General features: G+C 45.3%; 24 protein-coding genes and 1 long non-coding RNA gene across 43 annotated transcripts in view; 7 read left to right on the top strand and 18 right to left on the bottom strand.

The window, feature by feature from the left end:
* ptpro (protein tyrosine phosphatase receptor type O) overlaps positions 1 to 9853 on the bottom strand; it is a 34594-nt gene extending 24741 nt beyond the window's left edge. The window contains 10 exon segments of the mRNA XM_084038299.1: positions 1103 to 1296; positions 1397 to 1517; positions 2060 to 2256; positions 2554 to 2715; positions 2822 to 3353; positions 3355 to 3362; positions 3798 to 3950; positions 4303 to 4458; positions 5158 to 5419; positions 9398 to 9853. Of these exon segments, the coding sequence (XP_083894425.1) occupies positions 1103 to 1296; positions 1397 to 1517; positions 2060 to 2256; positions 2554 to 2715; positions 2822 to 3353; positions 3355 to 3362; positions 3798 to 3950; positions 4303 to 4458; positions 5158 to 5419; positions 9398 to 9445 (1833 nt within the window). The 5' untranslated portion in view covers positions 9446 to 9853.
* Positions 9854 to 12509: 2656 nt separating this feature from the next.
* Positions 12510 to 15235, bottom strand: cradd (CARD and death domain containing adaptor protein). Its single transcript, XM_084038392.1, has 2 exons — positions 14242 to 15235; positions 12510 to 13283 (listed from the first exon to the last, which is right to left on the bottom strand). The coding sequence occupies exons 1-2, from the start codon at positions 14537 to 14539 to the stop codon at positions 12991 to 12993; spliced, it is 591 nt and encodes a 196-aa protein (XP_083894518.1). The 5' UTR covers positions 14540 to 15235; the 3' UTR covers positions 12510 to 12990.
* A 4905-nt stretch (positions 15236 to 20140) lies between these two features.
* On the bottom strand, positions 20141 to 24151 carry socs2 (suppressor of cytokine signaling 2). Its single transcript, XM_084038922.1, has 3 exons — positions 23720 to 24151; positions 22231 to 22455; positions 20141 to 21356 (listed from the first exon to the last, which is right to left on the bottom strand). Exons 2-3 carry the CDS (start codon positions 22355 to 22357, stop codon positions 20872 to 20874), a joined length of 612 nt encoding a protein of 203 aa, XP_083895048.1. The 5' UTR covers positions 22358 to 22455; positions 23720 to 24151; the 3' UTR covers positions 20141 to 20871.
* Positions 24152 to 27136: 2985 nt separating this feature from the next.
* On the bottom strand, positions 27137 to 45542 carry tnpo3 (transportin 3). 2 transcript variants are annotated; one of them, XM_084039134.1, is made up of 23 exons: positions 45305 to 45542; positions 40597 to 40797; positions 40365 to 40438; positions 39217 to 39373; positions 38775 to 38918; positions 37031 to 37206; positions 36805 to 36943; positions 35330 to 35476; positions 35071 to 35178; positions 33895 to 33986; positions 33614 to 33753; positions 33280 to 33471; positions 33105 to 33196; positions 32927 to 33003; positions 32779 to 32839; positions 32482 to 32622; positions 31019 to 31135; positions 29037 to 29131; positions 28781 to 28937; positions 28532 to 28699; positions 28335 to 28447; positions 27948 to 28030; positions 27137 to 27750 (listed from the first exon to the last, which is right to left on the bottom strand). In XM_084039134.1, exons 1-22 carry the CDS (start codon positions 45422 to 45424, stop codon positions 27970 to 27972), a joined length of 2772 nt encoding a protein of 923 aa, XP_083895260.1. In that variant the 5' UTR covers positions 45425 to 45542; the 3' UTR covers positions 27137 to 27750; positions 27948 to 27969. The 2 variants fall into 2 exon arrangements, with proteins under 2 accessions (XP_083895260.1, XP_083895261.1); XM_084039135.1 differs by having other exon boundaries at positions 37031 to 37203.
* A 2553-nt stretch (positions 45543 to 48095) lies between these two features.
* On the top strand, positions 48096 to 51089 carry opn1sw1 (opsin 1 (cone pigments), short-wave-sensitive 1; the record flags this gene model as incomplete). The annotated part of the gene is made up of 5 exons (XM_084038994.1): positions 48096 to 48435; positions 48820 to 48988; positions 49104 to 49269; positions 49349 to 49588; positions 50988 to 51089. The coding sequence occupies 5 exons, from the start codon at positions 48096 to 48098 to the stop codon at positions 51087 to 51089; spliced, it is 1017 nt and encodes a 338-aa protein (XP_083895120.1).
* A 54-nt stretch (positions 51090 to 51143) lies between these two features.
* calua (calumenin a) lies at positions 51144 to 57651 on the bottom strand. Its single transcript, XM_084038980.1, has 7 exons — positions 57633 to 57651; positions 55696 to 55917; positions 53595 to 53788; positions 53352 to 53518; positions 53205 to 53265; positions 51908 to 52110; positions 51144 to 51754 (listed from the first exon to the last, which is right to left on the bottom strand). The coding sequence occupies exons 2-7, from the start codon at positions 55914 to 55916 to the stop codon at positions 51650 to 51652; spliced, it is 951 nt and encodes a 316-aa protein (XP_083895106.1). The 5' UTR covers position 55917; positions 57633 to 57651; the 3' UTR covers positions 51144 to 51649.
* A 2995-nt stretch (positions 57652 to 60646) lies between these two features.
* Positions 60647 to 68427, bottom strand: irf5 (interferon regulatory factor 5). Its single transcript, XM_084038803.1, has 9 exons — positions 68215 to 68427; positions 67399 to 67603; positions 66473 to 66659; positions 65316 to 65341; positions 65211 to 65238; positions 64871 to 65113; positions 63700 to 64089; positions 63135 to 63253; positions 60647 to 61702 (listed from the first exon to the last, which is right to left on the bottom strand). Exons 2-9 carry the CDS (start codon positions 67579 to 67581, stop codon positions 61532 to 61534), a joined length of 1347 nt encoding a protein of 448 aa, XP_083894929.1. The 5' UTR covers positions 67582 to 67603; positions 68215 to 68427; the 3' UTR covers positions 60647 to 61531.
* A 942-nt stretch (positions 68428 to 69369) lies between these two features.
* cdhr5-rs (cadherin-related family member 5, related sequence) lies at positions 69370 to 79311 on the bottom strand. Its single transcript, XM_084038603.1, has 15 exons — positions 79294 to 79311; positions 78031 to 78107; positions 77391 to 77595; positions 77260 to 77316; positions 77095 to 77187; positions 76661 to 76747; positions 76426 to 76536; positions 75984 to 76148; positions 74624 to 74714; positions 74209 to 74315; positions 73917 to 74117; positions 73718 to 73840; positions 72553 to 72631; positions 71025 to 71212; positions 69370 to 69984 (listed from the first exon to the last, which is right to left on the bottom strand). The coding sequence occupies exons 3-15, from the start codon at positions 77514 to 77516 to the stop codon at positions 69631 to 69633; spliced, it is 1782 nt and encodes a 593-aa protein (XP_083894729.1). The 5' UTR covers positions 77517 to 77595; positions 78031 to 78107; positions 79294 to 79311; the 3' UTR covers positions 69370 to 69630.
* Positions 79312 to 81618: 2307 nt separating this feature from the next.
* Positions 81619 to 94270, bottom strand: lta4h (leukotriene A4 hydrolase). The gene is made up of 19 exons (XM_084038919.1): positions 94072 to 94270; positions 91716 to 91846; positions 91516 to 91636; positions 90950 to 91018; positions 90227 to 90331; positions 86176 to 86228; positions 86022 to 86094; positions 85289 to 85429; positions 85169 to 85192; positions 84630 to 84700; positions 83231 to 83342; positions 83004 to 83148; positions 82821 to 82924; positions 82662 to 82732; positions 82524 to 82578; positions 82338 to 82433; positions 82183 to 82265; positions 81987 to 82091; positions 81619 to 81857 (listed from the first exon to the last, which is right to left on the bottom strand). Exons 1-19 carry the CDS (start codon positions 94219 to 94221, stop codon positions 81719 to 81721), a joined length of 1848 nt encoding a protein of 615 aa, XP_083895045.1. The 5' UTR covers positions 94222 to 94270; the 3' UTR covers positions 81619 to 81718.
* Positions 83350 to 84187, top strand: LOC311032265. Its single transcript, XR_014599169.1, has 2 exons — positions 83350 to 83963; positions 84000 to 84187. It is a non-coding gene; the product is annotated as an uncharacterized lncRNA (long non-coding RNA).
* A 259-nt stretch (positions 94271 to 94529) lies between the features above and the next one.
* atp6v1f (ATPase H+ transporting V1 subunit F) lies at positions 94530 to 95705 on the bottom strand. The gene is made up of 2 exons (XM_084038924.1): positions 95461 to 95705; positions 94530 to 94950 (listed from the first exon to the last, which is right to left on the bottom strand). The coding sequence occupies exons 1-2, from the start codon at positions 95616 to 95618 to the stop codon at positions 94749 to 94751; spliced, it is 360 nt and encodes a 119-aa protein (XP_083895050.1). The 5' UTR covers positions 95619 to 95705; the 3' UTR covers positions 94530 to 94748.
* Positions 95706 to 95870: 165 nt separating this feature from the next.
* On the top strand, positions 95871 to 97321 carry lamtor4 (late endosomal/lysosomal adaptor, MAPK and MTOR activator 4). Its single transcript, XM_084038925.1, has 4 exons — positions 95871 to 96078; positions 96243 to 96326; positions 96821 to 96938; positions 97055 to 97321. The coding sequence occupies exons 1-4, from the start codon at positions 96076 to 96078 to the stop codon at positions 97150 to 97152; spliced, it is 303 nt and encodes a 100-aa protein (XP_083895051.1). The 5' UTR covers positions 95871 to 96075; the 3' UTR covers positions 97153 to 97321.
* A 1371-nt stretch (positions 97322 to 98692) lies between these two features.
* On the bottom strand, positions 98693 to 102742 carry LOC311032262 (ADP-ribosylation factor 4). The gene is made up of 6 exons (XM_084038923.1): positions 102494 to 102742; positions 100766 to 100846; positions 100531 to 100640; positions 99723 to 99794; positions 99484 to 99609; positions 98693 to 99133 (listed from the first exon to the last, which is right to left on the bottom strand). The coding sequence occupies exons 1-6, from the start codon at positions 102558 to 102560 to the stop codon at positions 99047 to 99049; spliced, it is 543 nt and encodes a 180-aa protein (XP_083895049.1). The 5' UTR covers positions 102561 to 102742; the 3' UTR covers positions 98693 to 99046.
* A 591-nt stretch (positions 102743 to 103333) lies between these two features.
* Positions 103334 to 108432, top strand: gcc1 (GRIP and coiled-coil domain containing 1). Of its 3 annotated transcripts, none has more exons than XM_084038287.1 (4): positions 103334 to 103526; positions 105172 to 105636; positions 105710 to 106387; positions 107047 to 108432. In XM_084038287.1, the coding sequence occupies exons 2-4, from the start codon at positions 105274 to 105276 to the stop codon at positions 108322 to 108324; spliced, it is 2319 nt and encodes a 772-aa protein (XP_083894413.1). In that variant the 5' UTR covers positions 103334 to 103526; positions 105172 to 105273; the 3' UTR covers positions 108325 to 108432. The 3 variants fall into 3 exon arrangements, with proteins under 3 accessions (XP_083894413.1, XP_083894415.1, XP_083894414.1); XM_084038289.1 differs by having other exon boundaries at positions 103384 to 103402; XM_084038288.1 differs by lacking the exon at positions 103334 to 103526 and adding an exon at positions 103541 to 103653.
* A 293-nt stretch (positions 108433 to 108725) lies between these two features.
* dennd6b (DENN/MADD domain containing 6B) lies at positions 108726 to 117123 on the bottom strand. Its single transcript, XM_084038295.1, has 20 exons — positions 116960 to 117123; positions 116499 to 116537; positions 116338 to 116380; positions 116152 to 116261; positions 114768 to 114848; positions 114570 to 114675; positions 114395 to 114474; positions 113231 to 113293; positions 113089 to 113144; positions 112875 to 112997; positions 112435 to 112530; positions 112233 to 112327; positions 112045 to 112110; positions 111821 to 111885; positions 111612 to 111701; positions 111300 to 111353; positions 111120 to 111229; positions 109900 to 110002; positions 109191 to 109265; positions 108726 to 109092 (listed from the first exon to the last, which is right to left on the bottom strand). Exons 1-20 carry the CDS (start codon positions 117101 to 117103, stop codon positions 108970 to 108972), a joined length of 1722 nt encoding a protein of 573 aa, XP_083894421.1. The 5' UTR covers positions 117104 to 117123; the 3' UTR covers positions 108726 to 108969.
* On the top strand, positions 117107 to 119893 carry LOC311031799 (uncharacterized protein). 3 transcript variants are annotated; one of them, XM_084038298.1, is made up of 6 exons: positions 117107 to 117226; positions 117439 to 117617; positions 117698 to 117736; positions 118383 to 118433; positions 119057 to 119101; positions 119531 to 119893. In XM_084038298.1, the coding sequence occupies exons 2-6, from the start codon at positions 117481 to 117483 to the stop codon at positions 119571 to 119573; spliced, it is 315 nt and encodes a 104-aa protein (XP_083894424.1). In that variant the 5' UTR covers positions 117107 to 117226; positions 117439 to 117480; the 3' UTR covers positions 119574 to 119893. The 3 variants fall into 3 exon arrangements, with proteins under 3 accessions (XP_083894424.1, XP_083894422.1, XP_083894423.1); XM_084038296.1 differs by having other exon boundaries at positions 117107 to 117236; positions 117375 to 117617; XM_084038297.1 differs by having other exon boundaries at positions 117107 to 117240; positions 117375 to 117617.
* A 1067-nt stretch (positions 119894 to 120960) lies between these two features.
* Positions 120961 to 145708, bottom strand: mical3b (microtubule associated monooxygenase, calponin and LIM domain containing 3b). Of its 2 annotated transcripts, XM_084039224.1 has the most exons (33): positions 145655 to 145708; positions 143011 to 143377; positions 142670 to 142877; positions 142477 to 142593; positions 142236 to 142337; positions 141840 to 141995; positions 141661 to 141761; positions 139806 to 140063; positions 139611 to 139726; positions 139103 to 139229; positions 138900 to 138993; positions 138667 to 138814; positions 138360 to 138556; positions 137164 to 137264; positions 136967 to 137029; positions 136596 to 136763; positions 135977 to 136066; positions 133737 to 133823; positions 132780 to 132939; positions 130938 to 131020; positions 130752 to 130827; positions 130407 to 130608; positions 129900 to 130078; positions 126615 to 127175; positions 126461 to 126543; positions 125494 to 125571; positions 124394 to 124444; positions 124056 to 124301; positions 123480 to 123573; positions 123357 to 123407; positions 121764 to 121863; positions 121583 to 121656; positions 120961 to 121376 (listed from the first exon to the last, which is right to left on the bottom strand). In XM_084039224.1, the coding sequence occupies exons 2-33, from the start codon at positions 143272 to 143274 to the stop codon at positions 121192 to 121194; spliced, it is 4620 nt and encodes a 1539-aa protein (XP_083895350.1). In that variant the 5' UTR covers positions 143275 to 143377; positions 145655 to 145708; the 3' UTR covers positions 120961 to 121191. The 2 variants fall into 2 exon arrangements, with proteins under 2 accessions (XP_083895350.1, XP_083895351.1); XM_084039225.1 differs by lacking the exon at positions 125494 to 125571.
* Positions 145709 to 146259: 551 nt separating this feature from the next.
* Positions 146260 to 154409, bottom strand: svopl (SVOP-like). Of its 4 annotated transcripts, none has more exons than XM_084039229.1 (16): positions 154300 to 154409; positions 152884 to 152993; positions 152687 to 152781; positions 152437 to 152535; positions 152053 to 152124; positions 151410 to 151534; positions 151257 to 151320; positions 149782 to 149907; positions 149160 to 149288; positions 148997 to 149070; positions 148430 to 148626; positions 148241 to 148352; positions 147781 to 147862; positions 147598 to 147687; positions 146426 to 146539; positions 146260 to 146347 (listed from the first exon to the last, which is right to left on the bottom strand). In XM_084039229.1, exons 2-16 carry the CDS (start codon positions 152990 to 152992, stop codon positions 146336 to 146338), a joined length of 1500 nt encoding a protein of 499 aa, XP_083895355.1. In that variant the 5' UTR covers position 152993; positions 154300 to 154409; the 3' UTR covers positions 146260 to 146335. The 4 variants fall into 4 exon arrangements, 3 of the variants coding, with proteins under 3 accessions (XP_083895355.1, XP_083895356.1, XP_083895357.1); XM_084039230.1 differs by having other exon boundaries at positions 154296 to 154407; XM_084039231.1 differs by lacking the exons at positions 151257 to 151320; positions 151410 to 151534; positions 152053 to 152124.
* A 3364-nt stretch (positions 154410 to 157773) lies between these two features.
* On the bottom strand, positions 157774 to 169218 carry LOC311031793 (UPF0606 protein KIAA1549). 2 transcript variants are annotated; one of them, XM_084038283.1, is made up of 20 exons: positions 169050 to 169218; positions 165918 to 167144; positions 165725 to 165807; positions 165107 to 165406; positions 164625 to 164817; positions 164467 to 164526; positions 164179 to 164330; positions 163457 to 163634; positions 163164 to 163348; positions 162882 to 163087; positions 162667 to 162794; positions 162031 to 162045; positions 161718 to 161914; positions 161386 to 161621; positions 161157 to 161292; positions 160406 to 160699; positions 160261 to 160313; positions 160056 to 160183; positions 159789 to 159943; positions 157774 to 159273 (listed from the first exon to the last, which is right to left on the bottom strand). In XM_084038283.1, exons 1-20 carry the CDS (start codon positions 169201 to 169203, stop codon positions 159049 to 159051), a joined length of 4305 nt encoding a protein of 1434 aa, XP_083894409.1. In that variant the 5' UTR covers positions 169204 to 169218; the 3' UTR covers positions 157774 to 159048. The 2 variants fall into 2 exon arrangements, with proteins under 2 accessions (XP_083894409.1, XP_083894410.1); XM_084038284.1 differs by having other exon boundaries at positions 157778 to 159273; positions 160505 to 160699.
* A 2763-nt stretch (positions 169219 to 171981) lies between these two features.
* On the top strand, positions 171982 to 175672 carry ovch1 (ovochymase 1). Of its 2 annotated transcripts, XM_084038291.1 has the most exons (13): positions 171982 to 172062; positions 172107 to 172237; positions 172413 to 172596; positions 172730 to 172805; positions 172892 to 173081; positions 173350 to 173489; positions 173621 to 173771; positions 173840 to 173881; positions 173961 to 174183; positions 174331 to 174488; positions 174587 to 174685; positions 174826 to 174962; positions 175507 to 175672. In XM_084038291.1, exons 2-13 carry the CDS (start codon positions 172120 to 172122, stop codon positions 175666 to 175668), a joined length of 1680 nt encoding a protein of 559 aa, XP_083894417.1. In that variant the 5' UTR covers positions 171982 to 172062; positions 172107 to 172119; the 3' UTR covers positions 175669 to 175672. The 2 variants fall into 2 exon arrangements, with proteins under 2 accessions (XP_083894417.1, XP_083894416.1); XM_084038290.1 differs by lacking the exon at positions 171982 to 172062 and having other exon boundaries at positions 172110 to 172237.
* A 524-nt stretch (positions 175673 to 176196) lies between these two features.
* On the bottom strand, positions 176197 to 200982 carry stab2 (stabilin 2). Its single transcript, XM_084038979.1, has 68 exons — positions 200822 to 200982; positions 199584 to 199708; positions 199388 to 199503; positions 198880 to 198965; positions 198372 to 198438; positions 198101 to 198196; positions 197807 to 197929; positions 197152 to 197348; positions 196909 to 197036; positions 196696 to 196829; positions 196147 to 196226; positions 195142 to 195291; positions 194748 to 194891; positions 194613 to 194675; positions 194378 to 194494; positions 193861 to 193914; positions 193695 to 193775; positions 193294 to 193446; positions 192863 to 192922; positions 192669 to 192773; positions 192072 to 192158; positions 191786 to 191897; positions 191522 to 191702; positions 191257 to 191350; positions 190723 to 190881; positions 190084 to 190179; positions 189908 to 190000; positions 189111 to 189158; positions 188822 to 188955; positions 188637 to 188739; positions 188242 to 188319; positions 187966 to 188055; positions 187698 to 187805; positions 186877 to 187008; positions 186664 to 186792; positions 186512 to 186574; positions 185536 to 185634; positions 185262 to 185457; positions 185090 to 185185; positions 184364 to 184421; positions 183533 to 183606; positions 183290 to 183415; positions 182963 to 183036; positions 182809 to 182880; positions 182462 to 182584; positions 182316 to 182363; positions 182168 to 182239; positions 181867 to 182028; positions 181661 to 181783; positions 181514 to 181573; positions 181200 to 181376; positions 180803 to 180892; positions 180580 to 180726; positions 180170 to 180229; positions 179964 to 180087; positions 179726 to 179875; positions 179429 to 179641; positions 179075 to 179268; positions 178828 to 178969; positions 178599 to 178732; positions 178300 to 178462; positions 178044 to 178150; positions 177827 to 177946; positions 177161 to 177307; positions 176829 to 176939; positions 176621 to 176752; positions 176419 to 176541; positions 176197 to 176292 (listed from the first exon to the last, which is right to left on the bottom strand). Exons 1-68 carry the CDS (start codon positions 200906 to 200908, stop codon positions 176221 to 176223), a joined length of 7662 nt encoding a protein of 2553 aa, XP_083895105.1. The 5' UTR covers positions 200909 to 200982; the 3' UTR covers positions 176197 to 176220.
* A 3027-nt stretch (positions 200983 to 204009) lies between these two features.
* On the bottom strand, positions 204010 to 206842 carry wnt16 (wingless-type MMTV integration site family, member 16). Its single transcript, XM_084038988.1, has 4 exons — positions 206396 to 206842; positions 205124 to 205353; positions 204678 to 204967; positions 204010 to 204583 (listed from the first exon to the last, which is right to left on the bottom strand). Exons 1-4 carry the CDS (start codon positions 206485 to 206487, stop codon positions 204128 to 204130), a joined length of 1068 nt encoding a protein of 355 aa, XP_083895114.1. The 5' UTR covers positions 206488 to 206842; the 3' UTR covers positions 204010 to 204127.
* Positions 206843 to 207185: 343 nt separating this feature from the next.
* Positions 207186 to 220282, bottom strand: cped1 (cadherin-like and PC-esterase domain containing 1). Of its 2 annotated transcripts, XM_084038286.1 has the most exons (21): positions 219358 to 220282; positions 216709 to 216883; positions 215323 to 215417; positions 215160 to 215244; positions 214117 to 214201; positions 213876 to 214023; positions 213667 to 213794; positions 213405 to 213477; positions 213052 to 213177; positions 212532 to 212636; positions 212314 to 212417; positions 212158 to 212231; positions 211671 to 211857; positions 211369 to 211540; positions 210544 to 210643; positions 210326 to 210462; positions 210023 to 210243; positions 209851 to 209952; positions 209500 to 209587; positions 208980 to 209126; positions 207186 to 208721 (listed from the first exon to the last, which is right to left on the bottom strand). In XM_084038286.1, exons 1-21 carry the CDS (start codon positions 219586 to 219588, stop codon positions 208500 to 208502), a joined length of 2805 nt encoding a protein of 934 aa, XP_083894412.1. In that variant the 5' UTR covers positions 219589 to 220282; the 3' UTR covers positions 207186 to 208499. The 2 variants fall into 2 exon arrangements, with proteins under 2 accessions (XP_083894412.1, XP_083894411.1); XM_084038285.1 differs by having other exon boundaries at positions 210326 to 210643.
* Positions 220283 to 223155: 2873 nt separating this feature from the next.
* On the bottom strand, positions 223156 to 230958 carry ing3 (inhibitor of growth family, member 3). 4 transcript variants are annotated; one of them, XR_014599108.1, is made up of 13 exons: positions 230821 to 230958; positions 230607 to 230678; positions 228906 to 229006; positions 228754 to 228819; positions 227987 to 228083; positions 227838 to 227909; positions 227574 to 227690; positions 227328 to 227491; positions 226955 to 227148; positions 226611 to 226803; positions 225758 to 225796; positions 224487 to 224658; positions 223156 to 223601 (listed from the first exon to the last, which is right to left on the bottom strand). XR_014599108.1 is itself a non-coding variant. In XM_084038293.1 (13 exons), the coding sequence occupies exons 1-12, from the start codon at positions 230846 to 230848 to the stop codon at positions 224542 to 224544; spliced, it is 1260 nt and encodes a 419-aa protein (XP_083894419.1). In that variant the 5' UTR covers positions 230849 to 230958; the 3' UTR covers positions 223157 to 223601; positions 224534 to 224541. The 4 variants fall into 4 exon arrangements, 3 of the variants coding, with proteins under 3 accessions (XP_083894419.1, XP_083894420.1, XP_083894418.1); XM_084038293.1 differs by having other exon boundaries at positions 223157 to 223601; positions 224534 to 224658; XM_084038294.1 differs by having other exon boundaries at positions 223157 to 223586; positions 224534 to 224658.
* A 1976-nt stretch (positions 230959 to 232934) lies between these two features.
* On the top strand, positions 232935 to 239447 carry tspan12 (tetraspanin 12). 4 transcript variants are annotated; one of them, XM_084038278.1, is made up of 7 exons: positions 232938 to 233546; positions 235344 to 235426; positions 235507 to 235642; positions 236719 to 236784; positions 238350 to 238409; positions 238518 to 238661; positions 238739 to 239447. In XM_084038278.1, the coding sequence occupies exons 1-7, from the start codon at positions 233481 to 233483 to the stop codon at positions 239054 to 239056; spliced, it is 873 nt and encodes a 290-aa protein (XP_083894404.1). In that variant the 5' UTR covers positions 232938 to 233480; the 3' UTR covers positions 239057 to 239447. The 4 variants fall into 4 exon arrangements, with proteins under 4 accessions (XP_083894406.1, XP_083894404.1, XP_083894405.1 ...); XM_084038279.1 differs by having other exon boundaries at positions 232939 to 233367; positions 238302 to 238409; XM_084038277.1 differs by having other exon boundaries at positions 232939 to 233546; positions 238302 to 238409.
* Positions 239448 to 242500: the final 3053 nt, after the last annotated feature.

The raw sequence follows: 242500 nt of genomic DNA, 5'->3' as shown, positions 1-242500 counted from the left end.
GTGTGTGTGATATTGTGTGTGATACTGTGTGTGTGATATTGTGCGTGATACTGTGTGTGTGATATTGTGTGTGTGTGTGATACTGTGTGTGTGTGATATTGTGTGTGATACTGTGTGTGTGTGATATTGTGTGTGATACTGTGTGTGTGATATTGTGTGTGATACTGTGTGTGTGATATTGTGTGTGTGTGATACTGTGTGTGTGTGATATTGTGTGTGATACTGTGTGTGTGATATTGTGCGTGATACTGTGTGTGTGTGATACTGTGTGTGTGTGATACTGTGTGTGTGTGATACTGTGTGTGATACTGTGTGTGTGATATTGTGCGTGATACTGTGTGTGTGATATTGTGTGTGTGTGATACTGTGTGTGTGATACTGTGTGTGTGTGTGATATTGTGTGTGATACTGTGTGTGTGATATTGTGCGTGATACTGTGTGTGTGTGATACTGTGTGTGTGATATTGTGTGTGATACTGTGTGTGATACTGTGTGTGTGATATTGTGTGTGATATTGTGTGTGTGTGATACTGTGTGTGTGATACTGTGTGTGTGTGATATTGTGTGTGATACTGTGTGTGTGATATTGTGCGTGATACTGTGTGTGATACTGTGTGTGTGTGATATTGTGTGTGTGTGATACTGTGTGTGTGTGATACTGTGTGTGATACTGTGTGTGTGATATTGTGTGTGTGTGATACTGTGTGTGTGATACTGTGTGTGTGTGATATTGTGTGTGTGTGATACTGTGTGTGTGATACTGTGTGTGATACTGTGTGTGTGTGATATTGTGTGTGATACTGTGTGTGTGATATTGTGCGTGATACTGTGTGTGTGTGATACTGTGTGTGATACTGTGTGTGTGATACTGTGTGTGTGATATTGTGTGTGATACTGTGTGTGTGTGATACTGTGTGTGTGTGTGTGTGATACTGTGTGTGTGATACTGTGTGTGATATTGTGTGTGATACTGTGTGTGATACTGTGTGTGTGATATTGTGTATGATACTGTGTGTGTGATACTGTGTGTGTGTGTGATATTGTGTGTGATACTGTGTGTGATACTGTATGTGTGTGATATTGTGTGCGTTGTGTGTGTTACCACGGAGGCGATGACGGAGGCCGTGGCGGCGATCTCGTAGTAGGTGGTCCACTCGGACGCCAGCGTGACGGGGTTGAAGAAGAACGTCTGCAGGACAAACTTCCTGAACGCCACGTGGAACGGACGCTGCCACGACAGGATCACTGCTGTCGGACCCAGGGGGTAAACGGACAGCTGCAGCACGCCGGTGGGCTCTAACCGCCGGGGAGACACACACACAGGGGTGAGAGGTCGCCAACAAAATATAAATATATATATGTATGTATATGTGTGTATCTATATATACATGTATACCGATGTCAATGATGACGGGTTCAGACGGAGGACTCAGCAGGGGTCCGTTGGTGTGGTAGACCACCACCCGGTACTGGGCTCCGGGCGTCAGGTTACTGATGATGTCACTCGTAGAGTTTTCCTGTGGAAATTATCTTCTTCATCATCATCATCATCATCATCATCATAATCATCATCATTAATCAACTCTTCATCTTCTGGTTGTTGCGTAACAATCATCATCGTCATGACAACGAGACAGGATGGATTCACAGACCATGTCAACAGCTGATTGATTCATGTCAACCCGTTCTATTCGATTTATTTATATTCATGTATGTTATGTTTATACTTATTGATGTTTTGTCATTTTCTTATTGTTTTATACGTTTATTTCTTCTGTCTGTGTTTCTTTTTTCATCTTCATCTTACTATCATTATTATAATTATTATTAATTTTGTTAGTACAAATATTGTGAATATTATTATCAATACTATTACTAATATTATTATTGATATTATAATTATTATTATCATTAAAGCCCATAACAACACTGCGTATGATTCATGTTCAGCCTCCATTTCTGAGAATAAAGATGATTTATTTGAAGAATATAATTAAAAAATAAATCTGATATTAATAATGAAGGCATTTATAAGTGGTGGTCTTGGTGCACCCGGTACCTCGCTGCAGAACGTGGTCTCCATCCTCTGGCTCAGGCTGGGTCTGAGGCAGGTGGTCGAGACCACCGACACCAGGCTGCCGTTGTGGGTCTCTGAGGACGAAGACCAGGACACGGCGGCGGTGCTCGAGTCCAGCAGTCTGATGCTGACGGCCTGGGGGCGCTCACGGAGCTCCTCCAGCAGCTCCCCCCCGGGACCTGGACCAGGAGCACAGGGACCGGGTTATAGGGGTTCTAGAGGGACTGGGTCATAGGGGTTCTAGAGGGGCCGGGCTAGAGGGGTTCTATAGGGACTGGGTTGTAGGGGTTTTAGAGTGACCGGGCTAGAGGGGTTCTAGAGGGGCCAGGTTACAGGGGTTCTATAGGGACTGGTCTATAGCGGTTCTATAGGGACTGGTCTATAGGGGCTCTATAGGGACTGGGTTATAAGGGTTCTAGAGAGACTGGTCTATAGGGGTTCTAGAGACAGACCAGAGGACCTGGACCGGGACCTACTGAGGTAGAAGGTGACCCCCGTGTTGGCGGTGCTCTCTCGGGCCTCACAGTCTCCAGACGAGCTGAGGGTGGAGACCTGGACCCGGTAGACCCCCGGATCCATCAACTCGGTGAAGAACTCGTGTGTGTTCTCGTCCACAGTCGCCGTTTCTGTCGAGTTTCCTGAGAGACACGATAGGAAGTTATTTATATATATATATATATATATATATATATGTATATTATATATATTATAAAATGATGATTATTATAATCGGAATATCCGAACCGTCTCTGTAGACGTAGACCATGAAGCCGTCGTAGCTCGTCGGGGGTCTCGGGGGCAGCCAGCGCAGCTCCAGCAGGATGGGGGGCAGCTTGGTGGGCAGGACCTGGACCTCGGAGGGGAGCCCCATGGCCGAACCAGGCTCGTTGGAGTCCTCGTACTCCGACACCACGGCGTTGACGAACTCCTCGTCCCGGTCTGCAGGAGCCGGGTCGGTCGGATCCAGCCAGTAGCCCCGGGTCCCTGTGGTCTCCATGGTCCAGTTCACGGCCTTAGTGCCTGTCAGGTTTTGTGCTGGGCTGAAGGAAACCTGTGTGGTCTCCTCTGACAGGTTCAGGTTCTCCTCCTCCTGCTGGTCCTCCTGCTGGTCCTCAATCAGCGGGGCGTCCCGGGCTCCTCGGGAGGTGCGCCAGCTCTCCTCGTCCCCTTCAGAAGGGACCAGGTCTGGAACCAGGTCTGGGACCAGGTCTGGGACTTCACCCGGCAGGGTTCTCTGGCTCAGGTGGACAATCTTATGGGAAATGTTGAGGGGGGGGGTAGGGGACTGGGATCGGGACCAGCAAGAGGGACAGGTGAGACCAGAGAGAGGGACTTTAAATCGTTAAACACTTGTTTACGTGTGTGATGTCACCGTGTGTGATGTCACCGTGTGTGATGTCACCCTGTGTGATGTCACCCTGTGTGATGTCGCCGTGTGTGATGTCGCCGTGTGTGATGTCATCGTGTGTGATGTCACCGTGTGTGATGTCGCCGTGTGTGATGTCATCGTGTGTGATGTCGCCGTGTGTGATGTCATCGTGTGTGATGTCACGTGTGTGATGTCGCCGTGTGTGATGTCATCGTGTGTGATGTCATCGTGTGTGATGTCACTGTGTGTGATGTCGTCGTGTGTGATGTCACTGTGTGTGATGTCACCGTGTGTGATGTCGCCGTGTGTGATGTCACCATGTGTGATGTCGCCGTGCGTCAGCTGTCTCACCTGTCCTGTGGTGAACTGGGGTGTGTGTGATGTCACTGCGAGCCACCAGAGCCGTCTGGTACACGGTGACCTCAGAGACCAGCTGGAATGTGATGTCACGGTAACAGACACCAGGAAGCCAGTGTTTGAACACCGTCTTCCCCCGGTAGAAGTCTGAAGCACAGAGACACACAGGAAGGGATGCCTTTATTGTGAAGGACACGCAGGAAGGGATGCCTTTATTGTGAAGGACACGCAGGAAGGGATGCCTTTATTGTGAAGGACACGCAGGAAGCGTGTTGACTTCTGGTCGTATTAAAGGAAACAGGAAACAACTTCAACCTTCTTCCTCTTGTGTGTGGTAATAGTCGTGTAATAAACATGTTATAACACACAGTGATGTCATGAAGCAGATTTACGTGTTTAACAACTAACGCTGGTTAGATGAAAGTAAAGTAAAACTAATAGATGTGTAGTAAGGACAGGGGCGTGTTATAGATCAGTTATTACACGTTTACAAGCCGACCTTTGTAGAGCATGGAGCGGCGCTCTGCGGCCTCCGTATAGCTGATGTTCACCCGGCTGAAGACGTTCCCGGCCGGAGACTCCATCTGGAACACGACGCCGGTCTCTGGAGACTCCTTATAGTCCGCTATGTGGACGCTGCGGACAGGAAGTGGCTCTGACGAGACCAAACACAGAACCTCCAATTATTTAAATCGACACGCTAATTATCGTTAAAACCACATTCAAATACAGCCTTATTAAATGAGTGGGAGATATAGAATATATAATCACCAATGTGCCCTTCATTTATTCTAATGCAGCTTTTAATGTGCCCATTTATGTGTTAAAATAAAACAAATAATACATTTAAATCAAATTATATATTTTTAGGCTTCAGTCCAAATTAATAAATAAATAAATAAAAGGAGTTTACAATTGAATTACACCTTAAATCAAACAGAGGTTATTTAAATAATAACAGAACAGTTGATGGGATTTCAGAGTAAAATACTTTTTTAGTTTTATTGTATATAAGTTAATTATCTTATCGTCCATAAAAAAACAAAAATTACATTATTATTATTTATTGGCAGCCAGAAGAAAACAAATTCCTATTTCTTAATCTAATTTAAATTTAAGGCAGAATTTTGGTTTTAATTCATCAATAAAATAATGGATTTGGATTTCCAAAGTCATGGAAGTCATTGGTTTAAGGTATAAATGAGGGGATTTTCAGAATATTTGGACTGTTTAAGTATTTTCATCCTAAAATGTTAAATATTTAAATACTTAATAATTCAAGAACTAACACAAAGTTTCACATGAACATAAGAATAAATAAAGAATGTGAAGGACGGGGTCTCTGGGTCCTTACTGGTGAGGACCGGGACGGTCCTGATGGGTCTAGACCAGTTGGGTCCCCGTTGGACCAGCAGCCTGACGGTGTAGCAGAGACCGTGGAAGGAGGTATTGAACAGCAGCGGCTCACTGAGGTTCACGAACCGGACCAGGATCCGGTGGGGCTCCCCAGAGACCTGGACGGCGTACGCCGTGGCGTTCTGCTGCAGGTCGGAGCGCTCCAGCGACGCCATGATCAGACCGGCGCCATTCACGGACGCCCGGAATGCCGCCGCACTCTGAAACATCAGGAAGAATGTATTACTTCATGACCAAAAACCTTCAAAAGACAACGTTCTTCTCGAGATAAAATAATCTGAATCATTCATAAAATCTCTATTTACAAGAAACAGGAAACAGCTGATGATTACGAGTTGACATTAATGAAAACTTTGATGATTATGAAATATAAACAAGAAATGAAACATCTGAATATTAAAAAGAAACATTATTAAAACTGTTACATATTTACAGTAAAAACTCACAAACACAAGAAAATGCTTTAACTTAACACATTAGCGATGCAGCTGATGCTAACGTGGTACGCTAGGAGTTTCCCTCCACTTCTAGTCTTATCTTTTTCTGGCAGATGATGTGTAATTATATGCAGATGATATGTAATTATATGCAGGTGATGTGTTATTATAAGCAGATGATGTGTAATAATAAGCAGTTGCTGTGTTATTATAAGCAGATGATGTGTAATTATATCTTTCATCGTCCACCAACCAGAGAGCACAACCCACATCATTATCTCATAAATATAACATGAGCTAATTATCAATAAAGTGATCATTGTGGTGGAGTTGAAATTCACGTGTCAGATGAAACATGAGTCGTTCATCAAACAGCTGTTTTGATGAAGCAGGGACTACTTTCAGCGGCAGACTCATCCTCATGTGCTCGTATCTCCAGCAGCTCTGTGGCGTCACAATAAAAAAGAATCAAAGCTGAAGGACGGAAACATAAAGATCCACAGAGATCCGCTCAACTGGTGGCTGCTCTGCTGTCGCCATGGAAACAGAGATGAAAGGACGGCCGGGAGGAGATGCTCATCATGTCCGTCTGAGTCCAGGCTTACCTCGGACACTATGCTAATGTCACCGTCTCGCTGGGATGTATGAACACGAGCGGAGGCTATTTATAGACATCTTCGATGAAACCAGACACCTAATCAATATTCATGAACGTCTCTCTGATCACTACGATCAATATCTACCACACTATCACATTCTACTGCTGCTTCATCCGCAAACATTCATGAATTATGCTTCTTTGTTTTTTTTCAAGCAGCTACAATGTTAGCGTAGCCTAGCACCCATCCACCAGACTCCATTCAGAAAACCAGCGTTTTAACAGTAGTTATCTTGTGGTCTTGCAGACGACCTAACAAAGCATGACTCAGCACTTTTTTTCTGATCACCATCATGATTATTACTTGTTATTTCAGCATCCTTTCCATCTGGTTATTGATAGTAAATCACAGATCAATACTTTATTCTGGGTTCATACAGCTTTGAGCATAACATTCAAGTAATCAACCAAATGTCTTTACTGAACACTTCCATGAGCTTCAGAAATTGTTTCTTTGAAAACTACCATTATCCTCATGAGGACACACACACACACACACACACACACACACACACACAGCTCTGTTTGAGGCAGCAGAATGAATGAATGCATGAATGACCCTGTGAATAAGCAGCGGGGGGGGGGGGGGGGGGGGGGGGCTTGCCTTCAGGCAGCTGCCAACATTTTCATGCAAACCTGAAGGTTTTTGTTTTCTTGTGTGTGTGTGTTTAAGAGAGAGAGTGTGTGTGTATGAGAGAGAGAGAGAGAGAGAGAGAGAGAGAGAGAGAGAGAGAGAGAGAGAGAGTGTGTGTGTGTGTGTGTGTGTGTGTGTGTGTGTGTGTGTGTGTGTGTGTGTGTGTCCTCCACATTAGACTATGAATGAGCCTCAGCAGATCCACTCTGGAGGCGTAAAACTACACCGACGGTTAAATGTTAACTTTTCCCAATGAGGTTTGGTGCCGCTGACTTCCTGTTGTTTTCTCAGTGAAGAGGCCAGAGCTGTCAATCATCCATTGTAAAAATCTAAGGAAATTAACTAAACACCTGCTGAACACATCCAATGAATGGACTCAAGGGCCAGCTTTTAGCCATGTTCCATGGTCTTCATCTGAAGAAACCCAAACCAGAGTTTTATGGTGAACTTTCACACAGTGTGGACACAGACCTGGTCTTGTTTGAGGAGCTGAACCAGAACCGTCCTCTGACTGCAGCTCTGTTCCATCAAAAACAAGTCCACTTTGTGTTTCCAGTGAACGAGTGTTCCTGAACGCCTCTCAGTGCTCCTTCTGATAACAGCAGCAACTCTGCTGCTAAATCTGGACTTTTCTCAAGGGAGTCTGGTGAGGCTTCACAGTCAGCGTTCTGGAATCAATAAAGTTGTGTTGAAGAAGCTTTGTGCAGTTTAACAACAAACAGCTGATCTGATATCTGTGTCCGTGCTGCCGGGATTATCACCGCCGGCTTAATCCCACAAACACGCTGATAATCTGAGGAACACATCAACGCACGCCAGAGAGGGGCGGCCAGAGAGGGGCGGCCATGACGGTGCGCTTAATCAGCAGGAATTAGATATGCAGAAGAAGAAGAAGAAGAAGAAGAAGAGGACAAGGAGCTCATTCATCCACACACACACAATCACATACACACACACACACACACACACAAATACAAACACATATACACACACACAAATACAAACACATATACACACACACACACACAAATACAAACACATATATACACACACACACACAAACACACATACACACGCAAATACAAACACATATACACACACACAAATACAAACACATATACACACACACACACACACACAATTACATATACACACACACACAAATACAAACACATATACACACACACACACACACAAATACAAACACACACACACACACAAATACAAACACATATACACACACACACACACACAAATATAAACACAAACACACACACAAATAAACACAAACACACAAATAAACACAAACACACACACAAATAAACACACACACTTTTCATGCTGCTTTAACCATCGTAAATGACGACTAAACTTGGACGTTAGGTTGAGACGATCAATATTATTAATAATAATAAAAATAATAATGACTTCCTGTCTCTGTCGATGCTCGCCAGTGAGACAGTTCTCAGCCAATCAGCTCGCTGCTAACCTTACGGCTCACGGTTTCCATGGCAACTCCATGCTTGAGACCGATCTGCTGCTCCGCGTTGCACACCAAGATTAAATATAATAATCAAGATTATTATTATTGTATTAAATCAGAATAATAGCTGAGGCTGGGTCACATGACCGTGACATCACAGCTTTTCAAGACGTCACTTAAATCATCGCCCCGGTTTATTATGACATCATCTCACCTGGACAGGTAAACGAGTCCCTCTGTGTGTGTCTGTGTGTCTCTGTGTGTGTGTCTCTTTGTGTCTGTGTGTCCCTCCGTGTGTGTGTCTCTGTGTGTGTGTGTCTCTGTGTGTGTGTGTCTCTGTGTGTGTGTCCCTCCGTGTGTGTCCCTCCGTGTGTGTGTCTCTGTGTGAATGTGTGTCCCTCTGTGTGTGTGTGTGTGTGTGTGTGTGTGAGTGTGTGTCTCTGTGTGAATGTGTGTCCCTCTGTGTGTGTGTGTTAGTGTGTGTCTCTTTGTGTGTGTGTGTGTGTGTGTGAGTGTATGTGTCTCTGTGTGTGAGTGTATGTGTCTCTGTGTGTGAGTGTATGTGTCTCTGTATCTGTGTGTGTGTGTGTGTCCCTCCGTGTGTGTGTCTGTGTGTCTCTGTGTGAATGTGTGTCCCTCTGTGTGTGTGTGTCTCTGTGTGTGTAATGTATGTGTCCCTCTGTTTGTTTGTGTGAGTGTGTGTGTATGTGTGTGTGTGTGTGTGTGTGTCCCTCCGTGTGTGTGGTGTCGGTGATGCTGAGTCTCTAGCCGACTCTGACCCACTTTCCCCGGGTCCCACCGAGCTGCTCTCCGTACACACGCACACACACACACACGCACACACACACACACACACACACACACACACACACACACACACACACACACACACACACACACGACCGTTAACCGACACCTCCTCCCGACACAAAGCCCTCGTGTGTAGCGGGAAACGCGCGTCCTTACCTGGGCGAGGCCGAGCAGCAGCAGCGGCAGCAGCAGCGGCGGCAGCATGGTGTCCGAGCCCCGGGTCGAGTCCCGGTGCGGGACCCGGTCCGCGTCCCGGTCCGCGGCGCTAGACTCCGGCCTTCTTCACGCAGTCTGCTGCGCATCCAAACAATGGCGGGTCTCTGCGGCGGAGCGATGCTCCGGCTGTTTGCGCTCCGCAGCTAACGGCTGCTCTTCATCCTCATCTTCATCTCGTCTCCGCCGTCGTTACGATCACATCCGGGGATCGCTGCGTGTCCCCCGCGGTGGCTGAGAGGAAGCAGGCCGGGCTCCGGCGTCCGCGCCGCGGCCTGGAGACGAGCAGGAGGTCGGTGTCGGTCAGCTGGATGAAGCTGCTGCTGCGCGGCGTCGCCCCGCCCCGGAGGAGACAGCAGGGTCCTCCTGCTGCCGCTGCTCCTCCTCTCCTCCTCTCCTCCTCCTTCCCCGCTTCTTTCTTTCTCCTCTCCTCCTCCTTCCCCTCTTCTTTCTCCTCTCCTCCTCCTTCCCCTCTTCTATATCTTCTGCCTCCTCTCCTCCTCTTCTTTCTCCTCTCCTCTTCTTCCCCCTCCGCCTCCTATTCCTCCTCCTTCCCCTCTTCTATATCTTCTGCTTCCTCTTCTTCCTCCTCCTTCCCCTCTTCTTCCTCCTTTCTCCTTCCCCTCTTCTTCCTCCTCCTTTTTCCTCCTCTCCTCTTCTTTTTCTTCTTCCTTCCCCTTCTCCTCTTCTTCTTCCTCCTCCTCCTCTCCTTTCTTTTCTTCCTCCTCCTCTCCCTCTTCTTGCTCCTCCTTCTCATCTTTCTCTTCTGCCTCCTCATCTCTTATTCCTCTCCCCTCATCTCCTCCACCTCCTCTCCTCTTCATCCTCCTCATCTCCTCTCTTCTCTCCTCCTCATCTCTTCCTCTCCTCCTCCTCTCTTCTCTCCTCATCATCTCTTCCTCTCCTCCTCCTCCTCCTCCTCTCCTCCTCCTCCTCTCCTCCACCACCTCTCCTCCCCCTCATCTCCTCCTCTCCCCTTATCTCCTCCTCATCTCTTCCTCTCCTCCTCCTCTCCTCCACCACCTCTCCTCCTCCTCATCTCCTCCTCTCCTTCACCACCTCTCCTCCTCATCTCCTCCTCCTCATCTCTTCCTCTCCTCCTCCTCTCCTCCACCACCTCTCCTCCTCCTCATCTCCTCCTCTCCTTCACCACCTCTCCTCCTCATCATCTCTTCCTCTCCTCCTCCTCTCCTCCACCACCTCTCCTCCTCCTCATCTCCTCCTCTCCTTCACCACCTCTCCTCCTCCTCCTCATCTCCTCCTCCTCATCTCTTCCTCTCCTCCTCCTCATCTCTTCCTCTCCTCCACCACCTCTCCTCCCCCTCATCTCCTCCTCTCCCATTATCTCCTCCTCATCATCTCTTCCTCTCCTCCTCCTCCTCTCCTCCACCACCTCTCCTCCTCCTCATCTCTTCCTCTCCTCCTCCTCCTCCTCCCCACCTCCTCCTGTTGGCTTAGTTATCTGTGTATTAATTGTTCATATCTGGTGTATTATGGGATGGAATCCCTCTGAAGTCTGAGGAAACAAAAAAAAAACATTTATTTGCAAACATTTAACAAACATTTATGTTGAATTTTCTCTTTAATAAAAATCACTTCATTCATAATTATATCAACATGTAAATATTAACTGATGTTCACGTTTACAGAGTCAAATGTCTCAAACAATAAACACTTTTATTTTATATAGATTTTATTTATTTATTTATTTGAGAGGTTTAAGAGTAAATATTTGATTATATTTGAAATAATGGTGTGTTACTCCTTTAAGTGTTTATATTTAATGTATTGTTTAAATGTATATATTTATATTTAATCTATTAATTATGTACATGTATATATTTACAATGTATTAATAGTGAAAATATTTAAATTTAATGTATTGATTGTTTAAATGTAAATATTGATATGTAGCTATTCTATTAAATGTTCCTCATTTATAAAGCGCTTTTCTCCAAAGCGCTTTACAGGAATGACTGACATTCACCCATTCACGCACACATTCACACACTGACGGCGGAGTCAACCACGCAGGGCGACAGCCAGCTCAGGGGCAATTACGGTCTTGCTCAGGGACACCAGGCACTCAGCTAGGAGGAGCCGAGGATCGAACCGGCAATCTTGCGGTTACCAGCCAACCCGCTCTATCTCCTGAGCTAAAGGGTTTTATTCATATTTACATTTAAGATATTAATTATTTAAATGTATATATTTATATTAAATGTATTAATTGTTAGTCTGATCAGACAAGGCGGCCTGGTTGAGGACATTCATGACGTCAGTCTGCCCCCTGCTGGTCGGAGCTGGTAACACAAAGCAAGAAAGTCAGTTCCCATAAAAACAATTATTTTAATAACACATTATGATAATAATATTGCTATTTTATTTTATTAACTTAACAAAGTTTTTTTTAATGCTGCTACCGTTGTACTTTTACTTGCAACAGATTATTCTTTCTATACTGTGGTATTAGTACTTTTACTCAGTGTGTGTCTGTTCATGTGTGTGTGTTGTTGATCACATGATGCTGCAGTAAACAGATTCATGTTTACCAGACGGACACATGTGATGTCAGCAGCAGCCAACAGGAAGTTCCTTATATGGAGTTTGGGCCTGTGTGTGTGTGTGTGTGTGTGTAATATTACTTCTCATATGATGGAATAGATCAATTACATCTCAGATTAACATGAAGTCAAATGTTATTCATTTAATTTATTGTAGCAGTTAAATACAAATTATACTATCTCTCTCTCTCACACACACACACACACACACACACACACACACACACACACACACACACACACACACACACACACACACACACACACACACACACACACACACACACACACACACACACACACACACACAGGGTTTACCAGGAAGCCAGAGGGATTCTGGGAAGTGAAGCTCAGATCAAACAACAAAAATATCTGCAGAAGAAAAACTGAAAGATGAGTTCATGAACCAGGACTGAGACTAGTCCTGGGACCAGCACTGAGACCAGCACTGAGTCTAGTCCTGGGACCAGCACTGAGACTAGTCCTGAGACCAGCACTGAGACTAGTCCTGGGACCGGCACTGAAACCAGCACTGAGACTAGTCCTGGGACCAGCACTGAGACTAGTCCTGGGACTGGTCCCGTAATCCGTGCAGCCTTAAAGAACAACAGAATTAGCAACATGGCTAGTTAGCTGGCTGGCTGTCTTCTAGCCAGCTAGCTAGCGTGCTAATCCCAGGTCACATGATCAATATCACATTTATCAGACGAACAAATCAATAATCAATAAGTGACTTCCAGCAAAAGTTAATGACGTGAACTTTATTCTGATCATTGGATGGTTTTATGTTTGGATTATCAATCTTCAAAGGAACCAGCAGATGAAGTGTGTGTGTGTGTGAGACCAGAGTCTTCCAGACCTGAACCACTAACCCTGGAGGTTCTCAGAGTCCTTGTTGGTGGTTTTCAGTGAACTCTACAGAGAAACAATCAGATAAAGGACTGGAGGGACTGGATGGACCAAGTAGCCGGGTCACACCAGGACCTCCTCCAGGACGGAGGGGTGGAGTCCGGCGGTCTGCAGACTCTGCAGGAGTCTCTGGACCGTGGCGGTCTTGCCCCCCCCGCGTCTCCACCGGACCAGACCGGCCAGGACCGCTCCGTGAGTACTGAGACCGTGGTCGGACCGGCACCGGAACAAGTCCTCCGCCGACAGACCCAGATCCATCAGGACCGACTCCCACTCAGGGCCGAGCCGAGCCGCCAGCCGGGACAAGTCCTGGTCCGACGGGACCCTCTGGAGGACCGAGTCTGGGAGCCGGCGGTCTGCAGAGACAAAGAAACCGAGATTTCTTGAAAACATTCACTTTTTCCAAACTTTGTTTCTAGATGCATCTCCAGGACGGCTCCAGGACTCTCCAGGACGGCTCCAGGACTCTCTAGGATGGCTCCAGGACTCTCAAGGACTCTCCAGGACGGCTCCAGTTGGTCTCTGTGGTCATCTGATTTAACAACGGATGATGTCATCCTTTTCCAGGACTGGAACATCGTTCAAAGTTTTTCCAGGTTTTCACACTAAACTCATATTTTTGACTTTGATCCCAGAAATGAACACGAGTTATTTGTCTGTCTATACATGTCTCCCTGTGATAGACTGGTTACCTGTCTGTCTCTACATGTCTCCCTGTGATAGACTGGTTACCTGTCTGTCTCTACATGTCGGCCCTGTGATAGACTGGTTACCTGTCTGTCTCTACATGTCTCCCTGTGATAGACTGGTTACCTGTCTGTCTCTACATGTCTCCCTGTGATAGACTGGTTACCTGTCTGTCTCTACATGTCTCCCTGTGATAGACTGGTTACCTGTCTGTCTCTACATGTCTCCCTGTGATAGACTGGTTACCTGTCTGTCTCTACATGTCTCCCTGTGATAGACTGGTTACCTGTCTGTCTCTACATGTCTCCCTGTGATAGTCTGGTTACCTGTCTGTCTCTACATGTCTCCCTGTGATAGACTGGTTACCTGTCTGTCTCTACATGTCAGCCCCCTGATAGACTGGTTACCTGTCTGTCTCTACATGTCTCCCTGTGATAGTCTGGTTACCTGTCTGTCTCTACATGTCTCCCTGTGATAGACTGGTTACCTGTCTGTCTCTACATGTCTCCCTTTGATAGACTGGTTACCTGTCTGTCTCTACATGTCTCCCTGTGATAGACTGGTTACCTGTCTGTCTCTACATGTCTCCCTGTAATAGACCGGTTACCTGGATGGTTGTGGTCTCACCTGTAGAGCTGGGTCCGGGTCTCGTCTGTAGCTCCAGCAGCAGCTGGTCTCGGACCCAGCTGAAGTCCTCCAGAGACCGCAGGAAGGAGTCGAAGGCCCGGGGTCCGCGGCCCGGAAGCAGGTCCAGCAGCTTCAGGCACTTAAGCCTGCTGGTGGACTGAGACTCAATGTGGTCCAGGTCCGCCTCCGACAGGATGTTTTCCTGGTACAGGAACGGGACCACCGTGTCGGAGACCAGTAGCTGCCCGGACAGTTGCAGCCTGTGAGCCCGAAGCAGTTCTCTGTGGATCGGGTCCATTTAGAGGAGAAGACCCCCGCGAACCATATGAGTGGAGCCAGAATCAACAACCTGGACTAGTTTCATCCGGAAACACTGTGTGCTCTATGTTGTTGTGTCCGACGGGAAACGTGTTAGCGGAATAAACACTCCCTCACCCGTTTGATTCCGCCACATCTGGAAACCCCCCACTACGGCCGAGCCTTTTATAACTGTAATTAATTAATGTCTTTGAGTACATTTGTATCAACAAGTCTTCAGTTCGGCAAATACGCGACTCACTAGATATCACTCGTTTCAAAGAAAGCTCAACGTTCATCGTGGTCGCCTCTCCGCAGGAACTAACGTTAGCCGACAGCGGCCGATGCTAAAATAAAGGTTTCGAGTGATTTAAAGAGCTACATGGTCGATCAAATAGATGCCGAATTCACTAGAAGAACCTAAGTCTACAGAGAGGCTCGTACTTTATTTGCTATCAATCGAACGTTGACGACAAGAGAGCAATCCTAAAAACAGCCGTATTGTTGATGAAGATCCGGCTGAACGCTCTAGATAGACGAAGGACCATGTTGAAGGACGCGCAACTCAATCGATTTCATGGAAGTTTAATATTTTTAATCTTCGGGTGCTCATATTAGATTTGGCCTACATTTAATAATACAACCACTTACAGGGATTACGTCCAACGTGCTGACGTCTTCCCGTCTCTGACGTCGGTGGTGGGCGGCAACGTTGCCTAACAATATTTATACAATTAAAACTTTTATTCACGTGAAGGCGATGCGTTTCATAAAACCTACGCCGAATCCCGCAGAACACCAAATAGTTGCCAGTAAAGTTACTATTTATATTTTAGCAGGTGATGAAAGTTAAAAATGATCAAGCAATCCTAAAACTAACAGATTTACTGATGGAGTTTACATTTTGAGCTGCTTCAAATGAGTGTTTTATATTATTGATGCAGAGACATTTTCATGGAGGTGTTTATTTACAGACCAGCAAACCTAAAACTGTAAGATTTATTAATCTTCTTCCATAACATGAGATTCCTCTTATTTTCAAGGTTTGATTAACTTATATATTTATTAAATGTATTTAATGATATCTTTCCAAACATACTGCTGGTAAATATTTTGAGATAATAAGACAAACTTGACTTTTAACTTAATTAGTTAACAAGGCTGAAACTAAAATAACATTTTCAACATTGGTAAGAATAGAAAACCCTGCGTCGTGATGAATTAACAGTGTTACTAACATAACTCCTGCCTAACTCACTTACCGTGGTTAGTAACTCCTGCTTAAAGTGATGGTTCGGAGTGAAATGCACCCGCGGTAATTTCCACCATGACATCCAGCCAAACACCCCCTCGGAAGCATTTTTTAGCAATGTCAGCATTGGTCAAGATAGCTGCTATCAGCCGAATGGCTTAGTACTAGCGCTACGGTACAGAGGGTATATCTCGTAAATTTCCCCACTAATAATGCATGGAATGTTACCAAACTTCTGCAGTAGTACACATAGGGTCCGTACTCACAAAACAAGGCATTTTAAAGTTTGTAAGTACATCAGGAGTTTATTTTAGAGAACACTTGCCTGATAGCTTCTACTGCTAAAGCTACCGCTGTTGCGTAGACGCATTTCCGTGTTTGCAGCTTCTTCTTGTTCGTTGGTGTTTAATGGCAGTTGGCGTTTACCCAGCTGTTTCCGTAACAAATTCGGTGTTGACAAGTGTTGACATGATAATACAAGCATTTATAAAAAAATCAGCGAAACTTTTTCATACGTGAAACTCACGTCACGGAAACAGCTGGGTAAACGCCAACTGCCATTAAACACCAACGAAAAAGAAGAAGCTGGGTAAACACGGAAGTGCCGTCCACGCAACAGCGGTAGCTTTAGCAGTAGAAGCTATCAGGCAAGTGTTCTTTTAAATAAACTCCTGATGTACTTACAAACTTTAAAATGCCTCGTTTTGTGAGTACGGACCCTATGTGTACGACTGCAGAAGTTTGGTAAAATTCCATGCATTATTAGTAGGGACATTTACGAGATATACCCACTGTACCATCGTGCCAGTACTAAGCCATTCGGCTGATCGCCCCATCTTGACCAATGCTGACCATCGCTAAAAATGCTTCCGAGGGTATTTGGCTGGATGTCATGGTGGAAATTACCTAGGGTGCATTTCACCCCGAACCATCACTTTAACTCATGTTGCCGTGGTTACTAACATAACTCCTGCTTAAGTCACGTTGCCGTGGTTACTAACATAACTCCTGCTTAACTCACGTTGCCGTGGTTACTAACATAACTCCTGCTTAACTCACGTTGCCGTGGTTACTAACATAACCCCTGCTTAACTCACGTTGCCGTGGTTACTAACATAACTCCTGCTGGACTCACGTTGCCGTGGTTACTAACATAACTCCTGCTTAACTCACGTTGCTGTGGTTACAAACGTAACTCCTGTTTAACTCACGTTGCTGTGGTTACTAATGTAACTCCTGTTTAACTCACGTTGCCGTGGTTACTAATGTAACTCCTGTTTAACTCACGTTGCCGTGGTTACTAATGTAACTCCTGCTTCTACGCAAGCAAGTGACAAATTAAAACAAATTCTTCTTAATGGATCGAACACTTTACTGGATGTGACGTTTTAAAAAGAGACTCATTTTTTATGTTTTAACAAAGTAAACAAAGGGGGGGGGGGGTTTCCTGTTATCAGAGTACTACATCCAGCAGGCCGAAGTCCAGCAGGTCAGCTGACGCGTGTCGGGATGAAAAACAACACTTGTTTGTTTTCTGACGCGTCGCCCCGACTGAACCTTGCAGGCTCGCCGTCGGCCAATCAGAGGCCGGCAGGCAGCCAACCAACCAGCAACCAGCCGACCTGGTAAACAGGTTCACTTTAGGAGTTTAGAGCATTTATTATTATTTTAGAGTTTAACTGGATCATATTTCACCACCAACACTGATCCTATAATGTTTATATTTATTTGTTTTATCAGCTCAGCAAACGATTCAACAAATATGAAAAAGAAAGTTTAAAAGAATAAATAATTTTATTTGAATATTTATTATTTTGGTTTAAATTGAGTTTTTCTTTCCTTCAAGTAAATTATTCCGGAAATGTAACATGTAACAACAAAAAAATATTATTAATTATTATTAAAGTCACTTTTCAAGCAACAGAAATGGTATTTTTAACAGAAATAAATAAACTGAAGACTTTTTGAGAGATAGATCATTTATTTAAACCAAAATAAGTTATAATAATCAAATAATAATATAAGTTATTATTAATAATAATATTTCTTGTTGATAAACGATAAAAAATACTTAAAAACAAATAAATCTCATGTTTGTGTTGGAATCATGTTGACAATTAATCAATCGGTTTATTGATTCATAAATCAGATTTTCTGCTGAGAAAACTTGAACATGTGATCAAACCAACGGACCAATCAAACGAGCCGAATATTTAGTATAATAGGAAGTATAAATTTAATTAAATCCATCAGATTATCTGGACTGATCGTCAATAAAAACATCTCTGTGATCAATAAAAGAACCAGGCGATGAAACTGTTTGTGTGAACTAATCAATAATGTTTCTGTTTTCTGGGGAAAAAACGAAATATTCAGGTTTATTAAATATCAAGAATGTAAAAGACATCAAACATCCAATAAAGATCAATCAAGTAAAAAACCAGAGATCAATCAACCAATCTGTCAATTGACAGGAAATCAATTCATGAAAGTATTTTCACAATAAAAGTGTTCGGCTCCTGGGGCCCGTTGCACAAAACAAGGATAAAGGATTAAGCCGGGATATCTTGGTTATCCTGGCTCAACTTATCCGTGATCCGGTTGCACAAAAGCGGGATAGGATAGGATATGTTATGGTATAAGTTACCATGGAGATTCATTCTGTGGAGTTAGCCTGCTCCAGACCAGGCTAAATTCCAGGATCTATTTAATCTCATCCCTTATCTCAGTCAGCAGTCACCACAAACGGAAACCAATAGTTATTCCACTGCCCACTACACATTGTTATCACATATAACTAGAACCACTGTCATTATTTAAACGTTTGTGATCATTCATTTCAATCATTTTGGATAAATTATGATTTTAGATGATGTTGCTATCATTAGGTAATTTACAGTTTCCCAAAGACTATAAGGCTATATATAAAATGACGGAATTTTAGAGCCACAGAGAAATAATAAAAATTCACAGACTTCGAGAATAAAGTCATACATTTACGAGAATAAATTCATAATATTGTAACCCGTTGTTTTAGAGGAGGAGAGTATTAAAGTACATTTTGATGGCATTCCTAGCGAAAAATCTGCATTTAGTTCTCATATTATTCCTTCAACTCTAAATTGCCCGTAGGTGTGAATGTGAGCGTGAATGGTTGTTTGTCTCTACATGTCGGCCCTGCGATGGACTGGCGACCTGTCCAGGGTGTACCCTGCCTTCACCCAATGACAGCAGGGATCGGCTCCAGCCCCCCCGCGACCCTGAATACAGGATAAGCGGTAGACGATGGATGGATAGATGGATTATTCCTTCAGTGAATGTATATGATCTTTCGTTGGTTAGGGTTAGAGTTAAAGTGATGGTTCGGAGTAAAATGCACCCGAGGTAATTTCCACGATAACATTCAGCCAAATACCCCTTCGGAAGCATTTTTAGCGATGGTCAGCATTGGTCAAGATAGCCGCTATCAGCCGAATGGCTTAGTACTGGCACCATAGTACAGAGGGTATATCTCGTAAATTACCCCACTAATAATGCATGGAATGTTACCAGACTTCTGCAGTAGTACACATAGGGTCTGTACTCACAAAACGAGGCATTTGAAAATTTGTAAGTACATCAGGAGTTTATTTAAAAGAACACTTGCCTGATAGCTTCTATCCTCGGCTACTAACGCTAACTAACGCTACTGCAGCGTAGACACCACTTCCGTGTTGACCCCGCCGATGCCGTGACTCGAGTTTCACGCGAGAGTATGAAAAAGTTTCGCTAAATGTTTATAAATGCTTGTATTATCAGGTCTTGTTGACCTGATAATACAAGCATTTATAAAAATGTGTTGACCTGATAATACAAGCATTTATAAAAACTCAGCGAAACTTTTTCATACTCTCGCGTGAAACTCGCGTCACGGCATCGGCTGGGTAAACACGGAAGTGGCGTCTACGCTGCGGTAGCATAGCAGCCGAGGAGAGGATAGAAGCTATCAGGCAAGTGTTCTGTTAAATAAACTCCTGGTGTACTTACAAACTTTCAAATGCCTCGTTTTGTGAGTACAGACCCTATGTGTACTACTGCAGAAGTCTGGTAACATTCCATGCATTATTAGTGGGGTAATTTACGAGATATACCCTCTGTACCATAGCGCTAGTACTAAGCCATTCGGCTGATAGCGGCTATCTTGACCAATGCTGACCATCGCTAAAAATGCTTCCGAAGGGGTATTTGGCTGTATGTCATTGGAAATTACCTCGGGTGCATTTTACTCCGAACCATCACTTTAAGGTTAGGTAAATGCTAACTAGGAGGAGCCAGGGATTGAACCGGCGATCTTGCAGTTGCCAGCCAACCCGCTCTACCTCCTGAGCTAAACCCCCGAGGGTTATGGTTAGGTTTAGGTCTGATCTTCTCTAATAACCAGCATAAAGCGCACCGGTCACGTGACCACGGCTCTGTGTAATACGCAGGAAAGCATAAGAAAACATCGTGCTTTACTTTTCATACTTTTTAGTATGAAAGCTGAGTGAGAGCAGCCTGACCTCCTCGTATGCCTCCATGAGCGTTTCTGCCTCCGGCGGGGAAAAGTATGCCGCTCTATTTACCATGGTGAATCAGTGGATCTGTGATCGGCGGCAAGGTCTATTTGAGGGAGCCTTGAGCGGCACCTATCCAGGATTGGTTTCACCTGGCTTGATGAATCCGTGTCTGCTCATCCTGGCTTGGTCTTTGTGCAACCAATTATGCCTGGACGCTCTTGTTTTGGATCGATTGAGCTCAGCTCAGTCACTTATCCTGGATGTCTTAATCCTAGTTTTGTGCAACGGGCTCCTGGTCAGATGTTTTACAGCCGTTAATCAATAATGATGATTAGTTGAATGCAGTTATTGATCAGTTTCTCTGGGTTTTTCTATCAGCTGGTTAGAGGTACAAGTACTTCCTGCAGAGTACTCAGTACCACGTAGCAGTACTCATTGGGGTGTACAAGTACTCAGGAGTACTTCCGAGTACTTCCTAGACTCTCTGGCGGCGGTTTCCTGCCTGTCCCAGCTGGCTGCGCAGCAGTGCATGATGGGCTTGTAGTCCTAGACGTTGTAGCTGTAGTCCGTCAGGTAGTCCTTCAGCCTGGTGGGCAACGGCAGGTCCTGGACCCGCCGCGTGGCCCCGTTGATGGCGACGCGGCAGAGGTGCTGCAGCGACGGCGCCGCCATGTACGCCGGCCGGGTGAGCAGCAGCTGCACCGTGCCGTCGGGCGGCGCCACCGTGGGGGGTGGGGCCGCCATGGGGGGTGGGGCCTTGCTGCCAGTCCGGGACAGCTGCACGTAGTGCTCCACCAGGTGGACCACGCTATCGAACTGCTTGAGCCGGGGCCGCACCAGGACCACGGAGTCCAGCTGGAACTTGCCGTGCTGGAACTCGATGCGCAGGTTGGTGGGGCCGCACGCCGTCATGGCCGAGATGGTGAACAGGAAGCCGCTCTGGGAGCTGTCCCGCACCAGGAAGGTCCCCTCACACGAGTCCTGCAGGACCGCCTGGGCCTCGGTGGCCGTCAGGCTGCCCCAGTACCAGCCTGCAGGCAGGCAGGAAGACAGGTTGGAAGGCAGGCACGCAGGTAGGTAGGCAGACAGGCAGGTAAGTAGGTAGGTAGGCAGACAGGCAGACAGGCAGGTAGGCAGGCAGACAGGAGGACAGGCAGGTAAGTAGGTAGGCAGGCAGACAGGCAGGTAGGCAGGTAGGTAGGCAGACAGGCAGGTAAGTAGGTAGGTAGGTAGGTAGGTAGGTAGGTAGGTAGGCAGACAGACAGGTAGGTAGGCAGGCAGACAGGCAGGCAGGTAAGTAGGTAGGCAGGCAGGCAGACAGGCAGGTAGGCGGGCAGGCAGACAGGCAGGTAAGTAGGTAGGCAGGCAGACAGGCAGGTAGGCAGGCAGGCAGACAGGCAGGCAGGTAAGTAGGTAGGCAGGCAGACAGGCAGGCAGGCAGGTAGGTAGGCAGGCAGACAGACAGGCAGGTAAGTAGGTAGGCAGGCAGACAGGCAGGTAGGCAGGCAGGCAAGTAAGTAGGTAGGCAGGCAGACAGGCAGGCAAGCAGGTAGGTAGGCAGACAGGCATGTAAGTAGGTAGGCAGGCAGGCAGGCAGACAGGCAGGTAGGTAGGCAGACAGGCAGGCAGGTAGGCAGACAGACAGGCAGGCAGGTAAGCAGGTAGGCAGGCAGACAGACAGGCAGGTAGGCAAACAGACAGGCATGTTATTACTCCAGCTGTTCACACGTACGTTTAAAGTCTAACAGGAAGTCCTCCTACCTGGTGGTCTACCTGTGTCCCTGGTGGTCTACCTGTGTCCCTGAGGGTCTACCTGTGTCCCTGGGGGTCTATCTGTGTCCCTGGCAGTCTACCTGAGCGTCTACCTGTGTCCCTGAGGGTCTACCTATGTCCCTGGGGGTCTACCTGTATTCCGGAGGTCTTTCATGGCCCCGGCGATGCGGCTCTCGTCTGATTCCACATTCCTGGTGGTGTTGTCAGCCCGTCTGTCCCTCTCGATGGTTTCTGTGGACTCGGAGGACTGGCAGGTCATTGGACAGGTCCACCTTCGGCCCGGCTTCAGGCCCACAGCTCAGACATGGACGAGAGGGGGGGCAAGGGGGACCCCACTGGTCTCTGCACCAGTTTAGACTGGAAATACATGAAATACATCAAAACCAGGACCACCATCTGTAGTCTAACTGGACCTTTCACCCAGAACAAACTGGAGAGATTCATTCATTCAGAATATTAATGTGTTGAAAACACAAAACAAACCTTGTTAGAGCATTGATTTTCACAATAAGATGTTCAGTTTTAACAGTTTATAGTGAGTTATTTACTTAAGATCTCATTGTTATCGTATTCTGTGTTACTATGACGACCTTGTTATTTGATTACATAACAGACCTTTATTGCTTTTCTCCTGTTGGATGCAGAATTGAAGAGTTTTTATTTACATTTACATTTAGGACATTTAGGAGACGCTTTTGTCCAAAGCGACTTACAATAAGTACATTTGTCAAAAGAAGGAAACAAAGAAACCACAACATATCATTGCGATAAAGAAAGAGCTAAAAATAGAACAAGTGTTAGGTCCTCATCTGAGTAAAGTAGTACTTATTTTGTATACCAGCTGACAAACCAGACAGCCTTAAATTGCTATAAATCTGAATAGAATCTGGTGTGCGTTAGCAATGTTCTCCATTCTTTGCATGAATAATGAATGAATGTTCCACCAGGCCACAGACTATTATAATAAACCCCTTAATGTTGCTTCATCTCTCCTCATGCATTAATGCATAGGTTGGCTCCTTTAGTTTGTAGACTTTAAATAATTAACCATGAAGATATGAGTGTATTTACACGAGGTGACCTTAAATTGCTGGAATTTAAACTGGAGTTTGGTGTAAAAGGGAAGATTGTGCGGCAGTAAGAGATGGAGGCGCGCGTCCGTCTGAACTCGATGCTCGGCTCCGGTCTGCTCGGTTCCAGACGAGCAGCGCGGAGACGGAAGCCCGGAGGGGTTTCAGACAAAGGTGGTGAAAAAACGCGTCTTTACGTGACGGCGTCGCTCGTGTTTTCATCCGCTGACATTCACGTTACATCTCCAACAACACAAATACGCTGGTTACACAACACACTGATCAATAATTTAAAATTATATGATGCTGCAGATCAGTCGGTGATCGATTCATATGCATCTCTATGACGTGTATCGGGACGGTCGCGACTGTCGCTGAAATGATGAACGTGGTCTGGTGGGGTGCGTGACGGCGCCGCGCGGGACGGGTCAGGTGTTCACGCGGAGCCTCGTGCTGCCCCGCGGCGCCCCGCGCGTCACCTGCTGTCCGCCACATGTGTCACCGATTAAAAAAAAAAAAAAAACTCCGTAACGTCGAGAACGGAACGTTACCTGCGCGCCCGAGCTAGTTGCTATGTAGCCGCCGCCGCCGGCTCACAGCCGCCGTCCTCCGCGAGCAGCAGCCCGGCTACATGTCGGCGACATGCCCGGTCTCTGAATCCGGTCTCGGTCTCTGAATCCTCGGGGACGCGGTCCTCTCTGCCCCGGTTCTCGGTCCTTCAGCGCACTGGAGGCGGGTCGGTGCGCGGAGCAAAAAAAAAAAAAGCTCCGGGTCTGTAACGTCAATCACGGTGAAAGCTGCCGCAGTGACGCGAGCACAACAAACAAACAAACAGATAAACAAACAGTTGTTTCCGGTCCCCGGGGTCCCGAGCGCCGATTCCGTCCTGCCGTCGCTGCGCTGCGGACACCGAGCCGCCGCAGCACCGAGAACACCGTAAACACGAAAGAGGACTTCCAGGAACTTTCCAGGAATATGGTCACGTGGTGAAGACAGACTCGATTTGAGGTGGTCCGAGACACACGCGCGCACGCACGCACACACACACACGCACGCAAAGACACAAAGACGCGCGCTCGCGCACAGAGAGACACGCACACGTGCGCGCGCTGCCTCCAGGTGAAATATTTCAGTTACAGGTTGATGCGCACGTGCACCGCAGTGGTGTTTCTGAGACGTCAACAACTCCAGGGTTCACAGGGGTAGCGGGACCCGCAGAGACCCGCAGAGACCCGCAGGCGGATCGGGATCCCCGCTCTGTAGGCGGAACTAAAGACCGAACGGGATTCAACCGGAAAAAACAAGTATTTTTTATTGGAAGCAGATTTAAACGTCAGCCGATAGACAGGCGACCTTAAATTGCTCGAATCGTGAATGGAATCTGGCAGAATTAGCAGTTTTCTCCACTGTTTGGTAGAAACACGAACACATGGTGAATAATAGTGACTCTAGTGTTCCTCACTATCTCCAATAATAACTATGACAATAATGAAATAAGTAGTTTGAAAGATGTCCTGTAATATCTCTCACACACATCAGACAAACCCATAAAAAATGTTTTAAAACGAGATCAAGTAAAAGAACATTAACAAAGTTTTAGTATGAAACTTAAATTAAATTACTAAAACTACTATATATATATAGTTATATATATATATAGTTATATATATATATATATAGTTATATATATAGTTATATAACTATATATATATATAGTTATATATATAGTTATATAACTTTATATAGCTATATATAGTTATATAACTATATAGTTATATAACTATATATATATAACTATACATATATATACATATACTATATAACTATATAGTATATATATATATATATATATATATATATATATATATATATATATATATATATATATACATATATATATATACATATACTATATAACTATATATATATATATATATATATATATATATATATATATATAGATATAGATAGATAGATATCTATATATAGATATATATATATATTACATGCAGTACTTGAGGAATGTAAATTTTGAAGAAGCGTCTTGGATGAAACGTCTTCAGAAACCCCAGACCAGGTCCAACATCCTGCGGTGGAGCCTTGAAGGATTACTGGGACCCGGATAACAGAGAACCTCCACAGATGTACTTTTACACTGTTGTACTCTTACTTTTATTGCAGTACTTCTTCTAGCTGTGGGATCTTCGGGAAACAGGACTCATGCTGCTTTACGTGGTGTGGGAATTATTACAACAAACGGACTATAATAAGCGCGGTGCATTAGTATTAACATGACTTTTTTTCCCCCAACACGCAGTTAACAGCCAGCATGACGTCATCCGCCGTTTGTTTCACTGAGGTTTGACAACGAAGCACGTGAACGTCACACTCTTGTAATTCCGATTGCTCAGGTGGGAAGTGGGATCTTCCGACTTGAACATGAAGGCAGCATCACGGTGTAGATCACTCCGCTCCGGTAGGAGGCGCTTTTCACTCTGCTTAGCCGAGCTGCCATTTAACAGAAGAGAAGAAGTCAAGTCATCTTTATTTATGTAGCACCTTTTGTACATAAAAGTACAGCCCAAAGTGCTTTACATTAAAATAAAATAATTTAAAACAAATCCTTTTAACATCCCCACTCCCTCATTCATGTAACACACACACACACACTACATTGATACACATTATCTGTGTGTATGTTAGAATCACCAGTTATTAAAACCCTGTTGTAAGTTGAGTGTAAAATTGATAAAAGTTCAGAAAACTCACTAATAAAAGAGGGGTGGTGCTTGGGTGGTCTATAAATAGTCACATCAAATCACTGACTGGAGACTGGCGAATGGAGGAGACGGGACTCGAACCGCCAACCTTACGAATGGAGGCCCTCTACCTCTGAGCCACATCCGCCCCACGGCAATCATTGATGACATGACGGCTGTGTCTGTGTGCATTATCTCCCATCTTTGTCTTTCATAGACAAACTGGACAAACTTAGTAGTGGAAATATCTTAGATGCATTATATGCATATCACTTATGTGTATACACACATATATATTTCACATGATGCATTATGACTAAGAGTCTTCGGTTCCAGAACGGCAGTTCTGAATTAGTTCAATCATCTCTGAGGATGTAAACTCTGAGTTAGGCGCGTGCCTGCCGACTCTACAAAGCCATCATCAATGGAGCTCCGATACTACAGGTCACCATGGCAACCGGGAGAGTTATTAGATATGAATGAGTGTTTATGGAGAAAACGAGCTCATCCTTAGAAAGCGGAGCAACGTAACTGCAGTAAAGGAGAGACAGTTGTCGTGGCGGACATTTACGGCTCGACTTAATGTGTATAACTGAATGAAACAGTCGATTGGTCTAAAGGTGATAAGTCTTTATTCTCAGCCATGGAGCGGGACACTGTGGTGTAACGGTTAGCAACGCTGCCTACGGTGCAGGCGACGGGGGTTCAAATCCCTGTGGTTCACAACGTAGCGCAGTGAACTAATAATCATCTTCATCTAGGTGTAATCTGGAGCCGTATCGATGGTTGACGAGGGAAAGGACGGCATTTTTTGTTCAGATTCCGGAGAAAGGCGGAGACATGTTGGAGAAACTCAGGGTTAGCAAACCTGCCAGCGAGCAGGTTAGGTTCACAGAGTCAGTTACCACGGTAACCAACCTAAAAGGTTGAGTTACCTCTCTTTGTGGAACGGAAAACTCAGAGTATCCCTCTTCTCAGGGTTAACAAACTCAAGTTTAACTAAACCTGCTTTCTGGAACGGGCCCCTGGTCTCCGAGCAGCCTGCTGGTCTCTCTGCCTCGACTCCTCACAAGAACCAGCTCCAACAGTCCAGAGACTCGGTTCCAGACCGGCAACTCTCAAGCACTTACCTGACTTCTGGATGTTCACCTTTCACTCCTCCTGACACACAACCGGACGAGTAAAACACTGATGAAGACATGTTTGTTGTTTCAGTTGTTTTCTGTTTATTGTTTACAACAAGGCTACATCACCGATGATGTCATGGTGTCAGTCTCTCTGTCATTAGCCAGAGTTCACTCTGTCTCACTTTGTGGAAAACAACTAAAAGTCAACCAAAGTTAAAAAGGTCAAAGGTGACGCCAAATCCTCCAGCATTACACCTCTACAGGCAGCCGCTCAGCCAAGAGCATCATGGGAAATCTTTTGGCTCTTTGTATGGCACGGACAAAAAAACATCACGACCAAACTCCCAAAAATAAATCTTCTCTTAAAAACTGTTGGCCAGGCACATCCTCTGATTGATTACTGATGAAGATCCAACAGGACTGATCCGCATCAGTTCACTTAAGTCAACTCCTCCTAGTCCTGACCCCACCCACCTGCTGGACCTGACCCCGCCCACCTGACATCTGCTGCAGGTGAGGTGGGGGGTCCGGGTGGAGGGGTCCGGGTGGAGGACTCAGTGGTCACTCAGTCAGTCCTTCAGAGTGACTCGTCCTCACATTCAAAGTTCTCGTCCTGGTCTTCGTCCCTTTGGATCCTCGTCTGCAGTCGCAGCTTTTTGCCGTCACCTCTGAATGTTGGTCAACAAAAGATTTAACCTGAAGAAGAGAAGGGTTCACTTCTAACATGGTTCATTTTCATCACACTGAGGAAGAAAACCTTCATTTCAACAGTAAATGGAATAGATGACGTACAGTTCATTCATTAGAGCATGCTTGTTCCATTAAGGAACATTCAGAGCCCTGTTGTGGGCAGTTACCTGCTGGTGTGTGTGTGTCAGAGAGAGAACAGTTACCTGGTGTTTGTGAAGGGTGCAGCTATCGGAACAGTCTGGTGAACTCTCTGATGGCCCAACACACCTGTTTACACTCCTCAGCACTGAAGGGAAGAAGTGGGAAAGCTGTCACAGTAAGTTGATGGTCGGTGTGTTCAGGGAAACGCAGATCCACACTTTTCTGTGTTCCACATTTAACCAGACACCTCACATGCCATACTGTTCAACATGTTCCTAACGTCACGCGTCCCTGAACGCCTCACGGTCACCCTTCTTCTCTTCAACCAATTTAACTGCTGCTTCCCAGAACTTTTAACAACCGTCCGTAAAAAAAACACTTGAACACAAGCTTCTGGTCTCCTGCTCTTGTTCTCAGAGAACATGCTTTCAGTGTTGCAGTAGTCTCACCTGGTGACCTGCTTGTGGAAGTCAGTCAGCTGTTTGTGAGTGACAGTCACAGCTCCTCCTGACGTCTCCTTCGGTAAACCTTTCAGAGCATTTTCCAACCAGCGACAGAACGTCTGCAAAGAGGAGACAGACTTTAATCTCACCTGAGGAGCGAGCGTGACTCACCTGGGCAGGTACACACAAGTCTTTATACTCACAGGTCTATCAAACACCATGACCTCCCACAGCACCTCTGCCACGTCCGGCAGCGTGTACGGCGGCAGACAGAAGCAGCATGAATGCATCAGCTGACTGACGAGCTGCTGGCCGTGCTGCTCCATGGCCTGACCAATCAGCTGCTTCCTCAACTCAAAGTCCTCCTCATGCTGCAGAGGACAGACATTATACCGTGTGTGTGTGTGTGTGTGCGCATAATATATATTAACATCTTATTTCTGCTGACTCACGTCATTGGAGACCCCAGTGTGGATCAGGTCTCTGACGAACTTCATCACGCTGCAGTTGGCGTCTCGGTGGTCCAATGAGGCGGCGGCGATGGCGCACTGGATGATGTGGATGATGATGCTGCTGCTGAGTAAAGTGACGGGACTCCTCTGGACAAACCTGAAGAGAGAGAGAGAGACAGGTAGACGTCCTCCCGTAGAGGAGGTTCCCGATTCTAATCTCAGTCTACAAATGTGTTTGGATGAAACCTGCACTCACCTGGTGGCCAATCTGAACAGGTCGTCTACAGTGTCGGGGTGATTCCTCAGGCCGTTCTGCTGCTCCAACAGCTGGAAGGTTGGCATACACAGAGCCTAGAGGAAGAGGAAGACCATCATCATCGTCTACCTGTTCTACGGTGTGTTCATGGTGGTACCTGTTCTACGGTGTGTTCATGGTGGTACCTGTTCTACAGTGTGTTGGTACCTGTTCTACGGTGTGGTGGTACCTGTTCTACGGTGTGGTGGTACCTGTTCTACGGTGTGGTGGTACCTGTTCTACGTTGTGTTCATGTTCTACGGTGTGGTGGTACCTGTTCTACGGTGTGTTGGTACCTGTTCTACGGTGTGGTGGTACCTGTTCTACGGTGTGGTGGTACCTGTTCTACGGTGTGGTGGTACCTGTTCTACGTTGTGTTCATGTTCTACGGTGTGGTGGTACCTGTTCTACGTTGTGTTCATGTTCTACGGTGTGGTGGTACCTGTTCTACGGTGTGTTCATGTTCTACGGTGTGTGGTACCTGTTCTACGGTGTGTTGGTACCTGTTCTACGGTGTGGTGGTACCTGTTCTACGGTGTGGTGGTACCTGTTCTACGGTGTGGTGGTACCTGTTCTATGGTGTGTTGGTACCTGTTCTACGGTGTGGTGGTACCTGTTCTACGGTGTGGTGGTACCTGTTCTACGTTGTGTTCATGTTCAACGGTGTGGTGGTACCTGTTCTATGGTGTGGTGGTACCTGTTCTACGGTGTGGTGGTACCTGTTCTACGTTGTGTTCATGTTCTACGGTGTGGTGGTACCTGTTCTACGGTGTGTTCATGTTCTACGGTGTGTGGTACCTGTTCTACGGTGTGTTGGTACCTGTTCTACGGTGTGGTGGTACCTGTTCTATGGTGTGGTGGTACCTGTTCTACGGTGTGGTGGTACCTGTTCTATGGTGTGTTGGTACCTGTTCTACGGTGTGGTGGTACCTGTTCTACGGTGTGGTGGTACCTGTTCTACGTTGTGTTCATGTTCAACGGTGTGGTGGTACCTGTTCTATGGTGTGGTGGTACCTGTTCTACGGTGTGGTGGTACCTGTTCTACGGTGTGGTGGTACCTGTTCTACGTTGTGTTCATGTTCTACGCTGTGGTGGTACCTGTTCTACGTTGTGTTCATGTTCTACGGTGTGGTGGTACCTGTTCTACGGTTGTGGTGGTACCTGTTCTACGGTGTGGTGGTACCTGTTCTACGTTGTGTTCATGTTCTACGGTGTGGTGGTACCTGTTCTACGGTGTGGTGGTACCTGTTCTACGTTGTGTTCATGTTCTACGGTGTGGTGGTACCTGTTCTACGGTGTGGTGGTACCTGTTCTACGTTGTGTTCATGTTCTACGGTGTGGTGGTACCTGTTCTACGGTTGTGGTGGTACCTGTTCTACGGTGTGGTGGTACCTGTTCTACGGTGTGGTGGTACCTGTTCTACGGTGTGGTGGTACCTGTTCTACGTTGTGTTCATGTTCTACGCTGTGGTGGTACCTGTTCTACGGTTGTGGTGGTACCCGTTCTACGGTGTGGTGGTACCTGTTCTACGGTGTGGTGGTACCTGTTCTACGGTTGTGGTGGTACCTGTTCTACGGTTGTGGTGGTACCTGTTCTACGGTGTGGTGGTACCTGTTCTACGGTGTGTTCATGTTCTACGGTGTGGTGGTACCTGTTCTACGGTGTGGTGGTACCTGTTCTACGGTGTGGTGGTACCTGTTCTACGGTGTGGTGGTACCTGTTCTACGTTGTGTTCATGTTCTACGCTGTGGTGGTACCTGTTCTACGGTTGTGGTGGTACCTGTTCTACGTTGTGTTCATGTTCTACGGTGTGGTGGTACCTGTTCTACGTTGTGTTCATGTTCTACGGTGTGGTGGTACCTGTTCTACGTTGTGTTCATGTTCTACGGTGTGGTGGTACCTGTTCTACGGTGTGGTGGTACCTGTTCTACAGGTGTTTTTACCTGTAACATGTCGAGCAGTCCCTGTCTGCAACCCTCCTCCATGCCATACTCATCCACCAGAATGCTGCCCAGGTACAGGAAGCAGGAGTGTGGATACACCTGGTACACGCTCACCATCTGATGAAGACCATCACAACCATCAGGTGTAATTCATTAATATATGGACAGCAGGATTTACCAGGTGTTGTAGGTCTTCTTGTGGAGTGACTCATCAATAAGACTTAAAGGTGTTCACACCAAAGTCAAAGCCAGTTTGACCATGGGATCATTAGTGTTTATTGGAGTCACTCAGAGAGGAGGCGGGGCTTCCCCCCACGTAGACCCAGACCAGGCCCCAGGCCCCGTCTGTGTTCATGACATCATCATCACGACATCATCCAGAGGTGGATTTCACCAAGCTGGATTCACTGGATCTAGCAAGACCCACATGGGCTGGTTCACCACAGCTGGAGGAACCCAGGATAAAGTCTTTATCTGTGATTTAATATCAATAACCAGATCAAACTAGGAAATACTGACTAGATAAGTCTGAGGGGCGCCAGACAGCTCAGTGGTAGGGTTGGTTCACGAGCGACTGGCGAACATTTACGGGTGTCATCTCCATTCCCCTCTCACATTGTCCTACCTTAATTAAAGGCCAAAGAATGAACTTAAAGTCTGAGGTCAGGCTGTGTTAGGTCGGTCTGCAGGACGACGAGCCATCACCTTTTTAGCGCAGGGCTCGGCCCACCACCCACCTGGCCGGCTACCGGTTGTGTTTCTGGTGCTTTAACGATTCTGAACGACGACGCTCCGACAGTAAAGGCAGCGTTTCCAGTCTGGCGCTGGCCGTATAGTATAAAATACCAAGTATAAAATACTTGATGTGGATATCCGTACAACCGGAGACTGGATGCAGTGGTGGTGCAAGGGGAGCCGGGTGTTCCGGGCACAGCGACTTTCCGTACGGAAAAAAAAACGGTCGACAGTCATCTTCAAGTCACTACGCTCGATTGCTTTTTCCCAACAACATTCGCTGAAGAAGAGACCGGGGTCAGAGCCAATCAGAGACGAGGGCCCGCCCCTACTCGGCCTCTGATTGGCTCAGACCGTGGTGAGTCTTCTGTATGCTGTGGGGAAAAAAACATTTGGCTGCACACAAACAGACCAGCTAATGTGGGGCGCACCGGTGCGACCGAGCATGTGACTAATTGTGGTCGCATGTGTGCCCAAATGGAGTCTTTGCATGGACTTTCTATTTGTAATAACTGAGACAAACATTTATTTGTGAGCCTTATACATTAAACTGTGATTATTCAAAGGGGTGGAACTCTTGTACAAGCCCATTGGGCTACGTTCCCTCCTTGCACCATTTGATGTTAATGTGTGCAAAATCAATAAATAAACATTCACTTTGCATTTGGGATGGACACAGAATTACATCACTGACGTCAGAGAAATCAACCAGTCCAGGTGTGTCTCACCTGAGTGACGAGCGGCTGCAGCAGGGAGGCGGAGCCTTTCCCAACACACCGTACAGCGAACCTGAGACAGCGACAGCATCGCTCCACAATCCTGTTATCGGCCTGATGAGTGTTCAGAGTGTCAGACAGCACCGGCCAGATCTAAAAGAGAGTCACATGACCAGTCACATGACAGGTAAAACGTATCAACACATCCCATCTACAGGTAGGTCACGTGATTAACCTTATTGATTCATAAAATACTTGATGTGGATATGACACTTCCAGGAAGAATTGAGGTGCGTTCAGGTGTTTTACCTCCTGAATGACTTTCTGACACGGGTGACTCTGTCCATTCTCTACTATTGGGTTTGTATGTCTGTAGAAAATAAACAAGCAAGGTGTTCACTGTCTGCTGCTTCGGAAGTCTCAATAAAGTTTGAAACTTGACTACAGGTAAGCTCACCTGAAGATAACAGCCAGTCTGTCAAGCCAGACTGTAGGATCAGCCGATTTACCATTTGTGGATTCTTCAGCCAAAAGCTGAAAGAACAAAAGACAGTTTGAATGTGGGCTTTCATTTTGGGGGACAGACAGGTCAAGGTTTCAGACAGGTGAGGGGTAAGTAAGGTGCGGGGGCATACCTTTTTTAAAGCCATGACCTGAACAGCACAGAGATCACTCAGACACTCTGCAATCTTCTCCAGAGGAAGACGAGCCAGGACCAGAGCTGTACCTGTACAGGGAAATAAGCTGTGTCATCAACGTTCCACCCCTAAGGACCAGGACTACAGGCGTGGTCCCGGGGTCCTCACATACCTTTAAGCAGCCCTACGGCGGCCTCCGTCGACAGGGCGAAGGAGTCGAGGGCGCGGGCGATGTCCAGCAAACCCTGGAAGTGTTGAGCCATGTGATCTCTGCACACCGAACAGATGTTGTGGATCGCCTTCGCTGCTGCTGATGCCAGAGGTTTCTCTCTGAGGCCTTTCATTAGGTAGTTCAACACCAGGTCTGACAGGAAGAGGAAATACAAAATAAAAGTCCACCTCACAGTCAGGTTTCTCTCTGAGGAAGTTCAACACGGGTATGAACACAGAGTGAACACAGGCTGACCCACAAGCAGCAGCAGCAGTTTAAAATTGTGAATTCCTACCCAGGAATCTGGGGTTTCTGTCCACGACCTCGCTCATCTCTCCCACCAGCTCAATGCTTGTGAAACGAACAGCCATATGGACGCTTTCAGGAAGTAACACCACCTGCTCCAACACCTCGGACAGCGTTGGGTTGTTCGCTCTGGAACATGAACACAAGCTCAGTCAGTTTCACTTTAAATGCAACGGACCCGAAGATGCCAGGAAGAACCGTGAACCAGCTTCTGGGCTCCCCTCCTGAAGATCAGCTTTTACATGATACAACCAAGACTCAGATACTCACGGATCTACACTTTTGGCAATCGCAGCCATGATGAACAGAACAGCTTCCGTCACCTCCCAGGAAGGGTTCCCTTCTTTTAGCGTGGAGTATAACTGAGGACAAACACAACCTCTTTTTAATATCAATTTAAACAAACAAAACCTGTTTTTAAGTACAATATAAGTGACAACAAATATCCTAGCCCTCATTTAAAATGCTGAAAATGAATCAGGAATTGCTCATCAACCACAAGGCTGTAATTGATATAGCTCAGACAATGCAGAGTATAAAATATGAATCTCAGAGGCAATCATCACCATTACGAGCAGTGATAGAACTGATCGACCGTCTTCAATGGTAATAATACATTTCATGAAAATTCCCTAACACACAACATGAGGCGGTCTCAGTATTTCAGCCATGTTTACATGACGACTGTTTACTGGGAGTTTTACTTCAAACACTAAATAATTTGACAGTTACATGTTACAAATAAATCACACAAAACATTGAAATAGTAATGAACACAATAAATATTGATGAATATTTATAATACTGAAGAGCTCCATGCTATAGAGGTAAGGGCTGAAAGATGTCTCAGAATCCTCGAGCTCAGGGAGAGCATTGACCTGTTGCCATCTGGTGGCCGTATTGAATCACTAAGAGCCAGGCGTCGGCTGAAGACAAAGTGTACATTTAGCCGAGATGTCCCCTGGCTGTTTGTCTTACTGCTAGAATGGAAGTATGGAAGTAAGTAATGGAAGTAAGTAAGACGCCAAAATAACATCTTGGTCAAACACCGACGAGAACATACATTTATCTCAGTGTGACTGCAAAATGTGAAGTCTAAATGAGACTGTTGACCATTGACAGTACCCGCCGTGTGTTGTGGTGCGAGGTGCGTTCAGGTGCATTAGAAACCATGGGATTTCTATTCAAACAAAGCAAGCACGTTATTGTAGACAGGTGCGAAATTTGTCTGGGATCTTTTGAACAGAGATTCTTGAGGTCCTTGTCTCAGTCGCTGTGAGGTATTCATTGTTCAGATGAACCTCCGAGGGATGGACTCTGAACTGGGACATAGCTAGAATAACATGCATATAGAGCATGTTCTGTTGTGGTTTCCTGTCAGGTCTGTCAGGTTAAACAGGTCAAAGCAGAATATGACTTCAAGGATAGGATTCAAACTGAAGTTACCTGAGAGAAACACTCCATAGATCCAACAAGAAAAATGACGTCTTTAACAAGGTCAGAGACCCTCATCCTGAACTCCCCAAAATCATCGGTGTCCTCTGGGATTCCCTCCTGTTGGTTCAAAACAAGGAGTTCACATTTCATCTACAACATAATTAAAACAAAGTGGATGTGAACAGGATCTGTCTCATAGTAAACCAAGACTAGTTCCTGGTTGAGGATTTCATCAGTTCCAGAGGGTAGACCAGATCAAGTGACTTACATGGTCTGGATCCAGTTGACAGTGTCGGGCCAAACTGTGCAGCAGTCTCTGGATGTACGGTCTGAAGATTGTGTGAAGAGCTGCATCATTTATTTTATATAGATGTTCTCCAAGACGGTACCAGAAGTTAAAGGAGATCTCCACTACCTGGATAAGAACAAAGATCACATAATACTGAGTGTTGTGGTTGTTTTGGTAACTCTTACTGAGAGTGTTGGGGTTGTTTTGGTAACTCTTACTGAGAGTTAGGGTTGTTTTGGTAACTCTTACTGAGAGTGTTGGGGTTGTTTTGGTAACTCTTACTGAGAGTTAGGGTTGTTTTGGTAACTCTTACTGAGAGTGTTGGGGTTGTTTTGGTAACTCTTACTGAGAGTTAGGGTTGTTTTGGTAACTCTTACTGAGAGTGTTGGGGTTGTTTTGCTAACTCTTACTGAGAGTTAGGGTTGCACGGTATACCGGTACTAATTTGGTACCGGGGTACTGAGGCATTTAAAACGGTACTATATTGCATTTGGACGGGACCGGTACTTGCAGGGTTGTAACTACAGCTGAGAGGACGAGGAGCGAGCCGCAGCTTGGGGAGATAAAAAGAAAAAGTAAGCAAGCCGGAGGAAACAGCTAGCAAGTTAGCGAGCAACGTGGACTGGAGCAACAAACGGAGCAGGAGGAAAGCTTGGAGAGAGCGCGAGAGAGGGAAGGAGAGGAGAATGGCTGCTGCACCCGTCACCACGCCGCAACTTGTGGACAAACCAGGGTCGCGAAGTGCGATATGGCCGTACTTTAGCTTAAAACAAATGCTTAAGGCGAGGCCGTTAACGCCGATGCACCACTGTGTAAACGGTGTTTAAAAACATGCATGGCTAACGGCGGAAACACCTCCGACTTATCCAAACACCTAAAGGACAAGAACCCAGACCTGCACACTGACCTCAGGGAACGACAGGTCATTTACTCAGGAAGAAAAGCCACATTCAGTGCTAAAAGCAAGCGCCACCCCCCTTCACTCTTAACAAAAGTAGCTCTGGAAGAAAAAAAAATAGAGCTGGTTTATTGATATTATTATATTATATTATTATATTTTGTATTATATTATTGTATTTATATTTTCACAGTGATTTTTAAACTTTTTGCCATATATGTAGCCATGCTGATTTACAATAAATCTGAAGTGGTCCCAAATTTTTTCCAGAGCTGTAAAATGCATACATGCATTATTTTAAAATTGTGTGCATTAGAAAAGCTTGTCTTTGTGGTATTTTATTTTATTTACTGATTAATATGTTATTGTTTTAAGATTTTCTATTAAAATAAAGTCAGTAGTGACATTATTTGCATTCTCTTTTTATTTGAAAAAGTATGGAAAAGTGCTGAGGTTGTTGCAGTTATGGGTGGATCTCTTAATGAGGGTATTGTGATTTTTTTTTCTTTTCTTTCTCGTACTAAACGTGTTGTGGTTAGGGTTAGGGTTTTCGTACCTCGTACTGCGGATGTCCTGCACAGATCAGAAGCAGCTCCAGTGTCCTCAGGTCTCCCATCCCCTGGCCTGGACTCCTGACTGTTGTCTCTAAAAATGTCTCACAGAGTTCGGTGAAGATCCTGCAGTAGTTCAGCACTCTGAGAGCAAAATCAAACATAAATGTCACTGACAACACTGATTGTACACCAACAACACAGCTGAACCAGTTTCCTGCGAGTCCTCACTTGTCGAGGTCTTCTCGGGCCACAGCCATGTGATACGCCGTCTCCAGTGTCAAGACGCCCTGGAAGAGCTGCAGTGCTAACCCCATGTTGGTCTCCACGTTTTCTATGGCGTAGAGGGCCGAGCAGACGCAGTCAGACGCCGCCTCGTGGAGATTGGTTGAGGTTTCATCCCTCTGCTGTGGAAACATAGAACACGTTTGTGACTGCTCTAGCCAGCCGGTCAATCAGGACATTCGTCACAAAATTGGGTATAAAAGCAGCTCAGATCGCTGCTCGACATTCCTTCCTGTTATAAGAATTTTGTATAACCTCATGTCTTAAAGTTTTCTTTGTTCAGGTTACAGCTTTATGTGTTGAACTGTTTATTACTTTAGTATCCCCATAGCTGACCTAAATGTTATCAGAGGCCTGGTAGTCATGATGTCTTGTTCTACATGAAGGTTAACTGTCAGTGACGCGTTATCTCCTGTGCCTTTAAAAGACTCAAGTCACAACAATGATTTGAGCACTTCCTCTGTAGCATCCTCACACGTTGTTGCATTGTAACTGCTCCTCTTGATCAAGATTAAAGTCAGACGTCGACTTTACTTATGTCTCCGATCTCCTCCTTGGGTGAATTTATTAGTTTACGGGAAAATTCTTCCACTTTTGCAACAAGAACAAAAATGAATGATTTGCTCACTGACTGCTCATCTCTACTGATGAAGTCACTTCAAGAACCTCTCAGTGCCCATCAAGCCCCAGCGCCCATCAAGTCCCAGCCTCATCGCTGTGACAGATCTCCCTGACCAAGCCGTCGACATCCCGCCGCTGCCTCTGCTCAGCCCTGCTGACATACCAGCCTCGTCTGCAGCCATGATGTCACCCACAGAATCTCAGCACCGACATTGCTTGCTGTGACCGCCTGCTTGTGATGACTACTGCAGCAAAGCGTGTTGGGCTGATCCTCCCAGAAGGAGATCAACTACCTCTCAGCACAGGTCCAACACCTGGGACTTATTTTAAAACCTCATCATCACAGCTAAGTCCAGACTGGAGTTAGTTACACACAGCCCGGTTGATCTTAATTCAGGATCAAGTGTAAGGGAAGAATCCCCCCCGACACATCAACAGGAGTATCAGTGGAGTATCGAGGGGTGGGTTTAAAGGGTGCAGGATCACAGACGGCTCAGCTGAAGACTAACTTCAGCCTCAGGGTGGAATGGTTGACCATAGTGCAGGTACTATGCCACCAGTGGTATCACTGGGGCTCCTGCACATGCCATACATGCAGAGATGGTTTTCCAGTCTTCATTTGGTTTAACCCAGTTCAGCCTAGTCCTGTCTGGATGGTCCAGGGTCCCTACTTCACGGCTCGAGTGTCCTGGTTATGAAGAAGGCTGACTAAGCTCTAGATGGTCAGGGTCAGTCTGGCTGGGTCAACACTGATTCATTAAACTCCACGACTGAACCTAAAGTCCAGTAGAGGGCAGAGCCTGTGTAACAAAGGTTACGATCTAGAAACTTTAGTTGTTGAAGAACTGGTGGGCCCTCTACCAGGGGCCCTGCTATGAAGACGGCTTGGGATGTCGAGCAGTGATGTGTGCTGGCTTACTAGGTTTCAGGACGTCCTGATTGGCAGACTACGTTCGGTTATTACAGGGTCACTCTGCTTAATATATTGTTGTGTTTAACCTTTAAATTATGCATAATGAACCACTGATGAGGAAGCAACCTGTCAAACAAGTAAGAGTAAGAACCTCACCAGGACTTGGAAAAGGACCATGATCAGCTGGTTACTGGCCATGAAGTTACTGTCCAGGACCCCCAGGTTGAACCAGCTCCCCAGACAGCGAAACACCTTGATGAGCATCTTCTCATCGTTACCAGCCTTCTCCACACACGTCATCTACAATACAAGAAGAGTTGGAGTTGATGAGGGAGGTAAAATATAAAAGACAAGTACCCTACAATACATCTATTCATAATACAAATAATCATAAAGATATAACGGTTATATCAGCCATGCACGTGGGGGGGGGCTGGCCCGTGTTGTCAGATCCAACAGACGAGCTCAAATTTCATAAATATAATATAGTTTAAATATCAAAGATAATACAGAAAGTATACATCATTAAGTTAATAAAGACTTTCTATATTCTGAAGTGAATAAAGTGTTTGTATATTATAAAAAAAGAGAAACGAACCAGTAAAGTGACGACGGTACTGGAGTAATACGCCAGATCCTCGATGATTTCTGTCCGACGATTGGCTCCGATTCGTAGAGACCGACTGTGAACTTCCTCCGGCAGCACAGTGAGGATCTCTATGAGGAAGGGCATCGAGCTGATGTCATTGTTGTACCTTAGGGGGACGAAGACACGGACAGGTGATTTTATGATCAGAAACCAATGGATTCTGAATCTCAATCAGAATATTTCTGGTAAAATAAATTAAAACATTTCATATGTTTTGAATAAATGAATTATTGCACTCGCATTAAACCAGTTCTTCAAACTGCACTACAGGTGTGAAAGTTTCAGGTAAACATACAAAGGGTTACAGGTAAACAAACAGAGGGGATCAGCTGACTGCTCTGGCAGCAAACTCTGCCGTATCTGTCTACAGTCAATATGGCAGTGTTACTACTTTTCATTAAGGCACATCGATGGAGCGCTCTAAAATCTTTAGGCGACACAAACCCAAGGAAATTTCCCTCATCGTCTTCTCACAGAACGTCATCTGGATTTATTATCATTTAGTGTGTTTTTGTTCTGGAAGCCTCTCTGACTCCCTGCTGCAGTACCACTCTCCACCTGAACCGTTACTGATGCACCGGCGGGGCACTGTTTTACAGAAACGCTCTTATTAAACACAGTTTAATGGGATATCTGGTTGCAAAAATCACATCAACTAAAGTATAGGGGACATCACATTACTGGATATAATGGACCCGTTTTAATAATTACATTTTTAATTAATAGGAAAACTTTTTTTTATCTGATGTTTGAAATTTTTGCCGTGGTAATGATTTCAGTATCGGTATCAAGATATTTAAGCAGGGTATCGAATATAGTCACTATATTCATGGCCGATAATGATAGCTTTTTGGTCAAATAATGGTCCATGTTTGATATTGAATCAGGACATCCCTAGTTGTAAGTATAAATAGTAAACAAATAAGTCCTAAAGTGTGTTCTGTTTCTTCATTCTGACAGCAGGTTTACTCCCCTGCACCTCACAGGTTTTTCTTCTTCTTGGATTTGGACCTGCCCCCCGCGGATGAAAAACTCCTAGGAGGAAACAGTGGACGGTCTTTGTTTCATACATTCAGTTGTCTTGTGTGAATTCTTACTTTTCTATGAGCGTGTGAACACATCCTTTCCATGAGGCCATCTGAAGAGCGAGATCTGCGATGGCTAAAGCCAGCTGAAAAATAAATAAATCAACAAAAACAGGTATTTTGATATATATTATTATATAGACATTTTCAGTGTCACTCAGGGTCATCAGGAGGATGTTGTCTTACTGTCACAAGAAAACAAACATTGGTGATACGGACTGTTGGAGCAAGTGACACAAGTTACCTGTGTGACGATGATGGGCGACAGGTCTTTGAGGTTCTGGATGTGGGTCAGTAGCGAGTCTCGCAGTGCATTGTGGGTCTCAGTTGGAAGCTCGAAGAAGGACGTTTGGATCTTCATTTTCATTGTCTGCGCAGCAAAATAACATGACTCCACATCCTGTTTGAGCTGCAGAAGCTGATCTGAGATCTCCCATGCATACATCTGTAGGACAGGAAGTGACATCACACATGAGCAGCTGACAGCCAACTGTTCATTTGTTCATCATTTCTGTGGATCATGTTTGTTTTGTAGATCACGTAAAACCTTAAAACAATCGGCTCATTGGGATCAATCATTATACTGAAAACATTGTGTAATACTACTACTACTACTACAACTCCTATTGATGAAAGTATAACATTATACTGAAAACATTGTGTAATACTACTACTACTACAACTCCTATTGATGAAAGTATAACATTATACTGAAAACTTTGTGTAATAGTACTACTACTCCTATTGATGAAAGTATAACATTATACTGAAAACATTGTGTAATACTACTACTACTCTCCTATTGATGAAAGTATAACATTATACTGAAAACATTGTGTAATACTACTACTACTACTCCTATTGATGAAAGTATAACATTATACTGAAAACATTGTGTAATACTACTACTACTACTCCTATTGATGAAAGTATAACATTATACTGAAAACTTTGTGCAATACTACTACTCCTATTGATGAAAGTATAACATTATACTGAAAACTTTGTGTAATACTACTACTCCTATTGATGAAAGTATAACATTATACTGAAAAATATTATTCTCCCACTGTAGCTGTAAGAAAACTGAGGTATATAACGTGTGACAGCGGTCGCCGTCGTGAGACTGAGAATGGTTACCCCACTGTGAGAAACCAGGAATAAAGAAGTGAGGCGAGAGGAACCAGGAAGAGAAGTAAGGAGAGAGGAACCAGGAAGAGAAGTGAGTAATCAGGAAGAGAAGTGAGTAACCAGGAAGAGAAGTGAGGAGAGAGGTACCAGGAAGAGAAGTGAGGAGAGAGGAACCAGGAAGAGAAGTGAGGTGAGAGGAACCAGGAAGAGAAGTGAGTAACCAGGAAGAGAAGTGAGGAGAGAGGAACCAGGAAGAGAAGTGAGTAACCAGGAAGAGAAGTGAGTAACCAGGAAGAGAAGTGAGGAGAGAGGAACCAGGAAGAGAAGTGAGTAACCAGGAAGAGAAGTGAGGAGAGAGGAACCAGGAAGAGAAGTGAGGAGAGAGGAACCAGGAAGAGAAGTGAGTAACCAGGTAGAGAAGTGAGGAGAGAGGAACCAGGAAGAGAAGTGAGTAACCAGGAAGAGAAGTGAGGAGAGAGGAACCAGGAAGAGAAGTGAGGAGAGAGGAACCAGGAAGAGAAGTGAGTAACCAGGTAGAGGAGTGAGGAGAGAGGAACCAGGAAGAGAAGTGAGTAACCAGGAAGAGAAGTGAGGAGAGAGGAACCAGGAAGAGAAGTGAGTAACCAGGAAGAGAAGTGAGGAGAGAGGAACCAGGAAGAGAAGTGAGGAACCAGGAAGAGAAGCGAGGAGAGAGGAACCAGGAAGAGAAGCGAGGAGAGAGGAACCAGGAAGAGAAGTGAGGAACCAGGAAGAGAAGCGAGGAGAGAGGAACCAGGAAGAGAAGTGAGGAACCAGGAAGAGAAGTGAGGAGAGAGGAACCAGGAAGAGAAGTGAGGAACCAGGAAGAGAAGTGAGGAGAGAGGAACCAGGAAGAGAAGTGAGGAACCAGGAAGAGAAGCGACGAGAGAGGAACCAGGAAGAGAAGTGAGGAGAGAGGAACCAGGAAGAGAAGTGAGGAACCAGGAAGAGTAGTGAGGAACCAGGAAGAGAATTGAGGAACCAGGAAGAGAAGTGAGGAGAGAGAAACCAGGAAGAGAAGCGAGGAGAGAGGAACCAGGAAGAGAAGCGAGGAGAGAGGAACCAGGAAGAGAAACGAGGAGAGAGGAACCAGGAAGAGAAGCGAGGAAGAAGATACCCCTTTTCCACCGAGGCATTTTGAGGGCCGGTTCGGAGCCGGTGCCCAATCGCGAACCAGTTCTTCCTGTTTCCACAGACAAAGAGCCGGCTCTCGGCCTGGAAAACTGGTTCCCGAGCGGCCCCAACTCTTTGCTGGGCTGGAACAGGGCCCGGCTTACGTTAGGGGCTGGGGGCGGGGTTAACGCTCGAGGAAACGGGGGAAAATACGCCGCTGCGGAGTTTTACTAACGTTACTGTTCCCGGTAAGTTTCACTTTTAAAATGTTTCACCTCGTTGCAAACCAACGACACATTTCTGTTTAGTTTACCAAGCTAGTGATTACGTTCGTAACAGCAGCAACTAGTGGCTATGCATCCTCGGGTAATGTAAGCTGACCGGCTAGCTAGCCAGCTAGCGTGATATTGCTAACAACAACGTTAGCATGCCACTTTCTGACTGCCGTTGGCTCACTAAACGTTACCAACTACCAACGTGACTTAACATCTGTGTTCGCAGCGCCGTGGACACGTCTGTGATTAAACCGCTGTTCTCTGGTTTGTGTTTGTAGAGCTGTCGGACATCGGCGATATTGAACGGAGGTCCAACCTGCAGATGACTAAACATCAAACACTCCGATCTATTGATCACACACTGTTCTACACTTTAAAACATGTTGTGATTTTAGTATTTTATTGTTATTGTATTATTTACCAAAATAAACACTTTTTCTGAAGAGAAATGTCTGCTATGCTTGAAATTAGCGCTGCGGGGAAACCTCAGGTTCTCGGACAGTTCGCAAGTTGAAACAACTGCGAACCAGCACGGCACCGGCCCGGCTCTTGAACTAGGTTCGCGCTGGTGGAAAAGGGGTAAGAGAAACGAACTGGATCCCCGGTTGGACCCCCAGCTCCTACTGTCTGCACGGTGTCCATCAATGATACAATGGTCTCTTAACAAGCGTCCATACTCCGGATGCTGAGGGCCGTTAAATGTAAAGGTCAAAGTTAATGATTACCGTTTTTCCTACCGATCACATATCTAAACATAATCCTCGACCAGATTCTTTGCAGAGCTCTTCAGATTTTTTTAGAACGGGAGATTTATGAAATGTTTAAGGACATTTCTGTGTTGAAATAAAAGCTTATATTAAATCTGTTTAATATGTGAAATATGATTAAAATCACATGCCTTAGTCTACATATTTGTGCAATATTCTTATGCTTAATTTTCAGCTGCAGCCATTTTCTTTGTGTGTGTGTATGTGTATGTGTGTATATATATATATATATATATATATATATATATATTAAAAAATAGAGAGAAATCGACCGTTTCATTCAGTATTCACATTAATTCAGGCAGTAAATGTCCGCCACGCCAACTATCTCTACTTTGATGCAGTTACGTTGCTCCGCTTTCTGAGGATGAGCTCGTTTTCTCCATAAACACTCAGTAATATTTAATAACTCTCCCGGTTGCCATGGTGACTCGTAGTATCGGAGCTCCATTGATCATGGCTTTGTAGAGTCGGCAGGCTCAGAGGGTTTTCACTAAGCTACGTCATTATAATGCTGCTGATGATTGACAGCTGATTGACAGCTGATGATCGGCACCGGCAATTTAAATGTTGCCCTCGCAAGGAATTGTGGGTCGGCGTGATCCCCTTTCCTTTCGTAAAGGAAGGTCCGTTGCATCCTAAAGGAGATCCCAAAGGATCATTGGAGATCCTTTCCTTTGCATTTAGAGCATTCGAACGGCTCTCATCATGGCGGCCACTTGTTTACTTACGGGTCACTTCTTCAGTTAGGAACCTTCCTAAGAGAAGAAGAATACTCCACCGCAGCCAGGGGTTACATACCCACAGCTGATTGGACTAATTCAGAACAGTTCTGGAACCGAAAACTCGTTGCCGATCTCAGAGTTGGTCGACTCAAGAGTTCAGGGTTAGGTTGAGAGTTGGTTGAGCCTGCTTTCTGAAACGGGCCCCTGGTCTGAGTTTCAGCCACGCCCCGATACAAATACTTTGAAACACAAACGTGCATATGAACGCACCAACACAACGTGTTGTGTGATACCTATCTGTATTAATAAATATCCGTTGATACCGACAAACACACCGGGAGAACCGTTCCTGCTGCAACCGGTATTCTATTTAGTAAAGTTTTATAAGGGCGTTAACCGGAGAAAGACGTCGGTCAGCGGCCACTAACTTAATCTAGACTCGTTTGATGAAGTCAGAGAGCAAACTTTACTGTGACGTTAGCCATGCTAACGCCATGCTAACGCCATGCTAGCAGAGCTAGCCGTGTGCAGCAACAGTCGGGCCCGCTGAACTCCTGGGAGACTCGAACACAGAACCTCCCTGTGAATAAACACTATTTAATAATATTATAATTAAAACCACCGATTTATGTTGGCGTTATTAACAGAGAACAGGCAGCTAACGAAGCTACACATCCAGCTAACAGTTTGTGTTTTGATCCATTCATTTAGCTAGCTTAGCTTAGCTATGATGCTAACGTGAACCTGTGGTTCCTCTGAGACTGCGCAGTTCGGTTCAACTGTACTTTATTGAACAGGTAAAATGTTAAAACTCGATCCAGACAGACCGCATTAAATGGCCCTCAGAGAGTCCGGCCACCCCCTTCCCCTTCCCCTCCCCCCGGTCCCTCGCTCCGGTCTCCCGGCCTCTCCCATTTTCTTACCGATCTCTGGAGCTCTCCGAGCCACACCGAGGCTCGCTCCTTCCCGGCCGGATCCGGATCGTGGTACAGGGCCTGGACCGCCTGGTAGACCAGGGTCAGGTTCGGTTTCCCCCCCTCCATGGCTCGCGTCAGAAGCAGGGTTGAGATAAGGCTGAAAGTTAACCAACACTGCGGGTCTAAAAGAGTCCTACACGGTCTGTGTGTCGACCGCCATCTCGTACAGGATTCCCGCGTGCAATCACGATGATTTCTCGGCAAGAAACACAGACAGGCAGGAACATTAGTTCCGCTCTGTCAGGATGCTGCTGCTTATTAATATTATTAATATTATTAATATTGTGTTTTATGGCAGTTGGCATATGGGAACGCTTCACGGAAATCCATTAAAAAAACTAACATGTATCTGTTAACATTATAGGCTTATTTTAATAAGTTAATTTGATAACAAATAACAACAACAAACAAATTTAGATAGTAAATAGATAGTAAACAATGTTTCTCAATCTATGGTTCAAAGACCAGCAGAGGCCCTACACAGAGTCCTCATAGTCTTCAGTATAGATCTATTCATTTACCCTTAATGATTGACTTAGTCATTAATGGAAACGAGGATAGCCTACATTATTATTATTATCATAATTATAAATATTATTATTATTATTATTATTATTATTATTATTATTATTACTCCCAGAGAGCTCCTAAATTTTTCTTTAAAAAAAAAAAATCCTAACACTTAAAATTAAAAGTTAAATTGGAGTGAGTCACCTTCAAACTGAGGTCATATCATACCCATGCTTCAAGAAAACTCACAGCCTGGTTATGATACAGCCCCGGCTCTGAAGATGGACAATCAAAATGTATCAGTTATTGATCAACTTTATCTCGATTCTTCCTCCCAGAGTCCAAAAACATGAATGTTTGATGACCGAATCATCTTCTCCTCTGTCATGTTTCAATGATGAAAACAGAAACTGAAATAAAGCAAAGTAATGAAAAGTTGGTGACATAAATCAGAATATTAAACATGTATTTAAATGTAGTGGGGGGGGGGGGGGGGGGGGGGGGGGTAGTGATAAATCAAACATTTAAACAAGACAAATGTGAATGAAATAAAACTAATATTTAAAATATAGAAACGCACCTTTACGAGTCTTATTGTCCTCTGAAGATGAGATGATAATCTTATGAGTAGAAAACTTAACTGGAAGGGTTTTAAAAGGGAGGCAGAGGTTTACGTCTTCATCCCAGATTAACCAGTTTAAACCAGTTTAGTCAGAGTGGAGATGTTTGTTTGGTTCTAATCTGGGGATCCGGTGATGTTTTCCAGGACACTCCGGATTGAGGAGTGTCCTGGAGATGACCTCCTCAGGTAATCTGAAAGATAAAAAAAAGTCACACAGACTGAAAACTATTTTTCTGTGCACACCACATGCTGCTGCTTCTAATCTCACTGTTTCACTGACTTCACGAAACACTTCAGTTAATACCTGATCTAGTTCACCTGGGAGTCTTTATATGGAATCAATAATACAATTTAATCCCAGATATAACACTGGAATTAAATTATATTAACATAAAACACTACATACATCTTTATAAAACTATTATATTCACACAAAACACTCAAGTTAAATGTACAAAAATATAATAGTCATATTTAACTATTTAAAACTACTTCTATTTTAAAACATATTTAACAATTCTATTTACGTTTTTTTATACTTCAGAAACTGTTTTTGATAGAATTTTATGTAAAATTCTAACCCTGTATTCAGGGTCGTGGGGGGGTTCTGGAGCCGATCCCAGCTGTCATTGGGTGAAGACAGGGTTCACCTGGATGGGTAGGAAGCCGGAGAACCCAGAGAACCCGGAGAGAACCTACGCTCACACGGGGAGAACATGCAAACTCCACACAGAGGGAACTGAACCCGGGACCCTCTCGCTGTGAAGCGACAGTGCTACCCACTACACCATAATAATAATAATAATAATAATAATAATAATAATAATAATAATAATAATAATAATAATAATAATAAAGTTTGAAAAGAAAGACTTGCCTCAAAGATTAAAATCAGGTCAAATAAAATAGAATTCAAATCTAGATTAACAGATGAAAGTGTTTTATATTTATACTTCTCAGTGTGTGTTCTGTGTGTTTGGTGTCTTTGATGAAGTGGCACATTACATGTTGACAAAGGTTATACAGGCTAACATGTCTCACATGTGACTGAAGATCAACATTCAACTACCAGCCTGTCTTAATGGAACGTGGCCAACCAGCTACCTACATGTACATATAACAAAAACGGGACCATTCCTAAATTCAGCTGATTATACATTAATGAAAATAAATATCATCTGCAAATGAGTCTGTAGGTTCTCAGCTTCAGGTGAAGTAGACCACTTCTATGTGGTTTATAATGTTGACCCCCAGTCCCCTTCTAAAAAATACTGTTTTACTTCAGTTAGTTAGTTAGTTGAATCAAATTGTTTGGTTTTAACTGGATTTACTTCCTCAGTTTCTCACCGATCAGACAACAATCTATATGTATTTTCTCAAATAAACCTAAAAGAACAGAACAATTGTGTTGTAAGCAGCCTGTTCTGACTGGATATCTTGTATAAGCAGATTACAGTTAAAACAAGCTAAATGTGATGATGTTAATCCTAAAATGTGACTTTAGAAAAAGTAAAGCTGCTCTTCAGAATAAATCTGCCTTGTAGTTAAGGGGTTTAGGAGTGTATATAAAGAGGTTGAAGTTGTGCTACAGAGCTCAGACTCAACATGGGGAAACACTTCCACTTGTACGAGAACATTTCTAAAGTGAGTCCCTTCGAGGGGCCCCAGTATTACCTGGCCCCTCAGTGGGTCTTTCACCTGCAGACTGTCTTCATGGGCTGCGTTCTGTTCAGTGGAATACCTCTAAACTTTATCGTCCTCTTCGTCACAATGAAGTACAAGAAGCTCCGAGTTCCTCTCAACTACATCCTGGTCAACATCTCCCTGGCAGGATTCATCTTCGTCACCTTCTCGGTCAGTCAGGTGTTCGTCTCCACCATGAAGGGTTACTTCTTTCTGGGTCACACCTTGTGTGCCATGGAATCGGCCATGGGATCTATAGCAGGTGGGTGACATCGCTTCAACAGGTCGATGAAGCCATATTTCACAGGGATGTGAGGCTCAGAGGCAGGAAGAGGTCCTCCAATATAAGTGCATGAATGTGTGAGTGGGTGAATGTCAACATGTACTGTAAGGTAGCGTGAGTGGCTGAAAAGACTAGGAAAGTGCTCTATAAACGCAGGTATATCCATTTATATAAACTAGAGATGTTATAACTCCATTTTTTTTCTTAGAGACCAAATCAACAGATTTATCTTAAATACAATCAGCTGTTTTAATTTGTATTTGATTTCAGCAGATAAACATCAATCTCTGTAGATTTGATTCATAATATAACATTACAAATTGTCTTTCTAGAGTCATGTCTTAACCTATCTGTCCTCTGCAGGACTGGTGACAGCCTGGTCTCTGGCCGTCTTGTCTTTTGAGAGATATCTGATCATCTGTAAGCCATTTGGAGCATTTAAGTTCACCAATAATCATGCTCTGGCTGCCGTCGCCTTCACCTGGTTCATGGGAATCAGCTGTGCCATCCCACCTTTCTTTGGCTGGAGCAGGTTAGTAACACACCTCTACGATGTTGTCTGGTGGTCTCTGCAAACACTGATGAGCCTGGTTGTTTTCAGGACCGTGGTGGTCTCTATAAACACCAATGAGCTGTGTTACTTTCAGGTACATCCCTGAAGGTCTAGGCTGCTCCTGTGGACCCGACTGGTACACTCACAATGAGGAGTTTAACTGCAGCAGCTACACAAACTTCCTGATGGTGACCTGCTTCATTGCTCCACTCGGTATCATCATCTTCTCCTACTCTCAGTTACTGGGAGCTTTGAGAGCTGTGAGTTAAGTCTGACCCACTTGTTTGATCAATCAATCACTCAACTATCTTCAGCTAAGGTCCTGGGTCTTATGTTCAGGTAGCAGCCCAGCAGACGGAGTCAGCCTCCACTCAGAAGGCCGAGAAGGAAGTGTCGAGGATGATAATCGTCATGGTGGGATCTTTCATTACCTGCTATGGTCCGTACGCTCTCGCAGCTCTTTACTTCGCCTACTCTTCAGATGAAAACAAAGACTATCGACTCGTCACCATCCCAGCGTTTTTTTCCAAGAGCTCGTGTGTCTACAACCCACTGATCTATGGCTTCATGAACAAGCAGGTAAGCAGATAGTAGACAGGTGGGGAGATTGTAGACAGGTGGGAGATGGTAGACAGGTGGGAGATGGTAGACAGGTGAGGAGATAGTAGACAGGTTGGAGATAGTAGACAGGTGAGGAGATAGTAGACAGGTGGACAGATAGACAGGTGGGGAGATAGTAGACAGGTGAGGAGATAGTAGACAGGTGGGAGATAGTAGACAGGTGGGAGATAGTAGACAGGTGGGGAGATAGTAGACAGGTGAGGAGATAGTAGACAGGTGGGAGATAGTAGACAGGTGGGGAGATAGTAGACAGGTGGGGAGATGGTAGACAGGTGAGGAGATAGTAGACAGGTGGGAGATAGTAGACAGGTGAGGAGATAGTAGACAGGTGGGGAGATAGTAGACAGGTGGACAGATAGTAGACAGGTGAGGAGATAGTAGACAGGTGGGAGATAGTAGACAGGTGAGGAGATAGTAGACAGGTGGGAGATAGTAGACAGGTGAGGAGATAGTAGACAGGTGGGGAGATAGTAGACAGGTGGACAGATAGTAGACAGGTGAGGAGATAGTAGACAGGTGGGAGATAGTAGACAGGTGGGAGATGGTAGACAGGTGAGGAGATAGTAGACAGGTGGACAGATAGACAGGTGAGGAGATAGTAGACAGGTGGGAGCTAGTAGACAGGTGAGGAGATAGTAGACAGGTGAGGAGATAGTAGACGGGTGGGAGATGGTAGACAGGTGAGGAGATAGTAGACTGGTGGACAGATAGACAGGTGAGCAGATAGTAGACAGGTGGGGAGATAGTAGACAGGTGGACAGATAGACAGGTGAGGAGATAGACAGGTGGGAGATAGTAGACAGGTGGACAGATAGTAGACAGGTGAGGAGATAGTAGACAGGTGGACAGATAGACAGGTGAGGAGAGGTGGACAGATAGACAGGTGGACAGATAGACAGGTGAGCAGATAGTAGACAGGTGGGGTGATAGTAGACAGTTGGACAGATAGACAGGTGAGGAGATAGACAGGTGGACAGATAGACAGGTGGGAGATAGTAGACAGGTGGGAGATAGACAGGTGGGAGATGGTAGACAGGTGAGGAGATAGACAGGTGGGAGATGGTAGACAGGTGAGGAGATAGTAGACAGGTGGACAGATAGACAGATGGACAGATAGACATGTCCATCATGTGGATATCATTTATTGTCATGCCCCTGACCTAATATAATGGATTACAGAGGTTACACACACATCCCACTGGATGAAATTCCACTTTAAGAATTGAAACATTAAAAGTGGGATTGTTGCTGCTGCCGGTCGCCAGTCTATTGCTGTGTTTTGTCCTGTTATTTTGCTCCTGCGCTGCTCTGCTCACCCGCGATAACGCAACCTGATTACCGTTGTTTTTCTCACCAGTTTAATGGCTGCATCATGGAGACGGTGTTTGGAAAGAAAATGGATGAAATATCTGAAGTTTCTTCAAAGACGGAAGTGTCTTCAGTGTCCACGGCTTCTTAAAGTTTACAACAAAATAAAAGACAGGAGGACATTTAAAGCAACTTCACAAAAATATTTGAATGTTGGATGTTTCTTCTTTATTTAACAATATAACTTCTTTGTTTAGATAAATGGCAACAGAAACATCAAGTACAAATATGTGTTCTTGATATTTGTTTCATAATTCAGCTCTGAATAAAGATTCAACATTGTAGTCATAAAGGTTTACTTAACTAACAAACACATGTAAAGTGTAAGTGCAGCATTTTGTCCCAAATATAACCAACTTTCTGTCTGTGTAAAAAAAAATGTAAAATCAAGACAAACTTGAGTCAATTCATTTTATTATTAAAGTTAAAGTATTTTTAACATTTCCACTTCCTTTGACTTCATTCTCTCAGTTTGGTATTTTGTAAATGGGAAATATGTCGGTGGCATCATAAACAGAAAGAAATATGAAAACGGAAGCACCCAAAAGAGACAGTACCTTCAACAAGAAAACTAAAACTTAAGTATTCTGTATATTTACTGAATAAATTATTCTTCAAAAACATTCATTTGTGTTAAAATCTGCTTTGTCTCTAAAACTCGTCATGTTCAAGTAGCGCTTGTCCGAAGTCGGTCACCTGACTGCCAACGAAAACCTCATACTTATTCAGGATTTCATCTTTGGTGAGTTTTCCATCCTGATCAAAGACAGAAAAAAAAAATATATGAAACACTGACTAAAAAATTAAACATAAATAGTAAACCGTGATAAATAAAATCAAGTTGGTAACTATTAAACAGCGTTAAACAGTGATAACACAGGGTTGACCAGGTAACTCAGGTAGACTCACCTCATTGGTGTCAGACTCCTGGACCAGGTGTCTCGCCTCTTCAACAACGTGGTCATTATCGGACGGAAGGACCCACTCCTGAATCTCTTCTCTGTCCAACTTTCCATCATTGTTTTTGTCTCTGAACTCAGAAAACTGCTTCCGTTCTACCGAAACCCACTCTGGTTCTTCTTCTTCATCTTCCTCTCGAACGTACATGTCACCTAGAGACGAGACAAAGAGGACAACATGTCACTTACAGACGAGACAAAGAGGACAACATGTCACTTACAGACGAGACAAAGAGGACAACATGTCACCTAGAGACGAGACAAAGAGGACAACATGTCACTTACAGACGAGACAAAGAGGACAACATGTCACCTAGAGACGAGACAAAGAGGACAACATGTCACCTACAGACGAGACAAAGAGGACAACATGTCACCTAGAGACGAGACAAAGAGGACAACATGTCACCTACAGACGAGACAAAGAGGACAACATGTCACCTACAGACAGGAGAAAGAGGACAACATGTCACCTAGAGATGAGACAAAGAGGACAACATGTCACCTACAGACAAGACAAAGAGGACAACATGTCACCTAGAGACGAGACAAAGAGGACAACATGTCACCTACAGACGAGACAAAGAAGACAACATGTCACCTAGAGACGAGACAAAGAGGACAACATGTCACTTACAGACGAGACAAAGAGGACAACATGTCACCTAGAGACGAGACAAAGAGGACAACATGTCACCTAGAGACGAGACAAAGAGGACAACATGTCACCTAGAGACGAGACAAAGAGGACAACATGTCACCTACAGACGAGACAGAGAGGACAACATGTCACCTAGAGACGAGACAAAGAGGACAACATGTCACCTACAGACAGGAGAAAGAGGACAACATGTCACCTAGAGATGAGACAAAGAGGACAACATGTCACCTACAGACAAGACAAAGAGGACAACATGTCACCTAGAGACGAGACAAAGAGGACAACATGTCACCTACAGACGAGACAAAGAAGACAACATGTCACCTAGAGACGAGACAAAGAGGACAACATGTCACCTACAGACGAGACAAAGAAGACAACATGTCACCTAGAGACGAGACAAAGAGGACAACATGTCACCTAGAGACGAGACAAAGAGGACAACATGTCACCTAGAGACGAGACAAGATGTTTGTCTCCACTCCTAAAACTAAACTCCCGTCTCCTCCTTCACCTCTAAAACTCCTCCTTCCAGGACCAAACAGGTGATTTAAACGCAAGAAGAAATTAAATGTTGGCGTCTTACCAATGTATTCATTCTGGTCGATGAAACCATCTCCGTTCTTGTCAATGTCTTGCATCGTTTCCTGTTAAGATAAACAACACATGACTTCAGTGACATCACATCTGTGACATCAGGTCAGTGACATAACATCAGTGACTTCACTCGCACCTCCACCACAATGTCTTTCATGTATACGTGATCTTCAGGATGAAGAAAAGCTCCAAACTCCTCCTTGTCTGCCATCAGATCTCCGTTTCTATCGGCAACTTTAAAGCGTTTTTCGTCCCTCGTCATCATCAGACTGTAGTTGAAGTTGGGGTCAGGCTGAGGGTTGGCTGTTGACCAAACCAATCAGAGAATCAGTCTACGATAAATGAAACAGTCGTTCTAGTGTGTGATGTGAATGCTTACCCAGGTACGTCCCGTAGGTGACATTCTTGTACTCCGCCCAGCTGATCAGACTGTCGTTATTTGTATCAAAGTCCACCCACTGATGCTCCACACTATCAGCAATGTGTTTCCTCTGTTTGGACTGGAGCCAGTTCTTCAGCTCCTCCTCAGAGACAAAACTGTCTTTGTTGCTATCGATTTGATCCACGATGATGCTGCAGACAAACACCATCAGTTCACTAACACTGATGTCAAATCTGTGACAGAAACCTCAAACATATACTGAGCTCTAACTTTGATTTAGTCAAAACAGATTAAACTATTTTCAACTGTAAACATGTAGGAATATTCCTTCTGTTGGTTCAACTTGTTTCACATAATGAACCACGCCGAATCATGGACTTAAGTAAACTCAAACTAGAATAAACTGTGTCAACCAGTTGAACCAGTTATGAACCAGGACATAAAAACCAGTTTGTCTGCTCATGAAAATAAACCCAACAGAAAAAGATTAGAGGGAGAGGCACCTGCAGCACACAGGGATACTCAGAGGTAAACAGGTAATGTTGCTACCGTGTCCAGTACTTGACAGGTAAACCTGTAACATTAGTACCATGTCCAGTACTTGACAGGTAAACCTGTAACGTTGGTACCATGTCCAGTACTTGACAGGTAAACAGGTAACATTGGTACCATGTCCAGTACTTGACAGGTAAACAGGTAACGTTGGTACCATGTCCAGTACTTGACAGGTAAACCTGTAACATTGGTACCATGTCCAGTACTTGACAGGTAAACAGGTAATGTTGGTACCATGTCCAGTACTTGACAGGTAAACCTGTAACGTTGGTACCATGTCCAGTACTTGACAGGTAAACAGGTAACGTTAGTACCATGTCCAGTACTTGACAGGTAAACAGGTAACATTGGTACCATGTCCAGTACTTGACAGGTAAACAGGTAACGTTGGTACCATGTCCAGTACTTGACAGGTAAACAGGTAACGTTGGTACCATGTCCAGTACTTGACAGGTAAACAGGTAACGTTGGTACCATGTCCAGTACTTGACAGGTAAACAGGTAACGTTGGTACCATGTCCAGTACTTGACAGGTAAACAGGTAACATTGGTACCATGTCCAGTACTTGACAGGTAAACAGGTAACGTTGGTACCATGTCCAGTACTTGACAGGTAAACCTGTAACGTTGGTACCATGTCCAGTACTTGACAGGTAAACCTGTAACATTGGTACCATGTCCAGTACTTGACAGGTAAACAGGTAACATTGGTACCATGTCCAGTACTTGACAGGTAAACCTGTAACATTGGTACCATGTCCAGTACTTGACAGGTAAACAGGTAACATTGGTAACATGTCCAGTACTTGACAGGTAAACCTGTAACGTTGTTACCATGTCCAGTACTTGACAGGTAAACCTGTAACATTAGTACCATGTCCAGTACTTGACAGGTAAACAGGTAGCATTGGTACCATGTCCAGTACTTGACAGGTAAACCTGTAACATTGGTACCATGTCCAGTACTTGACAGGTAAACAGGTAACATTGGTAACATGTCCAGTACTTGACAGGTAAACAGGTAACATTGGTAACATGTCCAGTACTTGACAGGTAAACCTGTAACGTTGGTACCATGTCCAGTACTTGACAGGTAAACCTGTAACATTAGTGCCATGTCCAGTACTTGACAGGTAAACCTGTAACATTGGTACCATGTCCAGTACTTGACAGGTAAACAGGTAACATTGGTAACATGTCCAGTACTTGACAGGTAAACAGGTAACGTTGGTACCATGTCCAGTACTTGACAGGTAAACAGGTAACGTTGGTACCATGTCCAGTACTTGACAGGTAAACCTGTAACGTTGGTACCATGTCCAGTACTTGACAGGTAAACCTGTAACATTGGTACCATGTCCAGTACTTGACAGGTAAACAGGTAACATTGGTAACATGTCCAGTACTTGACAGGTAAACCTGTAACGTTGGTACCATGTCCAGTACTTGACAGGTAAACCTGTAACATTAGTACCATGTCCAGTACTTGACAGGTAAACAGGTGATGTTGATAAATCAGTGAAGTTAAAATGGAAGAACTGACCCGAGCCTCCGTTGGCTTTCCTCTGGCGCCAGCTCATCGAACGTTTTGGCATCGTCTTCACCCAGAAAAGCTTCGTGGTCGAAGTCGTAGCTTTCCGTGTCGTCGTGTTTGAGGTTACTCAGCGGTTCTTCTTCGTGAACTCGACTCTTCTTTATCTCTGTTGGTTTTGTGCTGCCGTGCATGAGGCAGAGCACCAAACACATCACCAGTGGACGCATCATCCTGAGAAACTGACACACAAACAAGTCAGATGGCGTTTCTGATTGGACAACACCAGTCACATGACAGCAGTAATAAAGTACTGATCAATGTATTGGAAATAAACCTAAACAAGCCGACCACACAAAATAGATCTCAGTGTTGTAGTTAGGGTTGGGATTCCCGAGGCCTGTACTAGGCTACTCAGCGGGTTCCACAAACCAGGTACCTTCCAGCTCTCCAGCTTCAGTGACCCTAACAAAGGCAATCAGAGAGCGGACGCTGGTTATCAACTCAGTAAGTCAACCCAGGGTTTCCCTTTCCAGCTATGAGCGCGTGCACATAAAAGAGGCGGGGCTTGCAGCATTTGACCAATCACAAACACGGATCAGTCTACGTGCAGCAGAGCAACATATTTCACGTACGAGGAGCGAACCATAATAATAACAGCCATTCAGCTGCAATCCCGGCGGTGTCAAAAATAAATATAAAAACATAATTCAAAGTGGTAGGTTGATACGCTGACACAGAAAAGTCATTCCCTCCAATGAGAATCTGGATCTCTCATATAAAACATCTCTGAACACTCTAGTTCTCCTAAGAGACCCGATCCACAATCCACCGAGCTCCATGGGATCTTTTACAAATGTTAATGCCATTTTCCAAGAGAGCTGAATGGTCAGAAGGCGGTGTTTTTCTACATGTAACATAACCTGCTCCGGAGCAGGTTAGCTCTGCAGCGTGAGTTACCATGGCGATCTACCCCATTAAGAAGTGAACCAGCGTCGTAGGACGGAAAACCCAGAGTTAACCCTGAAGTCACCTCGCTTAGCCCGAACCCTGCTTCCTAGTCCAGGCCTCCGGTTTTACCGGTTCGGTTCGGTGCACGGGCTAACCGGTTTCATTTATGCAAACCGGTCAAACCGGCATTTGTCCTTATGACACGTTTTGGAAAACTAAAAACATCAGTGAGCTGTGCCGACGGCGTCACGGCACTAAATCCCAAATTGTTTTGCATTAGAAATAAGCAGCAATAATGACGAGTGATTAAAATAATATTGTGATTATATATCGGTGAGTGTGTAAAGTGCAGCCCGACATTTCAGTACTGGGGTACATTACCATAACTGACGTGCAGAGCTAGCCTGCTCCAGATGAGAAAATAATTGACCAGCTTTTAATTATGGTTGAATAGTAAAACAATAAACAATATATTAACTATTTAATCTGAGCTCATCTAGTTCCAATATTTAAATCATGACAATAATGCCATTATTACTACTACTACTGTTGATTGAGTGAAGTAATTGAACATTGATCAGCTGATCATATGGAGGCAGATCCTGATAAAGTGAATTGATCAGAGAAACGAAAGGAAACACAGGCGGTTGATTCGGTGATGTTAGAATTTAAATATATTTCTTCCTATGTCTACATAAATACAATTCCAAATGAAGTTTAAATGAACATATTAATATAATCCAGCCAGTGATATTTTCATTGATCAGGGCATATTTCGTTCTTTTGTCTTCTAATCAATACATACAAATCTATCAATTAATCAGTCATGATAAGTTACATACCTAGACTCTCCGCCTGGACTCCTCAGCTGGACTCTTCACCTGGACTCTTCACCTGGACCCTTCACCTGGACTCTTCACCTGGACCCTTCACCTGGACCCTTCACCTGGACCCTTCACCTGGACTCTTCACTTGGACCCTTCACTTGGACCCTTCACCTGGACTCTTCACCTGGACTCTTCACTTGGACCCTTCACTTGGACCCTTCACCTGGACTCTTCACCTGGACCCTTCACCTGGACTCGTTTAGCTCGGCAGCGCTCCGTCTCTTTTCTCCTCCCCGACCATCACACTGTCCGCCCCTCCCCGTCCTCCCGCAGCCAATCCTACTCCACCTGGAACCCTTTCTCCGATGCTAGTGGTCCACTTCAGCAAGCCCTCGCGTTCATCGTAGTCACTTCTCATTGGCTGTCGTTTTGCGTGTGGACCAATGGGAGCGTCAGGAGAGACTCAGCGGAGCGATCAGTCCGCTGTTTTCTGCCACGTCGTCAAATATCAAAGACGATTATTATTTTTAGAAAGAAATAAACGACAGCAATTAAAAAACAAGTTCGTTCAGCTGCGTGTGTGTGTGTGTGTGTGTGTGTGTGTGTGTGTGTGTGTGTGTTCACCTTAAATCAACTGTGATGAATGACTCGTTTAAATCTCTCCTATAAACTATAAACCCAAATGGGAATGAAGGGAAGTGATACAGGTGGGATTGAGTTGCTGCTTAAAGTCGCAGTCAGCAACATGTTTTTCATCATATTCACTGAAGCCGACACTACGCTCCGATAGAACAACATAAATCATCCAGTTTTAGGGGGGAAAAAACGCGCCTCTACGTGCATGTAGAGCCTGTTGTTTGTTTTGCAAAATATCAACACAACCTGGTTCATCCTGTCCAATCAGCACGCAGGGCTGTGTTCGTGCACACACAGAGCCCCTCCCCCTCGGGTCGTACCACTATCACAGGGGGGAGGGGGAGGGAAGTAGCAACAAGCTTCCAATTCCTCGTTAAAAACCCAAACGAGGAGGTCCAAAACAACCAAGGAAAAGAAAACACCGGTGGAAAAGAAGGAAAGAAGAAAGATGGCGACGGTGCCCGTGATAAAACCAGAGTCAACATCGGACCCGCATTTCAAAGGTGGCGTGCCCTCGATCAGACTTGCCCACTGGGACTTTAATAAGCCAACTTGATTCTTTCTTAAGGATTAAGTTAACAGAAGTTAAGAAATAAAACACAAACACACTATTGTGTGTTTATCTCAACATTTGTGCGTCTCTATCCTTGTTTTTGTTTTAAAAACATTCACTTATTCACTTCAAAACATGTGACTAAAATGTATTCACATTTAACTCACTGAACTTTTACAATTTAAAAGAGAAACATAAATAATCATTAAAAGAAAGAAAAAGTAGATCAAATGTACTTTTGGTTCTCTGGCTCATTTTGACTGATGGATTTCTACACCGTATCATCAAGTTCTATATTCAGTCCAAACATTACCAGGGTCAGGGGACTAAAAGAGAGTATAGGGCATGTCGGCGCTGGCCCTGGTTCAAAACATAAATACCTCCTCCTGATTGGCTAAAATAATAACTCCTATAAATGAATGCCATTAAGGCAAAGCTTACAGAAAATCAGAAAAGTCAGAAAACGAGAATAAGGGAAAGGATCTCATCAGCCCCCATGCTTTCTTGTCTTGTAGGTCTCCCTGGATCATGGTGGAACTGGATCCTGCTGCTAGTATTATTAAGGCCTGTTGATTAAAGACATTTATTAAAATCTGCATCTCTACTGTTACTAACTAGACTCCTCCCAGAGTTACTCCCCGGAGTCTGGCTGTGTTTTCTGGTCCAGCAGAGTCTGCTGAGATCCTGATCGACTACTAACCGGTCTGATGATGAAGCACCTTATTGTAACTCCTAGGGGACTAGCAGCCTACAGAGGGTGCTTTGGTCTGGGACTAGCAGCCTACAGAAACACCAGGGGGGTTCTCTACTCTGGGACTAACAGCCTATAGGGTTCTCTAGGCTGGGACTAGCAGCCTACAGAGGGTGCTTTGGTCTGGGACTAGCAGCCTACAGAACCACCAGGGGGGTTCTCTAGTCTGGGACTAACAGCCTAAGGGTTCTCTAGGCTGGGACTAGCAGCCTACAGAGGGTTCTTTAGTCTGGGACTAGCAGCCTACAGAAGCACCAGGGGGGTTCTCTAGTATGGGACTAACAGCCTATAGGGTTCTCTAGGCTGGGACTAGCAGCCTACAGAGGGTTCTTTAGTCTGGGACTAGCAGCCTACAGAAGCACCAGGGGGGGTTCTCTAGTCTGGGACTAACAGCCTATAGGGTCCTCTAGGCTGGGACTAGCAGCCTACAGAGGGTTCTTTAGTCTGGGACTAGCAGCCTACAGAAGCACCAGGGGGGTTCTCTAGTCTGGGACTAACAGCCTATAGAGTTCTCTAGGCTGGGACTAGCAGCCTACAGAGGGTTCTTTAGTCTGGGACTAGCAGCCTACACAAGCACCAGAGGGGTACTCTAGTCTGGGACTAACAGCCTATAGGGTTCTCTAGGCTGGGACTAGCAGCCTACAGAGGGTGCTTTGGTCTGGGACTAGCAGCCTATAGAACCACCAGGGGGGTTCTCTAGTCTGGGACTAACAGCCTAAGGGTTCTCTAGGCTGGGACTAGCAGCCTACAGAGGGTTCTTTAGTCTGGGACTAGCAGCCTACAGAAGCACCAGGGGGGTTCTCTAGTATGGGACTAACAGCCTATAGGGTTCTCTAGGCTGGGACTAGCAGCCTACAGAGGGTTCTTTAGTCTGGGACTAGCAGCCTACAGAAGCACCAGGGGGGGGGGTTCTCTAGTCTGGGACTAACAGCCTATAGGGTTCTCTAGGCTGGGACTAGCAGCCTACAGAGGGTTCTTTAGTCTGGGACTAGCAGCCTACAGAAGCACCAGGGGGGTTCTCTAGTCTGGGACTAACAGCCTATAGGGTTCTCTTGGCTGGGAATAGCAATAGCAATCATCTGGAGGCGGGGAGGTGATGTCACTATGTCATCGTCATACAGCTCCATCCTTCATGTTTTCACTTGTCTGTTGGGAGTTTCTGCTCTTTATTATCAGTGATCCAGATTCCAGACCAACAGGAAGTGATGATTAAAGTTTAAAACATCAACTAGATCATAGCCATTATATTAACATAAAATATGGTAATCACAACACAATGTTTCTAATTTTCTATAAAGTCATCTATTCGACTCCTCTCTGGTTGTATGGAAGTCTATGAGAAAATGGTCCTACTTCTCTCTGCTGGCCACCAGGGGGCGACTCCTCTCTGGTTGTATAGAAGTCTATGAGAAAATGGTCCTACTTCTGTCTGCTGGCCACCAGGGGGCGACTCCTCTCTGGTTGTATAGAAGTCTATGAGAAAATGGTCCTACTTCTCTCTTGATGTATTATCTCAGTAAACATTGTAAACATGAGTTTATGGTCTCAATCTCTAGTTTCAAGTCTTCTTCAATCCAGCATGGTGTTCATTTAGTTCCGGTTTACAAACCAGTGGGTGACGTCATGATGACTACGTCCACTTCTTGTGGACAGACTAGGGCTATACTTTGTATTACTGTGTAATACTGTACATTAATGTGTATATCTGTATAATACTGTGTGTTACTGTGTATAACTGTGTATTTCCTGGTATGTAAAAATGAGCGCTGATTTATAAAGAATACTTCGACAGTGTTTATTGAAATCCTGAATACAGAGAAAACTTACCATTTTATGGTCATTGAAAATGTCAGAGGTTGACAAAATGAGACGACTTTGAGGACAAAGATGTCCAGATGATTTGAGGATATGGGTCTTGGTCTTTTCATTGAAAAGATCCCTTCAGTCAGAATAGACAGCATCTCTTTGACAATGGAAAAACTGAACCTGATCTTTAATTTAAGATCTGTGAAGGTTTCACTTCCCGTAAAGATCAGTGTATATTGGTCTACAACACATGAGTTCATTTCAATTAGGGGACATTGGGGCTCCTGGGCAGCTAAATTGTGTCATTCCGGGGACATTGGGGGTCTAGGGCCCCTGGATGTGTTGTCTCTGCAGAAGCCTCTGCAGCTCTTTGAACTGGTCCACCGTCTGGTCCTTCACGTCAGGGTTTGAGATCTGCAGCCGGATGCTGTCGGTTGACCAACTGAGTTCTCCAGAGAACATCTCTGTCAGGATCCGAGCCACCACAGGAACAACCTGAGGACCACCAGAACCACAACAACAACAAGGTGAAAACTGAACAACCAGTACCAGGTTACTAGATTAAAAGTCCTTGTTCCAATGTGACCACAACGTTTTTAAAAACTCTGAATGGCCACTGTTCTTTGGAGCTTTCTACCTCTTTTGACTCCAAAAAACTGCATATGTCACATAGAGTAGCTGTACACAAATCAAATAAAATCTATTGCTGCAGTTAGGATGCAGAGCCCTGGCTACTCACGTCCTCAGACAGGGCCCTCAGAAAGTGGAAGGACAAGCTTATCCACTCCAATATCCCCAGACCTGTCTGTTTCTCCTCTGAGCCCAGCCGTCTTCTATCCGTTTCAGCCTGTATCAATGTCCTTATAGTCAGAGGTAGTGCAGCATCGGCGCCCCTCCACTTCAATAGCATTCCCTCTTGGATCCATCTTTTGGATTCTGTTGGGTCGGGTATTCTCGCATTGATAAAGGCCTCTATTATCTCAGGGTGTGACTCGGCTCCTTTCAAACATCCAGCTTCTCATCAAAAGCAAAAACCTAGACCCGTCTGTTCTCTCTAATTTCGGACATTTCTGAACACACTCACACCACATTCGTTTCAGAGTTTGAGAGCTTCTTTTAACTGTTGACTCGGTGAACTCTGCTATTCTGGTGCTTTTAGACCTGACCGCTGCCTTTGACACTGTGGTTAATCGGATCCTTTTATGAGGCCTTGAACATTGTGTGGGCTTTAAAGGCATCACACTCAAATGGTTCCAGTCGGACCTGACAGTTTGGAGATTCTCAGTTCACCTCTGTGAATATTTTTCAGCTGCGACACCAATTACTTGTGGGGTTCCCCAAGGCTCCATCTTGGGCCGTATCCTCTTCTTGTTGAATATGTTTGAGAAACCTACCGAACAGCAGAACAAGCAGTGGAACAGCTGACTGATCCATAAAAAAAGTCAGAGAAGTTTAAATCCCAGCTGAAGACACAACTCTTCTCATTAGCATTCAATTGACTTCCACCTGACTTCATCTTCTGTTGTGCTGCATGAATTTCACTCCTGTTAAGTTCTCACTATGTTCCTCTGCTCTTATTGTTATATTATCTTATATGTTATTTATCTGCATCTTGTGCTTGTTCAGCACTTTGGTCAAGTGTGGTTGATTTAAAGGTGCTGTACAAATAAAGTTTGACTTGACTGGATTACCAGAACCAGGTTTAAAAAAACTGAACCAGAATAAAACCTGACAACAAGAAACACTACCATAACCAGATTAAAACTGGACCACCCGAACCACAACAAGGGCCAGATTAAAACTGGACCAACAAAACAAGGTTTCAACATCAATATTATTAATTTAAATAAATGTTCATATCATAAAAATAGAATAGAAATGTCAGTGAAAGACGTCAGAAGACGAGGGAGAGTGTTGATGACCAGACCTGGACCATGATGAGCTTCTTCTCTTTGGGTTTCTTGTCGGGCCAGTCCTCACCGAAACAGAACTGGATTTCAAAGGGTGGAGGGTTCGGGGTCTCCCCTCTCTGGAACAGGATCAGCCCTGGAGATGAAAACACCTTGATGAGGGAGGCTTATTCTGATTTATTTTCTGACTGAAAGCCGATCCTTGTAAATTAATCATTACCCGTTCATCAAGGTGATTCTACGAACAGTTTAAATCAATCAGTTACTGTCTTCGAACACAACAACCGAGTCACTAGTTGGTCTGTCTGAGAGAACCAGGATGAAGGTTAGCCATGAAATTAGCAACAACTCCAGCTCAGCCACTTTTAAATTGGACTGACCGTTAAGGTGGACTGACCATTGAGGTGGACTGACTGTTGACCAGTGCTTTAGGCGACAAGCCACTCTTCTTAATTTTGCTCAGCTTTTTTATTTTTGTTTAACTAATTTTATCAGTCGTTATTGTGGGTTCGTTCAATAGTTCATTATTAATATTTATTATTAAAATCCCTAACGTTGATGTTAATAGAAATGTCTTGTCACCTTGCAGGAAATCGTTGAGGCTGAAGACCTTGATCTTTTGCTCCCTCTCCAGGGGGTTCGGCGGACCCTGCTCTGGCATGCCGGGTCCGGACCAGAACACCTTGCACTGACAGAGGCGGACAGCGTAGATGTCTTGCTCCCAGATCTCCAGGATAAGACCACGGTCCATGACGTCTAGCAGGGCCTCTGTGTAGCACCTCTGCTTCTGGTTCTGAACCTCAGATGTCCCTGGGAAGAGGACTTGCTGCAGGGTGACTGGTCCAAACAGGTGCACCTGCTCCGGGGTTGGTTCCAGGTGTCCGTAGAACAATCGGCAGCCCTGAGGGTTACTGACGGTCAAGGAGCCCATAGTCCGGCCTCGGTACTGGAACCTCAGGTCCAGATCTGTTACTGTAGCAACACAGTCATATCTGTTACTACGGCAACACAGTAAATATATCTGTTACTACGGCAACGTAGTTAATATATCTGTTACTACGGCAACACAGTCATTATATCTGTTACTACGGCAACACAGTTAATATATCTGTTACTACGGCAACACAGTCATTATATCTGTTACTACGGCAACACAGTTAATATATCTGTTGCTACAGCAACACAGTAAATATCTGTTACTACGGCAACACAGTTAATATATCTGTTACTACGGCAACACAGTTATATCTGTTACTACGGCAACACAGTTAATATATCTGTTACTCCGTTACTACGGCAACATGGTTAATACATGTTACTACGCCAACACATTCAATATATCAGTTACCACGGCAACACAGTTAATATATCTGTTACTACGGCAACACAGTTGTTAAATCTGTTACTACGGCAACATGGTTAACATTTGTTATTGTGGCAACACAGTCAATATATCTGTTACTACGGCAACAGGACCATTAAATAAAACAAAACATCAGAATTGCTGTCACATTATGAGTATTATGACTATTTACGAGTTTGTCTCTTTGTTGTCTTCTTACAGAATTTAAAGGACAAACCTGGGCGAGGAATCAAACCACCTGAGACACACAAGCCCAGTTACCTGAACCCTCATTTTTCCTCAGTCTTTGTGCTAAGCGAGGCTAACCCTGAACACCAACACGAACCCACCACCACATAGTGTCAACCAGTCTGTCAATGAGAACATCTGGAGGTCAGGGGTGAGACTCACGTGGGACACTGCTCAGAAGATCGTACTTGCAGGGTTGGTGGTTCTGGACGTCCCCCATGCTGCTGGCCTCCATCAGGGCAAGTCCAGGGGGGTCAGAGGCAGCTGGGGGTTGCAGAGGGTTCAGGTCCTGTAGTCCGTTAGAGAGTCCCGCAGGATGGACGTAGCTGCCCTGAGCGGTGAGGTCAGAGGTCGTGGGGACCACATGTTCAAATGTAAAGGAGAGGGGGTCGCTGGTCCTCGGGTCTGATTAGACATGACATCATCATCTAGTATGTTTCTATTTTAATGTAATCATAAAATAATGTTGCCATGGAGACGGTGAAATCAACGTCTTACTTACTGATTGTGAGCTCCATCAGATTTGGCATCTGAGAATAAAAGACATTGTTTTGGTCAGTTGGCTGATTCAAGTGTGAAGAGATCGTTTACTTGTTCTGTTTCTCACCTCTTCGTCATCATCGTCAGCACCATCTGAGAAACAGATCACACACTTTAATCAATACCAACTCATCAATTATCAATACACAGACACAAATCACCAGTTTGAACCCCTCACTTATCTGAATACATCTAAACGTAGATATTTAGATTTACTTATTTAGAGACAATTCTGTTGCTTCACAAAGTTTCTCGGAGGAATGAAGTGATTGTTTGAACCTGAATCACCTCCAGATTCATGGATCAAACGTGTGTATGTTCATGAAAGCCAAATCAATTAAACTGACAGCTAGCTCCTGCTGCCCCTCCATTAGCATAAACCCGCCCATGAAGCACCATAAAAGGAGGTGATGGTTACTACGGAGAGATGCTTCCGGTCTACCTGCTGACATCAATCTAACATCAGTTCTTCTGTTAGTAGTGGTGAGACAGGTCTGTTATACTGTTAGTAGTGGTGAGACAGGTCTGTTATCCTGTTAGTAGTGGTGAGACAGGTCTGTTATACTGTTAGTAGTGGTGAGACAGGTCTGTTATCCTGTTAGTAGTGGTGAGACAGGTCTGTTATACTGTTAGTAGTGGTGAGACAAGTCAGTTCTTCTGTTAGTAGTGGTGAGACAGGTCTGTTATCCTGTTAGTAGTGGTGAGACAGGGACAGGTAACTGAAGTGTGAATAATTAACGAGGACCTTCAGGTGTCTTTAGATTAAATGTGAACGCTGTTTGAATCACAGCAACAGGAAACGGATCAACCAGCTGTTCTGGGATCAACCAGCTGTTCTGGGATCAACTAGCTGTTCTGGGATCAACCAGCTGTTCTGGGATCAACTAGCTGTTCTGGGATCAACTAGCTGTTCTGAGATCAACCAGCTGTTCTGGGATCAACTAGCTTTCTGGGATCAAGCTGTTCTGGGATCAACCAGCTGTTCTGGGATCAACTAGCTGTTCTGGGATCAACCAGCTGTTCTGAGATCAACCAGCTGTTCTGGGATCAACTAGCTGTTCTGGGATCAAGCTGTTCTGGGATCAACCAGCTGTTCTGGGATCAACTAGCTGTTCTGGGATCAACTGGCTGTTGTGAGATCAACCGGCTGTTCTGGGATCAACCAGCTGTTCTGGGATCAGTCGGTGACATTAACCTTCATCAGGTTGAGGTTGTTTGACTCACCTGTGTTGCCACTCTGCTCACACACCTCGTAGATTTTATACGCTTGGACCGGCGTTTCTTTGGTGCCGTCGTATTTCAGCTGAAACTCTCGGCTCTTGTTCAGAGCACAGCGGAGGTTTGCTTTCCACTTGGCGGGGTCGGGTTCGTCTACGCCCTCCTGGTACTTCCCCGTCTCCAGAGCCCACGCCTGCAAGACGAGGGCAGGAGCACATTAACACACACACAGAGAGCTGCTCTACCAAGTTCACCCATTTAAACGGATTCACACCCATTCACAGGGATTCACACCCATACACACGGATTCACAGGGATTCACACCCATACACACCGATTCACAGGGATTCACACCCATACACACCGATTCACAGGGATTCACACCCATACACACGGATTCACAGGGATTCACACCCATACACACCGATACACAGGGATTCACACCCATTCACAGGGATTCACACCCATACACACGGATTCACAGGGATTCACACCCATACACACGGATTCACAGGGATTCACACCCATACACACCGATTCACAGGGATTCACACCCATACACACCGATTCACAGGGATTCACAGGGATTCACACCCATACACACCGATTCACAGGGATTCACACCCATACACACCGATTCACAGGGATTCACACCCATACACACCGATTCACAGGGATTCACACCCATACACACCGATTCACAGGGATTCAGAATGATTCAGACTGATTCACAATGATTCACAATGATTCACACTTCTCTATGAGAAATGAAAGCAGAAGCAGTGAAGGAGGAAGTGACATCATCAGAAGTTCAGTGAGCCAATCAGCACATTACATGTTACACAAGAATTTAAACCTGCAGTGAGTTTTATAAAGATATAGATATCTATTTAAAATGAGATATGAATATATTTGCATATATCCGCTGAGACCTTGAAGATGGTGTTATCGTCGTCCGATGCCATCGACGCCGTGTGGCGTGTGGCGTGTTTCCAGGGGATCTGGAAGAGTCTGTGTTCTGAGCTGAGCCACTGTAGACCAGGGTACCTGCCGCTGTTCACCTGGGCCACCAACCAGGGCTTCAGACGGATCCTCCTGGGCTGGACACTGGTCATACTGGGAGGAGACCTGCAACGCCTGATGGGTAATTATCATGTTACATTAACTTCGAATGAAGAGGCGCCATCAGTGATGTCCCAAATAGACCTTATGTCATAAATCAATATCATATTAGAGCTTGATGAAGGTCAGCTGATGAAGACCCTGAGGTCCAGCTGAAATCTCCTGCATCATGTTTGTGGACCTGACAGGCTTCTGTAAGGAGGTCATAGTCAAAACCTCATAGCTCCGTTAATTATTACAGAATGACTGATTTCAATGTTGGTGTTAAATCATCACGTGACAAACTAAGTTATTGATAAAGAACCAACAAACCAGACTTTACTGGTTCAGACCGACAACAGGAACTAAACAGACCTCTTTCTGATTCAACACGGTTTCCTTCCTTAAAGTTTTAAGAAGTCAATGAGTCACAGTCATGAATCCAGATCCAGATCAGATCAGATCAGATCAGATCAGATCAGACCAGACCAGCCCAAATCAGATCAGATCAGATCAGATCAGATCAGACCTCAGGTCATATTGATCCAGATCAGGAACTCTGTTAACCAGAGAAACGTGTCATGTCGTCATGACGAGGTGTGACAGTTTCAGGTGAAGGACCTCCGAGATAGTAATGATAGACTCACCTGGTCTCGGTCCTGGTCTCGGTCCTGGTGACCCCCCGGTCCGTAGATCTTTGAACAGAAAGAAGCAGCCGCCAACTCAAATCGAAGCTGCTCACGCTATAAACATTCCGGCAGACTCCGGACCACAATCAATGAGACACAACTACTACTTCCTGTCAGCGAGAAAAAATAAAAGTCCAACTAACGGAAGCGTATTGCATCCATTAGAGAAAACTATCTGAATAGACGAGATAATTAACTCGGCATTACGAGGGGGGAAAAAAAAAAAAACAACTACTCTGATATAAGATGATTCATCTGACATGCAATCAGGCTGCCACCTGGTGGTGACTCCAGACAACTGCGGTCTAACTGCACCTGGATGGCTCAGATCGGGAGCGAGGAGGAATAAACACATCCTCACAATTTATTATTTTTTAGTTTATAAGAGACACAGATTACATGTTTTATAACTATTGGGAATTAAATCCAATGAATCTCATATTCATATATATATATTTTTAATATCCGCTTTGTTTGGCCTTTATTTTGAAACCGGAAGTCTTCTTGCACTTAGATGTAACTTCCACGTTTGCTCCCGATCTGGAAATCAAAATGACAAACTAATAACTATATATAGCCTATATATATATATAACTATATAAAACTATATAAAATAATATCGATCTATATTAATAAATGACACAAGACTCTCCCTGCGTCTCAAACCCAGAACAAACATATAGAGGATTCATCCAAACATCCGGGTCATGTTTGGATCCTGACTCACGAGTCCTGAGTCAGGATTCCTGATGGTCCAATGAGAGCTTCTGTTGGGGTTCTAAGGTCCACTACCTAGGGTTCTAAGTCACTACCTAGGGTTCTAAGGTTCACTACCTAGGGCTCTGAGGTCCACTACCTAGGGTTCTAAGTCACTACCTAGGGTTTTAAGGTCCACTACCTAGGGTTCTGAGGTCCACTACCTAGGGTTCTAAGTCACTACCTAGGGTTTTAAGGTCCACTACCTAGGGTTCTACGGTTCACTACCTAGGGTTCATTCAGAAAAAACAGAGCAGGTTTTTTTAATTTTTTTATTGAAAAACTTTTCTTGTAATTCCGAGATAACTATGTTCCGTTACGTCTCCTCTGATTGGTCTGTTTTCATGTCGTTCTCAAACGTTCCCTCTGATTGGTCTGTTTTCATGTCGTTCTGTTACGTCTCCTCTGATTGGTCTGTTTTCATGTCGTTCTCAAACGTTCCCTCTGATTGGTCTGTTTTCATGTCGTTCTGTTACGTCTCCTCTGATTGGTCTGTTTTCATGTCGTTCTCATCAAACGTTCCCTCTGATTGGTTTGTTTTCATGTCGTTCTGTTACGTCTCCTCTGATTGGTCTGTTTTCATGTCGTTCTCAAACGTTCCCTCTGATTGGTCTGTTTTCATGTCGTTCCGTTAGTCTCCTCTGATTGGTCCATTTTCGCGTCGTCACCTGCGTTGACTGCTGTCATGTGAACACTTCTGGTGGGCGGAGCCTCTCTATGGTCACATGATGTGAGGGATTCTGTTTGTTCTATGACAGGAAGCAGATCAGAGTGAAATGTTGCTGCAGGACGGCGTGTGATGTCTGATGATGATGAGGATGAGGAGGATGGAGGAAGCAGAGAGTGTTTCCTGGTGTAGACCCCCTGGCTGCCCTGAAACCCGTCTGACTGTGAAGAAGACTCATATTGATGACTGAAAGCTCTGGTTTTGTATGAAGACTCATCCATCCATTCAGGTCGACTGGAACTCACCTGTCAGCCACAAACAGGTTATTTATTTTAATCTAATATATATAAACAGTTTATAGTTATATTCAAATTATCTTTTTTTAAATTAAAATAATTATATTAACAATTTTAATTAACATTACATTTAATTTAATATTTATAAACAGTTTATATTCACATGAACATGAATGTATTTACATTTATACATATTTAAATGAATTATGTTTAAACTGTTTATATTTACATGAAACAATTTATTAAAATTAAAATTATTACATTATAATATTCCTATTGCATTCATTTAAATTCAGTATAAATCTCTCAGACTAGACGATGATGTGACGATCATTGATACATAGAAACGTTGTTTGGTTCCGGACGTGTAATGACGAGCAGCTGGTTCTATTATTTCTATTCTTTGTTTTATTAAGAACAAACTCACGACAGCACAGAAAGACAGAAGCACATCCACATCACAACATGACATTGAACTCACCGTGTGAAACCACAGTAAACTCTATTATTATATTTCTATTTCACATCTGAATATTAACCGTCTGAATTCAAATAGACAATAACTATGAGTCGTTATCAATTAATTAAAATGAACACATCACCTCTTAATTTGAAAAGTTATTTTCACACAGAACAACAACAAAAATGAGCTGAAACTGACTTTGAAGTAAATATTCAGATGATCATTCAGACAAATATATATATACATATTTATATAGAAAAATGTGTTGTATGTATATATGTGTGTGTGTGTATATATATATATATATATATATATATATATATATATATATGCATATAATCCACACTAAGTGCAGAGAAATCCTGCAGATTTTTGCAGAAGTTTATTTTTTTCTGTGATTTTGACATTTTGGACTGTTCTGCTTCCATAATGTGTCTAACAATGTTTTTAAATACACATCTGTGTGTTTAATGTATTAGTAATACAATCGCCATCAGGTACTTGAACATAACACTAAAGATTACATTGCATTTTCATGGTGTTATTTGTCATCAGGTGTGTGATGTGTCGGTGATTTACTTCGTACCACGTTGGGATGTTTTCCCACGGCGTGTTCATCAGAGTCTCTCTGCAGTCGTCTTCTCTTCACGCTTCGAAGCAGCAGAAACACGACGGCCGACAGAAACAAGAGCAGGATCATCGCTGTGATTCCTCCTGCTAGTCTCCTGTCCACATCTCCAAACAACGGCTGCTCAGTGAACGCACCACGAGGCACTACAGGGAGGACAGGGTTTATGTCAATGAACGCACCAGGAGAGAAGACAGAGGAGAGAGTGAATGTCAGTGAACGCACCACAAGACTACAAAGAGAGTTAATGTCAGTGAACGCACCACAAGAACACAAAGAAGAGAGTGAATGTCAGTGAACGCAGCACAAGACTACAAAGAAGAGAGTTAATGTCAAAGAACGCACCACAAGAGAATACAAAGAGAGTTAATGTCAGTGAACGCACCACAAGAGACTACAAAGAAGAGAGTTAATGTCAGTGAACGCACCACAAGAGATGACAGAGAGGAGAAAGTGAATGTCAGTGAACGCAGCACAAGACTACAAAGAAGAGAGTTAATGTCAAAGAACGCACCACAAGAGAATACAAAGAGAGTTAATGTCAGTGAACGCACCACAAGAGACTACAAAGAGAGTTAATGTCAGTGAACGCACCACAAGAGAATACAAAGAGAGTTAATGTCAGTGAACGCACCACAAGAGACTACAAAGAGAGTTAATGTCAGTGAACGCACCACAAGAGAATACAAAGAGAGTTAATGTCAGTGAACGCACCACAAGAGAATACAAAGAGAGTTAATGTCAGTGAACGCACCACAAGAGAATACAAAGAGAGTTAATGTCAGTGAACGCACCACAAGAGAATACAAAGAGAGTTAATGTCAGTGAACGCACCACAAGAGACTACAAAGAGAGTTAATGTCAGTGAACGCACCACAAGACTACAAAGAGAGTTAATGTCAGTGAACGCACCACGAGAGACTACAAAGAGAGTTAATGTCAGTGAACGCACCACAAGACTACAAAGAGAGTTAATGTCAGTGAACGCACCACAAGAGAATACAAAGAGAGTGAATGTCAGTGAACGCAGCACAAGACTACAAAGAGAGTTAATGTCAGTGAACGCACCACGAGAGACTACAAAGAGAGTTAATGTCAGTGAACGCACCACAAGACTACAAAGAGAGTTAATGTCAGTGAACGCACCACGAGAGACTACAAAGAGAGTTAATGTCAGTGAACGCACCACAAGACTACAAAGAGAGTTAATGTCAGTGAACGCACCACAAGAGAATACAAAGAGAGTTAATGTCAGTGAATGCACCACAACAGCCGGAACCACATGAAGGTCAGAATCAGAAATGAAGACGGCTTGAGCCTCCAAACCCATCTCCATCTTTACAGCAGAAACAGACATTTTACAGCCTTTGAGGGTGTGGCCTATTTGATTGACAGGTGGGTGTCGTCTGAGGTTGCTAGTTGACTCTGCTGTGTCACCTGACCTGACCCACCAACATCCTGTTTGTGAGCTGGTCTTCAGTCTCACCTGCTTGTCCTCTCTGAAGGACTTCGATGTCCACTGAAGCTGAAGCTTCTTCTCCCGATTCTTCATCTCTGGCTACAACCTGCATAGAAAGATATTACAAGTCTCAAATATACAGCAAATAACAATAATAATAATAACAATAATAACAATAATAATAATATAAACGATTTGTTGCCCTGCTGCTATGTGGCTTCTGTAATCTCTGGGTCCTGGGTGCGACTTCTGCCAGGGATATGGGTGAGTCTTTAGACTCTGCTTCCTCCATGGAGGACGTGTAAACTCGGAGGCCAATCAACCTTCCTCGTCACCAGGGAGTTGAAATCCCACGTCCCCATCACCTACAGAGTCTAAAATCACCTCGCCCCTCATACCTTACATACGGTAGATACAAACCTTCTGACCCCATCACCTACAGAGTCTAAAATCACCTCACAAGAAGTATAGTTGTACAGTAGTATAATAAAAGTACAGTATAGTCGTACAGTAGTATAATAAAAGTACAGTATAGTTGTGCAGTAGTATAATAAAGGTACAGTATAGTAGTAAAATAAAGGTACAGTATAGTTGTACAGTAGTATAATAAAGGTACAGTACAGTAGTAAAATAAAGGTACAGTATAGTTGTACAGTAGTATAATAAAGGTACAGTATAGTCGTACAGTAGTATAATAAAGGTACAGTATAGTTGTGCAGTAGTATAATAAAGGTACAGTATAGTCATACAGTAGTATAATAAAGCTACAGTATAGTTGTGCAGTAGTATAATAAAGGTACAGTACAGTAGTATAATAAAGGTACAGTATAGTCGTACAGTAGTATAATAAAGGTACAGTATAGTTGTGCAGTAGTATAATAAAGGTACAGTACAGTAGTATAATAAAGGTACAGTGTAGTCGTACAGTAGTATAATAAAGGTACAGTACAGTAGTATAATAAAGGTACAGTATAGTTGTATAATAAAGGTACAGTATAGTTGTATAGTAGTATAATAAAGGTACAGTACAGTAGTATAATAAAGGTACAGTATAGTTGTATAGTAGTATAATAAAGGTACAGTACAGTAGTATAATAAAGGTACAGTATAGTTGTATAATAAAGGTACAGTATAGTTGTATAGTAGTATAATAAAGATTATAATACCATCTTATCGTTAGAGGGAGACCCACCTGTAGTATTTGTCTATCAAAGGCATGCAGTTGGTCCGTTCTGGCAATCACAACCCCCTCCTTGGTGACTTGGTACAGTCCAGATGGTGGATGGATGGAGTAGTGGATGTTTGGGTTCACGCCCTGTAATTGGACAGCAGTGATGACTCAGCTGGTGTCATACAGGTAATAGTGCAGGTACACCAGTAGGTGTTCTTACATCAGGGAAGTCGCGGTCCGCCACCTGGATCTGTAACACCTGGTTTCCATAAGTGGAGACGATGGAGGCGGGGCTAGAGCTCTGGATGATGAAACCCTTGTAGGTGGTTCTGTTAAATACCGGAGGGAACTTGTTCTCACTGAGAACTCTGATCAGAACGGTCACCACACTGTACTTCAGCTGATCATCCTCCTGACACACCTGCAGAGGTAGATACAAGGACCGGCCCATCAGACCGTCAGTCTCTAGTGACTGTTACAAACAGGAAGTAAACAGGAAGTAATGTGGTTACCATGACGCTGAGTGTGAAGTTTGCCTCCAGGCGTCTCTTGGACACAGCTCTGGTTAGCCGGATCTCACCGGTCCTGTTGTTGATCACGAACCTGCCCTGATCCGCACCTGCAGACACAAACACAGTTCAGGTCCTCGGTCTGGATCTCAGCAGGACCAGGTATGTTCTAGTTCAATAGGAAGTAAGCATCACTGCTTCCCTCCACAGCCAATGGGATTCAGAATTTAGATGATTCTCCAGATCTCTGTGGCAAAGAAACATTCATGATATTTATACATGTATTCATCAAGATAAGGAGTATTAACTGACATATTTGATATATCGTAGAACTAAACTTGTGTATGTAACTGTTGTGTTGTGATGTAATGACGTTGATGGAAAAACATGTTGAATTAGTTTAAAGTGGAACTGTGACCTGATAGGATGCTGTAGATCAGAGGGGCTTTGATTCCTTGGTCTCCATCCTCTGCTCTGATTGGACCAGGAGAAAACTCCAGAACTGTATCCTGAAACAGTAAACAATACATCAGTTCACATGAATGGATGTAAACAGAAACAGCCTTACTGGAGGTGAATGGGTGATGTTGGTGGTGTAGGAAACAGAAACAGCCTTACTGGAGGTGAATGGGTGATGTAGGAAACAGAAACAGCCTTACTGGAGGTGAATGGGTGATGTTGGTGGTATAAGAAACAGAAACAGCCTTACTGGAGGTGAATGGGTGATGTTGGTGGTGTAGGAAACAGAAACGGCCTTACTGGAGGTGAATGGGTGATGTTGGTGGTGTAGGAAACAGAAACGGCCTTACTGGAGGTGAATGGGTGATGTTGGTGGTGTAGGAAACAGAAACGGCCTTACTGGAGGTGAATGGGTGATGTTGGTGGTGTAGGAAACAGAAACGGCCTTACTGGAGGTGAATGGGTGATGTTGGTGGTGTAGGAAACAGAAACGGCCTTACTGGAGGTGAATGGGTGATGTTGGTGGTATAAGAAACAGAAACAGCCTTACTGGAGGTGAATGGGTGATGTTGGTGGTGTAGGAAACAGAAACGGCCTTACTGGAGGTGAATGGGTGATGTTGGTGGTGTAGGAAACAGAAACGGCCTTACTGGAGGTGAATGGGTGATGTTGGTGGTGTAGGAAACAGAAACAGCCTTACTGGAGGTGAATGGGTGATGTTGGTGGTGTAGGAAACAGAAACGGCCTTACTGGAGGTGAATGGGTGATGTTGGTGGTGTAGGAAACAGAAACGGCCTTACTGGAGGTGAATGGGTGATGTTGGTGGTGTAGGAAACAGAAACGGCCTTACTGGAGGTGAATGGGTGATGTTGGTGGTGTAGGAAACAGAAACAGCCTTACTGGAGGTGAATGGGTGATGTTGGTGGTGTAGGAAACAGAAACAGCCTTACTGGAGGTGAATGGGTGATATTGGTGGTGTAGGAAACAGAAACAGCCTTACTGGAGGTGAATGGGTGATGTTGGTGGTGTAGGAAACAGAAACAGCCTTACTGGAGGTGAATGGGGTGATGTTGGTGGTGTAGGAAACAAAAACAGCCGTACTGGAGGTGAATGGGTGATGTTGGTGGTGTAGGAAACAGAAACAGCCTTACTGGAGGTGAATGGGTGATGTTGGTGGTGTTGGTGGTGTAGGAAACAGAAACAGCCTTACTGGAGGTGAATGGGTGATGTTGGTGGTGTAGGAAACAGAAACAGCCTTACTGGAGGTGAATGGGTGATGTTGGTGGTGTTGGTGGTGTAGGAAACAGAAACAGCCTTACTGGAGGTGAATGGGTGATGTTGGTGGTGTAGGTGGGGTTCATGCACACAGGAACACCTGGAGAGACGGGGGTGCAGGGCAGGAAGTGAGGATACTGGTCGTCTCCGTCCTCGATGTTCACAGTCAGAATAGCTGATGTGTTTGACTTCTCCACAGTATTTGCTTCCTGTTCATACAAAACACCATTTACTATGAATATGTTTAAGTATATTTATGGAACAGTGTTGGCTTTGATCATTATAATTTTTCTGTCAGATGATAACCTTCCTACGTGTAAAGCTGAAGTTGGTGTGATATGTGATCCTTGTTCTCATCCCTAACTCCTCGATACAGACAGACAGCATCTCTGTTCTACACTCCGTAACCCTCGGTGACCCTCCACATAGAACTGTGACCTCTATGACCATCGCAGTAAACACATGGTGAACAGGAATGTGTGTTACCTGGGCCCAGATGATCACCTGCAGCTGAGTTCTGGTCTCGTAGTCCAGAGGTTTGTTCAGGACTATGTTTCCACTGTTGGGTAGGTCGATCCTAAAGAATCCTGGGTCATACTGCAGGTGAGAGGTGACAGGTGACAGGTGAGAGGTGACAGGTGACAGGTGAGAGGTGACAGGTGAGAGGTAAGAGGTGAGTTCATAGAGATGACAGAGGGACAGAAGTATGAGGACATCTTACCAATGATTGATCGATGATATAACTGATCATGTCTCCGTCTGCATCCACGGCCTTCACGGTGAAAACCACGGAGTTCACTGCTGTCAGCTGAACCAACACAAAACCAACTTCTTTATCAATAACTCCATTATATACAAGAATCGGGTTAAAAAACATGTTGACAGGATGAACTTGGTTGCTGTTCCCCTGGTCGACCTGGTTCTCCTGGTTGACCTGATTCACCTGGTTGACCTGGCTCCCCTGGTCGACCTGGTCGACCTGGTTGACCTGGTTGACCTGATTCACCTGGTTGACCTGGCTCTCCTGGTTGACCTGGCTCCCCTGGTTGACCGGATTCACCTTGTTGACCTGATTCACCTGGTTGACCTGGCTCCCCTGGTCTACCGGGTTCCCCTGGTTGACCTGGTCCCCCTGCTTTGATTGTAATGTTTTACCTCACTGATGGTGAACGGTTGAATCGTCTCCTTCACAAAGTTTGGCCTGTTGTCGTTTTCATTCAGGATCTCCACCAGGATCCGGTACTGGCTCTGAAGAAACAAACAACTTTATTAATAACGCTTTGATGACCTGCTGTGGTTGATGTGAGATAAGAAACTCGCCTGTATGACATCATCCTCATAACATGTGAGCTCTGCTATCAGCACCGACCCCTGAACCTGAGAGACAAAGACCTCTGAGTGAACGGTTCCAGGTGAGTTAGGACCTTTGGAGGATCAGTAAGCAGGTGTACCTCTCGGTCCAGGACTCTGGAGGCGGAGGTGTTCAGTCGGATGGTTCGACCCTCTAAGTAGAACCAGTCTGCGTTGTCTCCCGTCAGACACAGCCGGATGGTGTTGGATCCTGGTTCTGGGTTCATACTGAGGTTAGAGATGAACTGACCAACCGGACTGTTCTCTCGGATTGCCACAAAGATATCCGACCCCCCAAGACACAGACTGGCTGAGGACAAAACAGTGTTAGAAGCCGGTACTGGGTCTGTCCGTGGTGGTTTGGTCCTGGGAGTCTGTGGAGTTCCTGCATGATTACGGTTGAAATAGAGCAGGTCTAGACGGGACTATAATAATCCATAATTGTCTATAAACGCCTCTCAGGCTTCTGAAATATGATTTAGGGTGTTTTCACATCTTTAAACGAACCAGACTCAGTCCTCTTAATCGAGCCTGAACTCATCATAATGTAACTCGATGCTACCTCCTTGAATGCCTTAAAGCTGGTATTCAGATTTCATATTTTACTGAACGATATCGCTAACATAAAGCCTGGAGGGTTCACAATGAACATTAAACCTGTTATTGATTATTGATTGCTCACCAATCTGCAGTTATTATTCAAACCTGGAAACATGTAAAGTAATGAGAAGAGACTTTTACCTGTGACAACATGATACGACAACCGGAGCGCCGCCTGCCACAGCAGCAGCCTGCAGCCTCTCAACATCCTCCTCCACCTGGGTCAGGGTCAAAGGGGGCGGGTCAGAACCCCACACCTGGGTCAGGGTCAAAGGGGTCGGGTCAGAACCCCACAGACGGCTCAGGGTCAAAAGGTTCGGGTCAGATCCCCAGACATGGGTCAGGGTCAAAGGGGTCAGAACCCAGACAGACCTTAGGGTTAGAACCCCACACCTGGGTCAGGGTAAAAGGGGCGGGCCAGAACACAAAACATGGGTCAGGGTCAAAAGGTCCGGGTCAGATCCCCACACATTGGTCAGGGTCAAAGGGGTCGGGTTAGAACCCACAGATGTTAGGGTTAGGTTAGGGTAACGCAGGCAGACATGAGGGTCAGAACCCAGGCAGACGTTGGGTCAGAACCCAAGGGGACGTTAGGGTCAGAACCCAGGGAGATGTTGGGGTTAGAACCCAGGCAGATGTTAGGGTTAGAACCCAGGCAGACGTTAGGGTTAGAACGCAGGCAGACGTTAGGGTTAGAACGCTGGCAGACATTAGGGTCAGAACCCAGGCAGATGTTAGGGTCAGAACCCAAGGGGACGTTAGGGTCAGAACCCAGGGAGACGTTGGGGTTAGAACCCAGGCAGATGTTAGGGTTAGAACCCAGGCAAACGTTAGGGTCAGAACCCAAGGGGACATTAGGGTCAGAACCCAAGGGGATGTTAGGGTCAGAACCCAAGGGGACGTTAGGGCAGGCAGACATTAGGGTCAGAACCCAGGCAGACATTAGGGTTAGAACCCTGAATCCTGTTTGTCCTGAAAATTAGGCTAAAGCTGAGTTTGATGAGTTAATAAATGACTAAGTATTCATTTTTATAGTAAAGTATATATTAATTTAATACATAACGCATCATTATTGCATCAACATTAACGGAGGGCAATGCCATGGGGCCCAATGTACCCTATAATTATAAAAATAGTAATTATTACTAAATAATAATAATATCCATAATGTCCACACACAAACGGAGTAAATGACAGATAAAAACGTTTTATTATTGACTTTCTGAATCTCAACCTGCTGCTTTATAAAGTCCCGTTGTTGGACGTTTAGAAGACTGAAGACGAGTCTGAGTCACGTTCACTGACCTGAGCTGAAGGCGGTAAACTTCCCCGCCTTCACACTGATACAGGATAATCTCACCCACTCAATCGGTGTTAATAATAATAATACTGCAGCTGTCTCACCTTCCGTCTCCTGGTGGACTATCCTGGTGGACTATCCTGGTGAACTATCCTGGTGGACTATCCTGGTGGACTACAGACTGGCGGAGACCGTTTTCAGGACTCTCATGTTGTCATCGCTTCATGTTGTCATCGCTGTGTTTATTGTTCAGCGTCTCGAGGAGAATGGAGTCGGTTCTGTGAGACGGATTAGAGGGTTTACAGGCTTAACGGGGGCTGTAAGTAGGCCAGATCCTGCCGGACTTTAGACTATCACAGTCTCTCTACATCCTGTGTTCACAGTAGGCCTGCAGTTTTTGTGACTGGAGCAGATGTTCCAGGTTTCTACACCCCCCCCAACGTTCTGAATGTTTCTACACCCCCCCCGCCCCCTCAAGGTTTCTACACCCCCCCCCCAACGTTCTGAATGTTTCTACACCCCCCTCAAGGTTTCTACACCCCCCCCTCAAGGTTTCTACATCCCCCCAACGTTCTGAATGTTTCTTCACTCCCCCCGTTGGTGTTAAAGCAACACTTCCTGTTGCTTTAACAGCTGATGGTGAAAACAGGAATCAATGTTTCTACATACCGTCCGTCCGGCCATCCACCCCCCCCCCCTCCCTCCAGACCTAAAGACACAAGGGTCTGGAGCAGGGGCGTTGCTAGACATAAAGCTCTACTGGGGCACAGGCCCCCTATTACTAAAATCACAAAAAAGAGCGGTGCACCGGCTACGACATGCACACTGCCGTGCACGGACGTAATGTGCGTGCCGGACCCGGACCACAAGGTGCGCGCCTCAGCTTGTATTTTGGGTTAAACTGCGTTGGTTTGAGATTGTGGATGAAAAAGAAAATCCATTCTTTTACCGTTATTATCAATATAAATTAATCCACTGTCAAATATAGTAGCTCGTTAAAACTCGAACGGGAGATTTTACTGGGGCACGGCAGATCAATACTGGGGCACGTGCCCCAGTAAAAGGTGTCTAGCGACGCCCATGGTCTGGAGACCCGAGGACTAGAGTTCTCAACGGGTCGGGTCGGCCCGACAAACCCGACGGGACCCGCGGGAAAAACATGTATTAAGGCTCGGTTATGCTTCCGCGTAGTGATCACGCAATGGTCACGCAACAGCCACGCAGTTGCTTGGAGACCGTGATGGTTCTGCGTTGGGTTTACGTGTCGAAATGCAATTCAATGCCACACCGGTAGAGGGCGCTATGTTTTTTGTAAAGACTGACCGACCGACCGAGACTCTTGACGTATATCGTCGTTAGCCTTGTTATAGCCTATTTGTTTACCTTCCGGCTTTAAACATCCACAATTTTTCAGTGTTTTATTTCTTTGTGCAAAAGTGACAAGGTGCAAACAATAAAAGTATTAAAAGTTTAAATGGCGGTGTTTATGAGTGGAAACCGGAAAAGCGGTCTCCAGCGGATGTAGTTAGCGGACCAATCAGAGCCAAACGCACGTCTAGGATTTTTGGGAGGTGCACGTCAGGCCCTTGCGTTGGATGTAAGGGGGGTCCGCAAGGACGTAAAGGGTCCGTAAGCCCCCTTGCGTTGTGTCAATGCGGAAGCATAACTTGGGCTTTAATCATTGCTGCTGTTCACGGTAAAGAAAGTCTGCTACGTGCATCATGGAGAGGGGCGGGGCAGACCCGACGCCTTCAGCCTGGAGAAGAAGATGGAGAAAAGGAGCCCTCCCGCTGGCTGCTGGGTACATGTTTGAGTTCTCTCTATTACTGTGTGAAGATTTCTATTTAAGGCAGATTTATATTTCCTATTGGTCTATCGGGTCGGGTTGTAATTTTCAGGCCCGAGAGTCTGAGGGTCTGGAGACCCAAGGACCTCCCGAGGACCTGAGGACGACCAGCATCATCAGCTGTTGTTACCCTCGACCATCATTTTAATTTCAATTTAATTTAAATCATGTAAACTTTGTATTAATTAGTCAGATTATTATCATCAGCATCTTCTGTAGTAATTATTTATTATTAATCAATCAATTCTGATGAGGGTCCAGGGACGGAGGATGATGAGGGTCCAGGGAGGGAGGATGATGAGGGTCCAGGGACTGAGGTTGATGAGGGTCCAGGGACAGAGGAGGTTTTTCTGATGAGGGTCCAGGGAGGGAGGATGATGAGGGTCCAGGGACTGAGGATGATGAGGGTCCAGGGACTGAGGTTGATGAGGGTCCAGGGACAGAGGAGGTTTTTCTGATGAGGGTCCAGGGAAGGAGGAAGTCCAACGTTGGACAGACTACCTCTGAGGCCGATTTGTGATTTTAGGTTTTAAGAATAAATAAATAAATAAATAAATAAATAAATAAATAGAGGGACGACAAGTGAAAGTCAGACACACTTTATTAATCAAAGGTCCTGTTTGATGGTTTCACCCGGGTACAGACTGGTGGTCTTACTGGAGTCCACCTTCAGGTCTTTGTGGTTACAGACTGGTGGTGTTACTGGAGTCCACCTTCAGGTCTTTGGAGACCAGTCCAGAGGTGACAGGATGCATGGCGGCCCTGTGAGCCAGGAAGACCCGGACTGCTTCATCACGATGCTTTTCACTGAGGAACACCTCTCTGAGGAGTACAAGTACACAAAGTGCTTTAACCACACGTCCAACAAGTAGTACATAACCAGAGTATAAGTACACAGTCACACAGATTACTGGTTTAAAAAGGAAAAGTACACAAAAAGAGTATAATTACCTGAAGAGCGGTCTGGTGAACTTCATCCTGCCCTGCTCCGTCGCCATCTTCATCGCCATGGGAACCGCTTCCTCCCACCCGGACCTGACACACATCCTAAGCCACCTGGAGGCAGAAGAGCCAATCAAGAGGCTTCCAGTGAGGGGCGGGGCTTCAGAAGAAGGACCTGGTCCAGGACCCGGTCCAGGACTCTTACCTGAAGCGGATCTCTGCATTCACAATGGCATTGAGATGGTAAACCTCCTGCATCTTCTTCACATGAGTCAGAGGGAGAGGATCCTGAAGGAGCAGAAGACATGTTGGTAGACTGAAGTGGACTGTGGTGGACTTAAGTGGACTGTGGTGGTTTACCTCCTGGAGCAGGAGGGACAGGAACTCGATGAGCTGGTGGGATGACAGTGTCTTCACATCTGACTCCTTAAAGCTGCTCAGATCCTGGTCTTTTGCCTGAAGGGGGACATGAGACAGAGGTCTGACCGTGACACCAAAAAGCACTAAACCCAGGTCCATGTCACCAGATCGTGGTCTAGGTGTTACCTGGATCCACCTCTGGCTCAGAGCGATGCAGGCGTCGGCCAGCGTTGTGTCGTACCTGAAACAAACAAGCAGACCAGGTTTAAAGACAAAGTGGAGGACCAGGTCTGACAGGATGGAGGTCTGACAGGATCCACTCACTGAGGTTTGACTGGAGGCATCCCAGGTGTGAACATCCAGGCGTTCCAGTCCACCTTGTTCAGGATGTCCACCTGAGACACAAAGACACAGTCAGGTCCACAGTTCTGGTCCCAGAGTTTGTGTGCCAGGTTCAGAGAGGTGGGTCCGGGTGAGTCTCACCTTGTCTTTGAAGTAGGTGAACAGGTAGTCCTTCCACTCGTCGCTGGTCACGCTGCTGTAGGCAAACATCTGGATATAGGACTTGATGAAACCCATGAAGACCTCTGAAGAACGACAAACCCACAGGTAAGGAAAACCTTCAGGACCGGACCTGACCTGAGTCCAGGTGTGTCCAGGTCCTACCTGGCCCTCCCAGCAGCTCCTCCAGGTGGTACAGCAGAGCGAAACCCTTCTCGTAGGGCACAGAAGAGAAGGCGTCGTCGGGGTCCACGTCCTGCAGGCTGGGGACCAGGTTGGTCAGAGGGTTGTTGGCTCCGAAGGTGTTCACCTGAGTGACGAGGCAAACAGGTGAGAACATCCATCAGTACAATCGAAAACATTCCAGACAGGGTCCAGGTCCAGGTCCTCACCGAGTCCTGCAGGTCCTTCCAGCCCCCCATGGCTTTAAACTGCCTGAAGTGTTCACCTTCCATAGACCTGCCGATCATCCTCTCCAGGTAGACCGTGTGACCCTCGTTCAGCCTGGAGACCACAAGCAGCTTATTGATCCATGAACCGATCACACGTCAATAACTGATCAATCAGATTGTGTTTTTTATCTTTAAATTAATAAATAAGACAGGAAACATGGAAAAGGAGGGTTAAAGGGATCCAAATGATTCAGCATTGTTTCAATTTGATCTAAACGTCTAATATTTCATTCAGAATCGTAACCCTGAGAAATCATATTTCACATTTTATATAGAGTAAATATCAGAGTCTCTCTCTTCTTGGGGTTCTAACTAAACCTGGTCTCTGGACTCCCGAGGCCTGGACTACTCAGCGGGTTCAACATACCAGGTATCCTTCTGTTCTCCAGCTTCCGTGACACCAACAACGGCAATCAGAGGTCAGAGGTCACACGACGCTGGTTATCAACTCTAAAGTCAACCAGGGTTTCCCTTTCCAGCTGTGACCGCATGCACATAAAAGAGGCGGGGCTTGCAGCATTTGACCAATCACAAACAAGAATCAGTCTACCGGCAGCAGAGCTGCGTATTTCACGTACGAGGAGCGAAAAAACTCCTTACTAGTGGTATTTAATATATAATATGACGGCCGTCATAAGGACACTACTAGATCTGACTGATTCCATCGTTGGTGGTGGAGGTACCCCCCATGTACCCAGGCTCCCTGCAGCGGTCCCGGGTTAGAATCCGTCCTGCTGCCCTCCTTTAAAGCATGTCGGCCCTCTCTCGTCCTTTAACTCTCACGCTGTCCTCCGCTATAAAAGGCCAAAACATAACGTTAAACACTGAACGTGTTGCTGAGATGTTTTCTTATGCCGTGGTGTTTGACAATATCAGCCTCATTCTTTCAGCTCTAATCCCGGCGGTGTAAAAATAAATATAAAAACATGATTCAAACTGGTGAGTTGGTACGCTGACACAGATAAGTCATTCCCTCCGACGAGAATCTGGATGTCTCATATAAAAACACTCGATCCACCGAGCTCCAGGGATCTTTTACAAACGCTGATGTCATCTTCAAGACAGCTGATTGGTCAGTAGGAGGTGTGTTTCTCCACGTTGATCTCTTATCAGGAACATAACCTGCTCCGGAGCAGGTTAGCTCTGCAGCATCAGTTACCATGGCGATCTACCCCGGTAAGAAGTGAACCAGCGTCGCAGGACGGAAAACCCAGAGCTAACGCTTAAGTTACCACGCTCAGCACAAATCCTGCTTCCTAGTCCAGACCTCTGACCTCTGGACCCCAGGAGTGAGTGAGTGAGTGAGTGAGTGAGTGAGTGTGTGAGAGTGTGTGTTTACCAGAAGTGTTCCCAGGTCTTGTTGGTCACCAGGTTTCCAGTCCAGCTGTGGGCGATCTCATGAGCGATCACCTGACAGGAAGAACAACATGTGAACACATGGACATAGATGAACACATGAACTCATAAACATAGAAGACATGAACATAGATGAACACATGAACTCATAGACATAGATGAAGACATGAACATAGATGAAGAGATGAACTCATGAACATAGATGAATAGATGAAGACATGAACATAGAAGACATGAACATAGATGAAGACATGAACATAGATGAATAGATGAAGACATGAACATAGAAGACATGAACATAGATGAAGACATGAACATAGATGAATAGATGAAGACATGAACATAGATGAATAGATGAAGACATGAACATAGATGAATAGATGAAGACATGAACATAGATGAAGACATGAACTCATGAACATAGAAGACATGAACATAGATGAAGACATGAACATAGATGAACACATGGACTCAGATGAACACATGAGGCTCAACAGGTGAACAGGTGTGTTCTATACTCACATTGGACAGAGATTTGTCTCCTGCCTGTAAAGAGAGTCACATGATGCTGGTCAGGTGACGTTTGAGGACATTACGGTTTTCATGTGTTAATAGTGTGTGTGTGTGTGTGTGTGTGTGTACCAGCAAAGTGGGCGTGGCGAAGGTGAGACAGGGGTTCTCCATGCCCCCGTAGGGGAAAGATGGAGGAAGAACCAGGATGTCGTACTGACCCCAAACATACGGTCCTGCCAGGTCCTCAGCGGTCTTCAACATGGTCTCGGTCTGACGGGAACATGAACCATTTCATGTCAACACAAGTATGCCTAACATGTCACAATACTACCCAATCCTTTGTTTGCGGTGTACTATGCATTTTGATATTTTTATGACAGTGCATGACTTTTTGAATTGTTTAACATTGTATGTTTATGTGGTATGGTCCATAGAAATAATGTAGTTTTTAAAATCATGATTTTATTAAATAAGTCACACTATTGTCCCGATCAAAAATACCCAAAGCATGACAAACTTCTCATCGCAGAGATTTCCAAAACAATTATAATATACTATGTCGCAAGACCGGCTCCAGATGGTACCTCAACTGGAACGGCTCCAGTACTGGACCGGCTCCAGATGGTACCTCGACTGGAACACAGTACTGGACCGGCTCCAGATGGTACCTCGACTGGACCGGCTCCAGTACTGGACTGGCTCCAGATGGTACCTGGACTGGAACACAGTACTGGACCGGCTCCAGATGGTACCTTGACTGGACCGGCTCCAGTACTGGACCAGCTCCAGATGGTACCTGGACTGGACCGGCTCCATGGAGGTACCGACCGGCTAAAGTCAAAGCAGTGGTTGGAAGACTCACCTCAGAGAACTCGAACGCTGCTTTATCCACAAACTCTTTCTCAGACCAAACTCTGGACCTTGGCCCGATTTCCCTGTCAACCAATGAGAGCACAGAAACTGAGTTTACCTGCTGCAGGTGACCGAATGAAACCAGTGAAGACATGAAAGAGTACCTGCTCTCCAGAGCTCCAACCACGATGGCTATCAGGTAAGAAGGCATGGGCACCTGAGGACAACATGAAGGTTGTTCAAACTCAACACATGTTGAAAAGACATTCAAGGCCACCAAAGGGGTTAACTACAGTCTACTCATTTATAACGACAGTCTACTCATTTATAACGACAGTCTACTCATTTATAACGACAGTCTACTCATTTATAACCACAGTCTACTCATTTATAACAACAGTCTACTCATTTATAACAACAGTCTACTCATTTATAACGACAGTCTACTCATTTATAACAACAGTCTACTCATTTATAACAACAGTCTACTCATTTATAACAACAGTCTACTCATTTATAACGACAGTCTACTCATTTATAACGACAGTCTACTCATCTATAACTACAGTCTACTCATTTATAACTACAGTCTACTCATTTATAACGACAGTCTACTCATTTATAACTACAGTCTACTCATTTATAACGACAGTCTACTCATTTATAACTACAGTCTACTCATTTATAACTACAGTCTACTCATTTATAACCACAGTCTACTCATTTATAACTACAGTCTACTCATTTATAACTACAGTCTACTCATTTATAACTACAGTCTACTCATTTATAACTACCGTCTACTCATTTATAACCACAGTCTACTCATTTATAACCACCGTCTACTCATTTATAACTACCGTCTACTCATTTATAACCACAGTCTACTCATTTATAACGACAGTCTACTCATTTATAACTACCGTCTACTCATTTATAACCACAGTCTACTCATTTATAACTACCGTCTACTCATTTATAACCACAGTCTACTCATTTATAACCACAGTCTACTCATTTATAACGACAGTCTACTCATTTATAACCACAGTCTACTCATTTATAACCACAGTCTACTCATTTATAACCACAGTCTACTCATTTATAACCACAGTCTACTCATTTATAACCACAGTCTACTCATTTATAACCACAGTCTACTCAGTTATAACTACAGTCTACTCATTTATAACTACCGTCTACTCATTTATAACTACCGTCTACTCATTTATAACGACAGTCTACTCATTTATAACTACAGTCTACTCATTTATAACTACAGTCTACTCATTTATAACCACAGTCTACTCATTTATAACTACAGTCTACTCATTTATAACTACCGTCTACTCATTTATAACCACAGTCTACTCATTTATAACGACAGTCTACTCATTTATAACTACCGTCTACTCATTTATAACCACAGTCTACTCATTTATAACGACAGTCTACTCATTTATAACTACCGTCTACTCATTTATAACTACCGTCTACTCATTTATAACCACAGTCTACTCATTTATAACCACAGTCTACTCATTTATAACGACAGTCTACTCATTTATAACGACAGTCTACTCATTTATAACTACAGTCTACTCATTTATAACTACAGTCTACTCATTTATAACCACAGTCTACTCATTTATAACTACACTCTACTCATTTATAACTACCGTCTACTCATTTATAACTACTGTCTACTCATTTATAACTACTGTCTACTCATTTATAACCACAGTCTACTCATTTATAACTACCGTCTACTCATTTATAACCACAGTCTACTCATTTATAACCACAGTCTACTCATTTATAACCACAGTCTACTCATTTATAACTACAGTCTACTCATTTATAACTACAGTCTACTCATTTATAACTACACTCTACTCATTTATAACTACCGTCTACTCATTTATAACCACAGTCTACTCATTTATAACTACAGTCTACTCATTTATAACCACAGTCTACTCATTTATAACTACAGTCTACTCATTTATAACCACAGTCTACTCATTTATAACCACAGTCTACTCATTTATAACTACAGTCTACTCATTTATAACTACAGTCTACTCATTTATAACTACCGTCTACTCATTTATAACCACAGTCTACTCATTTATAACCACCGTCTACTCATTTATAACTACCGTCTACTCATTTATAACCACAGTCTACTCATTTATAACGACAGTCTACTCATTTATAACTACCGTCTACTCATTTATAACCACAGTCTACTCATTTATAACTACCGTCTACTCATTTATAACCACAGTCTACTCATTTATAACCACAGTCTACTCATTTATAACGACAGTCTACTCATTTATAACGACCGTCTACTCATTTATAACCACAGTCTACTCAGTTATAACTACAGTCTACTCATTTATAACTACCGTCTACTCATTTATAACTACCGTCTACTCATTTATAACGACAGTCTACTCATTTATAACTACAGTCTACTCATTTATAACTACAGTCTACTCATTTATAACCACAGTCTACTCATTTATAACTACAGTCTACTCATTTATAACTACCGTCTACTCATTTATAACCACAGTCTACTCATTTATAACGACAGTCTACTCATTTATAACTACCGTCTACTCATTTATAACCACAGTCTACTCATTTATAACGACAGTCTACTCATTTATAACTACCGTCTACTCATTTATAACTACCGTCTACTCATTTATAACCACAGTCTACTCATTTATAACCACAGTCTACTCATTTATAACGACAGTCTACTCATTTATAACGACAGTCTACTCATTTATAACTACAGTCTACTCATTTATAACTACAGTCTACTCATTTATAACTACAGTCTACTCATTTATAACCACAGTCTACTCATTTATAACTACACTCTACTCATTTATAACTACCGTCTACTCATTTATAACTACTGTCTACTCATTTATAACTACTGTCTACTCATTTATAACCACAGTCTACTCATTTATAACTACCGTCTACTCATTTATAACCACAGTCTACTCATTTATAACCACAGTCTACTCATTTATAACTACAGTCTACTCATTTATAACTACAGTCTACTCATTTATAACTACAGTCTACTCATTTATAACCACAGTCTACTCATTTATAACTACACTCTACTCATTTATAACTACCGTCTACTCATTTATAACTACTGTCTACTCATTTATAACTACTGTCTACTCATTTATAACCACAGTCTACTCATTTATAACTACCGTCTACTCATTTATAACCACAGTCTACTCATTTATAACTACCGTCTACTCATTTATAACCACAGTCTACTCATTTATAACTACAGTCTACTCATTTATAACCACAGTCTACTCATTTATAACTACAGTCTACTCATTTATAACTACAGTCTACTCATTTATAACTACACTCTACTCATTTATAACTACCGTCTACTCATTTATAACCACAGTCTACTCATTTATAACTACAGTCTACTCATTTATAACCACAGTCTACTCATTTATAACCACAGTCTACTCATTTATAACCACAGTCTACTCATTTATACATGTGCATTAAAAAGTCGGATTATTTCTTCAGATCAACACAGGCATCGTTTCACAGGAAGGACAAAAAAAGGACAACCAGATTTAGTTTTTCGGATCAAAATTCAGATTCCCCCAATGTTTGTCCAGACTTTAGGGTTTTCTTCAGCTGAGAAACTAAACAAAAGAGTTCCGTGTTCACCTTTATGAATGAGTGAAAAAAGAATGACAGCTGGGTCCAACCAGGAAAATCCCCCATAATGCCATTCGCGTCTGTGAGCAATGTGGGCTGATGACGGTGATACTACTGGTTATTAGATATATAATGATATGTTCTTCACTTGACAGGTTGGACAAGTGGGTCAGACATCTACTTGTTCAAAGTAAACTCTTACCTATACAAACTATTATTAATTTATGGCTAGCAAATAAACACCAAAGTTAATTGTCATGTTTAATCTTAATTTGTGTAAATTAATCCCGACTTTAGAGGTACAGAGTAGTATTACAACATGTAATACACAGTGTAATACACTGGGGAGGGTCCCTGGGAGGCCAGGACCAGCATTGGTTACATGTATAACTACAGTTCTATGATTTATGACCTCTACTATCGACATCATCGCTGACATCAATGGCTGCTGATTGTCAAACAAGAGTAGAAAAGACTGACCGGCTGTCTGAACCGGTAGATGACGCGGTTGTTGTCCTGAGGATCCACTTCCTGTCCATCTCTCATTGCGCTCATCACAGCCACCAGGTCTTTAGGGACCGACACCTGAGAGAGAAAACACAGGGTCCACCAACCCTGATTTAATGCTGACACCTGAAAGACATCTATACGTGATTTAATATCAATAACCAGATGAAAAGGATGCTGAAATAACTCCATCATGATAGTGATCAGTAAAAAGTGCTGAGTCATGCTTTGTTAGGTCTGTCTGCAAGACCACAAGATAACTACTGTTAAAACGCTGGTTTTCTGAATGGAGTCTGGTTCATGGATGCTAGGCTACGCTAACATTGTAGCTTCTCCATCAACACTCCAAATAAGGTCGTCTAGACATAAATACAGCAGAGACCTTGTTGTTTCTACACAGACATATCTATTACTATACAGTCTATATATTCTATATATTACTACTATCATCTGTATCATCATTAATATTGATGACAGGTACCCACAGACATCAATAATGTTTTTTTCCTATATCTGATCGAACATCAGTGATTCTCAAACCTCACACAAACCTCACACATTCAGATCATCAATCTGCAGCTTTGCATCACCTTTCTAAGGAGAAAATCTGCATTGGGTCTGTTGAAGACAATAAAGAAGACACAGGTGTGTGTGTGTGTGTGTGTGTGTGTGTGTGTGTGTGTGTGTGTGTGTTACCTGAGCGTAGTAGGTGTGTTTGACAGACGGGGTGTCCTGACAGGGAACCATACTCCTGCAGTGGTGAGCCTGGAAGACAACACACAAGATGTAATTCACCGTCAACAAGTGCTGTTGTTCATATTATTATTATTAATACTACTACTACTAATAATAATAATAATAAATTTGATTTGAAATGTCTTATTTAAGTCGATTTATTTATCTGAAAACTTAAAGCCTGGACTTTTTTTCTCCCTACATTCTGACCTGCAGGCTGCTGAACAACAATCCTTTCATTTCAAGAGACATAATTAGAGGCCGTGACCTTCAGAGGTCACTCCGTTCCAGACGGAGCGCCAACGTTAAGAAGAAGCAGAAGTCACATTTCGGTTTCTTAATCATGTCAGTTGTTGCTGTCGGAAGTAAAAGAGGAAGGAAGACGACGGTTTAACAGAATCTGTCGCCACTTTTAACTTCTCCATTTGGGACAACAGTCATCTGATTATGATTGATTCATCACCTGAACACCGACTGATCAATAATCCAAAAGAAATAAACTAAAGGATGGATCTGATCGGCTTCACCTGGCACTGGCTGAACAGGTACGGGTGTTTTTTCCCAGCAGTCTGTGCAGGTGTGAGCCACTGCAGCGCCGACGCAGACGGAGCCGTCTCATAGGTCACCTCCACGATCACATGCTGCCCTCTGATTGGTGCAAACAAAGACGCGTTCATGCATTTTATTTTTTCGAAAGCCTGCCTGAGGAAGGAGAAGATGTGGTCACCTGGAGAGGTCAAAGGGCAGTGAGATGTCCAGCGGCGTCCCCTTGAAGCTGTGTTTAGGGCCCATCGTAAACCGGGCCGCCTGTCCATTCGTCTTCACGGAGAGGATCTGCAGGTCTCTGGTGTCCAAAGTCTGGAGCAGATAAAACCAGCGTTTTATGAATGGGGTTCTGACTCAGCAGGTCAGACAGACCTGCTGAGTCAGCTCTCAGCTGTCTGTGTGTGAACTACACAGATGTGCCATCACGAGCCCCGAACCCCCGATACGTCCAGTCGGGCTTCAACCCAAAACCACTGCCCGCCAAACTCCATTCAAAAACACAGCAATTTACACATTCACTCAAAAATACTTATAAACCAGATAAAATGCATTTAATGGACAGTCAAATGTTCATTTAATAGCTGCACTTCATTCATAACCGATCATTTAGCTGCTTGAGTTGATTGTGATTTTTATTTTTTATATTAAGATAAATGTTGCTTGAAGAAAAGCTTTGTATCTGACAATGAAACAAAGTCCAGGACCACATGGCCCCGGACTAAAGTCAAAGTCCAAGACCACATGGCCCCGGACTAAAGTCAAAGTCCAGGACCACATGGCCCCAATAAATTCAGTGTTGCTTGAAACTACATGACACCAAAGTCCATTCAAACACGGAGCGATTTAAAGATTCCCTGCTTAAAAGTATCAGATTACACGTTAGAAAGGCACGAAGAAGTTAATGTGATCAATCAATCTACATATTAATAGTTATTCAAATCCAATGTTTTAGCCCAAATAAATTAATATCCAAGTATTTCGTGCCAAACTCCAAAACTCAATTTAAAGGTCCTTGATCAAAAACATAAATACAGATAAAAGTTCAATAATATGAGTTAAGTAGTGAAGATCAATGTGATTGATTGGTGATTAGATGTCAGAAAGTCATTAGTCATCGTTAGTCAGAAAGAAGACGTCGGCCTCTCGGACACAAACGACCCAACCTGATGGAAAAATTAAACTGGATCATAGTCCCGGATCATAGTCCAGGGACAGGACTAGAACAGGGTCAGGACTAGAACAGGGCTAGAACAGGGACAGGGCTAGAACAGGGACAGGACTAGAACAGGGCTAGAACAGGGTCAGGACTAGAACAGGGACAGGGCTAGAACAGGGTCAGGGCTAGAACAGGGCTAGAACAGGGACAGGGCTAGAACAGGGCTAGAACAGGGACAGGGCTAGAACAGGGTCAGGACTAGAACAGGGCTAGAACAGGGACAGGGCTAGAACAGGGCTAGAACAGGGACAGGACTAGAACAGGGCTAGAACAGGGACAGGACTAGAACAAGGCTAGAACAGGGACAAAACGGGGATGGGGCTAGAACAGACTTTAGACAGAAATGTGGATCAGACCAGGATCTGGGGTTCATCTGGATGAGAACCCCAGTAATATTAGTATTACCAGTAGTAATATTAGCAGTAGTATTATTAACAGTAGTATTAGTAGTAGTAATATTAGCAGTAGTATTAATAGTAGTAGTATAAGAAGTAGATGTAGTAATATTAGCAGTAGTATTAATAGTAGTAGTATAAGAAGTAGATGTAGTAATATTAGCAGTAGTATTAATAGTAGTAGTATAAGAAGTAGATGTAGTAATATGAGCAGGAGTAGTATTAACAGTAGTAGTATAAGAAGTAGATGTAGTAATATTAGCAGTAGTGTATTAGCAGTAGCAGTATTAGTAGTAGTAGAAGTAGTAATATTAGCAGTAGTATTAATAGTAGTAGTATAAGAAGTAGAAGTAGTAATATTAGCAGTAGTATTAATAGTAGTAGTATAAGAAGTAGATGTAGTAATATTAGCAGTAGTATTAATAGTAGTAGTATAAGAAGTAGATGTAGTAATATTAGCAGTAGTATTAATAGTAGTAGTATAAGAAGTAGATGTAGTAATATTAGCAGTAGTATTATTAACAGTAGTAGTATTAGTAGTAGTAGAAGTAGTAATATTAGCAGTAGTATTAATAGTAGTAGTATAAGAAGTAGATGTAGTAATATTAGCAGTAGTATTATTAACAGTAGTAGTAGTAGTAGAAGTAGTAATATTAGCAGGAGTAGTATTAATAGTAGTAGTATGAGAAGTAGATGTAGTAATATTAGCAGTAGTATTAATAGTAGTAGTATAAGAAGTAGATGTAGTAATATTAGCAGGAGTAGTATTAACAGTAGTAGTATAAGAAGTAGATGTAGTAATATTAGCAGTAGTGTATTAGCAGTAGCAGTAGTACTACCAGTGGTTATATTACCAGTAGTAGTAACAGTAGTAAGATTGAATGGACCCGGTTAGCTCCGAGGCTAACGCGGGTCCCGGACCGTACCAGGGAGGAGAACCGGTCCTCCAGAGCCTCCACCGTCAGCTCCACCTTGGCTCTGATCACGTGCCTGTCGAAGTCCACGTGGAAGGTCAGGTTCAGGTGTTTGGTGACGCACCTGCCGACGGAGGAGAAGGAGCACGGGTCTGTAGCCATGATGAAGGGTCCGGTGTCTGCAGGAGACTGAGCCGCGCGTCTGACAGGCAGCGGGTTATCTACCGGAACTCGCTGCACGCACATCCGGCACCGGCACTTTCACAATAAAAGAGTCAGCGTAAGATGCTTGCATTATCGATCGGAACTGGTCCTGGATCCCTTCCCGGACTCCGTAGACAAAAGATCTCGGATAAAAGTTGACATTTAGAACTAGAGTTTAGTTCTCTGTTAAGGCGAACTTCGTCGTCCGAGATTCTAAATTAAAATAATGTTAAAGTATTCTTGAATAAAAGAGGCGGAGAAGAATGTCACAAACAACACGATCATTTATTTTCTTCGTTAATAGTTTTATAAGTTAAACACACAAACATTTCGTTTTGAGATATTTTCAGCACAGGCGAAGGAAAACATGACACACACACACACGCACACACACATATATATATATATATATTTAGTTATTGATGCAGTTAATAACCATCAATAAGTCAGGTGCGTTTAATCACACAGGAGGAAGCATTCGGGCTTCATCGGAAGTCCTCGGCGCAGAACATGCCCTTGGCTCGGCGCAGGATTGAGTCCTTGGACGCGTCATACGGGTGCTCCTTGGATGGGATCTCGAGGACCGCCGGGATCGACTGCATGTGGGCGTCGATGGCGTGACGGATCATCTCCGCGATGAACTGGTTGATCAGGATGATGCCGATGTCGTTCCGAGCCAGGAAACTCCTGGTGGACAAAACAACGGATTCATAGCCAGACTGCATTCAGAAATCCAGCAATTTAAGGCCCGGCTGAACATGCGCAGCTGTCCGCGTCACGAATCACACGAGCTTCGCGTCACCAGAGGCACTTTGTTATCTGCTGATGTACACACATCAATCCTTCATCTCGACTGCATTCCACTCAGTCTCGTTGCACTTCGTGATATAGTCCGGAAATATCAAGTATCGATCCGAGTAACACAAATGTTTAAGCTGGATTTTTTTGGATTTAAGAAACCACACCAAACTCTATTCAGATTATATTCCATCACTACTGGAAAATGGTGCGTTTTAAAAAAGGAGCCTTCATATCTGCTGCTCGTCGGATTATATTATATTATTTATGAGCCGAGTTGACATTTGGCTCCTCGAGATTAAAATATTACCAGAAAAGAAATCACTGCCTTCATATACAAGCGGAACACTAAACGAGCAGTTTTTTGAACGGAGTCTGGTGTGTGCGGAAGGAGCTTACTTGAAGGTCTCTTCGATCTCCGCGATGCTCGTCTCCTTCTCCACCACCAAGAAATTCGGTTTCCGGTTCTTGTTGAGCTCCCCGATGCCGCCGAGCAGGAAGCCGGTGCACGTGTCCTCGTCACCAATAACGGCGATCAGTTTCCCGCGTCCGGCCATCACGAGCTCCGAAGGTTAGGATTTACCGGAGAGAAGGGAAAACAGACGTTTACTTAGGGCTGCTGCTGCGGGTCATGTGAGGAGGTCAGCTGACCGTCACTTCCGCTTTAGTTAAAGCGCTTGGAACTATGCGCGCGCCCCCTGCTGCTGCGATAAAATGTTTTCTAGTTGGACTCGTCCGTCTGTGACATCGTTCTTTCACATATTTTTTAATAATTGTAGATTTGTAACTTCACCATGAAGCGGGAGGCGAGACGACACCGCCCCGGCGGTCGTCCCGGTACAACGAATCATTCTCATGTTCTGTGATCGTGCGCCACCTAGCGAGTCCCTCGACAAGTGCAGATTGTACTGCGCATGTGTATAAGAAAGGCGGAAGTGTAGCTGAGCTCCAACTTGTAAAAACAGGAGAAAAACGATAAATGAAAGAGTAATAATAATATTCAGAAGGAGAAGGATGGTGAGTTCTGTCTTCATAGTTTTCTGTTGGACTTTTATCATACGACGTTATTTGAACTCGGCGACGTTCACGTGACTTTACAGTCTTTAAATAACCCTTTTACTGTTGGTTAGCTTGTTAGCAGTTAGCTTGTCAGCTCGGTCTGATCCGGTTCTTGTTGACAGACGACAGCGGCTCTGACTGCGGGTCTGGAGCGGATCCCGGACCAGCTCGGGTACCTGGTCATCAGCGAGGACGGAGTTCTAGCCGTGAGTCACTCCATTCAACTTTCTGTCGTTTTAATATGACGTTGTTCACGAGTTCATTTACATACAAAGCTCCAAAGAGGATCAGAACCCACAAGGTTCTGTAAAGGTTCGGCACGGTACATGTTTGGTTAAGGTTTGATCATACTTTGCTCCTCTCATCTGAGATATTGGGACTAATGAAGCAAGATCGGTTGGTAGTTTAATACATTAGGGTTTGACATTTGTTCTGTGTAGTGAAAACAAAAATTACAACCAAACTTAATTCAAATTTCTGCTAATTTCTGTTGGTCTTTATTATTTAGTTTTAGTGTTTATTAGTTGTCACAACGTGTAGTTAGAAAACTCAGTTTAATGTTAATAAATGAGAACATTTTAATGGAGTTAGGTTTATGTTCTCATGTTATAATTGGTCCAATATTCCTAACATCCTGATAAAGATTCAGTTTTCATGAGTCCATTCTGCTGTGGACCACCTGACCTTTGACCCTCATCAGTCGGCAGGTGAGCTGGAGAATGATGAACACACAGCAGCTGTGATGATGCAGATGGTTCGAACAGCGAGTCGGTTTAAGTTACCTGGATCAGCTGAGCCACCCTTCAAACGCATCTCAGGTAAGGTAACAGTCTCACCTGGAGGCAACCCTCTCACCTGGAGGCGACCCTCTCACCTGGAGGCCACCCTCTCACCTGGAGCCGACCCTCTCACCTGTGTTGTCTTCTCTCCTCAGTGATTCTGGAAGACTTCGTTTACACGCTGACAGTTTCTGGTCAGAAGGTTTTCGTGGTCAAACGTCAGCACAACCAACAGGAAGCCATCACCGTTTAGAGGCGGAAGTCAGCGATGATGGAGGTCAGAGGTCATCAAAGATGAAGGTCGGAGGTCAACTGCTGCTGGGAGTCAGACATGTTTCATTATGTTTTAGGTTTTGTTTATTTAACTAAATGAAACATTCATGTTTGTTTTAACTCAACGATTAATAAAATAATTGGCGTTATTTTACCGTTTTGTTTGCTTCATTACACGACTTTAAATGATTAGAATCATGCTTTTATTCTGAAGGTCAATTTAATTTCAAAGGACGATATATAGATAATCATTAACATGCTGAGGATTTTATCTATTCTATCCATAAATGAATCAGAATCAAACAAATATACTTGGAAGCAGATGTCCAGGTGGTGCTGCCGGTGTTACCATGGTGATGAAGACGTCGCCAAGGAAACCGGAGTTTTATATGACCTTTTTAAAACTAGTTTAATACTTGAATGCCAAGTTTCAACACACGTTTGCACTTGAACGTGATTGATATTTAATTAAGTTTTACTCATTAAAGTTTGAACAGGAAGTGATTGTTTTTGTGAAAAGACTAAATGGAATTTTTTTTTTTTAAATCACTTAACAATTAATATATATATATATATATATATATTTTTTTTTTTTTAATTAAGTGATTCAGGTGTTAACGTATGAACTTATACTTAGATACTTACAAATAATAAACATGTAATAACATGGGACATTAAAATACGACGTTCAAACAACTTAGAACAAAATAAAGATTAAATTAATTAAAACAAATCTGAGAAGAAAAAAAAACATTTATTGCATCATTGTTGTCTTCTTCACATTGTTAAGGAATGACGAGGCCTTCAGGGTCGGCTCAGTCTTCACAAAACCAGGTAACCGTTACCTGTAGGAGACCCCGCCCCTCAGGTAACAGTTACCTGTAGTAGACCCCTCCCCTCAGGTAACAGTTACCTGTAGTAGACCCCGCCCCTCAGGTAACCGTTACCTGTAGTTGACCCCTCCCCTCAGGTGACAGTTACCTGTAGTAGACCCCGCCCCTCAGGTAACCGTTACCTGTAGTCGACCCCTCCCCTCAGGACACCGTTACCTGTAGTAGACCCCTCCCCTCAGGACACCGTTACCTGTAGTAGACCCCTCCCCTCAGGACACCGTTACCTGTAGTAGACCCCTCCCCTCAGGTAACAGTTACCTGTAGTAGACCCCGCCCCTCAGGTAACCGCTACCTGTAGTAGACCCCTCCCCTCAGGTGACAGTTACCTGTAGTAGACCCCGCCCCTCAGGTAACCGTTACCTGTAGTAGACCCCTCCCCCCAGGACACCGTTACCTGTAGTAGACCCCTCCCCTCAGGTAACAGTTACCTGTAGTAGACCCCGCCCCTCAGGTAACCGCTACCTGTAGTAGACCCCGCCCCTCAGGTAACCGTTACCTGTAGTAGACCCCGCCCCTCAGGTAACAGTTACCTGTAGGAGACCCCTCCCCTCAGGTAACCTTTACCTATAGTAGACCCTGCCCCTCAGGTAACTGTTACCTGTCTTAAGCCCCTCAGGTAACTGTTACCTGTAGGAGACCCCTCCCCTCAGGTAACCTTTACCTATAGTAGACCCTGCCCTTCAGGTAGCTGTTACCTGTCTTAAGCCCTGCCCCTCAGGTAGCTGTTACCTGTCTTAAGCCCCGCCCCTCCTCTTCATCAATTCCTGTCACGTGATTCTAAAACATGCGTAATAAAAAAGGGGAAGAAGAGAAGGAGAAAATGAGCTCAGAGTCTATGACATCACTTCCTCTGACAAACGACACACTGATAATTTAAAAAAACAAAAACAGTTCAGTTCCTCCTCTTCATCACTTTGTACATGGCCATCAGTCGATGACATCATCAGTCGATGACATCATCAGTCTGCTGCTTCCCGTTTCCTAACGTTTCGACAGCTCGTTGGAGAGCCAGTCCAGACCCTCATAGAGACCAGTTCCCTGGGTGGCACAGGTGGCCTGGACCTGCCACTGAGACACAGACAGGTGGTGAGACACAGACAGGTGGTGAGACACCTGGACATCTAAAGCATGTCTACAGTGATGTATTGATTACTGATATGTGTCTACAGTATATACGTATGTATTGATTATTGATGTATTGATTACTGATATGTGTCAACAGTGATGTATTGATTACTGATATGTGTCTACAGTGATGTATTGATTACTGATGTGTGTCTACAGTGATGTATTGATTACCGATGTGTGTCTACAGTGATGTATTGATTACTGATGTGTGTCTACAGTGATGTATTGATTACCAATATGTGTCTACAGTATATACAGATGTATTGATTACTGATGGTTATAGATCTTACAGTTCTACTGCGCAGGCTGTGCAGACCCAGTTTGTCGGTGAGTTCACTGACTCCCATCGCGTTTGGAAGATCCTGTTTGTTGGCAAACACCAGAAGAACGGCCTCCTTCAGCTCGTCCTCCTGGATCTATAGAGAGTACATGCTGAGTGTTAGAAGCAGGAAAAGTGTGGATATCTATCTATATGTACACAGTACACACACATATATATAACTATAAAACATAGAGAAGAGTTCCTCACCATCTTAGAGAGTTCCTCAGCAGACTCTGTGACTCTCTCTCTGTCGTTGCTGTCCACTACAAAGATCAGACCCTGCCGGGGTCAGAGGTCAGAGTTCAACAACAGACATATCAGTACTAGCTGGTGTCCAATTCTGTGACTGGTTCAGATGAAGTTTAATCACTGTACAGTGGAGAAAGGAAATCACAGCGTATCCATGAAGATCCATTCTCCAGAATGGACTAGCCGAGAGACATTTATACAGAACTATCTGGAGAACAAAAGGGAAGGCGTCATGAGTGGATTTGAATTGATTCAATCGTGTCTCTTCAAAGGGGAAGAGACATCCCAGGATGCCAACAAAGTGTGACTGTTCACGGGACAGCTAGACAATGTCACAACAGGCGGCATTCATCAGGCCTTGATCAATGTATGTGAGATAAAGATGTTTCGGAGATGGTCCAGGAAGGAGGACAGGTCAAAGGGTCTTTTCATCAGGATGACAAGGGTTAAGCACAATCAAATAGGAGCAGCAGGATATTTGATGAGTACAAGACAAAGGAATATTAGTAGGAGATAAAATAAGAACTGTAAGGTAACGCATTTTCTTCTACACCGGCTAACTAGTACGTCTACCTCCTGCTGTTAGACATGAGTACTGCATGTGCACTATTTCAATTACAGGCATCACAAGCTTTCTGTGTGCTTTCCATTGATACATTGATGTCAACATGTTAACAGGATCCACCTGTTCAATCATTAAGCACTGAAAACAGGTCAGAAATGGCCGGTCCGGATTGGAGTTCTGGTTCAGGTCTTGGTTGTGTACCTGTGTATTCTGGAAGTAGTGTCTCCACAGAGGCCGGATCTTGTCCTGACCACCGACGTCCCACACGGTGAAACAGATGTTCTTGTACTCCACCGTCTCCACGTTAAAGCCTGAAACACACACACACACAATGGATGTTTCCCAGCAGATCAATTATTATCCCTTAACACTCCGATGGTATCACGTCCCTGAGTGATTGATTGATCGGTTGGTTGGTTGGTTATTGATTACTTACCGATGGTTGGGATGGTGGTGACGATCTCTCCGAGCTTCAGTTTGTACAGGATCGTTGTTTTTCCAGCTGCGTCCAAACCAACTGAAACCAGACCAGATATGGAGATCTCAGAAACCAGACATTAAAACAGATTTTAAACATGACTTTAAACCAGACTAAGGGTGCATGGCTTAATGTTGTTTTCAAGGAGCGCCGTCTCAAAGTCATTGCAATAGAGAACAAGACAAAGAACACAACTGAAACTTTACTGACAAGTCACATCTGCGCATATTTCTAGTAAACACGGCATCAACGCATGTGAACGCGAGAGGAGCGAAACACAGCGGCATTTTTATTCTTAAAGTACATGAGTCTGAAGCCCAAGCCCGACCCAGAATCCATCGGTATCCGACACAGCCATCAACAGTATTTTCAGTCATAAATCGGCTCGATAGCTGGGGGAGATCCGAGTTGAACACTGATTGATAATGAGAGGGACGGCCTATCGATTAAAGTCGACGTCATGTCCACATTGCGTACCCGTGCATGAACTGTACCGGACTCAAATCCACCTCTTCCAAGCGCGCCAGGCCGAGGAAGTGTACCGTTCTTAAGTACGGAATGGAACAGTCACACTGGCCAAACAATCCGGACTTCAGGCTCAACTTTAACAGCAGAAACCAGACTTTAACAGCAGAAACCAGACTTTAAACCAGACTTCAACAGAAGAAATAAGACTTTAAACCAGACTTTAACTGCAGAAAACCAGACTTTAAACCAGACTTTAACGGCAGAAACCAGACTTTAAACCAGACTTTCACAGCAGAAACCAGACTTTAACAGCAGAAACCAGACTTTAAACCAGACTTTCACAGCAGAAACCAGACTTTAACAGCAGAAACCAGACTTTAACAGCAGAAACCAGACTTTAAACCAGACTTTAACGGAAGAAACAAGACTTTAAACAAGACTTTAACTGCAGAAACCAGACTTTAAACCAGACTTTCACAGCAGAAACCAGACTTTAAACCAGACTTTAACAGCAGAAACCAGACTTTAACAGCAGAAACCAGACTTTAAACCAGACTTTCACAGCAGAAACCAGACATTCACTGCAGAAACCAGACTGTAAACCAGACTTTAACAGCAGAACCAGATTTTAACAGCAGAAACCAGACTGTAAACCAGACTTAAACAGCAGAAACCAGACTGTAAACAGCAGAAACCAGACTGTAAACCAGACTTAAACAGAAGAAACCAGACTTTAACAGAAGAAACATGACTTTAAACCAGACTTTAACTGCAGAAACCAGACTTTAAACCAGACTTTAACAGAAGAAACCAGCCTTTAAACCAGCCTTTAACAGCAGAAACCAGCCTTTAAACATCCTCATAATGACTCACTTTAAAACTACATTTAATCGGTTACAGAGGCGACGCGTTAAAACAGCTGTTACATAGACTCCGGCTCCTTTAGACCCATTAGCTCTGAACGTTAGCCTCTGCCATCTACCCGTGTTATATTCGTTTACATTGTCGGTTAAAGTTGGAGTTTCGGATCAACCGAGCGGGGCGGCGTCCATTGAGTGCGTTTGATCATTAATATCAGCGGAGAGAGTCTTTTCGGACGTCACCGGTCCCTGGCCGGTTGGCCTCGGCGCTAGCTAGCCAATTCTCGGCGCTAGTTAGCCCATTCTCGGCGCTAGTTAGCTTAGCCTCTGCGATAGTTAGCTTAGCCGTGGTACTCACCCATCAGTATCCTCATCTGCTTCTTCCCGAATAACCTAGAGAACAGAGACGAGATTGTCAGACCCATCTTTGGATGAGTAAGTCCCGGTTCAGGCGCGGCGGGATCAGGAACCCGACAGGGGGGAGTTCGGCCGGTTTGTCCGGGAGAAGTTGCGGCTCAGAGCCCAGAAGAGACAGGGGAGCGGCGGGGACGAAGACAGCGGCGCTACGCAACTCCTCGGTGCCACGTCCAGGCCAACGCGGAAAAAATGACGTCACTGCTTTGAAAAAACTTTATTGAAACCCTCCCAAAATATGCTGCGTTCAAGTTCTACACGTTAAATTCACACGTACAACAAGAAACACGGGCTGCGGTCGAATAGTCTATTTTGCTTCGGAAGGTTCCTAACTGAAGAAGTGATCTTGTAGTCCATTATTGTAGTTTCTCCAGCGCAGTCACTCACCGGTGCCGATCATCAGCTGTCAATCATCAGCACTGCAGCATTATAATGACGTAGCTCAGTGAAAGTCGGATTCTCTGAGCACCACGGTCTCTTTTCTTAAATCCTTTTGAGTTCTCCTATTGCCTTTCCTTAACCCCGTGACGTTTTCTCCAAAGGTCAAGGAATAGGAGTTAGGAATAGGAGTTAGGACCTCATTTTGTGACTATTCGACTGCAACCAAAGTCGTTTAATGCAGTTATTATAATAATTACATTTTGTGTACTGCATACAATCATTTGACAGTACATTTCAAAAGGGGAGAGAATACACTTAGTTCTATATTAATCGAAATTTAAAACAAACAAAACAAAAAAATCTGTCTTTTTCCTGACTACAATGAACGCAGCATGAGATCCGCCTCTTCTTGCTCCTCCCTCCAGTTCCGGTTGAGACCAACATGGCGGCTGGTGGCCGACGGTGTCTTCAGGTTAAACTCGGAGTTTATTTGCAGTTTTCTTCCTAAGTATAGTGACTCGCGCACGTTTCCGGTTGCACTCGAGCTCGTTCAACTCTTCCGCTTGTGTCCGAGTCTGCTGGCGGAAGTTAATGAGGTGAGAACCGGAGAGAACCGGAGGTGAACGTCGCTGTTCGTACATTGATACATTTACTCAACTATCCTACTTCAGTACAAATTTGAGGAACTTGTACTTTACTGGATGTACTAGTACTTCACTAGAGGTACGACATGTATCTGATAACTTCAGTTGTCTCACAGATACACAAACATAGTATTCCCTAACAGTTCGAACAAGAACCGCTGTCCAGCAATCAATAAGTCCAGTTATCAATTCATCAATAAGTCGATTGACAGAAAATGATGTGAAACTATTTTGCTGATTCATTTTGATGATCAATAGATCAGTAGAAGTAATTAATAGGAATTTGTCACATGACGCAACAGAGATTGAAATATGAATCAAATAATTCAAATAAATATAAATAATATTAATGATTAAGAACCAAACAACATGTTTTTATAGACCAAATCAATGATGGCTATATATTCATTAATTTATCAAAACCTGATCAATGATTCTCAATTAACCCGCTGATTCCTTTACAGTCACTCAGCAGTTATTATTCAATATTTATTTGTTTTATTGTTATTAAAATTATTAATCAATAAATAATCAATAAATCTTCTATTAATTAACAGATCAAGTTCGAAATGTTAGTTGTATTTTACCAACGGCCGTTTTAAACGTCGTTTTTTAACTCATTTTGAAGCCATCCATCCATCGTCTACCACTTATCCTGTAGTCAGGGTCGCAGGGGGCTGATCCCAGCTGTCATTGGGTGAAGGCGGGGTTCACCTGGACAGGTAACCAGTCTATCACAGAGATATGTAGAGACAGACGGGTATCCACTCTATCACAGTGAGACATGTAGAGACAGACAGATAACCAGTCTATCACAGGGCTGACATGTAGAGACAGACAGGTAACCAGTCTATCACGGAGATATGTAGAGACAGACGGGTATCCACTCTATCACAGTGAGACATGTAGAGACAGACAGATAACCAGTCTATCACAGGGCTGACATGTAGAGACAGACAGGTAACCAGTCTATCACGGAGATATGTAGAGACAGACGGGTATCCACTCTATCACAGTGAGACATGTAGAGACAGACAGATAACCAGTCTATCACAGGGCTGACATGTAGAGACAGACAGGTAACCAGTCTATCACAGGGAGACATGTAGAGACAGACAACCAGTCTATCACAGGGAGACATGTAGAGACAGACATGTAACCAGTCTATCACAGGGAGACATGTAGAGACAGACAGGTAACCAGTCTATAACAGGGAGACATGTAGAGACAGACAGGTAACCAGTCTATCACAGGGAGACATGTAGAGACAGACAACCAGTCTATCACAGGGAGACATGTAGAGACAGACATGTAACCAGTCTATCACAGGGAGACATGTAGAGACAGACAACCATTCACGCTTCACACCTAGGGGACATTTAGAACCTAGGGGACATTTAGAACCCACGCTCACATGCAGAACATGCAAACTCCACACAGAAGGAACCTGGACCCGCCCCGGGAATCGAACTCGGGACCCTCTCGCTGTGAGGCGACAGTGCTACCCACTACACCACCGTGCAGCTCATTTTAAAGCCCTTTTATCTTTTTAGTTTAATCACTAATTCAAGTTATTAATTCAGAATTTGTTTTTCAGAAACCATCAAACCCAGTTTGAGTCTCATTCCTCCCCATGAAGTCCCAGTTCTGGTTCTGCATGGATCTGGATCTGGTCTGGCCCTGGTAGACCTTCAGAGTCATGGAGAAGTTTGGGATGAGTTTCGGGGGCGGTCCCGGCAGGAAGGAGCTGCTGGACACCGTCGAGTCCCAGAAGAAGCAGCTGGTCCAGTACCAGACCCGCTTCAAGGATGTGGTCCGGGCCTACAAGAGTCTCCTGAAGGAGAAGGAGGCTCTGGAAGCCAGTCTGAAGGTCTTGAGTGTGACCCAAGAGGTGGACCAGCAGGACCAGGACACCACCACCATGGACCTCCAAGAGGACGGCTGCTCACTGCACAGTGAGGACAGCGTAGACACGGCGGCATCCGTGGACCAGAGCGAGACCGCCAGAGGGGACCAGAGCGAGGAGGACCAGGGAGACCCAGGAGGGAGGTCCAGCTCCACGGTATGTTTTTAAAAGCTTCATTTCACAAGTAATAACCAACAAAACGACAGAAACCTGACTTGTCTTCCTGCAGCGGGCCAACCCGGACGACGGTGGCTCAGAGAACGGTGGAGTGGGGGCGGAGCAGCAGCAGCAAACCACGCCCCCTACACAGACCACGCCCCCTCCCAGCATGGAGGCAGACCGGCGGGTCGCCCAGCTGAAGAACCAGCTGAGCACGCTCACTAGCGCCCTCGCCACGGTGACGCAGGAGAAGTCTCGGATGGAGGCGAGCTTCCAGGCCGACAAGCGTCAGCTGAAGCAGGAGGTGGAGGAGCTCCAGGTCCACCTGGTCGCAGTGACGACGCAGCAGGAGGCGGAGCTCAGCGCCCTGCAGCAGCAGCTGGCCGAGAGCCGCGCCCGTGTCATCACGCAGCAGCACGAGCGGGAGGAGGAGCAGCGAGATCACGTCCAGCAGCTCCGGGAGCTGCAGAGGATCCTGCAGCAGGAACGAGACCTCCGCCAGGACTCAGAACTCCGCCTGCAGGACGCCAAGGCTGCGCTCCTCATGACATCACAGGCTGTGGACCGGGGGGCAGAGTCTGAGGCTCACCTGAGCCAGGTGAGGGAAGAGAGAGCCGAGTTATGGAGGAGGCTGCAGGCCGCCGAGGAGGACCAGAAGAAACCAGATCCCAGACTGGATGAACTGCAGCATGAGCTGACGGAGCTGAAAAACCACTTCCAGCAGCAGATCCACATCGAGACCAGGAAGGTAAATCTGAGACCCTGACCAACAAAAACCAAGTCGAAAGTAACTAAAACAGATCCACATCGGACCAGAAAGGTAAGACCAGGTCTAAAGTAACTAAAAGTGATCCACATCGGACCAGAAAGGTAAGACAAGGACTAAAGTAATTAAAAGTGATCCACATCGGACCAAAAAGGTAAGACCAGGTCTAAAGTAATTAAAAGTGATCCACATCGGACCAGAAAGGTAAGACAAGGACTGAAGTAATTAAAAGTGATCCACATTGGACCAGGAAGGTAAGACCAGGTCTAAAGTAACTAAAAGTGATCCACATCGGACCAGAAAGGTAGGACCAGGTCTAAAGTAACTTAAAGTGATCCACATTGGACCAGGAAGGTATGACCAGGTCTAAAGTAATTAAAAGTGATCCACATCGGACCAGAAAGGTAAGACCAGGTCTAAAGTAACTTAAAGTGATCCACATTGGACCAGGAAGGTATGACCAGGTCTAAAGTAATTAAAAGTGATCCACATCGGACCAGAAAGGTAAGACCAGGTCTAAAGTAACTTAAAGTGATCCACATCGGACCAGAAAGGTAAGACCAGGTCTAAACTAACATGATCCACATCTGACCACGAAGGTAAGACCAGACCAGTAACTGGACTCTGCTTGTGGTCCATAGGCGGGCCAGGCAGAGGATCGAGCTCGTGAACGGGCCCAGGCTGCGGAGACCCGGGTCGCCGGTCTGGAGCAGAGGGTCTCTGAACTGTCAGAGCTGCTGGGTTCCTGTGAGAAGTCGAGGCAGAGAGACCAGCAGACCGCTCAGAGACTCCGAGACCGGATCCTGCAGCTGGACACGGAGAACAAGACGCTCGCCATGGCGGCCTCCAGCAGGATGACCTCTGACCTTGGCATGGACGAGACGCAGCTGGACGTTGGCGTGCTGAAGGAGAAGCTGGAGACGGTGAAGAAGCTGCTGCAGCTGGCGGCCCAGAGGAACCCGGACCAGAGCATCCAGACCCTGACCCTGCCGGGGACCCAGAGTGGGACCCAGGTGGACCCGGGTGGAGACCAGGCGGCGGCGGTCTACCAGCAGGAGCTGCAGCAGCTGAAGGAAGAGTTTGAGCGCTATAAGCTACGAGCGCAGGTGGTGCTGAAGAACAAGAACTACAAAGATGGCTGCCAGGCCAAGGAGCTGGAGGAGGTCCGGGACCAGCTGGCCGAGCTGAAGGAGAAGTACATCAACTTGCGGATCCAGAGCGACGAGGCCGAGACCCAACACCGCCGGCAGCTGGAGGAGCGGCAGCAGCACGCGGCAGCGGCGCAGCACACCTCCAGACAGGAAGTGGAGCGGGTGGAGGCGCTGCACCGCGAGGACCTGCTGCAGCTGGAGGCAGAGCTTCACAAGCAGCGGGCGAGGACCATGGCACTGCTGGATGAGAAGGACGCCGAGCTAGAGAAGCTGCGGGCCGCCACGCCTGTCGCCAGCTGCAACGCCAGCAACATGGCCGACGCCGAGTACGAGTCCGGGCCGGAGAGCGAGGGCGACATCATTGGCCGGGCGCTGCGGCGGGTGGCGCCCAACGAGCCCACGCTGCTGCTCTACGCCGAGCAGCTGGCCCGGAAGGAGGTGGAGGCGGGGACCCTGCGGCGCCACAAACACCGGCTGGAGGAGGACCTGCACCAGCTGCAGGCGCGCCTCATCGCCAACGCCGAGCGCCACGACGAGGAGGCGGCCACGCTGCGAGCGGAACTCGACAAACTGATCAGGGATCAGAGCCGAGAGGGCGCCAACATGGAGTACCTGAAGAACGTCATCTACAAGTTCCTCACGCTGCCGGACGCCAGCGGGAGACAGCAGACGCTCGGCGCCATCCTCACCATCCTGCACTTCAGCCCGCAGGAGAGGCATGGCGTCATGAGGCTGCAGGGCGCCCCCTGGTGGTCCAGCACCAGGTAGGAGGCTGCAGGGCGCCCCCTGGTGGTCCGGTCTGAACTGTGTACATGGACGTGTGACTGATATATTTGATTTGATATATTGTGCTGAAATTAAAAAAGGTTCCTGCTTCGCTGAATCCGTTTGGTTCCTTTGGAAGTTCTTCTGAACGACCGATCAGTCAGATTAATATATTGATCAGTCAGATTTGATCATCTTGAACCAGAATAAATGATAGAATATAGAATACAGTAGAAACAATGTGAACATTATTCAGGTTTTACTTTTCAAATCAAAACATTTACAGACGGTTTGAGATTAGAAGAAAAAGGCCAACAACAGAATATTATTATTAATATAAATATTTATATTAATATAAATATGTATATTAATATACATATTTATATATTTTTTTAAATAAATGTGAGTTACATTCACTGAGTTCAGTCTGTGGTAGAAAAATAACATGTTGATGGAATAAAGATTCATCATAAAAATGTGGAATCAAACATTTTCATTATGCCAGAACTAAAAGCATCTGTTTGAAATTAACTGAAACTTAATAAATAATATCTAACAAGATTCACATTGAAACACAAATTAACTTCATGAAGAAATCAACCTGAAATGTATAACTTTAATCTAGAATTAGAGAACAGCAGTGTGTACTTAGTGAATACTCAGCACCGTCTGCAGGTCTCCAGGCAACGAGCTGATGATGGATTTCAGAAAAGCTTCCAGTTTGTTGAGAACGCCGTCCTTCAGCTGGAGCTGCTGTCTGCGAGCTTTAATCTGAAAAACACACTTCCTGTTTACCACACCGGAGTATTATGGTCTGTAGTCACAAACACATAGTTTATCATTTTATATATTTCATATGCGATTCTCACCAGTTTCTCTCTGAGCTTCAGAATCAGGTCCACGATTTCCACCTCAGATTTGTCTTTAGTCCAAGTCATCAGGTCCTGAACACAGAGACCCAGATGTTTACAGAGACCCAGATGTTTACGGAGACCCAGATGTTTACAGAGACCCAGATGTTTACAGAGACCCAGATGTTTACGGAGACCCAGATGTTTACGGAGACCCAGATGTTTCCAGTGACTTAGATGTTTACAGAGACCCAGATGTTTACAGAGACCCAGATGTTTACAGAGACCCAGATGTTTCCAGTGACTTAGATGTTTCCAGTGACTTAGATGTTTCCAGTGACTTAGATGTTTACAGTGACCCAGATGTTTCCAGTGAATTAGATGTTTACAGAGACCCAGATGTTTACAGAGACCCAGATCTTTACAGAGACTCAGATCTTTACAGAGACCCAGATGTTTACAGAGACTCAGATCTTTACAGAGACCCAGATGTTTCCAGTGACTTAGATGTTTACAGAGACCCAGATGTTTACAGAGACCCAGATGTTTAGAGACCCAGATGTTTACAGTGACTTAGATGTTTACAGAGACCCAGATGTTTACAGAGACCCAGATGTTTACAGTGACCCAGATGTTTACAGTGACCCAGATGTTTACGGAGACCCAGATTATTACAGAGACCCAGATGTTTTTGGAGAGCCAGATGTTTATGTCTGACTGAACTCACAGAGTCACAGATGACCTCCAGGTGAAGACTCTCCAGTTTCTGCGTCATCTCTTTGTGCCGATGACGATACCATCCATCGAAGTTCTTAGACCTGAAGAACTTCCTGTCAGGAGTTCAAACAGTTTCAAATTACAACTTGATTCAGAAGAAAATACGTCATTAACAAAATGGTGACATTCTTCTCAACGTTATTTTTTTATTCTCAGCTGTGAATAATAACATTGACACACGGAACAGTGAGCAGCAGAGAGAAAATGGAAGAAATCAGGCCAGGATGAGGACCTTGCTCATGACCACCACCTCCTCTCTGACTTCACCTCAACTGTCTCGGCAGCTAAATCTGGCTTCTACCCGTCAGGGATCAACTCGTCCGCCTCCAACCCCAGAAAACTCTTCTCCGTGTTCTCCTCCCTCCTCACCCTCCCCCTCCTTCACTGCTGATGACTTTGCAAGAAAGTAAAATTCCGTTCCTCACCTCAGGTGTCATTCCAGCGGTTTTTAAGACGGCTACAGTGAAGCCCCTCCTTAAAACCCACCCTAGACGCTGCTGACATCCGAAGCTACAGACCTGTATCTCTTCTTTCATTCCTCTCTAAAACCCTGGAACGAGCCGCCTACAACCAACTATCAACCTATCTCTCACGCCCCGAAGCGAGCACTTCGCTCCTCTACTTCAGCTGGCCGGCTGGTACCACCATCGCTGAAATCAAACAAATGTGGCTCAGCAAAGTCCAGACTCTTCTCTGTTCTGGTCCTCAGTGGTGGAACGAACTCCCGACTAATGTCAGGACAGCAGAGTATATGCAAATAATGCGTATTATAAATGTTTTTTAACGGTTTATCAGCATTCGTTTATAAATGGTTCTGAATGTTTATTAAAGCTGCAGTCGGCAAGTCTGGCAGATGTCAAATTTGGAATGTTTACAACACTCAGGCCCCTCCCCCTCTACCACGAGCTCCTCCGCTCCCTCCCATCGAGTGCTCGTCTGCGCGTGCACCAGATTCTGTGAACGCGCCCGTATCTTCCCTCATCGATAAACGGCATGGAGTACACGCTACACAGAGGTAGGCCGGCTAACTGACTCATAGATAGCAACTGCTAATGTCATGTAGCGTATGCCTAGCTTGAGGCGTGTGCCTGTGATATTGTAACATGCGTGAGGGGGGAGGTAGGATCTGTGGCATGACTTCCTTCCTGTGCCCAATCAGAAGGGACTCACCTGTACAGTCCCATCCAATCCCCTTTGAGCAGCGAGGTGAGGTGAGGCCCTGTGTGATCCAGCGTGGACATGAAGTCGTCCTGGCTGAACGGGCGAATCTGAGGAGGAGTCTAAACGCACAACGACGTCAACAAACTGCTGACATCACTATGAGGTCATAACTGAGGATTTCCTGTTTACCTTCCATGGTGTCACCGATCTCTGCAGAGGCATCAGGCTCGCCATGTAGCGCTCCTGACAGACAAAACTCAGGGTTTTTACTCGGAATTAGGATTGTGAGGAAGAGTCGTCGTATGTTATCACACGAGTCAGCGTTATCCCACTGACAGGTGACTGGGGAATATTTAGGAGCGAGGACAATAACACCTGAATTATATTATTGGGATGGGTGAGTGAATACTTTTGGCAATATAGTGTATGTACACTTATCCATATGATAATAATAACCAGAACCAGGTGGAGATGGAGCGATCTGATTGGCTGTTGGCTCACCAATGGGATGATGAAGCTCTGAGTAAGCTCTAACAGGTGTCGCCTCAGGATGGCGCTCTGAACCTCCGACGGTCTCTTCCTCTGGATCCCCTGAACACAAAGTTAATTTCACTATTATTATTATCATCATCTTCATCAGTCATCTTGAGATCAATACTTATTGACTGTTAGATGTTTACATTATATATCATAAATATTGATGTTTTCACCTTCAATAGTCTTTTAATTAGAATCTTGTCTTTGTGTAGAAACGTCTTGAATGCTGTGTAGATCCCTGCAGACAGGAAGTCATCATCATTCCTGTACACCATCAGACAGGAAGCAGCAAGTGGAGACGCGGTTTACCTGGTTCACCTGGTTTACCTGGTTCACCTGGATACCTGGTTTACCTGGTTCACCTGGTTTACCTGGATTACCTGGATACCTGGTTTACCTGGTTTAGTTTCAAGAGTCTTCAGTTTGGACACTTTCTTCACCTTCACCTGTTTAGGGAGGTCACCTGGAAGAGACCAGCACAGAGCACCAATCACAGCTCTGCAGCAATCACAGCAGTAGTACTAGTACTAGTAGTAGTAGTAGAGTAGTAGTAGTAGTAGTAGTAGTAGTAGTATCTTCTTTTACCTGCCATCTTGGTCTCTCCCAGTCGGATGACATGAGGCCAGTTCTGAAAAGTCTTGATGAAGAACGGATTGGTGACCCCCAGAACCACGTTGGGCCTGAACAGGTGAGACAGACAGGTGAGAGATGAAAAGGAGAGAGACAGGCAGATGAGACAGACAGGCGAGAGACAGGAAAGACAGGTGACGGACAGACAGGTACTCACGGGGCCTGGGTCCTGGTGGTGTACTCTCTGAACTCACTGTCGTGGATGGTGAAGTACGGACGGAAGTCACAGCAGAACTTCAGAGGACTGATGGAGCTGTGACAGGACGCATCGTTACCATGGCAACAACACAATCCCTGCTCTCCGATTGGCTCCTCATCCATAGTCAGTGTATTATTATTAAATATTGATGATATTTTCTGACATGTGAAACAGAGTCTTGTAGTTTTGATGTGAGAATAGTATTATTATTATTATTTAAACAGATATTTGATGTTCCTGATATATTAATAATAATAATAATCAACCAACTGCTGCAAGTAACCCCAGTGACAGGTAACCCCGACGACGGGTAACCCAGACAACGGGTAGCCCCGACGACGAGTAACCCAGACGACAGGTAACCCTGACGACAGGTCAACACCAGACAGTTCACATACCTGATGAGAGCCAGCACCGTCTCCGAGGACACGGTGGGAGACGGCGCCATGACAACCACCGGTTCCCCTAGCAACATGAGCTCCCAGAACATCTGCAGGTGGATCAGGACTGATTGGAAACACCTGAGAGGTCAAAGGTCACATGGACAGAAAGGAGAACATGAGGATGTTAAACTATAGATGAATGTTTCTAATCATCAACATCGTAGAGGACCTGAAGAGGTCCAGTTCGTGGATGGTGGGCAGCAGAGTCGGAGCCGGCAGGAGGTTCTGAGGAAAAACATAAACTTTATGGTTAATTCGTCCGTCGTTAATAACAATAATAATAATAATAATAATCTCTTTCTCTTCCTGACCTCTTTAGTATTTTGTCTCACTGGACTTCCTCCTGGTTTGTCGGTTTTTGAAGGAATACGAACCTGAAAAATGAAATGGAAAAGGATTCACCTGTAAGACCATGTCCCCCCTCACCTGTAAGACCATGTCCCCCTCACCTGTAAGACCATGTCCCCCCTACCTGTAAGACCATGTCCCCCTCACCTGTAAGACCATGTCCCCCCTACCTGTAAGACCATGTCCCCCCTCACCTGTAAGACCATGTCCCCTCACCTGTAAGACCATGTCCCCCCTCACCTGTAAGACCATGTCCCCCTCACCTGTAAGACCATGTCCCCCCTGACCTGTAAGACCATGCCCCCCCTCCCCTCACCTGTAAGACCATGTCCCCCCTGACCTGTAAGACCATGCCCCCCCTCCCCTCACCTGTAAGACCATGTCCCCCTCACCTGTAAGACCATGTCCCCCCTGACCTGTAAGACCATGCCCCCCCTCCCCTCACCTGTAAGACCATGTCCCCCTCACCTGTAAGACCATGTCCCCCCCCACCTGTAAGACCATGTCCCCCCTGACCTGTAAGACCATGCCCCCCCTCCCCTCACCTGTAAGACCATGTCCCCCTCACCTGTAAGACCATGTCCCCCTCACCTGTAAGACCATGTCCCCCCTCACCTGTAAGACCATGCCCCCCCTCACCTGTAAGACCATGCCCCCCCTACCTGTAAGACCATGTCCCCCCTCACCTGTAAGACCATGTCCCCCCTCACCTGTAAGACCATGCCCCCCCTCCCCTCACCTGTAAGACCATGTCCCCCTCACTTGTAAGACCATGTCCCCCTCACCTGTAAGACCATGTCCCCCTCACCTGTAAGACCATGCCCCCCTCTCCCCTCACCTGTATGTCCCCCCCCTCCCCTCACCTGTAAGACCATGTCCCCCTCGCCTGTAAGACCATGTCCCCCCTCACCTGTAAGACCATGTCCCCCCTTCCCCTCCCCTGTATGTCCCCCCTCCCCTCACATGTAAGACCATGTCCCCCTCACCTGTAAGACCATGTCCCCCTCACCTGTAAGACTATGTCCCCTCACCTGTAAGACCATGTCCCCCTCACCTGTAAGACCATGTCCCCCTCACCTGTATGTCCCCCCCCCCTCCCCTCACCTGTAAGACCATGTCCCCCTCACCTGTAAGACCACGCCCATCACAGGCAGGTTGACGGTCTGTCCAGGAACAGGTGAAGGCCATTGGTCGATCTCATTACACACTGTGAGGACGAGAGAAAGACGAGACATCAGGCCACATCATAATTACTATGCTTCTGATTGGTCCACTGTTGTGATGTAAGCATGACATCATCACCTGCTTCCAGACAGGGCTCCAGTTTGTCAAAGAACTCAGGAGCGACGATCTGCAGCAGCGAGTGGAACAGGTGAATGTACGGAAACCTGGATACCAAGACCAGAGACTGGAACACAGAGAAGCAGAGCTGTCAGTCAGACACCACATGGTTAACCAGGTGAGACCAGGTGAGATCAGGTGAGACCAGGAGACTCTGACCTTCTGGAAGTACCCTCTCTTCACAGAAACGTCCTTCACTTGTCTAAAATAGACGTAACCAAAGAAATAGGACACTTCAGTCTGTGGAGACAAGAAGAGACAAATAAAGACTGAATTAACTGTTTGTACATATTTGTATATGCAAATAATGCGTTTTATAAATGTTTTTAACGGTTTATCAGCATTAGTTTATAAATGGTTCTGAATGTTTATTAAAGCTGCAGTCGGCAAGTCTGGCAGATGTCAAATTTGGAATGTTTACAACACTCAGGCCCCGCCCCCTCTACCACGAGCTCCTCCGCTCCCTCCCATCGAGTGCTCGTCTGCGCGTGCACCAGATTCTGTGAACGCGCCCGTATCTTCCCTCATCGATAAACGGCATGGAGTACACGCTACACAGAGGTAGGCCGGCTAACTGACTCATAGATAGCAACTGCTAACGTCATGTAGCGTATGCCTAGCTTGAGGCGTGTGCCTGTGATATTGTAACATGCCTGAGGGGGGAGGTAGGATCTGTGGCGTGTGCACGAACTGTGAACTGCGCTGAGTGGGCAGGATGATACGGGCATGGTGGATTTTTGCAAAACAAACAAGCTCTAGGTGCACGTAGAGGGACGTTCTATCGGTGCATAGTGTCGGCTTCAGTGAAATGATCAAACAAATGTTGCCGACTGCGACTTTAAGTGTTTAGAAAGGTTAGTTTAGTAAGGGTCCTCACCTGGAGGGTTAGTTTAGTAAGGGGTCCTCACCTGGAGGGTTAGGTTAGTTAGGGGTCCTTAGGTTAGTTAGGGGTCCTCACCTGGAGGGTTAGGTTAGTTAGGGGTCCTCACCTGGAAGGTTAGTTTAGTAAGGGTCCTCACCTGGAGGGTTAGTTTAGTAAGGGGTCCTCACCTGGAGGGTAAGGTTAGTTAGGGGTCCTCACTTGGAGGGTTAGGTTAGTTAGGGTTCCTCACCTGGATGTTTAGTTTAGTAAGGGGTCCTCACCTGGAGGGTTAGGTTAGTAAGGGGTCCTCACCTGGAGGGTTAGGTTAGTAAGGGGTCCTCACCTGGGGGGTTAGGTTAGTTAGGGGTCCTCACCTGGAGGGCTAGTTTAGTAAGGGGTCCTCACCTAGAGGGTTAGTTTAGTAAGGGGTCCTCACCTGGAGGGTTAGGTTAGTTAGGGGTCCTCACCTGGAGGGTTAGGTTAGTTAGGGGTCCTCACACAGCAGTCATACACATTCACACTAGGCAAGCTGGGTGAAGTGTCTTGCCCAAGGACACAACGACCATGACACAGTGACAAGGGCGGGGATCAAACCGCCGACCCTCCGAACATTGGCCAACCCGCTCTACCAACTGAGCCACAGTCGCCCCACGGACGTTAGGGTTAGTTAGGGTTCCTCACCTGGAGGGTGGCGGGGGCATCTCTGTTGTAAACGTCTTCTCTGAACCTCACCATTCTGCGACCGACTGACTGACGGAACCTGAAGCTGAACTGAGTGTCCCCAAGGCATCCTGAGAAATGATGTCACACATGTGACCTTTGACCTCTGAGACATGCACAGCAGTACATAGTGTTACCTGAGTTTACCTGAGTACGAGTCTGGGAAAGACAGGTAGCAAATGCTGGTTTTCTGACAACAAATCATAAACAAACAGGATCAATAAGTCTCATAAATAAATGTATGAGGAACAATTATATTATTATTATAATGAATCGATTAATATACACAGTGAACGTTGATTAATTACCTCCTTCTCAGTGAGTTTCACATCCTGAGGATACACCAGCTGAAACACCACAAACACAAAGAAGCTCACACCAAACACCTCAATAACGTCCACTGGTCCCGAGGATATAATGTTTCACCGTTTAAAAACAAAACTCTTAACAGTTTGTTTAATAATCCCGCTTCTATTCTGAACAGCAGCTTCAGGACATATGAATAATGTAATGTCTAATTTGGTAAATGTTTGGTGGACGTCATGCATGCCGAACTCATCATTTATTTGTCATCGTTCAGTGATTGTTTACGAAGAGCCGGAATATCAGCAGCAACAAAAACAGTCGCTTCATGAGCGGAGTCTGGTGACCAGAGACCAGCAACTCTCAACTATCGGCGGAATGATGCGTTCACTGAACATCCGCTCTGTATCCCGGATGATTAGCGATGCTAGTGATGCTAGCGATGCTAAGCTAACACGGCTGGTACCTCTATGGCTTGTCCGAGCTCCAAGTCGAAGGTAACGACACACACGCACTCCAGCCAGGACGAGAAGCGGGCCCACTGGCCCCGGCTGTACCGACCCGGGTCCTCCGCATGTCGGGGAGAACCGGAGCCGTCAAACGGGTCCATCACGACCGGATCAGAGCTCCGCGACCTCCATCCTTAATCCTCCGGTCCTCCATCAAGTGTAACGTTAAAGAGAGCGATTACTGGGGAGCTGCGAACCTGGAGCCCCCTGGTGGAGGGAAGAAGGTACACGTATGTATGTATGTATGTATGTATGTATGTATGTATGTATGTATGTATCTATCTATCTATCTATCTATATATATATATATATATATATATATATATATATATACACGTGTTTATATACATATATGTGTGTATGTTTTGATAGTTTTGAGACGATGCAGAACTCTGAAGTTGAACTTTGACCTAAAGAGTTTGTCATCACAAACCAGCTGAGAGTATAAATACTGCGACTCACTGACCGACTGCTTCACATGAGGAGGTCTGTTCAGTCTGCCGCCGCCAAGACCACGAAGACCACGACCATGAAGACCTTGATGATGATGATGATGATGATGATGATGGTGGTGGTCTCTGTCTCTGCTGGTCGTCTTCCTCGTTCTCTCAACAGGTTAGACCTAAATATTAATATCACAATGTATTTTATAGTAATAGTGATGATGATGCTGATGATGATGTCATCACTGACAGTTCTCACCTGCTGACGATCACAGAGAGAAACTCTACCAGGTGAGTCTGAATGTATTGATCACATGTGATTGATTCAAAACTTTCTGTCTCTATGAAATTAATATAATCTTGTAATTATAATATATATATATATATATATATATATATATATATATATATAAAATGATATTATTACACTCAAGCTTATGGGAATAAATAAATAGAAATGGGGGGGGGTTTAGCTCAGGAGGTGGAGCGGGTTGGCTGGCAACCGCAAGATTGCTGGTTCGATCCCCGGCTCCTCCTAGCTGAGTGCCTGGTGTCCCTGAGCAAGACGCCTCACCCTAATTGCTCCTGATGAGCTGGTTGTCGCCCTGCGTGGTTGACTCCGCTGTCGGTGTGTGAATGTGTGAGTGAATGGGTGAATGTCAGTCATTACTGTAAAGCGCTTTGGAGAAATTTACCATTTATTTAAATCACGATTCCAGTCTTTAAATAACAAGTTACAGATGGTTTCTAGTCATTATGAGAAACTCTAAAAGATTTTATACGACAAAAAAGAAATCGTTAGAACCTCAGAATATTTGACTTGATTTTGATGAGTAAAACAATTTCATGACATTTATATTATTAGAATCATAATCGTAATAAAAAAAGTTTAATTTCATTTTCTGTAAAATTAAACTGTTTCTTGTTTCATGGCCAGGTTTGATGCTCACCAACACGCCAAGGCCACCGAGGACGGAGACGCCCTAAGGTCGTAATAATACACACAAGTACACACAAGTACACAACACCGAGGACGGAGACGCCACAAGGTCGTAATAATACACAAAAGTACACACAAGTACACAACACCGAGGACGGCGACGCCACAAGGTCGTCATAATACACAAAAGTACACACAAGTACACAACACCGAGGACGGCGACGCCCCAAGGTCGTAATAATACATAAAAAAACACAGAAGTACACAACACCGAGGACGGAGACGCCACAAGGTCGTAATAGTACACAAAAATACACACAGTGGTTTTACCTTTTTATTTCTGTTTCATCAGAATTCATGGATTCATGGAGTCATGATTCATGGAGTCATGATTCATGATTCATGGATTCATAGAGTCATGATTCATGGAGTCATGGATTCAATTCAATTCAATTCAATTCAATTTTATTTATAGTGTCAAATCACAACAGAAGTCATCTCAGGACACTTAACACATTGAGCAGGACTAGAATACGCTCAAAATTTCAAGAGTCAACACAATTTCAAATTCCCAACATCACCCAGGGGCAAGCGTTACAGCGACAGTGGATTCATGGATTCATCAGACCTGCTGAACGTTGTTCTGATTGAAGATTGTTGATTTCTTTCAGACTCACCTCCAACATCTCCATGGACGAGATGAGTTTCCCTTTTATGTACGTTGATCACTTTCATTTAATATGCAAATATACCTGTCTCACTGTCTCCATCTCTACCTGTCTCACTGTCTCTCCTGTGGTCTCCATCTCTACCTGTCTCACGTTCTCTTCTGTGGTCTCCATCTCTACCTGTCTCACTGTCTCCTCTGTGGTCTTCCTCTCTACCTGTCTCACTGTCTCTCCTGTGGTCTCCATCTCTACTTGTCTCACGTTCTCTCCTATGGTCTCCATCTCTACCTGTCTCACTGTCTCCTCTGTGGTCTCCATCTCTACCTGTCTCACTGTCTCTCCTGTGGTCTCCATCTCTACCTGTCTCACGTTCTCTCCTGTCGTCTCCATCTCTACCTGTCTCACTGTCTCTCCCTCAGCAGGACCCGATGCTTCCTCCCCACCTGTCTCACTGACAACCTGGCCTCGTCCCTGCAGGGCGGCGACCAGACAGCCGGCGACGCCACCACAGACCCCCTAGGCCCGGGAAAGAAGTGACAGGAAGCAGCTTTCAGTGACATCATCATCATCACACCAACTTTCTCTGACTGGTTTCGCCTCCATGTCTACAGTTGCCGAGGCTCATGGGTATTGTAGTATTGAGAGACAGAACCAACGTGACAGTTGAAATAAACGTTTTGTTCCATTCAACAGTTTGAATAAGAAGAATGACTCACAGTCTGCAGCTCTCTGATTGGATGATGATTCAGGTTCAAACTTGTCAATAAACGGCTTTCATGAATAGGACTTGATTAATTCATAAATACACACACACGCACGCGCGCACACACACAGACACACACACACAGACACACACACACACACACACACACACACACACACACACACACACACACACACACACACACACACACACACACACACACACACACACACACACTCTTTGTGCCTGTAGACCTGCAGGACCTCTTGGTGTCCGTAGACCCGTAGGACCTCTTGGTGTCCGTAGACCTGCAGGACCTTTTGGTGTCCGTAGACCTGTAGGACGTCTTGGTGTCCGTAGACCTGTAGGACGTCTTGGTGTCCGTAGACCTGTAGGACCTCTTGTCGTCCGTAGACCTGCAGGACCTCTTGTCGTCCGTAGACCTGCAGGACCTTGTTTACTGTTGTTTCTTGTATGAAACAAAACAACCAAAGTGATCAGAAGTAAATCATTTATTAGTTTGTTGTTCTGTAGTTACATTAACAGTCACATGACTTTCAACAGGAGCTGCACAGTGTTGTAGTGGGTCGCCTCACAGCGAGAGCGTCCCGGGTTCGAATCCCGGGTCGGGTTTGGGTTCCTTTTGTGTGGAGTTTGCATGTTCTCCCCGTGTGAGCGTGGGTTCTCTCCGGGTTCCCCGGCTTCCTCCCACAGTCCAAAGACCTGTCTGTCTCTACATGATAGACTGGTTACCTGTCTGTCTCTACATGTCTCCCTGTGATAGACTGGTTACCTGTCTGTCTCTACATGTCTCCCTGTGATAGACTGGTTACCTGTCCAGGTGAACCCCGCCTTCACCCAATGTCAGCTGGGATCAGCCCCCCACAACCCTGAATACAGGATAAGCGGTAGACGATGGATGGCAGACTTTCAACAGGATCAATAAACAGTTATTGATCAGAAATAAGGCAGATGTTTGAAATGATTGACAGCTGAATGTGGAGGCACAATAATCAATATGACTGAACAACGTTAATACAGCTGCTTAACACTAAAAACACCATACATATACATATACATATATAAATGTGTATATATACACATATATATGTGTATATATACACATTTATATATATATATACATATGTATATATACACATATGTATATAAACATATACATATATATGTATATAGTGTTTTTAGAAGAAGAAGAAGGAGAAGGAGGAGGAAGAGGAGGAGGATTGGACTGGAGACCTCAGTGTGGACCACATTAGACACATCCCAGACTGGTTGTGGTCCTCCGGTCTGGTTCAGATCTGGGTTACTGTCGGACTCAGGTCTGCTTTCATATGAACCTTAAAAAGTCAGACAGTGGGCATCACTGCAGACTAGTTCAGACCAGTTCAGGTCCTGCAGATACCCTTCCATGTCATCTTCAGGTCCAGCTGGGTCCCAGTAGTCGGGTCATCATGACCTCCTCCAGGTCCTGGTCTTCCTGTCGTTGCTGCAGTCTTTGTTCCTCCAGAAGAGACACCAGAGAGTCTCTCTGCTCCACCACCTCCAACATCTCCTCCAGGATCAGACGTTCTTCCAGCAGCTGGCCCGCCTCCTTCAGGTGGTCTACACGCAGACGGTATCACAGATCAGATATTAGTACATCTCCATGGAAACATCACTGCATGACATCATCATCCACACCTTGAACCCTCCCAGTGGAGGAAAGCTACATATACATCACATAAAAGTCTCTGTTGCGTCTCCATGTTTACAGCCTCATGAGGTTCAGGTTGAATTCAGGTGTATTTGACGAGTCAGCGTGATCTTACCGTCCACGGCCATCCGCTCCCTGAGCTCCTGCTGCAGGCGACTCTGGCGGTCCTCCAACTCCAGCTCTCTAGCACTAAAACAGAGACCAGAGTCTAAGATCCTCCTGGTAGACCAGAACCCACTGCCTGGAGGTTCTCGTAAACCTGAACCTGCTGCTGAAATTGAGGGTCAGATACTCACAATATCATGAGTTCAGATTCATATCGAACCAGAGAGTTCTTCTGCTGGACCAGCTGGAACCACTGCTGCATCAGAGCCGGATTATCCAGTTTATCAAGTCCTACGGGGACAGAGGAAAGGACATGTTATCCAGTCCCCAGTCCTCCAGAGACCAGTACCTTAGTAAACTACAGAGACACAACAGTAAACTACAGTCTACCTCAGTAAACTACAGAGACACTACAGTAAACTACAGTCTACCTCAGTAAACTACAGAGACACTACAGTAAACTACAGTCTACCTCAGTAAACTAGAGACACTACAGTCTACCTCAGTAAACTAGAGACACGACAGTAATCTACAGTCTACTTCAGTAAACTACAGAGACACTACAGTAAACCACAGTCTACCTCAGTAAAATAGAGACACAACAGTAATCTACAGTCTACCTCAGTAAACTACAGAGACACTACAGTAAACTACAGTCTACCTCACTAAACTAGAGACACAACAGTAATCTACAGTCTACCTCAGTAAACTACAGAGACACTACAGTAAACTACAGTCTACTTCAGTAAACTACAGGGACACTACAGTAAACTACAGTCTACCTCAGTAAACTACAGAGACACTACAGTCTACCTCAGTAAACTAGAGACACAACAGTAAACTACAGTCTACCTCAGTAAACTAGAGACACAACAGTAAACTACAGTCTACCTCAGTAAACTACAGAGATACTACAGTAAACTACAGTCTACTTCAGTAAACTACAGGGACACTACAGTAAACTAGAGACACAACAGTAAACTACAGTCTACCTCAGTAAACTACAGAGACACTACAGTAAACTACAGTCTACCTCAGTAAACTACAGAGACACTACAGTAAACTACAGTCTACCTCAGTCAACTAGAGACACGGCAGTAAACTACAGTCTAACTCAGTAAACTAGAGACACAACAGTAACTTACAGTCTACCTCAGTAAACTACAGAAAACTAGAGACACAAAAGTAAACTACAGTCTACCTCAGTAAACTAGAGACACGACAGTAATCAACATTCTACCTCAGTGAACTACAGAGACACTACAGTAAACTAGAGACACTACAGTAAACTACAGTCTACTTCAGTAAACTACAGAGACACTACAGTAAACTACAGTCTACCTCAGTCAACTAGAGACACTACAGTAAACTACAGTCTTCTTCAGTAAACTACAGAGACACTACAGTAAACTACAGTCTACTTCAGTAAACTACAGTCTACCTCAGTAAACTAGAGACACTACAGTAAACTACAGTCTACTTCAGTAAAATACAGAGACACTACAGTAAACTACAGAGACACTACAGTAAACTAGAGTCTACTTCAGTAAACTACAGAGACACTACAGTAAACTACAGAGACACTACAGTAAACTAGAGTCTACTTCAGTAAACTACAGTCTACCTCAGTAAACTAGAGACACAACAGTAATCTACAGTCTACTTCAGTAAACTACAGAGACACAACAGTAATCTACAGTCTACCTCAGTAAACTACAGAGACACTACAGTAAACTAGAGTCTACTTCAGTAAACTACAGGTCCAGGTCAACAGGTGAACTCACCTTCCAGGAGAAGTTCAACGTCCTGGTTGTCATTGGAGTCGCCCCAGTAATCTGACAGAAACAGGAGCAGTGTGAATCAACATGTAATCTATTACTTTAGGGTGTAGTCATGATTTTTCTTACCTGCTTCTCCTCTCAAAGCTTTCTCAACCACCACCCCTCTCTCCTCCAGCTGCCTCTGGCTCTCCTCCACCTGCTGTAGCTGCCTCTGGATCACCTGATCAGATATATATGCATAAATATATATATATATATATAGTACAGTTGTATCATATACAAATCAATAATAACAACTTCTGAACACATCCACTATTTCAAAATCTTGCAGTTGGTCTGCTTTGTGAGTTCCTTCAGTTGGTCTCAGGTCTTGGGTTGGTGGTCCACATTGACAGCTGTCACAGAGTTCATGTGAACCAACAGGTTTTGCATCTAGTAGCTGGTTCAGGATCATGTTGACTCTGCTACCACCTGCTGGAAGGACAGAGCATCTGGTTCCTGCAACTACTTCATCCTGTACAGATGGGTTCAGGGTCTGTATTCCTGTACCAAAGACCAAGTCTCTGTTCTCGGGTGGGCGTAGTCTTTAACCCTGGTGCAAAAGAGCAGGACTCTATCCTCAGGTGGACCCTGTCTTTCACCCTGGTGGTAAAGACCAGGTATCCTGTTGACAGGTGGACCCGGTTTTTCAGGTGAACTCACCTGAGCCTTGTGGAGCCTCTTTAGCTGTTCCTGTTTGGCCTTCATTCTAGCAGCTCTCTGAACTCGTCGGGTGATTTTGGCATCCAGGTCTTCATCTGCATCCTCTTGTCCCCTCTGGAACATGGTCTCCTTCACCCCTAAACTAGAGGGCTCCTTCGGCTGGACCAGAACCCCTGCCACCTCCGTTGGACAGGAGGAACATCTGTCAGAGTCTTCAAGGGTGACTCTGTCCTTCAGAGAGCGTCTCTGAAACAACACCAACAACAGAGAGTCTTAACAGGACTGTAGAGGACTAGACTCTCATCATACACCAGACAGATGTAGACACGGTTCTGTACCTTGATGGCGTACGCTCGTTTAAAAGCCAGAGCGTGAGGAACGTACGCCGGCTGAGAGACAGGAAGCACAAAACAGAGATTTAAAGAGCATCGGATCTCAGCAAACTAAGCCTCCAAGTCAAGTCTCAAGTGTAGGTTTGACAAGTCCAGGTCAAGTCTCCTACATATAAGATTAAGCTTTAGACTCCTTTTTGATAAGGCCTATACTTGGTCCAGCCCTTAGTTAAGCTGCTACAGGCCTAGACTGGTGGAGGACTTACTCTGATCCACTGAGCTCCTCTCTCCTACTCTCCCTCTCCATCATTCATGTCCCATCAATGTCATCACCAACTCGACTTCCCAGGAGTCTTTGTGCTTTCTTGCCTCTCAGGTTTCCATGGTTGCACCTGGACCATAGGAAATCTCTTATGGATCGATTATGTTGTCATTTTTGTTCCTCTATTGTTTTCTGTCCACCCTGGTAGAGGATCCATCCAAGAGGATCCATCCTGGTAGAGGATCCTTTTGGTAGAGGATCCACCCTGATAGAGGATCCTTTTGGTAGAGGATCCACCCTGGTATAGGATGCATCCTAGAATGTAGCGTTTTTCCTGATTGGATGGAGGATACAGAATGTTGGATGTAGGACTCTGTATAGATAGTTGAGAACTCTGAGGCAAATTTGGGATTTAAATTGAATTGGAAAAAGTCTCAAAAGATTCAAGACAAGTTTGAAGTCCTGGTCAGTTGAGTCAAGTCTAAACAATCAAATCAAGTCCAAGTAAAGTCTCAAATAGTCTTCGCAAGTTTCAAATGATCGAGACAGATCTCAAGTCAGTTGGAAAGTCCAGATGAGTCCAGAGATTGTCTCAGTTGAGACAAGATCAAGTCAGTCAACACAAGTCCAAGTTTAGGTTAGGTTAAGTCAAGCCTGTCCATACAATGCAGATATGTAAAACACATCAAGTCTCTCAGAAGTCAAGTCTGACTGTGAGATTTACGTCTGATAAGAGACCGAGGACAAAGACATTTGACTTGGCTAATACACAACTTAAACTGGACAATCCTAAAACACAGGTTTCCTAGAGAACAGCGTTCCCTGAATCTAACACAGCTGGTACCTTCAGGGTTTCCTCCTCCTCCTCTTTTATTGTGACTCTCTGAATCTCCGACGTGAGGTCAGACAAATCCAAGCGGAGCTACAAACATCAGAACAGACAACAGCAGGAGAGCTCAGCTCATAGACCTGAATCTGGGTGGACCCTGTGATACAGTGTGATACAGAACTCTTTTGATTATCACAGACCACGTGGAGTCCCCCATAGTTCCACCCTGGGGTCACTATAATTTTTTTCTGAACATAATACTGTTGATATAATTTCTCCTCAAGTTTTAATTATTCCCGCATGCGAGGTGCGGAGAATGCGATCTCAATTATTATACACAAGACTACACGCTACGCGACTATAGGAGTAGACTACAAGACTACAGTTTGCCATCTAGATCTTTTTTGTGTGAAATGAACAACTTATCCCTAACACTGAATTTTTCATAAATTATTCTTAATAGCCCAAATAAAAACATTTCACGCCGGTGCGTCTTTTACGCATTCCGAAGGTGCCCGTTTTATCTTGGATGGGCTTGGATTCGGACATTACTACATTTCAGGATTTTCAATGGTAACAGATAAGGTCATGATAATAATCATAACTACCATCTCCTCAAACTAAACAAGCAGCGTCTCGGAGCTGTCATTTTCCTAAATGAGCCGCGGGACTCGATGTTTCGCGCTGTAGGGGATTTAAAAAAGTGACGTGAGTGGAAGGGCGGCGCCGGGTCAGAGTCATTTCAACTGACTTGTGAAAACTGCTCAGAAAAATCCAAATTCTTTGACATAAAGCAACTTTTTTTTTTACAGTAACGCAAATAGTTACTTTCCCTGGTAACTAGTTACTTTTATTATAAAGTAATTCAGTTACTAACTCAGTTACTTTTTGGAACAAGTAGTGAGTAACTATAACTAATTACTTTTTTAAAGTAACGTTCCCAACACTGGTCCTGACACATCTGACTGATGTCGATTCTTACATTGTTTCCAGGTCTCAGTGAACATCTCTGCATCAGAGCAGATGAATCCAGATCAGACTCTTCTGTCACGCTTCCTGCCACATCTGCAACAGGAACTACAGTTAATTTATGACCTCATGACTGTGACTGTCAATATGGCTTACTTTAATGTCACCTGTATCTCTGATTTGATTGGTTGCACTCCACTCTGCACCTGGAGGTAAAGTCCTGCCTCTCTTCTTCTTCTTCTTCTTCTTCTTCTCCATCCTGTTTCCAGAGAACACTGTCCTCCACATTGCTATGGCTCCGCCCCCTTCTACCTCTCTGGGGGGTGGAGCCTCCCTGGGCCCCTTCAGCTGGAGGAGGACAGCCCCGCCCCCTCCCTGCAGAGAGGGGAGGAAGACTTGAGGAGGGAGGCTATGGGCTCCTCTAGGTCCCCACCTCCTCCTCAACCCATCAGACTCCACCTCCCCATCTCGCCCCGCCCCCTCATCTTCTCGGCCAGCACCACTGTCTTGCAGGGGGGGCTTCACTCCAGGGTTCATGTCATCAAACAAGCCCCGCCCTCCAGCAGGTTGTCTCTTAGGAGCTGTCTCCATGACAATGACAGGTGTGAGCTGTGTGGGTGGAGCCACATCTCTGTCATCATCAGGAGCAGGTTCAGGTGTGGTGATGAAGGAGGCGGTGGAGGGTGTGGTGGCTGTGGGCGGAGTCACTGACGTGGGGACAGCGTCCACTGTGAGCAAAGGGAGGAAATAAAATCAAGATGCACCACAGTACACAGTAGTACAGTTCTACACAGTACAAACTACACGATACACACAACATAGTACACCACAGTACACGGTATTACAGTTCTACACAGTACAAACTACACGATACACACAACATAGTACACCACAGTACACGGTATTACAGTTCTACACAGTACAAACTAAACATTTAAACAATACACAGTACATAGTACACCACAGTACACAGTATTACAGTTCTACACAGTACAAACTACACGATACACTTTCCTTTTGGTTTTAATTTGTATGTATTTAACAGAACTGATCGTGCTGCCAGTTGTACTGTTGTTGTGTTGTTGTTGTGTTTTTGTTGTTGTTGTGCTGTTGTTGTTGTGTTGTGTTGTTGTTGTGCTGCTGTTGTTGTTGTTGTGTTGTTGGTCTGCTGTTGTTGTTGTGCTGCTGTTGTTGTTGTGTTGTGCTGAGGGGTATTCCATCAAACTCGCTAAGTGCAAAGCCGGGCTAATTTCGATAAGCCTCGCTGACTTTAGCGAGAGTTGCGTTCCATCAACGTGACTTGAGGGACTCTCCGCTAAGTAACCATGGGAATTTATCCAACCAAACTAGCCTGCTCCGGGGCAGGCTAACCATCAGGCTTACTTTAGCGGGGGTTTCAGAGAAGTCCGTCTGTCGGAAACAACTGTACCAGCAGAAGGTTCCGCCAAGCCTAGTCCTTGTGATTTCGTCACGTGAAAGACCAAAAATTACCAAAATTACATATATGAAGTACAAACAGACTATATTTTCATCAAGCGTCTAAGAATACATGCTTGCAATTAAAAAAATATGAATAAATCGTTTATTTTGTTTAAGACTGACTGGCCATATTATTATCTAAAGCCTCCAGTTGGGTGAGTGGTGATGCTCCTGCCCCCGAACATGGGCATCTCAGGTTCACATCCCGGTGAGGACATCTCATGTGTGTTTTTTTTTGTTTTTTTGCCTGTATAATTGTCTTTAGATCAGAGAATTAGACCAACATTTTACTTTAACTATGATAAATATGTCATACAATTTCCCCAAAACCCAAATATAACTTGCAAAAACATGATAGGCATAAAGATGTTATTATTAATAGCATGTTATAGATCCCAATGACAAAGGCATTGCTGCATGCAATTTTCAGCCACATAAATTCCTTTCAGGTGAGTTCATTAATAAGTTCATTGAATGTGTTCATTGAATCGTTGAGATAAATGAGTTGGTCAATGTAGATGCATTTAATAGGCCTATCTAAAAGAGAGAGAGAGAGAGAGAGAGAGAGAGAGAGAGAGAGAGAGAGAGAGAGAGACGTTTCTGCACGTTTGAGAAGTCGTAGTCAGTGTTATATTAGAACATGTTACTCTTAACGGTACTTCCGTATTTAATCGCTCGGCAATTCTTGCCCAAGCAGCCTCGCGATTTGTATTTATCACGACAGTATTCCCTTTATTGGTTATGATGGGTTTGTACTCCTCGTACAGTTCCATCAATATTTTTTGCGCTGGTCTTTTCTGCCATTTTCTCGATGATTCGACATTCACGGTTCTGGTCTGGCTTCATATCCCGTGAACGGCGTAACACACGACAACGTTAACCTGGCTTGAATAAGCCTCAACAAGGCGCGGCTGAAATGCGTTAATGGAATGGGTTTAGCCGCAAGTGGAAGTTGGCGTTAGTTCTAACCAGGCTTAACCAGGTAAGCGCCGCCTTAATTAGCGAGTTTGGTGGAATACCCTTCTGGTGTTGTTTTTGTTGTGTTGTTTTTGTTGTTGTGTTGTTGTTGTTGTAATGTTGTTGTTGTTGTGCATTATGAAACGTTGAAAATGTCGGAGAATATTGTTTAGATATGTGATTGGTAGGAAAAACGGTAATTTCCTTCTAAGTTATCAAAATCCTCTCCCGACGTAAAGCTGCTAGAATCACTTTTTGTTATAAGAATTTTGTGAATTTTGTGATGACTACACAGACAAGGACTACATGACGATGACTACTGTTAAGAATTTTGTATAACCTTGTGTCTTAGGTATGAATAACCTCATGTCTTAGGTATGCCTAACTGTTGTCTGGGACCTTGTGCACATGATGTCTTGGTCTACACGAATGTTTACTGTCAATGACGCGTCATCTCCTGTGCCTTTAAAAGACTCAAGTCACAACACTGATTTGAGCACTTTCTCTGTAGCATCCTCATAGGTTGTTGCACTGTATCTGCTCCTCTTGCGCAAGATTAAAGTCAGACGTCGACTTTACTTTTGTCTCCGATCTCCTCCTTGGGTGAATTTATTCGTTTACGGGAAAATTCTTTTAACACTTTTATTTCCATATTGATGGTTGACGAGGAAAGGACGGCATTTTTTTCAGAGTTGGTTCAGATTCCGAAAAAAGGCGGAGACATGTAGGGAGAAACTCAGGGTTTGTTGAAGAAAACCTGCCAGCGAGCAGGTTAGGTTCACAGAGTCGGTTACCATGGTAACTGACCTAAAGGTTGAGTTACCTCTCTTTCTGGAACGGAAAACTTAGAGTATCCCTCTCCTCAGGGTTAACAAATGCAGAGTTTAACTAAACATACTTTCTGGAATGGGCCCCTGTTGTTGTTGTTATTGTTGTGTTTTTGTTGTGTTGTGCCGTGTTCACAACAACATTTACATAAAAGAACACAGTCAACCAAAAAACACCCTGAGACTCACCCTCAATGGAGTCCTCCTCACTGCCTCCCAGCTCTTCTTCTTCCTCCTCCTCCTCCTCCTCCTCTTCCTCCTCCTCCTCCTCCTCCTCCTCTCCCTCCTCCTCCTCTTCCTCCTCCTCCTCTTCTCCCTCCTCTTCCTCCTCCTCCTCCTCCTCCTCCTCCATCATCTCCGACACTGAACTGAAACAGCAAACACAGTTGAGGCCGCAGCGGGATAAAGGACAAACACAGAACAATATATGGATGACAAGTTATTAAACACAAAAACAAGATAATAATAAAAGTCATAATGACTTAAGAGTCCAGAGGGTTTATTTTTCTATGAGTCGATACCTTTTATCTTTTGAGATTAAGTTCATATAACGGCCTCCATACGGCAGTATGAGTCATTGTTGTTGTTAACGTGTTTACAGGATTGAACTGTGTAAATAACTTCATTCAGAAATGTGTCAAAATATCTTGAAATATTTAGATCTATAAGTGTAGAGACAAAACAGTAAATGTGTACCTGGATATTAGTGGCTGAAAAGTCCAAGTATCAGTAGACTCAGGAGACCTGGATCTGTGTCGGATGCCATCGTCCAGGCCCAGGTTGAACCGGTTCAGGGTCTCCTCAGAGACCTCCTCAGACTCCGTCTCCATCTTGGTCGAGCTGCGGCTGTAATTTTCCAGCTCGATCCTCTCCGGCGTCGCCACCATCACAGAAACTGCTGAACACACACCAACACAAGCATACACACACACAGACACACACAGAAACACACACACACTAAAGCCCACATTGATCCAGTTTAAGGAGGCCGCTCGTGAACAAGTATGGAAGGTGAAAGGTGACATGGCTGGAGGAACTGACCTGAGGAGCGGCGGTGACGGCCGGTGGGGATCAGAGAGTCTGCAGAGGAGCGTGAAGCAACCGAACCCAGAGACACCTGTGGGCAAGACAAACATACCCAGTTTAAATTAGCATTATCAATATTCATATTTGACATGTTGTATTGCTGATTTGAATATGTGAATGTTTAGTAGAAGTTTTTCTTACGATGGATGTTCGGTGTGATGGCGGCCTGGTCCTCGCCGTTGGAGCGCCACCAGAGTCAAAGTGCTGGAGACAGTAAAACCTCCCTGAAACCGAAGACCAGGAGACAACATGAGGAGACAACTTGAGGACAGACGAGTCAACGCTCCACTTCATCTTCTTTTATAGAGATGTTCGAACTGACTCCCGCCTCACCACAAACTCTGGTCATGTGACCACTACCCTCTGATTGGCTGCTGAGAGATGTCACCAAACACACAGGACAAGCTTTGTGTTTACAGTGTGTGTACAACTGGTAGACAGTAGATTTCAATTTCGTGGTTGAGCAGTTTTCAAGTTATTAGTAACATCTCTGATGAGTTTAAATAAAGACATGTTTCATATGTAATCAGAAGAACAAGGGGCCCAGTGTTGAACCTTGTGGTACACCTGTGGATAAAACCAATACACCCATGTTGCAGTTGAGACAGTGATTTCACATGATTGGTTTTAACACACCGAGGACAAACTGAACCGACTGACATGGAGATGAAAACTGTGATCAGAGGTTTAAAGTTCAAGTCACGTGGATAAAGAGTCATTATGTGGAGCGCATGTATGAACAGAGGGAGTCATGAGTTCAATGACCCTCAGGCTGTTCTGGTTAAACTGAAATGACAAGAGAACCACTATCAGATCCAAAAAAATAATAACTGATGATGTACCGAATGGATTAGACTGTGACAGTCATATATATATATATATATATATATATATACAGTGCTATGCATACGTTTAGGCACCCCATGCCTAAGTTATGCTAAAGAGGAATAAAAAAATCATCTTTTGTGAATTGCCTTAATTAAACAAATGAGGAAAAATCCTACCTTTTAGGACGCCAATTTTCTTTGTGAATGAATAATGTATCTTAAAGAAATAAATGTTCTTCATTAAAATACAGGGTGCATAAGTATGGGCACCCCTATGTAAACTCCCATAGAGGCAGGCAGATTTTTATTTTTAAAGGCCAGTTATTACATGGATCCAGGATACTATGCATTCTGATAAAGTCACCATGGGCCTTTGGAATTCAAATAAAATCCAAATCCTCACATACCCTTCACATACCTAGCATGCTAGTTAGCCTAATGATTTCTCAATGCAAATCAAACCAGCTAATAGGCTAACTGAAAAGCACCATGATTTTCTCTAGGTTTGTGAAGGGTATGTGAGGATTTGGATTTTTTGTTTAATTAAGGCATTAAGATCATTTCACAAAAGATGATTTTTATCCCTCTTTTTAGGCAACTTTAGCATGGGGTGCCTAAACGTATGCATAGCACTGTATATATATATATATATATAAATATATACACACACACACCATATTGCCAAAAGTGTTTGCTCACCCGCCTTGACTGGCATATGAACTTGAGTGACATCCTATTGTTAATCCATAGGGTTTAATATGAGGTCGGTCCACCCTTTGCTGCTATAACAGCTTCAACTCTTCTGGAAGGCGTTCCACAAGGTTTAGGAGTGTGTTTATGGGGCTTTTTGACTATTCTTCCAGAAGTGTATTTGTGAGGTCACACACTTATGTTGGAGGGAAGGCCTGGCTATATATATATATATATATATATATATATATATATATATATATATATATATATATATATATATATCCTATCACAGTACCACGCTGGAATTCACTGAGCTCCCATTCTTTCACACATGTTTGTAGAAACAGTCTGCGTGCCGAGGTGCTGCTTTTATACACCTGTTGCCATGGACGTTATTGGAACACCTGATTTCAATAATTGGGATGGATAAGTGAATACTTATTTATAAGTAATAAGGACTCACGGTTGTGCTGGTCGAAGGCGTATGATGCTGGTCTCAGTGTGTTGCTGCACTGGAAACACTGGAAACAACTGCGATGGAAGAACAAGCTCTCTGCACTCAAACGCTCCATCAGATAGACTTTCTTCTGGCAGAAGAAGCACACGTCACTGCAGCCTGGCGACTGGAGACAGATGGACAGTCAGTATTAACACATCTACATCAATCAGACTGAACTGAACTTGTGTTTATGCACTGACCTGGAGTCAGTATTAACACATCTACATCCATCAGACTGAACTGAACTTGTGTTTATGCACTGACCTGGAGTCAGTATTAACACATCTACATCCATCAGACTGAACTGAACTTGTGTCTATGCACTGACCTGGAGTCAGTATTAACACATCTACATCCATCAGACTGAACTTGTGTCTATGCACTGACCTGGAGTCAGTATTAACACATCTACATCCATAAGACTGAACTGATCTTGTGTCTATGCACTGACCTGGGGTCAGTATTAACAAATCTACATCCATCAGACTGATCTTTCGTCTATGCACTGACCTGGAGTCAGTACTAACACATCTACATCCATCAGACTGAACTGAACTTGTGTCTATGCACTGACCTGGAGTCAGTATTAACTCAGCTGGAGTGAGACTTTCATTGAACAACATGGAGTATAGAATAAAGTTTGGTTGTGTCAGCAGATTGAGGGGAAGTCCAGCGGCAGTCTCTCTGCAGCCTGATCTGAAGTCAGCCCTTCTGTCTTCAATAGAAACTATTCATGTTGTTCACAGTGGAGGCTGTTTGTTATTGATCTGCAGATTGATCACATGAAGCTTTGTGCCCTGCAGAGCTTCAGGAATTAGACTGAGCCGGAGGACAAGACAACTTTTCAGAGTCACAGTTCACATGAATGCTAAGCTACAGACACAAACAAACAGATACCCAGAATGCTCTGCAGCACTGTACCTGCTCCTCCCTACTTAGGACCGACTGGGACTTGATCTTCTCTCTGAACCTGAAACTCATCTGTTCCTGTTGAAGAGTTCGTTTCCTCTAATGGAGGCGTTACGAGAGAAACAGGACGACAGTTACTCAGTTACTTCAATGCTTAAAGATGTTTAACACAAATATGTTTAGTATGGAGATGTTTCATATAAAGATGTTTAACACATATGTTTATTATGGAGATGTTTTATATAAAGATGTTTAACATTAAGATGTTTAACACAAATATGTTTATTATGGAGATGTTTTATATAAAGATGTTTAACACAAATATGTTTAGTATGGAGATGTTTCATATAAAGATGTTTAACAAATATGTTAATTATGGAGATGTTTTATATAAAGATGTTTAACATTAAGCTGTTTAACACAAATATGTTAATTATGGAGATGTTTTATATAAAGATGTTTAACATTAAGCTGTTTAACACACATATGTTTATTATGGAGATGTTTTATATAAAGATGTTTAACACAAATATGTTTAGTTTGGAGATGTTTCATATAAAGATGTTTAACAAATATGTTTATTATGGAGATGTTTTATATAAAGATGTTTAACAAATATGTTTAGTATGGAGATGTTTTATATAAAGATGTTTAACAAATATGTTTAGTATGGAGATGTTTTATATAAAGATGTTTAACATTAAGATGTTTAACACAAATATGTTTATAATGGAGATGTTTTGTATAAAGATGTTTAACACAAATATGTTTAGTATGGAGATGTTTCATATAAAGATGTTTAACAAATATGTTTATTATGGAGATGTTTTATATAAAGATGTTTAACACAAATATGTTTATTATGGAGATGTTTTGTATAAAGATGTTTAACACAAATATGTTTAGTATGGAGATGTTTCATATAAAGATGTTTAACAAATGTGTTTATTATGGAGATGTTTTATATAAAGATGTTTAACAAATATGTTTAGTATGGAGATGTTTCATATAAAGATGTTTAACAAATATGTTTAGTATGGAGATGTTTCATATAAAGATGTTTAACAAATATGTTTAGTATGGAGATGTTTTATATAAAGATGTTTAACAAATATGTTTATTATGGAGATGTTTCATATAAAGATGTTTAACAAATATGTTTAGTATGGAGATGTTTCATATAAAGATGTTTAACATTAAGATGTTTAACAAATATGTTTATTATGGAGATGTTTCATATAAAGATGTTTCATATAAAGATGTTTAACATTAAGATGTTTAACAAATATGTTTATTATGGAGATGTTTCATATAAAGATGTTTAATATAAAGTTATTTAACATTAAGATGTTTAACACAAATATGTTTAGTATGGAGATGTTTCATATAAAGATGTTTAATATAAAATTGTTTAACATTAAGATGTTTAACACAAATGTTTAGGAGATGTTTCATAAAAAGATGTTTAATATAGAGATGTTTAACAAAGATGTTTTACATAAATATGTTTAGTATGGAGATGTTTCATATAAAATGTTTAATATAAAGGTGTTTAGTACAAAGATGTGTAATATAAAGATGTTTAATATCAATGTTTAACAAAGATGTTTCATATCAAGATGTTTAATATCAAGATGTTTAACATGAAGATGTTTTATATAAATTGTTTCATATAAAAATGTTCAAGATAAAGATGTTTAACATAAAAATGTTCAACATAAAGATGTTTAATATAAAAATGTTTAACATAAAGATATTTAATATAAAGGTGATTAATATCTAGATTTTAGTATCAAGATGTTTCACATTAATGTGTTTAGTATAAAGATGTTTAATATAAAGATGTTTCATATAAAGGTGTTTGGTATAAAGACGTTTAGAATAAAGGTGTCTAAAATAAAGATGTTTAACAGAAGATGTTTGGTATAAAGATGTTTAATATAAAGATAAATATTAGATAGCGATAATGTAATGCCTGTGTCACCCAATATGTCAACAGCCTGCTGGTAATCAATATTTCTGAGTGTGCTTCTAATTTGATTTCCTTTTCAAAAATTCAGTCTTGAAATGTTTTGCTTATAATTTCATTGATGTTATGTCAACGCTTCTAATCAAAAAGTATATTAGTTTTAATGTTATAATAATTGAATGGAATTTTCATTCATTATTTTAGACAGACAGACAGACAGACAGACCGACTGATGCCAGTCCCTACTGGTCTCTACTGGTATTTACTGACTACCAGTATTTACCGGTCTCCATGATGTCTGATCCAGATCTGCAGCCAGCTCACAGTCTGCAGACTCAGAGGAGGGAGGAAGTCTGGACAGCAGCCCCCCCTGCTGGTCCACAGGCACATACATGTTGTATTAATTTATTATTTATTATCATTATTATAATTATTAAGGTTTCATCATCACTGAACAAATTTAATGTTTCCCTTCTATGTCACAATTATATTAATAATAAAAGTCTTGATGATAATAATAATTATAATAATTATAACAATAACTACAGTATAATAATAATGATAATCTTTTGCTATTAACTCCAGGTTCATATTAATATTTCTTTGCTGTGGACATTTGATATCATGATTGTCTGAGTCACATCTGTTCATTAGTAGCTGATAAGGTTGTATAATTATATTGTTATGTCGTGTTCAATCACTAATATAATGTCGTGTTTTTGTAGGTTTATTAATTATTAATCGGACGTGTGTCCGCTCGAGGACGTTAAGTGTTGAATGAATCAATAAATTATCTAAAATGTTTCTTAATAAACTTGATACAGTTGGATGTGATGAACAGGAAGTGAGATATTATTGATCACCAATCAGAAGCCTCTCTGATGCCATCACTCTGACCTCACCTGTCGATGTGAAGCCGTCGCAGCAGCAGAGGAAGTCCTGCAGGAAGTGGCGCTCTCGCCCAGCTTTGCCTGCAGCTGATTGGCCATCAGACGAACTCTGGAGCGACTAGACCCGCCCACAAAAGTCTCGTCATACACCTGGCAGACAGGATCGTTCAGGTCACATGACTGGAAACAGGAAACACAGAGTTTTACTAAATAAACATTCACCAGATAAATCAGATCACGACTTAAGCAAAGTTTTGATGAAGAGGATTCTTCTTCTTTGTCTTTTCTTCTTTTATTGAATATGATTCATATTTGCTTTCCTTTTGTTTCAATAACAGAAAAACGTTCTGTTTCACATTAGAAAGGTCAGAAACTAAAGTGACCTCCTGCAGCTCTTGACTCTCTAAGCTGGTCTTCCTCCGTTTCCCAGCGGCATCCTTCTGCTCCTGTAGAGACAAAGTATCCACAGCTCAGAGACACGAGACAAGACAAGGGGGGACAAGGGAGACAAGAGGAGACGAGGGGGGGACAAGAGGAGACAAGAGGAGACAGAATGGTGGAACTGAGAGCCAGCAGAGACCTTGGGGATCCTCTTCCTCGACGGACTGAGTCCCAGTCTACTGAGCAGGGACACCGGCGTGAAGAGGGCCGACCTGAGCTCGGCGCTCTGTTGGAGACTGCCTGGAACAGGAAGTGACAACAGGAAGTGACACGAGGAAGTGTTCAACAGAAAGTGTTCAACAGAAATTAGGCGCATTTCGAATCATGCATGCGCATGCATTTGCCTCGCAAAACAAGGCATTCTGGGATAAAAACGTCAGAAATGCTGGTGATAACTTCCCTTTCACGACATGTCACATGACTTTAAAAACTTGCGGGATCTCCAGGGTACCTCCCTCCGCATGCTTTTCTGTGCAGATGGTCTCAAATAAGTGCGGACATAAGACACTCCCCTCAACGTTGCCCTAGTTGGTTAGAATTATCACGTGGTATTTCCTCGTAAATTCCTCAGCCTCCATCAACAACGGGACTTCAAATGCCTCGGCTCGAATTCGTCAGCGACGAAGAAAGCCAGCGCCACTGGGCAGACCATATTCTTTGTGCAAAGTCCGTGAAGTTTCCCCTGGCTCGACAGGTTTTGTTATGTATAGAATTATTAATAAAGTTTAAATACATTTTTTTTTTAAAAAAAGGTCCGTGAAGTGCACCTGTGTCCGACTTGACGTGGTGAGAACTTGACGTGTTTATGACGAGTTCCGGCGGATTCTCTCAAGTCTCGTGCATGCATCGGCGCAAATGCATGCGATCCGAAACGCAGCCAATGGCACGTGGTAATTCTAACCAACTAGGGCAACGTTGAGGGGAGTGTCTTATGTCCGCACTTATTTGAGACCATCTGCACAGAAAAGCATGCGGAGGGAGGTACCCTGGAGTTCCCGCGAGTTTTTAAAGTCATGTGACATGTCGCAAAGGGGAATAATCACCAGGAAGTGTTCAATAGGAAGTGTTCAATAGGAAGTGTTCAACAGGAAGTGACACCAGGAAGTGTTCAATAGGAAGTGTTCAATAGGAAGTGACACCAGGAAGTGTTCAATAGGAAGTGTTCAACAGAAAGTGACAACAGGAAATGACAACAGGAAGAGTTCAACAGGATGTGGTCAACAAAGCATGAGGGACTTTATTCTGAGAATTATTATTCTAATTATTAAGATCAGTAAAATGATGGTACTGGTAGAACTGATCAGGTATCAATGATAGCATTGATTAAAGTCTCACCAGTAGGGGGCGCCGTGTCTCTCAGCAGCTGGTAGAACTGACTCAGGTAGGTCACCATGGACAGGATGTCCGGGTCTCCGTCAGACTTCATCTCGTCCAGCGTCATCAGAGGAGAAATACCCAGGTGGCGTTCAGCGACGTCGAAGCTCAGACGAGTGTTGTCGTCCACAGAGGACTCGTCCAGGGACTCAAAGTCTCTGAGGACAGACAGGAAGACAGGAAGGCTTAATATTGATTATTGTTACATGAGACCAGCTCGGTTACATTATAATACACTAATAATATTGATAATATTGATTATTGTTACATGAGATCAGGTCGGTATCGGTGAATCAGGGCACAGAGTGCAAGGCCACTCTTCCAGGAAGTAGTCAGGTCGCTAACGGCAACACCATGGTAACCACGAGTCTGCTCCTGACACCAAGTCAGAAGCTGATTGGATTGAGAGAAAGAACCTATCAGAGAGGAGACAACAACCAATCATATCACAGTTCCTTAATATACATTAATAAGCAATCTTATCAATAATCATTTTCTGACTCTGTCTGAGGAATCTGGGAGACGACAGGCAGATGATGTCACCGCAGTCTCTGTTTAGCCCCGCCTCCTCACCTGTGTCCACCAGGTGTCTCACCTGAAGGACAAAAAAACTTCTGTTTGTTTCTTAAATTAATATGTTATGACAAAGTGTGTGTGTGTGTGTGTGTGTGTGTGTGTGTGTGTGTGTGTGTGTGTGTGTGTACCTGAGCAGGTGTGAGCAGCATCTGCTTGGTGTTCAGGTATCTGGTCGTCGGGTCGACTGTAAACTGACTGATGTTCTTCTGAAGGTTCTCTGGAGTCGTCTGAGGGAGGAGACGGTAGAGACTCTCTCTGAGAGACAGACAGGAGGGACAGACAGACAGGAGGGAGGGAGAGAGAGAGAGGAGGGAGACAGGAGGGAGAGACAGGCAGAATATAGTAGTGTGTGTATATATATACACACAATATATATAAATATATATATTGTGACAGTGTATATAAAGTACTATACCCCGTAGTACTACTATACCCTGTAGTACTAGTACACCCCGTAGTACTACCATACCCCATAGTATTAGTAGACCCCGTAGTACTAGTATACCCTGTAGTACTAGTATACCCTGTACTACTAGTAGACCCGTGGTACTAGAATACCCTGTAGTACTAGCATACCCAGTACTACTAGTAGACCCTGTTGTACTAGTAGACCCCGTAGTACTAGTACATGTGTACCTGTCTGCCAGCACTTCCAGCGGAGCGCCTCCTTGACTCCATCTTCGGATCATCCAGGCTGAATCGAGAGCCGCCAGAAACCCTCGAGCTATTCCTGTTCCTATTGGCCAGAAGGGCTGCAGACAGACAGGAAGTCAGACAGCCATCAGTTGTGTGTCTGATTGATTACTGTAATCCAGCAGACACCTGTCTCACCTCCAACAGACTGTCTCCCACCAGAGTGACCAGCACCTGATGTCCGTGGCGTTGGCGAACCATGGCGGCGTTCTCCGATGCGTACATGCAGGTGAAGTCGAACATGGCGACGTCCGGTTGGCCGTAGTGATTTATGGCGAAGTCCAGACACGGCAGCTGGTGATTGGTGGAGAAGTCTGCGGCCTCGCGGGCATACGCCTGCAATGCATTCTGGTCCACGTTGTCCCGGGACAGAAGCAGCTCCGTGTCAGCAAAGTCCTGATGGAGGAATCCGACTCGTTTCTCTAGTCCATCCAGGTGTGTTAAACCTGTCTAATGACTCATTTCTCTATCCAGGTGTTATACCTGTCTAATGACTCGTTTCTCTAGTCTATCCAGGTGTGTTATACCTGTCTAATGACTCATTTCTCTAGTCTATCCAGGTGTGTTATACCTGTCTAATGACTCGTTTCTCTAGTCTATCCAGGTGTTATACCTGTCTAATGACTCGTTTCTCCATCCAGGTGTGTTATACCTGTCTAATGACTCGTTTCTCCATCCAGGTGTGTTATACCTGTCTAATGACTCGTTTCTCTATCCAGGTGTGTTGTATCTGTCTAATGACTCGTTTCTCCATCCAGGTGTGTTGTACCTGTCTTATGACTCGTTTCTCTATCCAGGTGTGTTGTACCTGTCTAATGACTCGTTTCTTTATCCAGGTGTGTTATACCTGTCTAATGACTCGTTTCTCTAGTCTATCCAGGTGTGTTATACCTGTCTAATGACTCGTTGCTCTATCCAGGTGTGTTAAACCTGTCTAATGACTAATTTCTCTATCCAGGTGTGTTATACCTGTCTAATGACTCGTTTCTCTAGTCTATCCAGGTGTGTTATACCTGTCTAATGACTCGTTGCTCTAGTCTATCCAGGTGTGTTATACCTGTCTAATGACTCGTTTCTCTAGTCTATCCAGGTGTGTTATACCTGTCTAATGACTCGTTTCTCCATCCAGGTGTGTTGTATCTGTCTAATGACTCGTTTCTCTATCCAGGTGTGTTATACCTGTCTAATGACTCGTTTCTCTAGTCTATCCAGGTGTTATACCTGTCTAATGACTCGTTTCTCTATCCAGGTGTGTTATACCTGTCTAATGACTCATTTCTCTAGTCTATCCAGGTGTGTTATACCTGTCTAATGACTCGTTTCTCTATCCAGGTGTGTTGTATCTGTCTAATGACTCGTTTCTCTATCCAGGTGTGTTATACCTGTCTAATGACTCGTTTCTCTAGTCTATCCAGGTGTTATACCTGTCTAATGACTCGTTTCTCTATCCAGGTGTGTTATACCTGTCTAATGACTCGTTTCTCTAGTCTATCCAGGTGTGTTATACCTGTCTAATGACTCGTTGCTCTATCCAGGTGTGTTAAACCTGTCTAATGACTCATTTCTCTATCCAGGTGTTATACCTGTCAAATGACTTGTTTCTCTAGTCTATCCAGGTGTGTTATACCTGTCTAATGACTCGTTTCTCTAGTCTATCCAGGTGTGTTATACCTGTCTAATGACTCGTTGCTCTAGTCTATCCAGGTGTGTTGTACCTGTCTAATGACTCGTTTCTCTATCCAGGTGTGTTGTATCTGTCTAATGACTCGTTTCTCCATCCAGGTGTGTTGTATCTGTCTAATGACTCGTTTCTCCATCCAGGTGTGTTGTACCTGTCTAATGACTCGTTTCTCTATCCAGGTGTGTTGTATCTGTCTAATGACTCGTTTCTCCATCCAGGTGTGTTGTACCTTTCTAATGACTCGTTTCTCTGGTCTATCCAGGTGTGTTGTACCTGTCTAATTACTTGTTTCTCCATCCAGGTGTGTTGTACCTGTCTTATGACTCTCTTCTCCAACAGACTATGCTTCTTTGCTGTCATCACAAAGTAGTGAGTGTCATCTTTGTAGTAAACGATGTTCTCCAGATCGATCCCTGCAACATTACAGATCAATATTAATGAACATCAGATGAAGTGAGACCACTAAACCATGTCTGGTTGGTGCTTTGTACCGGTTTCATGTCGAAGTTCCTGAAAGAAGCTCTGGTTGAAGATGAAAGCGACTCCACTGATCTCCTCCACCTTAGCCTCGGCCGACGTGTTTCTGTTTTTAAAGTTCGCTGTAATGGCGATGGCCAACTTCCCTCTGAACTCTTTACGCCTGAAACCTGCTCACACAGACCAACAGAGGGCGCTGTTTACAAGAATACAACACAGTCAGAGGGTTTCTTTTCTGTTGTAGGACATCAGCCTCAGATTGTCTCCAGGATTAGCTGCACTTAGCAGCTAAACTCAGATCTACTTTAAAGAAGACTCAGGACTCTGTGAGACTGAGCTGGACTCTGTGAGACTCAGCTGGACTCTGCCAGGCTGGTCTGGACTCTGAGACCCAGTAGAACAGGTTTTACCTGGAAGTGTGTTCCTGCGTCCGTCCGCTCCGATGACGACATCGAACTCCAGCTGATTGACAGGATGAGACTTGGGACTCACCTCCATCCTCCAGCCCACCTCTGCAGGGAGACAGGTAAGCATTGAGACAGGTAGTGAGGGAGACAGGGAGGCAGGGAGACAGGTAAACAGTGAGACAGGTAGATAGGGAGACAGGTAGACGGGGAGACAGACAGGCCGACAGATAACTGTATCCTTCACTTTGTCTGTGTTGGTCTTCTGGAGGCTCCACCAGGTTCTTGAACTCCACGTTGACGTGGACTTCGACCCCCACCAGTAGGGAGACCTTCAGGAGGACCAGCTGCAGCTGACGGATACCTGCAGACAGACAGGTGGTACTGACCGGAGGATCCCAGAGTCCTAATCAGACAGGATCAAGGGATCGCAGACTCACTGATATGATCGATGGAGCCGGCACAGAACTTCCCGTAGAACTTCTTGGCGCCGAGGCCGCGCAGGTCGTGGATGGTGAAGGGCCACAGATGGAGCACGTTGTTCCTGGAGAACGAGTCCCTCTTCTCCAGCAGGACCACACGAGCTCCCATGAAGCTCAGCTCCACCGCCGCCCTCAGGCCGCAAGGCCCCGCCCCTATGATGGCACACTGACCAATCAGAGAAAAAGAGAGAGAGAGAGAGAGAGAGAGAGAGAGAGAGAGAGGATACAGCTGACCAATCAGAGAGAGGAATGATACAGCTGACCAATCAGAGAGAAGACGCAGCTGACCAATGATATACCGTGGTGTTGCTGCAGACTCGGGCCCCCAGGTACTCCTGCTGAGCGGCCCTTCGGTCCAGTTTGGCCCACAGTCCGTTGGCCCTCCAGTAGTTGAGGCGCTGTTTGATTGGTCGGTACAGCGGCCTCTCGGCGGCGCTCCGGTCCAGCTGCAGATGTTCACACAGCTGGTTGAAGGACCACAGCGCCGCCCTGCAGGTTGACGCTGACACAAACTCATCAAACAGCTCCTGAGCTCGGCATTCTGGGTACAATTTGTCTCCCATGGCGACTCCAAAGGCTGCAGGGCACCATGGGAAGGGTGTCACCTGCTGATGATTTCGCTTACAAACTCCAGCTCACCTTCTGACATCTGAGAGAGTTTTCACTCTGTAACCCAAAGAACAAAACAGAGTCCCTTTAATATATGACGACATCATCTATCATACCTCCTCTATACTTTAGTACTCCGTTAATATATGACGTCAGTGGCGCGCTGGTGGCGGAGTGGTTAGAGCACATGCCATGTACATACGCAGCCGACCCCGGTTCGAATCCCGGCCGGAGGTCATTTACTGCATGTCACAACCCCCTCTCTCTCCCATGTTTCCAATCTATCCACTGCTAACAAAGGCGTCTATGCTTCAAAAAATCCTTAAAAAAAAACCTAAAAAAAACAAAGAAATAAATCATCTAGGGCTGTCACGATAACCGCAAAAATGAATCACGGCGTACTAAGAGACCCGCCACGACCAACCACCTCTGCAACCATGCCGAAGAGTTAAAGCCGACACCGAACTCACACGCTGCCTCCAGGGAGGACCCCATCGACTCCAACCCCATCGACTCCAATGCAGACCCGCTCGCATGGTGGCGCGACAACCAGGGTAGATTTCCTCTCCTCTCCAAAGTTGCCCGCAAATACATGTGCATCTGCGCAACGAGCGCACCATCGGAGAGTTTTCAGTGCCGCTGGAAATATTGTAACCCCACTCCGATCCTCTCTTAAACCTCAAAGTGAATATGCTGGTTTTTCTCACGCGCAACAAGGACATGACCCAGGTACAAATCATGTTATTTCTTTGTAGGCTCAAAGAGATTTTTTGTGTGTATAGCCTATAGTGCCTCATTTAGCCTGTGTTTAAGAAGACGGGCACTTGTTTTTCATTTCAGCAAGATGCTGTTAATTGCATTTGAAGATTTAGCCTTAAAAGTCTACTGAGTTGATTTGAAGGAGAAACAACATGTAGCCTGTCTTTGTCTCTGCCCTTTGGACAACGTTCAATAAACTAAGAAGTGTTATAAAATTGTCATGTCTTTTTTATTATCATATAATAATAATAAGCTTTTTTTTGTATATATCTATTACTATTACTATTACTATACTTTATGTACTATTGAAATGAGTTTAGTAATTTGTAGCTTAATTAACAAACAAAAATGCAAATAGTTTTTTTGTTTAATGAAAGGGGGTGGTGCGGTATCACCGCACAGCCACTCTGAATCACCGCAGGGGAAATTCCCTAACCGCGACAGCCCTAATGACATCATCGACCATACCTCCTCCGTACTTTAGTACTCTGTTAATATATGATATCATCGACCATACCTCCTCCGTACTTTAGTACTCTGTTAATATATGATGACATCATCGACCATACCTCCTCCGTACTTTAGTACTCTGTTAATATATGATGACATCATCGACCATACCTCCTCCGTACTTTAGTACTCTGTTAATATATGATATCATCGACCATACCTCCTCCGTACTTTAGTACTCTGTTAATATATGATGACATCATCGACCATACCTCCTCCGTACTTTAGTACTCTGTTAATATATGATATCATCGACCATACCTCCTCCGTACTTTAGTACTCTGTTAATATATGATGACATCATCGACCATACCTCCTCCGTACTTTAGTACTCTGTTAATATATGATGACATCATCGACCATACCTGCTCCGTACTTTAGTACTCTGTTAATATATGATGACATCATCGACCATACCTCCTCCGTACTTTAGTACTCTGTTAATATATGATGACATCATCGACCATACCTCCTCCCTACTTTAGTACTGTTAGTGAGTGTGTGTGTGTGTGTGTGTGTGTGTAGGGTGAACAATCAGAGTGAACAGAAACAAAGAGCTTCATACAGAACAGATCCATCTGTACCAAGCACTCACCCACCCACACACACACTCCCACACACACACTCACCCCCCCTCACACAAACACACACACACACACACTCCCACACACAAACACACACTCCCCCCCCCCCCCCCCCCCCCACACTCATCCCCCCCCACACACACGCAATTATGCAAATTATAATTAAGTAAATGTATAATAACTAATACAAATAAGCTATGAGGCAGCAGGAATATTTACTCCTATATTTTTTTATAAACAGACCAACATTAAATTATTCATAAAAAAACGTGACATTCATCAACATGATCTCTGAGGAGGAACAGCTGTGAGACGGTTAATGTCACAGATCAACATTCATTTAAATGTTGAACGCTCCAGAACAAACAGTTCTATTGTTAGTTCATAATAACAACAACAATAATAACAATAATAATAATAAAAACAACAATAACAACGATGTTGAGATGGAAATGTGTGAAATTAATCGGTGTTTACTCACGTCGTCTCAGAGCTGCTCTTCTTCTGCTGCCAGCCTCTAAATCCACCTTAATCCACACACACACACACACACACACACACACACACACACACACACACACACACACACACACACACACACACACACACACACACACACACACACAGTGTCTGAGGTCAGTGGACGGCAGACTCCGCCCCCTGAAGACAGACAGTAATCTGTGATCTGGGTGTCTGAGCTAACGAGATCAATGAGGAGATCAGCTTGGTGTCTGCAGCAGCGCCACCTTCAGGTGACCGTGAGCATCTTTAAACACTTTAATGAGAGAACTCATCGTTACCATAATGTGTTCAGAAACATAAAACTTTATTCAGTAAACAAAAGAATCAGCGGCTCCCTCTGCTGTTCAATGCTGCTCACTGCAGCAACACTGTTATAAAATACGATTTATTCTACATGAAATTATATTAAAATATATATAATAGTTCAAACTCATTCCAATAAACCCAAAAAGCTCTTTATTTATGCAATTTAGAGTATTTAGAGTTTTGACCTACATAACCTTTTAATTAATAATTCAAATAAAAAAATACATTCATGAATTAATGAGGCACAGAAACAGCTGATGTCTGTAATATATTTAATACCTTTACAAAACAGATGTAACAATAATAAAAATGTAACAGTTTGTTGGGGAGGTCATCAGGAGCTTTGCTGAAAATAAGTTAATGAATAAAGTTAAAATCAAATTCAATAAAGTTTTCACAAAGTGAAACAGGAAGTGTCTCTCACCAGCAGAGCTCGTCCTTTCGTTTCTATCGGCAACAGGAAGGTTCCCAGAGCGCAGATCACACAGGCCACGGCGAACGGGCTGAGCGCCAGAATCACCGACTGGGACATCAACACCTGAAGTACACACGAGGTCAAACATAGGAAACACCTGAAAACACACCTGAGTGGTTCACTGAGGGACAGGAAACACACCTGAGTGGTTCTCTGAGGGACAGGAAACACACCTAATCGGTTTCTGAGGGACAGGAAACACACCTGAGCTGTTCACTGAGGGACAGGAAACACACCTGAGTGGTTCACTGAGGGACAGGAAACACCTGAGTGGTTCACTGAGGGACAGGAAACACACCTGAGTGGTTCACTGAGGGACAGGAAACACACCTAATCGGTTTCTGAGGGACAGGAAACACACCTGAGTGGTTCTCTGAGGGACAGGAAACACACCTGAGTGGTTCTCTGAGGGACAGGAAACACCTGAGTGGTTCTCTGAGGACAGGAAACACACCTGACTGGTTCTCTGAGGGACAGGAAACACACCTGAGCTGTTCACTGAGGGACAGGAAACACACCTAATCGGTTTCTGAGGGACAGGAAACACACCTGAGTGGTTCTCTGAGGGACAGGAAACACACCTGACTGGTTCTCTGAGGGACAGGAAACACACCTGAGTGGTTCACTGAGGGACAGGAAACACACCTAATCGGTTTCTGAGGGACAGGAAACACACCTGAGCTGTTCACTGAGGGACAGGAAACACACCTGAGTGGTTCACTGAGGGACAGGAAACACACCTGAGTGGTTCACTGAGGGACAGGAAACACACCTGAGCTGTTCACTGAGGGACAGGAAGCACACCTGAGTGGTTCTCTGAGGGACAGGAAACACCTGAGTGGTTCTCTGAGGGACAGGAAACACACCTGAGTGGTTCTCTGAGGGACAGGAAACACACCTGAGCTGTTCACTGAGGGACAGGAAACACACCTGAGTGGTTCTCTGAGGGACAGGAAACACACCTGAGCTGTTCACTGAGGGACAGGAAACACACCTAATCAGTTTCTGAGGGACAGGAAACACACCTGACTGGTTCTCTGAGGGACAGGAAACACACCTGACTGGTTCTCTGAGGGACAGGAAACACACCTGACTGGTTCTCTGAGGTACAGGAAACTCACCTGAGCGATGAACGGAGCAAGCATTCCTCCAATACGGCTGAACGACGTACAGAAGCCCATTCCCAAAGACCGGGCCACCGTAGGGTACACCTGAGACAGACACACCTGTTACCTGAGACCGGATCACTAAACACCCGTTACCTGAGACCGGATCAACAATCGACAAAACCAGTATGAACATACCTCAGCTGTGTAAATATAAACCACATTAAAGTTCATGGAAACCAGAGACCGGAGCAGGAACAGCAGCACCGTGAACCCAAACCTGGAGAGAAGAACAGGGACAGAGGACCTTTATAAATCTGGACCCAGTGAGACTGGAGGACCTCATGAACCTGGATCCAGTGAGACTGGAGGACCTCATGAACCTGGACCCAGTGAGACTGGAGGACCCCATGAACCTGGACCCAGTGAGACTGGAGGACCCCATAAACCTGGACCCAGTGAGACTTGAGGACCACATAAACCTGGACCCAGTGAGACTGGAGGACCCCATAAACCTGGACCCAGTGAGACTTGAGGACCACATAAAGCCGGATCCATTGAGACTGGACGACCCCATAACCTGAACCTACTGAGACTGGAGGACCCCATAAACCTGGACCCAGTGAGACTGGACGATCCCAGCAGAGAGTCTTCTTACATGGTGGTGCAGATGTTGAGCATCATGAACAAAATGGCCGCCACCAGCTGCAGCATCGTCAGGCTCAACTTCCGTCCCAACACGTTCAGAAGACAAATATTTACTGGGATCACTGGGGGGACAGAGGAGGACAACACTGAGAGCATGTGGGTGAGATTCTGGGCTAAACAGTTCAGACTGAGGACCTACGAGCGACCTCCCCCAGGCAGCTGATGAGCAGTGTCTGGTAGTCCCTGAACTGGAACGAGATGCAGTGACACAGTCCATCTTCGTTGACATGTTTGACTTGATGCTCTCGATCTGGATCCGTCACACACAACAGGTTCTTCTCCAGCAGCTCTGAACTACTCAGAACCGAGCCGTAGTACACAAAGGAGGCCACAAACCTGGGGGACAAAGGAGCCAGAGACCAGTCCGCTGAAGTCTAGACCGGATTTATCAAAATGCTTCACCTTTACTTTCGTTAACTACTTATCTTGTTAGCTACATAGCTAGTTAGGTAATGAGCTACGTATCTAGTTAACTACATAGCTAGAGAACTGGTTAGCTACATGGCTAGTTAAGAAGTAAGCTAGGTATCTAGTTAACTACATAGCTAGAAAACTGGTTAGCTACATGGCTAGCTAGGTAGTTAGCTAGAGAACTAGTTAGCTACATAGCTAACTAGTTCAGTCTTCATTTAGCTGTAAGGATCTCCGAGTCCTCCACAGACTGATGTGGAAGACTCAGAGTCACAAGAAGGAATTGACACGTTACCATGAATACCACAGAAGTAACGACGTCCTCCTGAACATCGGATTGAGCAGAATCCTCCAACTTCCTCTCTGTTTCTGAGACACAAACAAGACGATGACGTCAGACCAAACTGTCCTTCTGTCGTCCTTTTATTGAGAAGTGACTGTGTTTATAGTCAGCCAACCTCCACCGAGTCCACCAGGCGTCCTGGAGGAAGAGATGCTCCGTTCATCTTAGCAATCCGCCGCAGAGTTTCAACTGCAGCCGGAATGTTTCCTGCCGACACGTTGTAACGAGCTGACTCAGGGATAAACTAGGGACAGACAGGGAGACAGACAAGGAGACAGACAGAGAGACAGGAGACAGACATAGGGCCAGTCAGAGAGACAGGAGACAGACAGAGACAGACGGAGAGACAGGAGACAGACAGAGAGACAGACAGGGAGGCAGGAGACAGACATAGACAAAGAGAGAGACAGGAGACAGACAGAGGGACAGACAGGGAGACAGACAAGGAGACAGACAGAGAGACAGGAGACAGACATAGGGCCAGTCAGAGAGACAGGAGACAGACAGAGACAGACGGAGAGACAGGAGACAGACAGGGAGGCAGGAGACAGACATAGACAAAGAGAGAGACAGGAGACAGACAGGGAGGCAGGAGACAGACAGACAGGTGGGGACAGACAAAAAAGATGGTCACGACAGACAGGTGAGGACAGAAAGACAGATGAGGTTAGACAGACAGGTGGGGACAGACAGAAAGACAGATGACGATAGACAAACAGGTGAGCACGATGTCTCACCTTCAACAGGAAGATGAGGAGGATACTGGGGGTGACAGAGATCCGGATCATCCACCTCCAGCCCAAAGTGGGAACTACCAACATCCCCAGTATGATGATCAGCATGGAGCCCAGCATCCAGAAAACCTGAGACAGAGAGCATCCTGGGAGACCTCCACTGATGACATCACACAGGGACTCAGGTGAGTCTGAACACCTGAGTGTTCCCTCAGATCCTCCTCCTCCACCCACCTCTCTGTGCCCCCTGCCCGCCTCAGCACTATGGGGGGTAGGGCCTTCAGCCACTCTGCTCCTCAGCTCTGGAACACCCTCCCACCCGACCTCCGTAACTGTGACTCTCTCCCCATCTTCAAAACAAGACTCAAAACTCACCTGTTCCGGACTGCCTACTCCCTCTAACTCCCTGCCTTTACCGTCACTGCCTATTTTATTGTGTTGATTTTGTGTTTTTTATCTACTTTTGTTTAACTAATTGTATGATTTTAACCCAGTCTGTTTTGTAAAGTGTCCTTGAGTGACCTGAAAGGTGCTATTAAATTAAATGTATTATTATTATTATACTTTATTAACACATGTTTCAGGGCCACCCACCCACATAAAGCCAGGTGGTGATTGCATGCTTATGGTAGTCCACAAAACACTGGCTCACTCTTCAAGATGACTTTGGAACCTTTGAAAACTGAACCAGATCTGCAGACTCAATACCAGACCCACTTGTGATGGTGGTTTTAAATGGGGTACCACAGGGCTCTATCCTTGTTGCAGTACAAAAACATGATATACATATCATGACTGTTCTGTGTAATTTTGATGACTCTGACTCAGCTTGGGTCCTTGATTATTCACATCCATCACCAGTGTCCCTGACCTCAAGGTGGCATGGGAACAATCAGGACTACGTCCCGATTACTTGGTCTTAGACCCAGCTCTCGGTACCAAAGACCAAGACCTCGGTGCCAAAGACCGAGATCTCGGTACCAAAGACCAAGACCTAGGTGCCAAAGACCAAGACCTCGGTGCTAAAGACCAAGATTTCGGTACCAAAGACCCAGCTCTCGGTACCAAAGACCAAGACCTAGGTGCCAAAGACCGAGATCTCGGTACCAAAGACCAAGACCTAGGTGCCAAAGACCAAGACCTCGGTGCTAAAGACCAAGATTTCGGTACCAAAGACCAATATCTCGGTACCAAAGACCAAGACCTCGGTGCCAAAGACCAAGACCTCGGTGCCAAAGACCAAGACCTCGGTGCTAAAGACCAAGACCTCAGTGCTAAAGACCAAGATTTTGGTACCAAAGACCAAGACCTCGGTGCCAAAGACCAAGACCTCGGTACCAAAGACCAAGACCTCGGTACCAAAGACCAAGACCTCGGTGCCAAACACCGAGATCTTGGTCCCAAGGTGCCTAAAGTTAAAATGTGGAGTGATGATGATGACGGTTCCCTGAAAGTAGAGGAAGAGGAGGACAACTCACGGTGGCCAGAGGAAGCAGGATGGCTCGATACTTGGCTGGGATGAACTCAGTCTTCAACACGAACCTGAAACCACCACAACAACATCATGGCTGTTGATGTGTACATCTGTGTGTGTTCATGTATTTAAATGTGCGTGTCTGTGTGTGACTGACCCCTGTGACACTCCGGCGACCCCACAGCCGACCATGCTGCGCAAGAAGATGAACCAACCGTACGAAGGAGCGAAGGAGGTGAGCAGAGAGAAGTAGGCGCTCCACACAAAACCCCCAAACACCACCTGAATGGATGTGTGTGTGTATACATTTTCTTTTCATAGCACTTTTCAACAACTCATAGACACTTAAACAATATGACATCACGATACCCTGACGATAAAAAGGGTCAGGAGGTCGGTGGCGGTAGAGAGCTAGCAGCCTGTAAGAAGTGGACGTAGTCATCATTACATCACCCACTGATGATTTAAAGCGTCAAATTTGGCACTTTGCCATCGCCACATTGTTTTTTTCCAACCAGAGAAGGAAGTGACCATATTTGGACTGTGGAGGGCTGTTTTCCCACAAATAAGTCTTATTAAAGGCCGTTTAGTGGAAGCCTCTCTGCTCCCTGCTGCAGTACCAGTCTCCACCTGAACTGGTACTGCTGGGCCGGGGGCGCTGTTTTCCCACAAATAAGTCTTATTAAAAGGCTGTTTAGTGGAAGCCTCTCCACCTGACCAGCTTTACCAATCAAAGAAATGACACGAGTATGAAAGCAACACTAACAAAGCGTGAACAACAGAATGAACATGTTGGTGACCTTCCAGCGTCCGTAGCGGTCAGCGAGGTATCCTCCCACAACGCCACAGAGCATAAACCCAAAGAAGACCATCTGAGACACACAAGAGGATTTACACTAGTACAGTAATACAGTACTACAGTGGTACAGTACTACAGTAGTACAATAGTACAGTGGTATAGTTCTACAGTAGTACAGTGGTATAGTACTACAGTGGTACAGTAGTACAGTGGGACAGTACTACATTGGTAGAGTGGTACAGTACTACAGTAGTACTACCGTAGTACTGTACTACTGTAGTACAATGGTATGAAACTTGAGGATTTCCCATGGTGACTGGGATCCATTCTGACGGGCCGTTATTGATTAACTGGATTGATGAAATATCAATCGATGGAGACTCACTGTGGAGACGAGAGCGACCTGCCAGTCGTCCAGACGCCACTCACATCGGATCTCCGGGGACACCACCGCCAGCAGCATGATCTCCATCGCCTCCACGACCTACCACACACCAATATATTATTATTATTATTATTATTATTATTATTATAAGAGAAACCACCGCCGGCAGCATGATCTCCATCGCCTCCACGACCTACCACACACCAATATAGTATTATTATGGTATATATACATATATATATAAACTTACATTGGTGCTCCCCATGATGAAAAACAGCAGGATGTGAAAGCGACCAAAGCCGATAGTTTCTACAGCTTCCTCGACAGTGAACGTCTCGTTTGATGCTGCAGAGAAAGGTGAAATCAAACATGATGCAGGCGTTTATAATTATTATCACATAATCAGAATATTCTCTGAACAACATTGATTATTGATTTCCGACCCACCATCGACATTCTCCTTGCTGCCCTGCTGCTTGTCAGCAGGTTTCTCCTGCATTTCCACCTCCTGCAGCTGGATGGCGCTCACCAGCTGAGTCTTCATCGAGTCACTCATCCTTAAAACACACACGACGTCACACTGAGAAAACCTGCTACATGTGTAAAACACTGGCAACTCCATGTTGTATTAGTTATTAATAAAAACAAGAAATTATTAAAAAAATGCAAAACTCATTTTCTGATCTCAGTGGAGCTCAAAATGTTTAGTTGTAGAAAATGAATCTTCGACTCTTAAGAGAGGGCTGCACGGTGGTGTAGCGGGTAGCACGGGGTCGAGAGGGTCACGGGTTCGATTCCCGGGCCCGTGGTCCTTCTGTGTGGAGTTTGCATGTTCTCCCCGTGTAAGTGTGGGTTCTCTCCGGGTTCTCCGGCTTCCTCCCACAGTCCAAAGACATGCAGGATGGGGATAGGTTCATTGGTGACTCTAAATTGCCCGTAGGTGTGAATGTGAGTGTGAATGGTTGTTTGTCTCTACATGTTGGCCCTGTGATAGACTGGCGACCTGTCCAGGGTGGTGGGCCCCAGCCCCCCCGCGACCCTGAATACAGGATAAGCGGTAGACAATGGATGGATGGACTCTTAACCCTGTAAGACCCAGATATAGAAAAACCTAAAAAAAAGTTATCTTACCTTTCAGATGTTGTTGTAGGAGGCCTTTTTATGCAGAAATTAAATAGTTAAAAAAAAATGTTTATGTATGATTTTAGAGAATAATAATAATAAATAATAATATTGCAAAATTGGGCTTAGATGGGAGCAGAATTCGTTGTTCAGACAACGTGAGCACAAATACAAATTTGTGCTCACGTTGTCTGAACAACAATTCAGAACAACTAAGGGTTCATTTGCAAGGTTGATTGCTTACTATACACTAAAAGACATTTTACTTACTTGAATCTGATGAATCCAGTCCAATGAAACAGAGAGATGTTGTTGAGAGGTTGTGTGAGTTCATGGCCATAAAGCGGGACTTATAAACAAATGTATGATCCAATAGCATTGTGAGACTGAACAATAGAACCCAATGACAATAATGATAATATTAATAATAATAATGAACTATTTTAAGCCGAACTAAGACGAAGACCCCTTAAATACGTGGGGACTTGGTTTGTGCCACGCTGGTACATTTGACCAACCTGGATCAAGTAGAAGGCTTTAAACGGTGAGGATCTGACCGTGGATTGGCAGGGAGCGTCTCTGCGGGATGAATATCGGTGACGAACTCGCAATAAGATGTCAGGCTTTAGAACACCTGTAGTAACGTTAGCTTCACGTTTCCAGCAGGACGACAACAAAGAAGCGCTCGGCACGGTCACGTCACTCCAAACTTCAGTTTGAATCAATAATTAATTTACTCACCGAGGAGTTTGTTTGTGTTTAACCCGGAAGCTTCCGCCTCTCCTCGATCCGCGGAGTTCTAACTGAACAAGCGGCGCCTTCTTCCGCGATCTTGTTGCTGCTCACCTGCCAGGTGTATCAGGAAGTAGCCATCGTCATCATTGGTTACGTCATCGTCACTGGGACTGCAGTGGCAGTGGGAGCAGGAGGAGAGGAGGAGAGGAGGAGGAGAGGAGGAGGGAGAAGAGGAGAGGAGGAGGAAGAGAGGAGGAGGAGAAGAGGAGGAGGGAGAAGATGAGAGGAGGAAGAGAGGAGGTAGAAGAGGAGAGGAGGAGATGAGAAGAGGAGGAGGGAGAAGAGGAGAGGAGGAGGAGGAAGAGAGGAGAAGAGGAGGTGGGAGAAGAGGAGAGGAGGAAGAGAGGAGGAGGGAGAAGAGGAGAGGAGGAAGAGAGGAGGAGGTAGAAGAGGAGAGGAGGAAGAGAGGAGGAGGGAGAAGAGGAGGAGTAGAAGAGGAGAGGAGGAAGAGAGGAGGAGTAGAAGAGGAGAGGAGGAAGAGAGGAGGTAGAAGAGGAGAGGAGGAGGGAGAAGAGGAGGAGTAGAAGAGGAGAGGAGGAAGAGAGGAGGAGTAGAAGAGGAGAGGAGGAAGAGAGGAGGGAGAAGAGGAGAGGAGGAAGAGAGGAGGAGGGAGAAGAGGAGAGGAGGAAGAGAGGAGGAGGTAGAAGAAGAGAGGAGGAGAAAGATGTTTTTACCTGGGAAGTCAGTTCACTACACATCTACCTAAACTACTACAGCTGGATAATACTGTGGAAGTATTTATATAATACAGTAGAAATATTTAGAGAAATATTATGACTTTATTCTAGAAATATTATTTATTCTTGTGACTTGCAATTACTTTATTCTAGAAATACCAAAAATGTATTGAAGAAATACTAAAACTGTCTTCTAGATATACTGACGAAAGATCAGAAGGACAACAAGTTGTTTTCGGACATTTTAAACTTCAGAAGAAAAATAAATGATCATGAATAAAAAGAGAAAACCACCAGCTGCCATTTGAATTAAACACATCTTTAATGTTTGTTGACACAATCTTCCAGGCTTGAAACATCAGAGTCCTGTCATGTGACCCGGTCACGTGACTCAGTCAGACCAGATGAAGACTCAGTTGGCGGCTCCAGAACAGAGATTGAACATGAATAGAACTTTTCATTTGGCCTCTGGTTCTAGTTCCAAAGAGTCCAGAAGTCCACGTAGGGAGGAGGTCTGGATGGTGGACGGGTCAGAAAATGCAGGACTTTAACCAGGACACTGATGTAGGTGTCCCGTCATAACCACATAGTTTAGTGGTCTCAATCTAACTCTGTAGTTTAGTGGTCTCAACCTAACTCTGTAGTTTAGTGGTCTCAATCTAACTCTGTAGTTTAGTGGTCTCAACCTAACTCTGTAGTTTAGTGGTCTCAACCTAACTACAGAGTTTAGTGGTCTCAACCTAACTGTAGTTTAGTCTCAACCTAACTACAGAGTTTAGTGGTCTCAACCTAACTCTGTAGTTTAGTGGTCTCAACCTAACTACAGAGTTTAGTTGTCTCAACCTAACTGTAGTTTAGTCTCAACCTAACTACAGAGTTTAGTGGTCTCAACCTAACTCTGTAGTTTAGTGTTCTCAACCTAACTACAGAGTTTAGTGGTCTCAACCTAACTGTAGTTTAGTCTCTACCTAACTATGTAGTTTAGTGGTCTCAATCTAACTACAGAGTTTAGTGGTCTCAACCTAACTATGTAGTTTAGTGGTCTCAACGTAACTACAGAGTTTAGTGGTCTCAACCTAACTATGTAGTTTAGTGGTCTCAACCTAACTACAGAGTTTAGTGGTCTCAACCTAACTATGTAGTTTAGTGGTCTCAACCTAACTACAGAGTCTCAACCTAACTACAGAGTTTAGTGGTCTCAACCTAACTATGTAGTTTAGTCATGACGGACCTGAAAGAAGAATCACTTGCACATGAATCCTGTGACACTGACTTAAACAGTTCAAAGGAACATGATCCCTCAGGACGCTCCAACTCTTGTTCGTAGGTGAGTCTCAGTGTGAATCGGTAGTTTTGTCATGAGGAATCATCGGCGCTGCAGCGGCTCATCAGCTGGATTGTTACTGAGGCTCATAGATCTAGAAAATCAGAAACTATAGAAAACACTGGAGGAAACATTCAGGAGGAGTGTGTGGAACCTGCAGAGCAGCAAGTTAAATCCAGTTTGATACGAGAAGATGAACTTCCTTTTTCGATTATCTGCAGGTTGAACTTGTGTGTTTTGTGTCACACCTTGACTCGTTGAGTTAGCACCATGTGACCATGTGGGCGTGGCCAAGTCATACAGCTAGACCGACAGTCTCCAGTCGTTGAAGGAAGTGTTGGCACTGAAGCCTCTTTGAGTCAGCAGAGCAATCGCTGATCAAATATGTTCTATGTTTTCTATTCAACACCATATCCATTTCATTTACACATGGTTGACTGGAACCATCTTCATTTAGAAATATATGTTGCAAATGCAAAACAAAAAAAACATGATGTATTTTTTCTACTATGTTTAGATGATGGATGGTTTTAGGGAACTATGATTAACCTTTGCTCACTCTTCACTTTTTTGTGCTTTGTTTTAAACATCTTTTAGCAGCATGCTAACATTAACAGGAACATCACAAGTAGCTAAAGCCTCAAAATTAGTCAAACATGCTGAAGAAGAGCTGAGATGAACAAACCCTCTCATAACAAAACCAGATTTTACGAGCGACCGACTTCTTCACAACACTACAGAGAAAATGGCCAACCAGAGTGGAACCAGTCATTCAGCTGTACAACATGAAGATTAAGGCTGAAACGTAACATTCAGAGTTCCCCAAACTAAAAGAGACGGTTATCTGGAAGTCCATAATCTACACTTCAAGTCTGTTAGGTGCATTCAAATTGTGAAATGTCCTTGAAAGGCCTTAAGATCTTAAGTGTTTTTGAGGGTATCTCCTATCACAGCTGGACTAATGACCTTCAATTTGGGGGAAGAATCTGTGTTCTTGTGTGCAGTGAACATCACGGCCTCCAGGGGGAGTTGATGTGTACATTTAGCTTTAGTTTCTAGTTGTGATAAATGACTGGTTTCCCTTTCATTTTCGACCCACCCATCACGTGATAAACTCATCTATATCGTTCGGACCATACACTGATGGGTGCAACAAATCAGCTATGAAAAAACTTGATATCAAAGGAATGCATGAGCGCAGTTTTTTTTCCATTGCCACCGATACATGAACACACAAGCGAGCAGCTACGCTACGTTAAGCAACGTCCCTACAGAGAAACAAGCGCCGGCTCAAAGTCTACAGAGAGCTCCAACAGGAAGAATACAACCATAGAACAGTAGTTTGGTCTTTTTTTTTTTTTTTTTTCAAATAAAATATTTAAAGTATACTTTCATATATAAGCAATAAAAATAATTAACATCTCAATACTCCAATAATAACTCTTACATTATATTGTGCTCTTGGGGTTCTATCTCTTTATAGATATTCATAGTCATTTTTAAAGATATTTATATATACTTTTTTTTCCTGTTTGGCAACCCATTGCCGTAGGAACTGTACACCACCCTAGCTGTTGACTGTGCAAAGACCTTATTGATATGGTTTATGAAAGGAGACCTGATACCTGTGGTTAATGGGAGTGTGGAAGGCAATAAGTGGTCAATGAGGAGATGGTATGAGGCTGATGGTTAGCACCACAGAAGGTCCGAAGGGACAATCCACTTCAGAACTTCACGAGGGATGATTGAATCTGGAAGGTCAGGAGGGACTGTCATCTTGGAGGGTCAAGAGCAACTGTTTAACCAGAAGGTCTGGAGGAAGATTCATCCAGACTGTCAGAAGGGATGAGTTCAAAAGGAATGTTCCACTACAGAAGTTCAAGAGGGACAACCCACTCCAGCGGCTCACGAGGGATGATCTGCTCCAGAGGCTCGGAGGGAACCATTCACTCCAGAACTCCAGGGAGGATCATTCATTCTGGAGACTAAGGAGAGATAATTCATTCCAGATTTTCAGGAATAAAATGCCACTCCAGAAGGTTGTGCTCAAAATCTCCAGGAGGGATGAAATAGCCAGAAGGTCAGGAGGGACATCCAGTCCGGGAGGTTCAGAAGAGACGATCTGGTCCAGAAGATGAGGAGGGACCATCCACTCCAAAGACGTTCAACTCCAAACCATCAGGGGGAAGGATCTATTCCAGTAGTTCAGGAGGGATGAGCCCCTCTGAAAGGTCAGGGAGATCATCCCCTCCACACGTTCGAGAGCGACCATCCAATCTTGAAGGTCTGAAAAGACAATCCGGTCCAGGCATTTAGGAATCATTTGCTGATCCAGAAGTTCCAATATATGATCTACTCCAGAAGTTCAGAAAATGATGATCATGGAATGATCCACTCCAGGAAGCACTGCAATGGAAACAGACAAACTTTAATGTCTAATGAAACAGTGAGCTGAGGGATGACGGACAGACGGGGACCCTGTAAAGCACCGGAGTTCCTTTTGTCAGGAGACACTGTTTTTTTCTTGATGTGAATCGTGGTCCAAAGTCATTTTAAGTTTAGGTATCTAGAGAGTCAAGAGTGTGGATCAGTTAGTTTAAGGGTTTTAATCCGGTTCTTACAGGCTCTGAGTGGTCTAAAACGATGAAATGGTTGAAACCAATTGAGTTCTGATCCAAGTAGGTCCAGACTGGTCTAAGGGTAGCTGGACACTGCAGCCTGTTTCTGGGCCAGGCGTCTCAGTTCCTCCCTGATAGCCTTTATAAGGGAGGCGGAGGTGTGGGCAGAGGGTGAGGCGTCCTCTGGCGGGTACTCTGGAGTTGGTGAGGTCAGAAGGAGAGGTGGAGCTGATGGGTCCCGCAACGAGGAGCTGGGCATCTGGAAAACAGAGGAAGAGGAGAACTCAGGAAATGACAGCACCTGTAGGGAGAAGGGAGAGAGGGACAGACGATGAGCCAATACCAGGAAATGAATCCATTTCTACCGCCTTGGTGGAGTCAGAACTTACATGAATTACTACATGAATCAAACGCAAAAATCATAATAAACGTATCCACTTTAATTTAGACTGAGGAAAATTAAATTGCAGCATGAGGGGCATCAGGGTCTTGAGGCACGGACTGTCTTGACTTGTTTCAGTTTTTGTATACTGGACTGATCTGATCAGTACTGGTCTCAACTGGTCTCAACTGTCTGCTCAGCACTGGTCTGGATTAATCTCGACAGGATTCATCTTGACAGATCAGGAATTGTCTATTTTGGACTGGTGGGTCCAGTACTGGTCTGAACAGGTCTGGTGAGCTCTGGTGTAGTCAACACAGAACTAGACTGTGTTGTGACAAAACTGCTTTGAATTGTACCCTCTATCACCAGAACTCTCATTACTACACTGCCTAGTAAAGAATGACAGATCCACTCAGTTTGGACGGACTCACACTCTCTCTGCTGGCTCCTGGTCTGGACAGGCCCTGGTCTGAGTGCTGCTGGTTCCAGCTGGAGCCAGTTGGACCAGACATGCTGCGACCCACCCCAGGGTACCCGCCAATCTGACTGGACAAACCCACCTGGGTCAAGTGGTGGAGCTGAGCACCTGGAGGTCAACAAACAACAACAACAAATATTAGCCCCAATCTGGAGGGCCGAGTGCTACTGAGCGAACAGGCTGGACGACAGCAGTGTACCGATCCAGATGATGATGATACCTGTGCTTCCCCCTACAGGTCGTGGTCTAGACGAGGAGGGGGGTTCCTCATAGTGCCCTCTGCTGGAGTAAACTGACTCCTGTAGCCGGTCTCCAGTAGAAACGTACCCCCCTGAGTTTAGGCCCTGCCTGTACAAAACACACAGAGAATCAGCACTGGTTCAGGTCCAGATTACAGATCTGGACCTGGTTTTAGGTGTACTGACCTCTGCAGCAGGCCTTGAACTGATGTGGGAGACATTCCCAGCTCTGCGTATCTCTGCAGAAAGAGAGAGAGAAGAAGAAAATGAAAACTGAACATGGAGTTATGACGGACTGAAAATGACCTCTGCTGCAGAACGACACACTCACAGCAGAGAAGGGGCTGTGAGAGGGGGCAGCTGGGTAAGAGCCCCACTGCCTGCCTGGGGGGCGGGTCTGGAGGGAGGGGCTGGGCAGGGCAGGGCTTACCCCGCTCACTCCAACGCTGCCCTGCGAGGATGGGGACACCAGGGCGAAGGCGTCATCCAGAAGGGAGTGCATCTGCTGCCGTGCCTCCTCGATGGAAGGCTGGGGGGGCATATAGGGGGGAGGGGCCGGAGCTGAGTCAAACACCTCGTCAGTCGGGGAGGGGCTGCCATGATCTGGGGGCAGGTCAGGGTCCGACTATGAAAGAGAGAAAAGGCAAGTTTCAGATAAAATGTGACAATAACCAAAGGTGTTCCACACAGATCAATACTAGGTTCTCTGTTATTGGCATTTACATAATATTTATTTTCCAAATGAACATTGCATTATCTGCATTTTTATGCAGATAATAATCTCTTGTATCTATGGACGCTACCTCAGACTAGTCCTACACCTTCTTCTGATTTGTATGACTTCCAGACCACTTAAATGGATTTAAACTTGTTCTGTGTTTTTAAAATGCAAAGTCAGGACTAGGGGTCAAATATTAAAGTTAGACCTGTTTCACTTCCAACTAGCTATGATATTGAAACCTTAGTTCTATAAGCACAGGTGGAGCCCTCTACTGGGCTCTATGGGTAATACTCTCTCCCTCTGTGCTCAGTTGTACCCATTGACCCATGAAGAGGGCGATGCTGCTCTGACACTGTCTCACCATGTAAGCCACGTTGTTGAGTCCTGGGTATTTCCTGTAGGTGGCACTGTGATCTGTGAGCAGCCGGTCTCGGTCCGTATCAGGAAGACTTCCAGGTCCAGGGTGAGAGCGCCGACCCCGAGGAGAGCACCTCCCTCTGGACGGACAAAGACAGACAAACCCAAACTTAGAATACGAGTTCATTCTACAGCTACACGAAGACCTTCAGATATGTCCGGTGGTGTCTGACCTCCTCCTGGAGTCATTGGGCGTTGGGGGGGAGTGGGTGTCGGCCTGCAGGATGCAGTCCATGTGGTCATGGGCGGAGCTATAGAGACGCTGCGCCACCTCACTCTGCACAGGTCCGTCTCCGAATGCATCCATGATGTCGTCCATGGAGGGAAACTCACACTGACCCCGCCTCTTGGCCCGCTGCCGGAGTTTGTTCCTGTGATGCTCGATCTCAGACTTGTGTCTCAGCGCCACCTGCAGGAGCACAGGTGAGCACAGCAGGGTGATGATGTCAGTCAAATGTGTGCATGGCAAGCAGCGAAGGTGTGATTGTTCTCACGGGCATCTCACCTCTGTGCTGACCTTCTCGGTGAGGTTGGGGCTCAGGTGGGGCGGGGCGTGCTGCGGTGGCGGGCTCGGCCGAGGCTGCATGGCGATCAGCTGTACCTTGTTGGCCTGGCGGCGCGTTCCATCGGACGAACCGCGGGACAGACGGTCGACGTGGTCGAAGATGGAGGACGAGGAGAGAAGCTCGTCTGGACCGCTGCCTGATGGAGCAACACATGAGATGATGTCATAGTCTCATTAGCCGTCACATGTGTGATACTCCCAGTCAATCATCAATATAGTAGAAATTGATCAGAGCAGCTTTAATTAAACCGACCCGTCTTGTTCCTCCCTTCAGTCCAGAAGCATCAAAGAGAAAAGAAAAAACACCACAACTTTATATTGAGATGAGAATGCTCTTCCCTCCTCTTCTTCTCATCTCCTCCTCTTCCCTCCTCTTCTTCTCCTCTCCTCCTCTTCCCTCCTCTGCTTCTCATCTCCTCCTCTTCCCTCATCTCCTCTTCCCTCCTCTGCTTCTCATCTCCTCCTCTTCCCTCATCTCCTCTTCCCTCCTCTGCTTCTCATCTCCTCCTCTTCCCTCATCTCCTCTTCCCTCCTCTGCTTCTCATAGTCCTCTTCCCCTCATCTCCTCCTCTTCTTCTCATCTCCTCTGCTTCTCATCTCCTCCTCTTCCCTCATCTCCTCTTCCCTCCTCTGCTTCTCATCTCCTCCTCTTCCCTCATCTCCTCTTCCCTCCTCTGCTTCTCATAGTCCTCTTCCCCTCATCTCCTCCTCTTCTTCTCATCTCCTCCTCTTCCCCTCATCTCCTCCTCTTCCCTCCTCTTCTTCTCCTCTCCTCCTCTTCCCTCCTCTGCTTCTCATCCAGTCCTCTTCCCCTCATCTCCTCCTCTTCCCTCCTCTTCTTCTCATCTCCTCCTCCTCTTATCTCTCTGAGTTCAGATGATGATGTCACCATTTTTAGGTGTCTTCCTGTGCTGTTTCCCATCAGTGGGCGTGGCCACAGGTCGAGTGCTTTCTTCTGCCGATTCTCTGCCACTCGATTGGTCGCTGCCTAACGAGTCGCCATCTGACGGGCTGAGCCTGACAAACAGAAGTTTAGAGTATAATAACAATAATGCTTTTCTACATTTAGTGTGTTTACAGAGAGTGATAGAAATGGTGTCTGACCTGCCCCTGCGGCGGCCGGACCGCGCCGCCTTCGTGGACGAGCCTTTAGATTTGGGGGTGTTGAGGTCCCCGCCGTCAGAGGGCGTGGCCTCTTTGACGGGGGCGGGCAGGGGGCCGGGCTCCTGGATCACCATGATGTCGTCTTTGCTGTGCTGACCGAGGTGCAGCTTGGCGAAGTCGAAGCCTTTGACGCTGGGAGCCTGAAGCTGAGAGGGGACGCATGGACACAGCTGTTAGTGAGGACGACAGGAAACACACAAGGACTTCCTGTTGACCTCTGACCTTCTGCCTCTGCTGGATGGTGTTGATGGCGTCCGGCTGGAACTCCAGCTTCTCTGAGCCACACAGCTTCCAGTAGAGGATGATGATGATGAAGACGGCCAGCAGGACAGGGACGACCACGCCAACAATCAGCCAGATACTGCTGCTCTGAGTCTCCGCTGGAGGGACAGACAGGGTCTCCACAGCTGGAGACAGGTGGGAGACAGGTAAGATAGGTAAGGGACAGGGAGAGACAGATGAGAGACAGGTGACACAGGTGAGACAGGTGAGGTTTGATTCAGGTCTTGACTGACGTTGGGCGATTGGCCTCTGGACGCGGTGTCCAAGGACGATGGCGGCTCTCTGAAGGTCCAGGCGGTTCAGGGTGACCGCCATGGCTTCGGCTGGGATCCGCTCACCACCTGGACCCTCCACGAAATAGAAGACCTCCAGTGGACGCTCCGCCCCCGAAAGCCTCGCCACCCGGACCACCTGAGACCACAACAAGTCCAGAATGAATTCATCAGGAGACAGAAGAGAGGACAGAGCAGAGAGACATTCTGAATACTGGAGCACTGAACACTATACCTGCTGTAGAACGTGTATAGTGTAAAAGCCTTAATATACTACATGTGAAACTGTAGTTATCCTTCTCCTCAGCAGCTAAAATGAAGAGAACTGTAGATGGTTTTCCCTTCAGACAGGTGCTGGGCGGAGTTAACCGCTTCACCACCTGTCTCCCCTCACACCATAATACGCCGGTCCCGTCTCACCCGACTGTGAGCCGGTGTCGCGAACCGGGCGTTCCGGTCGGTCTCTGTGTTCTACAGGTCTTTATATAGATAGATAGATGGGGTAATTTACGAGATATACACACTGTACCATCGTGCTAGTACTAAGCCATTCAGCTGATCGCCCCATCTTGACCAATGCTGACCATCGCTAAAAATGCTTCCGAGGGGGTGTTTGGCTGGATATCATGGTGGAAATTACCTAGGGTGCGTTTTACTCCGAACCATCACTTTAATTGACTAACCTGCAGACTCCTGTTTCCCACCGCGGTAGCCCTCCTCCAGCGCCCCCTGCTGGAGGCCTGCAGACCCTCCTCCAGCAGCAGACCCAGACGTCTCTCCAGACGGGCTTTAAAGCTCCTTTCGGCCACCAGCTGGTCCTGGACCCCCAACAGGACTGGAACCAAACACACATCTACTAGAACCGGATCAACTATTCTCTCAGGTGTTGAAATGGACTACCTATCTCACACCCACAGCTGTGAGGGGTCATACTGACCATGGAAGGGGATTGGCTGAGAGAGTGTTCTCACCTGTACGGACCCAGGTGGCGCGCAGGTGGTGGGACGTGTTCAACTCAGCGTAGTGGAACGCTGCCGACACAAACACATGTCTTAGTGCTGCGTAAACATGTCTGTGTCTGTGTGTGTGAGTGACTGTGTGTGTGTGTGTGTGTGTGTGTGTGTCATACGTTCTGCGATCTGCAGGGCAGGAAATCCGACATAGAAGCTGAACTCGACCAAACTGAGCTTCCTCAGGTGTTCGCTGACCTCTGACCCCAGCAGGTAGTCCCGCCCATCACGCACCGCAAAGGTGATCTCCACGGATACCTTCTGCTCTGCCGGTGCTGGCGACCGCGTCATAGACATGGTGACGTTTAACAGCTGGAGAAGAGAGAGACAGACAGGCTAAACAATAACAGGTAACAGACTCACCTGGTCTGTGATAATAATCTATGACTGGTAACAGACTCACCTGGTCTGTGATAATAATCTGACAGGTAACAGACTGACCTGGTCTGTGATAATAATCTATAACAGGTAACAGACTCACCTGGTCTGTGATAATAATCTATGACAGGTAACAGACTCACCTGGTCTGTGATAATAATCTATAACAGGTAACAGACTCACCTGGTCTGTGATAATAATCTATAACAGGTAACAGACTCACCTGTACTGTGGCGTTTCCTGCCTCGTGTGATCGTCTCCGTGTCTCGGCGTACGCCATCATCAGCCCTCTCTCGATCCGCTCACTGAAGTTACAGAGTCTGATGTCGATGTGGGCGGGGACAAACTGCAGCACCGAATGGATCTGGTACCTGAGATCAGGTACGGTGTAGAGCGGCGAGACGGAGGGGGTGGGGCCGTAACCACGTGGTGGTTGACGGAGGGCGTTGATGACGGAGATGGCGGTAAAGATCAATGGTCCCGACACGACACGGAAGGCAAAACTGGACGGAGTTCTCAGGAACTGGTGAGGCAGCAGAGACAGCAGTCAATCATCTGACAACAACAAGGTAAGTGGGAGGAGGAGGTGCGGGAGGTGTTGTTGAAGGAGGTGGTGGTGGAGGAGGTGGAGGAGGAGGTGGTGCTGTGGTGGTGGAGGAGGAGGTGCTGGAGGTGTTGTTGGGGATGAGGTGGGGTGGAGGAGGTTGAGGAGGTGGAGGTGGTGCTGTGGTGGTGGAGGAGGGGGTGCAGGAGGTGTTGTTGGGGATGAGGTGGTGGAGGTGGTGCTGTGGTGGTGGAGGAGGAGGTGTTGGGGATGAGGTGGTGGAGGAGGAGGGGGTACCTGGAGCTCCACTGAGCGGTTGAAGTCTCTCTTCAGAAGATCTCTGACTTGACTGAAACCTGCTGACGAGCCTTTAGAACTGACTGAGGAGATAAAAGGACACAGATCAGCTGACGGTACGGTTGGACCAGGAGTTGGACCAGGACCCGGTGTTGGACCAGGACCAGGACCTGGTGTCACATGACCGACTCACCTACTCGGACCAGGTACATCTCTGGCTTGGTGACGTTACACAGGTAGTGTCTGGTGGGCGGGTTCTGGGGCACTCTGGGCGTCTGGACTGGGGGGGCTCTGGTCAGGCTGATGGCTGTGATCTGGGTGGTGGGAATGGCAGTGGTTGTGGTCCTGGTGGTCATCCTGGTGGGGGTCCTGGCGGTGATCCTGGTGGGGGTCCTGGTGGGTGGAAGCTTCAGTGGCTTCTCTGTGACCAATGGAGGCTTCTCTGGTCTGTCGGGGCGGGTGGGTGGCCCCAGTGGGGGAGGGGGAGGCACCTGGCCGGTGGTGTTGGAAGGGGAGCGGGGAGGCTGCCTGTCTGGGGCTGGGACGTGGTCTTTGGGAGCTGGAGTAGAAGGAGAAGCGGTTGTGATGGTGGTTGATGGTGGAGGTGCCTTTTCCCCACCTGTGAGACTAGGTGAGAGGGTGAGGGGAGGGGTTCCCTTGGGCTCCTGTCCTGGACCAGGAGGGCCAGATCCCAGGGACGGGGATGAAGTCGAAGGGGGAGGCTGGGTTTGGGTTGTTGTGGGAGTAATGGGGGGTTTGGAGTCAGTCCAATTGACCCGGATCTGGTCTCTCCCGCTCTCTCGCTCCCTGTCCCGGGCTAGCAGGTTGGTGTAGTACTCCATGCTGTTCATGTCCGGCAGAAGCAGTTCCGTCGGCTCCAGAGGCAACATGTCCTCCAGGTCGTAGTCCTCGTCCCAGTTCGGGAAGACATCCGGGTGGGTGGGGCGAGTGTGCAAGGTGATGCTGGGGGTGGGGGAGGAGGGGGAGAGGGGGAGACGGGAGGAGAGGGGGATGGTGGGACGGGTGGGGAAGGCAGTGTCGTAGGAGACCCAGTCCCCCCCCAGGTCCTCGTCGTACGGGTGGTCCGGCAGCGGCGTAGCCAGGGCCAGCTCCTCGCCATCAGGCACCATGAAGGACAGAGTCTCTAGGTAGTCCCCAGAGCCCCAGGCCTCCTCCAGGGAGGGGCCCTGGACCCAGGGGGGTGGAGGGGTGAGAGTAGGCTGGGAGTGGGGGGGCAGGGGCGGTGGGAGGCTGGGAGCCAGGAGATCTGGAGGCCTTAACAGGAGGTGGATCCCCTGAGCACCAGAGTCTGAGTCCTCTGCTGAATCTGCGCCACCACTTTTACCATGGTAACCAGATTCTGAGAGTGGGCTGGGAGCCGGAGGGGAGAAGGAGGAGGTCCCGTTGAAGTCCAGCACACCTGGACAGGAAAGAGGGATCATATAGACTTGAAGCTTCACTGTCTGGACCCTGACCAAAACCGAGGTCCCTGACCAAAACCCAGGTCCCAGACCAAAACCGAGGTCCCGGACCAAAACCCAGGTCCCAGACCAAAACCGAGGTCCCCGACCAAAACCCAGGTCCCAGACCAAAACCCAGGTCCCAGACCAAAACTGAGGTCACAGACCAAAACCGAGGTCCCCGACCAAAACCAAGGTCCCAGACCAAAACCGAGGTCCCTGACCAAAACCAAGGTCCCTGACTCAAACCGGGGTCCCAGACCAAAACCAAGGTCCCTGACCAAAACCAAGGTCCCTGACTCAAACCGGGGTCCCAGACCAAAACCAAGGTCCCTGACCAAAACCTAGGGCCCAGACCAAAACGGAGGTCCCTGACCAAAACCGAGGTCCCTGACTCAAACCAGGGTCCCAGACCAAAACCAAGGTCCCAGACCAAAACGGAGGAGCCACACAGGGTTACTTCCTGTATTCATACCAAGCTAAGCTTGGTGGTTGTTTCTAGTCTTCATGCTAAGCTAAGCTAACGGACTGTTGTACAGACATTCAAACAGTCAAACACAAACTGGAGATTGACCTCTCAGAGAGAAAGAGAAGAAGAAGATTCCACTAAAGGTTAAACTTTCAGTTCTGATGTTTGATCTTCTTCAGAGAGGAAGTGACAGCAGACAAATAAAGAGTAGAAGAACAAAGAGATCCAGCTGCATCTTTTCATCAAACACAAACAAAAATACCTCAAATTCATTCAAAGCTGCAATTAAAACACAAACATGATTTTAATTGAATTTTTTCCTCATATTATTGTTTGCATTGTTACATTAATTCCGTTTCCACTGCAGTCGTTGTCATGGAAACCTGTTTGTCTTGTGTCATACACGCTGCTCTCACACACACACACACACACACATGCACACACACGTGCAGCCTTGACTGGGTCTCTCTCAGCTGCTGCCGGCCCTGTTGCCGTGGTGACGCCATGCTTTGCGGCAGCATCACATGCTAAACGTAGACCAGTGATTCATATTCAGGAGGAGACGTCCTCCGATACACAGACAGACAGGCAGAGAGACAGACAGACAGACAGACAGACAGGCAGACAGAGAGAGAGCTGATAAGCAGATAAATAAGTAGATGATTGATTGATGAATTGTATTAAAATGTCTCTTATCTGTTCATGTTGATGATCTGCTGAAGTTCAGATTCCAGACATTCATTTTCATACATTATTATTAAAATCAACTCAATCATACACTCGATCACTCAAGATCAATGATACACTCGATCACTCAAGATCAATGATACACTCAAGATCAATGATACACTCGATCACTCAAGATCAATGATACACTCAAGATCAATGATACACTCGATCACTCGAGATCAATGATACACTCGATCACTCAAGATCAATGATACACTCAAGATCAATGATACACTCGATCACTCAAGATCAATGATACACTCAAGATCAATGATACACTCGATCTTTCACGATCAATGATACACTCGATCACTCAAGATCAATGATACACTCAATCACTTGAGATCAATGACACGCTCGATCTTTCACGATCAATGATACGCTCGATCTTTCACGATCAAAGATACGCTCGATCACTCGAGATCAATGATACACTCGATCACTCGAGATCAATGATACACTCGATCACTCGAGATCTTTCTTACTCAAGTAACTGTTTGGATGACTACTTGTTACTTCCACTTGAGTCATATTGTTCTAAAGTAACAATACTTGAGTTGACTTGAGTACAGTTTTTGGTTTCTCTACCCACCTCTGCCTATACACCAGGACCAGGACCAGGACCAGGACCAGGACCCTGCTTACATGTCAAATAATCAGGACTTACCTGCAGCAGGTGAGCTTGATGTCACCATGGAAACCAGCATGACGGACACCAGCAGGATCACACCAAGTGTGCGTTTGCACGCTGAGGTTCTGGGGTCCATCTTGGTCCTGGTCCTGGTCCTGGAGGCGGGGCCCAGCAGGATCACAGGGTCCATCCTCCTCAAAAGGCAACCGGGCTGAGAGCCGAGGGCCTGTCAGGTGGACCTGGACCAGGAGGGACAGTCAGGACACGTCAGTCCACATCGATGTACATAAACACTTTAAAGTATTTCATATAAAACAGATCAAATAAATAGATTAAATGTCTAAACGAATCTAATTCATCAGATTGAATCATCAAAGTACTGTATTATATCTATGTATAATATACTTCTACTCTCAAGTAGAAGTACTCAGATAATCAAGTAAATGTACTGACACGGTGTAGAAATACTCTGTTAGTAAAGTTTAAAATATGACTTCAGTAAAAGTTCAAACGTATTAACATGTAAATACACATAATTAAAAGTACTTATGATGCAGAAATATACATTTTAAATTGTTATTATTATAATTCTGATTTGTAATTAATGATTATTTATATATTAATATTTCTGTGAACTTTCTGTCTCCGATAACATTAACTTATTTTTATATTTGAATATTATTTTTACTGCTGTGATTCTGTTTTTAATAAATTATCTCTTGTGATCATCAATTTAATGTTGCAGCTTTTAATCAATAAAACTAATACATCATCATTAATAACAAGTGATTCACCGATTCCTGATCAATCATAGTTGAAAATAATGACCATCATACAAATCATAAAATACATCCCATAATAAAAACGTTTCATTTTCATTAATAATAATAATAATAATAATAATAATAATAATAATAATAATAATAATAATAATAATAATAATAATAATAAATAGAATAAAAAGAGGCCATTAAATGGGACTAAATGAATGTAATTCAATTTAAATATTAAATTAGCAATAATAATAAAGATTCAGGCTTCAGTGTTTCTGTGGACTCAATCAATCAATCCAGCAATCAATGACTGTTAGATCACAATTCATTAATTTGTCTTTTTTTGTTTAGAAGAGTAAATTAAATAATCAATAGAATAATTATATTAATTTATAATGGAAGTAATTATTGATTTTACTGTTTAATTATTCACGTTTCTACCAACAATCTCTCATTATTAATTATTGTTGTTTTATTAAAACACATTTAAAACTGATTTTATGTATTATTTTATAAAAATAATATCCATCCATCCATTGTCTACCGCTTATCCTGTATTCAGGGTCGGGGGGGGCTGATCCCAGCTGTCATTGGGTGAAGGCGGGGTTCACCCTGGACAGGTAACCAGTCTATCACAGGGAGACACGTAGAGACAGACAGGTAACCAGTCTATCACAGGGAGACATGTAGAGACAGACAGGTAACCAGTCTATCGCAGGGAGACATGTAGAGACAGACAGGTAACCAGTCTATCGCAGGGAGACATGTAGAGACAGACAGGTAACCAGTCTATCACAGGGAGACATGTAGAGACAGACAGGTAACCAGTCTATCGCAGGGAGACATGTAGAGACAGACAGGTAACCAGTCTATCACAGGGAGACATGTAGAGACAGACAGGTAACCAGTCTATCGCAGGGAGACATGTAGAGACAGACAGGTAACCAGTCTATCGCAGGGAGACATGTAGAGACAGACAACCATTCACACTCACATTCACACCTACGGGACATTCAGAGTCACCAATGAACCTGTCCCCATCCTGCAGGTCTGTGGACTGTGGGAGGAACCGGAGAACCCGGAGAGAACCCGCGCTAGTTCTCTCCGGTACAGTATACACATACTGTATACTGTATACTTTATTATACGTATATATTATACGTATATATTACGTATATATTATACGACCTCGTGTTTGAATAGTTCATGCGTTCCCTCTGATCGGGACCCGGTTCAGCTTGGCCCCGGTCCACTGGAACCGGATCAGCGTGGTTCCGGTCCCGCTCTGCTTCCACCAGGCCTGGTCCTCCCTCACACTGACCCCATTATCGGACAGATAACGTCCCCGGCCTGTCTCACATCTCTGCGGCCAAACCGGCCCGCTGTAATCCGGGTTAGACCACATCAGTCCGGTCCGCTTTAACGTGTTAACGAGCAGGATTCTGATCTCTGTAATAAACAGCGTGTGACCCGGATCCCGAGCCGCCTCCCTTCTTTCTGTATCGAGCCGCAGCTGGAGCCTCCCCGCCGCTAAAACCAGCACCGAGTCCGCTGATGCGGATCAGACCGCCCCGCCTGAGCGCCACCATTCGCGTAGCCTACCGGGTTTCATTGAGAGGGAGCCGAGCCGAGCCGGACTACCCCTCCAGAACGTGGTTCATGTGTCAGAAAGGAGACCTACCTGCCATCCTGGAGATGCGGATCAGGCGCGTCACGCCTCTGCGAGCCGCGAGCACGCTCCCTGCGCGCGATGGAGGGGGGCGGGGAGTCCCTGCAGGATCCTGCAGGATCAGACCTCCCTCCTGTCTGCAGTCCTCTTCACCGAGCACACTGCTCCGGGTCTGCAGGTCCCGGATCCTTCAGATTCGGGGCTGTCCGCCTGGGTTCCGGTACCGGTACCGAGACGGACAGCCCTGAATCTGAAGAAGGACTGATCCGGTTCGACCGACAGAAACCATGATTCATGATTATTATGATTATTATTAAATGTTAAACTGAAGCTGAGGTTTATGTCTAAATGATTATTGATGTGAGCGGATTAACCCTTTAAATGTCGTTTAATAATTATTTCACTTCTAGAAGGTTCCTCAGATCCACTTCAAACCTGATCCAGGATCAGGGCTGTTTAGCTGCAGGTGTTTCTAATCACACAGGTGAGACTCATCAGAGACATCAGAGACCAGACCAGACCAGACCAGACCAGGGTCGTGGTCGTCAGTGAGACAGGATGCTGTCTGTCTGTCTGCTGTGTCTGTGTCTCTCCGCTGTTTGTTCAGGTGAGAAACAAAATGTAATGCTTTTAATGTCACAAACAGCAAAGTTGTGATCAATGTATGTCTGCAGACCTGAACCAGAACCAAGACCAGAACCAGAACCAGAACCAGCAGAATGTGACTTTAAATGGAACTCTGGTGGATCATCAAAACTTCTCTGGACTCTTTGGATTCAGAAGTGATTTAACTTTTATATATATTTACACGCATACATGGATAATATATATATATATATATATATAGATATAGATATAGATATAGATATAGATATAGATGTGTGTGTGTGTGTGTGTGTGTGTGTGTGTGTGTGTGTGTGTGTGTGTGTGTGTGTGTGTGTGTGTGTGTGTGTGTAGACCTGTCGGGGGTGCGGTCCTTCCCTCCAGAACAGGAGATGGAGTCCAGGATCATCGGGGGTCAGGAGGCCTGGGCCCACTCGTGGCCCTGGCAGGTCTCGCTCCGCTTCGCCTCCATGCCGGCCTGTGGAGGCGCCGTCATCAGTCCCACATGGGTCGTCTCTGCTGCTCACTGCTTCAAAAGGTCAGGGGTCATAGACCAGGTTTACGTAGACCATCTCCAGAGGTAGACCAGGTCTACATAGACCATCTCCAAAAGGAGACCAGGTCTACGTAGACCATCTCCAGAGGTAGACTAGTGTATTTCCTGCCTGCAGGTACAACAAAGCCTCTTTCTGGACGGTTCTGGCTGGAAAACATGACTTGGATAATCCTCAGGAGACTGGACAACAAGTAAAGATCTCCAAAACCCTGTTTGTATATTAAGACCTGATCCAGCATCAGAGGATCATTAACTGTGGTGTTCCCTCCCTGTCCAGCTGGTGGGCGTCTCCATGATCATCTCCTATCAGGGCTACAACACTCGGACCAAAGACGGCGATCTGGCTCTGCTGAAGCTGCAACAGCCGCTGGTCTTCAACCAGTTTGTGAGACCCATAGATGTCTGGATGAGTCCGCTGCCCCCCTCCAGGAAGTGCACCATCACCGGCTGGGGATCCACCCGAGAAAGTGAGGAAGCATCCAGACTCAGAGCTCCTCCTAGGTCTTGTCAATTGTTCTTGACCTCCCACCTCAGCTCACCTGATAGCCCCTCCGCCTCACCTCACCTGATAGCCCCTCCACCTCACCTCACCTGATAGCCCCTCCACCTCACCTGACTGCTTCCTGTTGGTGTACTCACCTGGTTCCCGAACCTCAGGCTCCTGACTGCGCCAACATCCCCTGATCTGCATTGCGCTGGTTTATGTCATGTGATGCTTCTGACATTCTTCTTCAGACGGCGCTCGAGTCAACAGACTGCAGGAGGTGAATGTGACCATCCTGCCCCCCGAGGTCTGTGACCAGTACTACGTCGGGAGGATGCGACCCTCAATGTTCTGTGCTGGGAAGGACGTCGGCGGAGCCGATGCCTGCCAGGTACCTGGACCTCAGGCACCATCAGTCCAGAATATGGACTGTGGTGAAATATTTTCTCATCATTGCTGTCTCACAATCTTCTCTTCATCCCGACTCTTAATCTTGATGTGTCTAACCCGTTTCGGTCTCAGGGGGACTCTGGTGGTCCTTTGTCCTGCTTCACCGGCAGCAGGTATGAGCTTGCAGGTTTGGTGAGTTGGGGGGTTGGTTGTGGACGAGCCAGAAGACCAGGAGTCTACACCAAAGTCCAAGAACACACTGGGTGGATGTCTGACATCATGAGTACGTGTCACAGATAAACACCTGAGTTCACCTGAAGACCAGTTAGTTACGTGTTGTTTGATTCACAGACGATCAGAGCATCAAGTCTACAGAAGACCTCGATCCTGAAGGTACGTTGTGGTTTCACTGAGCTCATATGTAACATGAGACTACAGGCGTCCCAACTGACTGTGTTCACTTGGATGGCAGAGGACAGGTGTGGTAAGCAGCAGAACTCCAGGTGTAAGGAGGGTCCAGGCCTTGCTGGTCTCTCAGTGTCCCAGGACGGTGAGGTGTCCGTGGGCAACGTGACAGAGTCCTGCCCCTTCTCCTGGCCCTGGCAGGTCAGCCTGCAGTCCAAAGGACACCACTACTGCAGCGGGGCCCTGATACACCGCCGCTGGGTCCTCACTGCCAAACACTGCAACGTCAGGTACCAGGACCACCACCACTAGTAGTATTGTTGCTACTACAGCAATGGATGGCTGATCCACCGCCGCTAGGTCCTCACTGCTAAGTTAGGTAATATTATTACAACTACTACTACTAATACTACTACGACTGTTGTTTGTCCCTGCAGAGCAAAAGAGGACGTGGTGCTTCTGGGGGTTCATGATCTCCGGTTCTCAGCATCTCAAATTGTCCCAGTGGACGAGGTCTTCAACCTGCCCCAGGACGGCAGCTTCCCGCCGACATCTGACCTGTCACTGCTCCGCCTCAGCGTTCCCGCCAGACTCGGTAGGAATCTGGAAACTAAACCACACTAATATATTAAAGTTCTGAGTAGAACCAGTGTGTCCTGTTTACTGAGGACTGTCCTCTGGCCATGTCTCCAGGCTCTGACGTGTTTCCAATTTGTGTCCCTGATGAGGATGAGCACCTGGACGGCAGCTGGTCTTGTGTCACAATTGGTTGGGGTTCCTCGAAGGCAACAGGTATCCGTAAAACCAGTTCTTGTCTGGTCGCAGCTGAATGTGCTGAGTCCCCGGAGATGGAGCAAACCCAGACCGTCCTCATGGGAGGCCACCTTAAAGATGTTTCTGGAATAAAGCTCTGGTTTTCGTTTTCTATACAGTGGCCCTTGATCCGGACAGGCTGCACCATGTCGGACTGACCCTGGTTAACCAGACCACCTGCAGGGAGGAGTGGGGGGGGGGACTCATCACCGATTCCCACATCTGTTGTCATCCTGCAGGCTCCGTCTCCTGCATGGTAACGCCACCTAGAGGCCGATACAATTTAATGCACTAGGAGATGGTGGTAGCAGTAGACCAGTATGGAGCCAATGGGTCAGAAATGCCCGTCGGACAGGAAGTTAAAGGGTTAGAGACTCAGAAAGGCCCGTCGGACAGGAAGTTATAGGGTTAGAGACTCAGAAAGGCCCGTCGGACAGGAAGTTAAAGGGTTAGAGACTCGGAAAGGCCCGTCGGACAGGAAGTTAAAGTTCTAAACGCTGTGACACTTAAACTTGGTTTTGGCAACCGCCCCATGTACAGAGGCTCAACGTCCTCGACGCGGTGGTCCCGGGTTCGACTCCTGGCCCGGGATCAGTTTCCTGCATGTCTTCTCCCTCTCTCTCTCCCTGTTTCCACACTGTCTGAATAAAAATGATAAAAAGGCTTGAACAGCCCTCTAGCCAAAAAAATAATTTAAAAAAACAACAACTTTGTTTTGATGAAAATTTAAGATCTTTAAGATCCATCATCTTCCTATGATGACTCAGTTTTGGGTGAAAACTTTCTGTTTGTGTCCACAGGGCGACTCCGGAGCTCCACTGTTGTGTCGCAAACGCGGCGCCTACTTCCTGTTTGGCATGGTGACGTGGGGCAGCCGGCGCTGTGATGCCCACAAACCGGCCATCTTCTCCCGGATATCTGATTACGACTGGTGGATCAGCAAGGTGACGGAAGACGTCTGAATAAATAAACTCTTTAACTGGCTTGTTTTCTTCGCTTTGCTGTTCTGGAGCTTTCAACCGCATCCCATCATCTTCCTCAGAGAATCTCATAAATCTTAAACTAGGTTCAGCTGGAAACATGACACTTTTTTTATTTATAAAACTCAACCGTTGTTAGCGTTGGACTAAAATCTTAATCAGGAATTATCAGGTGAAAGTTTTTAAAAGTTCTATTAAAACTTATCAACATCAAAATTGATTTCCAGTTTTAAACATTAAAAAACACCAGAAACAAACTGTTTGATGTTTAATCAACATTCAACTTCAGTCACGATTCTTCACTTAAACATTTCTAAAATGACAACAAAACGTCCTGGGCTGAAACGGACTCTGAGCACCTGAATGCATTGTGTGAATCCTCCACCAGTGTCCTGGTCTGGGAGGTGGTACAGTTCTCAGAGACAGACCTTTAGAGTCTGAGATGGAGGACTTTCTGTCCAGAGGTATAAAAAGGGTTTTGAGGGTTCTGGTCCTGCAGTGAGCAGTTCAGGTTCTGGTCCTGCAGTGAGCAGTTCAGCTGGCCTGCAGCAGGTCCTGCAGCAGGTCCACCGGTGCCCTGTTGCCCACCTCGGCTGTGTCCTCCGCCTGCAGACAGACAGGAAGCCTGCAGTAACTGTTTACCTTTATTCTCTCCTATTAAACTAAACTCGATCAGTCTAGAAATGTCAAATATAATAAATAAAGTTGATGATGAATGAGACGAACACTCACTGTGACATCAGATGTGATGGACTCCGCTGGCCCTGGAGCTGCTTCGTAAACCGGATTACAGATGCTGCGACCGCCGGCTGCAGGCGGAGCTTCTTCCTCGCCTTCGTCCTGGCCTTCATCCTCCTGTCAGAGTCACAACGTCTCACAGTTATTATCACACATTCATAATAACAATCGGATGTATGTGGTCTTGACCTCTGACCTTGAAGTAGTGGAAGTGGAACGGTTTGGTGTTGTGGGTGTAGAAGTGGTACCCAACGAAGACGACGCCCACCACCAGAACAACCAGCATCACCACGGCAACGCCCATCCCGGCCTGATGTGCCACATGCATCTGGAGAACCAATCACAGGTCAGATGTAGGGAAATCAAACAAAGAAACCTCAACTGTGTTGTATGACATCACGTGCCTCTGGGCGAGGGGGTGGGGCTTTCAGCGGCCCCTGGAGAACATGGATGATGCCGTTGGACGTCACGATGTCCGAGGCGGTGACGAATCGCTCGTTAATGAAACGGGACGACTGAGGACATTAAAGAGAGTCGACATGTGAAAACCACCAACCACACAAGAACAAAACGCCCGAGTTCTTCTTCTACACTTAAATGAACTGACAGGTGTCTCAACCAATCACAGGCAGCCGTTTCTGCTGATTGTAATATTTGACATTAAACTGTGTTTGGTGAACAATGTAAAGATTGCTGGTGTCGCCCTCTGGTGTTTAGCAGTAGTAGTGAATCTAACCAGTGCTGAGGTGCTGAGCAGGTCGGGGACCCCGACCACCGTCAGACTACCAACGCGCGTTCGAATCCGAGTGCCATTGTTGAGCCGACTGAGAGGAAGAGCCTGGCCCTCCGACAGGTGGAACTCCATGTCCCGCGGAGACAGGGTCTGCAGGGACACGAGGACAGACAGGTGAAGACACGAGGACAGACAGGTGTGGACACAAGGACAGGCAGGTGAGGACACGAGGACAGACAGGTGTGGACACAAGGACAGACAGGTGAGGACACGAGGACAGACAGGTGAAGACACAAGGACAGGCAGGTGAGGACACGAGGACAGACAGGTGAAGACACGAGGTCAGGCAGGTGAAGACACGAGGACAGACAGGTGTGGACACAAGGACAGACAGGTGAGGACACGAGGTCAGGCAGGTGAAGACACGAGGACAGACAGGTGTGGACACAAGGACAGACAGGTGAGGACACGAGGACAGACAGGTGAAGACACAAGGACAGGCAGGTGAGGACACGAGGACAGACAGGTGAAGACACAAGGACAGGCAGGTGAGGACACGAGGACAGACGGGTGAAGGCACAAGGACAGACAGGTGAGGACACGAGGACAGACAGGTGAGGACCCATAGACAGCCAGGGTTCCTTCTAGAGGTCTTCCTTTGGGACTCACCTGGTTGCCGGGCAAACCGGCGTTGTCGGGGACAAACAGCGTTGATTGGACCGTCAGGTTGGCGAGTCGCTCCATGAAGCATTTCCCTGACTCGGACGTCTGAGAGAAGTTCAGGATTTGCTACAGAAGAAAATACAATCAAATACACGACTCGTAGTTTCTTCTGTGACTCGACAACATGAAATGGTGACTCAGCAGAATGGAGCGGCAGACTCACGGAGAGGAAGTTGGAGAAGGTCGGCGTGGCCTCAAGGACCTGCAGCAGGTTTCCTGTGCAGCTGAAGCCGTCGCCCACGTAGCCGGACACACACTCACACCTCACCTCTGGAACACACACACACACACACCGTAAATCACTGATCAATACTCACCATCAATAATCACTGATCAATACTCACCATCAATAATCACTGATCAATACTCACCATCAATAATCACTGATCTGAATGTCACCACAAAACTCCTCCTCTTACCCTTCATCCGGTAGCAGAAGGCGTCCCAGGTCTCGGTCTCCTTGCGGGTCCCGTAGTCCACGATGCCGACGTGTCCGAAGCCACAGTTGGGGTTGGAGTAGGTGGTGGGGTACGCCACCCGGACCTGGTCCAACCAGCCGGCAGCACACATGTTCAGTCCCCCCTACAGCGGGATCAGCACAGACCAGCACACAGACCAGCACAAACAGACTATGTTGGGGATTATTTTCCGTGGCAGATGTATTTGTAATTCTGACTCAGTAATCACAGGTGTGTTGATCCGTGTTGTGTTCACTGACCTGCTGAGCGTAGGACAGCTGAGTGTAGGAGGCCAGAACGCCTCCTTCTGCTGAACAGAGCTGCTGAGCTGCAGAGAAGTTCAGTTTGTACTGACCTTCATCAGAGCGGGCATGGAACACACCGAGGACCGCATCTATACACACACACACACAAACACACACACACTGATCAGTAACTGATCCATTAAACTGATCAGGTTGATTGATCATTCACGTTTCGGTTGCCGACCTTCAAAGTGAAGGTCAGTGCATTTGGCGTCTTGATGACACAGCCCGTTTCCCTGGAGACAGCGGCTGATAGGCCGCTGTTTGAGCTCACAGGTGAGTCCGTCCCCGACGTAGTCCTCCTTACAGGTGCACTTCTTCTTCCCCTGCAGACAGACGGGTCAGAGACAGACAGGTCAGACACAGACAGGTCACATGTTACCAGTCTGATGGTGGTCCGAGACGGACGTGATCCTCGGTATGGTCCTCACCGGAGCCGTCATGGTGCAGGTGGCGTGCTGGTGGCAGCCGCCGTTGTCCCCGGCAATGCATGGGTCGACAGGCAGACAGGTGAAGCCGTCTCCAGAGTGTCCTCTAGGACAGGTGCAGCTCACCTGCTGGTCTCTCTGGGAACACCGGGCTCCTCGAGCACAACCGCCGTTCCAGGTCTGACACAAGTCCATCACTGCAGGGAGACAGGCAGGCAGGCAGGCAGGCAGGCAGGCAGACAGGCAGGCAGAGAGACAGGCAGACCAAGACAGAGAGACAGAGTGAGAGGTGGAATCATTAGGGTGAGGGTGAGGGTTAGATCCGGGTCCCGGGTGGACTTCCTGTCCTACTGGTACCTGTACAGGTGAGTCCGTCTCCTTCATAAAACGGCCGACACACACAGGTGTTGTCCTGGCGACAAACGGCATTCTCAGAACAGGACGGAGAACATTGGTAGACTTCCCCCTGCAGGGTCTCACAGCGGTCTCCGGTCCAGCCGGCCTCACAGAAACACGACCCTGAACCTTTACGTCCCTGGTCACATGACCCGTGTTCTGAACAAGTACAGGCTGAGAACCGAAGGAAAACCAGCTGTTACACACCTGCAGTCAAACAGGAAGTGGTCTGACCGCTGCAGGAAGTGTGCTGCTCACCTTTACAGGTGTCTCCATAGAAACCATTACTGCAAAGCTCACAGGCCACGCCCCCGAACCCTGCCTCGCAGGTACAGGTACCGTTACCAAGGTGACCGTCGTCACATTTACCATGGTTACTGCAAGGAGAGCCGCTGCCGCCAGGACAGACTGGACAGAGAGGACGGATCAATACACAGCTGATTATTGATTAGTCATGACTAAATGATGAAATGCATGAATCGCGACGGCGTCTCACCCAGACAGTCTCGTCCGTGGTAACCATGACAACACTTGGACTGCCAGAAGTGGACGGTGCAGACGCTGCGACAGCCGGAGTTCTTAGCGACGAACAAGTTGGGAAGGTCACACTTCTGAACCTCCTGAAGATGGAACAAAGACAGGAATCAGTCACACACACGGGACACATACGGTCTCTGGTGGACCACAGAGGAGGACTCAGACCTTCAGTTTGGACCCTCTGGGACAACGAGAAGCCGAGGAGGAGCACAGTCCACAGCTCATCTACCACAGAAGAAGAAGAGATGGTATCAGCATAGAGACAAAGAGTTACCAACACCCAACAAGAGGAGCCCCAGAGCAGCGCCACCTGGTGGACGGAGCCCCACCTGGTAGCCGGAGCCCCACCTGGTGGACGGAGCCCCACCTGGTAGCCGGAGCCCCACCTGGTGGACGGAGCCCCACCTGGTGGTGCTGGTTCCCCAGTACAGACAGAAGAGAAGTGAGGCTGTAACAATGTTTCTACACCTGAACCAGATGATACCTTTGATTTTGGATTTCCAGGCTGGAAACACATCGGACACAACTGTGGTTTGGTTCCTCTTTAACAAACAGTCATTAAAGTGCAAATTTACCTTGAGATCAAAGGTCGTCTGTTCATCGCAGCGTCCTCCGAGGCTGGGTGGAGTCAGCAGACAGTCGATCCCGTAGGCGATCCCCCCGTTGAAGACGAGATGTCTCTGAACGATCCGACACGTCCCACCGTTAACGAAGATCTCTCCCTGATCAAAGACAAACCGGCGGATTAACGAGCGCCCACCGCCGTCTTCATCTTGTATCTGTTTCTGTTCTACTTACGATGGCGTCCGTCCCTCCACAGGTGAAGGAGAGCGGCGAGCCCTGCAGGGTCCGCACTGAGTCCAGATGGATCAAACCTTCAGCATAAACCTGAAAGAAAGAAGAAGAAGAAGCTCAGATCACATTTTACCACCATGTTTCCTGTCAACACAATAAAAGCTTACTTTGCACTGCCTTGAGATCACTAGACCTTTATTGTGAAAGGGTGAATGATTCATGTGAACACATCCTGATCAGGCTGTTCACTTCACACCACTTTCAAACTAAAGAGTTGGAGTTTCTCCCTCCTTACGATCTTGCAGCAGTTCTGGTGGTCTAAGTCCTGTGTTGGCGGACCCACCCATTATTTATCTTTTAAATTGACCAGCTCACTAAACTGGTTCAGTCTTGTTTTCACCTTCTGGGCCTGCAGGATGTGGTACTTCAGGTACTCCAACAGCTGGGCTCGGTGGTCTGGGTGGAACAGGAAGTCCCTCTGCTCCTGCGGCAGAGACGCCATGACACCATCAGAGGGCAGGAAGATGGTCACCGGCTGGTACATCAAGTCATTCACCAGGTCCATCACCCCTGAGTCCTGAACCAGAAACACACAGTTACACACCAGGTCCTTCACCCTCGAGTCCTGAACCAGAAACACACTGTTACACATCAGGTCCATCACCCCCGAGTCCTGAACCAGAATCACACAGTTACACACTGTGGGTTTCTCACCTGCAGCAGTTTGTAGAAGCTTTTATAACCACGAGCTTCGGCCACAAAACTCAGGTTCCTCTGAGGTTCACAGGAAGACAAAGGAACACGTCAAACATCATGGCCAGATCACAACGACTCACTGACGATGAAAGTTGATGAACTCACAGGGACGGCTTGCAGCCGGTCCAGATCGGGACGGATCAGGACCTTGTCGATCTCGTGGAAGATCCCGTTGATGCTGATGTCGGCGCTGTACGTCACATTGGCCTTGTTGACGAAGACGCTGCCCTGAAGACGTCCACACAAACACTCATCACCAACACACTCACACTAACATCAGTCGGACTCAGCCCTGCTCTCTGATTGGTCACCTGGATGGACCTGGTGGTCAGGACGAGTCCGGACAGGGCCGTCAGGTTCCGGGGGCGGGCCAGGTCGGCGGGCAGCAGCGTGTGACACATGACGATGTGGCTGCGCAGGACGCTGGCGAGCTCCTCTCTGGTTTTCTGTCTGACGGACAGCATCGATAGCACCTACACAGGAAACCAGGTCAACCCATCTGTGGGGAGGAGTCATCCTCAGGGGAGCAGGAATATGAATCTATGACATGAGTAACTGATTTGGGACGACTGCTAACGTTCAAATGCTGAAATAAACCTCATTCATTGTCACCTTGCCAACGCCTTCCTCTTTGGGAGCGAAGACTGTGAATGGGCCGCGACCTTTCAGAGAAATCTCCGCCATCTGAAACCAGCAGTTATAATTATTCATAAGTTCATGTGACTTCACCTGCAGGGGGCAGCAGAGACACAGCACTCACCATCAGACCCACGTAGAACTCTCTCAGCTCCGTCCTCGTCACGATCTCCTGCAGAGAGACTGGCTGGTTACTTCAAAGTACCCTGCTTATGTATGTATGTATATACACACACTATATATACTATACTGCTTATATGCTCTGCTCACCTTCCCCAAGGTGCCTCTGCAGGTGACACCGTCTCCGAGGAAGTTGCTGTTGCAGGTGCAGGAACGAACACCTGGACCAGTCATGTTACACCTGGCGTAGTACAGGTGACAGCCGCCGTTTCTCTGGGAACATCACAGACACGTCACAGGGGCCAAACGGTGAGATGAGGTTCGAGCCTCCATAGTGCTGTTCTACATAGTACCTTTGTGATTCTACATAGTACCTTTGTGTTTCTACGTAGTACCTTTGTGATTCTACGTAGTAGCTTGTGATTATATGTAGTAATTTCTGTTTCTACGTAGTACTACAATGTTCTCTTATCTGAAATCAATCAAGTCAGAATCACCTTTTGACACAAATCAATCATCTTACAGTTCCATCCGTCGCCATAGAAACCGTTGCTGCAGGAACAGGAAGTCTGAAGAAAAGGGGTGAAACAATAAACGTGAGTGCAGTGAACGTCTCACCAGACTCTTGTTGTATTAAAAATCCGTTTTTACTTTGTTTGGTCCGACGTGAACACAGTCTGCGTTGCCATGACAACCTCCGTTTCCTTCCAGACAGGGATTAATTTCTGTAGGAGACGCAGAAAATCTTGTTTTCCCTCAACACTCAACTCTAATTTCACATGTAAATAAATTAGAAATATAAAACATTTAAATGCGTATTGTGTATTCAATTCATTTAAATTCTACAATTTAACAAAATTAATATTACAAAAATAACTAAAAATAGACAAACCAAGAACCCAAAGCAGCTGGGACGAGTTTAAATATTTAAATATGATTTAATTTTTATTCCAATAGTAAGTAAAATAGTGAACTTACCGACACACACGAGTCCATCACCTTTGTAACCGCTGCTACAGACGCAGTCCCTCCTCCCGGGTCGAGTCCTCTTACAGACCGCGTTCACACTGCAGCCGCCGTTACCCACCAGACACGGGTCTGTAGCTGCAGACGATGCCATCGCCATCAAAAGATCAATGGTAAGGAAAGGAGCTCATTAGAACTGTGATCAGAACTCAGGAGTTCCTGGTTCACCTGCAGCTCTCATGTTGTCGGTGTTACCTTGACAAAAAGTTCCATTTCCTTGAAATCCAGCAGCACAGAGACACTGCGAGCCAGACGACCTGAACACACAACTACCAGACGAGATACATCAAACCACTGACTAGTCTCAAATCTAAAGCCTGAAACATCCTGAGTGTCAGTGAAAGCATCCTGAAGGGGGCAGCATTAACTTACAACTACAACCTTCTTGTATTTGTGACTCATTTTCAATAGAAACAAAGCAGCAGCTAGTTTTAATCCTGAGAAATAATGTAATAATACTGAGTAATAATATAGTAATACTGAGTAATAACATAGTAACACTGAGTAATAATGTAGTAATAATACTGAGTAATATTGTAGCAATACTGAGCAATAACGTAGTAATATTGAGTAACAACATAATTGTAATACTGAGTAATAACAGAGTAGTAATGTAGTAATACTGAGTAATAACGTAGTAATAATGTAGTAATACTGAATAATAACGTAATAGTAATAATGAGTAACATAGCAGTAATACTGAGTAGTAATGTAGCAGTAATACTGAGTAATAATGTAGTAATAATACTGAGTAATAATGTAGTAGTAATACTGGGTAATAACATAGTAGTAATACTGAGTAATACCATAATAGTTATACTGAATAATAACATAGTAGTAATACTGGGTAATGACATAGCAGCAATACTGAGTAAAAATGTAGTAATACTATTTAACAACGTAGTAGTAATACTGAGTAATAACGTAGAATACTGAGTAATAACATAGTAGTAATACTAAGTAATAACGTAGTAATACTGAGTAATATAGTAGTAGTACATGCATTTGGACATTTGTGTTACTCACTTTGCGCTTGTGTGACATTTCACTGAGCCACAAAGTTCATCAGCCCTGGATTCAATCTCTGCAACCAGACAGACAGACAGACAGACAGACAGACAGCTCTAACCAGTCAGACAGACTATATGAAGAATATGTTACGAGGTGTGTGTATAATGTTTTGTAATATGTTACAAAATGTGAAGTTGCGTCACCTGTCAAATACTTGAAAAGTTTGATGGGAACAAAGTCAGAATATTTAGAGAACAAGCATGAACCCCTGACAGATAGAAAAGTGTCTGATATGGAGAAATCATGAAGGCTGGTCTGAAAGAGACCAGAGACACTAATCATGGCAGTACAGGAACAGAAGCTGAGCACTAGATCTAGAGGCCTCACCAGACAGGACCCCAGGTGAAGGTCGGGGTCTACCACACCAGACAGGACTAACACCAGAGGATGACCATCACCAGAGCACCAACCAGACATGGTGGTGGACCATCACCAGAGTACCAACCAGACATGGTGGTGGACCATCACCAGAGTACCAACCAGACATGGTGGTGGACCATCACCAGTATGACAATCTAACACTATCTCTAGAGACCACAACATCAGGAAGCCTGAATAATGAATACTGAGGGCTGAAAGAGGAGCTAGAGAAGACATGGAGAGTGAAGGCATCATTATTACCGGTACATATATAAATAAATACAACTAAAATGTCTGTTTTAAGAATTTTAGGTTCCATACTTTCATCACAGAGGACCCCCCTCCAGCCGACGTCACACTCACAGGTCCCGTCTCCTTCAAGTCCTTCCTTACAATGGCCATTTTGACAGCGGCACTCTGATGAGAAGAGGGACAGTGAAGGTCCAGACATGTCTCCGAGTCCTCTACTGAGTCCTGTATGATGGACACGTACCCTGATCACAGTGGACTCCGTATCTCCCAGTCTGGCAGGTCTCACAGGCAGTCCCGTTGAACCCTTTGTCACAGTGACAGACTCCGGTCCCGTTGGTCCCGTCTGAGCAGGCTCCGTTACCGAAGCAGGGCCGACTCTTTAGACCGGGACAGGGTTCACAGTGGACCCCGAAGAACCCCCCACAACACTGCCGCACCTGGAGACACGTGACACAGCATTCATTGACTTTGTGATGTCCTCATGGAGACACATCAGGCGGTCTTCAGAGACGTACGATGTTTGTGAGGATGCAGGTCGTCCTGCAGCCGATGGTCAGCATACGCTCGCCTTCAAACATCCGAGTGAACATACACTTCTTCTTCCTCGCCGACGCCTGCAGGCGACAGGAAGTCCTTTTAAGGCTTTACATGTCTGTGTTTATCCTGCAGCATATTTAATATCATACATCATGAAGATTTTAGAACCATCTCTTTCATCTTTAGGATTTTAATCTAATTTAATATACAGGGTTCCTACTCCTTTTCCAAAGTCAAATTCAAGCAATTTCCAAGCATTTCAAGGTGCATTTCCATGCTTTTCCAGCCCCTTCCAGCTGTGGTAAACTCCATATTTGTATCAATCCAATGGTCAGTATTCAGTCTACTTATTATGTCACTTGTTCATCACATTAAATGAGATGTTATTGTCCTCTAAACAACCAACATGATGTTTGGAGACAGCTTTTTACAGAAGGACCACAAATGAAAGGAAAACTAATTCCACTAACAGATCCACAGAAATATAATCACCAACTATTTTCATCATCTGTTCATCATCAAAAGTCATTTTCCATGCAGAAATGTCAGAAAATGCTGTTTTCAGTCCCTCAAATATGGAGATCTTCACATATAACACACATTTCAAGCACTTTAAAGCATTTCATTCTAAATCCAAGCACTTTTCAAACCTGGAAAACACCACACTAAAATTCAAGTGTTTTCAAGGATTTCCACCACCCGTACCAACCCTGTATATAAGATCAAGTCATCTGCATATAAACTGATTTTGTAATTTCTTAATAATCTGTCTTTGCTTTTGTCTGTTTTCTGAGCTCAACATTTAAATGCTAACCCAACAGCTGTGATGGAGGAAACATTTTCATAATAACAACCAGGAACTCTGAATCCTTTTATGGAATAAAACTTACAGTCTGATAGTTTGTTGTTAATTATGAGTCATTAATATTCTGTGTGGTGTTCAGATGCTCTTACGTCTGGGACGTAGTTGTTGGGGCAGATTCTGCTTTGTGGCAACCAGCAGTCAACACAGCCTCCCTTTAAAGAGTACAGATTGTTATTAATAACAGTTATTAGAACATTATTTATGTCATTATGCGCTCTAACGAGCTCCTGCTGTGCGTTACCATGACGATAGTGTGCTTGGTGTCATCGCAGCGGTTCCTGTTGATCTCAAGAACAGCCGAAATGCCGTGAATCACTCCGTTCCCACTCAGCATGTTGGAGGAGTTCATCTGCGCTTCGTTCACGAACAGCTGGATGAAAACAGACGGGATCATTTCCTCCAGACAGTCATGTGACCTGATGACAAATTATTGATCACCGGTGTGATCAGTTACCTTCCCGCCTCGGGGGAAGAAGCCGAGCTGAAAGGAGAACCCCAGCAACGTCGGTTTGTATCCTCCGGACTGAAGGTCTGTCTTCAGGAGGCGCTCTGACATCACTATGTGGTAACGAGTCGTGTTCACATCCTGTTTACAAAATAAAAGCTTCCAATTACTTCTTATTTTTAAACATAGATATTCTTCTGTTTTAACTGATAAAATCTGAAAAAAAATCATTAAAACTTTATATTTGCATCCAAAGTTTTGACAATCAGAAGAATAGAAAGTAAATGTATTAAAAACAAGAAGTTACATATCAAATAACATGAATTGAATTATGTTAAATCAGTATTCATTTATGCATTTATTTTGCATGTATTACATTTTCTATTCAAATAATTATTTATTATCCATTATTATTTATTGCTCTACATATGTAGAAATATTTTTTGTTTCAATATCACTTTAAAATAAAATCATATTATCTGCATATAACTTCTTTTTTACTTTTCCTTGCTCGTGATTTTGACTCTCACTTCTTGTTTCTCCAATTTAATGATCAGAAGGTTCGATCGTAAATAAAAATAACAATAACAACGGTAATAACAACGGTAATAACGGTGATAACAACGGTAAACCGGTAATAACAATTGTAAACCGGTAATAACAACGGTAATAACAGCGGTAATAACAACAGTACACTGGTAATAACAACGGTAATAAAGGACAGCTAGCTCTCGTGTTCTCGTTGTCCAAATAGTTCAAATAAAGTTTCCTTTGCGGTTCTCTGTACTAGTGAGACTGATGACATGTCGTCTCCATGGCGACTGCTGTACCAGAACGCTCCTGTCCGTCTTCTTCAGGTAATCGGTGACAGCCGAGTCCATCGGGGCGAAGACGGTGAACTCGTCCGCCTGCTGGATCTCGTCTGTCAGGTTGTTGACCTGCAGGAGAGCGACATCAAGGTGAGCTACAGCGTACAGGGTGTGTGTGTGTCTGTCTGTGTGTTTGTGTGTCTGTGTCTGTGTGTGTCTGTGTGTGTCTGTGTGTGTGTGCCTGTGTCTGTGTGTGTGTCTGTGTGTGTGTGTCTGTGTGTGTCCTTACGATGAGAGACAGTCTGAACAGAGAGAACTCTGATCTCAGAGCGAGCGTCGCCAGCAGACCTTCACTTAACTTCCTGTCAGGAACCAAAACCTGCAGACAGAAAAGTGTTGGAGCATTGTTAGCATAATTAGCATCGTTAGCATCGTTAGCGGGTGTTTTTCAACATGAACCCTGTATGAACAGAGTTGTGAGTCTTTGGTCTCCAGTGATATGGCTTCATCACCCCTTCCCCTGAGGGATCATCAGCCCAACGCAGTGTGACCTTTGACCTTGTACCTTATCGATGACGTGGATCAGTCCGTTGGTCGCGGCTACGTTGGCCCTGCTGATGGTGGCTCCGCCCACAGCTGTGACCTGAAAGAACAACATGGTTTCTTTTAGAAATTAAAGCATCGACTTGTGGACGTCTCAGAGTATCGAGCTAACCGCTACAGCGCCAGGTGAGTTCTATAAAAGGTAACGTGAACAGAGATGTGAGCTACAGAGACCAGAACCAGGTTCTGTACCAGACTGTAAACAGGTTTTAAACATGAAGGCCTGTGGGGGCGATGCTATTAAAGTAGTTTTTGATGCATACTAACTAGTTTCTGATGCATACTAACTAGTTTCTCAGCGGCTGATGTTGCTGCTTGGTATTTGCTCTCATTCCGAGGGCAGAAATGTGGACTCACCTCACTGGTTGGTGAAACAGGAAGTGTTGTCTTGAGAAGGGAAGTCAGAGAGGAAACGCTGCTCAGGTTGGATAAGGGATAGATTCCCGGGATCACGTGGTTTCTGTGATGTAGGACAGATGGTAGCTGCTACATTTTAGTGCTTATCCAATGAAAAAGAAGTTCATGATCAGCTGAGACGTTACCTGACGAGACTCGGCAGGTTCCCCATCGTGGTCCAGAAGCTTTGGTCCTCTGGAGACATTTTACCGACGGCAGCTGAAGACGGAACTAGGAGAGTGACGTTCTGCTCCGACAGGATCCAGGACAGACCAGAGTCCTGGGACACGAGGGCATGAGGACACAAGGACATGAGGACAGAAGTCTGTTGTTTCTGTGTTCTTTCCTTCCTTAGAGGGGTTCTCCCCTTTTACTCCCTAATCATTAATGTTACTACTAATATTAATGTTATTAATGCTGGAGTTAATTACTCACAGTTGTCCAGGTGAAAAAATCTGAGGTGTCAGGTAGAACAATCAGTGCCTGAACGCATCAGGAGAACAAAGTCAGGGCAGTTTAAACACATTCATCACTGTTTTCACCTGTAGTTCACTGTTCTCACCTGTAGGACTGTTCTCACCTGTAGTTCACTGTCCTCACCTGTAGTTTACTGTTCTCACCTGTAGTTCACTGTTCTCACCTGTAGTTTACTGTTCTCACCTGTAGGACTGTTCTCACCTGTAGTTCACTGTTCTCACCTGTAGGACTGTTCTCACCTGTAGTTCACTGTCCTCTCCTGTAGTTCACTGTCCTCTCCTGTAGTTTACTGTTCTCACCTGTAGTTCACTGTTCTCACCTGTAGTTTACTGTTCTCACCTGTAGTTCACTGTTCTCACCTGTAGTTTACTGTTCTCACCTGTAGTTCACTGTTCTCACCTGTAGTTTACTGTTCTCACCTGTAGTTCACTGTTCTCACCTGTAGTTTACTGTTCTCACCTGTAGTTCACTGTCCTCACCTGTAGTTTACTGTTCTCACCTGTAGTTCACTGTTTTCACCTGTAGTTCACTGTTTTCACCTGTAGTTCACTGTTCTCACCTGTAGTTTACTGTTCTCACCTGTAGTTCACTGTTCTCACCTGTAGTTTACTGTTCTCACCTGTAGCACTGTTCTCACCTGTAGTTTACTGTTCTCACCTGTAGTTCACTGTTCTCACCTGTAGTTTACTGTTCTCACCTGTAGTTTACTGTTCTCACCTGTAGTTCACTGTTCTCACCTGTAGGACTGCTCTCACCTGTAGGACTGTCCCGTAACACGTCTGCCCGTCACCAACGTAGCCTTCATCACAGACACATGTCCACTGCGAGGACAGCAGACGGCAGCTGGCCTGGAGGTGAGACAGGTACATGTTGTTGATTGGAGGACAGACAGCTCTTCCTGTGTGGTTCAGGTAGATAGTGAACACCTCACCAGGTGATGGCAGCCTCCATCTACAGTCACACACTGGTTCACGGCGTCACAGTCTCTGCCATTTCCTTGGTAACCGCCTTTACAGGAACAGTCGCTCTGATGGTTGAACAAGCAGAACACCTCAACACAGACTCACAGTCGCTTATTTAAATTTATGATCATCAGCGGCAACAAGAATTCTACATTACACGTTCAAATTCATGGATATTAATTTATAATATCATTAGGGCCAACACCAACGTTAGCTTTAGACGACAAAACCAACGTTAGCTTCAGACGATAAAACCAACGTTAGCTTCAGACGATAAAACCAACGTTAGCTTCAGACGATAAAACCAACGTTAGCTTTAGACGACAAAACCAACGTTAGCTTTAGATGACAAAACCAACGTTAGCTTCAGACGACAACACCAATGTGAACATGGATAATAATGAGTCACGCGATTATCAACAGTAAAGATTTGCATTACTAATGACTGACATGACAAAATGTCAACATTTCCTTGTAGTTTTACGGGGACACTAACGGCGTCTCCTGGGTTAAAGTCCTGTGTTTGTTTGACCCCTCCCTCCGTGTCAGCTGTTGCTCTACCCAGAATGCAGTCGGTAACTGTGTCACACACTTAACGCTGATGTTACCTGTCCAGGTCCCACGTAGATGCAGGTGGCGTTGGCGTGGCAACCTCCTCTGTCGGGAACGTCACAGTTGTTGATTGGCTGACAGTCGTCTCCGTCCTCCTTCCATCCGGTCAGACACCGACAGGTACGAGTCCCTGCTCCTGTCTTTATACATTTAGCCTGCAGGGGGCATCAACACACAGCACTTATTACATCACGTCTTAATTATCCTCGTTTAAATGCATTTAGTAGAGAAGTATAGAGACACAAACAGCTGCCGTATTTATGTCTAGATGACCTTATTTGGAGTGTTGATGGAGCAGCTACAATGTTAGCATAGCCTAGCACCCATCAACCAGACTCCATTCAGAAAACCAGCCTTTTAAAAGTAGTTATCTTGTGGTCTTGCAGACAGACCTAACAAAGCACGACTCAGCACTTTTTACTGATCACCATCATGATGGAGTTATTTCAGCATCTAGGTATTACAATTATTTCACGGCTTAATAGATTATTTTCATGGAAAATGATTTTAGAGTTTAATAAGTGCCTTACATTGACACTGCAGCCGCCGCGGAGAGGCGGGGCACAGGGGTCTGACTCCACACAAGTGATCCCATCACCTTGGTAACCAGGTTTACATACACACCTGAAAACACACACAGTATGTAACCGGTGAACCTGGACGGCATCACAACACACCCTGCAGGGGCGGCGCCTCCTACAGGCAGCCGCCAAAATTACCTCTAGAAAAAAAGTTGTTCACTAGTAGGCATATACTGTGTGTCATTTAAAAAATGACTTCTGCAGGTGAACTCACCTAATGGTTTTCTCGCTGAAGTCGCAGTCTGCGTGGGCGTGACAGAACTGAGCTGGAACGCCACACGCCGCCGTCCGGCGCTCGCAGAAGCGACCGGTGAAACCTGTCACACAGGAGTTCTGGAGACAGCGACCGTCGGAGTCTGGACGGCTGTCACATGATCCGTGGATACAGAGACAGGCTAAGGACAGACAGGTGAGCTTTCACTGGCATGACATCACACCTGCCTGGATGATTCCACGAGAAGAGAGGAGTCACACTTACTTGTGCCACAGTTCGGTCCATATTTGTTGGGGGAGGAGCAATACTGACAACGAGAGCCTCTGAAGGTGGAATCACAGATACACGATCCGTTTCCTCCGATCCCCTCCGAACACTGCAACGCAAAAACACTTGCACTTCCTTCACGCGCCACAAAAAAAAACACTTCCACTTCAGGTTTATCTTTTTTTTCTCCTCAAAAATGACCAAATAACATAATATAATAATTTTCTTCCGTCTTCATTCATGTATATGATGAGCTGATCAGAGTGTTGGTGTTGAACCTGACCTGACCGTGTCCGGAACACGGAGTCTGGAACCCACCAGGACAGGGTCTACAGTCTGGACCGTGGAAACCACGGCAACATGCTGGAGTCTGGATGACACAAACACACGAGTCAGACCGTTTTGACGACTGTTTCAGACGACTGTTCCCAGACGACTGTTCTCAGACGACTGTTCCCATACGACTGTTCCCAGACGACTGTTCTCAGACGACTGTTCCCACACGACTGTTCCCAGACGACTGTTCTCAGACGACTGTTCCCAGATGACTGTTTTCAGAAGACTGTTTCCAGACGACTGTTTCCAGACGACTGTTTCCAGACGACTGTTTTCAGATGACCTTTCCCAGGCGACTGTTTTAGGATGACTCTTCCCAGACAACTGTTCCCAGACGACTATTCCCAGACGACTGTTTTCAAATGACTGTTTCCAGACGACTGTTTTCAGATGACCTTTCCCAGGCGACTGTTTTAGGATGACTGTTCCCAGACGACTGTTTACAGACGACTGTTCCCAGACGACTGTTCCCAGACGACTGTTCACAGATGACTGTTCACAGACGACTGTTTTCAGAAGACTGTTACAAATAAACTTGCCTTACCATCAGCGTGTTGTTGCAGCTAGGCGAGCATCCTCTTGTAGGGATTTTAAGAGCCAAACTGCTGGAGGACGCCACATAGAAGATACAACCGTAGGTGTGAGAGCCCTGATTGATACAGAGACACATGGTCATGGTTGTGATCAAAGATGAAGACTGGAACTGAGGAGGAACTAAAAGCGAGTGAGACGTGGTACCGTATTAACGCCAGAGGAGCAGGGAGACAGGTGGACCTGAGAGCAGCTGACACATTCACCCTGGAAACAAAAGATCATCACAAACCATCAAACTCTTTCTAGAATGCTGAACAAAGACACGGAAAGAAGAAGGCTTGGATCAAAGGGATTGATTGATTGATTGATTGGTTGGTTGTTCAAACTTTCGATGATAAACATGTTTGTTAATAACCATAAAAATGAATATCATGTTGAGAAAATTAGATTATTAGGTTGGACTCATCATGTTGGAGTTATTGTAATTATTAAAAAACGTCTATAAAAAAAAAGAGAATAGAAACAGGAGGAAACATAAAGTGTTGGTAATGTTGGTGATGAAGGAATAAAAGTTGAATTGCAGATGATATTTATTAGCCAAATTGAAGCCTGTAAAAACTGCTGGTGAAGCTCACCTGGATGATCCTGGTCTCAGTGATGTCACACCTGTGTGGCAGCACCGGTTGGATGGAGGGCGGAGTCAGAACTCCATCCAGGACGTAGAGGAGCCCGTTTTTGGCTTCGACGGCTGCTTCCAACACCGCCGCCCCGTTGACCAACATCTGACCCTGGACCAGACAGGAATAACCACACCATCTTTATATACATATATATATATATATATATATATATATATATACACACAGTATATAAACAATGATATCTGGTTTAATCTAAATGATACTCAAACTAACTAACATCCAATACTGTTGTCATTTCCATGTTGTGGAAGAGAAGCAGCTGCCAATGTTGTTATTACTGGGATTCAAACACACGGTCAAACTAAGACAACCAGACTGCTTCCATCCAAACTTACATTTTCTGTCACGTTAATCGCTAGAACCTGATTGGCCATCGTCACGATCCTGAGACTGGAAACGGCGTTGAAGACGTCCAGCTTCAGAGCAGGAACAGGAACCACAATGAGAAGATTTGATGGACACAAATGTATTTATTGAATTCAAGTTGAAAGTTGCACTCACTGAGGTGGACAGGACGATGTGGTTCCTGAGCAGCTCCACCAATTTGTTACGACCCTGAAGGTTTCAATCACATTTCAAATGTTCACTGTAAAAAGGTTGCTGTAAATTTTACAGAAACTTACTGGCAGCAGGATGATTAGTCCCTGCACAGTCAAAGTACCTCACTGTATTTACAGTCACAGTTCTGTGACTGAATTTACAGTTTAAGTACCTCACTGTATTTACAGTTACAGTACCTCACTGTATTTACAGTTTAAGTACCTCACTGTATTTACAGTCAAAGTACCTCACTGTATTTACAGTCACAGTACCTCACTGTATTTACAGTCACAGTTCTGTGACTGAATTTACAGTTTAAGTACCTCACTGTATTTACAGTCACAGTACTGTCACTGTATTTACAGTTTAAGTACCTCACTGTATTTAGAGTTACAGTACCTCACTGTATTTACAGTCACAGTACGTCACTGTATTTACAGGCAGCAAAGAACTGGTTCTGTGTGTTTGTGAGTCTTACTTCAGTACTGCTCAGGTACAACAGGTGACCTTCAGTCATCAAATCAAAGGCTGAACTGCTGGGAGCAAAGACTGTGATGGGACCAGGAAGGTCCAAGACTGAGTCCAGGCCAGCTTTCTGCACACAAAGACAACAGGTCCCCTTTAGTACTTATAGGACACCAATGTCTCCTTCAGTCCCACTTTGCGACATTAACATGAGTTGACTTTACAATGTGAGTAGATGAGATCCATACCTCTAATAAAGATTTGAACTTGTCAAACTTGCCGTAGTCAGAGATGATCTTCATCAGGTTCTCCTGAGGAAACACACAGACGTTGATGACGAGATGAATGACTGAGTGAAGTGATGAAACAGGAAGTGGTCTGACCTGCGGGTCGCTGGCCACGGTAGGTGAGACGCTGTCCATCAGCTTGTTGATGATGTGGATCATCCCGTTGGACGCCACCACGTCAGACCGGAGGATCACGCCTTTCTTCCTGCTGCCATGGATACGGATTCTGGTCTGCGAGTCCTGGAGATCACAGGAGGGTACACACATGGAGGTCATGAAGAACAAGACACTAACAAGAGCCACATGTCCTGCTGGGCCTGTTGCCCCTGGCAACACAAACTCTGAGGAGACGATGAAGACGGTCTGGACTTGTTTCTTTAGAAAAGACAATAATATTTGATAATAATAGCCTCATCATCATTATTATGACTGTTATTATTATTATTATAACGATCATTATAACCCCGGTGGTGAAAGGAGCCTGTCTCACCCCCTCTGATGTGTCTGTCTCAGCTGATTTTCCAGTCAAAGTATAGAAGACGTCCGTTTTCTTCAGTGTGTCAAGAGGCATCACCCCGGCAACCAGGTGCATCTTACACAGGTATCTGGTTCTGGACTGGTCTGCTGTCAGGGTCCGGATCTGAACGGGGAACACAACATGTAGTCAAGAGTCTCGGGTTCTCCTACAATCCACACACACACACACACACACACACACACACACACACACACACAGATATACTGTCTATATAACTCATCTAAATCAATCTTAATGTTGTTTTTATGTTCACATTAAAGTCGCAGTCAGCAACATGTTTTTGATCATATTCACCGAAGCCGACACTACGCTCCGATAGAACAACATAAATCATCCGGTTTTAGAAAAAAAACGCACCTCTACATGCACGTAGAGCCTGTTGTTTGTTTTGCAAAGCGCCCAGATCATCCTGTCCAATTAGCACGCAGGGCTGTGTTCGTACACACAGAGCCCCTCCCCCCTCGGATCGTACCACTATCACAGGGGGGAGGCGGAGGGAAGTAGCAACAAGCTTCCAATTCCTCGTTAAAAAACGAAACGAGGAGGTCCAAAACAACCAAGGAAAAGAAAACACCGGTGGAAAAGAAGGAAAGAAGAAAGATGGCGATGGTGCCGTGATAAAACCAGAGTCAACATCGGACCCGCGTTTCAAAGGTGGCGTGATCTAAGGGAGTTCAAAGGGCACGAAGTCGAGGGGGAGGAGCTCGGTGGTCGTGGGGGAGGAGCTCGGTGGTTGTGGGGAAGGAGCGTGAGAGTTGTAAACATTCAAAATCTGACAGAGTGCCCTCGATCCACCGGACTTGCCAACTGGGACTTTAATGTTTCATGTGTTCTGTCAATTTGGAACATTTTTATTTTTTTGTATTTTGATGCTTTTGGTTTATTATGCTTTTATGATAGAGAGAGAGAGAGAGAGAGAGAGAGAGAGAGAGAGAGAGAGACAGAATTGGGTCTTACTGAAGTTCCCTTGAATCCTTTGTTTTCTGGGACAAAAAGAGTGAAAGGACCCAGATTCTGCAGAGGCCAGGACAGAGAACCTGGACACACAAACACACAAACAGACAGGATTATTATTTGTATTATTATTATTATTATTATTATTATTATTATTATTATTATTATTATTATTATTATTATTAGTAGTAGTAGTAGTAGTAGTATTGTTATTGTTATTATTATTATTATTATTATTATTCCTTTTATTGTTTATTGTTGTTATTATTGGTAGTAGTGTTATTATTATTATTTATTATTATTGTTAATACTATTATTACTATTATTATTATTGTAATTATTACTATTGTTATTATTATTAAATTATTATTATTGGTATTGTTATTATTATCATTATTATTACTGTTATCATTATTGTTGTAATGATTATGATTACTATTATTGTTATTATTGTTGTTGTTATTATTATTGTTATTACTATTATTATTGTTGTTGTTGTTGTTATTATTGTTATTATTATTATTCATGCAGTAATAAATGGATTGTCCTCACCGAACAGAGCAATGGCCTTGCTCAGCTGACCCTTCCATTCCCCTCCAGGCTCCGTGTTCAGGTCTGTCAGACGCTGGACCAGGTTCCCGTAGCAGAACTGACCATTTCCAAGGTAACCCTGGAGACAGGTGCACCTGGGGGACAAGGGAGTGCAGGTTAGACACACCTGGGCATGCAGCGGGTACGGAGGTGAAGATAAAGAAGTGGACGGACTCCACTCGTCCTGGTCCCACGGTGCTGCAGTTGGCATCCTTGTGACAGGACCCCGGTCTGCAGGACTCCTTCAGGGTGCAGCTACCATTGGACAGGTGTTCAAATCCGGGAAGACACTCGCAGTGAGACTGGAACCAAGAACACAGGGTACCCTGAAGAACTGCAGTACTGGTTTCTAATCCACATTGTGTTCCTATTCCTGGCCCTGACCCCGATCACGATCATGACCTGAGTATCCCGTACCTTCCCCGGTTCCTCGTAGACACACTGTGCAGACCCAGCAGAGCAACCCCCCTGTCTGGTCTGACATGGATCGATGGCCATGCAGACCCGTCCGTCCCCGGTGTAACCCTCCTTACAGGCACAGAGGTGCTGGTTTGGACCCGTGTGGACGCAGGTCGCCTGGAGGTGGCAGACCCGCTGGAGACACGGGTTTATGGCTGAGGAGACCAGAACCACCGTTAAGTCTCTTCAGTCAAACGACACAAGGCTTGTCAAAACTTTAAAACTACTATTTATTTACAAAACAACATCAGCTGAGTAAAAACGTTGTTCCTTTACTAGCATTACTAGCTTCCATGCTAACACATGCTGGTTACTAGCTTCCATGCTAACAAATGCTGATTACTAGCTTCCATGCTAACACATGCTAGTGACTGGCTTCCATGCTAACACATGCTGGTTACTAGCTTCCATGCTAACACATGCTAGTGACTAGATTCCATGCTAACACATGCTAGTGACTAGCTTCTGTGCTAACACATGCTGGTGACTAGCTTCATGCTAACACATGCTGGTTACTAGCTTCCATGCTAACACATGCTAGTGACTAGATTCCATGCTGACACATGTTCTCATGGATACGTGTTGATTATTGAGGAATGTTTAATAAACTCACATGAACACTGAGCTCCTGATTTCTGGTAACCACGGAGACACTGACACACCAGCTGTCCTGTCAGAGCTTCTTCCATACAACGGGAGTTCTGCTGACAGCTGAGAGCTGAACACTCAGGTAGCTCTGCAACACAGCACAGGTGTCGGATCACAGATCCAGGGAAGAGGTACCTGTACCTGGTACCTGTACCTGATACCTGATACCTGGTACCTGGTTCCTGGTACCTGATACCTGGTACCAGTACCTGATACCTGGTATCTGTAACTGGTCCTACTGATCATCAGAGTGACTCACCTTGATCACAGTTTGAACCTTTATATCCAGAGAAACAAATGCAGCTCCCATCAGCCTTTAAACCAGAGTTACACAGACCGTGGACACACGAACACACTGTAGAGACAGAAACCACAGAAGAAGAACACATGAACACACTGTAGAGACAGAAACCACAGAAGAAGAACACATGAACACACTGTAGAGACAGAAACCACAGAAGAAGAACACACGAACACACTGTAGAGACAGAAACCACAGAAGAAGAACAAGAGAGAAAGACCAGTGTCACCTGAGCTGCAGGAGGATCCATATCGTCCAGGTTCACAATCCTCACATGCAGTTCCTGCAAAGCCGACCTGAGGCCACACACACACACACACACACACACACACACACACACACACACACACACACACACACACACACACACACACACACACACACACACCACATCAGTGACCACTAGAACCACCTCAGTGACCACTAGAACCACATCAGTGATAACGAGAACCACATCAGTGACCACTAGAACCACATCAGTGACCACTAGAACCACATCAGTGATAAGTAGAACCACATCAGTGACCACTAGAACCACATCAGTGATAAGTAGAACCACATCAGTGACCTCTAGAACCACCTCAGTAACAACTAGAACCATCTCAGTGACAACTAGACCCACATCAGTGACCTCTAGAACCACCTCAGGTGTGTGCTGGTCACCTGAAAGCTATGACGATACCTGAAGGATAAATGAAGTCACCTGATAATTATGAACCACTACTAAATGAGGTCACCTGGCAGCTGCAGGTCCCGTTGCCCCCCAGTCCATCGGAACAGACCCCCCGGCTGCTGCAGGGGCTGTCAGGTTGATCAGGACACTCTGAAACACAAACAGGAAACAGTCAGCAGACCCAGGAAGGCTGCCGATCTGAATCCCGAACCACCTGTGGACATGCTGTGTTGCTGAGTTTAGGTCTCAAACACAAAGTGTCTAGTCAGCACAGTAGTGTCCTGCTCACTGAGACTCTGGAGAGGAAGGAAGTCCTGGTTCCTGCAGGACCATCTGTATCCTGCAGGACTGGGCCCCGAACATGTTGCTTCAGACTACTAAACCTCTTAGTCAGTTAATGAAAGCCTCTTCACAACTACACTTTGGGGAACGCGTGTTAGGGGGTTGTGGTCTCGTGGTTCAAGGTCCCGTGTGGTGTTTGGGGACTACTTGCTGATTGGCTGTGCGACTGAGATGCCTTCACATTCCTGCTCCTCAGAGGATGACCGCTCTCAAAGTGTTTCTGGACTTACCGATGCAGTCTGGACCCCAGAAACCTGGGCAGCAGCTCTTCACCTCCACGTCCTTGTAGCACTCGAAGGAGCAGCCCCCGATGGCCAGCTTCAGGTTGGGGGTCCTGATGTGGTACCTGCTCAGAGACAGAACTGGTCTGTATTCCTGCTGTTGTTCCTGGGGTCAACATGAAGGATCTGAAGGGTCGGGTCTTACTTGCAGTCCTTGGCGAGGGATCCTGGCGACTGCTGGAATCCTGCTGGACATGGGATCAACATGCTGATGGAACAGGAGTGACACGCGGTCCGGGTCTTCAGCACCGTCGAGTTAGAACAGAAGTTCTGTCAACAAAGTCACCAGCAACCAATCAGAGAGCTGCTTTCCTGTCACCTGACTAACACCTCACAAGGGTCATCGTGAGTGAGTGAGTAAATGAGTAAGTAAATGAGTGAATGAGTGAGTAAATGAGTGAATGAATGAGTGAGTGAGTGAGTGAGTAAATGAGTGAATGAATGAGTGAGTAAATGAGTGAGTGAGTAAATAAGTGAATGAATGAGTGAGTAAATGAGTGATGAATGAGTGAGTAAATGAGTGAATGAATGAGTGAATGAGTGAGCAAATGCGTGAGTGAGTAAATGAATGTTAGTGAGTAAATGAGTGAATGAATGAGTAAATGAGTGAGTGAGTAAATGAGTGAATGAATGAGTTAGTGAGTAAATGAGTGAATGAATGAGTGAGTAAATGAGTGAATGAATGAATGAGTTAGTGAGTAAATGAGTGAATGAATGAGTGAGTGAGTAAATGAGTGAGTGAGTAAATGAATGAGTGAGTAAATGAGTGAATGAATGAGTGAGTAAATGAGTGATGAATGAGTGAGTAAATGAGTGAATGAATGAGTGAATGAGTGAGCAAATGCGTGAGTGAGTAAATGAATGTTAGTGAGTAAATGAGTGAATGAATGAGTAAATGAGTGAGTGAGTAAATGAGTGAATGAATGAATGAGTTAGTGAGTAAATGAGTGAATGAATGAGTGAGTAAATGAGTGAATGAATGAATGAGTTAGTGAGTAAATGAGTGAATGAATGAGTGAGTAAATGAGTGAATGAGTGAGTGAGAAAATGAGTGAATGAATGAGTGCGTGAGTAAATGAGTGAGTGAGTAAATAAATGAGTGAGTGAGTAAATGAGTGAATGAATGAATGAGTGAGTGAGTAAATGAGGCAATGAATGAGTAAATGAATGAGTGTGTGAGTAAATGAGTGAGTGAGTAAATGAATGAGTGAGTAAATGAGTGAGTGAGTAAATGAGGCAATGAATGAGTAAATGAATGAGTGCGTGAGTAAATGAGTGAGTGAGTAAATGAATGAGTGAGTAAATGAGTGAGTGAGTAAATGAGTGAATGAATGAGTAAATGAATGAGTGAGTGAGTGAGTAAATGAATGAGTGAGTGAGTACCTGCTGTGATGCAGCCAAGGTCGTCTTCATCATCTTCATCATCATCATCAGGACAAACAACAGCTTCCAGCAGAGACTCGACTCCATGACTTCTGATCTGTGATCAGTCTCTCAGCGGGTCTGTGCTTATAGGCAGCCCTTCCTCCTGTAACTCCTCCTCCTCCTCCTCCCGAACCCCATCACTCCTCCATGTGTTTCCTTCATCTCCTGGAAGTCCAACAAACTGCTGTGTCGGCTGGTTTCTACTCTGACTGTAGACGTTTACGTTTACATCTACATTTACGTTTATATTTATATTAATGTATTAACATTTATGTTTACATTTATATTTACCTTTTATGGTTACGTTTAGATTTATATTTACATTCATATTTACAACACATTTACGTTTCCATGTGGGTTTATATGTTTTATGTACGTCAGGAAGATTTGTTGCTAGCTGAGAAGGAAACATAATATAGAAGAATAAAGTCAAATAAAGGGATTTGTTTATATTTGTACCTATATGGATCCGTCAAGATGCTTGCGGTGTGATTGTTGCTGTTACGTCTTTGTAACCATGGAAACGTTGAATTTCCTATTGAATGAATGTATTACTATTTTAAATTACGTGTTTTAGTCCAAACAGGGAGAACATGTGTGTGTGTGTGTATGTGTGTTATCAGCAGTGTGTGTGTGTGTGTGTATGTGTGCATGTGTGTGTGTGTTATCAGCAGTGTGTGTGTGCGTGTGTGTGTGTGTGTGTGTGTTATCAGCAGTGTGTGTGTGTGTGTGTATGTGTGCATGTGTGTGTGTGTTATCAGCAGTGTGTGTGTGCGTGTGTGTGTCTGCAGTGAATAGCAGGACATCCTGGACTGTTGCTGTTTCTCTATTTCCTAAAATTTTCTGCTCTGTCATCAAACACAAACACACACACACACACACACACACACACTGCTGATAACACACACACACACACACACACACACACACACTGCTGATAACACACACACACACACACACACATGCACACACACAGCTGACCACTACTAACAGGACAGTGTTGTTCACCCTTTTGTTGACCTTCTAAACCATATTAATTATATTATAATATTAATATGGAAAACATATAATACTAATGGTCATAACATTATTGTTACTATTATATTTTCTGTTTGACTTTTATTAAATTACATTTTAAACTTATTATTCATTTTTAAGTGTTGGATTTATATTTTTATATTGTTTATTTTACTGAAGTACTGATGTCTATTTTATAAAAATCCCAGAATCACAAACATTTTGAGCATTGAAGAACACTTGAAATTAGACATTGAGACCAGGAAGCACTTTAATGTTCTCAACCTTACTATGTAGTTTAGTGGTCTCAACCTAACAACGTAGGTTAGTCATCTCAACCTAATTATGAAGTTTAGTCTCAACCTAACTACGTAGTTTAGTCTCAACCTAACTACGTAGTTTAGTGGTCTCAACTTAACTATGTAGTTTAGTGGCCTCAACCCAACTATGTAGTTTAGTCTCAACCTAACTACGGAGGTTAGTCATCTCAACCTAACTATGTAGTTTAGTCTCAACCTAACTACGCAGGTTAGTCATCTCAACCTAGCTATGTAGTTTAGTGGTCTCAACCTAACTATGTAGTTTAGTGGTCTCAACCTTACTATGTAGTTTAGTGGTCTCAACCTAACAACGTAGGTTAGTCATCTCAACCTAACTATGTAGTTTAGTCTCAACTTAACTACGGAGGTTAGTCATCTCAACCTAACTACATAGTTTAGTGTTCTCAACCTAAATACATAGGTTAGTCATCTTAACCTAACTACTTAGTTTACTCTAAACCTAACTACGTAGTATAGTGTTCTCAACCTAACAACGTAGTTTAGTGATCTCAACCTAACTACGTAGTATAGTGGTCTCAACTGAACTACGTAGTTTAGTCGTCTCAACCTATCTACGTAGTTTAGTGGTCTCAACCTAACTACGTAGTTTAATGGTCTCAACCTAACTATGTAGTTTAGTGGTCTCAACCTAACTATGTAGTTAGCAGTCTACCGATGATTTTGTGTTTTCGTCACCGTGGCTGCTCCTGTTGCCTAGCAACCAGCTGTGGTTGACCATAAAGACCAAAGAAGATGTAACTGAGGTTTTCTGATAAGAATCATAATTGATTATTTTTATTTTACCTCAGATGGAGACATTCTGATCCGCTTGTAGATGCCATGTTAATTAACATCTAGTCATCACTAATCCTGGAATACGAGTCCTGCAGCAATGAGTGTGAGTCCTGTCTGTGTCCAGATGTGTCCTGTCTATGTGTCCAGATGTGTCCTGTCTATGTGTCCAGATGTGTCCTATCTATGGGTCCAGATGTGTCCTGTCCAAGTGTCCAGATGTGTCCTGTCTGTGTCCAGATGTGTCCTGTCTATGGGTCCAGATGTGTCCTGTCTTCATGTCCAGATGTGTCCTGTCCAAGTGTCCAGATGTGTCCTGTCTATGGGTCCGTTGCGCCTGTCTATGAGTCCAGATGTATCCTGTCTTTGTGTCCAGATTTGTCCTGTCTATGTGTCAAGATGTGTCCTGTCTTTATGTCCAGATGTGTCCTGTCCAGGTGTCCAGATGTGTTTTGTCCAGGCGCCCAGATGTGTCCTGTCCAGGTGTCCAGATGTGTTTTGTCTATATGTCCAGATGTGTCGTGTCCAGATGTGTTTTGTCCAGGTGTCCAGATGTGTCCTGTCTTTATGTCCAGATGTGTCCTGTCCAGGGTCCAGGTGTCCAGATGTGTCCTGTCCAGGTGTCAAGATGTGTCCTGTCTTTATGTCCAGATGTGTCCTGTCCAGGTGTCCAGATGTGTTTTTTCCAGGCGTCCAGATGTGTCGTGTCCAGATGTGTTTTGTCCAGGTGTCCAGATGTGTCCTGTCTTTATGTCCAGATGTGTCCTGTCCAGGGTCCAGGTGTCCAGATGTGTCCTGTCCAGGTGTCAAGATGTGTCCTGTCCAGGTGTCCAGATGTGTTTTATCCAGGTGTCCAGATGTGTCCTGTCTTTATGTCCAGATGTGTCCGGTCTTTTTGTCCAGATGTGTCTTGTCCAGGTGTCCGGATGTGTCCTGTCTATATGTCCAGATGTGTCGTGTCCAGGTGTCCAGATGTGTTTTGTCCAGGTGTCCAGATGTGTCCTGTCTATATGTCCAGATGTGTCCTGTCCAGGTGTCCAGATGTGTTTTGTCCAGGTGTCCAGATGTGTCCTGTCCAGATGTCCAGATGTGTTTTGTCCAGGTGCCCAGATGTGTCCACATGTCCCCAGGTTTGTTATTTGCAGGTGTGCATGTCGTTCATGCTCTCGCAGCGCCGGCAGCGGACGTAGCAGCACCAGACGAAGCTGCACTGGCAGCGCTGCACGCTGCGGACCAGGTGTGTGTTGTAGCCGCGGCCGCAGCACAGCAGCACGCAGCTGTCAGCACCAGTGGACGTGCGGTTGCAGCGGCGTCCTCGGGTGCCAGAGACCCCTCGCCGCCGGTCCTCCAGGCAGTAGTTTGGCGACTTGTTGAAAAAGACGAGCTGCTGCGTGTCTACGGGGGGGCGCTGGTCCTTCCTCCTCGTCTTCCTCCTCGTCCGGTCCGGCACCTGCACGCTGCCCTCGTACCGCTGCTTCAGGTGCAAACCGACCTGCTGGAACGCCGCAACCATCTTCCAGCACGTCTTCACCGCACAGGACCCGGAGATGCCATGGCAACGGCAGTGTGTTGCCATGGTGTTGATGATGGCCTGGAGGACAGAGAGGGGAGTGGGGGGGGGGTTATTAATGCCACTCCAAGCTAGCAACGTGCCTAGCAACGCACCTAGCAACGCGCCACCTCACCTGGCGTCCAGCCTCGCTGTTGTGCAGGTTCATGGTGCTCAGCGTGTATCCGCCGCGCGTCATTGACGCGTTTCTGGCCGTGTTGTCGATGAACTTGCGACTGAACCAGATCCCGTACTGTGTGTGGTCCGAGCAGCCGCCCCAGTGCCAGCCCTCCGCCGGCGAGCCGCCGCCCTGCAGCCGCGTGTCGCAGCCGCACTCCGTCATGTTGCCCTGACTGCAGGAGCGCGTGACGGCGTGGACCAGCCCCGCCGCCATCACCGCGTAGATGAAGGCCGTTTCTTTGGTTCCTACGGGACAGAGAGGGGGTCAGTGTGACATCATCAAGTCCAGATTCAATCATATATATATATATATATATAAGTATATACTGTATATATATGACCATTCCCAGAAGAGCTGGAGCTGTTACCGACGTCATATCAGATTGAGAAGACAGGTCTCACCACTCGTTAGCTCGTATCCGAAGACAGATGGGTCCTCCTGATTGGTGGAGCAGTTCCACCTCTCGTGTCTGAACTGGCTGTGACACTCAGTGACGGCGAGCCGGGCGCCGTCCTGTATGCTGGGCAGCAGGAAGGGCTTCTTCCTGCAGAGGTCACGCTGCTTCTGGCTGAGAGGGAGGTCAGCGCAGCTCTTCTGGTCCAGGCCACCGGCCGCCGTCACACCCAGCCACCTGCAGGAGGAACACCTGCTTTAACTGGGCCAAGAGACCAGAGGCCACGCCCCTTGATCAACATGACGTTTCCAGAACAGCCACATGGGGCAGCGAACTCCCCCTCATCATCTCTGTCCCTGGAGACCCACAGCTGCTGGTCTCCAGCCTGCTATATATATATATATATTTGATATATATATATATATATATATATTTGATATATATATATTTGATATATATTTATATATATATATATATATATTTTGATATATATATATATATATATATATACACACACACACACACATATTTGATAAGAAATGTTAGCACATGAATTAACTCAAGATGAAGTCATTCAAATTTAGTTTAAATCCTCAAAACACATTTAAGTATTCTTCAATAATTAATAATTCATATTACAGTTATTTATGTGTGTAAACTGAACGAGCTGTGAGCCGAATTAAAGATCCGCTTTAGTTCCTGCAGACTGGATCCACGTTGGACCAGACAGACCCGCTACGAGCCGCAAAATCCTGGAACTAGGTTTTCATCGGGTCTTCTTTTAGCCTCCAGGCGCGTCAACCAGCGGCGTGCCCGTTTCAGCTCCTATTCATACAGAAGCAAGAATTAAAATATTGTGTGTATTAATTAATTAAAAGGCCGAATTAAAGAGTGTGTCTGGTCCTGCTCCTGGAAAAGTTGCTATCTTATTTTTCGGATGATTTCATGGGAACCTTAACCGACGTGCACGCGCGTGCTATCGCGTTAATCTGATTGAACGGCTGCGTGTGCACGTGCACATTCAGGGAATTCCTAAATAAATTTTAGTTATTCCCTGAGTTTTTGACCGTAGCTGGTTTCTGTTAGACCTCCGGAGGCGGATCCACTACCGAACCCCGTCCAGCTGCTAGACTTGACCCGGTCCCCCCGCGTTGAGGATCCATGTAGACCGGGTCCCCCTGCAGAGAGGGTCCATGTAGACCCGGTCCCCCCGCAGAGGCCTTAAATGGATCGGTTTTTGCATGGAGTTTGGTGGTGGAGCCAGCAGACTCGTACTTACATCCAGGAGGCCCTGCAGCAGGACGGACACACGGAGACCAGCAGCAGGGTCAGGGTGCACACATGTCGAACTCCACAGCTCCGACTCTCCATGATCACCGACCCGAGCTCATACTAAAACCGGGTCCAGGAGCGGAGGCTTCAACCCGGCCTCGGTACATCAATGATCCTCCGTCCTTTGGAGACCGTTGGCGTTCTGCAGGAGAAGAAGCGGGACCGGGTCTGTCCGAGTCCCGGAGGATCCTCATTGGACCAGCAGAAGATTCATATTCAGCAGCTGACGTCACAGAAGGAGAAGAACAAACAACAAACGCAAACGGTTTTCTGGATATTTATCCAAAATTCGAAACTGTCGGCATTTTGAATGGAGTCTGGTGCGGCCGAAACGAGGATTACAGACCCGGATCACCAGACCCGAATTCCCGTACTCCGTTCAAAAATGGGTCAATTAACACCCGTAGACATGAAAACATTTCAAATGACTGTTTAGACATTTTACTGGTGATTTCCTCTTGAACACACGAACACAAGCAAGGAACTATGATGAAGTCAAATTTTAAATGGCCTGTTTTTAATGGACTTTGGTGTAAACGTAGTCATTTTTTCATTATCGACTAAAAACAAATTCAGTGTAAAGTTCTTCAAATACAAATTTAACATTTTTAACTTCCGAAATAAAACCAACTTACGAGCGTTTACCGGAGTCTCGTCACATTTCAGCCGCGTTCCTTCTTTTTAATGAAATGACTGTTTGGAAGGTTTGTAAAGTGAATCAGGTGGAAGGACTGAGCTGATAAAAAACACTTTAATCAAACATCAAATGACATTTAAGTGTATGAACACAATTTATACTCTTTACAAAAATAGTGACTTTGTAAAAGTTTGCAGTATAAAAACATGAAGTGAGATTTTTAAAGATTCGTGGAATAAACATAATGAAGAGTAAAAAATAAAAACAGAGTTGACTTCACAGTTGTGTTTGTTATTGATGGTTTTTGTTTGTTTTTGCTTTCTGGTAAACATTTTCATATTGAGCAACATTCATATAAATATTCTATTTTCCTGCATGTTGAACACGTTGAAAGATAAAAGTACAAAATACATCGATAGAAAAATATAGAAAGATGAGCAGAGAATCAACGTTTCTTTCACATGATAAACACAGTTATCATCGAGTCTTTCTTCTGAATATAATCTGATATACAATAAAGTCCACAACTGAGGGATATATATGGAGGAGAGAGGAACAACATCAGTCTGCTATTACTGATCAATATTTACACTTGATAAGACTGAGGACATCCATCAGACCACAGAGAAACACAGCAAATAACTAACTAGTCCACTAAAACTAGTTAGTGTTCATCAGAGACTAGTTAGGGTTCCCTAAAACTAGTTAGTGTTCATCAGAGACTAGTTAGGGCTCCCTAAAACTAGTTAGTGTTCATCAGAGACTAGTTAGGGCTCCCTAAAACTAGTTAGTATGCATCAGAGACTAGTTCCTAAAACTAGTTAGTATGCATCAGAGACTAGTTAGGGTTCACTAAGACTAGTTAGTGTGCATCGGAGACTAGTTAGGGTTCCCTAAAACTAGTTAGTATGCATCAGAGACTAGTTAGGGTTCACTAAGACTAGTTAGTGTGCATCAGAGAGTAGTTGGGGTTCACTAAAACTAGTTAGTATGCAAGTATGGTTTTGGTCTCGAGCTAATATGTTTTCTATAACTCACTTGTATAAATTAGATTAAGGCTGATATTAAAGTTATGACACATCAAGTCATGCATATCTTAGCACTGGGACCAACACATGATGCTAGCCGGCTAGCAACCAACAGCCTAGCCTCTTAGCCTTGCCTAGCGTGGTAGCTTTAAGATAGCTGGGCGCTCCACCTGGTTAAATTGTCACTACTTGTGCATTAATAACGAGCGTTTATACATATTTGTATGAGAAACAAGCAGAATCATTAGAAACTACCTGTAAATGCGTTAATAACGTAACGTAACACTGTAATCTATAGATTATAATCTTTTTTATAATCTTAGACTTTAAACTCAGGAAGTTTACCACACACACACACACACACACACACACACACCGTTGGGTGTTTAGTTCCTGGTTCTGGGACACAGGCGGCTCAGCAGGATCTCAGAGTACACTTGGTTGACTGGTCCTCTCACGTGATAGGACGAGGCTTTAGGCCACGCCTCCTGGCCCATGTCCAGCACGGCTGATTGGCTACTGAGTTTAGGTCCAGTTCTGGTGAATCTGGTTCTGTTGGTTGTGGATGTCGTGTGGTCAGAAAGCATGGAGGACCAAAGCTTCTCCACCTGAGAAGACAGAAGACGAGCAGCACCAGGTTTTAATGTTTGATCACAAGGTTCATGGGACACATCTGATTGGTCCGGGACATTTCTGATCTGGTTCAGCTGATCCACATCAGAGGTTTGTCAGACTTGAGTCTGGAGAGGAAAGCTAACTTTTCATTGGTTCACAGTTAATTTTAATAGAGAAGACACTGCTAAATATGGAGATTATTTTCTGCTGACTTGACCTAAGGGAACCACTAGAAACAGGAACCGTGGTACCTCGTGGAAGTGGCAGGCACATTGTCCCTGTAGGAACTCTTTGTATCGACCCATCGTGATGCTGAACGTGTCGATCACCTCGTACCCATGATGCTTTGCTGTGGTGATGATTTTCTGGTTCTCTCTGTAGAGATCCTGGATCTCAGTCTGGAAGAACAGAGGAGAGGCTGTTTGAATGATACGGAGAGGACAGAAGAGGTTTTAAAGGAGCAGTGTGGAGGATTTAGTTACACAGTGACATCTAGTGGTGAGGTTACAGATTGAACCAATTAAATACGTTAGAGAACTACAGGTTTGTCCTTCTGGGCTACCGTAGGAACATGGCGGTGCGACAGGTCGGACTCTGTGAAGGACCTGCTCCCTATGTAGACTTATTGTGTTAGCTCTCTAAGCTAACACAACGATGCTAAGTTTCAGGAGATTATATACTAATAAAAACAAAGTTCTGAATATTATATCTATTTCAAATGCTTCACACGGCTCATCGAAACATGGTGCAGGACCGGAAACACAAACATACCAGACTGAGGGACCGGATCCCGTCTACAGGAAGATGGAAACCCATCCCAAGAGATTTCACCAGCACCAGAACATCACTGAGAGACTCCCTGAGGAGGAGGAGGAGGAGGAGTTGTAATGGTAACCACAATCTTGACCTTGATAACTGTGCTGACTGATGAGTATATTGATGGTAGCGGGCCAAACCCTGTAACGTCTTTAATCTACAGTACTGGACTGGTGGGGTTTCAGTGCTGTAGTGGATCTAACAGGAGTCATTACATTACAATCAGAACAGAAGTACCACAGGGATCAGTGTTAGGTCCTCTGTTATTGAGGGTATGAAAACTTGAACTGGAACTTGAACACTCACCTGTTCAGCACCTCTCTGACTGTACTGAGGTGATTGGTGTTGAGCCATTGGACTCCGCCTACCACCAGGACTGTCAGGTTAGAGTTCACTAGAGGTCGTGACCTTCAGGGAAGAAACTCATTAGGACCTGAATGTCACATGACCTCTAATTAATAGCCTACCTGTTTCTCACCTGTCAATCAGCTGCAGCAGAGCCTGTCTGAAGGTGGGCCTCCGGTTCTTCTCCAACCAGAACTGGGGGTAGTACGAGTAGCTGACCAGAGTCCGGCCCCCGTTCAGGTTCCTGTAGACCAGTGTGTCGTGAGCTTTCCCCCAGTCCTCCAGACTGGAGTTCACCCGCTCCATCAGGAAGAACATCATCCCACGATTGGTTGAGTCGCCGATGAACAACACCTGAGGACAGACGGGAGGATTCAGACACTTGGTCTTGGACTAGGGACCAGGTGTGGGACCAGGTGTTTTGTCTCAATGTCACCTTCCTGTCCGTCAGACAGTCCTGCAGCCGGGGACGGTCCACTAATGGGTGATAACAGTCGTCTGGTTGCCAGGCAACCTCCCTCCAATCACACGTCCTGTTGTCAGAACAGCTGAGACACGGAACCACCCACTGACCTAAGACAGGTGAGACAGACAGACAGGTGAGGCAGACAGACAGGTGAGGCAGACAGGTGAGGCAGACAGGTGACATCAGACCTGGTACATGTCCTGAGATGCAGGTCTGAATTGAACTCTGAGTCCTGATGAAAGGCTGAAGACCACATTTCCGACCAGGCTGAACCAGCAGACCACAGTCCTGAAACACACAGAGTCAACATGATGGTTTTAGTCTCTGATCTCCATCAAACACATGTTCACTTCTGTCCTTGTTCACCTGAACACAGCACTGAAAGGAAACCTGAACACAGCACTGAAAGGAAACCTGAACGCAGCACTGAAAGGAAACCTGAACGCAGCACAGAAAGGAAATGAAGTGTGTCTCTTTAAAAGAAGCTTCTTTGGTGTTTTGACACCTGAAGCAGGTTTTCTTCTTCTTCTTCTTCTTCTTCTCCTTCTCGTCCTCCTCCTTCTTCTTCTCCTTCTTCACTTTAAATCAAAGCGTTCTTCTTCTTTGGTGTGACAGATCTCCGGCAGGCGTCGTCCTTCCCGGTCAGAGGTCAAACAAACCCGACCGGCTTGGGGCCCTGTGGGAGCCGCCACGTCTGGCCCGACTTCAGAGTCACCGCTGTCTCTCACACACACACACACAGGTTTCCCACCGCGGCGCTACATTCTGCACGCCGGCGTCGCAGCTCGCAACAAAGTGCAGCAAGAAAACTTAACAGGGATTTTCTTGTTCGTACCTGAGTTCAGAGTCGGAGCTCAAACAGACTGGTCTGGTCTGAGATCAGCTGCTGCCATGCCACAACACACCCACACCAGGAGCAAGACCAGGACCACCACCGCATATATGTATACATATTGTATGTATATATATATATATATATATATGTCACATCCTGCCCAGAGCAGCAGACCTACCTGCAAGAAGCTGCAGGTCACATGATCCCCGAACATGGGCAGATTGGGTCGGCTCTCACGGTACACATGGACAGTGTAGATCGTCATGACGACGGGCTCCGCCCGGCCGTCATCATCCGTCACCAGGATGCTGATCCGACTGTTGCCGAGGCCGACCGGGTAGTTCGCCGTCCTGGAGAAGGAAACAAGTCGGGTTACTCCCTGCTGGACATTTAAGTGAAACTCACAGTGACCTTGACCTTCGACCTCCAAAATGAACTGTGTTCATCCCGAGTCGTCCGAGGTCGGAGTCCTGGTCTCACCTGGGGCCCCGGTGCTCGTCCAGGTGGACCCGGCAGGCTGAGCTGACGGGCTCCGGCTGAATTCGAACCATGATCGTATCGAAGGTGACCTCGGCCCGATACTCCTTCACCCAGGGGCTGAAGGGCGGAGTCAGGGTGAGGGGGGGGTCACTGTAGATCTGCTTGAGGTGGGGGTCTAAGCAGGGACCTAAAACCCAGTTCAAAGCATCAGAGCACAGCGATCCTTCAGTTATCCTAAACCTCACCTCGCCATGGCAACTGCATACTTCCTGTTTGCATCCCTAAAGCATTATGGGTAATGTAGTTTTATAAAACGGTTTTCAAGCCAGAATTGTGAGCAGCTGATGTGAAACCGGGTTCAAGTTTTCCACCATAGCCCTGATCAGGAAACTGGACTTCAAAATAAAGTGGTTTCTACTTTGTTCTGTGGACCCACTGAGAAGAGACCCGTGGTCCACTGTGGGACCAGAACCCACCAGTGCCTCACCTCCACCTGCAAACCCATCCTGGGAAGAAGACAGAGCTGGCTCCTCATTGGTCCAGTCTTCTGGCTCATCAGTTCTGCAGGTAACATGAAAAATAATTTAAGAAGAAGAAGAAGAAGAAGCTCCCAGGAGGAAGATTAACGGACTGGTGTCCTCACCTGTAGGTCTGGTTTCTCTGAAGCTCATAGTAACGGCTGATCCCCATCAAGAGGTCTGAGACCAGAGGACCAGAGGACGAGGAGGACGAGGACATGGGATACAACTACAGAGGGAACAGATCATATGAGACCACGACAAGAGCAAAGAAACTCATTGTGTTTCTCCCGGTGAGACGTTGGAGCACCACATGGCTCCATTCTGGGACACCTGCAGTTACCAGTTGGAAAGCTGAAGGCGTCTTCATCTGCCGCTGAAACTGGAGCAGAAGAAGAAACTCGTCCTCTGACAGACAGATGCTGTGTGTTCCTCTGCAGCCACCGTACTGACCAGAGACAGGCAGACAGACAGACAGGCAGACAGACAGTATTTACTTTACAGAGTGTATTCTTCTTCTCTGTTTTATAAAGATACAAATACATTTCTGGTGTGAAAAAAGTACCAACAGGGTAGAAACACACAATATCACTGTTAATATAATGATATTGTATAATTACAAAGATATAATCATTTTTAATTTCTTCAGCAAAAAAGACTTATTAATATTCAAACATAAGATGATTTTATTATATGAATGAACTTTCTTGATTTTATAAAGTCTAAAAACATAAGAATAAAGAATAATTGATCAGTTTCACTCTGTCCTCTTTCACTGACAACTGTCTTACCTGTCTCACCTGTCTTACTTGTCTCCCCTCTCTCACTTGTCTCCCCTGTCTTATATGTCTCCCCTCTCTCACCTGTCTCCCCTCCAGCTCTGAGGACAGGTGCAGGAAGTGGAGTGTGTCCTCCAGGATCAGGTCTTTGGTGATCTGTCCATCAAAGGTGTCGTGGCTCAAAGAAGAAAAGGTCAGATCAGTTTCCACCTGGATGAGGATGAGGATGAGGAGGAGAAGAAGAAGAAGAAGAAGAAAACATTGACCTCTAGTGGACATGTCCCGTCAGTGGACCTGAAGGAGAACTGATCTGAACCAGCCTGATCTGGCACTCAGACCCCTCAGAGAGACTAACCAACAGCTTTTTATTGATTACGTATTTCAATTGAACAGCTTGAGAGGGAAATCAATGTTTTGAAGGCCTTGATATCTGTTACCTTGACGATGACAGGTGAGATGGAGCCGCTGAACAGCAGAGTGAAGGTCAACAGCTGGTAACACAACACACACCTGCAACGCACCATCAATCAATCAATCACTCAATCATTTATCAATTGTCTAAGGTGTCCTCTGATTGGACGGTTAACTCCGGTGGACACTGTTCTGTCCTGTAATTGGACAGTAAACTGAGGTGGACACTGTTCTGTCCTTTGATTGGACGGTGAACTCCGGTAGACATGCTGTTTGTTAGTGTTTTACCTGCTGATGGTTTGTTGCTTGTGATTGGTCGACACGGCAGCCAGCAGCACTTCACCAATCACCTTCTTTATCTGCCCCAAAGCATCATGGGAGGTGGACGGTCCCAGCCGCTGCAGGAAGTCCCAGAGCTGAAGAGCGGCAGAAGGAAATGTCTAAATATTTGTAATAATCGGAATAATAATAATTAATATATAATACAGGTGATCAACCTTTGCAGGCCGCCCCCGCTGCTCCTGATTGGTCATCACCACGCTGATATCATGCAGGAAGGAAGTCAGTGGCTTCACTGATGTCACCAGGATGTAAACATTCACCATGGCAACCAGAGAAGGAGGCGGAGCTCCGACAGGCGAAGTACTGTCAGTGACAAGAAGAAGATCAAAGAGTGTACACACAGACAGGTGGTGAGACAGGTGGTAAAACTGAAGATCGCCTCATTAAAATTTGCACCTGTCGGCGTCCACTGAGTCCTCAGGAACCTGCAGCTTCTGATTGGTCGATCCACAGGCATGTGGCTTCATGGGTAATTCAGATCCTGAGACAGTGGAACAGAAAGAAACAGGTACGTGACTCCTTGAAGCTGCTAGCTGACACCAGGTCAGCTGTTTCCTATGTGACTCATCTGTCAGGTAACAGGTCAGCTGTTTCCTGTCAGGTAACAGGTCAGCCGTTTCCTGTCAGGTAACAGGTCAGTCGTTTCCTGTCAGGTAACAGGTCAGCTATTTCCTATGTGACTCACCTGTCAGGTAACAGGTCAGCTGTTTGCTGTCAGGTAACAGGTCAGCCATTTCCTGTGTGACTCACCTGTCAGGTAACAGGTCAGCTGTTTGCTGTCAGGTAACAGGTCAGCCGTTTCCTGTCAGGTAACAGGTCAGCTATTTCCTATGTGACTCACCTGTCAGGTAACAGGTCAGCTGTTTACTGTCAGGTAACAGGTCAGCCGTTTCCTGTTTGACTCACCTGTCAGGTAACAGGTCAGCTGTTTCCTGTCAGGTAACAGGTCAGCCGTTTCCTGTCAGGTAACAGGTCAGCTATTTCCTATGTGACTCACCTGTCAGGTAACAGGTCAGCTGTTTACTGTCAGGTAACAGGTCAGCCGTTTCCTGTGTGACTCACCTGTCAGGTAACAGGTCAGCTGTTTCCTGTCAGGTAACAGGTCAGCCGTTTCCTGTGTGACTCACCTGTCAGGTAACAGATCAGCTGTTTCAAGTCAGGTAACAGGTCAGCCCTTTCCTGTCAGGTAACAGGTCAGCCGTTTCCTGTGTGACTCACCTGTCAGGTAACAGGTCAGCTGTTTCCTGTCAGGTAACAGGTCAGCCGTTTCCTATGTGACTCACCTGTCAGGTAACAGGTCAGCTGTTTACTGTCAGGTAAAAGGTCAGCCGTTTCCTGTTTGACTCACCTGTCAGGTAACAGGTCAGCTGTTTCCTGTCAGGTAACAGGTCAGCCGTTTCCTGTCAGGTAACAGGTCAGCTGTTTCCTGTGTTACTCACCTGTCAGGTGTGCGTGGGTGTAGAAGTGACAGAGACCTCCGCCTGCATCTGAGAATGCCTCCATCACCGTGGGCAACAAGTTCACCTGAGGACACAGAGACTCAGGTGAGTACCATGTGACTCAGGTGGAACCATGTGACTCTCTGACGGACAGGTGTCTCACCGTCTGATGGCGCTGCAGGTGAGAGAAGGAGATTCTCCTCAGACAGCTTCTCTCTGAACTACTGAGACACAGCAACAGGCTCCACCCACTCACACCTGTAACCACAGAGACACAGACAGGAAGTCACACCTGTAACCACGGAGACACAGACAGGAAGTCACACCTGTAACCACAGACACACAGACAGGGGGTGCAGTCGAATAGTCTTTTTTGCTTAGGAAGGTTCCTAACTGAAGAAGTGACCCGGAAGTAAACAAGTGGCTGCCATGATAAGAGCCGTTCGGATTCTCTAAATGAAAAGGAAAGGAGCTCCAATGCTTCCTTTCAGAGCTCCTTTAGCATAGGATGCAACGGACCTTCCTATGCGAAAGGAAAGGAGATTACACCGACCCACAATTCTTTGCGAGAGCAACATTTAAAGTGCCGCACACCTCAGCCGTTCATGAAAACAAACGATATGCCTATTTACATATTTAACAATGACTTTCATGCAGACATATAGTATTTGGAATAGTTTTGATAAATGTGTGGACAGTGATAATTGAATGGTATTTTTTTATTTATTGACAAAAACGAAACTAAAACCACAAATGAAATGTAAATAAAGCAAGAGGTCAAACAGGAAGGAGGAGCTGCTGGACCTGAAGCCGGTCAGTGAACCAGCTGTTTATAAAACCAACATGTGGAGAAGTGGACGATGCGCTTTTTGTAGTCCATTATTGTAGTTTCTCCAGCGCAGACGCATGTCTATCGCCGGTGCCGATCATCAGCTGTCAATCATCAGCGGCCGCGTTATAATGACGTAGCTTAGTGAAAGTCCGGTCGGATTCTCTGAGCACCGCGGTCGACTTTTCCTAAGTCCTTTTGAGTTCTCCTATCGCCTTTCCTTAACCCCGTGACGTTTTCCCCAGAGGTCAAGGAATAGGAGTTAGGAATAGGAGTTAGGACCTTATTTTTTGACCATTCGACTGCACCCAGGCTCTCTTCACAGAACCAGATGACCAAATAAGGAGTGAACATGTGGAAGTGATTGAGGAGGAAACAGGAAATGTTTATCTGGAGGTTTGGACGAAGACGGAGCTTCGACTGTTTGGTTCCAACAACACAGAGAGACTAAAATACTGTAGTACTTATAGTAGAAGTACACGGGTAAAGGTAGAAGTACACACATGAGATTTATGAGGTACTAAAACTCTCTCAGTCTTTTCTTCTTCACCTTCTGGAAGACATGAGGCCCCGCCCCCCTGTTTACACAGCCGTCAATCATGTGACACACCTGTTCTTTCCATGGTGGTCTGGTCCTGGTCTGGTTTATATATATTACACACACACACACACACACACACACACACATATTCTATATATAGACATAAACTGTATTGTTACCGTGGTTTGTTCTGAGGACTCTGCTGGTCTCGGCGTATCTGGACAGCTGGACCTCGTAGTCCATCTGCAGCAGGACCTGCTGATACAGCTGGACTTCCGGTTCAGAGACCAGGTGTCGACCTGTCAGGACCACGGCCCGACCCTGGCGGGGGGGGCGTTGGGACCAGTCCTGGACCTTAGGGAGAGAGAGGAGGACACGGATGTTTTAAAGTTTTATTTATACATATTATATGTAAATACTTCACACAAAGACTGGAGACAGGGAGAAACCGTTAGCCTAGCTTAGCACGAAGACGGGAGACAGGGGGAAACTGTTAGCCTAGCTCTGATTAAAGAAGGTTTTGTTTTGTTGGTAAGGAAATCTCTGAGGTTCCAGAAACCAGAGAGATAAGTGAGGAGGAGAGAGAAAGAGATAGAGAGAGAGAGAGAGAGAGAGAGAGAGAGAGAGAGAGAGAGAGAGAGAGAGAGAGCGAGAGAGAGAGAGAGAGAGAGAGAGAGAGAGAGAGAGAGAGAGAGTGTGTGTGTGTTTTGGCTCTGGTTGAACTGTTTCACATCAAAACAGGAAACATAAAAAGGACTCAAGAATTTGCCCACAGAGATGAAGTACTATTAAAATACTACAGTTCCTCTCTGACCTCCTGAAGTATTAAAGTACTATTAAAGTCGTACAGTTCCTTTCTGGCCTCCTAAAGTATTAAAGTTATATTAAAGTACTATTAAAGTATTACAGTTCCTCTCTGGGCTCCTGAACTATTAAAGTACTATTAAAGTTAGGTTAATCATTGGGAACAGGTTCTTTATGATCAGCTCCTGTGTGTATATATCATACATACATACATACATACATACATACATACATACACAGTGTGAACACGACCTCTGACCTCCTGAAGTATTAGAGTACTACTGAAGCACTGAAGCTGAACTTTTGTCCACAAACAGAAACACTAACGAGGTCTCATACCACAGACTCATCTTCATCATCACATGACCTGAGGCTCAGACCACATGACCTGAGGCTCAGACCACAAGACCTGACCAGCTGATCTCATTAAGACAACATGATGAGAACTAAAAGAATATGGTATGATGATATGACAGAATGTGATGATGTCATATTCTCTATATGTTAGTGTGATGATGTCAGAGGTGACCACCAGAGTCGGCACTTTCAGTTCCATGAGACCAGTATGGATCCTGGACGACGACCGTTCACGTCTGACCAGGTAGATCGCCATGGTAACTGATGCTGCACACCTCTGGAGATTAGAGATCAGCTGGTGTACAAGCCCCGCCCACTGACCAATCAGAGTTGGACGGTGAGCTCATATTCCACCAATAGGAAGAAGGTAAACAAACACTCGTATTATAGTTTCGTATTATTCATGTTGTCGTAGCTTCTACTTCTGTTCATCAATCAGAATAACATAATAATAATATATTATTATGTTATTCATATTCAAACAGGATTTAAACAGTTCAGCTGTTTGATGTTTACGTCTAAACAAGCAGCTGACGACCCTGGTTTACTGGCGTCACTAAACCAGCCTGTCAAGATTAACAGCCTGGCAGTGTGTGTGTGTGTGTGTGTGTGTGTGTGTGTGTGTGTGTGTGTGTGTGTGTGTGTGTGTGTGTGTGTGTGTGTGTGAAAGACATTAACACTGGGTTCCTGTCAGCTGCCAGTTTACACTCAGTTATCTGTCAGGAACTGGATCCTCGGCTGATTAATGACACAAACATTTATATCAGGGACACTTAAAATACCCGACCCGGTCTACGCCGGGACTCTCTGAACGGAGGCGCCTGATTGGTCCCTGCAGCTGCCAATCGTCCCGAGGCAAAATAAAACCCCCGGTGCACGCAGCCATTGATCCCCTCATCATCTAAAAATACTGGAACAATGTGCCAGAAGGGGCCTCGACCCAGCATGCACCACGCTTCCTCTTTACCTCCCCATAGATAACTCCATTCAGAAAATACTCATTTTAAGCTCAGCGGCTGAATAAAACACCAAACGGCACTTATTACACTGAATATTTACTCTTTAATGAAGGTTTGTGTTGAAACAAGATTATTATTTACTGGTGAAATGATTTAACAGCTTCATGATTTGTGTTACAGACTCTGACAAGATATTTAAACAGCCAAACAAATCTTAAAGGTCACTTTTATTAAATTAAGTTTGTTGCAGGCTCTTAGAATAATTTCAAATACTCAGGTTTTGAGTGAAGTTTCGTCAGAAAGACTTTATGTATTTATATTAACGAGCGTCTGAATGCTTCAGTTGACAGATACAAACATCTTGAGGTGGATTTTAATAACGGTAACTATGTCAGTAAGCTTTTCCCTGAGTTTCGTCCTCATCTCTTCTCTTCCTCAGCAGACCAAGAGATGACCACACGACTGTCAACGGGGATCTTTCTCAATAACACACTTGATTTCATGGAATTAAACGGTTGAACATGTAAGCTTATGTCTGTTTTATCTCATTTTCTTAAAAGGACATTTAACACATTTGAATGTAATTTAATTGTTGGTGTTACAGCAGCATCACATCACAGGTGAACACACACACACACACACACACACACACACACACACACACACACACACACACACACACACACACACACACACAGGTCAACTTACCCATGTGTCTCCCTGCAGAGTCTCCAGAGTAGAAATAAACCTCCTGGTCTCCTCCATCAGGACATCATCCGATGACTTTCTGCTGGGCTGCTGTAGTCCGGACCGGAGCCGGTTCCGGGCCACCATCAGGGTCTGGTAGAAGAGGCACACTGCCACCCCGAGCAGCAGAAGGGGGCCAGAGCAGGACCTGCGGCGGAGCAGAACGCCGGCTGAAGCCAGGAGGCACCGCATGAGAGGAAGATCTTTACTTCACATCCTCATCTTCATCCCAACGATGGCTCCAGACTCAAGTCTGGAGGGTTTCCTCCAGACATAAAGGGGGTCTGGATTTATTCAAACAAGCTGCCTGTTGATGCCGAACTGACCAACAGACCCATCAGAAAAGGAAGAGGAAGTATAGGAACCCGGGACTTAAGTCCAAACAGCTTCCCCAATAACCAATCAAATCTTACAGCGCACTAATTCTTCATGCGGACGCTCAGCGCGCAGCGGAAGACGCGCCGCGACGCAGCAAAGTTCGCTTCGGAGCAGCCAACGCGCATGTCGCCTGGTCGCGCGGCTCTGAAGACGAAGGAGCCACGTCCCGTCCGCGGACGAGGACTCCGAGGAGAACCGGGATCAGAACGAGATCAGAACAGGACCGTCCCAACATGAAACAAAGTCCAAACACATCCTTAATCCGACACACGACACCGCGCAGCGCCGGGAGCTAAAAGTGGACGGAAAGCGGATGAAGTCTGGTGTGGGAGAGAAGTTGAAAACAAGCAGCCCGGCGGTGGAGTCCGGCTCAGACCATCTGGTTTCACTTAAATCCAGCAGAGAGGGAGGAGGAGGAGGAGGAGAGGCCTCGTTGGTTCAGTCAGTCCTCCAACCGGGACACAAACATTCGGTTCTACACACAACAGGATCCAGAGCGTCTCTTCAGGTCTGGTCCGGACCTCCTCCTCTTGCTACTGATACACTCAAGTTATTTCTGGAAAACACACACACACACACACACACACACACACACACACACACACACACACACACACACACACACACACACACAGTGTAGTACTCGGTTCTTCTACTGCAGTGAAAGTACTAATACTCTGTTACAAGTAAAAGTAATGAAGCAAAATAAATTATAAATATTGATGGCTGGTTTCCCATCGGGATCAATAGTTCTGATAAGAATCTGATCACATGACCAATGGCCCAGTTCCACTCTCCTCTTCATCATGTCCAGCTGTGTTTACATGCAGCAGCAGGAAGGGGCGGGGTCAGGGCAGGGCTTCCTGCTTGACAGGAAACAGTAGAGAAGCAGTGAGACGTTAGACCTGCTCCTGATGTTAGAGTCCTTCATGTGGAATAGAAGTAGTACAAGTACAACGCTATACCTCCGAGATGTAGTAGAAGTAGAGGAGCAGGACATGTCTGGTTCACAGGTAGTCCAGCTCCTCCAGGATCCACATCCATACATGAGGTCACAAGAAGGACTGCTGTAGCTCCCAGCCTGTCTCAAGAGCCTGGAGGAGGACCAGGACACCATCATCACCCCAGGAGACCCGCCGTCACCCCAGGAGACCCGCCGTCACTGCAGGAGACCCGCTGTCACCCCAGGAGACCCGCTGTCACCCCAGGAGACCCGCTGTCACCCCAGGAGACCCGCTGTCACCCCAGGAGACCCGCTGTCATGCAAACTTAACTCTTCCAAACTTTTGACTCTTCCTCCACTTGTAAATGTTTGACTCTCGTTCTACTTGTAAACGGTCGACTCTCGTTCTACTTTAAAACGTTCGACTCTCGTTCTACTTGTAAACGTTCGACTCTCGCTCTACTTGTAAACGTTCGACTCTCGTTCTACTTGTAAACGTTCGACTCTCGCTCTACTTGTAAACGTTCGACTCTCGTTCTACTTGTAAACTTTTGACTCTCGTACTTGTAAACGTTTGACTCTCGTTCTACTTGTAAAGGTTCGACTCTCGTTCTACTTGTAAACGTTCGACTCTCGTTCTACTTGTAAACGTTCGACTCTCGCTCTACTTGTAAACGTTCGACTCTCGCTCTACTTGTAAACGTTCGACTCTCGTTCTACTTGTAAACGTTCGACTCTCGTTCTACTTGTAAACGTTCGACTCTCGTTCTACTTGTAAACGTTCGACTCTCGTTCTACTTGTAAACGTTCGACTCTCGTTCTACTTGTAAACGTTCGACTCTCGTTCTACTTGTAAACGTTCGACTCTCGTTCTACTTGTAAACGTTCGACTCTCGTTCTACTTGTAAACGTTCGACTCTCGCTCTACTTTTAAACGTTCGACTCTTCTTCTACTTGTAAACGTTCGACTCTCGTTCTACTTGTAAACGTTCGACTCTCGTTCTACTTGTAAAGGTTCGACTCTCGTTCTACTTGTAAACGTTCGACTCTCGCTCTACTTTTAAACGTTCGACTCTTCCTCCACTTGTAAACGTTTGACTCTCGTTCTACTTGTAAACGTTCGACTCTCGCTCTACTTTTAAACGTTCGACTCTTCCTCCACTTGTAAACGTTTGACTCTCGTTCTACTTGTAAACGTTCGACTCTCGTTCTACTTGTAAACGTTCGACTCTCGTTCTACTTGTAAACGTTCGACTCTCGTTCTACTTGTAAACGTTCGACTCTCGTTCTACTTGTAAACGTTCGACTCTCGTTCTACTTGTAAACGTTCGACTCTCGCTCTACTTTTAAACGTTCGACTCTTCTTCTACTTGTAAACGTTCGACTCTCGTTCTACTTGTAAACGTTCGACTCTCGTTCTACTTGTAAAGGTTCGACTCTCGTTCTACTTGTAAACGTTCGACTCTCGCTCTACTTTTAAACGTTCGACTCTTCCTCCACTTGTAAACGTTTGACTCTCGTTCTACTTGTAAAGGTTCGACTCTCGTTCTACTTGTAAACGTTCGACTCTCGTTCTACTTGTAAACGTTTGACTACCCTCTGGTTGACGGGTTGCTACCAATGCAGTTACCAGATGTGGTAGAGTAACCAAACATTGTACTCAAGTAAGCGTATTATCAGTTCAGAATAATATGACTCAAGTAGAAATAAAGAGGGCCTGGGTGTGCTACATTTAACAAAAGTAATCACATTGTGCATTGAATAAAAAAGTAACGAGCAGAACGTAGCACAATGTAACAGAGTAAAGGTAGCATTTCTTCTTCACAAATACACTCAAGTAAAAGTAGGTTCCATTAAGACTACTCTTACAAGTACAATTTATCCGTTAAGTTACTGAAGAAATGTAATGGAGTACATTTAACACGTTACTACCAATACTTGCTAGCTACCTACTAAGATGACTTTAACACTTAGCTGTAGTTGACCTTGAATTATGAAGCTCAAATTGTTAGCAGCTTCAACACCAAAATCCACATGGATCCAGATCCACTAAGGGTGCCGCTCTGCTGCTTGTGTTCCTTAGATCAACCTGCGCTCCTCCACACTAAATATGTTCACTTCCTTCACTGGTTGCAAAAATCCAAGGTGGCGACGGCCAAAATGCTGAACTGGAGGCTTCCAAACCTTAATCCATAAACCAACAGGTGATGTCACCATAACAATGTCCACTTCCTCTGCACCATCTGAATAAACCAGGAAATATGTTATTTCCTGGTTTATTATATTAATTAAGTTTATAGAAATTAAATTAATATACTTCTAACACACAGAAAACAGTCTGAACTCTGAACACATTTCACCAACGTCAGCCTGGAAATGATAGAAGTTCAAACTACAAGTCAACAGATTATTAAACATCTCGATCATTTTATTGGACAATTTTAGAGACACGACGTCAATTCAAATGGACAGAGACAGACAGAGGCTAGGGTAGTATAGTCAAAAAAATAAGGTGCTAACTCCTATTCCTTGACCTTTGGAGGAAAACGTCACGGGGTCAAGGAAAGGTGATAGGAGAACTCAAAAGGATTTAGGAAAAGTCGACCGCGGTGCTCAGAGAATCCGACTTTCACTGAGCTACGTCATTATAAAGCTGCTGATGATCGGCACCGGTGACGTGGGTCTGCGGTGGTGAAACTTCAATAATGGACTACAAAAAGCACATCGTCCACTCTTCCCCATGGTGTTGGCTTTATAAGCAGCTGGTTCTGGTCCAGGCTTCAGGTCCAGCAGCTGCTTCTGGTCCAGCAGCAGGTTCAGGTCCAGGTCCAGCAGCTGCTTCTGGTTCAGGTCCAGCAGCTCCTCCATCCTGTTTGACCGTTTGCTGTATTTACATTTATTTTGTGGTTTTAGTTTAGTTTCTGTCAAACATTTGTAACATGATTGAAATAAATAAAAATATTAAATTATTATCACTGTCCACACATTTATCATCACTATTTCAAATACTATATGTCTGCATGAAAGTCATTGTTAAATATGTAAATACACATATTGTTTGTTTTCATGAACGGCCGAGGTGTGCGGCACTTCAAATGTTGCTCTCGCAAAGAATTATGGGTCAGCGTGATCTCCTTTCCTATCGCATAGGAAGGTCCGTTGCATCCTATGCTAAAGGAGCTCTGAAAGGAAGCTTTGGAGCTCCTTTCCTTTTCATTTAGAGAATCCGAACGGCTCTTATCATGGCGGCCACTTGTTTACTTCTAGGTCACTTCTTCAGTTAGGAACCTTCCTCAGAGAAGAAGACTACTCTACCGCAGCCAGAGGGTCTGTGTGAACCAACGGCCACCTGTGATTGGTTCACACACACAAAGTCAGAGGAGACTCTGCAATCAGGCTTCTGTAGTTGTAGTCCAACAGCTCATGTTTGTAGTCTTTAAACTCCAACAGGGAAGAGGAGCATGGCTTCATGGGAAAATGTTTAGCTCTGAGATGAATCAATAAAGAGGGTTATTGATAAGTGATACCAGCTGTTCAGCATGAAAAACACAAGGACTAGTTTGTTGTTGAATAATCCGGATCAATACGTTTATTTGTTTAAGCTCCTTGTTTAACAGTTTCATCTCAGTACCCAACAGAAGATTGACATTTTAATATCAGACACATGACTTTAATTTGACCAAATAAAATCTGATTCATGGAGTCAGAATCACCAGCATGTTAACTCTATATAAAAATAAAAAACAAAGTATGTTGGGATGATAATGACCGGTGAGTTATGTCCTGAAGTCTGTGAGCAGCCTGTTGACCTCTGACCTGTTCCTCTATTTGTGGCGGCTGCCTCTCCTCTTCATGGCGGCCGTACACTGAGGACAGAACCACTTCCCTTTGGGGGCCTCGGTCAGACCCACGCAGCCGTAGTGGAACCACTCGATGGGGCACTGAGGGCAAGACCAGGACCAGGATTATGGATCAATAACCATATGGTCAGCAGGCAGATCAGAACCATTCAGGGATCAATATCAATGACTCACTAAACGATTTTATCTGGACCCTCTGATGATGATCATCCATCCATCCTTCCATCATCCATCCATCCATCCATCCATCCATTCAGTCAGTCATCCATCCATCCATCCATCCATCCATCCAGTCATCCATCCATCCAGTCATCCATCCATCCAGTCATCCATCCATCCTTCCATCATCCATTCAGTCATCCATCCATCCAGTCAGTCATCCATCCATCCATTCAGTCATCCATCCATCCTTCCATCATCCATCCATCCAGTCATCCATCCATCCATCCATTCAGTCATCCATCCATCCTTCCATCATCCATTCAGTCATCCATCCATCCATCCAGTCATCCATCCATCCATCCATCCATCCAGTCATCCATCCATCCAGTCATCCATCCAGTCAGTCATCTATCCAGTCATCTATCCATCCATCCATCCATCCATCCAGTCATCCATCCATCCAGTCATCCATCCAGTCATCCATCCATCCAGTCATCCATCCATCCATCCAGTCATCCATCCATCCAGTCAGTCATCTATCCATCCATCATCCATCCATCCAGTCATTCATCCATCCATCCAGTCATTCATCCATCTCCATCCATCCATCCATCCATCCAGTCAGTCATCCATCCATCCAGTCATCCATCCATCCATCCAGTCAGTCATCCATCCATCATCCATCCATCCATCCAGTCAGTCATCCATCCATCCATCCAGTCAGTCATCCATCCATCCAGTCATCCATCCATCCAGTCAGTCATCCATCCATCATCCATCCATCATCCATCCATCCATCCAGTCAGTCATCCATCCATCATCCATCCATCCATCCAGTCAGTCATCCATCCATCCATCCTTCCATCATCCATCCATCCATCCATCCAGTCATCCATCCTTCCATCATCCATCCATCCATCCAGTCATTCATATTATTGTTATGACTGGAATGTTGATGAATCCTCATGAGACCGTTAACGAAATGTATTCTAATGAAATCAAACATAAATATACTCACATCTGTATTATCACAGCCCACCATTTCTCCATAAGACACCTGCAGATATGAAAGATGTCAACATGGTCACGTTCTGTTGGGCTGATCATGAGCACAATCATTATGTCACGATGGTTCTGACATCATCAACGTGTAGCTGACATCATCAAGACGGGGCATCGGGGCCCGTACCTGGTTACAGACGGGGCATCGGGGCCCGTACCTGGTTACAGACGGGGCATCGGGGCCCGTACCTGGTTACAGACGGGGCATCGGGGCCCGTACCTGGTTACAGACGGGGCATCGGGGCCCGTACCTGGTTACAGACGGGGCATCGGGGCCCGTACCTGGTTACAGACGGGGCATCGGGGCCCGTACCTGGTTACAGATGCAGTATCGGGGCCCGTACCCGGTTACAGATGCAGTATCGGGGCCCGTACCCGGTTACAGATGCAGTATCGGGGCCCGTACCCGGTTACAGATGCAGTATCGGGGCCCGTACCCGGTTACAGATGCAGTATCGGGGCCCGTACCTGGTTACAGACGGGGCATCGGGGCCCGTACCCGGTTACAGATGCAGTATCGGGGCCCGTACCCGGTTACAGATGCAGTATCGGGGCCCGTACCTGGTTACAGATGCAGTATCGGGGCCCGTACCTGGTTACAGACGGGGCATCGGGGCCCGTACCCGGTTACAGATGCAGTATCGGGGCCCGTACCCGGTTACAGATGCAGTATCGGGGCCCGTACCCGGTTACAGATGCAGTATCGGGGCCCGTACCCGGTTACAGATGCAGTATCGGGGCCCGTACCTGGTTACAGATGCAGTATCGGGGCCCGTACCTGGTTACAGATGCAGTATCGGGGCCCGTACCTGGTTACAGATGCAGTATCGGGGCTCGTTGGGGTCGTAGGTCCAGTCCACCTGGCTGTTGGCCTCGGCCTCTGGAAGAGCTGAGGCCTGCTGGGAAAGCTCCTGAGCCAGTGCAGACGAGGAAGAGCAGGACGACAGGGAGGAAGAGGAGGACGATGAAGAGGACTGATGGTTGGAAGACTTGATGCTGCTTCTGGAAATAAAACATAAACAGACAATATTGGTGTGTTTCCTCAGTGAGGAATATTCACATCCCTTCTCTTTGTTGACCATATAAGCGGATGAGGACTGTAACCGTGATCACTCTCTGGGGTTGCATGACACAGATGAGGGTCAGGTCTTACTTGGACTTGCGTCCCCGAGAGTCGGAGGCGGCAGTGGTGGGGGTGAGGGTCTGGGTCAGGGTAGAGGCCAGTGCAGAGGAGGAGTACCCGGTGTTGTCCCGGGACAGGGTGAACTCTCTGCCCAGCTGGAAGTCGTTGTTCTTGATGGCTTCGTAGCTGGCCTTCAGACTGGACGTTCTCCTGCCCTCTTTCATCTGAACAACACAAACAACCATCCAACAGCTGACTCCTTCAGGTCTGGTCCCGCCCCAATAACCGCCCACAGATCCACTTTACTTTGATATCAAACAGAAAAGCTGGAAGAGAACTCCTCTGTGCAGCAGGAACCTCTGCTTTTAAACAGACGTGGGTCTACGTGGTCTCGGGTCCTCACCTGAGCGGTGGCCTGGACGGCCTGAGCAGCAGCCATGGTGATGGCCCCGGCCCCGGCCCCGGGCCCCGCCGGCAGCGAGCTCAGGTTGTAGGAGGCCAGAGGCTGAGAGGAGTTCACACTGTACACGTTGTTGGTGGACGAGGACGTGCTGTTGGTTCGGCAGCCTGCAGGGAGACAGCTCACAGTGAGACGGGCAGGGAGATGGGCAGACAGGGAGACTGGCAGGGAGACGGTCGTCATGTCTACCTGGCGTGTTCTCCTTGGAGGCGTCGGACGTGAGCGTGGACAGCAGAGCCTCCGACTTGAACTTCTTCTCTGGAACGTGTTCGGTGGTGTGGTGGGTCGGAGCGCTGTACTTCCTCTCTGTGACATGTGACCAAACATCACCACCATGTGACCAAACATCACATCATCCTGACACTCATCAACAATGTTTAACAATCCCTTTACATTTAGTTAAGAAATAACACACACACACACACACACAGAGATATGAAGATCAGTACTCACTCTCGGCGGCGGTGTGCGAGTGAACGTGATGGTTGTTGACCGGCTGAGACGGACTGTCCATCTCCAGAGACCCTGAGGACGAGACGGAGACAGCAAGTTAAACGCACTCTGCTTCCTCCGATACGAGGATCAATAATCAATCATCTCACGTCTCTCCAGGATCTCCGTGATGCCGGCGTTGTCGGCCTCCAGCTCCATCTTAAACTTGGCCAACTCCTGGTCCAGTTTACGCAGGTGGCGGTCCACCTGGAGACACAACCAATCGCAGTCTGAGACGTCACCGCCACAGTGAGATGACATCACAGCGTAGCTAACAGGAAGTTCACTCAGAACATCGTTTACTTCGACATTTTCATTCGATCCCACTGAAATGTTCATGAGTTCACACAGAGAAACAACATTTACTTATATTAAAAATAATAATACATCCCAACGCCGGTTACTATTTATTACCTAAACCTTTTTAAAATAATATTAAAAAGCACGTATTTGGTAAAGAAAAAGGTGCGAGTATCAATAAGCGTATTGTGAAATCCGTATGAATTCAGATTGTTGTTGAGACACAAAGACGGATGGAAATACGGGACCGGAAATTCTACATACTTCGGTAGCTTTTTTTTTTATCCAGATGTCCAAACAACAATGTTGACATTACAGAGAAGAAATGAACTACGTCTTATTATCATCATCATCATCATCAAGTGTATGACTGCCCCCTGGTGGCTGACTGACAGGCTACAGGTTGGAAAGACAGTTTGAGTCCAGAGAGATGATGTTACTTTGTGTGCTGTTGAGAAATTTAGGTGAATTAATAACATTGAACAACACGTACAAGGTTCCACCTGGTCTGGTTCTGTCCTCCTCACTTAGTTTAGCTCACCATGATCCAACAACAATGGAGGACACGTTTACTCACCAGATCATAAATCTGATTGGCCAGCTGGACTTTCTCATCTGCATCTTCCAAAGCTTTGTAATAATCCTGAAACACAGTTATGAATACACGTGAGTATACATGTAGTGTTGTAAAAGTTGTTGGTAGAAATTATGTTTAAATAAACACCTTACCTTCTTAATGACCTCCATCTGTTCTTCTCTCCACTCCGGCTTATTCTTCTTGGCGTTGACGAAGAACTCGATGACCTTCTGCTCCAGCTGATCGGTGGCGTCTGAAAAAAAGACACTCGTCAGAGACCTTCACGGTTATTAAAACGTACATTTATATCCACTTCACTTCATGTCCTAAATAAGACCACTTCACACAAACAAACCCACATGGACATTTTAAACTAATACATGAACAAATATACTGTGAAAGTAATTCATAAACTATAACAAGCTTCTGCCATTTGAGGTCTGAATCTTCTGGTGAACGTGCACCAAACATTATAAATAAATAAGTATATACACGCACACACAGTTTTCTAGCATTATTGTAACTCTGCTGGCTAACTATATTATAATAATAATAATAATAGTTTATATTTGTTTCCAGGGCTGTGTCCGAAATCATTCCCTACTCCCTATATAGGGTAGTTCTATGGAGGGCACTATATAGTGGACTCAAAGGCAAAATGAAAAACACTTTCGGACACTACTCGGGGGATTTCTTTGGGCGCCGTTGATGACGTTGTTCCTGACGCATAATTAATACGTGTCAGATTCCGCCAACGGCTCTTAAGTCTCACGCAGAGAAATTACCAGGATAATTATTTTTTTAATACATATTCGTTGCGAAAATTTACAAAACCAAAAGAACGAGTCCTCCAGCAATAAGGGGATTCCGTGCCCGTCTCATTTCTTGAGAAAAAAATAATTTTCAATAATGAGACGATCACTACATCGTCCTCACTGCTATTTTTATTTTCAACGATCCCGATCGGGTCCAGGTGGACTTCAGGACCAGGTTGCAGCACTACCGGCACCCCACATTTCCGCGATCCACCAGACCTGAACAGGCTGCAGTCCATCCCCGACCCCAAACTCCTCAGCAATCGCTCGCCACAATCTGTCCCTCATCTCCGCATCTTTATAGTTTTCAGACTGTCATACGGCGCTTTGGTTTGAGTGACGGTTTTTGATGGACGAAGACCCCGCCACCGCCTCTCGCCGGCCGGCCGCCACTCACCCAAGATCTCATAAATACTTAATATATCTCGTTTTTTTTTAAGTAAATAAAGGAAAACATCACACTTTGGCCGTTTGTGTCGTCTTGTTCTGCTCTGCAATACATATATTAAATATTAATATTTATTATTGTACGATTATTCATATTTCCTCCGCTTTTTCCTGCTCTCTCTCCTCTTGTTCCTTCGCGATTTGTCTTTCAGCGCAATGCATGATGGTAAAATTTGCTCGGCTAGTGACCATCGGCTGTACACTACTTTTCACGATGCATTGTGGGAAACTTTGAGTGTACTATATAGGGAATAGTAATGTTCACTACACATTCGGACACCCCTACAAAATGGCGAACTCCCTATATAGTGCACTATGTAGGGAGTGGGGAGTGATTTCGGACACAGCCCAGATGTTTTAATATTAATTAGGGAACCAGTCATCAGTTATGAAGCGCAACAAACAGGTGGTGTTCCCTCAAATAATGTCCCCGGTGTAACTTCCGGCTGTTAGCCGGTCCGCTAACACATGCTCATCACAGTCTGACGGTAAACATCGCTTTATTAAGCCGCTGCGGGGCCGTTAGCCGTGTTAACCCGGGTGTTAACGTCCGTCCCCGGGGGGTGGACCCAGGTGTGGTGCTGTACGTACTCTGAACCTGCAGGTCCATCTCCCTCATTTCCGTAAACCTGTCGCGGAGGTCCATGGGAAGCTGCTCGATCACTGCCAGGAGGAAAAAACACGGTTACGCTGCTAGCTCAGCTAGGCTAACGGCCGGAGCTGCTCGGGCCGCCGAATAACACACATCTAATGCCGAAAAGGCGCCGATAAGGCCGCCGCCGGCCGGCCGGAGTCCCATACTCACTCTCGAGATAATCCTCCAGGTACAACATCGCGGCAAACTTCTCGTTTCTGGCGTTTTATGGAACAATTTTCTTCTTACAATATGGCGCCGCCAGCCGCTGTCTCCCTCACCAAAATACGCCAAGCAAGTGAGGTCAGAGATGATGACGCAGGCGGATGTCGGTGTTCCGATTGGTTGAAACCTACGCGGACGTTGATAAGCGTTTTCAGAACAAATGCCTTGTGGGAGTTGTAGTTTAATAGACGCCGAGCGCGTTTCTTTTGTAAAGCGCATCCCCAAATCAGTCCCAAGACATTTAACTTGAAAGTACTCTCTATTATTACTCTACCTGTCTGTCTCTACATGTCAACCCTGTGATATACTGGTTACCTGTCTGTCTCTACATGTCTCCCTGTGATAGACTGGTTACCTGTCTGTCTCTACATGTCAACCCTGTGATATACTGGTTACCTGTCTGTCTCTACATGTCTCCCTGTGATAGACTGGTTACCTGTCTGTCTCTACATGTCAGCCCTGTGATAGACTGGTTACCTGTCTGTCTCTACATGTCAGCCCTGTGATAGACTGGTTACCTGTCTGTCTCTACATGTCAACCCTGTGATATACTGGTTACCTGTCTGTCTCTACATGTCTCCCTGTGATAGACTGGTTACCTGTCTGTCTCTACATGTCTCCCTGTGATAGACTGGTTACCTGTCTGTCTCTACATGTCTCCCTGTGATAGACTGGTTACCTGTCTGTCTCTACATGTCAGCCCTGTGATAGACTGGTTACCTGTCTTTCTCTACATGTCAGCCCTGTGATAGACTGGTTACCTGTCTGTCTCTACATGTCTCCCTGTGATAGACTGGTTACCTGTCTGTCTCTACATGTCAGCCCTGTGATAGACTGGTTACCTGTCTGTCTCTACATGTCTCCCTGTGATAGACTGGTTACCTGTCTGTCTCTACATGTCAGCCCTGTTCTAGACTGGTTACCTGTCTGTCTCTACATGTCAGCCCTGTTCTAGACTGGTTACCTGTCTGTCTCTACATGTCAGTCCTGTGATAGACTGGTTACCTGTCTGTCTCTACATGTCTCCCTGTGATAGACTGGTTACCTGTCTGTCTCTACATGTCTCTCTGTGATAGACTGGTTACCTGTCTGTCTCTACATGTCTCCCTGTGATAGACTGGTTACCTGTCTGTCTCTACATGTCAGCCCAGTGATAGACTGGTTACCTGTCTGTCTCCACATGTCAGCCCCCTGATAGACTGGTTACCTGTCTGTCTCTACATGTCTCACTGTGATAGACTGGTTACCTGTCTGTCTCTACATGTCTCCCTGTGATAGACTGGTTACCTGTCTGTCTCCACATGTCAGCCCCCTGATAGACTGGTTACCTGTCTGTCTCTACATGTCAGTCCTGTGATAGACTGGTTACCTGTCTGTCTCTACATGTCTCCCTAGACTGGTTACCTGTCTGTCTCTACATGTCAGCCCTGTGATAGACTGGTTACCTGTCTGTCTCTACATGTCTCCCTGTGATAGACTGGTTACCTGTCTGTCTCTACATGGCAGCCCTGTGATAGACTGGTTACCTGTCTGTCTCTACATGTCTCCCTGTGATAGACTGGTTACCTGTCTGTCTCTACATGTCTCCCTGTGATAGACTGGTTACCTGTCTGTCTCTACATGTCTCCCTGTGATAGACTGGTTACCTGTCTGTCTCTACATGTCTCCCTGTGATAGACTGGTTACCTGTCTGTCTCTACATGTCAGCCCTGTGATAGACTGGTTACCTGTCTGTCTCTACATGTCTCCACATGTCAGCCCTGTGATAGACATACCTGTCTGTCTCTCTTTAGATTCAGAGTTCATTAAAATAAATAAATCAGACATGAGTTTGTGTCCTCTCCTGGGTGTTTGTGTTTGTGTCTCCTGTTTTGGCCACATCATGTCTGTCCTCGGCTCACCGGCAGAGGCCTCCATGCGTCTCCAACACAGCAACAGTCCGCCTCCTGGCCTCCTGACCCCGCGGCTCACATTCCTCTGTCCTCCCCCAGGACCACCGAGTGACGGGGAGGGGAGGAGGGAGGAGGAGGAGGGAGGCTGCCCGCGTTTAATTAATGAGGAAGAAGAAGAAGCGGCCGGGCGGGACGGGACGGGACTGCCCCCCTTCAGGCGGCTCCAGCTGCTCCACACTCTGCGGATTCACTTCGACGGTCCGGAGCTCCGCGGAGAGTCGAGGAGGCGTTCACGGTGTTTATTACAGTGTTCTGACGGGCTTGTTTCTTCTCTATCACACAACAACGCCCGTTAACGCAGAGCTCGATGCGGAACCGTCGAGTCTCCGGTGCGTCCCACGCGCTGCGTGATGATTGATGGGAAACGTCCGCGCCGCCGCACGCAGCTCCGCAGACCGCAGCCAGCCGGCGGGACCGAGGGGAAGTAAGAAACCACCTGTTGGGGAAGTTTCCTGGAGCTCCTCACGAATAAACCCGAGCTGTGAAACCGGACGCCGGACGGAGCCGAGTGGAGACCCCGGAGCTTTTACGCGCGGAGCAGGTGCCGTTCCACCGGAGAGGCTCGTCTCTAATGAGTGACGACCCCCACAGTGTTGTGTGTCCGCAGTGAGCATGTTGCCATGGTGTCCCGGTCTCAGATGAGCCCCGGTCGGCATGGCTCGGGAGGACGCAGTGAGGTGTCTGCGCTGTCTGCTGTACGCGCTCAACCTGCTGTTCTGGGTGAGGAGCTGCTGGACCCGGTTTTACTCGAGACGAAGCCCGGCAGCTCACCGAGGCTGCACGAGGGATGTACCTGGTTCTGATAGAGTTGGGTGGGAGACCTGGTTCTGGTTATCGTGGGTGGGAGACCTGGTTCTGATTGTCTTGTGTGGGAGACCTGGTTCTGGTTATCTTGGGTGGGAGACCTGGTTCTGGTTATCTTGGGTGGGAGACCTGGTCAGGAATCTATGATTTAGTGTTAAACCTGTCGGGAGAAGCATCTCACTTAAACACACCTGCAGTCTTATATTGTAAAGGACGTGTTAGTCTGTGTTTATCACAGTGTTCTGCTGAACCAGAACATGAACCCATCATCAGATCAGATGATTTCACTCTAAACCACATGAGCCTTTATATGAAAGTTAACGCTTACATTGAAAGATCAAGTTTACAGTGATAGTTAACAGTTTACAGTGCAAGTTTACAGTTAAAGCTTAAGTTTACAGTGAAAGTTATAGTGTATAGTGAAAGCAAACGTTTAAAGTGAAAGCTTAAGTTTACTGTGAAAGTTAAAGTTTACAGTAGCAGTTAACGTTTACAGTGAAAGTTAATGTTTACAGTTAAAGTTTATAGTGAAAGTTAAAGTTTACAGTGAAAAGTTGAAGTGTACAGTGACAGTGAAAGTTTGCAGTGAATGTTAAAGTTTAAAGTGACAGTGAAAGTTTACAGTTACCATTTACATTTACCATTTTACCATTTACAGTTAAAGCTTACAGTGAAAAGTTAATGTTTACAGTGAAAGTTAACGTTTACAGTGAAAGTTTACAGTGACTGAAAGTTTACAGTGAAAGTTAAAGTTTACAGTGACAGTGAAGGTTTACAGTTAAAGCTTACTAGAGCCCGACCGATAAAGGATTTTGAAGGCCGATACCGATACAAATGTTTGTTGATTTAAAAATCCGATATTCCGAGATATCCGGCAATATTTTTTTTTATTATTTCAGAAACGCCGAACAAAACATTAACAGATTTCCCTAACATTAGTTAATTGTAGTTATTTATGAGTCTTCACAAAAATAATATGATAATGCAGTTTAAAAATAAACTTGGTTATTTTATTGTCACAACGGAACAGAGGAACATCAAAATATATTAAAGTTCTGATAAATAAAATGTATAAAAATACAAACTTATGATATAAAACTTAAAGTCCTTTGAACAAAAACACAATAACAACAACAACAACCAAACACAAAGTTACCAGTACTAAAAGACTTGGTAAGCTTCATATATATAACTTCGAACAAGACTGGAGACAAATTCTGTTAAGTTCTATGAAGGTGTTTCGTATTCATTTATCGGCCATTATAAATGCCGACAGTTTGGAAAATGCCTAATATCGGCCGATAATATCGGCCCGCCGATATATTAGTCGGGCTCTAAAGCTTACAATGAAAAGTTTAAGTGTATGGTGACAGTTAACATTTACAGTGAAAGTGTACAGTGACAGTGAAAGTTTACAGTGAAAGTTAAAGTGTACAGTGACAGTTCCAGTTTACAATGCCAATTAAAGTGTACAGTAACAGTTAAACATTACAGTGAAAGTTAAACTTTACAGTGAAAGTTTACCGTGACAGTTAACGTTTACAGTGAAAAGTTAAAGTGTACATTGGCAGTGAAAGTTTCACTGAAAGAGATAGTTTGTGGTAAAGTAGGCCACCGTCCGTCCACCAGTCTGAGAACATGTTTCACATTCTGAGATGTTATTTGTAGGCAGCAGAAACTGATCCATGTGTGTTTATTTATGTTTCCATCCAGCTGATGTCAGCATGTGTGCTGGGACTGGCAGCCTGGATCAGAGACTCTCTGAACACTGTCCTGACCCTGACAGCCCACACCAGGTGAGTCCCACACCAGGGTACCTGTCTTGGTCTGACCAGAGTCCATGAAAGATAAATAAACCCTGTTTCTGTGTCTTCAGGCTGGAAGAAGCAGCCACCCTCACATATTCTCCAGCTGTCCACCCTGTCATCATTGCTGTGTGTTGTTTCCTCATCATTGTGGCCATGGTGGGGTACTGCGGCACGCTGCGATGTAACCTGCTGCTGCTGTCCTGGGTAGGTTGGTGGTTGATTGGTTGGTTGGTGATTGGTTGGGAGGTTGGTTGGTTGGGTGGTTGGGTGGTTGGTTTGTTGGTGGTTGGTTGGTGGGTGGTGGGTTGGTTGGTGGGTGGTTGGTTGGTTGGTGGTTGATTAGCTGGTTGGTTGGGAGGTTGGTTGGTTGGTTGGGTGGGTGGTTGGTTGGTTGGTTGGTTGGTTGGTTGGTGTTTGGGTGAGTGGTTGGTTGGTTGGTGGTTGGGTGGTTGGTTGGTTTTGGTTGGTTGGTTGGTTGGTTGGTTGGGTAGTTGGTTGGGTGGGTGCGTGGGTGGTTGGTTGGTTGGGTGGGTGGGTGGTTGGTTGGTGGTTGGTTGGGTGGGTGATTGGTTGGTGGTTGGGTGCTTGGTTGGTTGGGTGGGTGCGTGGGTGGTTGGTTGGTTGGTTGGGTGGGTGATTGGTTGGTGGTTGGGTGGTTGGTTGGTTGGGTAGTTGGTTGGGTGGGTGGGTGCGTGGGTGGTTGGTTGCTTGGGTGGGTGAGTGGTTGGCTGGTTGGTGGTTGGTTGGTTGGGTGGGTGGGTGATTGGTTGGTGGTTGGGTGCTTGGTTGGTTGGGTGGGTGGTTGGTTGGTTGGGTGGGTGATTGGTTGGTGGTTGGGTGGTTGGTTGGTTGGTTGGGTAGTCGGGTGGGTGGTTGGTTGGGTGGGTGCGTGGGTGGTTGGTTGGTTGGGTGGGTGATTGGTTGGTGGTTGGGTGGTTGGTTGGTTGGTTGGGTGGGTGTGGGGTGGTTGGTTGGGTGGGTGGTTGGTTGGTGGTTGGGTGGGTGGTTGGTTGGTGGTTGGGTGGTTGGTTGGTTGGTTGGGTAGTCGGGTGGGTGGTTGGTTGGGTGGGTGCGTGGTTGGTTGGTTGGGTGGGTGGTTGGTTGTTGGTTGATCAGTGTTTTATAAATGATTCAATGAATAACTACCTGGCATGCCCTCTTGCGCCGCCGTCCGGTCAAAGCTTCCATTAGACGTGTGGGTTCCTGCTCCCCAGAGGATGAATGAGGTGGTTCAGCAGGTCTGGACTAATTGTCTCTACATTGACTGATTTGTGTTCCAGTATTTCTGCAGCCTGCTGCTAATCTTCTGTGTGGAGTTGGCGAGCGCCGTCTGGACCTACGACGAGGTGAGAAATATTTAAAAAATCATCAATGTGTTTTTTACACCCAGATGGGAAAATATTACCACATTTTTATTGCAATACTATTAAAAAATTGTCTTTTCTTACTTGTTTTATCAGAAAATCATAATTTAATTCATCTAATTTTTTTATTTTTATTTTTTTTAATCTATTCTGTGAACATTTCATGGTGCTGGCTGTCTGGAATGGACCAATCAGAGAGCAGCTAGTGAGCAGCTGAAGTGTTCAGTTACGTCTCGCTTCTAAAAATAACAAGAAATGTCAGCTATGAACGGCTCGCTGCTGCTCTCCGATCAGATCCTGTTTCAGGCCGGACACGACAACGTACACACAACGTACACTCAACGTACACACAACGTGACACAACGTACAGTCAACGTACACACAACGTACACTCAACATACACACAACGTACACACAGGGGGGCATTAGCTCAGGAGGTAGAGCAGATGGCTGGCGACCGCAAGATTGCTGGTTCGATTCGACTTGTTTCGACTCCTAGCTGAGTGCCTGGTGAGCAAGACACCTCAGCCTAATTGCTCCTGACGAGCTGGCTGTTGCCCTGCGTGGTTGACTCCACCGTCGGGGTGTGTGTGTGTGTGTGTGTGTATGTGTGTGTGTGTGTGTGTGAATGGGTGAATGTCAGTCATTGATGTAAAGCGCTTTGGAGAAAAGCGCTATATAAATGAGACCATTTACACAACATACACTGAACGTACACACAACGTATACTCAACATCCACACAACATACACACAATGTACAGTACACACAACATACACACAACGTACACACAATGTACGCACAACGTACACTCAACATACACACAACGTACACTCAACGTACACACAACGTATACTCAACATCCACACAACATACACACAATGTACAGTACACACAACATACACACAACGTACACACAATGTACGCACAACGTACACTCAACATACACACAACATACACACAACGTACACACAACGTACACTCAACTAATATAGAGCTAAAATAAAAATGACTGAGGAAAATAAAGAGAGTAGTACTAGTTGTAGTAGCAGCAGTAGTACTAGCAGTATTAGTAGGAGTAATAGTAGCATTAGTAGTACTAGTAGGAGTATCAGTAGTAGTGATAGTAGTACTAGTAGTAGTAGCAGCAGTAGTACTAGTAGTATTCGCATCAGTAGTACTAGCAGTACTAGTAGCAGTAGTAGTGATAGTAGTACTAGTAGAAGTAGCAGCAGTAGTACTAGTAGTTGTCACAGCAGTAGTACTAGCAGAACTAGTAAGAGAGTCTCCATCATGAAGACAAACAGCAGCTGTGTGTGTTTGTCACCGTATCTCACCTGTTCTCCATCACTGCAGGCCTCACCTGCCCTGGGGGGTTGTGGGTATTGTAGTCAGGATGAATGGTCTCTTATCAGCGGAGCAGAGAGCTGGCACATCTGTCTGTCTGACAGGAGGGTTATCTGATCTAATCAGTGTGTGTGTGTGTGTGTGTGTGTGTAGCCCTCCGTGCAGCGCTCTGATATGATCAGTCTTAAATCTCGGATGCAGAACTACGGCCTGCAGCGTTACCAGTGGCTCACACACACCTGGAACAGCTTCCAGACTGAGGTCAGAGGTCACACACACACTCACACACACACACACACACACACACAGTTGTCAGCACACAGGTCACATGACCCCCATGTGTGTGTCTGTGTGTGTGTGTGTGGACAGTTTAAGTGCTGCGGAGTGATCTACTTCACTGATTGGCTGGAGATGACGGATATGGAGTGGCCACCAGACTCCTGCTGCTCCAATCAGTATCCAGGATGTGCTCGCCACGCCCACTACCACGACCTCAGCGATCTGCACCAAGAGGTGAGACAGCGTCATCGCCACACATCACGTGGATCCTGGGGGGTCTCTGGTCCCTCACGGTCCCGGTTCTGTTTCAGGGCTGCGGTCCAAAGATCTACGGTTTCATCCGGGGGACAAAGCAGCTGGCGGCGCTGCGTTTCCTGGGCGTGTCCATCGGCGTGGCCCAGATCCTTGCCATGGTGCTGACCCTCACGCTGCTCTGGGCGCTCTACTACGGTCGCAAGTCTCCAGAGACCGAGTCCACGGCGCCGGCGGCGGATGATGACTCTGACCCCCTCGCAGTGACTCACGGAGCCTCTGCCTCGGCTTCGGGATGCAGCCGCGCCAATAAAGGCATCGCCATGGCGATCGCCAATCCCGGCGAACATCAGTTTGAGATGGAGCGTCTGTCGTAGCGCTGTAGTATGGAACCCGTCTCATCGTCTGATTGGTTGTGTTGATGATGTCACCGGGAATATAATATTACTGATGAAGAGATTGGAATGAGACTCTGACGGAGCACAGACAGGATGCATTCTGGTACTTTGTGTTTCTTCCCTGGATGAGAAGACGTGGATGTGTTGAATATTTAATGAGCTTCTTCTTCTTATTGGAGCGTTTTCGCGATAAAAACAAACTTTAAAGCAGCAATGAGTCTGGAGAGGTAAAGATGACGGTAAACGTAATGATGGAAACTACAATTACATACGAGCCGACTAACTACAAAACCAACGTTAGCTTTAGACGACAAAACCAACCTTAGCTTCACACGACAAAACCAGCATTAGCTTTAGACGACAAAACCAACGTTAACTTTAGACGACAAAACCAACATTAGCTTTGGACGACAAAACTAACGTTAGCGTTAGACGACAAAACCAACGTTAGCTTTAGACGACAAAACCAACGTTAGCTTTAGACGACAAAACCAACGTTAACTTTAGACGACAAAACCAACATTAGCTTTGGACGACAAAACTAACGTTAGCGTTAGACGACAAAACCAACGTTAGCTTTAGACGACAAAACCAACGTTAGCTTTAGACGACAAAACCAACGTTAGCTTTAGACGACAAAACCCACATTAGCTTTATCGACAGCATTGATAACATCCAGCCGGATGTCGCACTTGTACTCCCCCCCCTTCCATTGCATCCACGTCACAACACAGCTGTTGCAGGAAGCGCATGCCCCATAACGGGTTGCCACTGTTCATGTTAGCTAGAAGCTAGCTTTAATAATATCTTACCAGTTACCTCGCATAGCATTTCAGTCCTTGAAACTCTTCAGCCGACGATCAAACGCTGAACCAACATTCACTCGGGTCTTTTGTCACTTAGCACTTGGGACTGGGACCGAAAAGCCACCCGCTTACCGTCAAACTCAGACATTTTACCGTTTTTTCCACACTAACTGGCGACCCCAAAGACACTTGACCCCTGACTATGCAGAGATACCATGTGATACCAACGCAGTTATTCTATTGGCTCTCAAGCCTCGCTAGAAGCTGAAGTCACATGTCACACATCTACAGAGAACAACATATCCATTACGGACCGACAAAATGTTTTAAAATGATTAATTCACAATCAAAAATGTTTTTCACGAGAAGTGATACTTTTGATTCTGCACCTTTCTAAAAGCTCTGTGTATGTATTATTTTTTTTAAAGTATTCATCAATAAAAATGTTATCAATATGACCTTTAACTGTAAAAATATTGCATCGTAACAGATGTTATTGTAGAAATTGTCTCCTCGATCTAAAACATGTTTCCATAAAACAACGATAAATGTTTGAATGAAAACACTCCAGGTTTTACGATGACGTTTTATTGTTTTTACAATATTATCCTCAATAATTGATCGTTTCATCAACACAAGCTGGAACAAACCAAAGTAATAATTTACAGGTGAACCCTTGAATCCTTCCTCTTCATGCACATTAGAAAAACATCACAAGGAGTGTTGCAATAAAAAACAAGATGAGTCACTATGTCATAAACAACATTACAGCATGAACAACAATATTAATATTATTTTACAACCAAAAATAACAATAAGCTCCTCAAAAGGTTCCTTCACAAACCGAAAACAAACAGAAGACCCACGGTCAGCAGTGATGCATGATGGGAGATTCATAGAGCGCTGCAGGAACGAGTCCTCCAACAGGGACATGACTCAGCATTTTTACACTTCCTGTTCCCTCGTCCGAAGTTCCGTTCACACCGAAGGTAAAGGGAATTGTTCATGCGACGCTGTTGCAGGCAAAGTCAACGCAAATATGCAAACAGCAGCTACGATGTACAGCAGCTACAACGTTACGATGTACAGCCGCTACGATGTACAGCAGTTACAACGTTACGATGTACAGCAATTACGATGTACAGAAGTTACGATGTACAGCAGTTACAACATTAGGATGTACAGCAATTACGATGTACAGCAATTATGATGTACAGCAGTTACGATGTACAGCAGTTACGATGTACAGCAGCTACGATGTACAGCAGTTGCAACGTTATGATGTACAGCAGTTACGACGTACAGCAGTTACGATGTACAGCAGCTACGATGTACAGCAGTTGCAATGTTATGATGTCCAGCAGTTACGATGTACAGCAGTTACGATGTACAGCATCTACGACATACAGCAGAAGCTACGACGTACAGCAGTTACGATGTACAGCAGCTATGATGTACAGCAGTTACGATGTTACAATGTACAGCAGCTACGACAGACACCAGTTCATCGTACAGCAGCTACGATGTACAGCTGCTACGACGTACATTTGTAATATTTATATTGAATACAGTAAAGTGTTCTCCCTGAAATCAGTTGTGTTATAATAAAGTAATATTTAACAAACATCGTTCTCTTTTATCACAAATTGACATCACAGTTTTTCAAGATGGCAGTCCAGATGTGCTCATGTGTCAGCAGACAGGAAGTTGGTCAGCTCTGGTAAAAAACAACAACATCTACAGAGTCAGGACTTGGACGCCGGGCCGCTCGTATCCATGACAACGGCGGGCATCTGACTGGCGTTCAGTCAGACCTGCATGCAAACACAGCGACCCATGCACGCAAACACTCAGCGATACACAACATGCTACACAGCATCTCCACCTTAACACAGCACTTAAAGGGCCAGCGTCACGTCTTTACTGGATCATCACCTGATCATAACAGCCGTCGGGTTTTTACATCTACATACGGAGTCCACCGTGTTCCTAAGGTGGCCCAGAACGCACAACCAGAAAACAGTTTCAGTTGGTTGCAATCTGGAACTTCACCACCAGATGCCGCCAGATTTGACACACCTTTAAAGGAAAAGCTCGTCATTTTGGGAAGAACCTTTGTTAGCCATTTTACCCCGAAATCAATAAATAAATATATGAACAAATACAAACATGGATATATAGACAGCAAATTATAAATACAAGTGAAAGCATTAATTTCAATTAGATACAGTGACATAATTGATGTCTAATCTTTGAAATACAATTAAAAAATAAAATCAAAATAATACACCCCAACATTTTTTTAAATTGCATATCGTTTTGCTGTTAAATTATATTTTCTTTCAGTTTGTCCGAGAAATAAAACTGTCCTATAAATTTGTTTTAAAAATGCGTCTTTGTGTTTTGTTGGATATGAAATAATAAGTGTGGTTATCGGACCGCGTGACCTCATCATGTTGCTTTTAATGTTTGCATTGAAAACTCGGAGCGGACAACAGACATCAGCATTTGTTGATAGATTTCATGTGAGTCAGATGTTTCAAAAATGTATTTGCAGGATAAATGTTGAAAACACAAACTTGCTAAGACAGATGCTAACTGCTAGCCTAGCTAAACA

Source organism: Eutrigla gurnardus, assembly GCF_963514095.1.
Source record: "Eutrigla gurnardus genome assembly, chromosome: 21".
Classification (NCBI taxonomy): domain Eukaryota; kingdom Metazoa; phylum Chordata; class Actinopteri; order Perciformes; family Triglidae; genus Eutrigla; species Eutrigla gurnardus.
This window is presented reverse-complemented; position numbering and strand designations above follow the sequence as displayed.

What these genes read in the sequence shown, in the direction of transcription:
- calua (XM_084038980.1), bottom strand. Translation starts at nt 55,916, where the DNA reads ATGATGCGTCCACTGGTGATGTGTTTGGTGCTCTGCCTCATGCACGGC. An exon ending in GAAAGCCAACGGAGGCTCGG is followed by an intron (nt 53,789 to 55,695) that starts GTCAGTTCTTCC and finishes GTTTGTCTGCAG; the next exon opens with CATCATCGTGGATCAAATCG. An exon ending in CACCTACGGGACGTACCTGG is followed by an intron (nt 53,519 to 53,594) that starts GTAAGCATTCAC and finishes TTTGGTCAACAG; the next exon opens with CCAACCCTCAGCCTGACCCC.
- LOC311031793 (XM_084038283.1), bottom strand. Translation starts at nt 169,203, where the DNA reads ATGGACCCTGTGATCCTGCTGGGCCCCGCCTCCAGGACCAGGACCAGG. An exon ending in CAGGAAACGCCACAGTACAG is followed by an intron (nt 164,818 to 165,106) that starts GTGAGTCTGTTA and finishes TCTCTTCTCCAG; the next exon opens with CTGTTAAACGTCACCATGTC. An exon ending in CCAGAGGCCAATCGCCCAAC is followed by an intron (nt 163,349 to 163,456) that starts GTCAGTCAAGAC and finishes ACCTGTCTCCAG; the next exon opens with CTGTGGAGACCCTGTCTGTC.
- LOC311032262 (XM_084038923.1), bottom strand. Translation starts at nt 102,560, where the DNA reads ATGGGTCTGACAATCTCGTCTCTGTTCTCTAGGTTATTCGGGAAGAAG. An exon ending in GCAGATGAGGATACTGATGG is followed by an intron (nt 100,847 to 102,493) that starts GTGAGTACCACG and finishes GTCTGGTTTCAG; the next exon opens with TTGGTTTGGACGCAGCTGGA. An exon ending in CTGAGGAACTCTCTAAGATG is followed by an intron (nt 99,610 to 99,722) that starts GTGAGGAACTCT and finishes TACTCTCTATAG; the next exon opens with ATCCAGGAGGACGAGCTGAA.
- tspan12 (XM_084038277.1), top strand. Translation starts at nt 233,481, where the DNA reads ATGGCTCGGGAGGACGCAGTGAGGTGTCTGCGCTGTCTGCTGTACGCG. An exon ending in ACCTGCTGCTGCTGTCCTGG is followed by an intron (nt 235,643 to 236,718) that starts GTAGGTTGGTGG and finishes TTTGTGTTCCAG; the next exon opens with TATTTCTGCAGCCTGCTGCT. An exon ending in CCGTCTGGACCTACGACGAG is followed by an intron (nt 236,785 to 238,301) that starts GTGAGAAATATT and finishes GTGTGTGTGTAG; the next exon opens with CCCTCCGTGCAGCGCTCTGA.
- atp6v1f (XM_084038924.1), bottom strand. Translation starts at nt 95,618, where the DNA reads ATGGCCGGACGCGGGAAACTGATCGCCGTTATTGGTGACGAGGACACG. An exon ending in GAGATCGAAGAGACCTTCAA is followed by an intron (nt 94,951 to 95,460) that starts GTAAGCTCCTTC and finishes TTTGTCCACCAG; the next exon opens with GAGTTTCCTGGCTCGGAACG.
- stab2 (XM_084038979.1), bottom strand. Translation starts at nt 200,908, where the DNA reads ATGGAGTCGAGTCTCTGCTGGAAGCTGTTGTTTGTCCTGATGATGATG. An exon ending in CCGTGGCCAGCGACCCGCAG is followed by an intron (nt 194,676 to 194,747) that starts GTCAGACCACTT and finishes GTGTTTCCTCAG; the next exon opens with GAGAACCTGATGAAGATCAT. An exon ending in CCTGCACCATGACGGCTCCG is followed by an intron (nt 178,970 to 179,074) that starts GTGAGGACCATA and finishes GTCTGTCTGCAG; the next exon opens with GGGAAGAAGAAGTGCACCTG.
- cradd (XM_084038392.1), bottom strand. Translation starts at nt 14,539, where the DNA reads ATGGACCCGATCCACAGAGAACTGCTTCGGGCTCACAGGCTGCAACTG. An exon ending in ACCCGGACCCAGCTCTACAG is followed by an intron (nt 13,284 to 14,241) that starts GTGAGACCACAA and finishes TTGTCTCTGCAG; the next exon opens with ACCGCCGGCTCCCAGACTCG.
- wnt16 (XM_084038988.1), bottom strand. Translation starts at nt 206,487, where the DNA reads ATGGAGAGTCGGAGCTGTGGAGTTCGACATGTGTGCACCCTGACCCTG. An exon ending in TGCTGCAGGGCCTCCTGGAT is followed by an intron (nt 205,354 to 206,395) that starts GTAAGTACGAGT and finishes TTCCTCCTGCAG; the next exon opens with GTGGCTGGGTGTGACGGCGG. An exon ending in ACAGCGAGGCTGGACGCCAG is followed by an intron (nt 204,584 to 204,677) that starts GTGAGGTGGCGC and finishes TCTGTCCTCCAG; the next exon opens with GCCATCATCAACACCATGGC.
- irf5 (XM_084038803.1), bottom strand. Translation starts at nt 67,581, where the DNA reads ATGACCAGTGTCCAGCCCAGGAGGATCCGTCTGAAGCCCTGGTTGGTG. An exon ending in CTGACGATGATGACGAAGAG is followed by an intron (nt 65,239 to 65,315) that starts GTGAGAAACAGA and finishes TTTTATTCTCAG; the next exon opens with ATGCCAAATCTGATGGAGCT. An exon ending in TCTTCTGAGCAGTGTCCCAC is followed by an intron (nt 64,090 to 64,870) that starts GTGAGTCTCACC and finishes GTGTTGCTACAG; the next exon opens with TAACAGATCTGGACCTGAGG.
- ing3 (XM_084038293.1), bottom strand. Translation starts at nt 230,848, where the DNA reads ATGTTGTACCTGGAGGATTATCTCGAGA. An exon ending in TCTCGGGGACGCAAGTCCAA is followed by an intron (nt 226,804 to 226,954) that starts GTAAGACCTGAC and finishes TTTTATTTCCAG; the next exon opens with AAGCAGCATCAAGTCTTCCA. An exon ending in GATACTGCATCTGTAACCAG is followed by an intron (nt 225,797 to 226,610) that starts GTACGGGCCCCG and finishes TCATATCTGCAG; the next exon opens with GTGTCTTATGGAGAAATGGT.
- tnpo3 (XM_084039134.1), bottom strand. Translation starts at nt 45,424, where the DNA reads ATGGAGGGGGGGAAACCGAACCTGACCCTGGTCTACCAGGCGGTCCAG. An exon ending in GTACCGTCGTCACTTTACTG is followed by an intron (nt 38,919 to 39,216) that starts GTTCGTTTCTCT and finishes CTTGTATTGTAG; the next exon opens with ATGACGTGTGTGGAGAAGGC. An exon ending in CTATGGAGTGTTTCTCTCAG is followed by an intron (nt 33,987 to 35,070) that starts GTAACTTCAGTT and finishes GTTTGTCCTCAG; the next exon opens with TTATACTCCACGCTAAAAGA.
- mical3b (XM_084039224.1), bottom strand. Translation starts at nt 143,274, where the DNA reads ATGGGAGACAAATTGTACCCAGAATGCCGAGCTCAGGAGCTGTTTGAT. An exon ending in CACTGAGACCTGGAAACAAT is followed by an intron (nt 125,572 to 126,460) that starts GTAAGAATCGAC and finishes TGATGTTTGTAG; the next exon opens with CTCCGCTTGGATTTGTCTGA. An exon ending in GGAGCGGATGGCCGTGGACG is followed by an intron (nt 121,377 to 121,582) that starts GTAAGATCACGC and finishes GTCTGCGTGTAG; the next exon opens with ACCACCTGAAGGAGGCGGGC.
- gcc1 (XM_084038287.1), top strand. Translation starts at nt 105,274, where the DNA reads ATGGAGAAGTTTGGGATGAGTTTCGGGGGCGGTCCCGGCAGGAAGGAG. An exon ending in GAGGGAGGTCCAGCTCCACG is followed by an intron (nt 105,637 to 105,709) that starts GTATGTTTTTAA and finishes GTCTTCCTGCAG; the next exon opens with CGGGCCAACCCGGACGACGG. An exon ending in TCCACATCGAGACCAGGAAG is followed by an intron (nt 106,388 to 107,046) that starts GTAAATCTGAGA and finishes TGTGGTCCATAG; the next exon opens with GCGGGCCAGGCAGAGGATCG.
- LOC311031799 (XM_084038298.1), top strand. Translation starts at nt 117,481, where the DNA reads ATGAGGAGGTCTGTTCAGTCTGCCGCCGCCAAGACCACGAAGACCACG. An exon ending in CTTCCTCGTTCTCTCAACAG is followed by an intron (nt 117,618 to 117,697) that starts GTTAGACCTAAA and finishes CATCACTGACAG; the next exon opens with TTCTCACCTGCTGACGATCA. An exon ending in GAGATGAGTTTCCCTTTTAT is followed by an intron (nt 119,102 to 119,530) that starts GTACGTTGATCA and finishes TCGTCCCTGCAG; the next exon opens with GGCGGCGACCAGACAGCCGG.
- cped1 (XM_084038285.1), bottom strand. Translation starts at nt 219,588, where the DNA reads ATGCGGTGCCTCCTGGCTTCAGCCGGCGTTCTGCTCCGCCGCAGGTCC. An exon ending in AGCGGGGGCGGCCTGCAAAG is followed by an intron (nt 213,795 to 213,875) that starts GTTGATCACCTG and finishes GCCGCTCTTCAG; the next exon opens with CTCTGGGACTTCCTGCAGCG. An exon ending in TCTCACCTGTCATCGTCAAG is followed by an intron (nt 213,178 to 213,404) that starts GTAACAGATATC and finishes ATCCTCATCCAG; the next exon opens with GTGGAAACTGATCTGACCTT.
- lamtor4 (XM_084038925.1), top strand. An exon ending in GCGAGGACGGAGTTCTAGCC is followed by an intron (nt 96,327 to 96,820) that starts GTGAGTCACTCC and finishes GACCCTCATCAG; the next exon opens with TCGGCAGGTGAGCTGGAGAA. An exon ending in ACCCTTCAAACGCATCTCAG is followed by an intron (nt 96,939 to 97,054) that starts GTAAGGTAACAG and finishes TTCTCTCCTCAG; the next exon opens with TGATTCTGGAAGACTTCGTT.
- socs2 (XM_084038922.1), bottom strand. Translation starts at nt 22,357, where the DNA reads ATGACCTGCCAGTCCTCCGAGTCCACAGAAACCATCGAGAGGGACAGA. An exon ending in GAAAGACCTCCGGAATACAG is followed by an intron (nt 21,357 to 22,230) that starts GTAGACCCCCAG and finishes GCCTGCCTGCAG; the next exon opens with GCTGGTACTGGGGCAGCCTG.
- ovch1 (XM_084038291.1), top strand. Translation starts at nt 172,120, where the DNA reads ATGTCTGCAGACCTGAACCAGAACCAAGACCAGAACCAGAACCAGAAC. An exon ending in GCGGAGCCGATGCCTGCCAG is followed by an intron (nt 173,490 to 173,620) that starts GTACCTGGACCT and finishes TTTCGGTCTCAG; the next exon opens with GGGGACTCTGGTGGTCCTTT. An exon ending in GGGTTCCTCGAAGGCAACAG is followed by an intron (nt 174,686 to 174,825) that starts GTATCCGTAAAA and finishes TTTTCTATACAG; the next exon opens with TGGCCCTTGATCCGGACAGG.
- dennd6b (XM_084038295.1), bottom strand. Translation starts at nt 117,103, where the DNA reads ATGGACCCGTTTGACGGCTCCGGTTCTCCCCGACATGCGGAGGACCCG. An exon ending in TGATGGGCGTGGTCTTACAG is followed by an intron (nt 113,294 to 114,394) that starts GTGAGGGGGACA and finishes TTCATTTTTCAG; the next exon opens with GTTCGTATTCCTTCAAAAAC. An exon ending in TGAGACAAAATACTAAAGAG is followed by an intron (nt 113,145 to 113,230) that starts GTCAGGAAGAGA and finishes GTTTTTCCTCAG; the next exon opens with AACCTCCTGCCGGCTCCGAC.
- svopl (XM_084039229.1), bottom strand. Translation starts at nt 152,992, where the DNA reads ATGAGTGACTCGATGAAGACTCAGCTGGTGAGCGCCATCCAGCTGCAG. An exon ending in TCCTCATCTTCCTGTTGAAG is followed by an intron (nt 149,289 to 149,781) that starts GTGAGACATCGT and finishes GTCTGTCCCTAG; the next exon opens with TTTATCCCTGAGTCAGCTCG. An exon ending in CTGCCTGGGGGAGGTCGCTC is followed by an intron (nt 148,353 to 148,429) that starts GTAGGTCCTCAG and finishes CTGTCCCCCCAG; the next exon opens with TGATCCCAGTAAATATTTGT.
- cdhr5-rs (XM_084038603.1), bottom strand. Translation starts at nt 77,516, where the DNA reads ATGAACCCAGAACCAGGATCCAACACCATCCGGCTGTGTCTGACGGGA. An exon ending in CCAGAGTCCTGGACCGAGAG is followed by an intron (nt 77,317 to 77,390) that starts GTACACCTGCTT and finishes TTTGTCTCTCAG; the next exon opens with GTTCAGGGGTCGGTGCTGAT. An exon ending in ATATCATCGATCAATCATTG is followed by an intron (nt 76,537 to 76,660) that starts GTAAGATGTCCT and finishes TCTCACCTGCAG; the next exon opens with TATGACCCAGGATTCTTTAG.
- lta4h (XM_084038919.1), bottom strand. Translation starts at nt 94,221, where the DNA reads ATGGCTACAGACCCGTGCTCCTTCTCCTCCGTCGGCAGGTGCGTCACC. An exon ending in AGGACCGGTTCTCCTCCCTG is followed by an intron (nt 91,847 to 94,071) that starts GTACGGTCCGGG and finishes TATCTGCTCCAG; the next exon opens with ACTTTGGACACCAGAGACCT. An exon ending in CAGCGTTCGAGTTCTCTGAG is followed by an intron (nt 85,430 to 86,021) that starts GTGAGTCTTCCA and finishes TGTTCCCGTCAG; the next exon opens with ACCGAGACCATGTTGAAGAC.